The sequence below is a fragment of the Onychostruthus taczanowskii genome, unplaced genomic scaffold, assembly GCF_017590055.1.
Source record: "Onychostruthus taczanowskii isolate IOZ18803 unplaced genomic scaffold, ASM1759005v1 scaffold49, whole genome shotgun sequence".
In the NCBI taxonomy this organism is placed as follows: domain Eukaryota; kingdom Metazoa; phylum Chordata; class Aves; order Passeriformes; family Passeridae; genus Onychostruthus; species Onychostruthus taczanowskii.
Genome location: NW_024502458.1, coordinates 5232400 through 5512146, shown reverse-complemented (window position 1 = coordinate 5512146; position 279747 = coordinate 5232400). Strand labels below are relative to the sequence as shown.

The 279747-nt window shown below is 42.8% G+C and overlaps 8 protein-coding genes and 2 non-coding genes across 27 annotated transcripts; 9 read left to right on the top strand and 1 right to left on the bottom strand.

Annotated features, from left to right (window-relative positions):
• Positions 1-5735: 5735 nt before the first annotated feature.
• Positions 5736-9932, top strand: NRIP3 (nuclear receptor interacting protein 3). The gene is made up of 5 exons (XM_041415014.1): positions 5736-5972; positions 6573-6655; positions 9184-9323; positions 9686-9738; positions 9831-9932. Exons 1-5 carry the CDS (start codon positions 5736-5738, stop codon positions 9930-9932), a joined length of 615 nt encoding a protein of 204 aa, XP_041270948.1.
• A 17307-nt stretch (positions 9933-27239) lies between these two features.
• On the top strand, positions 27240-35931 carry TMEM9B (TMEM9 domain family member B). The gene is made up of 5 exons (XM_041415136.1): positions 27240-27424; positions 29123-29214; positions 30925-31033; positions 31900-32034; positions 34764-35931. The coding sequence occupies exons 1-5, from the start codon at positions 27347-27349 to the stop codon at positions 34917-34919; spliced, it is 570 nt and encodes a 189-aa protein (XP_041271070.1). The 5' UTR covers positions 27240-27346; the 3' UTR covers positions 34920-35931.
• A 443-nt stretch (positions 35932-36374) lies between these two features.
• On the top strand, positions 36375-40113 carry ASCL3 (achaete-scute family bHLH transcription factor 3). 2 transcript variants are annotated; one of them, XM_041415080.1, is made up of 3 exons: positions 36375-36818; positions 37018-37088; positions 39236-40113. In XM_041415080.1, exon 3 carries the CDS (start codon positions 39241-39243, stop codon positions 39772-39774), a length of 534 nt encoding a protein of 177 aa, XP_041271014.1. In that variant the 5' UTR covers positions 36375-36818; positions 37018-37088; positions 39236-39240; the 3' UTR covers positions 39775-40113. The 2 variants fall into 2 exon arrangements, with proteins under 2 accessions (XP_041271014.1, XP_041271013.1); XM_041415079.1 differs by having other exon boundaries at positions 36375-37088.
• Positions 40114-42767: 2654 nt separating this feature from the next.
• Positions 42768-53837, top strand: CUNH11orf16 (chromosome unknown C11orf16 homolog). Its single transcript, XM_041415134.1, has 7 exons — positions 42768-42905; positions 43673-43849; positions 44764-44992; positions 45734-46399; positions 46834-47009; positions 48655-48847; positions 52757-53837. The coding sequence occupies exons 2-6, from the start codon at positions 43769-43771 to the stop codon at positions 48790-48792; spliced, it is 1290 nt and encodes a 429-aa protein (XP_041271068.1). The 5' UTR covers positions 42768-42905; positions 43673-43768; the 3' UTR covers positions 48793-48847; positions 52757-53837.
• AKIP1 (A-kinase interacting protein 1) lies at positions 49924-54843 on the bottom strand. The gene is made up of 5 exons (XM_041415135.1): positions 54809-54843; positions 54504-54581; positions 51526-51636; positions 51162-51212; positions 49924-50350 (listed from the first exon to the last, which is right to left on the bottom strand). The coding sequence occupies exons 2-5, from the start codon at positions 54528-54530 to the stop codon at positions 50207-50209; spliced, it is 333 nt and encodes a 110-aa protein (XP_041271069.1). The 5' UTR covers positions 54531-54581; positions 54809-54843; the 3' UTR covers positions 49924-50206.
• Positions 54844-57191: 2348 nt separating this feature from the next.
• DENND2B (DENN domain containing 2B) lies at positions 57192-211462 on the top strand. 17 transcript variants are annotated; one of them, XM_041414976.1, is made up of 23 exons: positions 57203-57792; positions 94317-94404; positions 94974-95047; positions 114968-115064; positions 123914-124018; positions 149965-151179; positions 154912-155048; positions 165216-165364; positions 167930-168145; positions 170409-170505; positions 171432-171476; positions 173703-173887; positions 174512-174621; positions 176177-176246; positions 182205-182282; positions 185038-185178; positions 188091-188239; positions 204927-205104; positions 206149-206190; positions 207193-207304; positions 208304-208543; positions 208769-208855; positions 209279-211462. In XM_041414976.1, exons 5-23 carry the CDS (start codon positions 123939-123941, stop codon positions 209311-209313), a joined length of 3366 nt encoding a protein of 1121 aa, XP_041270910.1. In that variant the 5' UTR covers positions 57203-57792; positions 94317-94404; positions 94974-95047; positions 114968-115064; positions 123914-123938; the 3' UTR covers positions 209314-211462. The 17 variants fall into 17 exon arrangements, 16 of the variants coding, with proteins under 16 accessions (XP_041270921.1, XP_041270910.1, XP_041270917.1 ...); XM_041414983.1 differs by lacking the exon at positions 114968-115064 and adding an exon at positions 81992-82055; XR_005953430.1 differs by lacking the exons at positions 94974-95047; positions 114968-115064 and having other exon boundaries at positions 209279-209723; positions 209859-211462.
• Positions 211463-211765: 303 nt separating this feature from the next.
• RPL27A (ribosomal protein L27a) lies at positions 211766-214544 on the top strand. Its single transcript, XM_041414988.1, has 5 exons — positions 211766-211859; positions 212165-212228; positions 212651-212726; positions 213579-213753; positions 214367-214544. The coding sequence occupies exons 1-5, from the start codon at positions 211857-211859 to the stop codon at positions 214493-214495; spliced, it is 447 nt and encodes a 148-aa protein (XP_041270922.1). The 5' UTR covers positions 211766-211856; the 3' UTR covers positions 214496-214544.
• LOC121341592 lies at positions 213135-213267 on the top strand. The gene has a single exon (XR_005953452.1). It is a non-coding gene; the product is annotated as a small nucleolar RNA SNORA3/SNORA45 family (small nucleolar RNA).
• On the top strand, positions 214053-214184 carry LOC121341593. The gene has a single exon (XR_005953453.1). It is a non-coding gene; the product is annotated as a small nucleolar RNA SNORA3/SNORA45 family (small nucleolar RNA).
• A 3181-nt stretch (positions 214545-217725) lies between the features above and the next one.
• Positions 217726-262286, top strand: TRIM66 (tripartite motif containing 66). The gene is made up of 20 exons (XM_041414970.1): positions 217726-217945; positions 228765-228868; positions 232554-232701; positions 236949-237081; positions 237397-237513; positions 238278-238392; positions 239173-239319; positions 239440-239557; positions 240535-241385; positions 242372-242533; positions 250947-251219; positions 251428-251656; positions 254776-254836; positions 255524-255698; positions 256513-256805; positions 258305-258428; positions 259738-259812; positions 260937-261089; positions 261693-261911; positions 262227-262286. Exons 1-20 carry the CDS (start codon positions 217726-217728, stop codon positions 262284-262286), a joined length of 3777 nt encoding a protein of 1258 aa, XP_041270904.1.
• The last annotated feature ends 17461 nt before the right edge of the window (positions 262287-279747 follow it).

Sequence of the window (279747 nt, the reverse complement as noted above, 5' to 3'; positions counted from 1 at the left end):
GGCATCAAAAATTCTGATATATGGAGTAAAATTTAGAAAACATATCTACCAGGGAAAGCTCCTTTAGCTTTTTTTGCCCAAGTGTTGAAAAAATCTTGCACTTTGTATAACAATATTTGGTTTTTTCTAATGCTTGATATGGGTTTTATTGAAAACCAAAGTAAATCTTTTTATTTTTAGTGTTTTGTTTTGTCAGAGCCTTCCTGCTCAGCTGGGTTAGGCTTGGCTCTGCCTGCCTGAGACAAGTGGAGTGAGTTGGCTCTTCTCTGCAGTGCACATGGAGGTGATTTTTTTTTGATATCCCGAGGGTTTTGCAATTGTAGGAAGTGAAGCTCCTGCGCAGGGAAAGGCTCAGAAGGAGCTTTCCTGGTCACCGCTGAATTGCAGCCCTCCAGCAGGAAGTTGAAGTGCTTTTCAGGGAGGGATGGCTTTATTACTGTTTTCAGCAGAGTCTAAATGACATTTTGTGGCTCTGTGACCCCCAGAGAGCAGGACTGAGTCCCTGACGTGGGTTCTGCTCTGCCCAGACAAGAACCAACAGGTAGCAGGAGCCAGGGGCACTGAGCACTGAACTCCCCTGCCCTGCAGAGCGAGGACCAGGTTTGTACCAGCACCAGGGGCAGAGCATGGGGCTCCTTGACACCCCCTTGGACACAGAAATGTCACTCGAGGTGTCCTCCCTGCTCCTGTGCCGTGGCTGCAGCACCATCCCTGCTGCACCCACAGACCTGCAAGGGGGATCTGCACAGAGGGCTCTCTCCAGGGATGTGCCAAGGCCCTGGGAAGGGCCACAGCTCCCAGTCCCCTCCAAGAACAAAAAAGAAGGTGCAATGTGGCAGAGGTGAGATGCCCATCTGGCTGCTGGAGTGGGGTGAGACCCCAGCTGGGCCACCCCACTGCAAAATGCCCCTTGTCCCCATGCCACAGTGAGGGTGGTGGCACATGTGGCCAGGGCTCCCTTGGCCACAGCCTCCTGCCCCGTGGGATGTGCAGGGAGTCCCCAAAGTGAGAGCACTGGCACTGGACTGTTCCCACAGCTGCAGAGAGGACCCATGAATTTCAGAGACGTGTTGCAGTGAAGTGATGCTGCCACACTCACCCCTCACACAGCCAGGGTGGGAAAGGGCACTGCTGAGAGGATGCACTGTGTGTCCCCACTGGATGTCACACCTGGATGTCACGAGGGCTGTCCCCAGGAGGAGTGGGAGATTGTGCACCTCTGAGACTGGACACCCTCCAGAATATGGGATTTCACTTTGGCGTGGCCCCAAATTGAGAGGCCCAGAGGGACAGAGCTGCGTGACCAGGAGGCCCAGGGCATCAGAGCTCTTGGCCCAAGGTGTTTGCATGGCTTCCTTGAGGATGATTGTGGTGTCCCCCCACAGCAGCAGGTTCCTGTGCCCAGAGCTGTGTGGCAGCCGTGGTGACGTGCGTGGAGGGGTTCCTGGCGTGCCCGGCCCTATTAATGCAGGGTTTCCCCTGGGGGTTTCCAACAGCCTTGGCAGGAGCAGAGACGAGGGAACAGCTCCTCAGAGATGGCGACAGGTGGTGAGAACAGATCCTGTCTGTCACTGTGGCAGCTGGCAGCAAGCACTGCACTTCTGGGGAGAAATCCCCTTCCTTGTGACCTGGTGTGGGGGTACTGAGCACAGCGAAGCTGCAGCAGGTCACCAGGGTGGGTGTGCTGGCATCCCCCATCCGTGTGCCATCACTCAGCTCTCCTGGCGATGCTGTGCACAGGCAGGTTTGAGAAATACTTCTTGTGATCATCCATTCCAATGTGTCATCATTCCCAGTGAATGACTGTGGCTCAGACAGAACTCCAGCTCCTCACTCCCTTTATGTACTCCCTTCTGTCCAGTATGACACCAAGCTATAGCAAAGCATACACTGAATTAGGCAAATGTTATGCTGGATATAGAGAACAGAAATGGCTTTGTTTTGATGCCTCTTCCCTCTATTAGCCTTTTTCCTGAAGCCCAAAAAACTGGCACGAGATGGTGTTTATCTGGGATGGGGGCTCCCTGACAGGATAACCATGGCCCCCTTCCCAGCTGGGACAGGCTGTGCTGGCTCTTGCAGCTCCTCCTGGTGCTCTGACACTTGTCCCTTGCCCCCAGAGCCACCAGCCCAGTTTGGAGCAGCTTTGTCTGGAGCAGTCCCGCATCATTTGACAACCTGGGAAGAAAAGTTCTAAATAGTAGCAAAAGCAGCAACAGCAACAAAAGCATTTCCCATTTCCATCATGCCCTCAGACCTCCCCTGGGCACCCTCAGCCAACCCTGGGTGCCCCATGGCCCCAGCCCCAGCTCCCCATAGCTGGGGCAGCACTGGCTGAGCTGCAGCACGGTCAAGTGTCCCCAGTCCCCTGCTGTGCATGCCCAGTTTGGTGTGTCTTGCCTGGAATGCAAAAAGCTGTGACGCTGTGTGCTCTGCCTTGCCCGGAGAGGGACATGTGTCAGGGACATGTGAGTTTGGGTGAAGGATGGGAAGAAGAGAGAGAAATTGATTATTTCTTGTTGATGCATTAAAACTCTTTTTCCCCTCCCCTTACTGTCTAGGTACAGAAGAAAGGGCAAACCTCCAGAGATGGGTTTGTGGAGGAGGGGAGCCAGTGTCTTCCCTGACTTTCATCTCCACCTCAATGAAATTGTTGAAGGGTCCTGTTATTCCCAGATCTAGAAGCCAAATAGAAAAAAACCTGTCAGAGAAATGAACACTGCAAGCTGCAGCAATGCACTTGCTTACAAATCACAGAGAAACAAAGCTGGGCAGGATTATTTCTGGTTTTGACAGACAGTGGTAAATAAGGTCAGCAATAGAGTGTCTCCACTCACTTTAGGTTTTCACTGTGACATTTTTAGGGGATCATAGCTTTTTGCAAATCTTGGGGTTGGAAATTGACCTATCTTATGAAACAAATTCTGATTTGTATTTACGTATTGCTGAATGATACAAGGAAAACTTATTTTCTTGCTGACACAATGAAATGTAACATTCTATACTTTTATAAAACTTTCAACAGTTTTTTGCAATGCAAAGGAATATTGTACCAGGTGATCTGGGTTTCTTCAAGCACTGCCAGGCCCACACTGGAGGGAGAACACAGCTGCCTTCCCCACTGCTCTAGGGAGGAGGTTTTCCTCCTCTCCCTCCCTCCCAGACACGGTCTGCTTGCAGTTTGCCAGCAAAATGTGCATTTGCAAATGTCCCCTGGCACATTATCCATCTACCAAGTACGTATCCATCACTTGAGTCATCTCCGTGACTAGCATCCCTCACTCTGGTGCACACGAGAATCAAGGGAAATCCAAGTTAAAGCAAACTAATTAATAGCTTGAGACAGGACGGTGCTGCAGGGAACCTTTTCAGCCCCCTCCTGCCAGATTATTGCTGTATTGGAGCACAACATAAGGAATATTTGTCTCCCTAGAGGCAGAATTTGCTGTGGTTTTCAGAAGGGCAAGTGTCAACAAAAGACAATCCCATTTGTGCTGGTAACTTGTGACTGCTGAGTGATGGATTTTTGCCTTTTAGTGATGGGTCCCATGTAAGATTCATAAAAACCAGGACTTGAGAAAACCCATATATGCTACTGATTAATAATCCATAGGAGAACTTGTAGTTAAAAATAAATAGATTGAATTCAATGGTAGGTGACAGTTAAAGCAGCAGTGAGGAGTGTGTTCGAGATTGAGGCCAGGCAGATCAGAAAAGCACCCAGACTGTCCTGGATGATGGCATTCAGGAACTTCTCTTGGTGCTGCCTGAGTGGGGCTGGGCACAAGGAGGTGACCCCTGTGTGACAGGCTGTCTTCTGGCCAGCTGGGTGAACCTCGTCATTTACTGCTACACTCCCCTATCCTTCCTTTTGTTGTTTTAAATGATGTGAAGAATTAGTGTTCCAGCTGTGTTCCTGAGCTGCAGCCAAACCTAAAGGGTGAAAAGAACATCCCATCCACTGTCAGAAAACCCTGGCCTGAATTTTTGCTCTGGTGAGGAGCACTGCAGGTGATCACAGGGCTGGAGGTGATCACAGTGCTCACTGTGCACCTACAGCTTCTGCCTCACACAATGGAGCCCTCCCTTCCAAGCTGATCTGTTTGTCCCTCCACACAGGGCCCAGCACCAGTGCAGCCTGCCTGCCTTTAGTCCAGTTAAGTAATACTGGTTTCTGCAGTTTGGCCTCACTGGGAAGGCAGCACAGAGTCAGATCTGATTCCTCCCCACCAGGAGTTACTGCTTAGAATCAGGACGTGCTCTGTAGCAGGCTGGTCAGACACAGCACCTGCAACCCAAAATGGCCATGGGATTTTATTTCAAGCAGCAGAAACCAGGAGGGTGGAAAGTGCGGATGCAAGGAGCTGGTGTGTCCCGGTGACCGCTGGTGCTGCTGCAGCTGCCCCAGCCCATCAGTCTGGCCCAGCTCTGCTGCCTGCGCTGCCCACAGCGCGGTCTGGAGCACCAGCGTGGCTGCACTTATTTCAGGATGGTGCCAGGCTCCATCAGACTCTTGGAAGTGGGGTTATTTAACATGCTGTGCACAAGGGTGGGCACTGGCCAACTTGGGGAGCCACGTTCTGGGGTTTTCAAAGTTATCCTGGCTCTGATATTCCCTTGGGATAAGAAGCTTTGCTGGTTCAGGTGTCTCTGCAGACACACAGGCAGGTTTAACATAATGCAAAAATTCAGGGATAAGCCAGTAAAAATGTCTCACCATGGAGAAATTAAAATCAGAAGGAATGGCATTAATGGGGAGGGCAGATTAGCCGGGCAGAGAAATGAGCAGATAATCAGGCAGACTCATTTCACCTCCAGCAGAGTGTGTGCATCCATCTGCAATGAACATTAAACATAAAAAGGCTTTTGGGAAAGAGGTTGGAGGAGATCTTGAGAGGCAACATGCTTCTCCCAGAGCAAATGGAAATAACACAGGAAAAGAGAAGTGTTGGGAATTCTGGGAGGATACCTACCTGCCTCAGATGACCTTACCTCTTTCCTTTCTCTCCCTTTCCTCTTGTGGTATGGCACTCAGGATTGGTTCCATTTAGCAGCTAAATAAAAGTAGAGGGGGAAAAAGGCACAGAGGGCAATTGTAGACTTTCTTTGTACTTAGGTGGTGAATATAATTGGAAAGCTGATTTGTTACATCACTACCATCTTGAGAGGCAACATGCTTCTCCCAGAGCAAATGGAAATAACACAGGAAGAGAGAAGTGTTGGGAATTCTGGGAGGATACCTACCACTTAGGTGGTGAATATCACTGGAAAGCTGATTTGTTGCACCACTACCGAATTCCCAATATCAAGAGATGAAGGCAGTTGTGGTTGAAACACCAGCTTGAAAAGGCTGGACTTGTTTGGATTCCTATATGCAATCAAACCTTGAATTTGAGTTTGGTAAAAGAAAGGCATCCCTCCAAGGTCTCAAAGGTGTTGAAACACCAGCTTGAAAAGGATGGACTTGTTTGGATTCCTATATGCAATCAAAGCTTGAATTTTTGGTAAAAGAAAGGCATCCCTCCAAGGTCCCTCCAAGGTCTCAAAGGCTAATAGTTTGAAAGTATTATTCCCTTTGCAAAACAAAGTTCTTTTTAGTCAAAGACAGGCAAGCCAGACGTAGCTAGGAAGAACAGCTGTAGTCTGGGAATTAGGGAGAGCGGGACTTCACAGCCTCCCCCCTGTGAGAGCAGCGCTGGCCCCTGGGCACCACAGGCAGTCTGGTGGCACAGGCCATGGTGTGGCTTTCCTCTGACTTGACCCTGCTCTTCTGTGTGCGTTCTTCCCTAAAGCAACCACACAACATCCTGCAGAAGCGCCTGCTGGAGACAAATTTATCCAAGTTCCGAGGCAGCCGAGGCAGCTGGGCTCCCAAGGGTGATCTCTCATCACAGACCAACAAGCTGAACCAAACCAAACTGGGCAGCTCGGGCAAAACTGAGGATGAAGAGCTCATAGTGGTGAGCTGCCAGGTAATAGTCCCTCCACAGCCTTTTGTGGTTTTTTTTTGCTGCAGATTTTTTTTCCCCACAGTCTCAGGCTGTGCTCTTATTCTCCATGTTTCCCAGTCAGGAAACACGTGCTCCCACGGGACTGTCACAGCTCTGGGGCTGCTGTGGCAGAGATGCCCACCTGGGAATCACAGAGAAAACTGGTGTGATGGGTGTCTTCCCTTACACACCGGGGCAGAGGGGACAGCTAAGCTGGGGCAGCGTGCTGAAATGCTGGGGTATAATCCCATGGCAAATCCCTGTGCTCACAGCCTGCTTGTTTTCCTCAAGTGCCATCCCTATTTTCTTTGCCCAAGGGCAGTTTCACATTTCTATTCCTTAGCCCCATGCTCATTTGTATTTCCCACTCTGCACAGCATTCCCTCCTTCCTGGGCTGCCCCATCTGCTCTCTGCAGGGGCAAAGGAGCCAGGAAGGGCTCAGGACCCCATGTGCATCTGAGCGTGCAGGGGAGCAGGGATGAGCTGGCATGAGGAGAGCTCATGGGCACCAGAGTTCCTGGACACTCTGGTGCTCATCCTGCATCCCACACATCATTTCCCATCTCTTCTTGCTCTTGCAGTGTGCGGGGAAGGAGCTGAAGGCCGTGGTGGACACCGGCTCACAGCACAACCTCATGTCATCGGCCTGCCTGGACAGGCTAGGGTAAATATCCAGCTGGATTTCTGTTCTGCAGGAGCATGGCACCTGGCAGCACAGGCAGTGTCCTGGGGCTGGGGTTCTGCCCATGTCACTGATGGTTGTTCTAGAAGGGCTGGGCAAGCCCCTGACCCTCCTGTTACAACCAAACTGTCCCAGCCTTACATGGCAGGGAGGCGGAATGGAATAGGGTTCACTGATGGTTGTTCTAGAAGGGCTGGGCAAGCCCCTGACAACCAAACTGTCCCAGCCTTAAATGGCAGGGAGGCGGAATAGAATAGGGCGCCACTCTGTTCACCTCTGAGGGAATCCCTTCAGAGGGTTGGATGCATTTGTGTTTTTTCACTGCCTGCTTGTCACTCAGTGCCTCACAAAACAGCTGAACCTTCCCCAGCCTTCTGTGTCCCCAGGGCAGCCCAGCCCAGCTCTGCAGGCTCCCGTGGCAGGGCAGGGACAAGCTGCTGGACATGCCCCCAGCCTGCTGGCCCAGGAATGTATTTACATTTTCCAAAGTAAAGAAGCTGTGTGCATGCATGTTCTCAGAATTGGGTGTCTGATGCTCCTCGCAATTACAAATTTCCCCTGGTTGGAAGAAAAGGAAAGGTATTTAGGGATTATTAGAGGTGACTGATAGCCATTTGCAGCACAACTCTCTGTCATCTCTGAGGAACAGGACCAGGCATCAGCTCACAGGATATCAAGGAGGTTTTGGCACTTTATTCCCATGGAGTCATTGCTTTTTGCAGCTAACTTGCAATAATTATGAAAAAAAGATAAAATTACCCCAGGTCACTGAGCACTACTGCATGGCCCTGACTGAATGGTGCCTGTTCCTGCCCTAACATTAATTACCTCTTTGCACAACAGTGCTTAGTGATGGAAGGTGGCTGTGCTTAACACAACCTTGTCACAACCTGTGGAGCAGCTCAGGCAAGCTCAGGCTGGCCACACGATGGCATTTGGAGGCATTTCATGCTCTGGGACAGTTCCTCTGCTCCCTGTGTTTGTTACATGTGTCCAGTGCAGTCCTTGCAGCGCTGCTCTGCTGCAGCAGCCCTGTCCTTCAAAGAGCACTGAAGAAAGAGGTCAGAGCCTGTTTTTTCTGCTGCCCAGGTCCCAGGGCACCCAATGCCTCAAAGTGGCACTTGTGTCTCTGATGCTCAGGCTCAATTCCTCCTTTCTTTTTCAAATTTTTTTTGTGTCTTGTCATGATGCCAGTGATTCTCTCCCTCTCTCTGAGGAAAGCAGTGGAGTAGGCTCACAGCTTGCCAGCATGAGAAATCCCCTGTGGAGCTGTAGGAGGTGCAGGAGGCGGCCGAGGAACTCACGAACTTCTGATTGATTCAGTGTTCCTGCTGATTTTTAAGGCCAGACTCCAAGAAAGCAGCAGAGGGGATCCAGCTCCTTTTCCCCGCTACCCCTCACTGGTCTTGTGCCTGTGTTAAGTGGTGTGGGCAATGCCCACCTCAGTCCTGGAGCCTTTGAGGGGGCTGGCCCCCAGGACAGATGGACAGACAGACAGACACAAGCACTGCTGCAATGCGGCTCAGCATAAAGCTACCTCAAATAGCTGAAACTTGATCTGGCTTTTATCTGAGAGAGAGATCAGCACCTCAAACGGCCTTTCCATTAGATTCTTGCTCAGTTTAAAAGAGAAACTGAAGCTAAATATTTAATTAGTATTGTCAGACTGCTTCAAAGGGTGTAGATAGAAACTGTACCTGAGGCATCTCTGACGTCCTTTTTTCTTTTCTTTGGGCTGAATGTGATTGATCTGTCCCCATTTCCTCAGAACAAAGGCAGCAGCAGCACCTAACAAACTAAGAAACACGGATTGGGCCACCCTGGACGTGAGCCGTGTTTGGCATGGAGAAAAGGGGACTCAGGGGGTGCCTTATTGCTCTCTACAACTGCCCAAAAGGAGGCTCAAGTGAGGTAATGAGTGACAGGACCAGAGGAAATGGTTTCAGGTTGTGCCACGTGAGGTTTAGTGTGGGTATCAGGAAAAATTTCTTCCCTGCAAGGGTGGTCAGGCCTTGGAACAAGCTGCTTAGTGAAGTGGTGGCACCACCATGCCTGGAAGTGTTCAAAAGATGTGTGGGTGTGGCACCTGGGGACACAGCTGGACTCGATGACCTCAGAGGTCTGTTCCAACTTCAGCATGTCTGTGATGCCATGGGGACACAGTGTCAGCTCCACTCGTGGAAGCTGGAGTGAGCTAACCCTTCCTCACACCCACACTGCATTAGAAGCAATTCTGTATTCCCCGAGTCTCAGGAAAATGTAGGAAAAATATTCCCCTGGTAAAACCCAAAATGCATCACAGAACTGTGCTTGGGCAGCACTGTGGGTCATGCTGTGGTCTGCAGAGCACCCACACAGAACCTGCCATGGAAGCAGCTTTCCAACAGCAGTGTGGCAAATGAGCAAGCCAAGAGCACTTCAGCTGTAAGCACCCTCCAAGCACCATTGCTCCTTGCTGGAACAGCCAAGCCATGGCCATTTGATGTTAGGAGTGTTCTCAATGTCCACAGGTTAAAGGAGCATCTCAAAGCACTCCCTGTGGAAGAGGAGATGGTTTCCTTGCCAAACAAGGTGAAAGCCATTGGGCAGATTGAGTGTCTGTCCCTCACAGTGGGAGCCATCCCTGTGGAGTGTGCTGCCCTCGTCGTGGGTGAGTGCACAACCCTCTGCTCCTCCACCCTGGGCTGGGGTCTGCTTCCTCTCACCCCAGCAGGAAAACAGAGCTTTAGGAAGATGTTAAAATCCAAATAGAGCAAGTTCTTGTTTGTGCCCCAGCGGGAAGGGGGAGGATGTGTTCACAAGCTTGGCTTTGCCATGCTGATGGAGCAACCACTGCAGGCACATCTGCCTGCCCTCCTGCCCTCCTGTGCCCTCTTGTTCTCCTTTGAGTCAGTCCCTTTATAAACAGGGCTTTGTTTAACAGAGCAACCACAAAGGAAGGATGGAGTCACTGACAAAAAGCCCAGGAGGGCATTTTGGATGTATAAATCTGAAATGTCCTGTTTTTTTCAGAAGACAACGACCAACCCTTTTCCTTTGGGCTGCAGACACTGAAGTCTCTGAAGGTAGGAGTTTTCCAGCAGGATGCTGATGGGAGAGCTGGGACCACCCTAACTTGCAGTTTTCCCTCTTACCTAAAGACATTTATTCTCTGCAGTGTGTCATAAACATGGAGAAGCACCACCTGGTTCTGGGGCAGATGGACAGGGAAGAAATCCCGTTTGTGGGCGCTGACAGTGCTGAGGCAGGAGAGCAGTAAGTCTGGGGAGGTGAGCTGCATGTGCATCCCTCAGCCTGCTGGCAGTGCCCCTGGCAGGGCCACACAGAGCTGCCAGACCCTTTGCTGGAGGTGAACGAGAGGTCAATGGCCCCGGCAGAAATTGTTTGCATCAGCTCATCAAATTTTGAAATGGAGTCCCGAGTTTTCGGCAGCCTTTGTCAGCTTTTACTGTTTTTTTTCCTAGTAAGCATTGTGCATCAAAGTGGGTGTCTGACAAGACATGCACAGGGGAATGCCTTAGGAAATGTACTTTTTGGAGGTCACCAGAAAGACTCCTTGAGGCTGCTTTGACAGCATCCACAAACAATTTTTTGTCTGGAAAATATTTATGAAGCAAAGCCAACAAACCCACATAAACGTTTGAGAGAGAGATCCTGCCTGGAGATAATGGTGTTGCCACTTCCTCCCCATTACCCCAGCAGCCCTCCTGCCAGCTCCTCCTGGTGTCCCAGATTTTTCCAGCCTTATCTCACTAAAGAAAGATAAATGTGTGCTGCACCTCTTAAATGTGTGTAGCCGTGGTGGCTGGCTCTGCAGGCAGGGCAAACCCCTCCTCCCAGGCACTGCATGGGGAGCCATGCAGGAACACAGGCTGGGCTCCCTGTCTCCTTTGAAACAGAGATGGACAGGCACAGCGTGCCTCTGTTACCACTGCACTGATAAATTATTTCTTAGAACTGCTTTCAAGGCCAAATTACAAGTTTTTTTTTCTTTTCCACGAAAAGCACCTGTTTTACTAAATGTTTTTTCCTTCCAGTTTCAGCAGCTTGGAGGCATAAAGAGAAATTGAAACATCATCCCCACGCAGGAGCTTGATATCAAAGAAATCCTGTGCAGCTGTTCCAGATGAAACAGCAACGTGCTGCTTTGAAAACATTTACACTAGGCTACAGTTTGAGTAGAGCTAAATGAAATCCTGTTTGTAGCCAGTAATTTAGAGATATTGTCATGTTTATCTATGGGTTTTGAGAAACAAATGTGTGCTTATTTTCTGGACTTTTCTATATTGTGTCCTCTTTATTACAAACAGTTGGGAAAACCTTATGAATTTCTTCTGATGAGAAAAATACTTTTTATAGTGGCCTCATATGAGTAATTGTACTTAGCTGAGATTAGAGGCTATCAGAATGAGATTTTTATTAATGATTTTTCCAGGGGCTAAGCATTTATATTCACTTAATTGATATTGCCACATTCAAATGGCCATTACCAGGAAGTTACTCAGAGTAAAATAACAATGTTAATACCACCTAGGAATTATAGCTCATCCTGTTAGCATAGTATTGTTGTCATGTAATTATGGATGCAACTGCTGGCTTGATGACAAAGAGCAATTGCAGAATTATTAATGGGTTACAGGCTTCTTTGCAGTGGTGTGGCAGAAGCACAGGGACAGGGTCTGGGAGGGCTCCCAGGATGATCTCCCAGCATGGAGTTGGCACCAGTGCGGGGGCTCAAAACCCTCTGAGCAGGGAAACTCTGGGCAAGACTTGGCTGCCTTCCTGTGGGGGTAGTCAAGTGAATCAATCATTATACCGGGTCAAATAGCAACAAACGAGCACAGAAGTGTGCTGTCTGGAAAGCAGGAGATGCAGTGCCCTTGGCTGTCCCTGCCACCAGGAGCTGTGCCTCTCCCTGCCCACCCAGCACCAGCCTGAAGCCCCCGCAGTGCCCGTACTGTATTTGCGGGGTTCCCAGACGAAGTGAGGAATGGTGAATCTGACTCCATGTTCTTAGAAGGCTAATTTATTAGTTTATGATCTATGTTATGTTAAAGAATATTAAGCTAAATTATACTAAAGATTACGGAAAGGATACAGGCAGAAGGCTAAAAGATATTAATGAAACTCGTGACTCTCTCTCCAGAGTCCGACACAGCTTGGTCATCATTGGCCAATAAGTCAAAACAATTCACACTAAACCAATGAAACAATCACCTGTTGGTAAACAACCTCCAAACCACATTCCAAAGGAGCAAAACACAGGAGAAGCAAATGAGATAATATTGTTTTCCTTTTTCTCTGAGGCTTCTCATCTTCCCAGGAGCAAAATCCTGGGAGAAGGGATTTTTCCAGAAAATATGACAGTGACACGCCCGGGCCATGGCCAGTGCAGGTTATTGACTCCAGCTGCACTGCAGTGCTGCTGCCAGAAATGCCATGTTTTTTATACCTGTCTACAAATCGCTTGGGTTCCTAAGTGCAACCCCTGATGACCCTCAGGGGAAGTGGGAGTTTTTGCCAGGAGAAGCACTTCATTTGGTGTCATTGTCTTGGAGCAGCAGGGTTGCTGCTTCCCGTGCCACACAGTATTGCCTGGGGGAGCCTGGCCTCACAAACACAGCTTTTTATGTTTTCAAAACCTGTAGGGAATGAATCACTGTCATCCGCTGGAGAGGCATCTCTAAAATTCAGAATAATCTGCTTGTGATGTTGTGCATCTGCTGATGGCCAGTCCTGCTGGATCCTTAAGGGATGCAGTTGTGCTGCTCTGGCAGCTCTGACTTACCAAAACCGCTTTGGCCCTGGATCAGCCACAAGCATCGCCGGCATTCCCTCTTCGGAATCCTCTTGATGGTTCTGGCTGAGAATCTGAAGGTTTTGTCATCTCATGGCCTTTGGCAGCCAGGCTCCTGCCAGCTGATCCAGTGTGTGCCCACCCTGCCATTCCATGCCTGCCAGAGCATCTCAGCTGGAGCTTTATCTCCTGCAGTGGGTTTGAACCTTTTTTCCATATTGGGTATATCCAGCAAACCTGAACTATCTGTATTTTGAGCTATTTTCTATTTTGGTGATAAGTTTCAGTGCTTTCTCTACATACAGTATTTTATATAATACAGCTATAAATATAAAAATATATATATTTACAGGGTTGGGCTGCCCAGGGTAGTCCCACTGATGTGTTGTAGAAATATTTCACTAAATATGAAATATATTTGATTATTTTATATGCTATGAGTTTGGTATTTTGGTACTTTTTTCTTTCTGTGCATATTACTGTGCTAAATGTCAATTTAAATCTAAATAAAGTTATACCATTATCGCTGTTTATTTGCTTGTGTGCTAGACAGGCTGGTTTTTTTTTTTTTGTTTTCAGTGCATTTCTCTGTTAAGAAAAGGATTTTTTTCATTCTTAGGTTTGTTGGGGCTCTACAGTGCTTTTGGAAATGCTGTTGGGAATTGCCGTGGAACTGAGGGAGAGTGGCATTTGGGATGAATTAACCAGGGCAGGTTAAATGGCACACAGCACTTGGGCTAAAAGGCGAGAGCATGAAACCCCAACCTTCTGTGGCCATGGCTCTTCCTCCCGACGGAGGAATGAGATCTATGAGATCCTGCTGTTTCCAGGTTTACCCTTTAGACAGCTGTTTAGGTGTTTATGCTGTGTTCAGTTAGCTTGATGGATATGAGAGTCCTTTGTGAACTCTGGAAAGCTGGGAAAAGAAAGGGGCCAGAACACGAGAGGTGAGGCATGAGTGCCACAGCCATGTGAGCACAGGCAGAGGTCAGGGTCTTCCCCAAAGCTTTGAGTCTGGATTTAGGGACTCCTGTCTCTGCCTGAATGGGCTTTAGGATGCTTCAGCAATAGTTGAGCTCTGTATTACTGATGAGAAATTGTCCTTTCATCCACTCCAAGTCCCACAGCAACAACCTTTGGTGGAGCAGGAATATTCCACACCCAGTGAAATTGGTTCTCCTCAATGCTGGGCTGGCATTTTCTCAGAGCATGGAAAGAAACCAGGCTCCAGCAATAAGGTGGAGAAAAAAATGAGAAGAATCAATGTACAGGCAAAAATAATGTCTCATGTTTCCTGGAGCTGCTACAGGATTCTAGATTTATTCGTGGTGCTAGAGAACAGAGTCCCAGCACACACAAACAGAAAATATATGGGCAAAATTCCATCCTTTCTGCACAGTGGGGCTAACTCTGGACTGGGGGCCCTTCAGAGGTGGCTCCTGGGAACAGGATAAGACAGGAGAGCTGCCATGGGAGACAGGTATTCACCTCAGTCTAGAGGGATTATAGAATAGGGGAAGTGATACCAGATCTCTGTGTCAAGGACTTACATGGTCACAGGCTAAATGGTACAGCAGCTGAGTGTTGCAGACCAGCTCCACGAGCCCTGGGTGCCTGCTCCTGCTCCTCTCCAGCACAGCTGTGTGCCTGTGCCCCTCTGGCTACCTCTCCCTGGCACAGGTTTGCAGGAAGGCCTTGTAGCCAAGGGACCTTGGCAGGAGGCAGGGGCAGAGAAGAAGGCAATGCCTGCAGCCATGTGGGACGAGGAGGACTCAGGAGATAAAGAAATGAGGACTCAGGAGATAAAGAAACAGCTGTGAGAGGATATTATGAGAAGCCTCTGGGGCAGGAGAGGGTTTTGTTGAACGTTTTACTCAGCTGGTTAATGTCACCATGCTGCACACAAACACCTCACAGGTGAGGCCAAGCACAATCCCCTTCCCAAGCAGCCTCAGGGAAAGTGAGCCAGCTGCTCCTTGGCCAAAGCACTGTTCTTTGTGCTCATGTGGTCAGCAGAATGGGGTGGGACAGAATGCCTCTGCTCCCTCCAAGACCACATCTTGTCTTTGTTTTGGTCATGCTTAAAGCCAAGACAAAGCTCTCAAAGAAGAGGACATTAAACAGAACCCCGGTGAGCCCATTGCAGGCCTTCAAAACCTGGTGGAACATGCAGGATCTTGATGCTTGGGCCCTTGCAATTAAGATGGCCCATGTGGGCAAGGCATCAACACTTCCTGAAAATTGTAGGGACCTGGAGATCTGTTGGAGAGTGTCTGTCAGGCTCCCAACCCATGTCAGTAGGTCACTGCAAGTGATGCAGCTGAGGGCATGTGGGCAGGCAGCAGCAGAGGAGGAGCACCCTGGGGCTGCAGAGAGGGGGTCACCCCACAACCCCACCTCCTTCCACCACATTCGCTACTTAACTCCTTCTGGGCTGGCCACTCTGCCGTGGAAAGTCAGAAGCCATTGGCAGGAGCAGCCCTACAGCCATCACTCACATGCACTTTGGGTCCTGCTGAGATCCACCAACATTTGTTCACCACCAGCAGAGCAGCTGACTAGATGAGAGCTGCTGGGGTGTCTCTTCACAGTTATATCCAGGGTAATCTGTTATCTAATAGCTCTCCAGGGAGGTCGTTTTTACAGGCATTTCTATTACTGATGATGAAGTGATGCTCAACATGTTGTGAAAACAAATCTAATTCTTATGTCTCAGAAGCAAATAACTTGATGACTTATTTCTATATAAACATGTGTCTTGGGGCTGTATATTGCTGGGTTTATTTTATGGGACAAACATCAGCTGAGGCCTGTATTGCTTTTTCAGCTGCTGCTTAATAGATGGAGGTGAAGTATCAGGTTTCCATTAACTGAAAGTCTGCTGCTTTTCCTAAGCTGAGATTCCTCTTGTTTCTCTTTTCCATGGGCCCTGCACTGCCGGCAGTAGCTCAGCCATGTGCTGGTCTCCTCCTCCTCCTCCTCCTCCTCTGTTAACAACCACACAGCTGAGGAGAGGCTGCAGGCTCTGGAGATGACACTGCAGGTATCAGTGACATTTCACCAGAGATGCTTTGCTGCAAAGGCAATCGATTTAATGATTTTGTTACTAGAGCACTGCTGCAACCACTTCCCCAGGATGAGATCTCATCACTCCCAAAGTGGGTGAGAAGCCAGTCGACAGCCTAAAAATATCAGGAGTTTAGGAATAACAGGAAGCCACGGCAGCAGGAGAACTAGCTGGGGAGAAAGCTGCAGGGACTTTCTCTCCTCTTTTTGGCTGCGGTGGGATCGATGGATGCCCGGGGCTCGTGGCTGCCCCCGCAGGGAGACACGGTTGGATTCTCCAGAAAGATGCCTCGGCTCACTCAAGGAGAGGTGGTGTAAAGTTATGTGCTCTTTAAACCTAAACCTGCCCAGAACCCAGACACAGGCGGGGGATCTGCAGAAGGTGGGGAGCTCTTAATGCTGTTTCAGCCTGTGGTGTTCACATGCCCTCTGAACAGAGAGAGATGTAGCTCTCTCAGATTTCTCCTGAGAGAAGCTATGAGAGAAGCAGAGAAAAGAATGATCAAAACAATTCTTATCTCATTTGCTGCTCCTGTGCTCATGCCCATGTGGAATGCGTTCTGGAGATTGTTTACCCGAGGTGATTGCTTGATTGGATTCTGGTGATGGTGTTTTAGATTCATTGACCAATTGGATCCGTGTGTGTGTGTGTGTGTGTCGGGACTCTTGGGCAGAGAGTCACAGGTTTTCTAGTTAGTGATAGTTCTTGTTAGTGTAATATAGTGTAATATAGTTATAGTATAATATAGTATAACAAAGTAATTAACTAGCCTTCTGCTATCACGGAGTTCTGCACATCATTCTTCCTGCCTATCGGGCATCATAACACTGATATCAGCCCCTTGTGCCTCCACCTGTTCCCCTGGACAGGCCAGGGCCAGCACTGATTTACTGCTCACCACCTCTCACCCCTCTCTCTGGCAGACCAGGAGAAGCAACCTCCTCTCTCCAGTGGAGCTGCTGCAGGTGAGGAAACCACTGCCCAACAGCTCGAGGTGCCTCTGGGGTTTCACTGCCTGTGGGGCTGGCACTGCCCCTGTGCTGTGGAACCCAGCAGAGCACGGGGACCATGCTGGGGGCCATGGGCTCTGCTGTCCCCATGCTCTGGCTGGCAGCAGCCCCACGGGTGGCACGGGGGCTGCAGAGAGCCAGTGCCCTGCCTGGGTGCCAGATGCTCCTACCAAGGGATGAAGCACTAAGACAGGACTGACAGGAAGACTGGGGAAGGAGACCAGGAGCCAGCCACCTAAAAACTCTCTCTGCTGTAAGGAGAAGGTAGGAGGGTCAAGTACCTCTGTACCTGCAACCCAGTGAGGCACAGCTGGCCATGGAATTTTCCAGGTGTTGCCAGCTGGGAAGCATCTCAATGGCAATGCTGGCAAAGGCAGCATTGAAAAATACTGTGTAAGGGAAGGAACAATACTGAGATCTCAGTGAGAAAAACCAATATATTTTAAAGTGTTGCTATAAATCTCAGTCCTCTGTTTCTCCACAAACAAAATCACATGGAGAGATCAGGAGAGGGATCAGGCACTTGACAGATTCAAAACATACTGAGTCATGGAGAACAGGGGCAAAGAGAAACTGTGCAACACCAGACGGCACTGGCTATTAATTTGAAAATAAAAACGTAATTGGGAGTTAATCATTGGTCTTTCCTAGATCACAAATCAAAAACCATTTCAAAATCCCTGGGTGGAAGACAAAGCCCATGATGAATGAGTTGCAGCCCAGTGACCTGGTTTTATCCAGGCCAGTACTGATCAGGACAGACGAAAATGCTCAGGATTTTGCCACTAGCCTTTTTGACTGCTGGTGTGGAGTAGAAAACCCAAAACTGGGCAAAATGTGGCTTGGAGCTGGAGTAACAAAGAAACAGGGCCTCAACAGTGCAGTCATATGAGAACCCAGGGAAATGGGTCTGCTGTGAGAGGTGCCCTGGGAAGGTTGTTCAGCCTTCTGGTTTGGCAGGCTTAGAGAGGAAATCTGTGGATTTTAAGCTCCTACTCACAGAGACCTTCTCTGCTGAGAGCATCGTGATGTTTCTTGGTTTAGACTTCAATGGCATTTTTCAGATTGACTTTTCAGCCTAACAGAAGGGGAAATGGGCTCTTGTTCCTTCAGGAGATGACAGTGTATTTTTAAAAACAATTTATGCATGAGGACTAATTAACTTGGCATTTACAGCTTAGCATTCTCTTGGTTAAATCTGCTCCAACTGAGACCACGTTTTGTTGCAAGAAAACTTCTGCTTGGCATTTCCTTCCTTCCTTCCTCCTGCTGCTTCATATGCTGTGACATTAAGGTCATGAGCCACCTTCCAATGTCCTGTTCAGTGACTTCCAATGAAGGAGTGAGTAGAGTGAAGATTTCAGGTTTAGCTGAGCCATGTCTCAGTGGGGACATCTCCCTCATGGTCCTGGTCAATGTTTTAACAGCAAGAAAGTTCCTACTGGGTTCACCTGTACCTATCCAGAGAGCATCTGGGCACAGTGGCAGCAGCAGAAAAGCGACCTGGAGAAAGCTCCAGCACAATGAATCCCTGCAGTTTGTACAAAGGGAGTTAATAGGATGCTCTCATTCACAAATTGTATTAGAAGACACTGATGACAAGGAGCCCGCATCAGCTGCTCATGCTGCACTTCCACTCTCTGCCATCCCAAATCAAGTTAAGGTGATCTAGGTGTACCTCTTATTGCTTCAGGAGAAAAATGTGTCGTGTTTGCTCCTGGGGGTCACAGGTAACCAGAGCAGCAGAGGCCAGGCACAGCAAAGGCACAGCCCCTTCCCTGGCACTGTGAACTGCCATGCTGGCAGGGAGGTCAGTGGGTCAATCCCAAGGGCCAATCCCCAGGGCCCAGCTTCAGGAGAGAAGCTCTCAGGGCTCTGCAGGACGGGATGAAGGGATAACATGCACTAGTCTCAAGACTGGTTTGTGGGAGAGCTGCAGGTCTACATCACGATATGGTCATGTGAAAACACAAACCTTGAATTTCTCTCACTCTTTTAGATTCTTTTCTCTTGATTTTTAAGCCTGAACTGACAAATCTTTGCCCAGCAAGGTCAGTTATTCATCTTCCCTATAATTCCCACAATATGAAACTATAAACATAAGTGGTGGTGGTGGGTAAACAACCAGATCCAAAGGACACAAACACAAGTCCCAAACAAAACCCTCAGTTGTTGTAAAGCTCAGAAGCTCTAACCAGGGGTCCAGTGTGTTAAACATAATACAAATGGAAGGGACTCAGTGTCCAGATTTTGAGACTGATGAGTTAAAATTAGGGCAACTTGGAGGATGAAAAGGAGAGGCAGGATGGCAAAAGGAAGGACACGATGTTTTGGCAAAATTAACTGTGTGCTAAAGTAATCCTTAGGAGACTGGTACTAGTAACCAACTCTCCTGACAGCTCCTTTGCATGCAATATGCTGCTCACCCATCACAGCTGCATTTAGGTGTAGAAGCAGCCTCCTAGGGAGCACTGCTCAGAATGGAGGTAAGTCTCCAGGTAAGTTCAACTCTGTGGGAGGAAAAGCAAGGCTGTGTATTTAGTAGAATCACCTCCATGCACTTATTGACCTCCCCAGAGATCCTGGCTGCTCGCCAGCACTAAGCCACAGGTTGGTCCGAACGGCTTGCAAAGAAAGCCACCCAACTCTCTCTGAATAAGCCCCAAATTTTAATCTTTTAATTGTTGCAGCAAATCTCTTTTCTGCCCTTGAGCTGAGAGAAGTGGGTGCTCTTGTCAGGCAGAGAACAACCAGAAGCACATCTCAGAAGCACACGATGTACTGAACTCTCTGGAGACTGCTAATGATGTTTGATTAATTTTCATTATCAGTGTGAGCAAGCTTTGAGCTCTCTCTGCATCTGTCTTATTTAAAGTTGTCTTTTCTTTCTTAGTTAAATAGCAGCTTCTACAGACAGTGATCTAATTGTTCCTCAGCACCTGCTTGAAGCCATCCAAGTTAAGGATGGACATTGTGTAATTTGCAGTACACGTGATTTGGTCTTTAAGTCTCAGATCAAATAAAATGGAATAGCAAATGAGGCAGTAACTGAGTTAGGTGGAAGGTACTGTGCAGGCTGATGCTGAGGTCACAGAAATGCTTGGGCTGGACAACAATGACAATGGAACAAATCAAAATACGTGTGTTGTGGCCACCCAGCAGCAGGATGAACAGCCTTCCAGTGGATATCCTGAACTCAATAACCCACAGAATGCTTTCTGTCTACCAGGGCAACTGGCTTTTGCAGGGGATTTTATTCTGAGTCTTTGCTGTGTTGCAAAACTCTTCAGCCAGGGGTTGGTGAGTTCAGGTGCGGCTGTTAAGTGCCCAGGATGAGCTGTGTGCTGTCACCTCTGCGCCTGTTACCACCCTCAGGCGCAGTGCAGGGAGCCCCTGTCACTCACACCTCCCAAAACTTGTCCTGGGTATGGCCATGGCCATGCCAGGACAGGGAATTTAACAGTCACAGAGCTGTTCATGTGGCAGGAAGGGGATAGATAACCCTATCAGCACTCAGCTGCAAGCTCCTCTCAGTTGGGCAGTCCTGGAGGAGTCTTTTTGTGGGTCCTTTGGTGAGCCCTAGTAAGGATCTCAGCTGTTTTTTGGTTATCAAGCCTAATTTTGATTCCCACCTAGCCAGATAACCACATGAACTGTTGAGGCAAATACAGAGCAACTGGGAGTGGTACAGCCAAAGCCACAGACTGAGCTCTCAGTCTACATATGAAAAGCTTAGGATCTGTACAGGAAAAAAGTTAAAAAAAAAAAAATCATCCTCTACCTCACTATAGCATTACACTGAACTGGAAGGCAGGAAAATTTATCCTACTTTCCTCCATCCAGCTTCAACGCCCTGAACTCATCTCTATGCTCCCTATTTTTTATCTGCTCCTGCTCATTTGCCTGAAGAACTGCTGGCTTGATCAGTCTCAAGGCTTTGCTCATGGAATGCCAGGAGGCACCCAGCTTTTGGAGGACTGGCAGGACAAGGCTCACCCCCAAGAAAAGCAGATTGTTTTGTCCAGGACATTAGTCCAAGCAACTATTTGCCATCTACTACATGAAATCAGGAGTTACTTGAAGTGCTATTAGATATTAATTCACTTCAGCACGCAAGGAGAAGCAGCACTAATGAAGAAAAGAATATAGTCCTGGAGCCAAGCCACAAGTCATTCCTGATTACATTCCCGAGGAGCAGCGTGCAGCAGGAATGGCAAACCAAACTCAGCCTTTCTCCCTGTGTCTGGGTGCTGGGGAGCTTAATACCTCTGCTCTGACGATCAAAACACCATTTGCTATTTCAAACAGATCTTTCCTCCTTGGAAAAAGCTTTTGGCAATTAAAGAGGAGGCGTTGTCTGGGTTGAAAGCCGGAGCCTGGGCACGCTGTCGGGCGCGATGAGGCAGTCGGGGGGAAGCTGGCAGGAGCTGCTTTGCAGGGTGTTGTCATGGGAACAGAGCAAGTAGGGCAGGAGCTGCTCCGCATCCTCCTCCCAGGCGCGGTGGCACAAAATCGATGCTGTTTGCAGAGCCAGCTCTCCGGCTGTCTCCAGCAGAGATTGAACCTGAATGAAATCTCTGGCCAAGGGCAGAATCTCCCTTTGTGAGAAAGCGGTGTCACTCCTGATTTGAGTGGAAGACTTTGGTGCACATTTTAGCTGCCTGTGAATCTGGCAGCCATAATGGTCAGCGGGAGCAGACAAAGGGTTGATCTTGGTCAGCGAGTGCATCACCGTGGTGGGCAAGCTCAGAATATAAAATATTGCCACAATGTCAATGTTTGTGGTCATCTGAAGTACCAGACTCACCTTGCACAATGCTGTCTTTGAATGCAGCTTTTTTCCTCTGTGCAAGTCTGTGTATGAGGAATTGTTGAAATTTTCTTTATGAGAAATACTTTGCGTGGTACTGTGGTTGCTAGGGACAAACAATGGTAGTGAATGGTTTCCTGGATAAAGAAGAATGCAGAGATTCCTGCTCTTTCAATTATTAGGAATATGTAACTAAAAGGAAAAGAATGTTAATGTGGCACCACAGAGACCAGTGGAAGCAGAATTAAATGCAATAGACAAGAAAAGATCTGACAAAGGATGAAAATGCTAACAGAAAAAAGAGCAAAATGCAATTCATTGCCTCCAAGATTTCATTTTGCCCAGGTCTGCTGGCAAAGAAAAGCTCTCCTAATTAAAGCAGGCATCTGCAGAGTAACTGCATTGCTGCCACTGACCCAGGCCAGCAAGGTGCTGAGTGAACACTCCTCATTTCCTATCCACAGCAAAGTGTGAATGAGGGGCCCGCAGCCATCCAGGGCTTGCTTGATACATGCTTTGGAAAAATGACCAAAATAGCAGGCAAGGGAAGAAAATGGAGCCAATGCATGGAGGGCTTCCCAGTTTGTTTGTTGAGGTCATTGAAAGCCCGCTCTGCTTAGTAACAAGTCTGAGGCAAGTAATGATAAACTTAGCCACAAAAACGCTTGGAGTTGTGTCATAAACAACCTTACCTTGCCTTTAATCTCCCTCTCCCTGGCTCTGGTGTTTCCATGCAGGCTGCAGCCAAGGCTGGAATGAAATGGCTGGCACTGGGCAGAGCACATTCTGGATTCATAGTGACTTTATTCTAGTGCTGATCCCTTTGAACATAAAACAGGAAGCATGAATGTATTAGAGCAAGCCTTGTGGATTACTCTGTATGAGGAAGAAACTGTGGTTCCTTTTTGGGCATGTTTGCCTCTGTGCCTCTAGCAAAAGCTCTCTGGGTTGGAACAAGGAGCAGCAAAGTGTGTGGAGCAGCACTGACCTTGTCTCCCCCAGGAGCAGTACATGCAGGGCATCTGAGGTCTTGCTGGATCAGGGCTGGCAGAGGCTATTTATAAGTTTTGGATTAAACAAACAAATGCAGAAGCTGTTCTTTGTGCTGCAAGGGATGAAGCCAGAGTTGTGGACTTAGAGATCGTGGTTAAAGAGCTGAAGCCCCTGTCTCAGCCACAAGCTGATGTTCCTTGTATTTGCAGCATTGTCCTTTGCTGAAGGGAGGGGCATGCAGCAGGAATTGCACTGATAAGGGCATGACATATGTCACAAATTGAAGCCATACACAGAACAGGGCATTCTCCCCATGTATGTGATGTGGGGACTCAGCTGCTGCAGTGTGTGAGAGCCCTGACTGACCTTGCATTAGCAGAGAGGGACCTTGAACTCTTACAGCCTGCAGAAAAGTCAGGAGTGGATTCACTGAGACAGAAAGGTAAAATAAATGCATGTCTCTTTCAGCACTTCCCTCCATTTGCTCCATATCATAAATATCAATACAAATATAGAAATACAGAGGTAAACAGTTTGCCCAGCCTGCCCTTTCCATATGCATGCATTTCTGCTGTGAAAAGCTTTATGTAACTCCTGACAGCAGATTGCAAAATAATGCCTCAGTTATGGAAGGAAGCCACAAGCCATTACATTGCATTACTCTAATGTAATGGGTCCCTGAGATGAACCAGATTTGGAGAGCTTGCTTTTATTGTAAACCTTGTGCCCCATCCAGCCCACGGGCATTGATTTCTCTTTGTTTTCTCCAGAGATCAAAGACCACGAGGCCAGAATAGCAGCTAGACCGGAACTGAGCCGCTGGGGTTTTGGCCCCAAACAGAAACTCATGAGACAAAACTGTGCTGTTTATTTGAAGGGATGCAATACCAGTGACAGAACTTCTTCAGGTGGATGCTGATGACCAATCTGCTGAAAGGTGAATTTCTCATTAGCCTAGAAAACTGACACTGTAATAATTAACCTCTTCCTATGTTTTTTTGCTAAGTAAAGGCTGCTGTGACAAGTGCTGCCATCATTTTAATTTTTTAACTGAACGTAGGGAAAAGACAAAAAAAGAATCTGTATTTACTTTGTTTTTCTCCTGTGCAAATGTCACACCACTTTCATGTTGGCAGTAAGTGCAGAAGTGCTGATTCAATCACTTATTTGCATAATCCCTTCAGATTTTTCTTTTATATCATTGTTGATAATGAAAAGATTTTCTCAGATGGGAAAACAAAGGGAAGCAGGCAAGTTCTGAATGTGAATAGGCTGACGTGACATAAAAAGATGGTAATTTGCATTAGTAAGAATGATCAGAATGTGGATGATTGAAATGATGGTAAATAGCATCTATCCCTACCTGCCCTGAGGAACATCCACCCCGTGGCAGTTCACCTGCAGCATGTGGAGCAGCCCTACACCCATTGTTTGACACGGCACAGCAGAGTCCAGTGTAATTAGCACAGAGCATGAAGGAACTTTGCAGAGAACACTTTTAAAATACCCACATTCACACGTGAATCAGTGCAGCACAGCCAGTGTAATTAGCACAGAGCATGAAGGAACTTTGCAGAGAACACTTAAAATACCCACATTCACATGTGAATCAGTGCAGCACAGTAAGGAGGAGCAGAGGCACAGCTCAGGGCACTGCTGGCTACAGAGCCATGTGGCTTTGGGAAGGCTCCTGCAACAGGGAAGGAAATGCAGGAGTTCGCTCTGCACATAGTCCTGGAAATATAGAGCTCTTGATAAGCTACTTCTGTGAGATGACTGAGCAGGAAAGATGTGGCCCTGGAGCAGCTGCCCTGCCTAGAGATGCACAGTCTGTGCTGTGTCTTCGTTGCACAGCCTCAGTTCTTATTCCCAGAAGCCCGGCTCAGGCTGTGCCCAGCAGCTCAGGGGGATGCACTTCCATGGCTGGGGGAACCAGGGCTGCCTCCTCCCCAGAGCCTCAGAGGCAGAATGACCAAAGACACCTCCAGCAGCTCTTGGGGGCACTTGGTGTGTGAGGATTGCTAATGGAGACAAACACGAGAGCAAGTACCAAAGTGTCAAACCCGACACAGCACGCTGACAGCAAAGTGCAAGGTTTAGCTTAGAGAGGCCAGCGTAGAGCTGCAACCCTCAAACAAATCTTTTTATTAAAGCAGGGTGTGTGTTATTTTTAAAAAGCAAACTGGATGAGAGAGCTCAGCTCCATTATCTTGAAGAGGATTGGTCCGGTAAGGAGAGAGTTAGCAGTGCAGGGAGCAGCCTGCTGCCACTGCAGCTCAGACTCTGATAATCCAGTGAGAGCTCTCTTGAAGATGAAACACATCTTCAGCCCTTCTGGAAGATTAGCAAGCTGAAAAGCAATTATAGTCACCACAGTGATTTAATAATTTCCTTAAAATCAAATTAGTATACATTTTTTAGCTGTCTCTTCCCTTTTTTAAAACTAATTTAACAGTATTGCTTCTGATACTGGTGTGCTGACAAATGCATATATACATTTTTTAGCTGTCTCTTCCCTTTTTTAAAACTGTAATTTAACAGTATTGCTTATGATACTGGTGTGCTGACAAATGCATTAGAAAAATTAATTGAAACAAAACTGAAAAAAATCTAAATGTTAGTACAGAAACTCCCAGTGTTCTTTTCTTAATAATTCTTTCAGGAGCTTTGCTTACCTAATTACTTATGATTGTTTTCTAGGGGCAGAATGGACTCATCTTCTGGAAGAAGTAACATTTATCTCCTGCAGCACCAAGAACCTGTGGCTCACAAGATCCTGTTTATTTTTTTTTTTTTTTGTGTTCCTGGCTTTGAGGAAGCTCCAAGACTGGGCTTGAAGGTCCCAAAGGCTGTTCCAGCCACCTAAATAAAAGCACATTTATTACTTGTGCATCAGAACTCTCTGAATGGGCAACAAAAAGTTAAGTTTATCAGGCTCTCTTTTCCTACACTAAACTCTTCCAAAGGCAGTGATGCCTCTGAAACTGCATATTGTTTACTTCAGCTCAAAATGTGATCTGTGTTTTTCTAAAGATTCAGCATGTTTTTCAACTCAACAGTCAATCTGCCCATTGTAGACTATGGCTGTGGGGGGTGGGGAAGACACAGAGCCACCTTCACACTTCAAAACACTTCCATTGCAGACCCAGCCATTAAACAGACAAATTGTTTGGCTCAGGCTGAAACCTGATGTACTCTCATTAAAGTCTGCTGGCAATTTTCCCTGAATTTTAAAGAAAGGTGTTTTGTGTTTCCATAGTAACTCCAAGTCCTTTCCTGAGCTGTCTGATGCACTGCTGGTATTACACAACCTATTGTACGAGGAGGGAGTGAAGAGCAGTGTTGAAAAGTCTACTGAATTTAAGGATTATGAAATTATAGCCACTGAGTGGGGGCTGGGGAGGGAGAGGGCAAACAGAGCAGCTTTTGGCCATGTTTTGCCAAAACATGGAGTTTAGACAGAGAACCATGGAATTGTAGAATGGTTTTGGTTGGAAGGGCCCTTAAAGATCCTCCTAGTTCCAATTCCCCTGCCATGGGAAGGGACAATTTCCATCAGAGCAGGCTGCTCGGAGCCCCATCCAACCTGGCCTTGAACACTGCCAGGGATGAGGCATCCACAGCTTCTCTGAACAACCTGTGCCAGCCTCTCAACACCTTCACAGTAAAGAATTCCTTTCTAATATCTCATCTAAACCTACTCTTAGCCTGAAGCCATTCCCCTTGTCCTGTCACTGCTCCTGTAAAGAGTTCCTCTCTGTTGTGTAGGCTCCCTTCTGCTACAGAAATGGCTGCAAGAAAGACAGAAGGAATGGAAAGGAGGAGAAGGAATAAGCAGGCTGAGTCACAGTGCCTGCTGCTCCTCTGTGGAGCTCTCAGAGGAGCTGAGATGAGCCGAGCTGTTTCCCAGGCTGGGCCCAAACCCTTGTTCAGCAGCACCAGGGACAGGCTGGGTCCAGCCCTGGCAGGGCCAGGTGGGTTTGGGGTCCCTTCCCAAGGAGGGAGACTCGTAGATGGCTTCATCTGCCATCCTGGGGAGCACAGCTGGGAACGCTGCTTCTCGCCAAGGCTGGCCGCCCTCTGCAAGAGGCTGATCACAGCTCCTGGGTGGAGAATCAATCACCTGACGAACGAGGAACATTGCTGGATTTTAGTGATGTCTTCTCAGAGAAACAGCTGTCTGTAAAATGCATGAAGATCCATATAACTGTGCGTCCAGATGTGTAAAAACTGGATTTTGTGCTGTTTACACACCTAATAATCACTTCTTGGATTAAACCCATTCCAGGAGGGACAAGATCAGGGAACTATGGGCCAGTCAGCCCTACCTCTCTTTAAAAAAAGACATGTTGATACAAAGTGTGTCCAAGAAGGGTAGCAAGGCTCCTGAAAGGAAACAAGGCTTCGAGGGTGTGTTTTATGAGGAGCGGCTGAGGGAGCTGGCTTTGTCCAGCCTGGAGAAGAGGAGGCTCAGGGGAGAGCTCATCGCTCCCTACACCTGCCTGAAAGGAGGCCGCAGGGAGGCGGGGGCTGGTCTCTCCTGCAGTGAGGACTCTCAGAAATGGCCTTAATCTGAGAGGGGATATTCAGATTACACACTAGAACAAGTTCTTTCACTGCCAGCATGGCCCGGCACTGGAATAGGTTGCCCAGGGAGGCGGTGGAGTCACCATCCCTGGAGATGTTCAAGGGGTTTCTGGATCTGGCTCTGTGTGACACGGTTCAGTGGTTACAGGGCTGGATCGGTGGTTGGACTGGATGATCTCGGAAGTCCCTTCCATCCCTGACGATCCCACGATTCCAGGAATATTTCCGTGCCGGCCGGCCCGCGCCCGGAACCATCGCGCGGCGCCGCCGTTCCCGCGGGGACGCCGCCAGGAACGGACGGCGCCGCACGTGAGGGCGGCGGCAGGCGGAAGTGATGGCGGCGGGGGCCCGGCGGCGGCGCGGCGGCGGCAAGCGGCGGTAAAGCGGCCACAGAGCGGCGGGGCCCGACATGGCGGCCCGCGGGGCGCGCCTCTGCTCGCTGCTGCTGCTGCTGGCCGCACTGGCAGGCCTGGGCGCCGAGGCCAAGGTGAGCGGGGCGGGGGGGACGGGTCACGGTGGTGCTCCCGGTACCGGGCCCTCCCTCGGCCCGCCGCCCCCGCCGGGCGCTGGGTTCCCGCGGGTGGTTCCGCCTTCCCGGCCCCACTGCTGCCCCGGGAGGCTGTAGGGGAAGGCCGGAGCCGGTGGTTTCGTGCGGGCGCTGCCCTGCCCTGCCCGGCGGAGGAGCAGGGCCCGGCGGCGCGGCCTCGGCGCCGGCCCCGCTTCCTGCGCTCCCCGCCAGCTCGCAGCCGTAGGTGTCGCTTTGCCGTGGTGCCCGGGGACACCGTCACGCAAAGCTACGAGTGGAGCTGCGGCTGGCGGGGCTGAGCTCCGCTCGCTGCCCGGCCTGAGCCGCGCTGAGTGCGAGCGCTCCGCTGCCGGCCCTGCTGCTGCGGCCGTGGCCGGGACTCACCGCGCTGCTCGGGGCCGGGAGCAGCGCCGCTTCTGCAGCACCCGCCTTGGGCTTTCCCCCAAACACTTGTGGATTTTCTCCTTTTTAATGGTAATCAGCGGCTTGACTCCTCCGCGGGGAGAGCAGAAGCGGTTTGGTGTGGCGTGTGGTATCCCGTGTGGGGTGGATTTACACTGCTCTCCTGAGATCCCCCCCTGCACTGCTGCACCCTGCTCTGGCTCCCCCCAGCACAGCAAGGACGTGGAGCTGCTGGAGCCAGTCCAGAGGAGGCCATGGAAGGGATCCCAAGGCTGGAGCACCTCTCCTGTGGGGAAAGGCTGAGGGAATTGGGATTGTTTAGTCTGGAGACAAGGTGACCTAATGCAGTACCTGAAATCCTCCCAGTACCTGAAACCTGTAAGAGAGATGGAGAAGGGCTGATTACAGGGGCAGGTGGTGTCAGGACAGTTTTACACTGTAAGGGTAGGGTTAGGTTGGACATCAGGAAGAAAGTCTTCTCTGTGGTGAGGCACTGGCACAGGCTGTGCCACCAGAGAAGCTGTGGGTGCCCTGACCCTGGCAGTGTTCCAGGCCAGCTTGGACAGGGCTTTGAGCAGTCTGGGATAGTGGAAGCTGTCCCTGCCTGTGGCAGGGGAGTTGGAATTGGATGATCCCTTCCAACCCAAAGCTTTCTGTGATTCTGTGCAGTGCAGTCAGGGTTTTCCAACTGACCTATGCTCAGTGTTACTCTGACTTGGCTGCTCAGTGTAGGAGTTCTTTACCAATACTTGTTCACACATTCTTTTGTAATGCCACTAGAAATTGCCTTGAACTTTAGATAAGCCACATTTATCCTTTGTCTCTTATTATTTGCTAAAATAAGCTTAGCATTCCTTCATTCCTTTTAAGCTCATCACTTTGTCCGACAAGCAGCTGTCCTTGTAAGCTGAGTAGTTGAGTAATCAACATCAGCAATTTCTAGGTGTGTGGTTTTTCTTGGAAAGAGGAATGAGCTTAAACTCCGTTTTTCCCCCTCAGGAATGTGTTTCTATCTCAAATAGTAATGTTACTTGACAAATTGCTCTGCTCGCTTAGTAATTCTGAAGGGTTGTTCTTAAACTTGCAGGAAGTCCTGAGTAAGACTGTTCAGAGGTACTTGCAAGTTATTTGTGTTAAATATTTCAAGTAATATGTAAAGATAATATAAATTATATAGTATAATAATATAAATGTAATATAATATAAATGAAATAATAAGATCATTTGTTCTAAGCTTGTTGTTTGCTTCACTTCTAGAACTCTGAGGATGTCCGGTGTAAATGCATCTGCCCTCCTTACAAGGACCACTCAGGCCATATTTACAACAAAAATGTTTCACAGAAAGACTGGTGAGTGTGTGTGGCACATAGAAAATGATAATAAATAAATAATCTTACTGGTTAAAGCCTTGTTCTGTAGAGATTACATATGAATCTCCTGTGGTGGTGCCAGGACAAAGCAAAGCATTTCCATAACTTACTGGAGCTTTTTTTTCAGAAGTACTCCAGAATTCAGCTCTAGCAAGGGACAAGGCTTAACCCCTGTAGTTTTTATCCTGTCTTCTGTTTTGGTTTGCTTGCTTGCATGTTTAATTGTTTATTTAGACTTGGGAGGGGTAGAAGGGAAGAAAGTGATGTGCTTTGAATCCAGTGACTTGGAATGGTGTAAAGGCAAGGCAGCACAAACCTGGAACTGGGGCTCAGGAGTATTGTGTTTGCTTGCTCTACTCTTGAAAACCATCCCATCATTTGGGAACTGTTGTTTCTGTAATTTTGTGAGGTTCCAGTAGATTTTGCCTTTTCTAGCAACTTGGAGAAGAAAAAAAATGCTGATATTAATACTTCTTATATTCTCAGTAAGAGACTTAGTAGTGTACTTAACCAACATACAAGATTTCTGCAGTACTTGGGCAGTGTATTGATGCAAGCTTTCAGTCACAGGAACAGCAATTGCACAGATGTGCCTGGCATGTAGTTTTGATTTTTGTATCTTGAATGCTGCCTTCTTCCACAGAGAAAAATGTAGCTCTGCTTTCATATAAATGAGACAAATGAACCCTCCACTCCCCTCCAGAGACTGGGAGGTGGCACTCAGCAGCTGCAGCTATGAAGAAGAAGTACAGAGAAGACAGAAGAGATGAGCTGGTGCCTGGCTGAGTGTTTGCAGCACTGTAATTTAGCCCAGTAAGGTGTTGGGTCCCAGGCTGCTGCTGTCACTTCAGGCCTTGTGTTTCACTACCTGCTGCTGCCTGTGCCAGCACTGAGGTACCAGGGGAAAGGTGAATCAGGATTCTGGTTCTGTCAGTGCTCTGCATGAACCCCAGGGGTCTGAACTCTGAACTCTGAATAAGAACCTGACTCAGCAGGAAGACCAGCATTATGTAAGTGGTTGATGGAAGCACTTGTCTCATGGCAGCTGGGTTTTAATGCTGTGCTATAGAGAGCCCATAATATTGTCAACCACACTTTTCCACAGGGGACTGACTTATATTTGGTAATCTTTTAAGTCAAATGCTTTTGCTGAAAGCTGAATGCTCTTTATTCACCGTCTTGCTGCTTAGAGAAACAACCCATCTGACTTCCTTTTTTTCCACCCAATGTCTCCACCTTGTGATGACAAGAAAAAAGAAATTCAGTTCATGAATGTTGAAGAGAAGCTAATCTCCCTTCAGACAGTAAAAGGATGGAATAAGGCTCTTCTGAGTATGGTGAAGAAAGGAGGGGAATTAGTAGCTGAAATTTACTTTTATCCATAATGTTAGTGTCAAGTGATGCATTGTGTTGGATTCATATCCTTGGACTTGTTCTGCTAACAGCTTTAATACCTTCTCTGAAAAATGAAGACATTGTATTGAGTTAGAACTTAAAACTTGTTTAGCAGCTTGTCAGTAGCTGAATTTCTCGTTTAAGTGACATAACTGTGGTGTAATGATTTATTTGTACCTGCAGTTTAGAACAACTGAACTTAAGCAAGCTGAGCTTCTCAGCTCCTGCAGCAGAGTGGAACAGCTCAGCTAAAGCCAGCTCAAAACTGACTGGGCAGTTTCTGTGTTTCCTCAGTGATTGTCTCCATGTGGTGGAGCCTATGCCTGTCCCTGGACCTGATGTAGAAGCTTATTGTTTACGTTGTGAGTGCAAATATGAGGAGAGAAGCTCAGTCACAATTAAGGTAAGAAGTGTAATTCTGTTGGCATATATTAAAGATTTCAACTGTTTAGTAAATATGTCTATTGTCTTTTAGAGAAATGGTATTTTTAAAGGGAAAACTGTTCTAAAGCAGTCTAAAATGTAACTTTTTTTGTAGTAGTTGTTCACAATCTTGAGCAGTAACGATAGCATCAACCTTTAGCTGAAGAAGAGACCCTTTATTGAAGATCTCCACTTCTGAGATCAGACTTTACACCTTGCTAAAATTCTGAGTGTTCTAAGACATTTTATCAAGCTTTGGGCTCTGTTTTCCTTATTTCAGGGGGCCTCTCACTGCACAGCTGCCTTATTTCTTACTGTAAATTTTCTTTATCTGTGTTTGTACTAACAGATGTTTTCTGTGCTCTTCACATTCTTGTCCTCTTGGAGGCCTGGACTGCTGTGGATAGACTGCAGAATGTCTTTTGGTTTTTGATAACACAGACTACTTTATTTTGGGATTTTAGAAGTTTGGTGTTTTGTTTTGCTTGGCGACTGAATTCGGGTCTGTGCTAGGCAATGGGAGATCAGTGGGGGATGCCCCAGATTTGTCACCTGTTTAATAGCAGGTTGGACAGTTGTCTCGGTGGAAGTGAGAGTTAAAACACTGAATTGTTTAAAGAGGCATAGCTTAAGATTCTTTGCAAGGTCTTAGTGTTTCAAGCTGCCCTAAACCCTTTTAATACCATGTTTGTACTTAGTTTTCCTGTCTTTCTGGGTTTTAAATCATCTGGTGACACTACCAAAGATCAAACTTTGATCAAACTCATCTTTTGGTCTTGGCTTCCTGTTGTGAGACGTGGGGGGAAATGTCACAATCTTGGCATAAACTGTGCTTGCATTATGTAGGTGACAATCATCATATACCTGTCCATTTTGGGCCTGCTTCTTCTCTACATGGTGTACCTTACCCTGGTGGAACCCATCCTGAAGAGGCGCCTCCTTGGACATTCACAGCTCATACAAAGTGATGAAGACATTGGGGTGAGTTCACCAGAGTCTTTGTGCACTTGGTTAGCATGAAAATTGGGATGGTTTGTTGAGAATTAATTATTTGGGGTGAGCAGCTTTTTTTGCCAGGCAGTGTAAATGCTTTTCCTGCTGGGAGAGGAAAAGAAAGGTGTGTGATGACACTCATTTTTCACTGGGCTGGAGAAAGCAGTGAGAACTGCTTCAGTTATGCCAGCTCTAGGCACAGAAAAGAAGCAGTGTAGGAGTGGAGGTAAGAATTATTTTGTAATAACTGCTGGGAGAGGAAAAGAAAGGTGTGTGATGACACTCTCATTTTTCACTAGGCTGGAAAGCAGTGAGAACTGCTTCAGTTATGCCAGCTCTAGGCACAGAAAAGAAGCAGTGTAGGAGTGGAGGTAAGAATATACAGGAGTACAGGTTTTTTGGAGTTAATGATCCAGTCTTGCCAGGCATCATTTTTATGGGAAGTGTTTACTGCTTAGATTACCCTCTACAAAAAGAAAGTATGGAGATTGCATCTTCTGTTGTTCCAACTGGAGTTTCTTGATGCTAAAACTTCAAGAAGAAATTGCTATAATGAAGCAGAATAGTAATGGATGATGACATAATTTCTTAGTAGTACAGCCAAAAATTGAAATGTGACAGTGTATTCCAACAGGTCAGAAGAGCTTTTTGTGGGAGAAGAAGGGTAGCAGTCCATAGTGACAGGATTTTCTGTCGTTACTGGCCTTTGCAGTCTCTAGCACTGGGTAACAATCCCATATTTTTGTTATGAGATCGGGGTTCATAAAGATAGCTGATAAAAACAATTATCTAAGAAAATGCTGATTTTGAATACTTAATTATCCCCTTAGCAAACAGAAACACCTTTTTAAGTGAAGATTGTCCCACTGTTTCTGAACTTCCCTGTGTATCACATGTAGACATGTTTCAACTGTCTTTGTATTGACAAAGCAAGATTTTCCCAGTCACCTCCAGGAGGTTTTTGGTTTGGGTTTTTTTTTTAAAGGAAGTATTTGAATGACTCTTCCTCTGTGTGCATTCTTATAGCAAATTGGGCAGCTCCAGCTTGAATTGAGTGAGCTTGTGCTGTATGCTATATCTCAAACAAATGTGTAGCTTAGATAAATTATCTTAGTGACTCCAAATGTGATTTAGTCTTTTGATTGTAGGTGGAAGAAGTGAAATAAATCCCATGGCAGAGTTCAGGTTAACTGCAGAAGGAATTTACCTCAAAGTCTGGGTCCATCTTAACCAATGTTATGTTTTGCTGTAGCTTTTCTGTGAACATAACATAATTTGAGGTCCCTTATGAATTATCCGCATTCTTGCCTTCCCTCTTGCAAGTTCTTGAGATATTCTTGTCAAGCTTCAAAACTACCATGTCCATGGATTTTGTGGCTGAATTTCAAGGCAGTATGTTCACTCTTTTTAGTTGCCCATTGGTGACAGTGGCAACTGATGAATGTAAGCCACTTCCTTGGTCCTCTTTCCTCTTAAATTCTTTTTTCCTCTTAGTGTCTACATAGAAATTGACAGTATCTAGCCTTGGAGCTGAGAATCTTATTTGTCAGGAAGGCCAGTATGATCTAGACTGTCCTGTGCTCACCCATGTGCTTTACAGTAGCAAACCATGTGTTGCTATTATGATTTTTTTCCCCTGTGAATGAAGTGACCTGTCTCCTGTTAAATGCCCATTATAGATATATCCAATTGTATTTTTTTTTTGATGAGATGATAGCTCTTTTAATCAGGGACTGTTCTGTTGTTCTCTATGGGAAATTTCTTTAATGGTCATTGTGGCTTTGGGACTCAGAGCAGTCATTTCAATAGATATCATTAATGATAATCTATGTACAGGTGAGAGTTGTCATTGAGCTGCTCTGCACAGTCATATCACAAATAAAGTATCATTGATATAAATGTCTTCAAAAATGTTCTGGAAAAAAAACCAGAATGTGAAATGTAGGGATACAAAAAGACAGTTATTTAATATAGGAAATAACTATGTTATTTTTCATTATGCATATGATGCTTTCTGATCTAGCTTTAGCAGCATGACTTTGTACAGACAGTTTAATAGCCAAATGAGAAGTTCAGTGCCAACTCTTACTGTTTATAACTTGGCTATATTTGCTAGCAGAAAATAAAGCCTTGCAGGTACTGTTAGAAAACAGAGAGAGTAAACGTTAAACAAGTACTGGACCCTTGTTGAGCTCTGTCACTCAAACAGCTGTATTGACACTGTGCTTTCAGACAGCTCAGCACAATAGGCTTAGTTTGGTAAACACCAGAGTGTGTTGGTTTGATATAGAAGCTGTGTGTGAACAACCTGAACTGCCTGGCAGAAATGGCCAGGAGCTGGCAGGGAACCGACCCCAATTCAGTTCAGAAGTGCATTCACCACAGTCATGGGGGTGCTTCAGTCTGCTCTGGGCTGCAAATGGATGCAGGACTGCTGTGATCCTGCAGCTTACCTGGGCAGCAGGTGATTGACAGTACAATGAAGTGTGGTCTATTTGGGAAATCTGCTGAAGGTCCTGTCAGTGAGAAATCGAAGTACAGTTCCAACAATTCAAAAACCTGCTTGGTCATTGTTACTGGCCATCTTGTTGGGACGTCTCGTTTACCTTAAAGACAGACAAAACCAAACCAGCCCCCACGTGGCGTGGAATGTAAGGACCCTAGCAGACTCGGGGCTGGAACTTGTGAGCAGTGACGGTGGCTTTTTGCCCTTGCAGGACCACCAGCCCTTCGCCAACGCCCACGACGTGCTGGCGCGCTCGCGCAGCCGCGCCAACGTGCTCAACAAGGTGGAGTACGCGCAGCAGCGCTGGAAGCTCCAGGTGCAGGAGCAGCGCAAGTCTGTCTTCGACCGGCACGTCGTGCTCAGCTAAGCGGGGCTCAGGGAAGGAGCCCCAGGGATGTGCTCTGCTGCAAAGAGCTGACAGAAGTCTTCCTGATCCTGCCAATTCAGAAGAGTTTTCTTGAATGATTTGTTTTTGATTAAAAAAAAAAAAACAACAAATTAAAGAAGTGTTTGAACTTTGAAGGGATGTACTGGAGTGGAAGGAGTTTAAACACATTATTTAACCAAAAGCTTAAATCTTTATGTTTTCAAATGGCTTTTGCTAACAAAACTGGAAAGAAAACAAACCCTAAGATTCCTTGGGTTGCCACTGTGGTACATTATTTACAGTTGTGACTTTATGGTGGTTTTTAACTATATATTTCTCTCTACTATTTATGTGGTTAAAAAGTACCTGGGAACACAGTAATAACTTGCAACTCACTAATCACTTTATGTAAAAACCTTTTGTAAATATACTTGGATTTTCTGCTGATTGATGCTAGGTACTGGAAATCAAAATCTTGCAGTGTAGTTTTTGGTCTCGGAGAATGAAACCCTGCTGGCTGTGTTCATTTGGTTTCTTGCACTCGTACTTTCAAGATGCTTGTATGGCAAGTGATGTCTGCAGACTTGAGGCAAAACACAAGTAGACACTGACTCCTGGAGCTGCATATTTCAAGTACTGTGATGTAGATAAATTCAAATGCAGTGCACATTCAAGACAGTGTTGACATTTTGTTCTATTTTGCTTTAACAGCTTAATATATTGTAGGTGTATGATAGCTCTTATAAAATCTTTCCCTTTCTTTTCATGGGTAAAGTCTCAGGAGTTAGTATAAGATGAAATATTTATTATAAGAACCTTCCTGCATTTGTTTGGATTGATGGTGTAAGGCACATACTTTCTCTAGCACCTGTCATCTTGGGAGTTAGGTGTATTTTTTTATCTGTGACTCTGTACTCATCTCTCTTCAGAGGTTATACAGTTGCTGGATGACTAACTTTCATATATCCCCTTTGGAATGTAACAATTAAAGATAAAAGTGATTTTTGAAAAATAGTTCTGCATTATCAGTTTGTCATCATTTTTCTCCCTCGTTATGCTGCATGTAAATTCCATCTGTAAAAGTGCTCTAGACACATTTCAGAGAAGAATTGTGCACTTGTTCAGTGATTAGGTAAAGAAAGGCTCATCAGATTGTTAATTGAAAGAAGTTTTTAATCCCTGACTCAGGTGTAGCTGTGCATATATAGTTGCATTATTGTGGGACAGTTTTCAGTTCAGTGTGGAAGGAGGTGGTCCATGGATGAATACTCTGTTTCTGGGGGCAGTTTTGGCTTGCTTAGTCTGTGCCTGGGGGACAGCCAGGTACAGGGCTTTGTTTTCATGTCTGTCCTGTAGACTTCCAAACCTGACTTAACCTGGAGTGATTTAAAGCAGGTGGTGAATTGGTGGATTCACAGGATTCTTGCTTTAAATTTAAAAAAAAAAATGCACAAGGATTGTCAGGTCAAGAAAAATAAATTCAGGCTTTTTCTGTGTTTAAAGTGAAGCTATGGAAATCAGTTTGCTTATGCCTTGGCAGTGAATATTTACCTAAATTCTAGCCAATTTTTCTATTTAGATATTAGAGTACAAAATGCCAATAAATGAAAATACTGCTTTGTATTTTCATTACTATACTGTAGTAGTCTGCAACAGAAGGCAAACAGGAAGTGAACAAACCACATTCCTGATTACTTTTTCAGGTACTCTGGATGTGTTCAATAGCAGTTTCAAAATTTCTAGCCCTTAATGCCAAGTTTTGTTGCCATCATAGCTGTGGTGTGGGTGGAAAAGCCCAACCAGAAATGAGCAGATCTAACTGTAAGCTACTTTGCATGTTGTCAATTGACTATAAATTGCAGCAGTCATTCACTCAGTGGAACAAGCTACATAATTCAGGTAAGAGACTTGCACATTGCTGTATCTAGCCACAGATCTTCACTGAAGATCAATGTTCTTGTAAATCACTTCTACCAGCTGTTTACTAACAGTGTTCTCATAGCTTTTTAATGAATCCTGTTTAATGTGATCTCTTATTTAATAAGGTATAAGAAAAAATGTAACGTTAACATCTTTTTTTTTTTTTAATATCATTCAGATATTTTCAGGTACATCACTGTTTAAACAACACATCTTGTTTCCCTGGATTTTACTTCCATCTGAGGATTGGTGAGTCTCTAGTCTAACAGGAAAATGTTCCTAACACTTTGTGCAGGTGTTGAGGCAGCAGGTTTTATGTAACCTTGTTACACAGCAGAAGTGTTGGTACTAAGTAACAAACACTGCAATTATCTCTTCTTAAGGGGTTCTGTTGGTTGTGGTTTCTTCTCTAGAGTGATGTAGAGTGATAATTTTTTTTTTTTTTTTTGCTATGTGGCAGACTTTTCTTTCTCAGTGTTTTTAAGTTGTTTGCAGCAGAAAGGTTTTTTTGGCAATAAGCCAACCTGTATAAGTAGAAAAGGGAAAGTTGACTGTCTACTGTTTTCATTTTATGAGGAGTGTATATTCACATATATAAAAATAGGTGAGTTTTTTTGCATGTGTATTAATGTGAAATGCCACATTCAATATATGATCTTAACAGAATGGAAAACCTGTGCAGAGAATGGATTTCAATCTTCATTCCACATCTGTCAGGTATTACATCCACTCATACAAAGATTTACAAGAAGTTTAGAGACGAGAGAATTTCCATGTGTGCTCATGCTTTTAGCCTACCTACAGAAGTACCTTTTAAGATGCATGGGACTCCCACTCATGCCTAACAGCTATAAATTAATTCTTCACTTACAGGATTTCTGTTTTGAAATCTGTGTGCATTAGAAAAAGAGACAACTCTGCATACAGAGGCATTTTGATACAATATGTTGTGAGAATAGGTCCATACCAATAAATATTCTCTGTGTAAATGTGGCAGGTATGAAGTCATTAGAAAACTTTACATTATCCCCATATCCTTGTGAAGGATTTATGTTATGGAACTGTCATTGGAACATCTGAAGCTTTGCCAGATTTCTGTGAGTATGGAATCCAGCAGTGTCTGGTAATCTAGTTTAATGTTCAGGTGTGGATTCCATTTTAGAGGATGCAATAGACTCTTAAGTGCTTTGGACAACAGTGTATGGATGTACAAGTGGATGGTGAGTAAGAGCATTTTTGGATCTATTCTATGTAGGCAAGTATTGGTTGTAACCTGTGAGGGTGGCTCACAGTGGTTCTTTAAAAATTAGCTGGTTATTTAAAATGTAGTTACAGAAGCTATTAGGTAACAGTCATTGCATTCTCAGCAGTTAGGCTGATGTTTAGCTGTTTGAATAATCATATTGGGAAGGCACCATAATGCAGCTTCTTATAAACCACTGCAAGAGTATCTTTGTGATAAATATGACAGGGAGATTTGAGTAGTTAGACCTGCTTAATGCTGCTCTGAAGAGAGGGTGTGAGGGTAGGCCAGTCAGAGGTTTCCAGCAGGGCCCCCAACAGCTGTGTGCCATCCCTTCTTTGTGTTACTAGGACATGCATTTTTCCTTTAATGAAGTGTCCATTTCATAAATATGAAATATTTAATATCTAGCAGGAGAATTGTTTTTAGTATTTCATGTCTCTGTTTCATCTGCAGGTAGGTGGAGAAGGAATGTGAGGACCCAAGGAGGTGTTAGATTTAGTGGAAATTCTCTTGCCTCTCTAAACTTCTTGTAAATCTTTGTGTGAGTGGATGTAATACCTGACAGACATGGAATTAAGATTGAAATCCATTCTCTGCACAGGTTTTCCATTTTGTTAGGATGATATATTGAAGTGAATCAAGTGAATAGAGAGAAAAATAGTTTGTCTTTGAAGGCTCTTTGGTATGAACAGGGAGTCTTTTACTGGAATTGTAGATGTAGTTTTTTTCAGGGATGGGAAGGAAGTGAGGAGAATGCCTCAGGTGTTGGCCTGCTTTATTTGTTTGTAAGTTTTGGTGAGTTTGGAGCAAGCTAGACCTATGTGGAATGCATGTAGGTAGAGTCTCTTAATTTCTAAAGCTAAGGTGAAAGGAGACTGCTTTCTCTTGCCTTCAGGAAACTTTAGTGGCTTTATATTAATATCTGTTGTGTATTAATTTAATCAGTGTGACCGACTTGCACTTTCTTGTACTTTTCAAATGGCATGTCTTGTTCTACCTGATCTTCTGACATCATTCTGAAATGTCACAAATACATTAAAAAAATCTCTTCTGGAAAATGTCAGCAAGGCGTGGAGTTGGTAAGTCCAGGTGAGTTTTTTATGCTGTTAGTGTGAGTTGGTTTAAGTATTCTGTAATTATGTGTTCCCAGGCTAAATGCAGAACCTGATGGATGGCAAAAGCTACTGTAACCTCATCTGTGCTGAGGCTCAGCACATCCAGCTGGCAAGGCCTTTCTGTGCAGACCCGCTGGTCACGTTTCACGTGTACCCAGAAACACCAAACCAGGTCCCTTTGGCCGAAGATTTGGCATTCCTTCCTTTCATGTCGGAGCATCTCATCACGGAGACCTTCTACAGCGAGCCCTGCCCCTTTCCCTACCAAATGCCCCATTCCAGTCTCCACAAAAGTGAGTATGGGTCAGCTTTCATCAGGAAGAGGAATGAGAGGGAACGGCAGCGTGTTAAGTGTGTCAACGAAGGCTATGCCAAGCTGAGGCACCACCTGCCCAAGGAGTACTTGGAGAAAAGGCTCAGCAAAGTGGAGACCCTCCGTGCTGCTATAAAATACATCAGGTACCTGCAGTCTGTGCTGTGCACTGACTCTGTGGTGGCAGGAAAAGGTGTCACGGAGCCAAACCAAGCGCCTAAAGCCACTAACAAACCAACCCAGTTTTTGAATTCCATCTGAAGTGTTCCAAGCCAGCCAAAGGCATCCTGTCTGGGGATGTAGTAGCCACTGTGTCAGTGACGTGTGTGTTCCTGGCACTTCTTGGGAGCAGATCGTGGCACACGTCAGTATCAGCCCACACAAGAGCTTTAACGTTGCTGGTAGTTACTACACTTAGATATCAGAGGGACAACTGGGAAAATCTCAGCTGAATGACTTAAGTTAATTCATGAAAATCAGAACGACTTTCTAAATTTGTCAGCAAGCTAAAAATGTGATACCTGTATGTGTGAAGTAACTGTATGTGTCATCACAACCTGCATGCTTTAAAATAAAATCTCTCTGCTTATGGGACTGAGATTCTTCTCATTTTCTGTCATGTTATTGGTTTACTCTCACATGCACTTTCTTAAAATATTCACTCTAATTGCCAGTGTTTCTTTTAAAATGCCTTTTTAAAGGTTCTAAGGAGGGTTGTTAGATGCCAGAAGAAAGGATAATTTAGTTTAAAAGCGAGAAAATAGAGTAGGGTAGGAGCTCTTTCTGAACATAGGAAGAGCATAAAGTTTTGTGAGTGCTGTTCCATCATTTTCTTATTAGTGAACATTTTAATCACATTGAAAACTTTTTGACATTAAGTAATTTCTATTGAAAATTGGATTGTTGTACAGATGCCAGTGCCCTTAAAAATTACTAGGACTGCTTACAAAATACTATAAAGAGGACTGGCAAGCTTTTAGTCATCATCATAAAAATAACCTGCAATATAAATTTTTTTTGACTTTAATAATGGTTGAGGTCTGGAGTGGTCTTCCCCAACCTCCCAGTCTGTTCCTCTGTACTGCTGATGGTTTTAGTTAAGTGTTATGAAATAGAACTGTGTGAAGATGATGAAGAGAGATTAGCACATAACCAGTAAAATGTCTTAACCTTTACTCTGTGTAAGGGAATCATTGATACTAAATAATTCTGCTGACAGCATGAGAATTTTTAAGCTGTCAGTGCAGCTGAATGTACAAAAAAATGGTTACAGACTTCCCAGGTGATGTATCCTTCTCCCTAACTGCAGTTACATTGTTTTTGTAGCAGTGAATTGAAACATGCCTAAAAAAAGACAAGTATTCCAAGCACCTCCTCTCCCCACAAAACCACAAACAAAACCAACCAAACAAAAAAATCAACAAATATCAACTCTTTGTCTTTCTTTTACGGAGGATGTGAAAATTAGGGATCTTGCAGAGATTAACAGGTAGGTTTCTGCATTATAATATGACATATTTTTGATAGGCACTTTGTAAGAGAGGGGTAGAATTCATTAATCCTTCCCCCTTATTGTGAGAGGAGAAAGTTTTAAAGTGATTTGACCTTGGTTTGTCTCAGCTTCAACCTTTCTGTGCACATTTCAAACATGTTTATTTGTCACACCCTGTGTGGTGGTAAGCTTTTTTTAAGATTTTCCTTAACCTGAACTGTAACTTTGATGCTGGTTTTTGCCTTGCAGTCACATAGGCAGAAGCCTAGAGGACACTGAGCTCTCTTAAAATTCTTTCCCTGTGGTGCAGGAGATCCATGTGGGGTTGAAAATTGAGCGAATGTGTGGCAGTCAAATGCTCCTCTCTGAAATCACATTCTGCTGGGCTTTAACCAGTCAGGTCAGGATGTCCAGCCCTGGGAGTAACAGCTGTGGCAACCTCCCTAGCAACTGGGAAACACTGGCAGCAAAAGGCCCCCTGTGTCCAACAGGCAAAAGGGTGACATTTCTGCATCCAGACTAAATCCAGGTGGTGTATTGTTAGCAATAGCTGGTAAGTGTAAAATACTGCTGTGCCAAAGTACTTGGAGTTATCCAGAAAAAGCAGCATAATTGCCTTTGTCAGTGCACTGCTTTAGAAACAGGGGTGTTAAAATGTGCTTTAATGTAAAGCAATAGTTGCCTTTCTTTGCAAAGTATTACTGACTCCATCTTGTTTTGGTTTATAACAGCAATTTGTGCAGTTATGAAATAAATTGGTATATTGTGCTAATTTTCTGACTTAAATATGAATTTTTCAGCAGTTAATGCACTCTTCTTGCTGGATTTGCTGTGCTAGTTTTCTGAGATTATGTATCTATCTGGGAGTCTCCATAAAAAAGTCTTCCAGATCATATTTCTTAGATAAGAGACAAAATGTCATCTGAACATGAGTGCTTAAACTGCATTTTGTAAAATAAATTAAGCACTTAAATTTTATAGGTTGTTGAATTTCCATGCAAGTGTTGTCATAAGTGTTTCTAAGCAATATTTAAAAAGAAAAAAAATAATGGAAGCTTGTCTACTACATCTTTTGAAATTACCAGAGATAGAATCACATCATTGATCTTACAGTGACAGCCTCTGAATAGTTATCACTTGTCACATCTGAGCATCTCATTCTTTCTTGTTGCAAGCCATAATCCTACTGTTAATAAAGCATGACAGGACAGCTGAAAGATCAAAATATTTCCTCTTAATACATCATTATAAATAAATAACAGGGAAATGTAATCTAACATCAAATTCAAAACCTGTCACGTTTACTCAGCTTGTCAACTTCAGCTGTAATTTGTGTCTCAGCTTCTAAAACAGGGAAGGTTTGGCTGGGTCTGTACAAGAAAGCTTTAAAGGAAGAATGTATGTATAAGAAAAGAGAGCTGGAAACAAAGAAGGACAAAAATGTTGGAGGGAGGTGAAAGTTATTTTCCTGGGGATTTTCACAGCATTTATAGTTTCCTTGAGTGTTTTTTTCCAGGTTAGGGTTTGGGTATGTGAAGATCACTGAAGTCAGTCATGTGGGCTCATCTGGCCAAATGCCAGTCTGAATATTTTGAATTCAGTGTTTTTAAACAAAAATAAACATTTAATCAAAATTACTGGGTTCTTGAGGTACACTGGCCAGCACTTGCTTGTTGTCTTGTTTTTTTCCAACAGGTCACAGCCGAGTCCTGCAGGAAACAGCTTTTCCAAGTATGGCTCGTTTGGAAGGGTCCCTTCCCAGGGGTCACAGGTATTGCAGTGTGAGGCCAGTTTTGGACAAGTTTTCATGTTCCACTGTCATATCCACAATTAATCCCTGCTGCAGGAGCTCTTTTGTTATGTATCCTGCCTGGATTGCTGAGCACCTTGACCCCAAAAGGTAAAATAAAGTTCCTGCTTAAGTCTGTGATTTGCTTTTTGTTTATCTAAAGGGATAAACCAGGCTGGTGTATCAGATTAATAAATTAGCAGCTTGAACATCATTTGAGCTTTCCCACCCCTGCACTGGCACTTTTTTAAATGTATTAACTCAAGTTATTTGCTACCTTGGAGATTATGAAGAGCAAAACCTGAGTAAGCCTCCTGTCAAAGAAACATTCCTTTAATATTATTGGGATAAATAAAAGCATCTTGCCTTAGCAGTCATCTTCCACGAAATGTTGCTAATGCTTTGTGACAGGGGATTATTTTCCCAGTTTTGAACTAGAAGCTGTCATCAACTAGCAGCTTTATTGTTTATGTCTCTGCTTTGCTGTTCCCTGAATGCTGCAGTGTAAACCACCAGCTCCAGCACTCTGGAGTGCACCTATGCTGTGCTCTGTGCTGCAGATGGATCTTTTCCCCTCATCTGAAAGGTTGCATTGTCTTGCCAGGTAAACAGCAAAGGGGCTGGTGCAAGTAATGCTGGCCCAGGGTTCCAGCATGCTCCTGGCTCACTTCCTGTAAACCCCAAAGCAAAGAAATCAGTAAAATTGGGCACTGATGTGTTTTTCCCAGGATCAAGGAATTATCCCAGCACAAGCAAGTTTTCTATTTCTTCCCACACTGTTTGGCCTGTGGGAGTGCTACAAAATGAGGTGGAGTGTTCCAATTCTTAAACCTTACAAGATGACTTTTTTCATGACCTGCAGAATCTATTTCTTTCAGGGCTGACCCATTTTCTTTTATTCGAGGTGCCAATGCATCAGCCACTGCCTCCCCTCCCCTGGCCCAGCATGGAAGAGCCTGGGGGAATCAGGGGGCATGGACAGCAACGTGCCTGTGCTGGCTAGAGGGGAACAAGATGGATTTTATTACCCTGGTACAGTAAAAGAGGAGATACAGGTGAGTGATGGTTGCTCTGTGGTAGCTGGGGGCATGTGTAACAGGGAGCAGCCTTCACACACCACCTGAGTTCAGTGTAGCAGTTTTTGGTTCTTCAGTGTAGCAGGTTTTGGTTCAGTTTTTGATGAGATTAGAGTACAGCTCACCAGGGCAGCAGCCTTATGCTGGTGCTGATCACTGAGCCAGGCTGAGTCAGCCCCAGTTCTGCTGCCAGCAGTGTAGAGGCTACTGTTGTGTGTAGACAGAGAAGCAAACAGTACAGGCAAAGGGTTTGTGTTTTATGTACATATGTCCAGGTTGAGTCAGCCACAGACCAGGCTCAGGGTCTTTCCAGAAAGGGTAGTGAAAGCTTTAATTCATTGGTTTGTTAGCACTTCAAACTTAAACACAGAAAGGAGCCTGTTCTTTCTCAAGAACAGGGAAGTACATCATCTCATTGTTGATGGAAAGCCTCTTGACAAGCCTTAATAGAAAATAAAAAAATAAAAAAATAGAAAAGCAGAAAACAGAAAATAAAAATTCCCCAAGAAGCAGAGCTAGTGTTGTATGTAATGAGGAAGGACTTGGGCATGAGTGATGAACAGGTCTGAGTGGCTTTAGTGTCCCCTGTTCCTTGGCACATACAGCATGGTTTGTGAAATACACTTGTCTATAGCTTTTTCTCTTGGGAAAGAAAATACAGATCCTAGTGGCAGTGAATCTGAACACATGGCTTCAGTCATCTTGCTTTCAGGTGAGCCTCACAGAGGTTTTTTTTGGCTGTCTCAATGCTGAACATCACACACCCTAGCTGCTGTTCAGGCTTGTTTTGCCCTAGTCATATAGGCCCAGGATGGTCTCCCAGCAAAAGTTGCATTACCTGGCACATTATGGAGTGTTTTTCAGTGGAATTGTTATTTTGTTCCTGGTAACAGAGTGAAAGAGGCACGTTCCTGGTAGAGTTTGCCAAACCACTAGTGTCACGTGGAAGGCATCCAGTGTGTGTGCAAAAAACAGCACAGGATGACATCCTGGAATATGTGAATGGGATGAAGCACTCCTTGCTCCCTGGAGACAGAGTGCTGGCACCCTGGGAGCCAGATAGGGCCAGGTATGGCCCAGGAACTGTCCTCAGAGGCATTGAGACAAGGGATCCCTTACGAGGTAAGAAAAGTGCTGCTCTCTTCCTCCTCTTGTTCCTCTGGAGCACCAGTGAGGATAAACTCCTGTCAGGGTGCTGCTGCCAGAGAAATAACAGAGCACAGACTACAGCTCAGTGTTGCTTCAAGCTTGCAGGGGCTGATGGATATCTGTGTGTAAGCACACCAGTGTGACCCTAAGGAGGTTGTGACCCATAAAAATGTCATCATCTTTGTCCATGGGTGTAGCTGGGACAAGGCTGTGGCTGCCATGTTCAGGACTGTGGCCTTTTCATGACAGACACAAGTGAGACAACTTCCAGGAAGCATTCATCTGAGCTTAAATGCTCACATTTGTACCAAATGGTACATCTGGGGGTGATTTTATCACCCAGACGTAGGAGATTTCAGCAGCTCATTCATTTTCCCTGTGTCTGACAGTCAAGCTCCACTGACTTACCAAAATACTATTCTCAGAGCAGTACTGCTAAATTTGGCAGCAACAACAAAAATTACTGTCACAGTTTTCTTGTTCCTCTGATGACAGATTGGGAGGAAAGATGCTGCCAGGCCTGTTGTTTTAGCCATGGTGTCCAGGCTGCCCACTCACCTCTGTGACACTGTGGTGAGGTGTTAGAGAAGGGCAAGAGTTGATCCTGCCTCTTGACAGGAGCAGAAAGTGCATAAAGCTGCAAAGCCTGATCTGTCTGTGTGCACTGCCCAGGCAGGCCAGCTGCTTAAGGCTGCTTGGTTTTTCTCTTAACAGCCTCAGAAGATGAAGAAATTACAGTCCATTTCTGGAATGACAAGCAAGTGAAACTCCCCCGTGGTGTGGCTCTGTGGATCCCTCCTAGCCTGTGGGAGAGGATTGTGGAGATGATCCACATGCCCTTCACCAGCAGGCTGAAGCCCAGACCAAGCCAGGACTCTAACTCTTGTACTTGTTCCTGCAGTCCTAAGGCAGCCCTGATTCCTCTTTGTGCTCTGTGTAGCCTTGCCAAGCACTGCTTTCTCCGCTCTCCCTGCTGGCCACATTTCCACCACCACTGTGCTGGTGGTGTCTGCTGTTCATCAGCCTGGGGAAGGTGCATCTACTGCTGCCATCCCTGTGCTGGTGCCTGGTGGCCTCTTCCCTCCAGGTCTCTGGTCTTTCAGGACAAAGCTGAAGAGGCAGAGTCCAGCAGTGAGCTCTCTCCAGGCCTTCTAGAACTGAAAGGCACAAAAGAAAGAGAAGCTGCAGCTGTGGCAACATCTTCTCCCTCTTCTGATTCAGAGAGGGACCTGAAGCCATCCCCCACTAAGAGTACTCTGGGGGACAGTGCTGTTAACTCAGGCTCCGGCTGTCTTGAAAAGCCCAGGCTAAGGAATTCTGCAAGACCTGAGGGGGAATACTGGAAAAGAAGCTACCACAAGTCCCATTCCAGTAATTCAGGTACCTTCAAACAATCCCACAAGGAAGCAGATGTGGAGAGAACAAAACCAAAAGGCTTCTGGGCAGGGCAATCACTTTGCAGGTTATTTGTATTAATACTGTAAATTTGCACATCAGACTCTGATAAAATTCTTTGCCCTCCCCAGTGTTTCTGCTGCCTCATCTGGCTCTTCTTTTGGCCACTCATCCCACGGAAAACTACCAGAACAATGAATTACATTTGGAAGCATAGATATTCCTCTCTGTTTCTTGTAATTTTTCTATGCCTTTTATGATGCTAACATCTTCATTGACCTGCATAGCTCACCCATTCAGAATAACCAGAAAAAATTCCTTTCAGGTTTAAAGTGCATTTTTCTCTCTTCTGAAATGCATGTTTCTCCATTTCAGTTCTGGTTTCACTCTTTCTTAGATACAATTTTACTCCTTCTCAGGACCTGGAAGTTGTACAAAGGACCATCTGGAATCCAAAGTCATCTCCAGTGGGGACATGTCCAGTGTGGCCCCAGCTCAGCAGAATGCAATGTTTGAAACCACTGAGCAGACTCCCAGAGGGCAACTTACACTGAAAAAAATCCTAAGAAACCAAGATTTCAAGCCATCATTGAGGGTAAGATAATCTGTATTAATTCTGTAGTTATGTAAGCAGGAGGTTTGTTTGGATGGAAAAAATCTTCTTGTAAATGGTTTGGAACTTGGCAAGAAAAAGACATTGTTTGTAACTGCTTCCTGAGGCCATCCACCAGTTTTGTGATGGGTAGGAAAGTTCTCCACTAATGAAACCCCAACAAAAATCCCCAAGCCTTAAGGAAGTGCTGAAGCTACTTGGTAAAATGAAAACAAATGTCAGCAGCCATGTGAGCATTCAATAATACAGATTTCAATTCAGAAACCTGCCAACTGCCCATTGACATCTACCCAAAGTAGTCCTATGATAAATCCATGGAAAATTGCTGAGCTCTGCCTATCAAATTGTGATAGTCACAATTTCTGTCTCTGAGAGATAGAAGCAGATTCTTTGGTAAATAGTCTTTGCTGAGTTTCTTCTCTTCCTCATTAGAGACAAGCAGTTTAAACAGTAGATTCCTGCTGTGAAGCTGGGGGTACAGAGTAAGAAAACTGTGTCACAGCTAGGAACAGCACCACTACCCTGGTTTTTAGGCTGGTTTCCCTCATGCTTTAGAAAAACTTGAAAAAAAATCATAACATGAATGCTAAAAAAAGCAAACACAGAAATGAAGAAAAAACTTACAAGAAGAAGGGGAAGATGAAAGAGAATGTCAGGATGAACAGAAACAGTGCTCTGCACAACAGCATCAGGGTAGAATTAATAAATTGTATTCATGAAATCAAATATTAGCTTCTCTGTACCTTCATGCTGTTGGCACTGTGAGCTGACTGCAAAGTAAAACTTGAAATGTGCTAAATAAGCATGTTTAGAGATGAATCCATTAATAACATGTCTTGGTGAACAGAGAATATACAGGAATACATCCTGTATTCTCACAGTTGCATTCATTCATTTTAAGCAGATGCCAACTTATCAGCTGTGTGGTTCCTACTTTCTATTCTACGTTATTGGTTAGATAATCATAGTTACATAACCACACACCTTTGTGATTGATTTCCTAGGAATTTTTAGGCCAGTATGGAGCTCCAGGCAGGCATGCTCTATGTAAGCAGTGGCAGAGCTGTGCACTGAATGACATGAATTGCCTTTTGGTAAAACTAATAAGAAAGCAGAATTGTTTCATTCCAGCCCCAAAGCAGCAGCATGAATCACAGTAGTGGATGCAACATGGCAATACAGGGTATAATGACAGAATTTTATTCCTGTAAAATAGCCCCTTGGTGATTTTAAACCCAGAAGATCCATTGCTACTCTGAGATAGCTGAAGCAGTTTTATCACATGCTGCAGGCTGCATCAGAAATGGCTTGCAGCAAACAGGTGGAGTGAGAGGACAGGCTTCCCAGAGGTACTCTCTGGGGGGCTGATGTCCCCCCACTGCAGTCAACAAAATCCTCCTGACTTCTGAAGTAGAAAAGTTTTTAATCAAAGCCTAGCAGCTTCTGAAAATCCTTTGGTCTTGCTGTCCAATTGTGTGTTTCAGCAGTAAAGTTTGTGCCAGCCCAGAAAATAGACCAGTATTAAAGCTATGTAAGGCAGAGGTACAGCCAGCAAAGCAGCAGTTAACAAAGACACTGATGCTTTTTTAAGACCAGACTTCTGAGGGATTTGTTTTCTGTCCTCCAGGAAGGCTTTGCAGCATCAGAAGAACAAAGATACAAAGCAGCATCAGATGATAAATGTGAAGTGACTTGTGCTGGAGCTGACAAACCTGATGTTACAGACTGTCAGAGCTCACTTGCAGCAAAGCAGAGAGAGACATGATCAACCAGAATTCAGTACATGTACAACTGATCAAGTTCAGGGGCTGAAATTTCAGGTAAACTGCTTCTACTCTATCAGTGTTATATTTTTTAAACAAATCAAGTTCTGCTTCAGGTACTGTCTCAGCAGAATATCTTTATGGATGACTATATAATTTTAATAAGTGAGAAACTCTGCTTTCACCCACATTAAACTTGAGCATCCTCATTCTTTATTCCAAAGTGCTACAATAAATTCCTAACTATTTGGACTTGACTTTACAATTCTGGAGAGTTCAGATGAGCTAGCAGGAGCACTAAAAGCCTGAACAGATGCACAGCTAGAGTCCAATAAACCTCACATTTGTCTGCAGTTCTCTGGAGTGAGCCACAGAAATTCATCAAAGCAGTTTCTGTTTGTAGAAAGCCAGGAGGAATGGAGAAACAATACAAGCTGACAGCTGAAAGATTTTTTTTGGGAATAAAGCACAAGCAAAAGTAGCCAGAGGCTAAAGGACCTGCTACTGTAGATACAAACAACAAAATGATTAGCATTCAAGCCACTGATTTTTATATTATGATGAAAATGAATGGAAACCTTAATACTATCAGCTACAAAAAGATGACAGATCACATCACTAGTTCTAAACATGGAATCTGGTCCTTTGGCAAAGTTAAGCATCCAGGGAGTTTTGTTGGTGGGATTGCTCATGTTTAAAGCATATGAACTTGGCCATAAGCTGCAGTGTGCAGTTGCTTAGCAGTAAATTGGAGAATTTAGGGTACCCCACATCCCTCAGAAAAGGGGTTTAGCATGGTCTGCAAAGAGACAGAACCTGAATCAATAGCTCATGTGCCTAGACTGAACACCTGACACATCTTTCAGCACATTTCTGAGTTGGGGCTCTAGGTAGTGAATTTCATGAAATTTCATGTTTTTACCAAACTAGCAAAAGTACAGATAGGAGAGTGGCTTGTGAGCCAGCTGCTCTAAAATCAGTGCCAGCCTACAGAAGCTAATGTGCACCCATATTCATACCACATGGATCATGCTCTCTCTGGTCAACACTGTGACACTGAGAACATTGGGGTTCTCTCTGAGGATAATACAAAAGACGCTGTCATCACAAAGGCTTGATCATATATTTTATTTCACTGATTGTATCTTAATTGTTTAGAGCAGAAGAATCTGAAATTACAGTCACATAATTGGATTTAAAAGGCACACAATGTACAAATATTTATAAAAATCAGTGTACAAAGTGGGCTGCATATAATTGCATTAACTAGAAAACAAATGTACACGCTATAAAAATGGAGTCCCAAAGAGAAAGGTGCTATTAAAGTGCTAACAAGAAAAATATATTTATAGCTCATTACACGCATTAAAAAAAGCCTCATGTTTTATTCCTGCTATTGCCAGGAAACAACAAATATCACAGAACAAAAGTTAAATCAACACTTTGTCCTGCATTGACATCTACTACATGGGTTTGTTCCACCATGTCTTCTGAGATTGCTGTGACAGAATAGATGCCAGGAGAAACTTCAATGTAGAAATCTTTGGAAGGTCTTCTGGGCTTTAAAAAAAAAAAAAAAGGAAAAAAAAAACCTATGTTACTGGTTAGTTATCTTAGATTTCCCAAAAAAGTTGTGTTTGGGTAAAAACTTTACATTTCAGCTGCTATATAAATATATGAAGATTTTTCTAAATATATAGAAGGCAGTGCAAACAAAACTCTAAAATGTTTCTATTAGTACAAAAATTAACAAGTACCATACTCAAACTATTCCAGGAAATATATGAAGATTTTTCTAAATATATAGAAGGCAGTGCAAACTCTAAAATTTTCTATTAGTACAAAAATTAACAAGCACCATACTCAAACTATTCCAGCTAATATTTCAATTGGTGCAAGTAACCACTGTGCTGTAATTTATGTCTTAAAAAACTGAAATTTACCAACCTAGACAGTTCTGAACATAAACCTGGGAATTCCCACTCCCTATTCCAAAGGTGCTCTCACTAATTAATACTGTGGTACAGATTCAGTGTTTCTCATCTTTTGTGGCTTAGAAGTTCCTGAAATTGATTAGCTGAGGTGTTAAGCTTTGAAAGATATAACCAGTTTTCTTCTCCTTGAGGAACAGGAGTCTTCAGAGAGCCTGTGGGAGGGCCAAGTGTGAGAAACTGGTTTCTAACTAATTGTGCAAGTCTCTGTATGGCCATTTGCCTATACATGTATTCTGATTGTGAATGCACCACTGGTTAATCTTCTGTGCCATCAAGGTCTCCAGATCTGTCACAATTTGTAACCAGCTTGATTCAAAATGATAAAAGAAATGCTAGCAAATACCTCCACTTAAAGCTAAAGTATTCTATACACTTACCCTTTGCCGGCAAGTTTGAGCTTGGCTGGGTTCGACAGAACCTTCAGTCCTCTGGAAAAAAAAAGTAAATTATTTTCTAATGATCCAGCACGCAATGCAAATCCAGGCCAAGAGAGGGGAAGCTTTAGGTGCATGAAGTTTTCCCCTCCACAAAAGGATGGATAGGACACTGACTGGTGCCACAAGAAGTGACTCTGCCTTCCCCCAGCCCAACACAGGCTTGGATCAGTGCAGGTGTTTTTATGTCATGAGGTCAATCTACATCCTAGCATGAGTGTGAGTGTCACAGACATCAGGTGGATAACAAATGCCCTATAGCAAGGGAAGGAATAACCTTTCATCAAAACCAGAAGTACTTACTTACCTCTTCTTCTGTGGGATCCATCTTTCTTTCTACTGACTTGCCATGGTATTTGCAGAAGTGTTTGATTTCATTCTCCTTGCACTTGTTGGCTGCCATAGACCCATAGCACTTCTGGACAGAAACAGAAAATATCATGTGAGGGTATTAAACCATACTTGCAGCCACTGCAAATTAACAATTGAAAGCAGGACTACACAAATACTGATGCTGTGTACTAATTGGCTGGTTTGTTCTCTCTGAGGGTGAAAACAATACCTGCACCTCCAAAGGCCACCTGCTTTCTGCTACAGGACTCTCTCAGACCGGCCTGATTTTGATGCCTGTTTCCTAACACAATATGCAGGGCAGGGACTCTGACACCTCAGAACTGAATTAATGAAAATGTCAGAAGGAATACTCTGGAACTGCCTGCCTGATCAGGCTGGTCAAGAAAAGCCCTGGTGGAAGAAGGCATAATTTATGGTTCCTTAAGAGGACATGTGTGCAAGCCAGTTGCTCTGCAACCCAGTCAGTGAAGATGGGTTCTGCAGGGCATGTGCAGCAGCAGTGCTCTAAAAGCAGAATATGTTAATACTGAAAAATGAGTCAGTGAAGAAGCTGAAGTGTCTTCAAGGCTGGTACCATTTTCACAGCAGTTTTGGGAAGTGTGTTTAAGCACACAGCAGCCTTCTTCTGCTTGCACTGCAGATGTACTGGCATCTTCCCCACTGCAAATTAAGCTCTTGAGTACGGTTCTGCTGCCATCTGTTGTCAGCACAGAACTTTTTGATAAGGTAACCAAAAAGATCCAAAATATCTTATTTCACTGGTGTTTTTCTTGTCTCTGTCAAGACTAAATGTGACAAAATTAAGGCAAACAGCAATTCTTATTTCCACATCTACTGCTGTGCTTTATTCCTTGAGCTTACACACAAATCAACAGATCTGGTTGCTTATATTGCAGTTTTTGTGAAGCTACAAAATATATCAAATGCTCTGACCTGGTGCATAATGCTTCACAGAGCATCTCTTTTACCTGATGGCACAGAGCAAAAAAGTGAAATCCAACTTTTGGTGAGAAATGAGTAAATTTTGATCCCTTAGTGAATTTTGATCCCGTAAACTACAAGTTTAATTGTTTGCATTCAAGTGCCTAAATGGTTGTGTTCAGCTGTGGATTTTTATTTGCACTTTGTAAAATTTACCCATGGGTCTGACATTTCCCCCCTTTTATGACTCTTCTTCTCTACAGAAATGACTGAATTAGTACTGTCTTGGCTGATGCATAAATGTGGAAGTCATGCATTGCTTGTTCCAACTTTAATACTCTTTAACAGGACACAAGATAGACCCAAAAAATAATTTAGGTTGGAAGACACCCTTAGGATCATAGAGTCCAACTGTAAACCTAGCACTGCCAAGTCACTGGTAAGGATGAGGCTCACTACACTTTGTTTTGTCTTGTGTAAAACTCTATTCTGCCCCAGTTGTTCTAGGATTAACTGCTTACTGTGTATGTAGTGCTTTGAAATTATAAAGGAGCTGCTTAAGAGCTAATCACTTGGTGTGCTGTGTTTTCTCTAATTTAATTGCAGATTTGGGCTCTGTATTAGCCCTGCAGGCAGTGAGCTCCCTGCTGAGTTAGGATAACAGATCCCTAAGGGCACAAACTGAATGGAATTCCCAGAGTTCAGTGCAGTAGCTGGGCTGCAGGGCTGTGCTCACAGGGATGGGCTGGCAGAGGTTGGCTCCAGTGTGCCCACCCAGCAGAGCACTGGCACCTGCCAGCCAGAGCCAGCACGAGAGCAGTGGAGCTGAGCACCCGCACACCAAACCTCTCAATTCCTGCTCAGCACACACTGAGAGCTGAGCCCACACTCCTTACCCAGCAGCAGCATCCCAAATCCAGTTTGGCCTGGTTTTGTCTGGGATAGAGCAAGTTTTCCTCCTAGTAGCTGGCAGAGTGCTGTGTTTTGGAGTTAGTAGAGTACAGTGTCGATAACAAACTGATGTTTTGGTTATTGTTGAGTAGTGCTCACCCTAAGCCAAGGACTGTTCTCATGCTCTGCCACTGGGGAGCTGCACAAAAAGCTGGGAGGGAGCAGGGCTGTGACAGCTGACCCAAGCTAGCCAAAAGGAAACTCCATACCATGGAATGTCATGTGTATAAACACGCAGAGTTGCCTGGGCACTGGTCAGCGAATGGTGATCAACTGTACTATGAATGACTTGTTCTTTGCGGGTTTTATTTCTCTCTCCCCTTTTCATTACAATTATTATTGTTATTATCATTGATATTATAATATTTTACTTTGTTTCAATTAATAAACTGTTCTTATCTCAACCCACGAGTTTTATTTTCTCCAGATTCTCCTCCCCATCCTGCCAGGGGAGGAGGACAGGGAGGGAGTGAGCTGTATGGCACTTAGTTGCTGGTGGGATTAAATCACAACAGCAACACTAAATTCAAAACAAACACAGGACACAAGGCATCTCTGCACTTGAGATTCAAACTCTCCCTTATTTCCGGCACCCAGAACAGGATATCAGCCAGCAGGAGTGGCTCACGTTCCCCCAATAACAAAAAAGGTTCCTATGTCATAAGGCCATTTCCCAGCAGAGATACTTTGGAGCACTGGAAACATTCCATACCTTGTGACACAATGTATTTTATGATGCCACCTGACACATTTCTGTCTCTCTACTGCGTTTCCACCAAGAAATGGAGAAACCTTCTGCTAAAATCTATACCGGTAGTGTCTATAGAAAATGCAGGTAGTGGAACCAGCTCAGCCGGCCAGGACAGCACCGGTGACATGTACCAGGCCATATGATGCTCAATGCCCCAAATTTCATCCCGGCCGGCTCCGCAGGCTCACTGCCTGAACCCTTGCCATACAAGGAGCACTGAAGCCTCATTTTTGCGGTAAAAGTAGCGAGGCCTCTGGCAGGCACATCATGAGCGTTCCCCTTTGGTCGGGCCCGGGGCGATCCCTCACCTCGCACTCCTTTGAGACTTCTCTCATCAAATTCAAAATCGAAGCGAACGCTGCATTGAGGCGTTCCCGGTCTCGGTCCTGCAACGAGAGACATTCCTGGTCACTCAGCGTGCCGCCCGGCGCTCAGAGCCACGGGCTGGCGGGCACGGAGCCGCAGAGCCCTGGGGGCGGCTAGCTCAGCGCGGCGGCGTGTCCGGGCGGGCCCGCGGCCCGTACGGAGATGCATCTCCGTGTTATCTCCGTGCATCTCCCGGTCTCTGTCCGTATCTGTGCGCGTGTCCCGCGGGTGCGCGCACGGCACTGACCGGGGCCGGGAACGCGCCCGGGGGGCGCCACCGCCCCGGCCCCGCCCTCAGCCCGGCCCGCGGGGCACCGGGGCGGCTCCCGCCGGGATCCAGCCCCGCCGAGGGCTCCGGGGCTTTGTTTGAGCCTTACGCCCGCGCCCTGCCCTGCGGTAACGCAGGAGAGGCGCGTCCGGACAGGCTTTCCCGGAAAGGGTCAGTGAGGTGCCCCCGGATGCTGCTCCCCGCTGAGCGACAACGGGGAAGAGCCCGTGAAAGGCGGAGGTGCGAGCCCCGCCGTGCCCCGTGGGCTCAAGGGGGAGCGGTGCTCCCGCCGCCTTTTGGTTCAAGTTTGGCGGCCGAGCTCACGGTGCCAGGAGGGGGCGATGGGCGGCCGGGTGGCGCGGTGCGGGTCCCGGAGCCAAGGCCGCGGCGGGCAGAGAAGGGCTCGGGCCCCGCGAGCAGCGCTCGCCGAACGAGCCGGTTCTGTCCGCGGGAGCGGGGTCTGCCCCAGCAGGGCAGCGCCAGGCCGCCGTCACCGCTCCGAGTTACCGGAGCGGCTTGGGAAGTGGCGGTGGCTACGAGGGAGCAGAGCCGCTTTGAGCCTTCGCTAACCCCGTGTGCACCGAGGTGAAAGTAGTGAGGAAAAATAAGCATAAAAACTTTCTTTACGTCCCATATGGCCAAGGTTAACATGGAGACCCTGATCCTTCAAGTCCTTCATTCTTGTTGAGAGCTTTGCTAGCTGTAATCTTTTTGACAAGCATGAAAAATAATCCTCTCCGAGTTTACATTTTATATTGTCATCTCTCAGTTGCTTAAGCAGAGCAGCAGCCAGCCCTCGAAATAAACAAGCCCTTCACAGGCTGCTTGTTCATTAAGACATTGAAAGCCCCCATTCAGTGTTCAAATCCAGCTTAACTTTTAAGTTTGGTCTCCTGTCCTCAAAAGAAAATTTAGGCAAGTTGCTGGAGTGCTTGAGGTCTGGGGAACTGAATGCAACATAAAGTGGGGGAGAAAAACAATATTTGATAAAAGCAATGTTAGTGTGTTTGATGTGGTGGAGAAGCAGCCAGAACAGACCGCTTCCTGCTTAATTGGAAGTTGAACATCTTTGCATCGTGCCTTGTTAGCAATGGTCTCCTGCAGAGGTGAGTGGGTTTGCTATGTTGCTGCTCTTGTGAAATAGACTTGGAAAGGCCTTCCTATGTCGTTTTCATAACACAGAGAGAAAACTGCGTTCATTTTTTATTCCTGCCAGGTACTTGTAGCAGTAGCTTGTTGTTCAGGAGGTAAATTACTCCTGTTGTGTTGAAATTTAAACTCCCACCATTTTTTGATGTTTGGTGACACGGTACTCCTTTTGCAGCTGAATAAATACATCTGTCCCAAGAAGGCTGACAGCTGAAATAGCTTTTCCTTTGAAACACACATTCACATCAGAATCCAGATGAGAGTTACCCTTATTTCCTGTACATTCATTCTTTTGAAATATAATGGAGGTTTGTGAAATGCTGGGCATTTCCACCAGATTCTTTGTTGTGTGGGTTGATGGATCAGAATATCTGAAGACAATGTATTTCATTTTGCTGGTGAGGTGGCAAAAGCCAGGAATAGTTTATCCTGAGAACAATGAATTTCATTTTACTGGTGAGGTGGCAAAAGTCAGGAATAGTTTATCCTGACCACTTGCTTCTGGGCTCAGGGAAGTATCCTTGAGTAAGAAAACTCATAAGCATTTACCTGATGCTATTTTCTTCCATTTCAAAGGAAAGAAAGTCAGCAAGTGCTTAAAAGTTCCAAAAACGTGTAGTGCTGGAATTTGTATTTAAAATTGCAGAATACACGCTGCTCTTTATTTTTCTTCTGTATCTAGAATCATTTGGTTAATCTATTGTGAAGTGACTTGTTTTATCAATGCCTACATAACACTTTAGGATCTAGGAGCAATTTTGCAGTCCTCGTGGTCCTGCCAAGAGCTAGCATCCCGCCTCTTCTGTATTATTTTATATCAAACCTTTTGGGTGGGTTTCTCGTCTGCCAAACCATCAGAAGCCGGTGTGCCAGGGAGGTGGCCCGCACAATGCTGTTGGCGGCCGGCGCACACAATGTGCCATGCAGGGGCTTTCCTCCCCCCGGGTACGCGCGATGCCCTGGGGGTCCTGGCTGGGCCATGCCAGCGAGCGGGACACCTCGGGCTGCGCTGCCCGGGGAGCTGGGCATTCCACATTGCTGCCAGGAGCTGCTCCGGGGGGCTGCATCGGGACCGAGGTACCGGCGCGAAGCTGAGAGGCACGCCGCTGCCTCCCTCGGCCTCCGCAGGTGCTGTTAGCGCTCCGAAAGGCGCGGCAGCTCCCCGGTCCGCAGCTCCCTGCTGGGAGCCGTCTGCCCCGCGCCTGGCGCAGGAAGCGCGCCTCCCGCACTCCTCCTTCCTTCCGCTCTGCCCCGCAAGCGGCTCTGCCCCGAGAGGAGCCCAGCGCTCGGAGTGTTTTAAATAAAAACCGAGCGGTATCGCCCCTCCGGGCTAGAGCGAGGAGGAAGGCTGTCACTCAGGGAGCTCGGTCCTCTCCTCCTCCTGTGCCCATCGCATCTCCCCGGCCCTGCCTGGCTGCTCCCTTCCCTCCCGCCTGTCCGGGACCCGGGCTTGGGGCTGGGGGAGGCGGTGCCCACCCCTCCGCGGGGCCGGGGCAGGGGCGAGAGCTGCCGGCGAGAGCGGTGCTCGGCAGCCCGGGGCTGCAGCCCGGGCCGGGCTGCGCGGCGCTGGGGGAGCAGGTTTCTTTGTTGGCTGCCGGGTGACTGGTTCCCATTAATCTCCCGCACTGGTCGTGGCCGTCTCCACTTCCTGCCTTTGCATACTTCTCTCTCCCTCGATCTCAGTCCCTTCCCACCCCCTTCCCTCCCCCCTTTCTTTCCCTCTTCCCAGCTTCTCCAAAAAAGCTACAATCGCCCGGGCTGCGGGACGGGGGCTGCAGGCGGCCGGCGGAGGGAGCGCATCCCTGCGCACCTCGGTAAGGGCCGGGGAGGCGCGCTGCCGGGCGGTGGTCGCCTCCGGGGACCCGGGCAGGGGAGGGCGACTGGGGGGACAAACGATTGCTTGCGCTCCGGGTGGCCGTCCCTGCGCGCCGAGAGCTTCCCGCGAGCGGGGCGGGCCGGGGATGCGCGGCGGCGGCGGGCGGCGGGGGCTCGCCGGGAGCTGCGGCTCCCCGGACCGCGGAGCCCCCGCGGCAGCGGAGCCGCCGGAGGCCGTGCCGGTGCGGGCCGGCCCCGCCATCCTTGCGGGACCCTGCCCTGCCCTGCCCCGGGGGAGCGCAGATGGGCGGGGGTCCTTGCGCACGGGCGGAGCGGGAACACTGGCGCTCCCGCACCGGTGCCACCGCCGTGCCTCGCGGGACGCTGCTTTTTGCGGGGGCGGCGAGGGCAGGGGCACCGCGGAGGGACAGAGCCCGCGGGACCACTTCGGCCGGACGGGGTAACTCCAATCCGGCTGGGGAGCCAGCGCGCCGAGCGTGGGGCTCTGAGCTGGGGGAGACGGGGAGCTGCTGCGCTTCCCTTCCAATGCCCACTCGCATCGTCGGTCCGGCCGGCTGCGGTGTTTGTGTGCGTGCTGAAAAGTGCAGAGGAGCCACCTGGACTCCGGCGGAAGACTTTAGGATCCCAGGACAGATTTGGCTGAAGAGCTAAGGGAGTACTGCCGCAGTTCACTTGGTGGGAAAATCAGATGTCCTGCTCTTGGCTTGGTACCAAACGTTTGCGTTACTAAGGTCACTGCAATCAAAGAGTAGCGGTTACATATTAGAGAGCCTTCTTGTGTTTACTCCAGCTTTATCACTCAAATGTACTTCGAATTTAGTAGTCAGGCTGAATGAAGCCGGGTGCATAGTATTACTGCATGGAGTATGTCAGTAGTAGCGTTTTCTACACCCTGTACTGACTTGGGGAATAGGTTTTCTTTCATTTTTATGCTGGCTAGTTGGATTTAACCTCAGGCATATATTAAATAATCCAATAGAATTGGTGTGATCAAAACCCATGGAAGATGAAGGATGAAACTGTTGTAGTCTGGTTTTTGATGACAGGATGAATTGAAATAAGGTTGATTTGCCTTTAAGTCTTAAGAATGTTTTGTTTATACATGATTAATTTATAGTTGGTGGATTAAAATTTCCATATAGTGGAAGGGTAAGTTAACAGGACAAAGGTAGAAGTATCATGCATTTAAGGTTTGAGGAAATCATTTATGTTTTAGGAGCACCAAAATTTAATTTTCATTGTGGTGATCCGGTTGTGCAGGTGACATAGTGGAAATCTGTTACCAACTTGACATGTAAGAGTAAGATTTATGGGTTTGACTATTCATTTCCCTCTTTCTTTAAGATTAGTTATTTAAAATAAAGCTGTAACACATTTATAGCAATGGTGATGTCTTTATTGAGTTACCCAGGAGTATAGTCAAGCACCTTTTAAAATTAGCTACAGTATGTGCACTGCTAATGGTGACGAGACTGACATAGAACTGATATCTTGTTTCTGGGGTGGAACCAGTTTCCTCAAGAGTATGGAGTGAAGAAAGGGGCTTTTGGGAAAGGTTGACAGGGATGGTGGTGCTGGGTTTCACTGGGGCATGGAAGCTGTCCTGCTCCTAGAAGGATGTAGCATGTGTTCTCCTCTTGTGTGCAGAAATAAGACAGCCCTGCCTGGCCTGGCTTTCTGCTGCACCCTTCAGGGTGCTAAACTCCCCCAGCCAGCTTGTGTGGCAGAGTCACTGCCCTTCCTGGCTCAGGGGGAGAGATGCCTTCTGTCCTGTCCTACCCCTGCAGCATGTTTGTGCTGTGGCTGCCAGCATGTGCTCCAGGAAGCTCGGGATCAAGCATTGCTCTTTCCCTTTAAGCAAGTGCCTTCATGTATGGTGTATCTTTTTAAGGAGTGTGTGACCCCCTTATTATTGGTGACCCTGTAAACCATTGTGTAATCTGTTGACTGTAACATACCATGCCAATTTATTCTTGGTTGGGAAGTCTTGCCAAGGACTTGATGGAATAGCATGATTTTGTCCACTTTATTGTTTTCATTGTGTTTCATAAACATCTAAGACCCTCTGGGAAGAATCACTGGGGCGGCTGGGCCTCCTTTTTTTTAATTGCTGGTTAAATAAATGTTGCCAGTTTAAAAAAAATTAAAGTGGTATGCAGGATCTCAGAATGCCTGGAACTGCTAAACACTCATGTTTAGGAAGCAGGACTATTTTTAGTGTAGGGGCATTTAAAGAAATGATACAAGCCCCTTGTGAAGAGGTCACTGTGAAGTACACTGAAGAGCCTGCTTTTAACTGGAAAGTAAACCCAAGTTTCCCACAACTAAGTAAAGCAAAAGAACCAGATTCGTGCTTTTCCTGCTTAAGTGAAGAGGGAAAGGATGGATTTTTTTGTTAGTCTACTGTAGTGGAAGTAAGGATGCCCAAATTCTTATCATACAACAACAACAAAAATGCTGGTCTTAATGACACCCTCACCTCTCTGATTTCCTCCAGTGAGTATCTGCAATGGAGATGTAGGACTGAAAGGCATTTGACACTTTTGAAGAGGGGCTGGGAACTGGCAGCTGAGAATATGGTGTATCCCTTGGGATCTGTGTTTGTAGGAGGTCAAAAGTCCCCTGCATGAATCCATGGTTGCCATTCTTATCTATACCTAAAAGAACAGGGGTAAAACTAGGGAAGAAAAGATCATGTGTGTTGAGAACTCCAGGTGATCTGGGCTCCTAAATCACTTCTGAATATGGGACTGAGGTTGCCAAATACATTACTGTGATTCCAGAGAAGTCTTTGCTCAGTTCATCTGCCTGAGAAATGGAAGTCCTTGCTTTGGATGGCTTAAGAGAATGTGGTTTAGGTCAAAGTTACCACTGTGTGCTGCAAACATCATGTTGTCTATGAGATCTTGAGTAATCTAGCTATGTTTAATGTAACCCAGGCTCCTGCAGGGCAGAGGACCAACATCTGGACTGATCAGACTTTCAAAATGTATGAAATGATAACAGAGTTGATTTTTGGTCCAAACTTCATTGATATCTTGTTTAGAATAAGTTTAGTTTAGATTACAAATTTGGGGTTTTCCTTTTTTTTTTGTTTTCCTGTTGCAGAGTGCCATGTGTGTTAGTTTTGTCTGTGTGCTGTAAAGTGTGTGCAACTGTTGCTTTTCAGATTTTTTGGTCTGCAGTTGGGATTTAGTTGGCAGCGCAGACAGAGACAAGTTTGGGGAACTGAATCCAAATATTTACATTCTCAATTTGGCCTAGTTTTTGTGCTTGTAAACATTCTTAGTCAAATTGAACTTTGGTGAGGTTATAAGTGGCTTTGCCAAGCCTTGGAGAGTCACACCCTACAAGACCTGAAATTCCCAGTTTTGGATGTTTTTTGGGATGTTTTTTGGATGTACATACATCATCTGAGAGTTAGTACTCATCACTTTTATCCCTTATTTGACTGCAAAATCTTTTCCTGTTTGTTGGTGTTTTTTTCATGTAGAAATGCCTCATGCTGGTGAGCTGTGTCAAGTTAAATGTCATGGAGGAGAAGTCCTGCCTACTTATGGGGTCCTGTTCAGATTCCATAAATCCTGGTCTCTTGTGCTGCTCTAGAGCTCCGCCCTGGTAGAGAAGGGCCATGGTGGAGATTCCCCTCTCCCTGTAGCTACCCTTTTCCTGGTCCTTGTTGTTTCATTGTGCAGAAGATTTTAAGACTTATTTGAGCAATGGGGATGCTTGCTTATGGAGTTTCAGATTTAAATCCTATTTTCATTCTTGTAGGCTTTGAGCAGTTGTCAGATTTTGCTAGAAAGTTTTTTTTTTTTGAGGACTGAGCCTAAAAGATGTGTTCTCCATTAGCAGTTGAACTTTCTGAAGTCAGCACTACTGCAAACTGTAGGGATAGGGATCCACTACTACATTAACACTTCATGGCCAAGCCACGCTCTTGTGTGGGGATTGTGTGTTCCTGTTTGGGGCTGTTGCTGATAATCAGAGTTTGCAGCTGGGATAGTTTAGTTGCAGAGAACTGGAGACTGTTCTGGGATAGAGGTGACTGCAGTGAGTTATAGTAAGAGATCTTGCTCATCAGTTGAGGTCTGGAGCTTTGTGTTCTTAGCCAGCCGAATCTGGCCTGCCTTAGCTTAATCCGTGGTGAACATGTTTAGAGTAATGTAACTTAGAGTGTATTCTCAGATAGTTAAAGCTGTTCAGGGAAATGAACAGTCTAATTCCTACCGCCAGTGCTTTTGTTACATTCTGCTGTGAGCTTCTGACCTTGGAGATGTGCTCGGTAGGTTGAGGAACACAGGATAGGAGTTCACTTTTAATGCCTCCTTCAGCTCTTTGAAGATATGTTTGGTGGAGCTGTGTCTGTAGGCTGAAAAGCTGTCAGCTGCTGCAGTGCAGTTGAGAATTCAGTGAACTTGTGCAAGTGGAGAAGTCCTTAAGGACTCAGGGAAAGCACAGTGGGTTTCTGTCGGAAGTGCACCCTGTGTGTGTTCACACACACAGGAACGGGATGTTATTCCAGTGTGAGTGTATCTGTCTCCTAATTGCTCTTTAAAATGAAGATGTAAGAATGCTTAATGTGTTAACATTTAGTGTTAGGACTGGTGCCAGCACAGGAAACCAGGTCTTTGAGTTGAAACTTTTAACATTATTCTCTAACTCCCACATTATTAAAAACAGTCACTGCATAAAGTTTTAAAGCCATAATTCATTTTATCATTTTGATGAGGTTGTCACACTGAATTACTGGTTTGCATTTTTTCCCCTTAGGAAAAAGATTAGTAGTCTTCATGGGACACCCAGTCACAATCACAGGGGACAGATGCTAACTGACTAGCACTGTGCAGAGCACTCTGCTCAGCCTGCTGTTCCAAGTACTAGGGCAGAGACCAAAAATTTTGGGAGGGCTGGCCTGGAAGATCTTGCAACCCTTCTTCAGCGAGGAGCAGATGTTTCAGACACTGACTCTGCTCATTGTTCTGGGAAGTCCTTCAAGTTAGGAGATGAATCTGTCTCTTGACATTTTTCCTTTCAACTTGAGGGAGTACAAATCGTTTTTGTAATATGGAGTGAAATTAATGAGGAGTTCTAATGATTTTGATCCTTTGTCCTGATGAAAACTCCTATCACTCGAAGTCACGGGAAAGGGCCTAAAGTCAGGTTTCTTTCTGTGTGGGCAGAAAGAGAAATGGGACATACTGACTGACACACTGTGTGTGAAAGTACTTCTCATTTAGGCTACAGGATTGTAATGATTGAAGTTTCCAGTTTGCCTCATATCTTAATCCTGGCTCTAGGCTCACAAAATCCTGTTATCCAGGGTTGTTCAAATGGGCTTTATGAGCCAGGAATATTGTTTTGAAGATATGGCAAATGAGTAAAGTGCAAAACCTTATCAAATAATCAGCAAGCTCTGATTATTTCCACTGTGAAGTTGCAAATCAGGCTGCAGTTCCATACCACAGCTTGTGTTTTTACTGCTTGCTGTATTCCTGCTATATTGTCAACTTAATCTTTGAGCAGAACATCACCTGTGCCACTCAAACTGCATAAGAAATGATAGACTTGAAAGAAAGTTGAGGTCAGGATAGGAAAGGAAAAAAAGGAATCATAAGGAAGAGGCATAAAATCCTCTGCATCTCTCTGAAGGTTGTTTGTGGAGATTACTTACCTAACCATCTCCAAAACTGTTAACACAGCATTCAGTTATCATCAATGCAATTCACACAGCTTTAGGTTAGTGTGTGCATTTCTGTTGGTGTTTTATGGACACATCCATCACCATTTCTCCTGTGGAAATGAGTAAATATCTGGAATCATTTAATTGTACCAAAGGGAAAAACAAGGACAAGCACAGGGAGCTCATGCTGTCTCCTTCTTGACATCTGTCTTGTTTGAAAGCCCTTGGGACACTCAGGGGTACTTGGAAGTTTTAATGGCACAATCCTGATTGCCTGGTTTTGTCATTACTCAACCTCAGGGTATCTTGCAAGCTTCCCTCCCTGCTTTCACAGGTGCTCTGTTTTAGCTCTTCCCTTCCCAGTGCTAGGGATTGGTGCAGAGGTGTTTCCTGCTGATTGGCCCAGTGTTTTTTTTTGCCTCTGAAGCAGCACCACTCTTGCTGCTGTAGTTGCAGAGCAGCTGGTAGAGGAGCTGCTCTTTCTCTCTGCAGGTGTCCTCGGGCCTGGGAAGTGAAGGGGGATGCTGCCAGGTGGCAGGGCTACCTTCTCATCTAGTGCCAAGGTGAGCTGGGGATCATCTTTTCTGCCTGCTCTGCTTTTCCTGTGGCTGCATAACTTGGATAACACAGGTAACTCTGTAGAAAAAATAAATTCAGGAGAGGCAAGGGCTCACAGACTCTTGCCATTTTACCTGTAAGGCTTCATTGAAATCCTTGTGCTTTGGAGAAGGTTGTCTGTCAGCTCCCAGGGAAATATTGTTTTTTCTCTTCCTCAGTGTTCTGCTTTTATTCTTTCTCCTTTTAGCTTTAGTTTCCCTCTGAAAGCACTCCAAGCCTGGCAGCTGGGCTGTAATGAACTCTGTGTGTGCCATAATCTCTATTTGTGCTGCTGCTTCCACACTGTCGATGGATGTGAGGCTTACATTTTGTGGACGCCACTTCCACTGTGGCTTGGGATTTGTTAAACCCTAGAAAGGGAATAAATGGTGACAAAGTCTTCATCCATTTGTGAGCATCGAGGCTTCTTGTCTGTCACAGACAATCCATGATAGCAGCTGTTTGAGCTACTGGTGGCATATTCCTTTGTTTGTCTGCTCTGATATTGATTGACATTTGTATTTTGTGGCATGCCAAGGGAGGTATCAGACTGCTTTGCCTTGTTAAAGAGTATCACATAAAATTTAATTGTGATTTCACCTTTAATTCTGGCATTGTTTACTGTTGAGTTGTCTCCATGTGAGGCAGTTATCTGTGAGCTGGAGAAACCCACAGAGAAGTTGGTGGAAGCTCAGCTAAGGCTGTGTCTCTCAAACAAAGCAGTGACAGGCACATGCTCCAGAGAGAATAACAGTGGAAGGTAAAGTTGAGACAAACACACTGTCTGCCTATTCACCTCCAAGAGATTGCCTCTGGAGGGGGGAACACTGTGGGGTATATGGCTGAGGGGATGTGTGTGTCTTATCTTTTCTGTTGTGTAGATCATGGTATATTTGATATTTCTGGCAACTGAAAAATGACAGGGGCTAATACCTAGCTTAAAAGCACAGCCTATGAGAAAGATGGGAGAAGTTCCTTGCTGCTCTGAGTGACGCTATCTTCTCTTTTGAAGGTTAATGGTTCACATTCAATTCATTATCATTATTTTTAGTAGAAAGAATTATTTTCAGAGAGCATGAGATGAATCTGACTGATTTTTGGCATACTAGTGTTGACCCAGAATTACTAGGGGTAGAGGAAAAATCTGGCCTACTCTTAAATGTGGAGAGACAGTAGAATGTCTTGCTCTGTAGAAGTGTAGATGAGCCACTGGGCTTGGAGGTGTGCTCTGGAAGCAAGGTAATTAAAGTAAGTGGCATATTCATGTGATAAATTCAAATATGTAATGCATATTCATGAGCCTATGGATAATGGCTAAAACAGCAGGAATCCAGCCCTGCATAGCCAAGTGCTTTGTCTTGGACCAAAAACTTCCTTTTCCCTTTCCCATGTGCTTTGCAGCAGGACAGGCTGGCAAGCACATCTGCCTGTCCAGCCCAGACAAACATGTAGTGGGAAGGTCAGCTGGGGTGGAGACCACACAGAGCAGCTGCTTTGGGCCACATGAATTATCCCAGCAGTCTCCTCACCTCTTCCTCACCTGGCACTGTAGTTCTGGCTGCAACTTTTCAAATGGTTTCTGAATCTACTTTTTTTTTTTTAAATTAACTTTCGTGTCCTAGTTAGGCAAACAGTAAGGGCAAGTTCATGGTAAATTTTTTTTTTTTTTTGTGGAGACTTAGGATAGCCCTAAGTATTGGATAGCCAGTGGGAGATGTTTTGATTCAGGATTCATTGACATAAATGAGATTTTATATATACATATCTAAGTTTTTGTTTTTAATGCACAGTGAAGACTTACTTCCATAACGTCTACAAACTGAATGGAGTATTCCTATAGTGGGTCTAATGGAAAAAGGTTAATTTGAAGAAAATGGGAACAAATTAATAAAAGACTGCATCTGACTTTGATAGATAGGGGAAACATCAGTGCAGATGAGAAGGACTGGGAAGATAATTCTGGGAATAGATAAACCCTTTTTTTTTTTTATTTTCAGTTTATGTCTTAGGAAAATCAGAAATATATTGTGAGGAAAAACATTTTCTTTTGTATTGAAGTACAAGTACTCGGAGTAATGGTTTTGAGGTGACAATGTTGATGCTGCCCTTCAGTGCTTCGAATGATTTCTACCTGCCCCCACAACATAAAATGTGACTCTAAGTGGAGTTTCTTTTCTTCAAGAGGTGTATGATCAGGTGGTAAGGCTATCAGGAAAATGTCTTCTCTGTGTAATCCCAAATATTTATAATGGACCACATACAGAGATATGATATTAATACTTTTTTTTTTTTTTCTTGAAAAGGGTGTGTTCTTCTTTCTCTACTGATGTCTGATTTTTGAGTCTTAGTCATAACCATTATTTCTGGTTACAAGGAGGCAGTTATTTTGTGTCTACTATCCCCATCCTCTCCCTCATTATAAACCTGTGCCATGAGGCAAAGATACTTTCTGGTACATCAGTGTGCAGCTCAGGTTTACCTCTAATGTAGAGTACATTTATCATGGCTATTAAAAATATATTCATTTACCCATTTCTTTTCACAAATATTTCAAACAGAACTTTCTGTATGTGGACTAAATTAGCCATTTTTAAGAGATGGAAACAGAGATTTGCTTTGACACACAAGTTATCACAGCAGATGTTTCATTTGTTGCTAAACTTCATTTTGACCAGGGAATGGAGGAATAAAGACCCCTTCTACCTCCACAGTTTCTGGTCTTTATTAGTAAGTCCTCAGCTCTCTATAAAGCCTTGACTAGATTAGATTCAAATAGAATAAAAAATGCTCCGGCTTTTTATACAACCCTGCTGAGATTTTCTAAGTCACTTATGATAATTAGAGGCTCATTTTCCATTAAAGTCAGTTTGAACCAAGTACAAAAATCCTCAGTGTGGCTTTGGCCTAATTGTTTAACAATAAAACATCCACATGTTCCTCTTAGAGGGAACTTGGGACTTTCACATTAGGAATGTGCAAGCAAAAGGCAGCAACTTGTTTCAGTGTTTTCCTTGTATTAAAGATACTTCTGTGTGTCTGTATATATCTCTGTTGAAGCAGAAAAATACCTCTTTCTTAAATCAATTTGGCCCAAAATACCTGCTTTTCTTCTGTTCCCACACTTGTTTGCTCTGTAATGTTGGTATTTCTGTATTTTCTCCCTTTGATTTTTAACCACTCTGGGAATAATCACCCATGAGGAAGATCATGTTGATCTTTCTCCAAAAGAGAATAATTTATTTTTCATAACAATTAAGTCCAATGTCTGTGGAAAGAAATAAATCTGGGTAGTAGTTACTACCTAGCAAATCACTTGTCCTGTTGCTGCTTTTTCTTGCTCACTTATTCAGAAGTCCTCTAAGTCATTCCATTACCTGGAACCTCAGTTTCCCTGTGTGTTCAATAGTAAGGCACAGTTTAATAATAATTGATATCTCCCCACATACTCCCGAGATCTGCACATTAGAGAAGCAAAATCAACCAGATGTTTGTATTTAGCTGTTTTTTATGACATGTACCTTTGCAGTTTGCTGCATTTCTTGCGTAACCTGGAAAGGTTGTGATGGGCTGCAATTGCCCTCTGAAGGGTGGTGGCAATTTTCCTGTAGCGTTTCAGTGAGCCTGAGCAGTGCACGTGGCTCGGGGAGCTCTGAACCTGCGAAGGCTGAAACTCGTGTTTGTTCTGCGCCGACACCTCCGGCCGACCACACAAAAGGTGTTGACGTTGGAAGGAGCTGCAGCCCTGCTCCCTTGCCAAGTATGAGGTGAAGCCCTGAAGGAAGGAATAGCAATGATGTGTGACCCAGCAAAGGGTGTTCAAGACCATTCCCTCTGAGTAGCTGGACCCTCTGAGGCATGTGAGGACTCTCCATCTGCCAGCCAGGCACACTTATGAGAGGCTCAAAGCATCCAGGTTTTACAGCGCTGTTAAAGCAGTGCTGTGCAAGACGCTAGTTTTCTCTGATGCAGCAGGATTTCTGACTTTTCTTTTTCTCCTCATATTTCCCATTCTCCAGGAACTGTAGCATCTATCAGGTTACACTTTCATTTAAGCAAAATGCTACCAATATGCTTACAGTTAAACATGCTACATAAATACCTTATTTTACTGCTTTATTAAATGTGTAACAAATCTGTTTGGCAACCACCTAATAGGAAACGGTGTATAGGTCTCTCTTGTACATTTACTGAGCTCTAAAGTTTTCAAGTTCGGGTTAAATTGGGTTTTGGGTATCACTTTCTTTGAAAAAACTTTTCAAATAACCTTATTTCTTACTCAGTGCTTTGGATTCTGTAGGGATTCTGCTAGTTTTTTGTGTGTGCTGCCTATTTGAATTGACTTGAGTCCCCTGAAGCAAAAATTGCTGCAACTTTTTCAAATTTCACTTTTGTGTAATTGCATTTGAGTGAAATATTTTTAGGCTACATACATAAAATACAAAAGGGGTAGAATAAGCAGGTAACAGGAGATTTGTTTGCATCCTTAGCTGTGCTTTGGTTTCGCTGTCTTTTTACAGATGTTTGGTACCACAGCCATAGTTTTTCTCCTGCACCCTCTCTTGAGGAAGCTGGAGAAGTGAACTGCTCTCTTTTCCTGCCCCAGTATTTTTTCTGGTCTTTTTCTACATTCATGTAGACATTTCCAGAGCTTGGATCACAAGCTGGGTTAGCTGATCTTTCATGATAGTGCTTTATTTTATTTACCAAAAGTTTCTTTCAGTGTCATACTAGATTTGTTGCTACTCTGGAAACCCTCCTTTCCTTGTAAACTGATGGTGGGAGATAGTTTCACCAGGAGACCAGGCTGGCAATTTCTGGCTCAGATGGAGGAAGAAGGAACATTAAAGGGACATAAGGTGCTTTCAATTTGTTTGAGACTGAATGGAGGTGATTTAGTATACTGGCTGCTTGTTTTCCTCAGAGCTCTTCTCTGTCCTAAGGGAGTCCCTCCTGCAAAGTCTCCTTGGTTTAGGCAGTTTGTGACCTACCCCTGGCCCCACAGCTGCTCCATCCTCAGGCGGTTTGGGCATGTCTTTGCAGTGGGCCAAATGCCAATTGCATATTTGGGACTGAAACCTCATGTGGGGCTTTTTGATTTTTTTTTTTTTTTTTTTAAAGCCAGAAAAAGGAATAATGAAAATGTCTGTTTTTTGTATTTTGCAAAGGATGTTGTTCACAGTAAGGGCAATGGAAGTCTAAACCTTGAACTGCATTAACACACTTGCATTTTGCTGAGGCAACTCAAGTATTTGAGTGCATGCAAACAGAATGATACTGTGTTTCTTAGAAGAGGATCATGAAATAATCATAAAAACTCCCAATAAGGTGAAAGTGGCCTTAGGTCTTTCCAGTGGTTTTGTTTCCCATTTGGAAACCTGATCCATTGATTGTTTTCTCTACTGTGCTTTGTAGCAACAGTAAATAAATTGAAAAGCAGGGACAAGTATCTGTTTTTCCCTAGCTGATCCTTAACAGGATCAGATTCTATATCCTTCTGTAAGGCTGAGTGATGCCCAGTTTGTGTCACCTGGGAATGTAGTTGTAAGGAAATCAATGCCTTAAATACACTGGATTTTTGCTCCATTTGTTTAGAAAGCTGCTCCTGGGGGCTTGCTGCATGGTGAGGATCGTGCTCCTGGCTGGAATTTGCCATGCCCACCTGCAGTGCCCTTCCTTACTCTGAGACTGATTGTCAGTCTTTTCTGCAATGTTGTTTGAAAGACCAATGAAGGAAAGGAGCCTGTACCCTGCTCCCCTGCTTCTCAGGGTATTTCCTACTCCACTTAAAGTAAAAGGCTGAAAATATCCCAGTATGGCAATGTGTTATCCTTGCTTGGAGAAGCAGGAATGACATTTTCCAGCAGCCTTGGAAGCAGAGTGGAATCTGCCTTTGAATACGACTGTGGCTTTGGCAAAGCAAAGTGTGTGATATGAAACTGGTTTTTTGTCTCTAAAGTCCTCTAAAACATTCTGACTAAACAGTTTCTCCTAGGCTAGACAGACTGGGAAAGGCTCAGTCTGTGGGCAGGAGACCTCCCAAGAGCCTGCTTGGTTCTGTGATTCAATTCATGGCATCCGTCCCCTGACCAGAGAAGATGTGTGCCAGTGGTCCAGCAAGGAGCTGAAGGCACAGTCCTCTTGGACATCATGGTTTTCAAACGAGAACTGGATTGGATGCTGGGCTTCACACTTGTGCCTTTCTGCCTGAGGAGTTATTACATCTCTTGGATCTAAGCAATTGTTCAAGGCGCCCTGAGCTCACCAACATGTAATAATGATTGCCCTGCAACATTAAAGTGTCATCTAAAGATAACCCAAGACCAGCCTACCAACACTGTTAAATAATCACAGACAGAACAGATTAAGTTAGACACCAAATCAAACCAGGAAAACCCTCCCTTCTACCCTTACCAACCCCTACAAAGATTTGTTACTTTTGACTCCTCCTTGGAAGATGACCAAATTTGGAAATGTGAGCTATTTCTGACCAGTTTGGCATCAAGAATAGGGTGCTATTTAAGTACTTTTGTTTTATTTTGCTTTGCTGTACTTCTGCCTCCACAAACTTCCCCTCTTGCTCTAAATGGATACAATAATATTTTGTCCTTTGTGCCCTCTATACTTCTGTGGATTTGCACTGTTAAATGAGTATTATGTTTTGCTCCAGAAACAGCTGTATTCCAGATGAAGCAATTTGTGTGAGTGCCCAATTTTCACTATTTATTTTTCAAAGGTGTTGCAAGGTTACTAATTGTTAAATGACTTGAAATTCTTCCTTGAGGAATAGCCTATGACTTGAAGCAATGTTTAAGTTAGTGAAGGCATAAAGATGTTGCCTATATATATTTTGAAGTCTTTAGCTCATATTTGTGTTGGTAATAACACCTCTGATACAGCCCTTTTCAATGCAATTCTCTAAAGTGCTTTGCAAAGCTGCATGGAGCCATTACTAGAGCTAATTAAAGGTTTTGATTCAATGAAGCATGATTAAAATATGTTGTTTTGCTTGTGCTGAACACTTTCTGGAATTCATTTGATGCTGGGAGAACTTTCTGAGGAGCCAGAGTGGGCTGAAGACCTAACTGAAACAGAAACAGACCCAGCAACTGCTTTCTATGGGAGAATAGACATATCAGCACAACTGGCTGATTGTGCAACATCAAGTTTTTTGGTTTAATTCAAACATGAGATAAAAGCAAGGAATGATACTGTGGATATTGTAATGCCCTTGAATAATTTTAGCCAGTATCTCCATTTTGTAGGTCAAGAAATCAAAGTGCAGGAAAATAAAATTACTTGCATGACTTGAATTGCCCAAGATGCCAAAGATGAAGCTGGGGCTTTGAGTCTTCTGGCCACAAAGCTGCCTCTGATGCTTCACCATAGTTTAACAAGGCACTTGCTTTATCACTTTTGCATAAAACACATTATTTCCAGAAATTAAAATTCCAAGCAAAGTGCAATGTGTAGATAAATAGTAGCAGTGAATTTCTCCTGGTCAAAGAAAAGGGAAGCTAGGTCTACCTTTAGTGTTAAGTGCTGATGCTGCAAATGAGAACAAAGCATTCAGTGTTTCACTGATGATCTATTGCAGTATGCATGGAGCTTCTTGGAGTTTGGGAGCGGAAATGGAACTGGAATTAATTTCCTCAGAATTATAGAAAAATAAAATGAATTCCTGCTGTTTATCAGTGTCTCTAACAACATACCTGTTATGACATCATAGAATAGATGACAAAAGAATAGTGAGATATACCTGTAGCAAAGTGGATTTCAACTAGAAATTTTTGAAGGTAATTGATCCAGACAAGTACTGCTGTGCTGCCCCACTCTTTGTTGAGGTCATCCTGAAGACAACACTTACTCTGCAGTGCTTTGCTGTTGGGAAGTGAAAAGAAGGTACTGCCCTCAGGTCAGAAAAGGCCTTCCTCCAGCAGAAGGCAGAGATTCAATGCCCCATTTATTGTCTTGACATTTTGTTTTATTGTTCCAGTTTGCAGAGCAGTCTCCAGAGGTTTCTAAAGCATGCATGAATAAGAGAGAGAAATGAAGTCTTAGTTTCTTTTGGGAATTTTAGCTTGGAGACAGGCTTGTCTATTTAAACACATCTTTTGCTCCTATTGGCTTTGGGAGGAATCTGGGTGGCACAGTACCCTCCTATTTAATCTTCTATTTTTTTCTCTATACCTACCTTTATTGTTCATGCCATGCTGTTTGTTAACAAGTCTTAGTTCTCTTCCAACTTTTTTTTCATCGACTATCCTTTAATTACCTTTATTCGTATTCCAGTGTAGTCTACAACCACCAGTTGCTGATTGAAGCCAGATTTTTTCAGTCTTTCTACATGCATGAACCATGTCTCTAAGCAGTATCAAAGGTTCCTTTTTGATGTAAAAAAAAGGCAGATATAAGAAGTGGACAGGAAGCAGAGAAATACATGTTAGCTTTGATTCATTTATTGGTAGTATACTAAAAAGAGGTCAAAGATGTCACCCACTAAAAATTCTCAGAGGCTGTAGGGTGACTGGGATATAAGCAGATTTATGCAGCACTGGTCTTGAAAAATTATGTATGGGAATCTTCATCACATATGGGAGAGAAGTTATGTTTATATCCCAGAATATAAATGAGATGCTAACTGGAACAGCTTTGTAGTGTGGAATGCCTCTCTTTCCTTCACAGCTTTACACAGTTCAGTGCTTCCCCTTCTTTGTGTCCTCATGCCTAAGGAATGCAGACAAATAGCTGGAAAAGGTTTGTCTTAGTGCTGTTGGGTCATTAAGGTTCTTGGACAAAATATATCCCTGACCTCCCTGGTCAGAGGAAATTTCATCAATGATGATGGTTTCACTGAGAGTTTAGCCTAGAGTGTCTCAGCTGTTGTGGATGAGGCCTGAGGGTGCTGAAGGGGATAGATCAAAACCTGCCATAACTCTTGGTAAGTGTGTGTCTGGTGAAAACCTTTGTGCCTCATTTCATGCAAGGAGAATGCTTGCAGACGATACAGAGAGGCATTCCTCCTGTGTCCATATTTTTGTAAAACTTCAGGACATTTCTCATCAAAAAATCCCTATAACAGAGGGTCTGTTGGCCTCTCCAGGTGCAGAAATTCAGCTTTTAGAAGGAGCTGGGCATCAATTATGAAGGTGTGTAATTAACACTGAACTGGTTGTATCACAAATTTTGAAGCAAACTGCTTCCAACAAATCTGTGTGTGGACATGAGGCATTTTCATTTTTCCACAGAGGAGCGGTCAGCACAGCTTTCTGCTGCACAGCTCATGCCTCCAGCAAGCTCTCTCTGAACTGTAGCTTCCTGCAGCCTTGCAGCACAAATGGATCTGAGCAGTGTGATCTGAGATAATGTTTATGAAAAACACCGGAAATATTGTCAGGCTGGCATCAGGAGGAATGGTAATACCTGATCAAGGAGAAGCAACAAGAGCCAAATTTTAGGATCTTGAAATCCAGCCAGCAAACTGGAATTCTGTAGGAAGCAATACAAAAATCTTGTGGAATATTCTATATTTTTCTTGCATTAGACAGCTGTTTCTATATGTCTGAATAGACCATAGAATCCTTTAGGTTGGAAAAGGCCTCTAAGAGCAGTGATTCCAACTGTTAACCCAGCACTGCCAAGTCCACCATTAAACCCTAAGTGCCACATCCACATGGCTTTTAAAATACCTCCAGGAATTGTGACTCAAAGTTTTGCTGGCAGCCTGTTCTAGTGCTTCACACCCTCTTGGTGGAGAAGTTTTTCCTTATATCCAAACTTAACCTCCCCTGGTGCTACTTGAGGCTGTTTTCTCTCATCCTGTCCGTTCTTACCTGGGAGATAAAACCCACCCCCACTTTGCTTCAACCTCCTTTCTGGTGACTGTAGAGGAGTGGACATTTACATCTTCATTATGAAAGGTCACATCAAAGCACTTGATCCTGTGCAAAGAGGAATATCCTGACTGTACATAAACTGAGCCCTCAGTAGATATTCCTGTGATGCTGGGAATCCTTTCCCATTGTCCCTCTGAGGAACATGAGTAACTGAAGAACATGTACCTTAAATGCAGATCTATGTGCAAGTCACATCTGTTATTTGACAGTCCAGTGCTTTGCCCTTTCTGATAAAGAACCCATATATGGGGAGTTGACATAATCTTCCTCAAATCATTAGTAACTGATTAGTTTCAGATAAAGTTTATTTTCTTGCCGTTATTGTTGTTCTTAGTCCCAGCCTTTCCTGTTTTGTGACCCTTGTGGGAAGGTTAGGTCTCATGATGGGGCCAGGCTAATTTTGCCACATCCAGAAACCTAATGATTTAAACTTCTGGATTCAGTTCCAAATGACCCATGTTCCCATAAGGCTTGTGCTCATTGCTGAGCATTGCTTCATGTATTTTCTTTATTATATTAAAACTTTATGAATGTGATCACTGTTATGTACAAGTACCTGCAGAACTGAGTGTCTTTTGGGGAAGCTGAATTTTGGTTTTTTGAGCAAGCATGCGGCATTGAAACAGGGCAAAGCAGACAATGTTAGAGCCCTAAAGCTGTCCTTAGGGAGAGAACATACAGGATCTCTCTTCTTCCTCCAGGTTTCCCTCCTGGAAACCTGGACTACCTGTGGGACTCCCAGGACACACATTCCAGCCCACTTTTGCTCTTTATTATCTCATACTGTCCTTGCACATGTTCTCAGAATACAAGTGTGACTTTTGTAAGCATCTGTACCTGCATAACCACCAAAAGCTGAAGGGCAAAGCCCCCTTTTTTACTTCAGGGGAATAAAAACCCAAACACAATCTCTCCCTGCCAAACCCCCAATCCTCCAACCAAAAAAAGATACCCAGAATATATAGGCAGTGATACTGCAAGAGCTTTTTAGTTGGTTATTTAAAGACAACACAGTTTAGGGGTGGAGTGTGGGTGGAATCAAACAATGCAGGTAGATGATTTAGAAAGTAGACAGCTGTATGTAAAATGGTATCTCTCCCAAAACAAAATAATCTGTCCCCAGAAATTCTATCTTGGTTTGCTGGTAGCATATAGCCTAGGGTGTCACCTATGAAGATGCCTATATATTTGTTACTATTTTGAAAAAAACCAGATTTGAAACCTGCCTGTGTAATTTCTCTGTTGATCATATACTCCATTTTTAGCTTGTATTAGTTTTGCACATCACTGTGCCACTTTGCAGACCCTGCAATAACTTCCAAAGTTCATACAGTGCAGCTGGTTCTTGGTGTCTGTTCTTAGTGGAAATCAGCTCTCTTGATTTCTGTCTCTACGTATGAACAGGAAAGAGAGAAGGTTTGTTTATTTGTTTTGTTTGAAAGGATGATATGCAAAGAGGAGGAGTGACTCTCCAAGATCAAAAATAAAACAGCACCAAAAGTGGACTGTGGACTCCAGTTTTCTTCCTCTGCCTCCAGCCTGTGCTCCCAACAGGTAGAGAGTAAGGCAAGGCCAGACTGCTCACAAGCATTGCTGCATATCCTGAGAAAAAGTCTCTGGTGTAGTTCTAGTTTTGCTTTGGGGCTGTAAGGATGCTCCCTGTCATACTGCATTTCGTGCAAATGGCAGAGGCTTTTGAAATTTTGTTTCTGTGGGTATAAAATCTTAAGATTTTCTTTTTACCTCAGGCTAGCTAGGAAAGTCTGGATAGCTGAAAGCCTTGCTAAGTGTGAATAATTGAATTTATCCATCAGCCCTTTTTGTGAGCAGGAAATACTGTGTTCTGTGATGCATTATTTCTGTTTGAAGAGAGATGATTGCTTGCAAAGGTGCCTTTCCTGTTCATGCATCTAATTGTATAAGCAGGGATGTTTTGAACTCTGTCTGAACCTGATCAGTATCTTACCCTGGAATTAATCACCAGGAAAACCAATGACCCAGTTTCCAAAAGCTGCTCTGATACCAGGTTAGCTGCTACTTCAGATTTTCCATGGGTCAAAACCAGGGTGCTGAATCCCTCCAAAAAAGGTGTTCTGTAATTTCTCCTTCCTCCAAAATTCCCCTTTAATGCCAGCCCCTGGCTATCATGTGATGCTTGTCCTTATCATGCTCCAGGGTCTGTCAAGTCAGAGAGGGTGACCAGCAAATGGAAATGGTGTGGAGTGCATGGCACTGTCAGGAAGAAGAGAGCAAAGGCTGAACCATGAGAAAGGATGAGCTAGGAGCTGAGGGTGACCCCAACACAGGAGGACAATGCTCTCACTGACCTCAGCAAAGTCCCATGGTGCCCAATTGGGATCAGCTTGGTGACAGTGACAGAAGTCACTGGTAGCCCAGTGATCACTGTGTAGATGCAGAGGGTAGAGCTGGGACCAAGCTAAATCCACACAGCAAGTCAGGCCCAGCAAGGACAAGGGCTAGGGGTAGTCAGACCTGCAGCATGGCTGAGCCTGAGCTTATCCCAGGCTTCTGGTCCCTTGGGCACTGGCTTTGGGGGTGCAAGTCCCAGGTCTGGATGGACAGGGCATTTAAGGGTTGTTGGTGCACTTGGAGCCCTGACAGCTGCTCTGATGTGGGCCAAGCACTGACATAATTAATGGCACATGTTATTTACTATGTAAGAATTTCTGCTGGGCTCTGTGGGACAGCTCAGTGACTAAAGTGCTACTGAGCATGAGTAAGGATCAGTAGGGCTTCCTTTCTGGAGGCCAAATGGTGAGTTATGAGTGTACCCCAGGGCAAAGCAAGGAAGGGTCTAACATTTCACTTCCTGAGGAGCAGACTGAGAAAGTGGTTGAGTTGTGATGGGCTGGGGTTCCTGCCTGTTGATGTCCCAGGGTAAAGCTGAGGTGGGCAGTTGTGAGCCGAAGAGAGGGACATTTTTGTGCTCCTGAAGAGTTTGGATGAGTGTAAGTTTTCTCCATATTTCTAGCCTAAGACTCTTCATGGCCAGTTTGTGTCTAATTTTTCTCTGTGTCAGTGAGAAGAAAGCAAACACAGTGAGTGCAGTGTATAAGGTCTGCCTTGAGGGCTTGTGGAAAAAGCTGGCTGAGCAGGTCACTCTCCTGGCCTTGCAGCAGTAGGGTGGTGACTCAACACTTGCCTGAAAATACTCAGTGCAGTTCTGATGTCCTTTAAAATGAAGGAATGTGAGTCTGGCCTCAAGCTTGAGAAGCCTGTGGAAAGGCCTGTGTTGACTTCAGTGGTCTTGGGAATGAAGCTGTGCAAGGTTTGCATAGAGCTGGCGCCAGATGCGCCTCCCACCCACAGCTCCAGCAATGAACATGTGTGCACAAGGTCGGAGCAATTATGAGAGAGTTCAAAGGGAACTCTACATCCAAGGAGAAATGTTCACAGGCTGATCTGTGCCTCAACAATGCACTTCCACACAGCAGCCATCCATGGCAAGGGGCCTCTGCACAGAAGGGAGCATCAGACTCACCCCGTCCCCCAGGGCTGAGCTGTATGTGTGTTCTCTGGGAGTTGAAATTACTGCATGTGAGGTTCACAAAATAAACATGCAGAAAAGTCCTGCAGCTTGCTTGCTTGCAGTTGGATCTGTAAGAAAGGTCTGTGGTAGCATGTGTTTTTGCAGTCAACACAGATATTTTTGGGGAGGGAGGCTGAAATGTAGGCAGCATGCAATGATTCATGTGGAAACAGTAATTGCAGGAGTTGCTGTGGAAGGGGTTACAAGAAGAGCTAGTGAATGAGAAGATGATGTTCTTAACTATCATGGCCTCTTGAGATAAGCCTGATGTGCAGATGAATGTGCTGATAATGCACACATGAATATGCTGATATTTGCTCCAGGAAAATACTAGAAAGTTTGATGGTGTGAAACCTCCTACCCTGGGTTGGTGGATCTCATCTAAGTTGTTCTTGTTTTCCACCTCCAGAAGTGCCATTTTTTTGGGTATGAATCCCTCTGGTGGAGCAGGGAAGAGTTGACCTTCATTAGGAAGGATGTGTTTTGTCACCTCCTTGAATCCCTGTAGGGACACTAGAGCTGTGTCAAACATGGTGGCTGCAGCCTGCAAGAAGTAACAGTCAGCTTTCACATAGAGAGACAAAGCTATGATTGAAGCACTGGATGGTTATCAAATATCTCTTGTTTGTGTCATGAGAGGTAGCATTGCTCACATTGGGTCAGGGTGTGCTGATCTGACCCTCCAGCATTCAATTTTCAGACTGGTTTATTTCTCTCCTCTACATCTTTACACATCCTGTAAGGCTGCCATGTTTCAGTCCAGGTGCTGCTGTGTTTTGCTGGCAAGTGAAGCAGATCTTGTTTGCTCTGTATACAATTACAGTGACTAAGGAATTTTAAAGTAAGACTTAGAAGTGTTGTCACAATGTGCTCTTACCCAATGTTATTGTGTGGGAGACAGTGGGTGGTAAATGCAAAAGAAAAAAATCAAAAGCTTTTCTTCCTTAATTTTAATGTAGGATTTTTTTTTTTTCTTTTTGTATTTGCGCTTTTTCCTACCTTCTTTTAAGGCCAGAGTTCCTGGAGCTAAGTGACTATCAAAATCTTTACCCTCTCTGGCTTTTATAGCTACACAGGAAAGCTTTAAAACATGAGTCCCAGAGGCTTGAGATCTGTAAATCTAATAGGAGGAGTGCCACCTTTATTTATTCTGAGATTTGTTTAGGTTATCTCACAGCATCTAAGTGATTTATTTCAAGGCATAAAGTACTTAAACCGAGTAAAATGAATTTTGTTTTATTTTCACTCTCCACTTGTGTGGTGTTGGAGGGAGAGCAGGAGATGGGCTTGTGACTCAGTCCCTCTCCCAGCCAACTGAGGGGTGTGACAGGAGAAAATTGTGTCTACCTGGAGTGGTCAGATTTTGTTCCCTAAAGGGAAAGGAACTGGTCCTTTGCTCAGGGCTGGGGTGAAGAGAGAACTTCCATTATTATCTTTCACACTGCAGAGTATTGGTAAGGGTTGGACAAAACTACACTTTTGTCTTATTATTTATAGCACTGTTACTTCCCTACTGATGTCACTGGAAATATCTTTAACTGCTGTAACCTCCAAGCATGGCCAGAGGTCAATGAGAAGAGAATCTGGTACTCCAGAATTCCAGCTTTGTGTAAATAAACAAATATTTTGGTAAATCCCTGAGAATGGAGGCTGGGAGCCATGACATGACAAGCAAACCCATCAAAAATATGCTTCTTGTTGTTTGTCTTGTATTTGGTTTTATTAGCAGACTGAATTTTCCAAGCAGGAGGATTGCACATACTGTATGCAATTTGTCTGAGAAGTACTTTCTCTAGAAAGCTAGGGGAAAGGGAAGAGGAGGAAAGGAATAACTTTTCAGAAGCATTCTCCTGCTGCTTTTGCCTTTCATTTAAAAAGAGATGCTGGCTCATAAGCTAGAAGCTTTCTCCTGCATCAAGATAGTACAGCCTTACGGCCATGCTCTCTTCTTTGCTCCCATTTCAGAAACTGCACTGAAGGTGAGCAAGGCAGTTCTCAACCCAGGCACTCTTTTCCTGTAATATCTGCATTTCAGAGCAGAGCTTTGAAGGAAATCAGATGTGATTGTTCATTGAGATTTTTATCTTCCTGCCACACAGATGAGGCTAATTTGCTTCCTAAGTTTTTAATTGGGAAGAAAACATTTTGAGGTTTGATTGGTCCTTGGCACCTTTCACTGCCTATCCAGTTCTATTAGGCAAAATACAAACAGGTTGAAAACACTGAACAATTAAAAAAAATAAATTGATCCAATCCTCCACCAAACCCCTGCCTCCAAAACCCTTCCAGGGTTTGAAGTTCCACAGAAATTCACCTGTTGATTCTGACGGCATGGCATGTGGGAGGAAGGTCTCCTTAGCACAGATGATAACCAAATTGAGTGGGGAGCAGCTAGTCACTCTGTTGTATGTTTTTTGGGTGTCCTGTAATTTAACTGCACTGTTGCAGCTTTAAAACTGGGATGATTCCCAAGGTCCTGTGTATATTTAAATAGCTTTATGCTCCTGGCCAGCTTGGGAGCCCAGCGGCTGGTGTGGTGTCTGTGTTTTTGTGGGCACATTAAGGACAGGAACAATCATTCACCTTCAAGTGTCTGTGGACAGAGTTTTGTATCAGTTATTTCAGCTCCTGACAAGCAGGTACTTGTCCATCTAAAACAGTGGCTAAATGAACTGTGCCTTCAAAGCTACATACCCCACTTAATGAAGTATCCTCTGTTGGGTAGATGTTGTGCTTTTGTAGAGGACTAGCCCAATTTACCTTATGCTACCTTAAATTTACAAGCTTAAACCTATACTGCCTAATATGTGTTTGCTTTAAATAGGTTTTACAGAGCATAATTTGTTTCCTTGATGATCTCAGAAGGTAATGGTTGCAGCTTTATAAGGCTGTAAGAGGAGCATTAATCATCTGCAAATGGTAACAATCTGGTTATTCTAAACTGCATCTTTATGATAACCCATGTATTAGGTAAACAAGTGTTATAGCTCTGCACTGAGGCATTGAGATGTTCCTGTGACTTTGGGCAAGTCAGTGGTACCATGTTAAAATGAAACTTAGGATTTGGAAGGTTTTCATCTGTCCATGCTGTCACTGGCTCTGAGCTCACCTCCAGGTGACCTTTCTAACTGAGGATTGCAGAATCTTTTTCTTCTGACGTCTACCAGTTTTTATTTTGAGGAAAAGAGGCAGAAAATCAGGATAGTTAAAAATAAGTTAAATATAGCATTGTCAGGAACCAGAATGACTTTACTTTGCCAGAGGAGAGTCATACTTCACATGTGAATGATCTTCTTTTGACCTAAACTTAAACCATGAGTTCGGGGAACTGCAATTTATAGAACTGGTTAGGTCTGTAATTCACTGTGTGAATAACAGGATGGTCTGAAAGAGAAAACAAAGATCCTTACTTCTCAACAATGAACAGAATAAAGACTATCAAATAGTTTTGGGTTTTCTTGTTGTTACTTGTGTTTTTTTGGTTTGGGTTTTTTTTTTTTCATGGAGAAGAATTGGTGGGGTTTCAGAAGTACACTCGACCAGTGCAAACCATTTCCTATTGTGGCTGGCAGCTGTTCTGTGTTTCAGATGACAGGCACAGCAACACTTCTTAAGAAACAATTGCTTGCAAAGAAGAGATGAGTCTGAGATTATGGTTAAGGGAGAATGCACCCCCATAAATTATTGCATTATTATATATCAATAATATTTTGTAGTCTGTCATTGAAGCAACTGTTGAGTGGGATTCTGCATCCCACACTTGAAAATGGTCCCAGCTCAGCCAAATACTTGAGCATGTGCTTGAAAGCTGAGCATTGACTTCAGCAGCTTGCCTAAGGGCTGACTTGGGTTCTGTGCTGGTCTGGAAGGCTGATGGAATTCTCACAACAGCTCTCATGTGGTGTTTCCTTTGGTGAGAGTTGGACAGGAATATTTGTGTGTTTCCTGTGCTTGTGAAGTACAGTGATCACTCCTCCTTCTTTTGCAAGTCTTCTTACCTGGCTGGATCACTGGGGAGGTGGGTAGGTGGCATCCACTGGGGTGCTGTTGATCTGGGGTGGGATGGGCTGTGAGTTGCTCAAAGCTCACCTGTTGGGAGATACAGAGTTGCGTGACACGGAGCAAAGTTCACATGGAGCAAGCAACTGGTGTTAATTGGTATAGCTACCTCCCATTAAGGAAGAAGAGCCAAATCGAAAGATTTGATTGGTCAGGATTGAAGATGATTGCTCAGGACTGACTAATGCGCTTGGTTTTCCAAGCCACCATCCTGACTTCTGTAGCATGTGGCTGGCAGGGATGATATGCCTTAGTCATGATGTCTCATGCTGAAAAGGATGAGGTGTGGTATTACTGTGCTGGGTATAGATATTCTATAATGCTGTTATTTTTTCCCCTTCATAATATTGTTTTTAATTTCCCTTTTTTTTTTTTTTTTTTTTTTTTTAAGACAGAAAGCACTAATTCAGTCTCAGGATATTGATGATGAATTGACATATCAGAAAGTTACTGTGTCAGGTAAGCAGCTGGTCATGTGCAGTTGTAGAGTAGGAGATGGGCTGTAACCTCTTGAGCGTATCCTGGCTCAGTTTTTGTACAGATTGCTAGGAGATCAAATTCAGCATGCTCGTTTATTCCTTCTTCATTGATTCAGAGTTCTAAAGTGAAGGTAGTTCAATGCAGAGATAATAAAGAGAAAACAAGTCTAACAGACATTTTGTCATTTTTGGCAAAAGTAAATAACGAGTTTGCAGAGCTGTACAGCCCTGCCTTTGTGTTTGGAGAGTGCATATGATTTACTGCAGGAATCAGTTTGGCATAGCATAGCTGTGCCGATTCAGCAGGACCAACCATTATCTTGTCATGTTTTTTAGCAAATTGACTTTTACAAGGCAGCAATTCAAAAACATGAAAGAGAAATGTGCTGAGCAACCCATCCCTTCTTGTCCCCCCCATCCAGTTTGTGCTGGCAAATCTGCCACAGTTGTGCCCACGGGCATGATGATGCTCGGCTCCCTCACTCGCTCGCAGGCTTTGGGTGTTCCGTGTGCGTGAGCTGCTGTGGGTCTTGATTTTATTATTGTGTTCTCAAGCTCCCAAGTTGCTGACTTTTCAGCTAAGTGCAACAGTTCACACATGGCTTTCTGTTGTGCTTTGCTTTTACACTTAATAGGATTTTAGTGGTACAGCAGGAGTAACAAAAGCACCGTTAGCAACGTTTTGTAAATCTCGCTGCTTTTCAGGTCTGTTCACCCACAGCTTGCAGGCTCCCACGGACAGAGAAATTGGCCAGAAAATAGCGAGGTTCCCAGGCTTGTCCTGACTAGCACTGCCTTTCACTGCCTCTTAAGACAGAGTGTTAGTGTTCAGCTAGAGTCACTGCTGGTCTGACCCTGAAGGGCATTTTTGGTGTTTTTAAAGTACATCTCTATTCTAGTCTGAACATTGAAGTAGCTGTAGACACATATTTCTGCATTCTTATACGATTGGCAAACGTGCATTGATTGTGTTTATTTTTAAGGGGTTAATTTAAAATCTGTAACACTTTCCTACTGAGATAAATGGGCAGGAGATCTTTCTCCTTTTTAATGCCTTTATTAAAGAGATTCAGCTCAGGTGGGGAGAAATCGATGGGTTGTGCCCATGCCGCCGCTGTCCCCAAGAGTGGCACGGAGGAGGAGGGTGATGCAGCTCTGTCCGCTGGTCTGCAGGCAGAGCTGGGGACTGTGTCCTCACGGGAGATCCGCAGATTCCTCCTTTTCGGTCCAACGCTTCGGGTCCCCTCCCCAGTGAACATCCTTTCAGGTCAGGGTGAGAAGCAAAAAGGATCCAAGCAGGCACTGGATTTTGCGCCCATCCTTAGACATCACCTAGGTCCCCTAATTCTATATTGGCTCATTGTTTTTAGGGGTTTTCTAGGAAAACGGGAAGATTTGGAGCAATGCAATTCTTATCTGCATACGTGGTCTCAGGTCACTCCTATTTTCCTGATGCTGCCGTGTCCAGGTGTAGCTCCCGGGCAAGCATCAGGAGGGCAATGGCTAAATCACCAACCATTGACGGGCAATTAAAGAAGAACTCTTAACAATGAAGCTAATTTAACAGCAATTGGTCTAACCGGTTTTAGCTCTGTAACCTTAAACAAAAATAGATAACTTTTTATTCATAACATCTACCTTCTCGGAATTTGGGATGTTCAGCTTCATCTCTGCCTCAGCAAATGGCTTCTATTTAATAACATCTTTGTATATTGCCATTGAGAGATGGCTGTCTTGGAGACCTAATCTGTGGATGTGCCCAAGGGTGAAAAAAGAGCAAAAAAGTTAGACTGAGAGGAGGGCAGATGGGAGAAGGAACATTCTTTGTTTGTGCACGTTTTTTGAATGGATAATGTGTGGGATGAAGAGGGGCAGAGATGCTCCAAGAGCACTCTGAGATAACAAAACATCTTGTTTTGCTAACCAGGATGGAAATGACAGCCCTACCCATCCTTCTGTCTTGCTGCCCTGTGAACTAACCCGTGTTCGAGCAGCACTCTTCATGCTTGGGGTAGGACTGTGCACAGCTCCTTTTTCTGTTCCTTTGGGTTTTGAGATGACACTGCAGGGCTAGTGGGGTTTTCCTTCCAGTTCCTGAGCATAGCAGCCAATGACACTGCCAGCTCCTTGTATTTTGACAGGTCCTCTGGCACAAGTGTGTGCCTGTGTGTCACCACACTCCATGAACCTGCTCCACAAACCCTGTCTCAAGCCACAGTGCTCTTTTACTTGAAGGCATGACTATTTCCTCAATAGAACTTTCCTCTGTAGTAAGTACTTGTTTCCTTTCCTTTCCTCTGCAGAAAATATCTATTACTCAAAAGGTCTGTTCTGAGGATTAGCCAGGCACACCAGAGATGCCAGTGAGGGAGACCCATCCTGAAGGAGCAGGTTTTGGATCACGCTGCAGCCCATCACTTGTGTAGGCTTCCCTTACTCTCTCAAGTAAGGTCTTAAAATCTTTTGAATGACTCACTCAATAGGAAAAAACTCTCCTCTGTACTAATGGTTAATGGGTCTTTCTAGCAGATGTAAAATTCAGTGAAACATATACAGTTTCTTTAGTTTTAAGAGGAACAGATGATTTAATAAGCAGCTATAAATCTCTTGGGAATGTACAGACATAGTCCAACAGCAAACTTCTGCCAGATTTTTCACTGACTAGACTTATAGCCTATGAGTCATAGCAGTCTGCTTCACTCTCCACCTCAATTGCCTGTTGTTGTTTTGGCTTTTAGGCGTGCTCTGTGCTGCATATGGATTTTTTATCACCTTCTCCTGTTAATGGGCTTGCTCCTTCATCCAGGAGACAGCCTCCAAGCAGCTGACTCTTATTCTCTGTTTCTGCATGACAGTGCATGATGTTTCTTTTCCATTCCCTAGCTCGCTGTGTGACTTTAAAATTGTATAAGGAAAATGTTTCTGAGAAGTGTATTAATACAGCCTCCTAAATGGGCTTAATAGTGGGAATCCAGTTAAATTAAAAGAGGTGTAACCAGTCTCTTCTTAATATAGTAATGCTTTTCTTCCTGCAGTCAATGGCCATCTTATGGAGTAAACTTAATAATTTTTTAATGATCTTTTTCTGTAAGAGTATTTCCAATAGATTCAGTTATTGTCAGCTCTTTAGAGATAAGAGAACAGGCAGAAAGCAGAAAGTTGTTTCAGTTGCCTGTGTCTCATGCTGAATTGCAGGGGATGGTTATATTTTCTAAAGTATTGAGATGCCATTCCTAAAAGGATGTAAAATGACACAGTGTGTTTTACAAACATCTTCCACATTCTGCTGGTCTGCTGTCTCTCAGTGAGTACCTGAGATATCAGGGAAGGGGGTCTGCAAGCTCTTGTTTTATTTTACAGCTGGTTCACAAGCCCTGTGAATTATACTTGGGAGCCACTCTAGAGGAGGTGAGGAATTAAAATTACTAAGACTTGCTCCAGGTCATGCCCAGGTAAACTAGAGATAAAACTAGCGATAAGACAAGAATTTGTGAGGAATATTTAACCATTGTGGAGGCTTTTACAAGACAGGTGCATTGCAGCTTATTTTGAATGCAGCTGGATGGAGGGGATTTTAAAAATGACCCACAGCAGAGGTATTTTTTTCTTTTAAATCTCACAATGTAAATACAAAAATCTAAGCAAAATTGTGCAAAATTCTCATTTTGTCAGAATAAACACTTGGCAGCAAAAATCAGGTTCTAATTCTTTCAGTTGCTTAGGACAGCATTTGTAGTTGTTGCTCTCTGCGACCATGTAAATGGTGAGGGAAAATTATTTTTTCAAGGGTAAGGATGATGAGGAAACACTGTTCATGTTTGACCTTCTTCAGGCTGGAGTGAGTATCAAAAATGCATAGATGTGAAGCAGGCTAAGAAATTGGAAAGAGCTTAGAGGCTGCTTAATGTACAGGATTGTATAATGTGACCAAAAATAGATATTTTTTGAAGTTCATTGTGGGATTAAAATTTACTGCATTGTTCTAACACCCCCAGGAAGCCAAACATGCCTTGTGTTACTAGGCAAAGAAAGCTATCCAAGGTCATATACCTGCACGGTGTCAAAAGCAAGAACAGCATTTGACTCTTGTGTCTCCTTGTTAGGCCTCTCCACGCAGTGCAGGAGGAAGAGTAGAGGTTTTCAATACCATGCATATGTGCAAAAATAGCCCTTTCAGCTCTTTCTGGCAAACTGAGAGTGTTGCTTTATGCTTTCAGTAAGCACAGAGCTCTCATGTTTACTGATGGGACTTTCACACGTCAGGAAATCAGAAAACTGGAGACGTAATCAGCGTGTCTGTTCTTGAATGAGGAATTTTCCCCAGAGCAAGTTGTGATGTGTGCTCTTAATGATTTGCATCTTTGGGTTCAGACTTTCCATGAGCTGCTTCCAGCACTCTAGGCACTAACTTGTGTTTGCAGTGCACAAACACACACCCAGCTGCAAGGGTTACAGCCATAGCTTCCATGTTTAGATCTTGACATAACTCTGAGTGGGGATGTCCAGTTCCTTTGGCAGAGGGTTACAGCCATAGCTTCCATGTTTAGATCCTTTCGCAACCTGGCCCAGCTGTGGGGTTTAGGTGGAGATGTCGGTGCAGCATTCAGTGCTACCCCAGGTTAGAGGTCAGCTAACTGAGAGAAAACTCAGAAACTGAGGCTTTTAAGAGAGGTTTTCCTTGCCCTTCTTCACTGGCAGCAAGATCTTTTGCAAACTTTCTGGTGTGTGGTCTGTGCACACTGAATGGCTGACACTGAGCCTGTGATGTGGGGTTTTACCACTTCCACAGTATGAACAGCAAGCAGCAGCAGTTCCGGGGAGGGAGTTTTGTCCATTCCCTTAAAACAATGTACATTGCAATGGGGAACATCATGTGACTGCATGGACCTTATCCAGTGTTTTAAAGGGAAAATATCTCTAACAGTGTCCTGGCCTATGTAAACTGTATAGTTTTCCCAGACTTGGAAGAAAAGCACTGGTACTTTCCCAAGTTCCGCCCTTTTTGGTTTGATGTGTTAAAAAAAAAAAAAAAGGGTTGATTCCTGCTTTCCTTCTGTCTCTAAAATGGGAAGTAGTTTAATGAAAATAAGAAATTATGCTTTTTCATGTCAAGAAGCAAAATCTTATCTCAACCATCTGTTTTGATAAGAATGAAGCAGAATGTGTACTTTTTTTTCTTAAGTAATAACCTATATTCTTAGTGGTGAAGAAAATATATGTAGGTGTGTGATTCTCCAGCAGCCTAAATGTAGATGTTGGGACAGTCCACCCCTGGATATGGGGCTATTTTCAGAGATATCTCCCAGCTTTGTTTGGAAGAATGCACAGAATTGAAGGAGGAAGGATGACCTTGCTTTTAAAGCATTCATCTGGACCTTGGGTGCTGGGAGCTGAATTTCCAGCACTGGGACTTGTTTCCTCTGTTGTCTGCAGTGTATTGCTCTGGGAATATGTGTGCCACACAATGGATGTCAGCACAAAGGGCCCTGGAGCTGACTCCAGGAGGTTTGGACCGCCCTACATTGCAGAGGGGCACTGCGTGGTGCCACGGCCCCCTTCCCAGAAAAGGCAGCTGCACCAGTTCAAGCACTGCTTTGTGCTGTTGGAGCTGTGCTGCTTCCAGTTCTGGCATTAAAGTGGTTGTGGCTCATTTGGGCATCTCTGTACCACACTCCTATTGTAAACCCAGGAAGCACTGAGGTACTGAGAAACACAGAGTTCATAAAATGGTTTTGAACTGTCTGCATGGTCTGGTTTTGGATTTCTTTTGTTTTGCACAAGCTCTTCCTAGTCACTGACTTTCATTCCCTTTGTGGCACTGGAAACCAGCTAGGAAAAAAAGCCGCATTTTGGATGTTTCCCATGCCCAAACTGTTTTCCAGAAAACTCCAATTTTGACAGACCTCAACTGCCTTCCAGGTTCTAACTCTGGCCTCAGGGCAAGAAGCAGAGCCTGGTGTTTAGAACACTGTTGGTCCCACACAGTTTCTAGAGGGCCACTGTGCAGACTTGCACACAAAGCCATTGAACTCGTTTTTCTGAGCAGCCACGCTGGAGCGACATTTATGTGGCTTTACAAAGCACCCTGAGGGCCTTGAATGAAAGGATCTCTGCATATTCAAAGTAATGTTATGTTTATCTGCTCTATCCAAAGTAGAGAAGAAAATGCTTTATTGTTTGTGGCTTGAGATCTGCCTGCTATGATGTTTATGACAGTACAAAAGACAAACTCTTTGTATCCTTGAGAAAACACACTGCCACTGGCTTTGATTTCCATAGGGTGAAGGTGATGGGAGTAGTGCTGAGCCAGTGCTTGCACCATCCATCCTCCCCAGAGATGCGACGTGGGTCTCACAGGCATTCCCCTAGCATGTTAGCAGCAGTTCACAGGGTCTCCAGGCCAGCTTGGAAGTTCAAGTCATGACTAAAATAAAGGAAGCCAACTGTGATAGCACACAGAGAAGTCATTGCCTTTTGTGCAAAGGAACATCAGGCTGACACTTTCTTCTTAGAGTCTCTTGGCTCCTAACATTTGGAAGATAAGATCGGCCCGTCAGAGGGGGCTGTATAAACTTCCTGTGAACTTTCATAGTTGATGATCAAAAGGAATCACAAAACATGTTGTCATTATTTTTCTATTTATTTATCTATTTAGAAGTTCAAAGAGTGTACAGTGATATTGGTTGTGATTTTTTTTTTTTCTCTCATGTAAACAAGGTGATATCATACTGGATGCACAGCCTTAGGCCCACATTTTCCATTTTGAGTTTAACTTAAGAGCTATTTTGCTCTGGAAAGCATCTTTGCAGGGGGAAAAATGTGAAAAATGCAACCACCACCCATATTCTGCTTCAGAAGTCATCTCTGCAATGTTTTCTGTCCTTGTGTCCCTTGCTTTGCTAAAAGATTCTCTTCCCTTTGTTAGCTTCATATAGCCAGTGTAACAATAGAGACAGTTCCCAACAGCATCTTTTTCTTTGTCCCACTACCTGGGACAAAGTACAGTGGGATGCCTTGACAAGAACTTGAAAAGTTCCCCTTCAGCCAGAGACTTGGCTTGTATGACCTGTAATACCATAATTTATGTGCTCTAAGAAGGATTCTGCCCCTCTGTTCCCAATAAGTAAAAGCTTTGCAGCACTTGCTCAGATTCACACAAGATTAGTCCTCCCAAAGTTATATTTTTGTGTGTTCTGCTTCAGTGCAATTCCAGGTGTGAGGGGATCTGTTTTTTGAATTGTCTTCTAGTCCCAGGTGGAGCATCTTGTATCACAGGATGTGTGCTGTGAACAGGGGCAGCAGAAACTTGTCCTTTCCTTTCACTTCTACTTGAGAGAAACAGTAGTGAAATGAGATGAATGGAGATCTTGCCTTCATGTCAGGTCAAATCAGAAATCCTGTGGAGTTTCAAGCAACTCACTGACATCTCTCCTGATATGGCTGGTTCCCAGAGGAAGCCTGCCTGTCTCATTTGCCCTTCTGCTTGGGGCATAAATCCACCCTTGATGGGGATATACAGACAGGACAAACAACCTCTCTTTGTGGGCTTTTCCGCCCCCTCCATGAGTTTTGGACCTGCAGCTTCCTGTCTCTCCCTTTTTGCATGCCTGGGATACAGCAGAGCCATGTAAGGAAGGGTGTTGACTGGAAGGAAGACGGGTTGCAGACAGGGCTGGCTCTGGAGAGTTAAGGAGCAGAAGGACTGATTTACATGAGATTCCCACCTTTTGGTTATCCCTCTGGCTTGGCTTGTGCCTTGGCCAGGTGCCATCTGACACAGTTTGCAGCGCTGGGATGTTGAGGGCTGGCTGAATTGGCTGCCTGGGCTCAGTGCCAGTTTGTATGGCTTGTTTGGCTTTGCACTGCATTTCTAGTGGGGTGAGCTGTAATATGTGTCTCCTGTCATGAATCAGACCATAGGTATGGATAATTCTTAAACCAGGCAGTCCCATGAGTTAATTCCACGCTGTTCATGTTTAAAGTTGTTTTATTAAGGAATTATTCAGCTTATTGCTCAGCAAATTTCCAGCATCATTAGTAGATTTAGAATGAAGGTTGTGTCTCAGTATGACCAAACAGTGTCTTAAAGCTTTAATTGCCAAATAAAAACTCTTTCCACCTCTCTTTTCTAAAATACACGACATTACTAAACCTCCACTTTGGTAAAATATTGTAGCACATATATTTAAGTGTATTTTTAAGTTCTTTTGAAGTCAGTGTTTAAGTGCTTTGCTGAATCAGGGCCTAAAATAATAATAGCCACAAAGTTAAGCCACTTTATTTTTGAATGAGTGTTTGCACAGCAACTGAGTGCTTGTCAGCCTCTTGTCATGGCCCCCAGGTGCAGATCTCTCCTTAGTTTCAGTGAATTAGAAACGTTTTCAAATTGCTGTTTTGCACACAGTTGCAGTGTCAGGGTCAGACCCAAGTATGGTAGGCTCTCATTTGCACAATGAGACCAAACTGAAATGGGATATAGGGCCATAAAGGGATTGGCAGCATCTCAAAGAGAGCACAGCTATGATTAGTCATTTCCTATATACATACTATATAAATACTGGGGATATACACACACACACAAGTTTTTTTTCTTTTCTTGGTTAATGAAACCAGTACTGTGCTGTGCTTCAAACTTGATCCTTGCTAGATCATTGAGGAGGCCATGGAAAATTAATTCTCCTGTCAGAAGAGAGTTGTGCATATACTATAAGAAATGGATCTGAAATGGGGGATGAAAACAAGTCTGTAGCTGACTGATCTTAGCCTTTCACCTCTGCAGCCCCCTTGCAACTGGGGAGCTCCTATGTTGAGTCAACTATTTGCTATTGTTTGCAAGGCTGCAATCTACTTTTGTGCTACTTACTTGGATACCACAATCCTAGCAAAACATGCAATGGGGCAAGAATGAAGTCAACAAGCCACTGAAGGCAGTGGAAGGTTTAATCTCTTTGGTAGAATGATACCTTTGGGGTCAGAGGTGTTATCTTGTGCCACTTGCTTTGTTGTTGTTTCATGTTCAACATGTTCTTACACCATCAGGTTGGAGTGTTACCAAAACGGGCCAGTGCTGTGCACTGTTAATTTACAGAACTCAGTGGTGCTATGGGACTGCTTCAGAGTGTGTGGTGGCTGCTGCCCTGCCTGTCATCACTTTGCCCCACCTGGTAGCCCACAGAATTCCCTATGCAAAAGTATTGAGTGCTGAGTCTCTATAAAAAGAGCAAAGAACACAGTTTTTGTAGTGCATGTGTGCTTCACATTAAGAGTTGGCTCAGGCTTTCCCCCTTATTTCCATACCTCTGCAAGTCACTGCCTGGTGATGAGGAAGTGCTGCTCCCAAGCTCCCTGCCTCTCCCAGTGAGGATAGCAGGAGCTGCAGGCACTTTTAGCAGTATTGGGTTAAAAACATAGTGAGACAGACTAGTTAAGTGTCATTTTTGCTGTTGAGTCTTAAACAAATACATATTTATCGAAGCCACTGGAAAGATGGCCAATAAATATGTGGGGATGACACAAGGAAGAGCAATAAGGTGACCATCTTCAATGGGAAAGGGGCATAAGCCCTTGTGAAGGGCATAAAGTTATTTGAGAAGGAGAAAAATCTTAAGTAACTTTGCAGGAGAGTTTTTATCTAAAAATTGCAAAGGAAAATGTTACTGAAATTGAAGCAGTGATTAATTTGAATTTATACCTACCAGAGATTTGTGCTGCTGTTGTGGCTGGCTTAGTCTGGAGCTCATCACTGATGCTGTGCTTTCACCTACTGAAAGTGATAAAATTTCATGAGGAGAAAGTCTAATTTTTGTTTCCTCTCCTGTTGCTGCTGATGGCTGGTTGGAAAGCATTCAGTGAAGGATCTCAGACTGGGCATCTCACATTTCCCTTTCAGGCAGAGACTCCAGGTGTGGCTGGTGAGGGCTCCTGCTGTGCTCTCACCCTGCTCAGTGCATGTCTGCTCCTGTGCCTCACGTGGCTGCTCCATCCCAGGGCCAGGTGTGTAGGAAGGACTGTGTTCAACCCGTCAGAAAGGGGAAGCGTATCTGAAATAACAAACTAAACATCAGCTGCGTGTGAGCAATGGGCTGTCTGTCCCTGCAGGGAGGTGAGGGTACACACTCTGATGCCTTTTGATGGCAGGGTAGCTGTCATGTTGTAATTAACGCAAAATCAGCTGTTCATCGTGTCCTTTGTTTATGATTTCAGAACTTAAATTGTGTTCTGAGGTATTGATGTGCTCAAATGAAAACTCAGTGAGAAAAAAATTAAGATGTGGGGATGGATCTTCTTTTACTGGGATCAATCTGAGCTACACATCACCTTTTGGCAAGGAACTGATTTGGGGTGTATTCATGCGACTTAGAATAGAAATGTGCTTGTCTGAGGGCTTCTGTGGCAGTCACCTGCCCAAGGCCAAAGCTTGGGTCATAGTTTTACTACTGTGCCTTGTTCCTACGTATTTGCGTATGCATGATATATTTTAACAACTTCACTTGCTTTGCTTGGAATTTTAAACTGGAACAAAGCGTGTATGTAACGCACACAGCATTTTCCATGATTTATGAAGGCCAGCTTGCCTGCTCCCCCAGATCCTTGCCATATATGCAGATGTGGTCACGGAATGAAGTGCCACAGAGCGTTGCCATGAACACTGGAGTGGGATGTGATGCAGATGGTTGGTACATACTCCCATGTTACCAGTAATGGGGGCTACAGAAGGGCTGAGCATGATCAGCCATTTCACTTGTGTTTTGTCACTCATATTTCTAGAGTTTTTTTTATTAGTTCTGTGTCTTTGAACACTCCCTCTGCAGTGATGCAGTCTGAAACCTTACATTCCTGCGAGGAGCTAGCAATTTCCCTCTTTCCCAGTCACGCTGCTGAAATTGTGCCCACTTGATAAATCAGCATGTGATAAATTTACCTTAGTCATATACCAAAGGAACTTTCCAGGACAAAACCGAGTAATAATTCTTTAATATTTGGCTCTCATGGCTCTGGCTGGGCATCACTGGTGCATTCTTAGCGGAATTTAGTGTGAAATTGCAATCTTGGCATATGGTGCTTTCATATCTAGGAACTATTTGATGTGATGTCATTTCAGCATCTTCTGGACCCCTGACAGCTTCAGTAACTGTTTTGTTATGTTTATCTATCTGTGAGTAGTCTGTGTGCAGTTTTTGGTAGCAGTGTAAAATATGTCTCATGCATATGCTTTTGTGTGATGTTCTTGTTAGAGAGAGAGATGGTTTCAGTGTGCATTCTGCTGGGAGTCCTGTCACAAAATTCAGAGTTTTCCAAAGTACAGGCAACAATATGCTCTGGTGTATTTTATATATAAGAATGGCTATATGGAAGCAGGTGTTTCCCTGAAACATCTTGGCTATCCCACACAACCAGAAGAGTAATATATTGGAACTCGTTAATCTCCTCATGTAGAAACCTAGTTTTATTAATTATATCATGTACGTTTTCTTGTGTTCAACTCTGAAAATAACATATCAAGGATTTCATATGCTGGTGTTGACTTTTAGGTGCAGGGGTGGAGCATCATAACAGCACAATGAAGTGGTTAATAGATACAGGAGAAATTGATTTCCTATTTAGCTTGGCATAGGCAGCTTTGCAATTTCTGCCCACTAGAGGGACTGCTGCTTATACTGCTCGTTGCAGAACACAGACTCATGAAATCCTTTCAGTATCTCTTACAAAGTTTTAAAACTTTGAATGACTGACTCTGATTAAATCCTCTCAAGACTGAGTTTCCAAGGTATCTCTCAAAGTGTAAAAACTTTGGGCACAGTACTCTTATTCTGAGTCCAAATATTTTTAAACTGAATTTTGTTAATAAATGTTCTTTCTTTTTTATAAAGTATTTTCTGTTCTCTTGATTTATCAGTCCAGACTTTCCTATATGACGTTGGTGGGGATTAATTTGGATTCTTTTTGTCAAGGAAAAAATGCTGTATGTCTTTATTTATGTTTGGTGTAAGTTTTGTTTTGCAACTATGGTGCCAGTGAATATGGTAAACTAATCAGTTCTTGTATTCGCAAACGTCAGTGAAAAGGGTTTCTCCTTTAACTGGGAGATAGCAAGCTTTGGGTAAGCAGCAATTAAACTTATAGTCAGTATGAGAAAACTTCCAGATTTATCTCTGTGTTCTTGTTCAACTGGGGGATTTTTTTCTGTTTGTTTGTTGGAGCTGCATGTTTTTGACCTGCCCAATTTTCTTCTTAATTACAGAAACATGAAAGAATACAGGAAGTCCTGCATGTCCTTATGAATACCTGTGCTAATTAAGTCACTGGCTTGGTACTGGGAGAACAGCAAGGTAAGCAGTCAGCCCATGCCAGCAGAATTTCTTGTAATCTGCATGATTGTATTTCAACAAAGCTTCAGTGCTTTCACATATCAAATTCATAAGTAGTCAGGCAAAGACAAATAGCCTGCAGGTCTGAATGTGATAGATTTAGTGCAAAGCTTTGGTGAGTAAACATCTCCTTTTTTCCTTCTGGGAAAAAAATTACAAGTTTTATGGTAGTTTTCTCTTTTTTAGAAGGCAATATCTCTAATTTCCACAATCAATTCCTGCCCAAATCTCAGCTTCCTGGGCTGACTCTGGGGAGGGGCTGGAGGAGGGGTGGAGTGTTTCAAAACTTAGCTGATGAAAAGGCATGCTGTTTTGTGGATGCCTCCCAGAATTGTTTAAATCTGTGTGTGTGTGTGCGCGTGCTTATGAAAAGGGGGGGGGAGAGAGATCTCCATGACAACTGGCCTGGCCAGTCTGTGTTCTCTGCAATCATTTTAGCTGGAATCAGTGCTGTGAGAGGTCATATGAAGGAGTTATGGGAAGCACAGCAGGTATTAGACACTAAACGACTGGTTTTCTGATTGCCTCAGATAATAACACAGAGTTTTGTCTGGGAAATACAAATCTGAGAATGGAGTGGAAAGGGAAATGCTCCAAATTTCAGGTAACAAAAACTGCCTTTTTAATGTTATGTCCTCCCATTGTAAATTTTGATGATTTTTAATTTTATTTTTTATTGGTGGTGGTGTTTACTCCCAGCCGAGAGTGCTGGAGTGAGCTTGGATTCCCTGACTCTGGGGAATGATGTCATGCGGCAACAGTTGGATTCTATTAGCCAGGGAAAGAGGAAACATCCTGCGTTTTTTGTTTTTGGGGTGGGAGGGGGGAAGGGAGTTACTTTGGCTCTTTGTTGAATTTTGTGCAAAGGCTACAAGAAGTGTTTTAAAAAGTTTGTGACAAATTAATTCCCAGAAAATACCATTTAGGACCCAGACAGCACCAAAGCTTAAACCCACTGCAATGATTACTCCTATATGCAAGAAAATTATTATGGAAATATTAAAGAAATCAAAGGACTTTTCTTTCATCTTGAAGCTCCTATACTCCTCTTTCATGAGAAAATTAATTAAGCCATAATTAAGCAGAGGATTTGGAGCCTCCCTGCACTTGGGATCCTTTAGTAATTGTTTGGAGAATGCGCTGCTATAGAGTTTCTTCTGGGTTGGGCCCTCTCTCAAGCGGCTGCTCATGAATAGATGATGCTGGCAGCATTGTTCTTAATAAGGTTTTCAGTCTTAGACTGTGTATTTCGTAGCTGTAGACCAGCCTTTTAGGGAGGAGACAGTGGGGAAAGAAAGCAGAAAACTCATAATTTCAGCAATTTGAAAGGGACTTTTCTTTCCAGCTTTCCTTTTGCTAAATGCTGTATTAAACAAAATGCTAGGGCATCATGCATAGCATTTTAAGCAAAAAATACCTAATGGGTGTACAGCTGTTGTATCCTAATGAAAAGACTTAAAAACTTAATATAATCCTACTTTGCCAAACATCACAAAACTACATTGTATCAGCAACCATGATGAATATATTAGGTCACCATTGTGCTGTGTAAATTCCCCTTTGGAGATGCTCATTTCTACTTTTATGCTGCTTTGTTCCCTTCAGTGTGTTTCAGGCATGATCCATAGCTTGCTAGAGTCCATGGGAGTTTTCCCGTCAACTTCAAAGGGCTTGGGATCAGCCTCTGCCTGAGAACTTCCCAGCCTCTGTGTCAGTCTTTTGACTGCAGGACCAGGCCACAGGCTCTGCCTTTTCTTTCTTGAACTTTCCAAACAGAAGGTCTTTTGTGTTTCTCCAAACAATGCCAGACGCTGCTGACTGGCTTCAGCGTGGCTGCTAATAACACATGCTGGAGATGATGGTGATGCTGATCTGCACTTTCTCCTCAAACCTTCCTAGAGGGGAAAGAATGGAAATCGGGTCCTTCTATCCCGCCTCTCTCTCCACAAACGGCTGTTGTTTATGAGTGTGTGTGTGTGCAGATTGTTCCTGGATTATAGGGCTGTGCTTCAGAGGGGAGTTCCAGGAAGACTTAAGGGAAAAAACCGCTGTCGTAGCTGTGACCTACCCCAGAGCACTCATGCAGGAGGAACAGGCTGTGTTGGAGCAGAACTGACAGCTGTCATCTGCAAACTGAGGGCTCATCAGCACTGCCTAGCACTTTGTGTCCACCTCTTGCCTACCAGCTTGATTCCTTAAATAAATACTACTGTTAGCAAATATTGATAGCCTGGTTTGGAAAAAAAATCATCTCTTTGATGGCTGGGACCAGTTCAATATGAAATTCTTGTGCTATTTTTGACTAGAAATTAAATATCTGTGGAGTTGGTGTGCTAATTTGAACCATCTCCCTCCTTAAGAAGGAACACTGTGATTATTTCCCAATTTTAAGGTTCATTTGAGGGGAAAGTGCTATTAGTCCCTGAAATTTCTAAGACAAACCTAATGATTTTCAGTATTAGAACTGCTGCTTTTAAGTGCTTACATTTTACAGATGATCATACTGGGAATCCTGAGAGATCTCGGCAAGGAGTTGCAAACTGGGTATTCCAAAGGCAGCAGTGGGTTTTTGGTGTATATCTGTTTACTGTGATGCAGCAGGAAGCTTGGTGAACTCTCTGCTAGAGTTTCTGGCTGAGTGGCATTTCCCTTAATGGTCTGTGCTGTAGCATTTGCAAGTTACTTTGAAAAGTGATACAAGGCATCATTCCCTTGGACCTTTAAGATAATTTCCATATGTTCTAGCATTCTGAATGGTTTCAAATGAAGTTTTCATATGCTGTGCTATGTATAACTTACAAGTAGGAAATAATAATAAAAATTATAATATATTTGTAACTACAATTGCAACAAGATTGACCCATTGTTTTTTCTTCTATTGAGGGAGTGAGCAATTCAGGAAGGTTGCTGGTATAGCTGGTAAGGCAGGTGGAGTCCTTGCAGGAGTCTGTGCAGGTGTAACAGCTCTGTGTTTAATACAGCACCTCTGGACAAGTCCTTAGCTCAGCATTTACAACTTTCTCTATTGTCACTTTATCAGTGCATTAATTTCTGTATTTCAAAGACAGTTGCTTTGTGTTGTCCTGATACAAATCTCCTCACTGGTCCCAGGTGTCCACCATGTTTCTGCCAGTGGCTGACTGTCCATATTCTGTCTGTGGATAGTCAGTGTCTCTGAGTTTTCCAGAGACAGTGGTGAGGTTCTTTGGTAGGATTAATTGCTTTTTGTCTCACTGTACTTGGAAGGGATGTGAATGGACACAGTAGATTATTTTTTTTCTTCTCTGTTCTTGACTGTCTACAGAGTAATTTTTATATTCTGAGGTGTTTTAATTGCTTGTTTTATCTTGTACAGATCCTATCTTCTGTAACTACTTGTGTACTCTCTATCTATAGGCTGACAGCAGATGTTTGTGTTGTCCATTGAGGTCAATTCCAAGTTAACTGCTACCCTGATGCATTTGTCTTTATTACTTAGAAGTGTACTGCTTTGCAAAAGAGCTGAGGCTTTCTAGAAGCTTAGGACTCACTCTGTGTGTACAACTTAATACTAGTTTCTGCTCTTATTCCTTTCTCTAGATTACTACTAAGTCCTCTCTATTTTTCTTCTTAGGGAAAGTCTGTAAGACTTGGAAAAACCTTGTTTTCTTTGTTTATGCTGTTTCTGTTGAAGGTTGATCTTCAGAGCACCTGGTTGTGGACAGATGTACCATTAAATTCTTGAACACAAGATCAGTATTCTACATCTGTAACTTTATGCTCATCATAAGTAGAATTAATTGATTGAAAATGATTCTGCATGTTTGGTAGAGCTGCTCATGGTGATGCTCAAATCTTTCCTGATTTTCTGTAAGTTAATTTCAATTCCATCAATATGAACAATGAGTTCAGTTGTTTCCTCTCATGTTCTGTTTTCTGGTCATGAGTGACTTCCCAAGGTGTAAAATGTGACAAATAAAAGTATCTGTTCTGTGCAGCTCACACTGGCTGCCTTTAATTACAGCAAGAGCCTGGACATGATGGCACTGTCATTGTACTCTGCAGTGCAGGCTCTCATTAGTGCTAATCAGTGATCTCTTTTCTGGCTGTGCATCTTTGACCCAGTTACTCTGCTGAACTTAGCACAGTTGCTAGTGTGACACAAAGCAGACTCTTGGCACAGCCCTGATCACAGAGCAGGGCAAGATCTGGCAACTTTCATACAAATCCATTATAATTAAGGCTTCTGGTCTGGGATTTAAACTGCTTCTTTCTCTTAAAAGCCTGAGAGGGTTTTAAAAGTTTTTTTTCAGGCTGAAAATGGAATCACTGCTGGTAGAAGCAAAGTCTCCAGGTGGCACTAGCTTTAGGCAGACCTGGAAGAAGCAGGTGCTGCTCTTGTTCCTTCATCAGGCTTTGCAAACCTGAATGTTTTTTGAACAGAGCCTCCCAGTTGTTCCTCAGTTTCTTGTGACAACAGAGTCCCCTAAGCAGTTACAGGAGCGTTGCACAGTTGGCTTTCCTCCAGTGCCAGCTCTTATTCTGAGCTGAAGTCTCATGTAACATTAATCTTCTCGGCCCAAACTTGGAGCCAAACTGCTGTAGTCAAGGGGCTCTTCAAAGAAGTCCTGTTTCCCAACACTCTCAGAGGCAGTGCTTCCTCCTGGAACACTTTTTGCCTGTCCTATTGCAGTTTGATGACAAGAAGATGAATTGGAGGCTAAAACTTCTGCCAATGGCAAGAGCATAGTCTGGCATCCCCTGTGCAGATGGCATCCCAAGGATACAAGCCATCAAATGATCTGTGCTCCTGGGCCAGCTGAGCCTGTTGGTTTATAACCAGAACATTCCTCCTGTCTTTAAAGCTTCCTTGAAAGTTAAAAGGCATTGCTAAACATTTGCCACATTTATGGGGCATGCTGAGGACAGTTGGGCAACTTTGACAGTCCAGAACCTGTTCCCTACAATGCTGTTTCATGCCTTCTTGGTAGAGAGCAAAAAGCAATTTGAGCTGCGGCAGTATAGAAACATTTGCAGCTGCACAACTCACATTCCTGTGTTTCAGTCTCTCACAGGCTCATGCAGACCTTCTATTATTAGTTTTAAAAGAATAGCTGACAGCTGATTAATTTGAATGGCGTATTCCAGAGAGAGCTGTTTTATGACTGTCAAGAGTAGCAAGCCAAGAAAATAATGACTGAAGTTAAAAAGAGATTTCTGATGTAGAGAAAAATCTTGTTTATTCAAAAGATTTGTAGGGGACAAAACCATCTTCATACTGCCCTGCTGTCAACATGTTCAAGCCCATGCTGGGGGAGGTGAGAAGCTGAACAGCTCAGCCTGTTTTGCATTCATTCCCTCACAGTTTTCTGGGAGAGTTCCCAGGGGTTTCCTGGCATGTTGTCACAGGGCAAGGGCTGTATTGCAACTGAGCCTTTAAAAACCCACCTAAAAAATAATTTCAAGTGATTCATTCTGGTGTTGGTTTTTGGAGAAGAGTCAAGTTGGTTTCAGAGGGGAAGAGTGAAAATAAAACTACTTTTGGACAATGGATATGTTCTGTGTAATCAGCTGATGCTCTGGATTAGAGCTACTCTCCTGTGCATAAGACTGGGTTTCACTGTTGTACTGACCCTGCTGCACTCAGGCTCAGGGCAGCAGATGGGCTTTTGGAAGGGTATGAAGATGTAAGAGCAGGCATTGGTTTTTCAGTGGTGCCTAATCACCCCTTTCATCTCCTGTGGAAAGCAGGAAATTGCCTGGGGAAAGCAGGAAAATGTACCACTTGTAAGCAAGACATTGCTCACAGCCTGGGCAGCTGGGGCACAGTTACAATACTCTTGCCCTGACCTTAGGCTTCAGTGGAGAAGGAGAGCCAGTCCTGTCCCTGGAAATGATCCATTTAGGCCTTCTGCCTCCTTCAGCATCAAGCCTCTGCTATAATGTTGAAATGTTACTTCCTTTCATGAGCCTGTTCCCCGTGATCTTCCTGTGGGAGACTCTAGTGGCAGGAGTCACAGAAGGTCAGAGTGAAGAGTGGCATGGCACATGAAGGCAAAATCATGCCCCAGTAATGAGATTTGTTTCATGTAAAGGTTGGATGAAGGCAGAGGTTGAACTGACAGCATTTGGAAACACTGACTTTGTGCCCACAGGTTTGGAGCTCATTTCATGGTGAAGGGGGTGCTATCCAAGCTGGTTAAGCAGCGAACCCCATCAGCCAGTTATACCCTTTTCTGCTCAAGTCTCAGTGCACAGTAGCATGTGCAGTCAGATTTTACATGCTCTCCTCTCTACGAACACATTATCCAGGTTTCTGCTGAAAACCTATCATGAACTGAGGTCCCTGCTGTGATGTATTTACTATTGGCTGACGTGTATGGACAGCACAAAACAAATGTAGGCATGGCTCAGTAAATGAATGTCAGCCTGACTTGGTGCTGTGTACTGCAATAGCACACGATGCCTCCTGGGGTCAATAACCGTCTACAAGAACTGGGCATTCAAAAAGCAGCCCGAGGTCATCAGCCTGCAGCACCTTATCAGCAGTTCCCAGTGCAGATCCTGTGCTTGTGACTCTGATAATGGCTGTGCTACCTGTTCTAAATGTGTGAGATCCTCAGGTAGAGGAAGGCAGTGGAGCTATGCTAAAGGTTTTCACAATTTTTCTGTAAAATCTGTGCAGTTCTTTTTCTAGGTTGGGCAGGGTGATTGCAAAGCAACCACCTACCCAGAGATTTCAGGAGTCAGGGAATGGCTGCTCTGGTCAGGCTGTGAGATGTCCTGAAATCCTGAACAAATTCTTCTTTGTCCACCTCAGCATTTCCATGTACAAATGCAGGCTGCATTAGGTGAATTCTCCTGTGCCTCTTGCTGAGCTGTATCAGGTGTATAATGTCATTTTGGCAGCTGCATTTCTGGTGAGATCTTGGTTCCAGCAGCTGTGCCCCTGGGCTGACTTGTCTTCCACAATCTGGCATCATGAGTCTCTCAAGGACACAGTGACAGGACAGACTCCAAAGTGAACTGCCATTGATTCCTCAGAAGGGTGAGTTTTTACTACCTATATTGGTGCCAAATGATATGCTGGCTTCTGGAAGCATTAAAGTGTTTACTATTGAAAAATGATTTGTCATGAGAAAAGGAGAAACCTGTTGCTTGCAGTGAGGGACCAGTCAACTGCTCCTGAGTCTGGGTGAAAAGGGAAATGCTAGGAAATAGCTGAGGAACAGGGCAGGAAAAGAAAAAAAAGCCAGCTGGATATTGTGAAGGAGTTGAGAGAACATTGTTAAAACATAATTTTTCTTCTAGCTTTTCTGTGAGTTGGGCAAAGCCAAAACCCAGGCTTCTGGCTCAGCTTATAATTTCAACACTTATCATTCCAAGATTTGCTTGTGATCTGATTTAAAAGCAAACTGACCCATCATTGTAGACAGGGAATCCTGGAAAAGATTTTTTCACTATCATGGACACATGGTGCTCCCAAAACAAAACAGTCCAGGGACACTTGTGGCAGTGGGGTGATACTGGAATCTGCTGGGCTGTTTCACTGCTGAACAGGAGCAGCAACTCTTGCCCTGGACAGATTGCCCTTGTGACAGTGGCTCATTAAAGATTGTCCCACAAGTTATGTTTCCATGACAGCCTCAGGTCTGACAAATGTGGCAAAGTTGTGTTTTATCAGCAAATCCCCTGTGGGCCCTAGTCAGGAAAGCATATGGATAAGGAGAGAAAGTTATTCTTCCTGCTCTTTGTTACTGACCGACTGCTCTTTGTGTGTGAAGCAGCCAGCCATGACTGGCTACATTTCTCTGTAATTTGCAGTCCCTCCTGTGTGGGACTGAACCAGTGCTGACTCAATACATTTTCCATTTGTTAAGAAGTTTTATTTGTTGTTTTGGGGACCAAGTAAGCTCTAAAGGTCAGATTAAAGTTCTGGAGATCAAAGCACCAGTGGAGGTGCAACAGGGTGGCTTGGACACCCTTGAATCAAACGGGCTTTTTTTGCAGAACAGTTACAGAAATTCAGATAGCTATGTTGGCCAGGGTTGGACCTGTGGGGTGAGCAGTCAGACTTGTTCTCTTGCAGTGACTTTAAAAAAAAAAAGAGCAAGAGCATGTCATTTATATTCAACTAATATCTTCCTTTGAACTTACTCAGAGAACACTACGGGATACAGCAGTCTGCAACCACTTGTTATCTGTAGGTTATCTGTTAATATGTTGTATGCCAAATCACACTCATATCTAAAATATGGAGAAAACAAAAAGATAAAATTATAGACATGGAGAGCTCTCTTTCTATCATGTACCTATCAATCTTGATTCCTAGAAGAGTCTGTAATACCAGTATTTTCCCCTCCTATGCAGGGAAGATAAGGGAAATAATAGTTATACAAATAAGATAATACGACATAACTAATAAAAAGGAGGAAGGGTTTTTGAAGTAGAACATAATTGTAGGCCCACAGTGTGTGGGGATTGGGAGTGGGGCCGAGCCTGATCCCCAGTGGGTGCAGCTGTGCAGAGCAGGTGAGCGGTGTTGAAGGCAGTGAGCCATGGGGTGCTGAGGTGTTACTGACCAACCACCAAAGGGAGCAGAGGGCACACAGGGGCACTGCATGAGCGTGAGGGCTGTGAAAGGCTGGCCTGGAGGACAAGAAGGGCAGAGCTTGCAGCCTTCTGAGGTGAGATGGTGTTGCTCTGTATGGGCAGGCACCTGACGCCTTCTGATGTGGTGTGCTGATACTCTGGGTGGGTTGGAGCTTTCTGAAATTGTCTGGTGATACTCTGTGTATCATGGCCCTCTCAACTGTGACCTATGCTGTGGGGTGTGCTGTGACACATAATTGTCCTTTTCTTAATAGAATCACATCTGCTTAGAAGAATTCAGTCCATCTCTGAGGGGAATAGCAGACAGGATGCAGCTTTGCTAATATTGGCATGTATTGGAGCTTTTTTTAAACTGAAGTGGTAGACCCTAGGTCTCTCCATCAGAAGGTCACGAGTTGAATCCTGGCGCTACAGTCAGGATGCCAAAGAAAAAGGACTCGGGATGTCTCTCTGACAAAATTTTGTCATGTGCAAATAGCAAATTCTAGTTTCAGAGAGACAGTGGGGAAACACTGGAGCAGGTTGCCCAGAGAAGGTGTGGATGCCCCAACTCTGGAAGTGTTCCAGGCCAGGTTGGATGGAACTTTGAGGAATGAGGGATAGTGGAAGCTATCCATATCCATGGCAGGGGTGTTAGAACTAAATGATTTTAAAGGTCCCTTCTAATCCATACCATTTAATAATTATATAAACTTTGTGACACACCAAGCACAGTCAGTGGGAAGATGAAAGACAAGGGATGCAAATGGATTTGTTCTCAAAGGATGCGATGCACCTCAGCATAGCTGGGTATTTGGTGAGGGAATACCTTTGTTTTGTTTTTTTAACAAATTCAAATCTCTATTTTGAGAAAGAGGAAAAAGACTTCTTAAGGACAAGGTGTTGCTTAATGAATTAAGTACTTCTATGCAAGATTGAAATTCTTTTTTTTTTGGCATTGAAAGTAGAAAAGGAAACATTTGAGGACAGTCAATCAAAAGGAGCTGGCAATCATTTTATAAGGCGTGACGTCTGTATGTAGGCTCTGCTCGCAGCAGTGGTGTGCAGCACTACCAATCATATTGTATATTCTTTTGCAAAACTACAGCAAAATGAAGCATTAGGTGGCTCATGAAGTTTACTGCAAAGTATTCTTTGTCTCCTGGTAACAGCCAGTCCCAGCAATGTACTTCTTCCATTGCACCTTTGCAGGGATGGTGTAAGAAACTGTGTGGGTGACATCACAGCAAGCTCCAATTGTCACAGTGTTTGAAGAGAAACTACTCAAGTGAGACCAGCATTGTGAGTTTTGTTTGTATAGTGTTCACTATGCTAAGCCTTACTGTGTTTCTGAGGTAGTGGGTGTAATAATAACTGGATTAGTAAAGTTCAGGCCTGATAATCACCACTGTTAAACTGGGTACACTATTGCCTTTTTCTAGCTGTAGCACTTCTGGAGATACACACATTTTGATTCTCAAGAGCCATTAGCAATCTTTTGGTTAAAAGGAAAGGTGAATGAGTCAATGCATATCAATTTGCTCACCACTTTCTCCCATTCCTGTCACAAATCTGTGGCTAAAAATGCAGTATTCACAAAACCTCTCCATCCTGTATCTCAGTGGGAAGTTTGCATTTCTGTTGTTTTTCTACAACCAGCACATTCCTGTTGGGAGTTCAGGTGGGGAAGTGGAAAACCAGAATTGTGAAAAAGTGCTTTGTTTCTCAGCTGGCTGAATCCTAGCTTGCAGTTTTCATTCTACCTTGAAAATCTTCTCCCAGAAAAATGAGTTTGAACCCTAGACAGTATTTCTGTAAAAACAACTGAGTCATTGCAACTGTCTTAGTGACTGAGATGAACAGATAGATTTACAGCAAATTCCTAGCTATGTTACACCATTCGTTATTGTTTCTTTTGTGTGTAGTTATACGGGGAGAAAACAGACAACATTGCTCTGAAACAGGCTTTTTTTTTTTTTTGTATTAATGGAGTGGCAGGCAAAACAAAAAATAGTGTGACTCATAAGGAATAAGGTGGAGAATTAAGATATTTTTCTCTCTTTTTTCCTCTTTCCTCATCATCAAAACCTTCCAACCAATACACTTTTTGAAGCAGTTCATGTTTTACAGCTGAGTGTTACATTTCCCCCACTTACTTTAGCTATGTGGATTATATATTTGCAGTTTCATAGTTGAGACTTTATTAATAATCTTATGTATTCAGGTGAATAAACATGACAAATATCTTTGTGAAGGAGTTAACTTGCAATAAATCTGTGGTGTATGCACAGCAGCAGATCAGGTCTCAGCAAAGTGTGTCTGTGAGTAGGTGATTATACAGATTTTTATTCTTCCTCTCACCCTGGATAAAAAGGACTATATCCAAAGGGGATGTGCAGGACACTCTATTTGGTTCTCTTCTTAGTCTGAAAGCTGTTACGGGTGGGAAAGAAATTGCCTGCATTCCCAGTTGTGGGAAAGGCATGTGGACAAATGCCCTGAAGGGCAAGAGGTGTATAAGGCTGTCAAGAAACAAGGAAAAGAAAGGCATTAAAGCTAATTGAATAATTAGATCTCATTCAAGCAGTGATTCATAGAACTTGGTTTTGGCTGTCTTTGGACAGAAACTTTGGAAGAAGCAGTAGCCAAGAGATGATTGAAAATGCACCACAGCTCTCTTGGCATATTGCCTTCCAAAATAGATGGTGAAGCATCTCATTGGAGCCATTAGCTACTGTGTTAAAAATGTTTCTTAGTCACAGAGCTACCCAGAGATGAGTTTTAAAAAGATATTCTACAGCAGCTCTAGTCAAAGCAGGGTTCCTTTTCAATTGTCATCCATGATGTGAAATGACTGCTCAGTGTCAGTCAGAGAGAGGTGGAAAGTTTGAAGGGATCTAGACTGTTTTATTAGATGACCAGGTAGATAAAAATATGTGAATGCAATGCAAAGGAGATGTGGTAATGGCTTTGACTTATCAAATGGAAAGCTTTTTACTGCCATGTAAAAGTTTGGTTAATAGTTAACAGATTAATAAATTTTATTGTGTAAGAATTCTGTACCTGATGGCTGTCATAATTTTCTTTGTCTTCATTTAAAGGTTTATGTTAACTGAAGTCCAGTTTCTACTCCTCCATGTACTGTGGAAATCTGATTTGTGGTGTGGTATGAGTATATAATGATCAACCCAGAGACTTCTGGTGCAATAAGATCTGAGAAAAACTAGTATTTAAAAATGACAGGTTAAATCACAGATTGAATTGCTGGATCAAATCCTTGGGTGAAGAACCATGTCACCAACTTCCCTTTTCCCAGAAGAGGAAATTATTCTAGCCCAGAAATTGATGGGATGTTTTTTTGTAGTTATTTAAATTGCTTTTACCTTATTGTATACTGGCAGCAGATGCTTCTTTCATCTTGTTGTGTGTGGAGAAGTGTCAATGAAAATGTTTTCAGCTCTGCTGAAATTGAAATTCCAAAAATTTCAATTTTTGGAATGATCTTTTTGCCAGATAAATATTTTAAGACACTGAAAAACTATAGACAACTGCTGCAAAAAGCAGTGACCCCATAGAATGGAATTGGTCATACCAGTGTTGCTGAGTCCTGAATTCCTTTTAATTTGAATGTCAGGGAGTAATGATTACCTAGAGAACCCTAATGAGGCTCCTGAAACAGCTCAGAGTTTAACTGATATAAATAAGCCTGTACCTTTGTGGCACATCTTAGCTGCAGAATATGCAATGACTGGGAAACACTGGTTATTTTTTGGGGGGTTTGAAGTTGTCAGAGAGCATTACTGTGATTTTACACAGGAGTAATAGAGCTGGGCTGCTGCACAGACAGTTTAGTGGTAACTTAAAGACAGAGCCAAAGTCTGAGACCCCACTTATGCTGTTACTGAGCTAAAAATTTGAGATCCCACTTATGCTGTTACTAAGGAAAGGGCCTTTCTGATGCCTTTCCAGCTCAGACTGTTGAGGCTGTGTGTGCACAGTAGGTTTTCTTTTCTTTTAGCTGTGTGGTACATAACTGGACTTGCTTTTTCATGTCTCTGGGCAGTTGGATTCTGCTGTATTTTCTCTTTATGGATGATCCTGGTTGAAAAGTCTGCTAATCTCCATTGGACTTGACAGAAAAAAATGTTAGGGATATGATTTTGAAACTGAAAAGTGCAGCACTGTAATAAATTGTGGCTCTCTGGTTGAACATGAGGATAAAATTCATTCCAGATCCTGTGTTCAAATGGAACAGTTTATGAATGGAAGCCCAGCCCCTGGATTGTATTTCAGCATTAGTCTCTGGTTTGGAATTGTGCTGTTTCCAACACAGACAAGGATATATATTTTCTAAGCTTTCATTCTTCCACTCTTCAGATTGTTCGAGGACAAAATCTCTTGTTCTGGAGTTGGTGGTGGATTATTTGCCATAGGGAAAATATTTTAGTTTTTTGAAAATAGCTTTGTATTTGGCTGAAGGAGAACTAGCTAATACTTAAGAGATATCATATTTGTATTTCTTCTGCTTTACCTTAATTTCTTACTAGCCATGTCTTGTTTTCATGGTCATCTGTCCCTGCTCTGATGCCTGTCAGATGGGGACAACTCTGTCAAGCGGCATCACAGCTGTGTGTGCTGTCATTTGAACAAATGGTGTTCAATGAAGGGTACCAGCTGCAGTAAGTGTCAGTTAGTATTTGTCGTATTCAGATGGGCAAGATGAAATACAAGAATGGCATAGTTATTAAGGAAACAACCAAATCAGGAAAAACCATGCTTAAGCAGCACCTATTAGGAAACTAGGAGTCTTGGACTGAAGTCTGTGAAAGTTCCAGCCCCTGCTGCAGAGAAACAGCAGCTGAGTAATAGATGCTTAAAGATGAAGACCAGGCCAAAACCTCCTGTCAGTTAACATACTGTGGTTTCACCCACTGCTTAGAACTGTTTAGTTTTAAACCTCTCAGATGGTTTATGTTACAATGTTGACAGAAACAAAAATGAGATGCAAAAAGAAAAGCTTAGGGAAAAAAGCTGGAGGTGTGATTTTATGTATATTAACTGGAAACTTAATTTTTTCAGAAACAAAAATGAGATGCAAAAAGAAAAGCTTAGGGAAAAAAAGCTGGAGGTGTGATTTTACATATGTTAACTGGAAACTTAATTTTTAAAAAATGTGTTCTTTCTCACTGGGATATTTAAAGATGCTGAGCTCCTATATCTTTGGCTAAGACATGTTTATTGATGTCTAGCAATTTCTTCATCTCAACTGACAAGACTGAGTGTCTTGGTTTTACTGATTAATAAGGAGGTGAAAGACCTTTGTTCATATTGAATGTTTATTCAGTCTATCAAAACATCAGTTACTCTTTTTTGTTTTAATAATTGGAAAGAATTAAAAGGGGGACTATAACAAGGCTTCTTATTTCAAGTAGAAAAATGTGATAAAGCTACAGCAGTTAGTTTGTAACATCAGATGGACGGAATTGTTCAGGTACCCAAATATGAAGGACACATGAAAACAACTGTTCCAGCAAAAAAAAAAACTCTGGAAATATTCAAACCCCACCCTGGATGAGATCCTGTGGAACCTGCTCTAGGTGAACCTGCAGCAGGGGTTTTGGACTGGATGGTTTTCAGGGGTCCTTTCCAACTCCAGTTATTCTGTGATTCTGTGACGCTCCTAGCATGCTTGGAAATGGCAAGTATAGTATGTTTTCCAGAAGATGAAAATTCAGGTCAATGATTCTGATCATGATAAACCAACTCAGAGGGAAAGGACACGTGGAGCCTTGGAGTTTAAAAGTGAAAGGTAGATTGTGCTGAGCAGTCTGATAACTCTGATTGCTCTATTGCAGACTCAGAAGTGGCATGCTTGCTCTTTTTGGACTTTTGCTCAGTAGCAGAGCCACAGAGAGAAATTTAGAATCAGTAGTGCAACTGGAAAGTGAATTGATAAGGGTGTTAAGGTAAGACTACCGTTGAGAGAACAATATCCTGTCGTACAGAGCTTATTAAGGAGCTACTACATAAGTGTCATGAGACTACTTTCATCCACTGTCTCCATAAAAGTATTCATTAAAAGGAATATGCAGTTAGATTTGCTCCCTCTACACAGCTGAGTTGGTGATTTTTACACTGAGATAAGGGAAATGGCATGACAATGTCATCACCTGGAGATGAAGTTGGGCCCAGTTGGGCCAAAGGCAAGCAAACAAAAATTTTAACTGGAACCATCTTGTCACAAGAACTAGGGCCTATAGGAAGTGGAGAGCAAGCCAAGATAGGGGCTATAGCGGCAGATCCTTCAGGTTGTCTTATTTAGTATGTAGAAGAAACACCCTTCCCTTCAACTGCTGATTATGATTTAAAATTTTTGTTGTTTTCAGTTTTAGTTCAGCTTTTTAATAATAGCCCTTACTGGTAAGAGTATGTGTAGACAACAAAGTGGGAACGGATGTTGCAAGTCTTTTACTGACTCTTTGAAAGCTGTAACACAATTGAGATAAATTAGTAGTACCAGCAGCCTGTGAACTCTTCTCAAGAATGTTCTCTTAAAACAGAGGGTAGTAATCTGGGTCAAATCCATCTGTTAAGTGACATACTAAATTTTTTTGTTGTTGTTGCCAAAGCATTAGTTTGAATAGTTATTTGTCTGCATGTTTCTATTCTTTGTTTCTTAGTGGAAGCATTAATGTGTATTTTTAAAATGCTTTTCTGTCCATAAACCTTAACTTGAATATTTTCCAAAAGAATTTTTAATAATAGTTTCTGCTAAAACTAGTTCATGTGCTGTTTGATAGAGGAAGTGTGGGTTTTCTTTATTGTTTATAGTGCCCAAAGAGAACTTTAGTTTTCATTCCCACAACACCCTCTAACAAACCCTGAAAAGCCATGTTTTGCCCAGGCTCTCAGTGAGACTCAAATTGCTTAGCTAATCTGAACAGGGCTGTTGGACCCCTTCAATCAAAGACAACACTTCTTTTCCCCTTCCCAGTTCCTTACAGAGAAGAGTATTTCCAATTTAGTCTTTGTTTCTCCTTAGATGGTTGAGTTTCCAGGTGACTGGGTAAGTCAGGCAATAGTAATAATAGAGGTTTTGCACTATGTAGTGCTAGATAAAATAACAACCAAAGGAAGATAAACTTTATATGAAACAAGTAAAACACTTGACTAAATTAGAACTGAGTAAACACTTTTTACCTTGATTTACCTTGACCTTATCCCTGAATTTTTCAGACAGCTTGCTGTCTTAAATCTTCTGTATGATCTGTGGACATCAAAGCAATCTTGTCTAACAGCACAATGATTAATGGGGCTTGGCTGAAGGAGGGTAACTTTGAAGGAAAATATTTAGCTAGCAAGTAGCTTTTACTTCTTCCAATAGAAAAAGAAAAGTATTTCTTAAAATGTATTTGCTTCTCCTTAACATGGGTAAAGTACCTTGTTGACAGTGTTTTGAAAGACTTCTGTAATACTTTTAAGGAGATTGTTATAGTGTTTCCTCATGTAGAATTTTGGCTTTGTTTTTTTGTCTATTTTCATTGAGCATTCACTTGTGGAATTACTCTGAAAACGTGCTGTATTGAATGACATACACTGAAAGTCTCCCTCTTTTCTTGTGAGAAACAAGATTCCTTTTGCAACCTGAAAGCCTCTTTGTGTGTGGAAGGAGTTGAAATACCTTTTGAGAAATATGAAGCTCAGCAGATGCTCTCTTGAAGGTGCCTGTGCAGCCATCCCCTGGACTGACTGCTGAGCTTATTACTTTTGTCTTGTATGAATTGTCTGCTTAAAGCAGCACTGAAAATTAATGCTCATTCTAGCCCTTGTACAGCACTGTGAAATACACAAGATACAAAAGAAACTACTCTTCCTTCCCCACAAATTATATGTAGAGAAATAAAATACTGGGTGCATCACTGTGCATTGACTCACCTTTAGTTTTAGGTTTAAATGTTGTGCTGTCATGTAAGAGTGTAGCCATAGTGGGCATCTGAAAGGACTCACTGTCAGCAGCCTGTTGGGTTTCAACTATGCTATTCATATGATTCTTTCCTCCCTCCAGCTGTTTCCACAAATTGGAAAGGCTTTATTTCAGTTCATAAATGCCATTTCTCCATTGTTCATGCCCACAGATATTTTCCATGCCCAAATATCCATCCTTCCAAGAAAAGAAATCCTGACCCTATAAAAGAAGGTATGTGGAAGGATCCTTTGAGGAGAAAGTCCAAAATGGCACAATATTGGATTTACCATCTGCAAAGTTTCAACAGCTGGTATTCCTCTGTTGTGTATCTGTGGGTGGGGACATGGGGCACAGAGCAGAATATGAGTGGGGTGTGGTTGCATTTCCAAAGAGCTCTCATTTTTTGTGTTGTGGCTCCAGCTTTCCCATTAAAACTGGAAAGGCCAAAACTCCCTTCTGTGAGAATTAACTGGAGGAGTTGCTTGATGTTTTGCTACAGCATGAGGTGAATTTATCACACACAGAGAGACTCCAACTTCGTTGGCTTTTTGATGAAAAGACTGGTCAAAAAGTTGAGAAAAAGCAGTTGTCTGAAAGAGCAGAGATAATACCTTGAAACTGCCATAAAATTAAATTGCACTTTGAAAAAAAGCCCTCAAACTTCAAACCATTTTCTCACATACATTTTCTTTAGAGCCTCACCTAGAACACAGCTACTGTGAAGAATCAGCCAACATGCATTTCATGTTTTTCACACCTCTAGATTTCCTAGGATCAGAAAAAAAGCTTCTTAACATGACTTTTGCATCTAAAACATAGGATGAAGAAACCTGTTGCACGTGGATGTCCCACCATGCATTCTTATTTAGGTTAAATGGGAGAATATTTGTTTGGGAAAAATGAGGTAGGAGTTCAGATATTAAGTAATAGGCACACACTAGAAGAAAGGCAGTTTTTCCATCAGGAAGCTTCAGGAATTCATGCTCTGTAGGAACCTGTGAATCCTGGTGCCTTTATAACACCTACAAATTTCAACAGAAATTATCAGTTAGAACATCTCATTCCTAAATCATCAGATGAGTAGCTAGTCACAAAAAGTATTTGAACTGGATTAATAATCTTATAAATCTTTACCTTTTGCAGTTGCAAAAGGCATTTTTTTTTTTTTTTGTTGTAGTAGGGCAGAATTTGCTGGCAGTCAGGTTTTGTGCACTGGGCACAGGTACAATTTTACCTGCCTCTATAACACAAATCTCCTTCCTGGCACCACAAAAATGTTCACAGATATTTATCTACCTTTTGGAGCACTAGGACTGAGTTTTGAATGAATTGTGGCCAAGATCATGGTACCAACTGGAAACCACACGGAATCTGGCAATGCAGATTTCATGCCAGACAAAACTGTTTAGTATCTGTCTTGAATGTTTTGATTTGTTCATTAATCAAACACAAGTGAAAATACATTCACAGGAAGCTGATACTGAAGAGTATCTGTGTAATAGATTTTTTTTTACCTTAAAAGACCTATTTATTTTGTGATGGTGGAATTTTTAGTAGGAAAGTGTTGTTTATATACTCTGTGTGTATACTTTATTCTGCTCAATTTACTTACTGGAGAAGAAGTTTTATTTGTGAAGTTTATTATCAGATTGTGTGTGCAGTACCTCTATCTGTAGCAATTTGTCTATTCCTAGATGCACATTTTTAAATTCCCTGTTACCTGCTATTAGGAAGATGAGTGTGTGTGCACCTGAACTGAAGGAGGAACAGTGAAAGGAGTAGGAAACACAAGAGAAGTCGGAGCTGTAATTTCCTTTCTGATATCACCTTCTATGAACAGTAGCAAAGGAGTGTCTGGAACAAGAGTTAAGATGAGAACTGCATAAGCATCAACTCTATGAAAGCAGAATAGAATTGCAGTTTTCCCTTTCACTAAATGACCTGTATGTTATCAGAGAATAAGCTGAGGTGGAAGGGACTCATGAGGAACATCGAGCCCAACTCCTGGCCCTGCACAGGACACCACAAAAGTCACACCATGTGCTTGAGGGCATTGCCCAAACGCTTCTTGAGCTCTGTCAGGCTTGGTGCTGTGACCACTGCCCTGAGGAGCTGTTCTAGCGCCCAAAAAGTGAAGTGAAGAACCATTTCCTAATATCAAGCCTAAATTTCCCCTGACACAACTTCAGGCTGTTCCATAGTTGATCAGAGCAAAATCTGCTTTGACATTTTTGTTGTGTGCAGACAGGTCCAATTCTGAAGGTCTGGTTGATGCAGAGTTATTGTCTACAGTAACCACACTTCAAAAGGAACAATAAAAATATTTTTGTATAGGGAGCAGATCCAAATTGGACTTCTGCTGCATTCAGCTTAACACCATAGGAAAGAAGAAAAGAAAAATGAATTCCAGCTTTAGTGCCAGTGCCATTCTAAAGCTTGCTCAAATATGGACTCCCATGACATGGGGAAGGTTTGAGTCAAGCACTGCTGTAGGTTCACTTATGTTCGAAGCAAGAGAGCATGTGTGTTCAGATAATAGAATTTATACCCTGGCCTTGTTGTGAAGAAGGTATTTCCATATGGGTGCTATACTAAATTTACCCTACTGTGTGTGGAATGCTTTCTGCTTGTCAAGAGGCCAAAATGTTCCCTGCAAGGGAAATTTTATCTGATCAGAGTGTTAATCTGTGTCCCTTAGGCTTATCTTGTGGCTGTTTCTGTGTTGTGAGGGCAATGCTGCATATGCCTTTTCAATGAGATCATTGCAAAAATCAAATTGCTATTAAATTATATTTTACTCACAGTTTTGAACTGAGCTAAAGTAGGAGTACCAGTGCTAAAACTTTGAGTAGAAATGCTGGTACTGGAGCAACATTCCAAATGCTGTCTGGATAAAATTAATGATTTTGCACAAATATTTCAAGTTAAGTTCACATGTTTCAATATTGTTAAATATAAGTGGTAGCACATTATGGCACTGTAGCCAACCTGGAAACAAGAAATGGGGACTCTATTCCTGCACACACTGGTTACTTGTTATTCCTGGACACATCCAGCTGACTGTAAGGGCATGGGATCACATTTTCTACCTGACACGTTTCTGAGGCCGTGCTCTCCCGTGCCCTCTCTGGCATTACAGATGTTCAGACTTGGATTGCAAGCAGAGAAGTGGGATTTGGGAAACCTGGGAGCATTCTTCACAGGCCTGTGTGATGGGGGCAGTGCTTGTCTGACAGCCCCTGTGAGTGAGTCTCTCCCCAGTCTGAGAACAAACCAGTTCAGGCTGTAATGCTCCTCTGTGTCAGGTTTACTCCTGCTCTGTGGGCTGTGAAGAGAGATTGTTCCCTCAGCAGAACTCTCCAGCACAGTGAGTCTATTCAAGCCTGCATCTGGGAAGATAGTTAGTGCCTTCATTTATGAAATTCCTATCATAGAAGTGTGAGTTCTTTGCAACAGCGGCTGGTCTCTTGAGAAGTTTCCAACATGTCATGTACACAGCTGCATGTAAATCATTTTCATAAAAGGAAAGAAGAGAAGCTCTTTCCAATCATCAAATACCATCTCCCAGCATGTGAAGGTTTAAAAGATATGTGATACCATTCACAGTTTGTTTGTGGATTTGTTTCTGTTTGTCTCCTTCTAAACCCCTGTGGTTCCCTCCTGCCACTCTGGATGCAGCATGCATGGGAACAGAGCTAGAGTTTCTGTGGCTGCTGCTTGGTTTTCTATCTCTGCTGGGAAAGGCTGCTGCTGCAGAAATCCTCAACAAACTCCGCTGGCAGGAGCCACTGTCCAGAGTGGTTTGGTGGCTGCAATCAGCTCCAGTGGGTGGATGGGGATGTGTTTCCCTGCCTCCTCCTACAAGGAATGTTAAAACAGGTTTAAGTGTTTCCAGTTGTTTCTCTGGCTAGTGGTTGGAGGCTTGATGAAAGGTGATTTATAACACTTTTGCTTGTGGTAGTTTGTTGAAACTTTCCTTTCATGCAGATGGCAAAGGTCAGTGCTGTGGGAGCTGAACCCTTTCCTTGGGAAAGCGCCTCTGCTGATGGCTGTGGATACCTTTGACTGAGCCATAGGTGAGAAGGTACTGTCTTCAACTCACAATCAGCTTGTGCTAGTAAGGGAATAAAGCTCATTTACATGGCTGTTATAAAGCCAGGGGATATCACTGAGGACCATAACATAATTTAGTTTTCAATACATTGAGTTTTTTACCATTTTATCTTATAAAAATATCCTTTCTAGGAAGAAACAGCTCCTTCTCTGTTGGATCTTACTGGCATTTTTTACATTTGTGAAGGGCAACTCTTGAAATTCCTTATGTTCTTCTGCTGGTTTTTCAGTGTAGATTCACACTTTCCTTTTTTTTCTTTTTGGTTTTAGTGTGGAAGAGTGAAATTCCAGCAAGGCTGACTTAGTGAAAACTGAATTAGTGTTGATGGCTGGAGAGAAATGTAACTTGATCTTCTGTCTCTAGTGCTTGAATCAGGAACTGAAATAATTGTTCTAAGACTCTGGTCAAGTTGCCAGAAAATGGAGCGGTGCTTCTGCCAGATGGTCACCGCAGAAGTGCCAGACATTCCTCCCCTCTTTAAGCTTGCAAGTGTGTGTGTTTGAGAAGGAAAATACAGGCAGTGGGGAACTGAAATGCTTTTCTCCCTGAGATGATTGCTGAGTGTGCAGGGCCGTGCTGTGGGCAGCGCCCATAGGGATATCAGTGTGTGATGGCAGGCAAAGGGATGCAGGCACAAAGGCTTGAGCACAGCAGATGTCTCTGTTGAGCAGTGACATTAGTCACTCTGTCACAGGGCTTGACAGAAAATAGGAGGTAAGTCCTCCAGAAATGGGGCTGCAGGGCCCATCATACAGCAAGAGAAGCTAGCTCAGTGCCTGAAGGAATTGTGGCTCACTGGAAGAGATGATGTTGCCTGTCAACTGCTGAGCCCAGCTGTACTGGTTAATGATCGGTGCCTTTAATTGAAACCATTGTGCACTACTACAGCCCTGTCTTGTAGGAGCTGCTGGTGCCATAAATCTTGGTTTTTTCCATGTTAGAAAGCTGTGTTCTTTGGGGATATTGAAGTGTCTCAGACTTTTTTCCTCCCTGCCACATTTTTGTTACTATAGCTACTATAATTTTCATTAACAAAGGGAATAAGAAGTAGTTTGCTGTTCTTAGTTTGTTATTGTTATTTTGCTATATTGTCATTCTGGCAATATTCTCTTAGTCATTTCTCTTCTTCTCTTTTTGCTACAATCTCCCTTAGAATCAATTCTGTAAAGAAACTGCAGGAATCTAGGAACTGCAAGTCTCCTGCAATCACTGCAGAGCTGTGTGTGTGGGGGAATGAGGTTACTACCCATGAATCAGGAACTCAAAAACTTGAATTTAGATTTGAGTTTGTGTATTGAATCACCAGCTATGCAGACCCTGAGCACTTCTCACTGATGGACTTGAACTTGCTTTGCAGGACTGTAGCAATTTCTTTCTCTTTTGGTGAAGTCTCATGTCAGTATTGCAGATCCATTTTTCTTGAAGCATCTTAGGAAAAAAAATCTAAGCTTATTCAATGAGGAAGATTTTAGCCATGGAAAGAAAACATCCTGGAGCATGAGGAAAGGTGGGCTGCTTTCTCTGGGGGACACAGAGTGTGTTCCCAATGTGGAGGGGAAGCAGGGGGCTGTATTTCTCTTCCTACCTGGGGTTTCTTATTATCCTTTCATCTTTCTAAAAAAATCTCTTCACTTTGTTGTTTCCCATTTGTGTATTTTTTCATAGTATGTTAGCTATCCTTCACCTCATCTTTGCTCTACTGGTCTTGAACTCTTCTGATGTTTGTCTGGACCTCATCCCTCCTCTCTGCTTCTTGTTTTGCATACATCCTCTGTTTCACACACCCTCAGCATCTAGGAGGGAGGTTGGGATTCACTCATTTTTCTGGCTCCATGCTTCTCACTGATAATTCTTTATTTAGTTGTCTGAGATGGGAACTTAGGGCATGGACAGCACGTTTGAGTCAGGCTGCTCACACCTCATTGCAGTTTATCATCCTGGGAGCACAGGGGATTTGGGTTTGTTTCTTTTGCCTTGGGACATGTAGACTTTGAAGGAGAGGGAGGTGGTGGCCAAGGTGTTCATAGACATGAAGGGAATCTGAATCAGGAAGCCACTGTGCATGGGAGAGCTGCTAATTGCCTCAAATCAGGCCAGTTTTAAGCCTCTCTCTCTGGCACAGCAGGGATATTTGGAAATTTGGATAGATTCCTGAGGTAGTATGAAAAATAGGAGCACCTTTGAGAAAATGGGCCATTCAGCCAGATGCCAGAATGTGGGTGGTGGGCTTTAATCTCTGGCACTGAATTTGCAGATCTTACCTCTAACCTGTGGCTGAAATCCATGTCAGAGCTCCAGCACAGCTCACAGCTTCTGCATCCTGCAGATGTTTCTTTAAGTGCAAGAATGTAATTTCTAAATGTAAACAGATACCTTCCTGAAAGGTTCCTGCACAAATCCCTAATACAAACAATGGATTTAGTTGCCATCCCATTTGTTGCTGCTTATGTCTGTGTCCAGGTTCGCTTCTGGATGTACTTTGGATACAGGGGAATTAAGATCTTCTCTAGGGGAATTAAAATATTTTGTGTGCCTTTCTACAGATTCCCTGGGTAACTGCCAAGAGCTGAAGAGACAGACCCAATGTTGTTCTCATAGCTTTGGACAAGCCAAGACAACTTTGGCCAGTGTTTCTACTTACATCCATGAGGTCTCCAGCCCATACCTCATCCTCCCAGGGTGATTTTGTATCATCATATTGAGACAGTCCATGCAAATGAATAGTTTCTTCACTGGAAGCATTAGCACTTCCAGTTTGGGTATCAGGACAGGACCTGCTTCTGGGAGATACTGGCTCAGAACAATCACTAAGAGTGATCTAAGCAGAAGGAGATTCATGGTATCACCACAGGTCAGCTCTTGACCTTACTGAGGTATCCAAAGATGATTGCCCTTCCTCCTATCATGTATCATACAATACTTTGCAAGGCCTATAACTGCTAATAATTTTACAATTCTTACTCTAGTGGGGCTCTGAGTGGGAGCCACGTGTGTCTGACAGGAAGGGAGGTGTGCTGACAGCTCTGGGCACAGCAGCTTGCTCTGTAGGATGGCTGTGACCTGTGTTTTTCCTCAGATGATGCTCTAACAAATCCTACAAAACCTACAGCAATTGCAAAGCCAGGGTGCTTCTCAGCTGTCTGGCAGACTTTGCCAGTCAGCCTTGGTGAGAGGAGGGTTCAGTCATGGGTGTCAGCTCAACTGGGAAGTTCCTTCTAAGACTTACTAAGACTTTTGTCTTTGTTTGTTCACTCTATGGTATTGGGATGTTTTTAGGGACTGGTCACACCCTGTGGGAAATACCAAAGGACATTTTCTCATCTCTATTTTCACATTTATTGTATCCTTTGTGACACAAGGGATATTAATGAAAAAGAATCTTTGTTCCTCAAAGCTTTATTCCTTAGCAAATTTATAATTTGGTTTTTGTGTCACAAGAAGCAATTTATTATTGCGCAGATGGTGTTGATGTCGCTATTAGAGGATTATGACTTCACTGAGGAGTAAGCAACAGGTGAGCTCCTGAGACTTAAATGGTTGTTTTTATGCAAAATCCTGAGGATGAAGGAAAAGAACAAAGGAAGAATGATATCAAAGCATTCTGTCTATGTTGGGCATAGTTTCTAAGTAGACCCTCTCTATCCTGGTGTCTCAAATCAAGACATTTAAGCTTGAAATAGTCAACATATTTTTTAAAACCCAAATATTTTCTTTAGCCTACACAGGGAAAGACTAATTTCTGATTCAATAACAGACACACTTTCTGTTCATGCCTCCTTCTCTAAATGTCTTCTTCCTTGATTTTCATGTTGTTTTCCTTTCATTTGGAAGCAGTGATTGCCTAGGATTGCTCAAGGTAATAGAGGAGTTTAGCCCTAAGTTCTTGCCTAGTTCAGGCATTAGGTGTGGACTGCAGTGTATTTCAAGTGAGGTCTGTTCTCTCCACCAGGTATTTCCCATTTTCAGTTAAGGGGGTGGGGGAAGAATAGCTTGAGAGAAGACAAATGAAGTAATAAGATAAAGTAGGGTGAGGAAGATAGAATAAAGGCACAAAATAGGAAAGAACAAGAACATCAGAAAGGGAAAACCATTTTACGTGGCAGAAAAACATGAAAGGAGGGTGAAAAGTGTGTGGAGAGCTGTCTTTGCATTAGGCAGAGTGCCTGGGGCAGGAAACTTCTTTACCTTCCAGTAAGTGCTTCAGCATCAGTTTTGCAGTAGTACCAGTTCAGTTCAGTGGGGGCTGAAGTGCTGAGAGGGAGGTTTGGGCATTGCAAGGGTTAATGGCAACCAAGTTCACCACTCCTGCTGGTTACAGTAGGAAGTTTGTGCTAGAATGAAAGTTGCCACCTAGCTGCAAAAGCTTAGCAGAGAGACTGGTCACTGACTTTGTTGAAAATAGGCTGTGGTTTATAGGGGGGAAATTTTGGATGAGCCTGTGGAGTTAATCCCAGTCCAGAGAACAGGTATTCCCAATGGAGTCTGGTAGCAATGTTCTCGGGAGTCTCTGCAGGCGCCCTCTCAAGGCAGGAATCTTTAAACATTTTATTGGGCTTCCCAGTTCATCAGAACTGATGTGATTCTGGAAGGACATTATCTGTTTTACTGGAAGGGAGTAGGCAAATTGCCACAAAGCAGGCTGCAACTCCTAAACAAAAGTTCAGCTGCACTACACCTCTTGACATGTGGGCAAGCTCCCTTAAAGCACTCAGAAAAGCAAATTAATGTGTTAAGCTAACTTCTTAATGGCTAAAGCCATTCTGTTGCAGCTACTGTTAAGGAAAAAATAAGTAGATACATAAATTATTATAAATGTATCTATGAAAGTTTGCATTTATTGCAATTTTTAAAAAACATGAGTTTGTTTTAGCAGTCTGTAGTTCTTCCCTGTCATGACTTCCTGTTATGTCTCGAGGTCTCTGCTGTGTGGGACAGACCAAAAGAGTAATATTCCATATTTTCCAGATCCCAGATCAGTGGAATTTCAAGGGGAAGGTAATCTGCATGAAAAACTTAATCACAACTCAAGATCTCAAGTAGGTTTCAAGGCATGTTAATGATAATGCCAGGAGAGGGTATGGGAACCTACATTTAGAGGCTCCCTTCTCAAGTCATCAGACACCACATGTAGATTGTTCTTCTGGGTTCAATAATACTCACCTTCCACAGAAAGAGAGGAAGGAATCAGTTCTTGGAATGTGCTGTGTATTAGAAAGCAGGAGTCTTTCTTGAAGCTATGAAACAATTAAAATGTTGTGTTGCCTTGACTTTTCAGGGGCTCACTCCAAGCCTCACTCCTCAACCCACTCCCATTTACAGCTTTTAGTGGAAAAGAAAACTTCCACTTTTTCAATAGTGCCACCAAGAGTGGGTGCTTCCAAAGTGTTGGGATACTTCAGGAAACTGAGGATAATTTTAAACTGCAGAGGGGAGGAGCAGAAATTTTCCCTCCCCTGCTAACACCTGTTAATGGAATTAGACATTTGGTGGTGCTGTACTGTTCGTTAGCCCAAAGTGTGATGGCTTTCAGTGCCCCATTAAAATCTCCAAGCTACAGTTTAATTTAAAAAGTGTAAGTATACCATTAACGGGGGGGAAGATGGTCCTTAAGGAACATTCTGTCATTGGAGCTTGTTGCAATGATAAAGATCTCTTAGGAAACATCCACTTTGTAGCAGCCCTTTTTAGTCAAGATGCTGAACCTTGCCTGGCACGAGCAGCAGATCCCATGTTGCCATCACCTAATTTCTCATATTTTCCTGTCATCTTTAGTTTTTGATCCTGATAAATGGTTTGTGGAGGTTTCAGGCAAAATTGATACAATGATTCTACCATTTGGGCTCATTAAATTGCCAGTTTGAGAGCTATCCTAGTAAAATCAGTGAAACCATGTCTGGAGCAAAGGACAAATTATGGCTAAGTAAGGGTTTCAGAGGAATCCTTTACATTTACAAATAAAACAGAATTCTGCATTTTTAGACCAGGTTTGTCAGATGGTTTATGAGACAATGCAGAATCTGTGTGACATGATTATTTTTGGATTTGTTTTTAACAATATGTCACAATACTTGAGAGATTTTGTGAAGAATAATTTGCAAACAGTGTAATGTAGAATGCTCTCATCCAAGCCCGAGGGATGTGCTTCTAACCCTATAAAGATTCAATAAACTTGCAGGCTGTCAGACTCATTTGAAGGCTATAAAATAACTTTCTACATAACCATAACTTTCTTTCCTTGTTTCTTTGTATGTTTTCTTTTTCTCCCTTTATTTTTGGGATTATGTGGATTGGTGGATGGGTGGGTGAGTTTTTTGGGGTGATAGAAGTCTTTCCTTACAGGCACCTCTATAAATGGCTGAATACTTTTCTGCCATGTTCAAGCTGTTTGCATTTTTTCTGCATATGCTGGGATGATATCAGCATCATCTGCATTAAAATATTAATCCAAAATAAGCATTAAAGGAAAATTGAATAGAAAAGTCAGTTGATATCACCATATATGTCATAGTCCCAACTGCATGGGAAGGAACACACTTATATCAGTAAATTTGACATGTCTTGAGAAATTGTATTTAAGAACTCAATTTATCTTTACTTGAAAACAAACCACTTTGTTTTACTTGACATTTAAGGAGGCTTTGAAATGTGACATTTAAATAATCACTCCTTTTAAATGTTGATGATGATGATTTCTATCAAACTTGACCTACTTTTCTTCCCTCCTCTCCCATCAGATTTTGGCTATGGAAAAGTGGACTCTCAAAACCAGCAGCACAGAAGCACACTATATATCTCCCATCTTTTTGAGGATCTGTTCAGCTTATTTTTGTCTTGAACAAAAAAGGAAGTCTTGGAAAATTCATGTTACACGTGCATGCGAAGAGCTACTGTCCTCCTTATGCCGTGTTTATCTCTTATTTTTCTCACATTAAGTGCTAATAAATGATTTAGATTTAACACAGTAAAAGTATTGAACTGGTGTGTGGAAAACATTAAAAAAACTGCTTACTCTCTGTGGAATGTACAGTCCTAGAAAGCTTGGCCAGCATTAGCAGGCTGCCTTTTTTGTCCCAAGCAATCCCTTTTCCAGTCGGAACAGGCAGTTCTGTAACAGTCCTGTAATCTTGATAATGTAACGCTAACAATAACAATGAGACACTGGAGGAATTTAGGGAGCTTCAGTGTAGAAAAAATGTTACCAACCAGGGGGAAAAAAAATATCTCTGCTTAATCTGGGAAAATTGATACAGGGCAGCAGAGAAGGACAAGTAGACCTGGAGTCTGTGGTCAGCATGATTGACTCTGCCTCTGGAGCTGCAGTCTGCAGATTTTCTGACCGTGTTTGTGGCAGAACTGCTTGGAATAAAGTGGTTTAGAGCATGTCCTTTGACTGTGATGGTTCTGTTAGAACAGGGATTTTTGTGTGTTGTCAGCCCCCAGCTTGTTTTGCAGCATCACATTACAGTGGCTTCTCAAACAGTCTGGACTTCCTGTGGGTTTGAGTAAACAAGAAGTTTCGTAACACTCCTTATTTTTGCATTAGCTGTGCTGTTAATGGTCATAAAAATTGGTAGTTCTGGTCAGACCCTGGGTGGCAGTGCTGTAAACCATGGTAGATATTTTAGTTTATAAACCAAGCAGCATCTTAGAAACCACCCAGACTGGTGCCAGCAAAGCCATGGAATCCTTCATAAATGACTCCTGTAGCACCAGGTGGGGTAAATACTGTTCCTTCTCTTTCTCAAAGGATTCTGCTGGCATTTTAGGAATCTTATCATGACATGAAAATACATTCCTCCCTTATTTTGCAAAATATTTCTCAAGGGATTACAATTACAGAAGAAATGGCGACTAAGAGCTGTGCTTTACACTGGAGAAACATGGGATATAGTCAATGGAGGGGCTAATGACATCCTAATTATATTAGGGATTCCTGCTTTTTCATCCCTTGGATGACATTCTGGTCTTATCCATATCATCATGTTCTCCCTTCAACCACAGCATGACATTGCTGTTAAGAGAGCAGAATGAAGGCAAAATAAATCATGGTACTGGGTTGTTTCTTTGCCAGTGTGCAGCAATGTCACAGAAGTGAAACCCATCTTTTGGGCACACAACTTTATATACACAGCTGAAATTAAGTTCACTGCTTTTGGGATTACCAAATAGTTAAAAAACCAGCTAGGAATTGATAAAGATTCTTTATATTATCTGAGGTTTTAAAAGTGTCCTAAGACAGCTTTACTTAAAGAATCCTGAGGCCAATAGAGAAAATCGCTTGTGATATTTTCATATCATAAACAGATATGAAAATTATATTAAAAATGCATCATTGAATAAATTTCACTATTAGAATACGTTTCCATAACAGAGCTATACTTTAAAGGTGTAAAAGCTTTTTTTTATTCCTTGGGATAGCTGTGTGGGGTCAAACTTCCAGTCACAGCTATGGTGTTTGCGAGTATCACACAGTGCTGTTGCTGGGATCTCTACATACCCCGGTGGATGGAAGAACCACACCAAACCTGTGATCTTTTGTCAAGTTGGTATCAAGCTCTGTTCATCAGACAGGCCAGCACCTGAAGCACACACCTACTTCTCATAAGTTATTTCCATTTATAGCACTGGGCTGTGATAAACTTGGCTGTGGATGTGCAACAGCAGCAGTAGAGGGTTTCGTTTTTCAGGATCATCACTACACTGATTGCATTTCATAGAATGAAAAGCAACCTGGACTTCTGCCTTTACACAGAATAGTAGTTCAAGGAGTTAATTGTCATTTGGGCTTGTTGAAGCTTAATTCACTTTTCTTCCCACAGATATCCACATTTCTAGAAAGCAGAAATGACCATGACTGCCAACAAGAACAGCAGTGTCAACAGCAGAGCTGGAGGGAGTAAAGTGCCCCAGGACACTCTTGATAGGTAAGTAGAGACCTGCAGGATTTGTAGATTTTGAGTAAAGTCTGTCTGTGTTTGGAACAAGATGTCTGTTCAAGGGTGAACAACCTCTATTCTGCCAGAAAGAGAGCTTTGCTGGGCTGAGGGAATTTTTTTGTAGGGAGTGGAGGAGACAAGGTGTGGAGAAAAGTTTCTTATTGAACAATTGCTGCTCACAGGCTGGTTGTGATGGGAGTGATTGCAAGGAAGGACCTGTGTGGAAGGTGCTGTATAGATCTCAGAAATTTTGGGCTGAATTCCTCAGCCATGTGATTGCATGCCAGCTTTCCTGCCCTTCCAATCGCCAGCTGAAGTTTTGTGGTGGTTTGTGTCCCATTTCCTCTGCTGCCTTCACAGACCATGGTCAGACCGTCTGCTGTTGTGGGTCAGGCAGTGGGTGGGAAAGGGCTGAATGTAAAGTACATGGCTCATCTCTGCTGCTTTGCTTATTTGTCCTTTCTGTACCATTAAAATAATTTGCAAAGTAGATTACCTTTGTAATTCAAAGCTAGAGGAAAAACTATACTTTTTAAAATGTGCAGTCAAAGAAAGATGCAGACAACCAGCATCCATTCTGTTTTTTTTATTAGGTGTATTATGCTGTGGTAGAGCTTAGCAGAGGTGGGCTCCATATCCTTGTACACTTGCCAGTTTGTGTGTTTGCCATCTCCTAGTACAAAATAGTAAAAACATAAAATAGTGAGGGCCAGGGTTGCTTAAGGAATTTCTGGAGCGATATTAATATACAGATATTAAAAACAGTTCCTTAATGATCTCTGGAGTTCTCAAGTTGTTTATTGTCCTTCCACCAGTGCAGACAGATTGGTGCTGGGAACTTGGGTCTAGACTTTGGCAAACTTTGGACAAGTCTTTTGTTTCGAAATCGTTTCCATTCTGAATAGCTTAGAAAGTACTGTGGGATACTAAGTTATTGGATAGTAACTGTCAAATAAACTGTCTTTCCTTATCATCATCATCTGTTTTGATTACAATTTGTCAGGAAGAAATTTTCTAAGTACAAGTAAGAGCCTGAAGCTACAGTCAATCTTTAAGGTGCATTTGCACAAGGGACGAGATGAATAGGTGGTCATGCACCACTTCTCCATCCATTATTTTGCCTTATGTAATCCTCACCTGTCTCTGAGAAATGCTGCAAGAGGATGTCATTTGAGTCAACCATGAGCATTCTTCCTTTGAGTCAGACTGTAAATCAGTATTGTAAGTGCTGGCATTGTAAAAGTTTAAAGCTTGCAAAATTTATTGTAAACATGTTCAAAGATTCACTTAAACTGAGCAGTCACTGTCTCTGTTTAGTGTGGGATTGGAATGGGCATTTGGAGACCTGCAAATGTACTTTAAAATGTGTGGTAGCAGAGTTTCAGTTAGTGCTGATACTGGCATAACACAGGTGCAGCAGTCTCCTGGTTGCTAAGATATATCTTTAAGAGCTATTTTCTTTTCAGTCTTAGTTTTGGTGGGGTTTATTGTTTCAAGATTGTTCAGTTGATGGTCTTAAGGGTATTTTCCAACCTTAATGATTCTGTGATGCTAAGATGCAAGGTGTGATTCAGGGATGTGGTGACATCAGCTTGTTCAACATTTTATGATTCCTTATAGGTCAGAAGCAAAGGTCAGTAAAGTCTCCAGAAGACTTTGTAGTTACTTTGGCTGTGATTCAGATCCCTTTAGATCATGCATTTAAATTTTAATAATAAAAATCCTCAGTGGAAAGAAGGTGCCTCCATGTAAACATCCATAGAGCTGCATGCTTTGCAAGCATTCAGATTCTTGCAGTAACTAAAATTCCCTTGGTCCTCACCAGAGTGGGAATTAATTGTCATGAATCACCAGAGCCATTTTTCCACCTGAGTTATTTGAATGGCACTTCAGGAAATGAAGAAAAGACAGAGAACAGAGCAAGGACATCATCTGGGTGGATAACTGTGAGTTTCACCTGAGAATCTGGTTGTGGGATTCATGGGTTTCTGCTGTGAGCATAGGAGGGGGAAAAGAATCTTGGATCTGCAGAAACGGAAGTGTTTTAAACAAAACCACTCTAATGCATTTCTTTTTGAAATTACCTGAAGTTTGTTCACCACTTGTTAAAAACTGAGATTTTTTTGTGTGTTAGGAGAGAAAACTTGACCGTACTCTGAATGGGAAAATTTTAGAATGATGACAAGGGTGGTTGAAGGTAGGAAACATTTTGACTACAAGACAAGAGACCAGATTTATTGTGACCCTTCATCCTAGAAGGGAAATGATTGAAGGGGAAGAGGAGTATCTGGAGGAAATGATATATAGAACAGAGATGATAAATAGGGAAAAAATACTTTTTCCATTTAAGAAGTAATACAAAGCCAATGAAACCAGAAGACAACAGGTCAAGAATCAGTTGAAAAGACGGCACTTGTCAGCAGCATGTTTTTAAACCATTAAACTTACTGTTATGTGTTGCTGCAATCAGATAAATCCATGGAAGAAAAATCTTCCAAAGCCTTTTAGTCACAGAAATAAAATCTCTGAGTCAACAGACTTAAGCTGGTTAAGTTGTGCTGCACGTTCTTATTCTCTTCTCCAGGCACCTGCTAACTCTCATGGTCAGTGACTGAATCTTGGACCAGGAATGCTATTTTGGTCCAAGCCAGAGGGAACATTCTGATGTTGTTTGGAACAGGAGTCAGTTACAGGAAGCAAATTGGAGAAATTGCAGAAGGATTGTTATGCTTACATAAAGGAGACTCTGGCTTTCAGTGAACTTCCAGGGTACAGCTTTAATCCTTCCTTGTGAGTCACTGAGGTGAATGCCAAGGAATGGAAGGATAGGAAAGCACCTTGTGTGTAGTTGGAAGTGACTTCTTAGCAATTCTAGCAGGAAGCAGCTCTGTGAAATCTTCTTAATCCTTTAGCAGGGGACAAAGGAGCCCATAGCATGATTGCAGCTAGTGCACAATCATGACCCTGTTGCATCAAATGAGTTTGATTGCACCATAGTTATGAGGATCAGGGTAACTCTGAGGAAACCTTAGGAGAACAGAAGTCACAGAAAGGCACAGTGGTGTTTGTAGCTCTCTCTCCTTACAATGTGGCTTGCTTTCCCTCAAAAAATGATTTAATATTTATCTGGAGTATTTGTTTTTTATCAGAAACTCTATTTGTTATTAGGTGTTTGTCTAAAACTTGTGTTTTCTCCAGTGTAAGCAAAGGTAAATGTAGAAATGGCACTACTGTCTTTGACTTAAAAATCACCTCTACACTGCACTGTATTAAAACAGGCCAATAGTTATGTCTATGAAGTCATGCTTTAGTTAGCAAAACACAGCTTTCAAACTTGTAGTATAACAGATACAAGGAGTAAAAAAAATCCTAAACAAAATATTTATATATTAATATATCATTATATCTTAAAATTGCAGCTCAGTGCGAGATGCAACAAGGACCGATCCAGAGGTGAAAAATATTTCGAGCTGTGTGGCTACATAACGTCTGTAAATAATTCTGAATGTCTGCCTCTGGCTAACATGCCATCTCTTAACTCTGCAACTCAAGGCATTTTATACACTTGAGCCTTCTCAAATGCTGCTGTAACTGAAGTACAGGAAGGGTTTGTTTTTCAAGGACCCCAATGATTTAGTTTTGTATCTGAGTTTGTCTGAGGCATAAATAACATCAGATACTGGAGATACATACTTCTTTCAGTGTATTTGTAAGTGGCAGAATTTTTCTTTGCCTGTAAAATTTTCTGTGGTGCAAGGTGTGCCTTATATATGGGTCCCAACTTGGAGAAGAGAAGAGGGCTTTGGAAAGCTCAAAAACAATTACAGTGAACAAAAATTATGTTTGCAGCAGGTAAATGTTTTACTAGCTTGATGACTTTGGTAGAATATATAGAGGGACTGCCATGATGAGCTAGAATAAACATCTTTCAAATTTAGTGTCTCTGAGTTTGATTTGGGAAGATAGACAAGGCAGAAACCAAGCCTGGTTCCCATTGTGGAAAAGGACTGTGTCTTAGGAAAATTGTTTTCAGAGGCTATGTGTCCAAAGAAAGCTGTGCCACTGGGATCACAGGTGTTTTGTCACAGTCTGGATTTTGTGATGTGGATTGTTGTCTTTCCACCCAATCTCCACAGGAAAGGTGCTGTCCTCACCAGAGGATGTTGATGGAGGATGTTCTCCAGCTGAGCAATCATGATTTATTGGCACAATAAACTGGGGGTGCTGGTGTCAGGGGGTGCTATAGCAAGACACCAGAGATTTGTGCAAAAAAAGGATTACATCTGCAATTTGCCAAGTTACAAGATGTCTATTCAAATAAGGCTCAAAAAACGTCCTTCTAAATACTTTTAGTGGAATCTTTGAACCAAATACTCTTAGTTAAAATTGAAATCTTATATCATGAGTTGGATCTTTTTTCTTGCTTGGGAAGAACTGAGCTGAGTACCCACAAACCTCTAAATATAGGCTTTGGTTTTTATCTCCCAGCAGCATGTGAGGACATTTCTGCTGTCACTGACAGTTTGTCACCCCCATTAGCCTAATCTGCTGAGATATGTTTGCACTGGCCTTGTGGCTCAGAACTTTTTATTTCTCCAGAATTCAAGTTAATAGGACAGAAATTTAATTGGTGCAACCACCTTACCTCCAGTGAAGGCAATAGAGAAGCACCACAGAGTCTGGACTAATATAACTAGAGACACCCCAGGAATGTTTCAGGTGGATTGCTTATAATTCTGTAAGTATCAAATAAAAGAATGACTCACATTTCTTGACAAAGAAACCAAGGTTACTTTGCTAGGTTAATTTATAGGTTACTAGAAATATTGTTTTGGGTTGGTTTCCTGTCTTCATCATGTTCACAGGTCCACGCTTGGCTGTTTCACGTGCACTGCAAGGTCCTGTGTCTTATTACTGCATTTCTCTCAAGGCAGAAACCATCTTAGAATAGTCTTAGAAACTCAGAAGACTTCTGGAAAAATCTTAGTTGAAGGAAGACTTTGTGCCTGTGCTTCAACCCTGAAAACCTGAGATGTATGATCACTTCCAAAATCAGTCATGCTCAAGCCAAGCTCATTCAGTTTTATATCAAATGTATTTATTTATTTTGAAGTGAAATTAATTCTTGGTCCACATTATGAAATCCAACTAAAATACTTTGTTTCCCTTGAAAGGATTATGTGGTTATGGGCTGGGCAGAAGTCTAGAAATATTTTGCCTTAGGAATTGACACCTCCAGAATTCTTAAATAAAAGAATGTGTAGATACATCCAGTGATGGAGTTGAGTAGTGCTCTGCTGTCAGTGCCAGAGTAGGGCTGGCAGTTTTTTTTGCTCTACTCGTCCTTAGAGTGCTTTATTCTGTTCCCTTTCTACAGTAATTTTTTCATTTCTAAGATAATCTCATGTCTTGAGGAAAACTCATCTGTTTAGGGAGAGGAGTCCTCTTCAGAGAGGTGGTGTCTGTGCAGGACTTGTCTCATTTACAGACATCCCTTCATGGATGCAAATGTAGGGCCTTTTGTTTGTGTTATCAGGTGAGTAACAATATGCCTTTAATTCTTATTCATTCAATCCTTCTGCTTCTCCTAATATAATAAAGCAAATTAACCAGTGCTCCTCAGCTCTGTGTTGAACTGTAGGCACTGCCCAGATTTGTCAGGTCATTCATGCAGACATGATCCACTCTGCCTGCACTGACAATGAATTATCCTGTGACTAATGCAGAAGAGCTCTGTTCACGTCCAGGGTGGATGACTCCAGGGGCAGAAAGGGGAAGACAACACTGAACAACTCCCTCACCATTAGTTACAGAGCCTTTGCAGGGAGATAGCTCTGCATCCACCACAGTGGAGCCCTGGTCCTACTGTAAAAAAAAAAAAAATCAGTAAGATAAACAAAATTTAATTAATTGCATTCAGGCATTTCACATGAATATAAATTTAAAGATTAATCTCGTATGCCGTCTTCTGAAAAAAAAAAAAAAAAAAACAGTAAGATAAACAAAATTTAATTGCATTCAGGCATTTCACGTGAATATAAATTTAAAGATTATGAGGTTTTTTTTTTTTTTTTTTAACATATCCTGAGTTTTCTGATTGGAGAGCATTGTGAAGAATGCAATAACTTGCTAATCAACAGATGCATCTTCAGCTCTCTGTGTTGCTCTAAAGCAATGAAGTTTTCATCTTCTTTGAAATTCTAGTGCATGCGATTTTTCCACTAATTTTTGTGTGATTTGCCATTGTCTTAGCACATTTATGATAAAGTATTTTCTCATCTCTTACTCCTTCCTTGCTTAGGATGTAGAAGCATTGCTGTGAGTGATAGAAAAGCTGCTTGTTTCCCTTGTGGATGGCTGTATTTCAATTACAGGTGAAAGGCTGCATTTTAATTAAAGGTGAAACGTGTTCTCTGCCTGGGCTTACACTTAGTACACAGGAACAGGGAAGCAGCAGGTCTTGAAGTGGTTGCTGGCTGTTTACAACTTTTGACATTTCTGCATGGTTTGGAAGGTTAGTGGATACTGTTTTGTGCATATTTGGGCATGCAAGTTTTATTTGAGGGCTCTGAGGAGGAAGGAGTGAGAGCAGCTTGAAAAGGAGAGTCACTTATGTATGCCTAAAGCAGGAAGCCAAGGTTTTTTTTAATTTTTATTTTAAAATAAAACATTCTGTTGCCCCATTAGTTGTGGGGTGGCCTGGGCTAAAACATCTCCCAGTTTTTCCAGCCAGAGCAGCCTTCAGGGGCTTTGTTAGAGCAAGAGGCCAGTGGTGTGAGTTAAGCTCACATGGTTTCAGCATGTCCCAGCCTCTCTCTACTGCCTGGACTGGGACCTCTCCCTCTGCTGTGGGAGATCTCCTGGCAGCTGAGCAGGGCTCAAGGCAATGAGGACTCCACACTGAACTGCTGAGATGGATTTTCCTGCCAAAAGTATTTGCCTACTGCTCAGAAGTACTAGTGAGAACACTTATGAGCTCTTTATGAACTTGTGAGAAAGAAAAACAACAAATCCCCTGTAGAAAATGTTTGTTACTTCAGAAGAGAACCAAGTTTTAATATTTTGACAGTGAGCTCAAGAACAGGAAGAATAGTGATTTAATAAAATTCTAAGACTAAGCAATATGCTCAGTTATTGGAGCTGTCATGAAACGCAGCTTTTTAAATTTTGTTTAAACCACTGAGATTTAGAAAACCATACCGATAAACTTCAGACACAAAATGAAGAACTGATATGAAATCTATTAGTAAATATTGTACCCTTTCCTTTCCAAGCAGAAATAGACTGAACCATACAGCCGACAAATTTTCAGCAGCTCAGTTCCCAGCAGCGCAGAGTTTCCTTTGGTTCAGAAGGGAATAAGAGCTGTTCTTCACCCTGTAAGACTGGAGGTGCATTTGGGACATGAAGCTCTGGCAGCTCAGCCCTGAATTGGGCCATGAGAGGTGGGAGGGCACCTTCTGCCATCAGGAACAGAAACATTTGCAGTGGGAAGGAGTCACAGTGCTGGTTCAGATGACCCTGAAGCTGGGAAGGGTTTGAACACAGGCTCTGAGTGTCCTGCTGCCGTTATCTGTGCGAGCGGCCGCTGTGCCATGCTGATTTCCCATGGTCCGGGCCGCGATGTTCCTCTCCCTCACCCTGATGGGCACTGACCCCGGCCTGGCAGGGCTGAGCCATGCTGAAACCTGTGCCAGGCACCTCAGCAGGGCTGCAGAAACACTGCAATGAGCACAGTGCTCTACAGACACGAGAGGAGTGTTTGTGAGATGAGGTGACAGCTGCTAGTTAGATCAAGAGATAGAATTGGAGAAGTGGACCCACTTCTGGATGCATCCTTTGGGCTTCCTCAAACAGTTGATGGTGGGGAATTTTACTATTCCATTTCTATTGCTGACTGGCTTGTTTCACTTTAATTTTAAAAGTCCATTCAGGAAGAATGCACTTGTCAGTCAAACAAATCACTTTTTCTTAGCTGGAAATTTTATCAATATCTCCCTCCCATTTGCAAAGGGTTCCTAAGAAAACACCCCAATCAACCCTAAAATTTTGATTGGATTTTGCTACATAAAGCTTCAGATCAAGTTGACTTTATTATTACTTAGAGGCTACAGGAATGTAGTGAATTCCTTCCCATTGTAATTTAATTCTCATGATGCTTGGAATGCTTTGTTTTTATATGAAGAAAATCATACCTTATCATTAAAATTACCTTTTCTATTGAGGTTTATATTTGCCAAAACTACTGGAAAGTAAAAAATTAGAAAGAGAAACAAACAAGTCTTTAAAAAACAGAGTTCTAGATGAGAGGTTACACTAAAGAGACCTTTTTAATGCAACTGTTGCAGTATGAAGATTACTTAGACTAACACTGCAATCCTTATTTGTCTAATCACTATATTTACAATAAAGTACTCAGGGGTACTAAGATCTGAAATAAACTTAGATATTTTTACGGGAAATTATTACAAGAGTTTGATTTTGGAAATGTTTCTGATAACTTTCTAGTGCTTTTACTGCACTGAACTGTAGTGAATAGAAGCAATGAGGAAGACGCATGTTAAAACAGCCACAGGAGTCCCCACCTGTGCAGAGAATCAGAGCAAGTTTTATGTCAATTTGTTTTTTGGGTGGTGATAAGAAGTGAGACTTAAGTCCCCAGGGAGTAGGGCATAGTAGTCATGTGCATAACATTTTTACATCATAATGCCAATATTTCAGTTTTTCTGGAATGAAACTCTGTTGCTTTCTGGACCAGGGAGATGCTGACAATCTCACTGAAAAGACCATCAAAGATGCAAGTGATGAGCATTGCGAATGATTTTTCATGTTCTGTGAATATCTGCCCATTTAGGAGATGTCTAAGACACTCATCTCTTGACACTTGAGCTCTTGAAAAGCCACCAATGTGGGAGAACAATTTCTGTTCTATACCCTAATCAGTCTGGATTCAAATCAGTGGCTTAGAAATGAAAAGGTCTGTGTTGTCTTATCAGTTTCCTGCACTGTTTGGTTATCCTAAAAAGATATTTTCCACTTGTGCAGAACACAACATTAAAAGAAGACATAGCAGAATTTTTGGAGATGGAATTTGAAAGGAAGATCTGAATGTAATAAGACAGATAAAATATGTTTTTCCCCTGACTGGAAAAAAAACCCCAACCCATTTGCCTGGGAAAACAAAGCGAGAAGTACACAGACACAGCACCCTCACAGGCTTCATCCTCTAAATAACATAGTCACTATTCACCAGGCAGTATTGTGTGATGAAACTGGGAATTAGTGCTTGAGTCAGTCTCCATACCGAGAATCACCTTCAGTCTTCACACTTGAGGAATGAACATTGACAGCAAATGGTCTTCAAAAGCAAATAAACTCTAAGCATATTTTTTTTCATGCAGGAAAACAGGCTAAAAGCAAAATAAACTATAAGCATTTTTCTTCAAGCAGGAAAACAGGGGCTAATGGAAATACACAGGAGCATCCATATTATTAAAATACATATCTGCAAAAATGCCCATAGCTCCTGGGAGACTTTTTTGAATTGTGACTTTTGTGACAATTCCCATCATGCACTCTGAAGTTACTTCCATTCTGGCCAGGTCCTGTGTATAGAACTGGCAGTGTGTCACAAGGGAATGTGTCACGTTCCTGTGGCATCAGAGAACCCTGGAGCTGTTGAGCAGCAGGCATCTGGAAGGATGGGTTTCAGTGCTGAAAGCATGACTAAATACAACCATTGTAACATGTATGATGTTCCTAATGACTAAACAACACCTAAAAAATTGATTTATTAAGCCAATCCATCAATTTCTATTGTAGTCAACGGGAGTGTTAGTTCCTGTAAGAGCCTGCCTGCTTTTTTTTAGAGCTTAAATATCCAGTTTGTTATTAACCAGATATGGACGCTCTGTACAAAATTTTCATATGTTGCTCCTGAAGCTCTTTGTTAAGACACTATTTTTATAAAGGAAATACTTTATGATTATCATAATAATGATGAGCTTTATTGCCAATATGTGTTAGTATTTTATTGTGGGGGAGCTGTGGGAAATTGCTGAAGTAAATGAGAAGTATTAATTTGTTTTCCTCTCTCCTTAGTTATAGAAAGTGTTGGGTCTTTAAAACGGGGTCACTTCAACATAGGTGATCCACAATACTGTGGCTGTAGAGCAAGTATGTTTTTGACAAACTATTAACAGCAGCTAATAGATGGCAATGGTATTTTTCATTTTGAATTCCTAGGATAAGCCCATCATGCATCACATTTTCTTAAAAGCAAGCTTTTTCCAGGTAACAACATAACTATTTAGCTATAAAAGCAGAATTCATTGCAGTGGCAGTAGCACAGAAAAGCTTTGTGGTTTGAATTCTGCTAGTTAGAAGCTCAGAAGGTCCTTTTAACAGCTAATGCTGGCAGGCAGGTGGGCTGCTGGTACAGGGGACTTCAGTGCTGGGATGGGCAGTGATGGTGACACTCAGGTGTGGGCAGTGTTGGTTAATCCTCCTGTTGCCACAGCGTGGATGTCTCCAGCTGACTCACCTGTTTTATTCTGCAGTGGGACACTCACCCTGACTCACCCTGGCAGCTGGGGCCAGAAGAGGAGCTGTCAGCCCAGATAACCTAACAAATACCCAGTGATGAGACTGCTCCCACACCAGACTGCTGCCCCCTCCATTTGTGCGGGGGTGGGAAGTCACTTTATGTCAACACAGGCAGAGGGGAGATGGCAGAGAGCCTGTGGCCATTTGTTGGCAAGGACCTGAAAGTGTTTGAATGTGGATTTTTAACCTCTCCCTTTCCTGTCAAACAGTAGTGTCACCCATGTGGGCTTCAAGATAGGGGCTGAGCCTGGCAGGCTTGCTGTGTCTGTGTGTGGTTTGGTCCCTGACACTGCTTTTTCTTTAGCATCAGGAAGCTGGATTGCCTCACTTTAGAGCTTCAGGAATGAATTGCAAACTGTTGCTTCCTGTAACTTTAAAATAAAAACTCAATTTTTGTGGGCTACCAAGAGCAAACTTCTGGCTTGCCAGATTTCCCACACACCGGTGCCTTCAAAGCCAACACGTGAGACTGCAGAGAGAGGCTTTGCTCCTGTTTTGTTAAACATTAACAGCAGTTTCCTCCCCTTAAGCACACAAAGGGACAGAGGTTTGACAAACCCTCTCAGTGTGTCATTTGCTGCTTGACAAGTGAAGCAGGCAGCATTCAGAGGCTATGGCAAAGCATGGACTGAGAATTCCCGCATCTCCATTCTGCATCTTTCCAGGAGGGAAGAGCTTCTGAGTAAGTCTGGGTGAAGTGATGGCAGTGGCGGGCAGCTGTGTGCTTGCCAGAGGCACGAGATGGGGAAACAACACAGCAGAAGGGAAGAGCATGAAGTGCCACAGCACTGAATCCCTTAGTGGCCTTTCCCACAACCAGTTTTGCAGGAGGTGAACTGTGTGAACAGGCAGGAACTCAACACCAACCTTCTCCTTGCTGGAAGTAGCTATAGCAGTAGCTTTAATCTCCAGAGTTTGCAGTTCTGGTGTAGAAGCGACTGTGGGACTAAAACTTATTTTTAGAGCCCTTCTCTTCCCTTCGTCCCTCTACCTCTCTTGTTCTCCGGCAGAACCTCATCTCTCTAAGGCTAAATGACTGTTTGTCTATTTGATGAGATTCCTTTTTATCCCCTTTAATTCTTAAAGGTGGTTTATAAGTTATGCAGTGGTGTACATACCCATGCTAAGCTGAACTTGTTTTTATTGTATAGAAAGATTTTTATTGTATTAGAGAGAGACCTAGTTATTTATATTTAGGCTGAATATGCCTTACACTGACTGTACTTTTCTAAATGCTGAGGTAAAGCATTAAATGAGGTACTGCTGGCACATTTTGTGTGTTGTGTTGGTTTTGATGCCTGGTTTCAGGTTTTGGGCTTTTGTGGCATCTTTTTTTTTTTTTTTTTTTAGTATATTTTCTGTGAAATGTGCTTTCTTGGCTATGAGACAACTTGCTTTTTTTTGCCATTAAATAAAGAGCATAAATCACAGGCTTGTGCTTTTCAGGAGAAAAAAAAAAAAAATCAGTATTGAGAGTCCAACTCTGTGAGGTTCTGAGGAATGCAATTTAGGGTCAGAATCTGGATTTGAATTTGCTGCTTCAAATATTCATTATCTGAGACCCCATGGGTTACTGGAATGAGTTTGTTGTTTCTGTTGTAGCCTGTAGGGAGCAAATACTTTCAGAGCTGATGAGCTTATAGATGTTGCCTGTTGATTTTTCTTGCTGCTTTATACACAGATGTTTGTATTGCCTCAGTTGCACCACAGCATTTTTATTTTCTGGTTGCTTAGCCTGGTGCCACCTATGTGGCTTCCTGTAGGGACAAGAAACTTAGTTTAGTCCTGGAAGGAAAGGATGTGTGACAGGAGAAATGTCTTCTTGCTTTTAGTTGCTCTAACTTAAGGTTTAGTTGCCCTAAACTGAGCAAAACTTTCAGTTTACAGGGCAGCATTTCTGTTGCAGGGCAGTGGCCACAAAATATTTTCATCATTAGGGTTATACTGCATCATAAGAAGTAAAAAGTGAAGTGAAATGTTAATACATATTGGCCAGCTCCCTAGAGAGCCTAGTGTAAAACTAAATCCACAGTTTTATAAGAAGCCAAGGTCTTGTGAGAATCAACAGCTTATAAAGGTTATACAAATCCCCCAACTATTACTCTGATTCCAAATTTAGGCTTCAGATCCCACAGCTCTTGTAGGTGTGGTGCTGAAATCTGGTCTGGGAGGCTCATTTCAGCTGAATGAGTAATGGACACGTTTAAGTTACCCTTGATCACAGTGAACAAAGTCGTGGGGAGTGTCTTTCCTGGCCTAACTCTGCTCCTGTTGACAGTTATGGGCAGCAAAAGGCAGAGAGAAGCCAATGTCTGAATCTTTTGGAAAGTTTCCTTTAGATCATGTTTCTGAATGTTGGTGTGCACAGTGCTCCAGCACTGGCTGATTGTTCATTTGTTAATATGCAGTGAAATGGAATTAGGGCCAGATGTAGCCCTCAGTCCAGTTAAATTTGACCTTGTCTGGACTCTTAGGTAAATAAGTATGATAGCAACAAGTATGGAAAAATCACAGTTTCGCTTTTTTCTTTTGCCTTTTTTCCCCTTTTTTTCTTATTTTCTTTTTTCTTTTTTTTTTTAAGTTTATGTGTATATGCCAACAGATTGGAGAATAAATAGATCAAAGAGTTCTTCAAAGCTCTGTTCAACTAAGGAAAACCCCCAACAACTTTTGGCTGGCCAATTTTTTCATATGATGCTCAGTTGTGGGTATGCCCAACACATTTCCTCATTTTCCTGGCTTCTTTAGCTAAAAGTAGAGTGAAGCACACTGCAACAGTCAGATGTAGTAACCTAATTTAATTTTCAGTGCAAATGTTATTTAGACATTTAAACATATTTCAACTGAAACTTTGTTTTTCACAAGTGTGCATTTGCACCAGATCAATGCCTTAAATCTTCGTGCACTAACTTTTGCATCAGTTTGGATCTGTAGCAACTTCCCCTTAGCAACACTTGATTTGTGCTAACGTGAGCCAGAAGAAAATCAAACCCTGGTTAATAGATTTTTAAAGGAAGTGAATGAAAAGAAATTCCCTCATAAATTCAAGTCAAGTATATAACTTCTTAATCTGTACAAAGCCATTGTACTGGCCAAGGCCGAGCCCATCAGCGACGATGGCAGCGCCTCCAGGATGACGTATTTAAGAAGTGAAAAAAGTTACTGTGCAGGAGCTATTGCAGCCAAAGAGGAGAGGAGTGAGAGTATGTGAAAGGAACAGCCCTGCATGCACCAAGGTCAGTGCAGAAGGAGGGGGAGGAGGTGTTCCAGGCACTGGAGCTGAGATTCCCCTGCAGCCCATGGTGAGGCAGCTGTGCTCCTGCAGCCCATGGAAGACCACGGGGATGCAGAGATCCACCTGCAGCCAGTGGAGGAGCCCATGCCAGAGCAGGTGGATGCCTGAAGGAGGCTGTGACCCCATGGGAAGCCTGTGCTGGAGCAGGTTCCTGGCAGGACCTGTGGACCCGTGGAAAGAGGAACCCACTCTGGAGAAGGATTGCTGGCAGGACCTGTGATCTTGGGGTGGAACACACTGGATCAGCCTCTTGCTGAAGGACTGCACCCTGTGGAAGGGACTCACCCAGAGCAGTTAATGAAGAGCTACAGCCATGGCAAGGACCCACCCTGGAGAAGTTTCTGGAGATCTGTCTCCCGTGGGAGACACCACATGCCGGAGAGAAGGAAGACTGTAACTGTCTCCCATGGGAGAGACCCCACGCCAGAGCAGGGGAGAAGTGTGACTGTCTCCGTTGGGAGCAACCCTATTCCAGAACAGGGGAAAAATGTTCCTGTCTCCAGTGGGAGAAATCCCATTCCAGAGCAGGGGAAAAATGTTCCTGTCTCCAGTGGGAGCAATCCCATTCTGCAGCAGGGGAAAAATGCTCCTGTCTGCATTAGGAGCAACCCCATTCCAGAGCAGGGGAAACATGTGCCTCTCTCCTGTGGGAGAAACCCTATTCCAGAGCAAGGGAAAAATGTTCCTGTCTTCATTGGGAGCTACCCCATTCCAGAGCAAGGGAAAAATGCTCCTGTCTCCAGTGGGAGCAACCCTATTCTGCAGCAGGGAAAAAATGTGCCTGTCTCCAGTGGGAGAAATGCCATTCCAGAGCAAGGGAAGAGTGTAACTCTCTCCATTGGGGGCGACCCCATGTCAGAACAAGGGAAGATTATAACTGTCTCCAGTGGGAGTGACCTCAGTCCGGAGCAAGGGAAGAGTGCAGTAAGTGTCTCCAGTGAGAGTGATCCCATTCTGGAGCAGGGGAAAGGTGTGACTATCTCCAGTGGGATTGACCCCATTCTGGTGCAGGGAGAGAGTGTGAATGTGTCCAGTGGGAGAGACCCCATGGCTGAACACGGGAAGAATGTAATAACTGTCTCCAGTGGAAGTGATCCCATTCCAGAACAGGGCAAGAGTGTGACTGACTCCAGTGGGATCGACCCCATTCCAGAGCAAGGGAAGAGTGTAACAACTGTCTCCAGTGAGAGTGACCCCACTCCAGAGCAGGGGAAGAGTGTGAAGAGTCCTCTCCACAAGGAAGAAGGAGCAGCACAAATGCCGTGTGAGGAGCCCACCACAGCTCCCGTTCCCCGTGGCGCTGAGCTGCTGCGGGAAAAGAGGTAGAGAAAATCAGGAGTAAAGTTGAGCTCAGGAAGAAAAGAGAGGGGTGGGAGAAAGGTGTTTTAAAGATTTGGGTGTATTTCTCATGATGATACTCAGATTTGATTGATAATTGATAATTTTTCCCCAAATGGTGTGATGGTAATTGGTAAGGAATATCTTCCTGTCCTTATCTCAACCCATGAGCTTTTTGTTATATTTTCTGTCCTCTGTCCAGCTCAGGAGAGGGAGTGACAGAGCAGCTTTGGTGGGCACCTGGCACCCAGCCACATTTATGCACACTGGCATGTGTACCAAGGGTCATGTTTGTCATAATAGCTGGAATGTATTTTGCATTCCATAAGGTCAGAGCGACTGAAGAAAATTATGATAAGAGAGGCCAGGGGTATAAACTTTGAAATCTTTCCTCCTTCAGATACAGGATGCAACCTTTGCAGATGAGACACGTTGTATACTCAATTAATAGGTTTCCGTTTCTTCCTTGCTTTGGCATCTCTATGAGTCATCCTTTATTTATCAACTACTCCCTGGCCTTTCTGCTGCTCCAGGTGCCAAAAAAAAAAAAAATATAAAAATACTGCATCTGATTTATTTCTTTCAGTTGTTTATATAAAAGAGAAATATTGTGTATGTGTGAGAGATATTACTATGCTCCTGTCCAGAGTCTGTTATGAATGTTGGGCTACTTAGAAAATAAAAAAATGTAACTTTTCGTAGGAAAACTGTTTTGCCTATCCTCAAAGGTTGCAATGTGTATGTGTGAGTGACAGACGAGTTTAGAGGTGCAATTGTATAACTCAGTGACTGGAAAGTTCACAGAGGATGGTAATAGCATTTATTATGTTGGAAAAATAGTTCAAGTCTGAGGCACAGAGATCTTTGGTGATTGAAGCAGATGGAAATCCACTCTTCTAAGGGACAAAAGAGAGAAGGCAAAACTTATAAGATGAAGTTAAAGATGAAGAACAAGGGCACATTTCTCAGTTGTGTAATTCTTTGTACAAAAAATGTCCTTCAGGGAACAGATAAGATTTCCTGCCATGCAGTGTGCTGGTTTTATGCCAATGCTTCAGCTTTTTGCTTACAGAGGAAAGTTGCAGCAAGTTGAACTGAGTTGTTAGAGTTGTCTTGCCAACAGGATGGCACCCAGCTGCTGGTCAGACATGAGTCAGCCCCTCAGAGGCCTGAGCACTCTTTAGGCAGAGTTTGAGATAATCAGAATTAGTTCTTCTTTTCCCCTGCCTCATATGACTTGTGACCTCCCTGCCCAGTGCATGAGCTCCAGGTGCCCAGCAGTGAGGCAGGCTGGGGCTGATAGGCTGTGTTTAGACAGGGTGATGTTGAGGCTGTTCTGCATTCACAGAGATAGTGCAGGAGATTATGTTCTGCTGGTATTTTAAATTTTATTTTATTTTGTTTTGCTTTGCTTTTTATTTTTTCTGCAGTTCAGTAACTCCAGAAGCAACACAGATATTCTCAGACCTTTTAAAGCCTTTTAGTATTATCCTATGTGACATATTGTATTTTCTCCAGGTATTTTGGGTTTCAGACTTGATGGACTGTAATATTGGTAGTTGAAATGATGACAGAAATTAAGAATGCCTGTTTCATAGCAGACAGATGGACAACGGCTTTTGGTTTTATAACCTGCTCTTCTGGGATGCCTTCTCACTGTGTTAAATAATCTAATTTGCAAAAGTGGACAAAGGAAAGTTCTACACTGGCAGTACAGTGGGGACCACAACTAAGCTGGTGGAACTGGAAGGAAAATGTGGATACTGGTAGGAAAGGCAAATAAAATATTTTATATTTATTCTGAAACAGACTCCTCTGAGTAGATGACATTAAGAAAGTTTGTAGAAGAGGGGAGTTCTGAATTCTTATTTTTCTGTCCCTGTTGGACAGTTATACTTGAGTCTATTTGAGGTTTTTCATGACCTAGCAGCTGATTTATATGTGAAGCAGGGAAAGCAGATTTGTCTCTATTCTGGATTAGTGAGCAGCCAGAATTTAAGACTTTTTGACTTCCTGTTCAGATCTTTTCTCTGTGGATATAGAGTATTTCAGTAAAGTATAGAGTGACCTTGTGAGGTTTTCTGACTTGTCAGGGCAGAAAAGGGATGAGCCTATTTCCCAACAACTTTCCAAACCCAAAATTCAGATTTGGAGGTTGCCAAATAGAGAATGCCCTCAGATATCTTGAAAACTGAGCGTCACAATTTACAAAAATAATTTTTAATTCTTCCCAAATTGCATTTGTGTGAGCACAGAAAACTTGGAAAGCTTTGTCAGAATTAGTTCCACAGAGTTTGTTGCTTTGATATTGCAGGACAAATGAGCAAGCCTGTTGAAAAAAATCACCTGTGCTTTGAAAAAGCAAAGTTGAGAGCCTCTGTGTGCACTGGGCTTTTTAACAGTCAGCATGTTCAGACATGCTGGTAAAGAACAAGTTTCAAGGGAAGGCAGTTCTTAAATAGACAAATGAAGGTTTGTGCTTTCTGCCTGGTTTAAGAAAAAAATGTCATCACTTGCTGCATTGCCACTCCCTCTCCTGCAAAACTCCCAAGATCTTAAGATATCAGGTAAGACTAAATCATACTGAGCCAATTGCAGAACAATAACTATAGTGGAGCTGTAACAATGGAAATATCTCTTGCATAAATTATTATTCAGAACATGTTATGGGAAAAGACTAACTCAAAGGAAGGCTTCCCTTTTTCAACTTTGAATCATATTTTTTGAGGAGAAAGTGAGAGATGGTCCCATGAAACCAGTGCAGTGTACTTGGGTGGAAAAGAGAGAATGGCTTACTCTGATACTTCTGTTCTTGCATTTTTATTTTACCACAGTCAGCTACTGATGCCTGTGATTGAAAGTACAGGCTTGTTGATATACTTTGCCTTGGATAATTATTTGTGTCTGAACAGAGGAGGTGAAAAAGGCTTAAAGGGGGAATTGTTTGAAGACCATCCTGCCATTGCCTTGTAACAGCACAGAAGACAGCCATAAATCTGGAGTGGCAGGGAATCTAACCTTCTGAGTCTAGATAATTTCACAATTTCCTGTTATCTTCTTCCCCCTCACTTGGCAAAGACACCTAGTGCATGCTGACTGATGGCATTTTATTTTACAGTCATTCCTCATGGTCAGATTAGTCTTGCTGTCTTGGCTTTATGGATCCAGGCTAATTCAAGTATTTAGGATCTGACTCATCAACTTTGATTTCTTTGCCCTTGTTTTGTACAGTGGTAGAGCATAGTTGCCACTTCATGTAATTTACTTTGGCAGAATGACTCCTGCATTTCCCTGATGCAAATCAGATCTTTTTGCTTCTGAGCCATAAAAACACAGTTGAGCTGCAGTCAGCTGTGATTGTGTGTACTTCTCTTCATGAACCAACTGCAAAGACCCAGAGCTCTGAGGGGGTTGGGGGGATGTTAAACACAGGAGTTCACCACAGCACCCCTGCAAATCCACCCCACAATTGGTATTATTGACTCAGTACTTCTTGGGAGCACGGGCACTGCGGCTTTTAAAACCACACACAGAGCTTGATCTTTTTTTTTTTTTTTTTTTTTTTTTTTGTCTGTTTCACAGTCCTATCAATCTATAGCTCATTCTGATACGGTTTCAGTTTTTATTTAAATGGAAAGTATCAAAACTCCTTGTGGAAAAAAATTCAGAAGTACAACCACCAAAATAATTGGTGTTTCTATTTTTGTTTTTAAACATTTTGTGATTTGTCTTCTACTTTGATTTTACTGCTCATTCTCTCCAAATGCTTGGACTTTTCCAACCCAGCACAAGTTCATGAGAGTGAGCCTATTTCAAACAATCTTATAATGCACACTCACTTCTCAGTTTAGAAAGTACAGCTTTTTGTCTTGTTTTTGTCACAATCCCAAAGTCAACAATAACAGGGGGATGTTATCTGGAATGCAGATTTTTGGGGATTTTTAGCCAGACTCGTGGTGAGAACTCAAAGATTAGAAAGAGTCTAGTGCAAGAGACTTTGTTCTGCTACTACGTACCTCACTTTCTTTTCCAAGAGAGAGGCAAGATATGACAAGTTGCACCACTTGTTCCAGCACCAAGCTGAATCAGCTCAAAAATCACCTTACTGCTGTGTGCCCAGCACTTGAGTGTGAAAAGTTCACCTCCTTTATTCACCATAAACTCTAATTTAGATTTAAGATAATTAAATACAATCTGTAATTATCTACTAGAGTTATGTAGAAAATTAAAATGTTGTGTGCTGTGAGAGTGCAGAATATATTATAATAGAAGGGTTTACTGCCAAATGAGAGCGGATTTAAATTCAGTAGTGCAGGAGGTCCCTTTGGTCTTAATGTTCCCATAATCCCTAGTTACAAGAAACAACAATAATGTAGGTTTTGAAGTCCTTTTCTGCTCCTGGAACAATTAATACACTGAAAGACTCGATTTATATTCTTTGATAGAGTATACAAGGCAGCTGTCCAAGCCTTGATGACTGCTTGTATTTGAAAAGAAAAAGTCAGAACTCAAAGGTTCATCAATACAGAGGATCCTCATGGGCCACCTCAACTAAGTAGCAAAGGTTAGATTCTTAGATTTCAGATCATCTGTTCTGGTGATGGTTGTACATTTTACCCTCAGGCTAATCCAGTTAGACCAGCCTGGCTCCCTGGATTTGTCCCCTGCTTATCCCAGCCATGCCTGGCTGAGTGTTTACAGCAGTCACTATCACTGCCTCTCTGTCCCCTCTGGTGAGGATGTAGCTAGGGGTGAGGAAAGGAAATGGCAAATTCTCACAAGAAAATAATGCTGAATCCATGCTGCTCTGTGAAATGACTCGTTCTGTAACTCATCTCAAACTGCAGCCACACCACTGACTGCTGCTGTTTGACAGCTAAAAGTGAACTTCTCACAGTCCTTTGGAGGAAAGCATAGAGGAAATTTATTACTAATTCTTGTATAGAAAGAGGGAATTTTAGGAGAAGTGTCCCTCATCATTACTTCTATCAAAGTCCTTATGGTTTTTGGTCTCCTCAAATTACTCTGCCTTTTTACACCTGAAGAGGCCTGGGAGATTGCTGTACTGCAGTGGTGTGTTCGGTTTCTTTTTGTCCAAAAGTATGGATTCTTACTGGGAGCTTTCCCAAGAATGTCTGACAGAGGCAGAAGAGTTTTTGTTCTGTTTGCTCTGTGATTTTCTGTCAGCACTGCCCTTGGTGTAGTGTGAAACTGTACTAGTTTCAAGGAGCTGTGGTTACTGAACCTCTGCAAAAGCACTTGTTCTGTCCAGGTCACAGAACGAGTGGGACATAAACACCAGGTCTAATTTGAACTTCTGTTGGTTGGAGGGAAAACATGTAGAGACATGTTTTCCCTCCTCTGCCTGTTTTGTCAAATCAAGTGGAAGTTTGATATAAATGAATATCATAGTGAGCCATTACATCTGCTCTCAGCAGCAGTACATCAAAATGTACATGGTACAGTGAATGGTTCCAACTAGCAGGTGAGCAGGGTGTGCTTCCCTCTCACTTTGCCTGGCTCTGGGAAGGATGGATTCCAGGATCTGCACTCAGAGTGGCTGGCAGTTGGTAGCTGAGCATTCCTTAGCATTCTCTTACAAATTTCCAGAGAATTTCAAAGTTACATCCTCATTTACCTATCAGGGCAGCTTTAGTGTATGTATTAAACATGACTTTAGCAGCCTTGCAAAGAGAAATTTCTGTTGCTTTTGTTTCAGATCTCCTTAAATATTGGCTAGAGCAACAAGAAGTCTCTAGAGCTGGCCAAATCTACTCATTCCCAAACTCACAATCCTATGGTCACAGCTGATGCTGATGTTACTGCTACCCTCAAACAGGTTAGGTTGTCCTGATGAAATGGCACAATGCCCTGAGAAGAACCAGGAATGACAAAAAAGCCCCTAAATAAAATACCTAGAAAGCATATTTTTTCTAACAAAAGTGGGGAGAAAGTCCTGAGGAGTAAAGCCAGTGCTGGGATTCTTTGCAGCCAACATCAGTGTCACTGGGAAATGATGGGAGCTCATCAACAGGAGCCTGGAAAACCCAGTACCTCTTTGTCATCATGTTCCTTGTTCTTTTTTCAGTAAATAGGTTCCCATGCATGAGCATGTTGAAGTGGGAAATTCCCTGGATCAGAGAGACAAAATTTCTCCTACTATTCTGTGTGTGTCAGTTTAAGAAGAGCAGATGGGATTTGCAAAACTGAAAATTGCTGAGTGGCTTCTTCCAGCTTGCCTTTCCTCAGGACAGGATGATCTGTGGGGTCACTACTGACACTTCAGGAAATCTAAAACAGCGCTCCAGAGTCTGAGCTGCTTAGCTCAGAGGTCAGAACAGGGCAGTGAGAGTTGGGAGTCCTGTAACTCTTTCAAGGCAAGTCTCTTAAGCACCCTCCAGTCACTGTTAAAGCCTGAAATGCAACCTAAGATTTTTCTTAGTATATATAAAGTGTATACTGGATCTTGGATGCAAATACCTCAATAAATGCACACTCTGATTATCCACCCATACTCTGATTTCCAAGACACAAACCCAGCTCTAGAGCTGCCCTTCTGGCTACCTCCCGATGTTAAAAGTTACTCATGAAGTTGTGGGAATTTTCTGCACCCACTGCTCCTCTTTTCTGGAGTTGATGTTTGGCATTGGAAGCAGGAAGGAGCTGTGCTTCTGCTCAACTGGATCAAAAGGCCAAGCCCCCTAGTTTTAAATACTAATTTTGTATTGCTCACTTTCACAGTGGTTTCTAGGAATTAAATTTGTCCTTTTCTACAAACAGACAAATGTTAGCACCCACATTTTGCATGAAAAAGATTGGTGTCTTGTCCAAAATGGAAGACTTTTTGACTTTTGGGTCAGTTAGAGGGTGAGAACTCAGGCACTTTTGGCACCAAGAATGAGCCCCTCTCCATCCCCATAGATTTCAGTACAAGTCAGCCTTGCTAAAAGGCAGGAAGTCAGTTTTTTCATATTTTGCCTTGTGATGAGTAGGTTGCAAATTATCTTAAAGGAAGTGTGTCTATTCCCTTCTTGGTACAGCTGAGCTGCAGCTCCACTGCTATCCACATGTGTTCACTGGACCTGGTGAAAGGAGATGCCTTTACTAGAGAAAACAATAGAATATATGAATATTTGAGAGCAGCCCTCAAGAATGACAGTTTTTGTAAATTAGAAGTTTTTTTTCTACGTTTGGGTGAGAAAAAGAGAAACTGAAGTGACTGAATCAGAATGTGAAGATCAGTTGTATCTACAGTTCACAATCCTACAGAGCATGACTGATATTATCAGTTTCACCCTACTGTGGGCAACTGCTGATTTCTCAAGGAACAAATCACAACGGCAAAGCTGAGCGCCTGGAAAGCACCTCTTGGATTCTGTCTGCTCTCCTTGGTGAGCAGCAATGAATCCCAGCAGAAAGGTGCTTCCAGGATGTGTCACCTGTTTAGAGGACATTGTGGGCTGCTTGGCAGCCTTTGAGGGTGCAGTGCACACCTGACTTGCCAGGGGTTTGGGCACTGCACACCTAGGGCTGTGTGTTGGAGGAATGCCCTTAGGGAATCAGAGCAACTTATAATGGTGTCTTTTGTGAAATGCTGATATCCTCAAAGAAATAACCCTTGCCCAGAACTAAGGTGTTAGTCAAGGGAAGTTGTTAAGAGAGCTAAACTTGATTCCATAATCTCTACTTAGGCTGTTTATAGATGATATTTGGAGAGTTTATGTAATGATATGCATTGTAAGGTGCTGCACCATATCATTCTGTGTGTAGAAAACTTCAATTAAAAGCATTTTGCTCCACAATCTTTTTGTGGAAGGTTGCAAGTTTCCTAATTATTCATCTCTGTCCAGACTGGTTTTAAAGTCTGTGGAGCTATTGTGCCTTCAAGAGAACATTCTTCCAGTGGAAGTAAGTTTCTTGGGCAAGAACCATTTTATTATCTACTGATCAGCTTTTGGATTTGTTTTTGTTTGTTTTTTTTTTTTTTTTTTTTCCATTCTGTTACTTGCCAGCATCCTTTAGAGAATGCATGCTGAAACCTCTGGACCAAAGCTCTGTTCCTCTTTGTTGTTGAATAAGTCCTATAGATTCTCTCTGAATTACCCAAATTTAGAGTGTAATGCAGTGTAAAACAGAATCTATTTCTTAACTGAGGTAATCCAAGTCTTTGAGGGCAAACTCCTGCAGAAGGCCTGTGGCTCTGCAGCCCCAGTCTAGCACAGTGGAAGTGACTGGGAGTTTTGTAACTGAATTTGGGGGTTTCAAGATGAAGCCTTAATTGCAGTTACCTTACTGGGAACCTGGGGTTTAAAATAATGGCTCATAGCTCTTACAAAGAAATGTTTTGCAACTTCTTCAGGTTATACAAACCATAATTTTCCCCTTTTATTCTTTCCCTGATGAATCACCAAACCTTTCCCTGACAGTGGAAATAGCTGAAAAGATATTTCTTAGATGGTAAGGAGATGAAGGTCTATGCCTACAGTATTTTCTGTGCAGTGTGTCAAAGGCAGAGAGAGGTGTCTGATTATCTGACTGTTGGCACACTCTTCACCTCTGCTGTGCCATTTTACTGACCTTACCCCTGTCATTTTAAATTTTATTCCTGCTATTGCCAGTACAGATCAGAGTCTAATAAGCAAGTTGTAACCTGCTAAACCATTCACAGGGCCTCTTCTGTCCCTATCCTGTAGCTGAATCCTGACAGTGGATTTAGCCAACATGCAGCTTCTGAGGCTGCAGTGGAGGCTGTATTCTTTTTGACATGAAATACACTTCCACTGGGTAATGCCTGTTTCCTTGAGAGAAATGTCAGTGTAGCTCTGGGATGGGTCTGCACGACATGAAAGAATTAGGAGAGCATGATCTCAAATCTAAGATAAGGCAGTGTTACAAATAATAAAAAAATTTGGCTTTGTGGTATCAACCTGAGAAACTGAGATGAGACAGGCTGAAATAATGAAGGATCAGGGTGCCCCACTAAGACTGAAGAGGCTGATTTAGCTTTCATCTTCAGGCACTATAAGAGTATGTTGGCCAAGGTAATTCCAGGTAATCCACTACAAACTGAGCAGCAACAGCCAGACAAAACCACCCATCATCTGTCACCTGCTTTTGATCTTCTCAGATCTCTTAAGACACCTTCTGCAGCTGTATAGAATGGCAGGAAATTCAACTTCTAGGATGCAAAGAGCATTTTCTGGCAAGCATCCTTTCTTGTCCTGCTTTAGGCAGTTGTTGTGGGAGTGTTTGCCATCATCTTTGACATGAGATCTCTTTTCCTACAGGCATGTTTATCTTTCAAAACAGTAAAGAAATAAAAGTCACCAAGCAGTGTAATTTCTGTGACAAATAGACTTGCTTGTTCTCAGGCCTCTGAAAAAAAGAGATCAGTTCCCTTTTGTGATAATTTGATTATTGTATTTTTCTGACTTTTTTTTTTGTAATTTGGTTTTTTTTTTTTTTTTGGTTTTTTTTTTTTTTTTTTTTTTTTTTTTTGGTGATATTTTTGAGCTTTGTGCGCATCTGCTGTAGGAAAGTGGGATGAAATCTGATAATATGGTTTGGGGCTGCATTTGAAGGAAAAGAAAATATTTCCTGTGTCAAAGTAAATTTTTCAGAAACCACCCCAGTGCTCTGGATTTTTTTTTGATTAATGCACAGAAATTGGCACTCCTGCTGTAGGTATTGGCTGGCTGTTGGGAAAAAAACAATATAGCATCAGAAATCTTCTGAATCTCTACTCCCTTTGCTGTAGTGCAGACATTTGCTCCCCTGATTTCTTTTGGGCAAGCAGTTCTTTCATTTGGATATTGCCTGTGTACAGAACAGTTGATAAAAACCAGCTTGTTGTCCACAGTCTTCACACAGCATAAACTTAATAGTGTATTCAAGGCATTACTTATGGGTCTTTCCTCTTTTTCCTGAACTGTTTGGAACAGAAAGCAGTTAATGTTAAAAAAGAGTTGTGATTATTTCTGCTATGATTTTTAAGTATGGATTTTGGCGTGGCAAACCCTCTTTTTTGACACAATTTTGGCTTAATTTCCTTACTGCTGGCTCATCATAATGAGCCGAATGATTAATGTGTTAATTTTCTTGTGTCTTTTTGTTCTTAAAAGTCCTTGCATCAATGTACAAAACCCCTGTAACAATAGCTGATTTTGCAAACCATGGCTAGAATTTGTTCCAAGGGTTTTTTCCAGGGTAACACTTGAGATCTTTCTATGTTGTTTATATTCTTCAACACACAGTGTGAGCTGATCAATGTGTTTTCTCAGTGTGTAATATTCTTTTGATAAGAAATTACTTCTATTTGATAAGGGGAATTTAATCTATTGGCAAGAGCACCAGATCAACGACGAACCAGGTCTACTCATCTGCAGGGCGTAGATGCTTTCAAGGCAGAGGTTTGCTATGAGAATCTCAGCTGGCTTCAAGTTCAGGAAACTTGGAAAAGCAGGGGGTAAAAGAGAGGTGAGAAAACTTGTTTTGGGTGTGCCAAGTGTCCTGCTCATGGCCCATTGCCAGTTAAAGGCTGCCACCTCCCACCCCACCTCTGTGGCTGAGTGGTCACTGGTGTCTCAGTGATGCTTTGGGGGGGATCTTGCAGTGTGGAGACCTGCAGCCACAAGAAAGTTGGCAAATAACTCCAGTTTCCCCAAGGCCTTGATTTTTCCTTTCTTTCTGTTTCCAGGTGCCAGTCAGCCACTCCGCCGCCCCTGCTGTCCCCTCAAAGAAGCCCTGCCTACCCCCTCAGCGACAGCGAGGACTCCTCCCGCTCCACTGGGCTCTCCAGAGTCTCCAGCTCCAGGCTGTGCCTCAAGGAGTGGAACAGCCGCACGTCTACGCTGCGCAGCACCTCCACGAGCCCATCGGACACCGAGTCGCTGAGCCGCCCCCTCAAAGCCATCAGCGTGGGCGCTCTGGATAAAAGGCTCTCCGTGTTCAAGGCTGACCAAAAGGAGAGTCCAAATGAGGCTCAAGATGGGGAAGCTGTAGGGAGCCATCCACTCACCCGGAGCACTCTGTCCTTGGGCACTGCCACCAAATTGAGGACCCTCTCCACCAGCAGGGTGAGCGTGCGCTCGCAGGCGCTGGACATCAGGCAGAAGATCACAGAATGGGAGTGCCGCCGGGAGCTGTCCCCCAGGGCCAGCGTGTGCATGGACAAGAGGGATGCTGGGGAGAGGTCGGGCAGTGAGAGCTGCCCCAGTGTGCTGACCTCTCCCTGCAGTGACAAGACATTTGATTTCAAAGGGCTCAGAAGAATGAGCCGAACATTTTCCGAGTGCTCTTACCCAGAAACAGAGGAGGAGGAACTGCTGGACAGGGATTCCTGCCATCGGTTTGAAAAGAGACCAGGCAGGAGCGAACCTCCTTCTGCCACTTTCCTTAAGAGCCATGTGAGGAAAGAGTCCTCTGCTGTGCTCAACAGAATCCAGAAGATCGAGCAGGCACTGAAGGAGCAGTCGGGCAGAGGCCTCCCCCAGTTACCAAGTAGCTGCTACAGTGTTGACAAAGGGAGGAAAAAGTCTGGGACTCCGACTACTGTGGAGGGACTGAGCGAAACCCTGAGCGAGAGCAAAGGCGGGGGTGTTATTTTGGGGAGCGAACCAGAAACACTTCCTGAGGCTGAGAAAGGCAGTAAAATAAAACAGGGCGTCACTGTGAACTCAGCGGGCCCCAGAGCGCTCCTGGAAAGCGCGCCTAACAGCGCCGTGAACCCCGTCCCCAAGCCCAAACGCACCTTTGAGTACGAGGCAGACAAGTCCCACAAGAGCAAACCAAGCAATGGCCTACCTCTATCTCCCACCCCTGCCGCTCCTCCTCCCCTGCCCTCCACTCCCGCGCCCCCCGTCACCAGAAGGCAGAAGAAGGAGTCGCGCTTTCACCGAAAATCCCAGAACAGGTAAAAGCCGAGGAAACGCACTCGGTTCTCCAAATCAATAAATAAGTGGACTATATTTTTGCAGTAGCAGTATTTTAAATTCTCCCTCTAATGCAGTGCTTTTGATGTAAGAAAATCTAAGAATTGCATGCAAGACGTGTTTTTTTTTCTGCTGGTCTGCGCTGATGGAATGCACTGGTACAATACCTTTGAATGCCTTCAGTTTTGGAGTTCTAGAATCTGCATCTCTTGATCCCCCAAAAAAGCTCTAGGTTAGGTGTGCTAAAGGTTATCTAATTCATTCTGGCACAAATGCCCTTATTTGTGATTTTTAATGGACCATAATTTCATTTTTGTCTGTATGGACCATAGCTGATCCCTCACATTCTTTTCTTCCTGTAAAATGTACCTGTAGAGGTTTTCTTTTTCCACAGGTCATTACTATAGCAGTTTGTCAGTTTTATGCAATATTTCATTCAGTTATTGAATTCAAGTAATAATTTTATTCAAATAATTATCAGCAGCTGTAGAGGATTAATGCTGAGAGAAGTGTTTTATCACAGAAAGTTCTCTATGTCTTCCTGAGTTAATGATGGGAGAGTGTACGGCTACATTTCCCCAGCAATTTGTGGAGCTTGGCTTGTTTTAATCATGTGATTCCTCTTGAGTTTTAGACATGGTAAAACTCATTCTGCTCATTGCTTGGAGAATTGTAGGCACAGTTGCTGCTAAGCATTCTAATTGCAGCATTTTTAACGAGTTCAACTATCTGTGCATGTGTATGATGCACACCCTCCCTTGATACTTAGTGATGAGATTTGCAAGGAACTGCTAAACAGCATCTCAGATGCACACTATCCCTTCAGATTCTGCTGCTTCATGTTGGCTCAGTTATTAAACGTTTTTTAGCACAACCTCACCTGAATTATACTGGGACAAGAAGAGAAGAGGAGCCTTCAGGTTCTGTCCTTTTCTCTCAGGAGACACCTGCTTCTGAAAGATCAAACAGCTCTGCTGAGGCAGGTTGTTTCTTTCAGAAAGGTGTGGGGGGATGTGGAAAATGAAGCTCTGATCAGCAGTGCTAATCTTTTAGTCGTGGCAATAATCTCAAAGGAAGTAAATCCAGTTTTAAAGGAAAATTTGTGAAATAAAGCTGCCCTCAGTTTCTTCAGCATAGCATTTGCAACGTGCAGAAGACAATTTTTAAATGTTCTGGTGTAAATGATAGACTTTATTATCAGAAAATGGGCAAGTCATCTAAGAACCACAGTATATTATTGCTGTGAGTTTTTGAGATGAAGTTTTGAAGCTCCTTTACAGAAGAGGTATAATTCTGCTTGCACCTCCTTTTCTGCAGATTCAATCTCTTGTCAGGGCAGAGTTAGACAACAGCACAGTTCAGCCAAGGAGCTTCAGGCCTGGGTTAGGGCTAGGGGAAACAAGCCTTCTAAAAAGCATTATTTATCAATTTAAGTTGTAGAATATAAATTGTAGGATTAACAGGGTTGTCATGTGTATCTGATAATTTCTGCAAATCAGTCTGACATTTTACTGACATTTATAAAAGCTTTACCCACTGTACTTTAATGATTTCTCTGGACACATCTCTTCTTAATCATGATCAAATAAGATCAAATCAACCTCCCAAAAAATCTCAGTTTTGCTGGCTGACTTCAATGCTGAGTGTAAATCCTTTATAAAAAATCTTAATTTTATTGTCTTTGCTACTGTTCTTCCTTCAGTTAAAGAAAGGATTGACAAGATTTACGAAGCACTAAAGACCATACAAGCAATTTAAGAATGACAGTATTTGGTTGATAGTAATTACTGAAATCTCAGCACCTAAGCTGTTCTTATTTTGAGAACAGACATAACTCATTGTGCCTGCTGCTTGTAGCTGTGTGTTTCAGACTTAATATACACGTGGTTTGCACTCACTGCAATGTCATGAAAATGGACTGAGGGTATTTATTTTCCCAATACTTTGGTTGAAAGCACTGCTTTGATTTTTGGTGGCTAATTCAACGCTCTGATAACAGGGAGGAAGTCTCTCATGTTTGCCTGCTAGCAGAAAGCCAGGATGGATCTGGAGAACCTGGTGCCAAGAGTAGCTTTAACATTTCAGAGTGGTGTGAGCTGGGTGTTCCCCCACAGCTGGAAATCCTCTGGCACACACACAGTGCAGCAGAGGAGTGCCACAGGATAGACTTGGGACACATGGACCACAGCTGAGTGTTGGTCCACAAAGCCATTCCTGTCATCCTACACAGTGTCACCACATCACAGGGCTGAAATCTTTGGGAGCTGGGTATTTAACTACTTTAGAAAGTCTCATTTCATACACAGCTGTGCCTTCAGTGTGTCAGCATCCTTTGTACTGTGAGTAGCTGTGGAGGAGCAGGTGTCTGGATCTGACATGCACAGATTGTTTCTGCCACAATCCTGATGTGAATAACTTGGATCTGGATATTCTGAAGATTAGGGAAAGGAGAGAGAGGAGGCTCTTAAGCCTGATTCCAGCTGTAAGCCTCATCCAGCAGACAAACAGAAAATGTTCTTCTCAAATGCAGCGTTCTGTGCCACAGTCACTGTGTTACCTGTAGGGATGCTCAAGCCAGTTCACAGGCCAAAGTGTCTCAAGAGGCTCTGTCACTGCCACATGGACATGCTGTAACATATGCTACACTCCAAAAAAAAGGGGGTTGATAGCAAGATGATTTATTGTTAATCTAGGTTGGGGCTCACCAGCATAGTGCACACAAGCCTTGCAGCACCATGGGATTATTTATGCTCTGACCTGAGCCTTTTCTGAGGCTCTGACCTGAGTTTTTCTCACTGCTTCATCCTCAAGCAGTAAATCAATCCTATGAATGCCAGCCCCTGTGCTGCTGCCACTGCAATCATGGGCCTCCCACCTTGAGGGTAGTTACTGCCCCAGAGAAGAAGGCCTGGGTGAGCTGGAGAGTGGGAAGACCTTGGGAGAAAACCCCAAGAACTCTCTGGAACTGCTCAGCAGCCCTGGGGCAGGTGTAAGTGGGAGGAGGTGAATCACCCTGGGTGGGAGACAAATGGTTCATCTGACCCAGCTGGTCCTCACCCTCCTGCCAGAAAGGCCAAACCTTCAGCCCCTGAGCATCAGCCCAAGCTGCTCACACACCTCAGAGAGAACCAATTTCCTCAGTGCTTTCTCCTTTGCTGCCAGTGCTTGGCATGGGGCGTGCGAGGGATGTGGATGACTGCACTTGGGTCTCCCTTTGGCATTTGTGCACTGAGCTCTGCACAGGAACATATCCAAAGGTTCAAGACATGTGAGTGGTGTCAGACTAAGGGCTTCATCTCCCAGAGCAACCAGTGCAGGAATGCTTTTCAGAGACTGTCTTTATTTAGGACAGAGGGCCACGTGTTTCTGGGGCCTCTGGAAAGAGCAAAGTAATTTCTAATCTGAGGACTGTGCTGCTAACTTATTCTGTAAACATGGAAAACCAGAATGTATTTTCTTGGTATTTTCTTCCTATCTGCATAATGGGCATAACAATACTTCCAACTTAATAAAATTGTCATAGATGGCTCTACTAGAGACTGCTGTGAGCACAGGACTTAGCGTTCACTAAAAGCTAGCCCTTAAAGCATGATGTGAGATTTTAAAAAAAATTATAGTTAATTTTATTTATATTTCTTAACATGCAAATAATCATCTAAATGTTTGAATGAATTTGCATTCTTGTTACTAATTATTATTGTTGTAAACTTTAGAAAATCCTTTGAGTTTGAGGATGCCTCAAGCCTGCAATCCCTGTACCCTCCCTCCCCGACTGAAAATGGAACCGAGAGCCAGCATAAATTTGGATCCAAGAGCACTTTAGAAGAAAATGCCTACGAAGACATTGTAGGTAAGAAGCTGCTGCAGAACATGGGCTCACAGCAGGATGTTGAGTGGCTGTGGGCAGGCCACAGGATTGCTGAACACATGCCCCGTGCAGGAACGTTCAGTGCTGTCAGTAGAGAGAGATTAAGTGGAGGCTAAATGGGTTTGATCCCTCAGTGCAAATGTAGCTCTCAGGCTGCATGCAGGAAGTCTTGATTCTTTCAGACTTCACTGGGTAGTATTGGAAACAGACTGTTTCGTCAGCTTTTTGCCAATGCTTTTCAAGAACCAAATCGTTCTTTTTATCGAGGCCTTGGCTTGAAGCCTTGAGTGGTGTAAAAATGTAAAGAACAGGACTCAAGACAGTGTTTACAGAACTATCCAATAGCAAGATTAACCTCAGAGGCCTTGTGTGGTCAGCTGAGCTTTCCAGGACTCCGGTGTGGACTGCCCCAAAGCAGTTTGTTTGTAGCACTGTTCCTGGTCTCCTCCAAGTCCCAGTTCCTGGTTAAAGAGGAATTAATTTCCTTTAGCTATACACCATCGGGAATGCACAACAAAAAACACTGTTTTCATTAAGCTTCATAAGAAAAACATGTTTCTTTTGGTCTTAGAAGGAAATGTATGGCTTATGCATACATTCTTTTAACATCTAAAAAAAGTTGTTATAATTACTGAAAATTGGGCAGCCCTTCAGAGCACAGATTTTCCACACAAGTGATGAATATCTGCATTGTTTTTAACTCCTTCAGTGTTATATTATTACAACAGATACAAAGGGGGACTTCATTTTACTTTGGACAATGAATCTTTATATAATGAAAGCTGGAGGGCTACCAAGACAGTCTGGGACCCTAGAGCACACATCCTCTGAAGTGACACTGACAAGCTGGGCCTGTGTAGTCTGGTAAAAGGCACACTCTAATGGTGCTTACAAATGTTTGAGAGGCAAACAAAGACAATAGAAAAAAACTATTCTTGGTCATATCAGTTGATATAGCAAAGAACAATGGCCACAAATTGGAGCCTGGGACTTTTTGTCAGACCCAAATTCTGTCTCTGGCATGTCAGCCTCAGTAAAAACAGGAATTTACTCTTTCCATTTACTTCCCCTATGCTATTTAAAAAAGTGCTTTCAGAACTGAAGCTTTCAGCTCCTGCTCGCTGTCTGTTAGTTAAAATGAAAACTCTGTAGATACTGAAAAGTCTTTTTCTGTGTAGAGTGCCCTTACATGATCATCATCCCTTTCTGCGACAGACTACCATGCTATTCACACTTGAAAATGTATTGTGTGTTACTTACAGTGCTCATCTTTGCTCAGGACTTGTCAATGTGGCACCAGATTTTAGGTGGTAATGATTCTTTTCCTTGTCTGGTTTGTTAAATATCAAAATAAAATGTGCAGGACTAGCAAGAAGCTTCAAATGAGAAGGAATCTCATTCTTCAAATGAGAAGGAATCTTGGGTTCAGTAAAACAAAATCATAATGGGCTTTTCAGACTCATGGGTACTACAAACCAGCTCCTTCAAGACTATAATTTGGGCTTTTTGGCAGGGTAGTGGGAAGAGAATGCAAAATTTCAGATCTGTGGACAAACACAGAACTTCATTGTTTTGTACTGCTTTTTAACAACCTCTTTCCAAGTACTTCATTCAATACGGCAGTGCGGGGGGAATACCAAATCAGTGTAATTCTTATAAACTGTCAGGCATGATTAAAGACAAGCCAAAGTGGTTTGATCTCCAGCTTTAAAGAAACTATCGTAGCTTTGTGTATCACATCTGCATAATTTATACCAGTGGTGCTAGACCCCAGTCTCCAAGTAGCACTTTTGTGCTCATGCAAACCAGGTGTCTGCAAGAGCGAGTTTATTTTATAGATCTACATCTGCTCCAAAGCTATAAAGGGCTCTGTCACTGTGCTTTGAGTTTTCTTTGCAAACAGTTCCCCTAGAGGTGCTGGTGGGTCTTTTTTTCCTGTACCTTGTTGAATCTCCTTGCCTCCCTAAAACCTGTAGGCAGTTAAACATTGTTGCTGTAGTAATAAACTTAATTGTGTCCTGTCCCCCCAAGCCTTAGAATTAATATTTGTAAAGTAATGAAGTGTTAAAATACAAGAAAAGAAAGCTGTGAATCTTGAGCAACGCTCTAAGCAGCCTAGTATGAGACAGAAGCATTAAAAATTGGGTTGGAAGGGACTGTGGAGTCAGCTGGTTCTGCTCAAAGCAGGGTTAATTTCAACTTGAGATGAGGTTGCTTAGGGATTCATCTGGTTGAGTTTTCTAAATACCATGAAAAAAATACCAGGATGGCTTCACTACCTCCCTGTGCAGCCTTCTTCACTGCTTAGCCTCCATTGTGAAGAATGTTTTCTTGATGGCACAGTGAACAGATTTTTCTTTCCATCCAGTGTGAATTCTCCTTGTTGCTATTTGTGACTGTTGTCCTTCATCCTTTCACCTCCAGGAAGTGTCTGGTGCTGCCTTTCCCATTTGCCTTTCTGGGCAGTGGCAGGCAGCAGCTTCTAGGCATGCAAGTGCTAGGTCTGGAGTATTTGTTTTTTTGGTTTTTTTCATTGAGTCATGCCCCATGCAGCCTCTTCTTGTGGGGCATATGCACACTAAAGCTTTGTCTTCCTCCTGGTGCTTTTGCACTGCTTCATCTTTAATGAGCAGGGCAGCAATGAACTGCTGTGTGTAGTTTATCTTATTTTGAAAGACGGCTTTAAAAAAATACTAAGCTTTAGTTATATTGAAATTGAAAAGGATTGTGCTTTGAAAGCCAGTGGCATAATAAACCAGACACTTTATTCAATTTTGTAACATTTCTGTAGACTTTAACAGATGAAATACCTGCATGGTAAGTTCAGGATGGGTATTGGATTGGAACATAATGATCCATTCTGCATCAATCAAGCAGCCATTGTATAGAGGGGTGCACATTCCTAATATAAATCAGAGCTGTATTCCATGTGCAGGGAACCATGTGGACTTCATTCATCTTCTGTACTAGCACTCCCAGAAATGTGGCAGTCATAGTAAACTTAACATTGTTTTGCTTCTTGTGGTTTTGAATGAGCCTTTAATCAGACCAAAATTGATGTGGCTTTCTGAATCCGGTTGGGGAAACCACGCTTGGCTTTGTGTGAATTCAAGAAACTATCATAGTATTAAGAGATGGCTGAGATTGTTGCTTCTGCTGTGTTTGTGCACAACAGTATTTCCTGTCATATGGACCATACGGTTCCAGTTTTCCAGTCTGCTCCCCTAAGTGCAGCTGAGATGTTGGAATATTGTTATTTAAGGTCCTGTGTCTCTGAAATATTGCTGACCTGACATCTAGGACAAAGCACTTGTTATCATCATCAAAAAAGCTGAATAAATAAAATGAAGGTCAAGGGCATAGTATTAAGTTTGAATTGAGAAAATCTAGTAAAACTAGGTGAAAGATATAGCACTGCATTTAGAAATTAAATTTCTTTGAGAAAGAAATTTCTTTGACAAGACAAGGCTTCTCACCCCCTAACTCCCCGGAGTGCTGTACGCAGCAGAACAGGTGGAGATTTCCTCTGAGAGGACATTGCAGATGTGCAGGAAACCCATTGCCCAACTGGGCTCTGTGTGTTGCCTCTTAGACTGAGAATGTTTAACAGAACATTGCATGACTCCATGTCTGCTTTGGCAGCTGGAGCTGAAGCAGTCTAGACAGAAAGGCAATGCCTCAAAACATTGCAGTGGAATCTCTAAATCCAGGATGAATTTCTAAATGGGATCTTCCTGGTGGGTTCCCATTGGGGTGTCCTGCAATTCACTGTCTTGGGGGCAGCTGGCCCTCTTGGGGAGGGTTTCTTATGCACCCTTCTGCTCTCTGGACCTCTTCAGTGTCATGTTTAGAAGATTTTGAGCCCTTTCAGTAGCTGGACACTTCTATTGACAGATATTTTTTGCACCTTAAGAGGACAACTTAATTGCTGCTTCCTATAGGAGCGTATAATATAATTGAACCTTGTTACAGCTAACACCAAAGGTGACTGACAAGTGAAACAGTGGAGTCATACACAATTGCTTGGCTTTTTTTTCTCTGTCAGTTTGAGACAATATTGCTTCAGTTTGGGATAATCAGCTTCTTATTTACCTCTGCATTTAAAACAGGACAAGTCACTCCCTTTACCCCTGCTGGTAAGGCAACTCATCTTTCCTAAATCAATGAGTTGGTTTGATTTCTTTTTTAAATTTGACAGAGTGCATGTCATGTAACAAAATGGGATGATTTAGCTGCTCTACTGAACCATTCACTGCGTGTGATCAGAGCTGCAGCAATGATGACTGAGATCAAGCTGGAAAATGTTCCAGCTTGACATTGCTTTCCAGTTAGAACATTTGCAAAGTTCTTCCAGTAAATGTGGGAAAAGGTTAGAAAGAGAACAAGCTGATCTTTCGAGTAAAATCCCATCCTCACACGCCACATTATTTCTTGTCATGCTTTTGTAGTGCGTTTTAGTCTATCATATTATCATCCTGTGACAAATCAGGGAAAAACTGGAATTGCTGGGCTGCTGTAAAGCTGGAGCAAACTTGGAGAGATTGCAATTCTGCCAGCAGTGCTGTGCTAGCTGCTTCTCTGAAGACATTTTGGGTTTTCAGTCAGACACCAGCAGGTCTCTGGAGCTAGAATTGAGGCAAAATGATGCTATAGGCAGCGATCACAGAATAATATATTCCTGTCTTATTCTGCACCCACAGTCTGCCTGTGACAGCCTAAATAAAATGTGAGATTTTGGAAAATGTATAGTGTCAAGTTTAATAATAGACACTGTAGGGTAATGGCAGCCAGAGCACATTAAATCAAACAGTGTTCATATGGGCCTGTCAAAGAAAGGCCAAATACTTCAGCTGATCCTGTTGACAGTCAGCCTGCTGCATTGTTGTTACATGGATTTCAGTTATTTTTAATAATCATCTCGTGCCCTATTTAGATCTCAGTTTTTCTCTGTGGAGTCTATCTCATCACTGTACCATCCACTGCAGCTTCTTGTGACAGTCTCTGTCAGCTTTACTGCCTGGCTTTCTAGTCAATGCTGCAGGTTAGTAAAACAGAATAAAAGACCATGAGACTGCCCTCCCAAATCCTCTCTCAAATTCAGAGACTGTGTTGAAGGCAGCAGGGTGACACCCCTGAAGCGCAGGCAGTTCAGGCAAGCTGCTGCTGTACTGTGCTAACAGTTGCTTATCAGACATTTTCATGCACATGATTTTGGACTGAGTGGTAAACAGGCGATTTCTGGGGGTGAAATTTCTTGTTTATTTATCAGCCATGTTAATTCTCTTCCCTTGTGCTTCATGATGATTGTACTCTCAGCAGTCCCTGCAGAGATAGCAGGGAGCTGGAAGCATCTGTAGTGTTTCTTTTGTTGGTTGCAATGGCTGGAGGAGTTCAGAAAGCAAAGGTTGTTGCCTACAAACTCCATGGAGCAGGGCCCAAAAGGCTGATTGCATTTTAGACTCTCCACTCTGCTTTTTGTAGATACTGTACTGCTTTTCTGAGCTCATGGTACTGAGTGGACACACTGGGTGACAGCACTGTAAGCAAGTAATGGTCTGTAACTTAGTGCTGTCGGCAACAGCTTTTCAAAGCAGCTGTAAATGTGTGTTAGTTGTAATTTGGGACTGAAATAGTTCCTCTTTTTTGCAGATCCTGGGGTAAATTCCCCCGCTGAGATGCACAGTTACAGCATTTCTGACATTGAAAAAACTCATCTATGTACCAAAGAGCTAAGTTTGGATACTTTATGAGACTGTGGAGATTTACTGATTTTCATCCATTTGATCTGAACGTGCTCATAACCATCCCAATGGCCCAGTTTTCCTCCGGCACTGGTGGTGTGGCTCTGTGCTGGTGTAATTTTATGACTGAAATGAATGAGCAGTGCACGTGCACCTCATTTGGGAGGTGATAACTGTCCTGGCCATGCAACTCAGGCCCCTGGGCTTTCAGAGCAGCCAGCAGGAAAGGCAGCAGGCTCTTAGCTTGGCCATCACCCTGTGGATTCAGCATCTCCTCTGTGAGTGTTGGTTCTCAATTTAGGCACCCAGCTTCACACAAGTTTAGGAGCCCTTTCCTTTACTCTATACCTGCTGTTCCATTCTTCTCTCTTCCTGGCAGTGCAAAAGGCTGGAGTTATAACCAGCACTCTGTGAATCACTTAATTCCTCTGATAATAGCTTCTGCCATCTAGAAAGAAATGATGCATTTCCCTGCTTTCTGCCATTTATAGAGAAGCGTCTGCCTGCTTTGTTTTTTTTTTTTTTCCTCTCAGCCTTACTTTTCACTCCTTTCTTAGCATGATTCAGGCTTGCTGAGTCTGCCTCTGCTTCCCACTTGCCACGTGTGAGAGGCTGAGCAGAGGAACACTGTGAGCTGCCTCAGGACTCAGTGGGGCTGACTTGCAGCGCATCACGGCATGAGGAACTGCAGCCCCTGGAGGAAACTCCTCGATGCTTAAGCTTAAGGCCCTGCATTCCTCAGGACTTTTCTAAATATCCGTGGTTATTCTTTTTGCTGTTGTTGTTTTTCTTTTCCTTCCCTGATGGACCATTCATTACATTGTCTGTGAGGACTTCTGAAGAAAAATGTCGTGTAGATAAATGCCCTGTGTTAACTCAGCACTTTGGTACGTAGAATTTGAGAAAATTTGGAACCTGGAAAAAATGCTTATAGAGGGAACTGATTTGGGAGTAGGGATGGTGATTAGAGACAGTATTTGCCAAAGACTTACTGTTTGTGATCATATGCATTCTGGGGGTATGATTCAGCTTCCTTTGAAGTCAGTGATAATCTGCTGTTGTCTTGTGTGGTTGTTGCATCAGCCTCATTAAGACAAGCCTGGCCTCTATACTGTAATGTTTCTCCTTTTGGCTTCCAATAGAGACATCCATATGGCAGGAACAAGGATGTTTCCTTGCTCTTTCATTGTCAATATGTTTCCCTTCTGCAGCAAATCCAAGCACTGCAGCTTGCAAACATTGCTTGCCTGAGGCTTGGGACTGGAGAAAGCCATAAACCTCTGAGCCAGCCAGTTATAAGGAAACTTTTCTCCCTTTCGTGCTGCAGCACAGCAGTAGCAGCCACCACCACATGTGTCCCCAAGACCTCACTCCCGCGTGGGATGTGCACCTGCTGGTGACCACCGCTTCCCAGATGTTTCTCCCATGGAAGGGAGTCACTGTGCAGTCAGATGCAGTTAAATGCTGCTTTAAGGCAGTTCAGGGCATTTTCCAGCATTTTTGGTTTACTTGACACCTTTGATTCCTTGTCACTTGTACAGAAACCAGTCTGGCCTGCCTCTTTTTTGCATATCTGGTCTTTTGTGTGTCTTCTAGGGACAGCAGATACTAAGAAATGGTGGTTGGAAGTTGCTGAGGAGAGAGTTTGTCTGTCTCTTCTAGTTCACAGCTTGAACCAAATACTTAATTCAAAACTCATGTCAGCAAAACCAGGTGGTTTCTGATGGATCAGACTATTTCATTATCAGAGATTTGGTGTAGAGGGAGGTTGTTAATAAAAAAGTGGTGAGGTGTAATTGAAATAATGAAATACTTTGGTTTCTTTTAAGCAAATGAGAGAAAGAACAGGCACAAGAATTCTTGAATAACAAACCAGTCATCTGCAGAAGCTCTCACAGCTCTAGGGGAAAGGGTTAAAATCCCTGTGGTGTCTCCTCTGACCTTCACATTACACTGAAGAGGAATTTGGCCCAAGCTCTCTTTTGGTAGAGACTCTGACTCGGAAAAAAAAAAAGCCTCTGCTCATGGTTCCTTGCTCCTCCCTCTTCTCTCATCCAAGACTTCTCTGGGCCCGTTTCTATACTTAATAAGTCAGGTCAACATTATTTATGTTGAGTTTAACTGGGTTCAAGCAGTTCTGTTTTGCATTCTGTTTTGGAAATCGAGTCCCCCTAATCGAGTCCCCCTAACATTTATAAATGCTTTACGTTGTAAAAAGGGTTTTTTCACTGACGGGCTTGTTTCTTCCTGGGAGTATGGATACTCTGTAGACTAATTCAGTAATATTTGTTTTCACAAGGAAGCGCATGTTTGAGCCATGTCTCATGTAGCCGGGTATTTTGAAATCTATTAATCCATTCCAAAATGCTTGCTTGACCTATACTTGACTTGGGCTTACAAGAATTTTTATGGCACTACTAGAGCCCAATCAGCTGTAAGTAACAGCATTTTGCAAATTTTACTCTTTATCATTGCTATGATTATCATTTCTGGAGCTGTAGAGCCCACAAGTAACAGAATCAGGGTGTGATATCTATTTTTTCTTCCCACAAGAAAAATCAACCACTTCTGAAGTCCTCTGTAGCATCACATTTCTTTAGGAATATACATTGCTTAAGACTGATCCTGTTCATTGCATTAATCAAAAGGGCTTCTTTCATGTACCCCACACACCTGAGGGTGTTCTTTATGTGGCATGAGCGTTGGCCACAACGACAGTGCAGCCTCTAGAATCAGATTCCCTCTGGATGAAATAACAAGCTGTGATTGCCAAGTCAAACATTCTTCAAGAGCAGCAGTGATTCAGGGCTCTAATTAGAACAAAGCTAAAACATTCACTCTTGGGCTTATGTTTGACTAGAAATCTTACTATGATGCACTACTGAAGCAAAACTTTTTATTTGTATTGTGAATATGTGAACTTGCTCAGCAAAAGTTCTTGTGGCTGTAATTAAGGAACCAAGCAGTCTCATGCTTCCAGGCTCAACAATCAAGCAGAAAGCACAAACTGCTTTTGTTTTCTTTTGTACAATATGGAAATTTAGTCTGCCTAGAACAACATAGCTGGTAGTCACATAGACTGTGTTAACCCTAGTTAATAGTGAAAACACCTATGCCCCAGCTGTCATCTCCTTCACACAGTGAATATTCACACTGTGAATATTTTCTGTAACAGTACGAATACTGAACCATACTGCAGCTTTCTGTCCTCAGCTCTCAATTGAATTTCTTATATTAGATAGCTTGTATTGCAACACATATATTGTACTAAACCCATGGATTTTCAAGTCATCTTTAGATAAAACCAAAAGCAAGGTGCTTTAAAAGCTTTTAACTTCCTGCTTGTTTCTGTAAATTCAAGCCTTGAATTTGAGTAGATCAATATTTTTTTGAGATGATTTTCTGTTCAAGGTGGTTGGAAAACTGGAATGACTGTGTTTGAAAAACCTGGAGTTCTAAATCAGTTGCCGGTTATCAGTTGTCTGAAAAAATGCATACAAAATGTTAATTTTATTGATGGCACTCATTCATCTTCATACTGCTTTGTTCAGTGAGAGGTCTGCTAAATTCATGAGTTTTGAGAAGATGGTGGGTAGTGGATCTCAGTTAAATATGGACTATAAATTTTGGTTCTGGTTTTCAAATGGTAAAAATTCATGCGGTCTTCTTTTTAATTTTTCATTTAAATAATATTTAGTGATTAATTGGTTAAACATCCATATATTATTAGCAGGATGAGTTTCCTTCTGGGAGACAGGAATTTCACATAATTTGAGATGAATAGCTGCCTAATTTAAAGACAGAACATATTTTAAAGAATGCTTTGAGGATGCAGGATAGTTAGGACAGAAATTCTCCTTTTGCCTTTGCAATTTTGTCTCTTAGCACTGCTGAGCTGGAGCGTTTATTCTTTCTTTGCCATCTCTCAGGAGAAGAGAAAAATGAAGGTTGCATCAAATAAGAATTGTCTTACTGTGTGTAAGGGTGGTGTGTTGAGCACAGTTATTTATTGGTCTTCATTTCACCCCCCCGAGTGGCTGTTATGGATTTATAAAATCTACTGATACACTTTCAAGAAGTTAAGTGCCTTAGCTTTTATATATCAATAAATTTTCCACAGCTGTGGATGCTCAGAAGCACGTCTTGTGAAATCTTCACATTTTAGTTAAAAAAAAAAAAAGGGGGACAGTAAAAAAATCCAAAGAAACTTGTCGAGCTCATAGCCAAGTTCTTCTCCAAATACTTCCAGCTGCAGCTAGAGGGATGAGTCATGCTGAAAGCTGAGGAGCTTTTCTAAAAGCCTTGGTTCACATGATTTTTATTTTTTTTTTCTAATTTTACATTCCTGTCTGTTTTTCTTTCCTTAAAAAAAAAAAAAAAAAAATCCCAAAAAAACCCAAACGTGCAGGCGAGTCACCCAAGGAAAACCCGTACGAGGATGTGGAGCTGAAAGGCCGTCACGGGGGGCGAAAATCCCATCAGCTGTCGGAGAACTCTCTGGACTCCCTGCCCAGGATGTGGACGCCGCAGAACAGGAAATACCCGGCCGCTGCGCAGGTAAAGGCGGCGCGCCGCGGGCGGGCTGGAGCCGGGCGGGAGCGCAGCGCTCCGGGCTGCCCCGGCCTCGCAGTGCCCCAGAATCCCTCCTCTGCTCCTTTGGGAATTAACTCCTGGGCGGCTGCACCCCTTAGGGAACTGCCTGTGCTGCCGGGCAGGGACAGGAGCGGAGAGAGAAGTCGGCTGCTGGTTTTGTCCGTGTGGTGTTGTTGCACGAGGGCCTGGTGCGGCGCTGCTCGTGGGGAGTTGGTGCTGTGGCAGGTTTATTGTAAGAATGCCAGGTAAAAGCCCTGACTAAATACATGAATAATAAAATAGTCAGAAAAACCTGAGTGTCTGCAAATAACAAGTTTGTATACATCGTGTTTATAGCATTAACATGAGGAACTCAGCACACTTTATGAATTTTCCAAAGTAAGCCTGTCTGCAATTAACAAGTTTGTATAAATCGTGTTTATAGCATTAACATGAGGAACTCAGCACACTTTCTCTTTATGAATTTTCCAAAGTAAGCCTGGTTTTTTGTGAACACCATGAAATACCTGGTTGCTTTGTTGTTTATGGGATCACTATGTTCATAAGGAAGAATATAAATTTCAACACATACTTAGTTTTGAGATACAAATTACTCTTTAAAGGAACTTTACTCTGCACTGAATTAACAGAAAATTCGCAGTTGAACAAACTGCGAGCATCATGCAAGCATCACAATACAAAAGAAGCATCACCAGGATTCTTAGTGTGCTCCTAGCAAATCCCTTCTAAACCAGGGGTGACTTCAGTAAAGCTGCTGGAAAAGGAACAAGTGGAGAGTAGTAATCAGGCAGAGAAAGGAGAAACAGGCACTGCATTCATGAGGATGATACGGAAATGTCCCTCATAGTGGGACATGGTGCATAACAATTATTTCAGGCTCTGTGTGTGTTAACAGGAGTTGTGTAGCATCCAGAGGATCCCTCAGGGTGTGTCATTAGGCTGGGAACCATACAGATCCATAGGAAGATACTGGCCAGTGTTCTCTTTAACAGAGGGTTACCAAAGAATTTACAGATTTAAGTGCTTTCTGTAAAGTTTTTCAGTAAATAAGAACTCTCTGGTACCCTTTGCAGCAGGTCTGGCTTTGTTCTGGGAGCTTCTCTTTGAAATGCTGCTGGGAGTGCCCTGACAGGAGTCAGTCCTGCCACAATTGCACTGTCATTGTGCTGATATTTAAAATGAAGAGACACTAGGAGCAGGTCAGATTTGGGCCTGGGTAATTCGCCAATGACCAGAAATAGAAAAGTCTGAATTTCCTCAAGAATGGTAGTTTTGGCAGTGGTTTATCACCCAGTTTTTCCATCATAGCAACAAAGCTGGGTTAGCAACATGACATTTCAGACATGGATGATGATAAACAAGATGGAAGAGATCAGAAGGTCAGCAAGCTTCCAACAATCATCTCCAAAAAGAATTCCAATTTCAGTAAAGGAGAGGCTGCCACCAGTTTTCCTGGTGTGCTGACCTGTGGTGTGCAGAGATCTCAGAAACACTGGTGGTATTGTCATTTTGAATACCCATGTCTTTTCTTTTCCCACTGATTCTTTTCAGAATTTCAAATTTGAGTTTCTGAAGTCATCAGGTATGAAAGGAATGTTTGATGATGACATTGTATTTGTGATGCAACCCCTCTCCACAGAAACACCTGTGCTTAATCCCAGGTGGGATGGCACTGCTATCTGTCAGCCAATAAATGGGACATTTATTGCTGCAGGTTTATAGCTTGTTACAGAGCTGATAGAATGTTAATAAATGCCAAATGACAGATGCTTGACCCAATAATACTTTTTCTTGGATGTGCTTGGGAACCTTCTTTACAGTGTTTGTGTTTGGGAGGAGAAGGCAGGGACCTGGAGCTGGGCAGAGCTGCTCCTAGGACTGCTCCAAAAGACCTCCAGTTTTTTAAAGACAGATGTTACCTGGTGCTTAATCCTTGAGTGAGATTTTTCCCTTTGCCCTGTAGTGATAACAGTTTTGTGTTTTAAAGGCAATTTTTTTGGAGTGTTGGGAGAGTTGTAACTGCATCTCTGCTCGTTGTCAGGTCTTAAAACTTCTTAATATCATGAAAATAGAGCAAGCTTGATTTTTCTACTTTATTTTTATTGAATGAAATAGCATCAATTTGCTATTTTAGTTATTACTTTTGCACTGAATTAACATTACAATGAACTGTGGGGTTACTCATTATTTTCACTGCTGCAAGTCAGAGGAATGGACCAGGCCTGTTGGGTCAGTGCTCTGCTGTTAGCCAAGCCTTCAAGTTAGATTTTAGGGCTCACAGAACTGATGGGATGTGGGTGCACGGAAATGTAGCAGGTCACAAACGGTGTTGTTTCCTTTGAACTTTAAAGTCTCGGAGGTTGACCCCTTCCCTTCACTGTGACCTTGGCACACATCCTGCGGAGTGGTGGCTCCCGTGGCACAGTGTCCCTGTGCAGCCACCACTCTGTCACAGGTGGCAGAGTGTGCCACCAGGTGCCCCAGGCGTTGCCCAGAGGGGAAGAGCTCAAGCTGTCCTTGTCCCTGCAGCTGCCCTCGAAGGCCAGCAGCCACTCCCTGCGCGTGGGGAACTGGTCCGAGAGGAAGAGCCACCGCCTGCCGCGGCTGCCCAAGCGGCACAGCCACGATGACATGCTGCTGCTGGCCCAGCTGGGCATCCCCTCGTCCCCCTCCAGCCTCACCGAGGACAGCCTGAGCACCGCCAGCGAGCTGCTGTCCACGCGGCGCGCCAGGAGGATCCCAAAGGTACCGGGGCGTGGTCAGCCCTGTCCTGAGGAGAGGTCACCTGGCTGCGAGAGCTGGGGGATTTCTGGGCACCTGCTGAGTCTTATCTTCTCTGTGCCAGGGTGGGGATTAAATGCACAAGGTGGTATTTCTTGTTGGGACTCAAGATGTTTGTTAGTTCTTATCTATAGCACAGTCTCACAGAGCGTGAGTTCTACAGCACTTCACTCTAACAAACTAAAAATGGAGCCCCATCTCTCTGTCTACAAGGCTTTTTAAAAATAAACTATCCTTATCCAAGGATAAACTAACATTTTAAGGATATACTATAAACTTTCCTATTATTTTTACTTTTAACACAATAACCAACCACCCATGGCCCGCCATGAGGACTTTTTTATCCAATTACACAAAACCACCCAAACCCATGAGGAGGAAGGTGAAGAAGAAGGACCGGGCACTGCCCTAAAACCTCCATTTTGCTTTATATATATTACTATCTTCTAAAACCTTAAACTCTACGCTTTCCACGTTTTCCAAATGTGATATTACACATTTCTATTCAAACTACACACCCATAATCCCAGTTCTGTCATTCAATTTTGGAAGCCTTCTCCATGACCTGAGGTCAAATGCAGTGTTCTCTTGGGGGGTCACTGCCTGTCAGCACAGAAATTCTAAAATTCTCAGTAAACAGGGTTCCAACAGCCAGCCTTTAGCCGTTGCTGAAAGCTCTTTTTGTACCCTAAAGGAACATTTAGATCAAAATCCCTTCCCTAGAAGTGATAACTTCCAAATTCTCCAAGAGGAGCAAACATCTGATGGCCATCTTCACACAGAATTGATTTTAAGGCAGTTCTGCTTTCCACCCTCTTCTTGAAGCTCTGTGGACCAGAGCATTGCTGTATATATAACTTTAAGATTTTGAATGGGTGATGGCCTAGCAATTATTATTTATAATGTGCAGCATCATCTGAAGTGGTTTATTTCCCCATCGTTTGTTTCCAGGAAAATAACTAATTGGCCTAATAGGTTTCCCTTCATTTACTCACAACTTGATAACCATCCTATCAAGTTGTGAGTAAATGAAGAATAACTAATTGGCCTAATAGGTTTCCCTTCATTTACTCACAACTGACCCTATCCTGATAACCATGCTATCTTGATGGATTTGACGTAACACTTAATTTTTCATTTTTCAAGGAGTTTTTTGATTCAAAATGGAATGTGAAAAAAAACCCCAGCCACAAGACAACAACCAGAAAACCAACAATACAATAGCAACAGAGAGGGGGAGAACTGCCAGTGTGCTTCATTTTGGCTTGTGAACAAAGTTGATTTTTACTGTGTATTCAACTCTTTCCTGTTCTTATTAAAGAGCATATTTTAAAGTACATGGCTATAAATACTGTGACTAGAGGGAGATTTTTATGTTTCTATGAATTTGTTGGAAATTCTTTTTAAGGAGGAAATTAATCCTACATCCTTAATATTTACTGTATTTTTACTTTCTTGGAATATATTGTTATACTTCACCAGTGGGCACACATCTCTGGAGGAAATCATAGGGTTACTTACAGAGTAACTTACTACCTGATTTTGAATAAAACTTGGAAAATTTGGCTGTTAATTTTGTACTTTTTTTTTTTTTAATTGAAGGGACAGATATTTTCCTTAATTGAAATTCTGATTTCAGCATAGGAATGTTCACAATTTTATTGCAAATCTTGTGATAATTTCTGTTTTCTTACTATTTTACCTTTCAAGATCATGTATTCCTGGAGAATATAATTTTTTAAATTAAGATAGTTATTGGAGGGAAAACCTAAAAAAGGTTTTGTTTCAATCTGTGCTCTGTTACTGCCCTTCTGCTGTGTCTATAGCAAATTGCATCCTTTCTCTCAGTTTATTTCTCTCTGGAAGCTGAGGTGAAACAGCTTTTGCAAACTGTATTATAGTTCTATGAAGAAATCTGCTGTGGAATTAAATACACTATTCCTGACTTATAAAACATCATGAAGATTAATTGCTACATATTTGTGACTCTCCCAAAGTTATAATATTCTGTTTAATGTTGAATTCGTAGTAATCCCAGCCTCTTGCTGAAGACAATAAACACAAGTCATCTCAGTAATATTTCCCATCATCTCAGATATTTTTGGGGCAGACAATTACTATCTGCATTAGCTGATCTAGCATCCATGTTTTGTTTGAATACATTGATAAAAGTCTCCTGGCAGAAAAATGTTTGGTCTTACTGATTCCTCATTTTCTTATTTTGCAGCTTGTCCAAAGAATCAATTCCATCTACAGTGCAAAAAGAGGGAAAAAACGACTGAAGAAACTTTCTATGTCCAATATTGAGACAGCGTCCCTACGAGGTATGGTGAAAGTGTCAGGGTTCAGTGAATCCATTTGGATCCTACAGGATTAATCAATTTCCTTCTTTCCTCCACATCTATCCTGGACTCTACTTAGTTTAGAACCTTTTTCTGTGAACAATGATAATTTTCTCTCTGCAAGAGGAGAAAATGGGGATGAGCTAAAAAGAAATGAGATTCTCAGTATTGTGTATCTTGTTAATCCCATGGTCAACTCGACTTACCCACCTTCTACAGTCCATATTTACTGTAAGTTTTGACCAAAATTCACAGTTTTGACCCTGGAGTTCTTGCATGCTTTTTCCTGGCACTCAGTGTGTAACTCACCCTGTGCTTCAGACTGCTTCTGGAAAAACAGGGGCCAAAAAGGAAATTCAGGCTCTGTTTGTATTAAGAGTACAACAGGGTTTTCATCAAGAACCCCTCAGTAACACATCTTGCCATAAGGTTACTTTTGCCTGTTGACTCTAACTCAGTTTGGTGAGTTCTGGTGATTGGGAATGTTGTCCAGGCAGACAAAGCTCATAAAGCTTACTTTGACTTAAGTGCTGAATAACTTTTATTAAAAAAAAAAAAATTGAAACCTGAAAACAAGAAGGGAAAGGGTTAAGACCTATTTTCCAAATGTCACTTTTGCAGCTCAGCATAGATGGGGATTCAGTGCAAACAGTTGCTGTAATGGAGAATGAATTTTGCCCTTTCATCAAAATGAAGTTCTTACTCTCAAGCAATATTGAAACTGAATCCAAGGAAAACACAATCCAAGGAGTCATTCAAACTGTTTATTTCAAGGTATTTTAAGACTGAGGAGAAGTGCATGTGTGGATCACAAGGCTCAGAGATAGGATTCTTCCCAGTTGCAGCACAGCGAACTGAGTTTGTTTGCTCTGGTTTTGCATTAACTGATGCCTCTGTATCCTCTGCAGATGAGAACAGCGAGAGTGAGAGTGACTCAGATGACAGGTTTAAAGGTAAGGGATCAGCCTTCAGTGACTTCTCATTAGACCCTGTCCCAGACCCTGTCAGTGTATGTTCTCCTGCTGCTGCACATTGTTCCTGTCCATGGCCTATATTCTCTACAGTTTCCTAACTCCATTACTGCAAAACTCTCAAAGTTCCAACACAGGAGCATGAATGTGGAAAGGAAGGACAAAATGGGCTGTGAAGATCTAACAAGGATTTGGCAACTGTATCATTTAATGAACAGGACCTTTGATAGATGGGCTTTGTCAGCCACTTCAGGGTTGCTGATCTATTCCAGACTGACTACTGGGTGCAGGCTTAGAGGGATGGGATTGGATAAAGATGCTCCTTTCTTACTCATATGCTGCTTTCAGTGTTTACTGCTTGCTCCTGTTGGAGTCAAGGATCTGGGTCTGATCCAGCATTGTGGTTCTTACACTCTTTTGTAAGTCTGCAGTCTCCAAATTGTAGAAATTCCTTTATCAGCACCTGCACAAACTCTGCCTGAGCCAGGCCACTAAATTAGTCTCTCCTTTTCTTAAGTCCTGGTACAAAAAGAGTCCTATAAAAAAGTTGAAGACAGCAGCAACAGATTTCATTACTAAAAACCCATCATGTTATTAGTAGGTGAGGGGTAAAAAAGACAAGTGTTTGGAGCTATTACAAAATATGGGGCAATCATCCATGTCTACCTACTGCAGATGATGCCTGCTTGCTGAACATGCAACAAAACTTTCTGGAAAACATTGTCTTAGGGAAACAGATTTGTGCCAGATAGCTGGTGGTAAGACCATCCAAAACAGGCTGTATGCAACATTGTACAGTGATGTGGGGAAAATGACTCCTTGCTCCTATGTCTGCCTGTACCAACCCAAAAGCACTTGCAGTTCTGTTTCTCTTTGTGTCAGAAAACAGAAGGGTTGCTTGTTCTCGCAGGCCATGAAAGAAGATAGACAGGGCCTGGCCCCGTCTTGTTACTGGGGGGATATTCTGATCTCCCTGGAACCTGGGAGGCTTTTCCCCCATTGCTGTGGAACACAGGATCTTCATTCTGATGTCTCTCTAGCCAACTGTTCCTGAGTGACTTTGTGTTTACATTGATGCTCTCAGGGCACGCTGAGCTGAAGACCCCCTGCCATGTGTAGCATGACAGGACTCACTGGGTGCCCGTCTGCTGGGGTCCCTCTTTGGTTTCCCCCCAGAAAACGTGGAGCAGTGGCCTGCAGTGTGGGGCTGCCTCTAGGCAGGAGCAGGCAGGTTGTTCTGGGGATTAACTTCCCCAGTTGTGCAGTCACATCGAGACCCAAGTGCTTTATCAAAATAATTGTTATTTTTTCTGTTGAACCAGATGTATGAGGGCTGGTCATCAAGGGCTTTCCTTAAGTGCTTATGACACCTAATTTCCCTGTCACAAGAGCCAGTCAGCCTTTGGAAGCTGTGGGCAGTGGCAGTGAGTAGAGCCTGAACGGTTTGAAGTGTGCTGCTAACAGTTCCTTTGCCATTGCCCAGAGATCCTTGTGTGAAGAGCTGGGGAAGAGCATGCAGGGAACTGCTTTTGCTGAGCTGATTTTGGTTTTTTTTGGTGTAACAGAACTGGTAGTGATGTTAATGACCAGTCCTCCATAGATGTCAAGCAGCAAGTCACTGGATCAAGGCACTTCTTTGCCTTCATGAATGACCATGAATCTAAGATGATCCCTGAACTGAATTAGCACTAACAAAGCAACCCACAGCAAGGCAATTGGCATATCTTTCCTTTCCTCCCTGTCCCTCTTCCCTGAAGTTTATTCCATGGCTTGCCTTATGTGGTTTGTAGCAAAAAGCTGTGCTGTGTAGGGGCAGGGCACAGAACTTTGTCACTAGGGTGAGCCAGGCCTCAGATGTGTCACCCTGGAGGCCCCAGTGCATTTGCACAACCACATAAGGGTTTTTAATCCAGTCTTATGTGTGAAGAAAAGCCAGACCTTTGCCATAGTAGCAGTTATGAACTGCAAATCATTTCAGACTGAGTGTTGCATAACTTCAGTACTTGGAGAGAGTTTTGATTTATGGGTGCAATTAGTGAGGGAGACTACAGGTTTGCTAACTAGAAGGTTTGATTTTGAGAGTATGCTTGGAATAATACTCTGGCAAATTGAAAGTGCTTTGTGAATGGCTGTGGCTTACACAAACACATTACAGTCTCAGGTAATGATCTGTCTCTTTTTTTATTCCCTTGTCTTTGTAAATGCCAGCTCACACCCAGCGCCTGATGCACATCCAGTCAATGCTGAAGAGGGCTCCAAGCTATCGAACCCTGGAACTGGAGCTGATTGAGTGGCAGGAGCGGGAGTTATTTGAGTATTTTGTGGTAGTGTCCCTGAAAAAGAAGCCCTCTAAAAACACTTACCTCCCAGAAGTGACATACCAGTTTCCCAAGGTAAAAGAAGAATTCCTATTTACAGCTCATTCTAAGATCAGTAAGGTGAATAAATGGAAAAATGAATAGAAATCCAGTTCTTAAATGGAGCTTTCAGAATTGTTCCAAAGCAATCTGTTACAAAGCAAAGGGCATAGAAAAGGTAACTGAAAGCTTTCCTTGTTTTCAAATTTATCTTTTCCAGAGCTGGAGAATTTGGCCTGATGGTGGATGCTTTAACACTGTTTAAATTCAGTTTCTAAATATTTCACTTTTAACTCATTTTGGCTATTATTAGGATTTGTTCCAAAACTCACTGAAGTCAATGGAAAGACTTTTGCTGATCTCTGGCATTTCTCTTGTGCTCTTGTAGCAGAAAGGTATTTGAGTTAGGGCTGTGTTTTAAGTGGCTATCATACAACAAAGGAGTTTCAGACAGTTGAAAAAGTGTAAAACCCCAGCAGTGATTATGTCTTTTGTACAAGCACCTATAAGCCTGTCCTGGAGTCGTGTCTCTCTCTGCCAAGCACAACTACAGGACAATCAGATGTGCCCTGGCTCTCCGAGCTGCTCAGTGACCCTGCCCCTGAGCAGGGCTGGGAAGGGACACCAGGGGCTGACTGAGCCTCTCTGTTCTCCCGGCAGCTGGAGAGACCAACCAAGCAGATGCGGGAAGCGGAGGAGCGCCTCAAGGCTATCCCGCAGTTCTGCTTCCCTGACGCCAAGGACTGGCTCCCTGTCTCTGAGTACAACAGGTGAGTGCTCCAGAGCTGCTCTGCACGATGGAGTGGTGCTGGAATGGTGCTGGAGTGCACTGCAACAGCCTCAGCCTCGTCAATGCCCAATTAAGGAAGCAGCAGTTTGACTCTTGGCCACTTTGTGATCAAGCAGCTGTATTTCATTTTTTTTTTCTTTTGAAGTTGCGTGTTCTTTTTCTTTGCTATTCTGCCTGCCTCACAGGCCTGTGTGGCTGAGGGGAAGAGGCTTGAAGGTTCCTCTGAGTGCTAAACTCAAAAGAATAAATGGAAGTACTTAAAATAAATCTTAAAAAGGACAGGGCCCTGCCCACCCCCTGCCCTAGTCATTTACTTCAGAGTGCTTATCTAACATTGCAGGTTATCCCTTCATTTGGCTCAAAACATTGCTGCCTGAGAACTGTCTTGGAGCTGTGCTCTGTCCTCTCTTCCTTCCATTGGAGATGAATGACTGCAGGAGAAGGGCAAGGAAAAGGGGAGCCAGGCTTGCGTTTTCTTTTTCCTTCAAAGTGACCTCAAAAAAATGTATAATTTTTTTCCTCTGCATTGATACATGAGAGCTGGTCGATCCAAAGGTGTAGAGTAACAGGATAGGCAGAAGGGATGGAATTCTGGAATGAATTGTGTTGGAAGGGACCTTTAAAGGTCATCCAGTCCAACCTTTTCTGCCACGAGCAGGGACACCTTCATCTTGATCAGAGCCCTGTTGAACTTGACCTTGAATGCTTCCAGGGACAGGGCATTCACCACTTCTCTGGACAACCTGTCCCAGTGTTTTACCACCCTCACTGTAAAGCATTTCTTCCTTTTATCTAGTTGGAATCTACCCAGTTTTAGTTTAAAACCATTACCCCATGTCCTATTGCTACAGACTCTATTGAAAAGTCTATTCCCATCTTTCTTAGAAACCCCTTTTATGTATTGAAAGGCCACAATAAAGTCTCCCCAGAGATATCTGTAACTATACAAACCCTGGCATTTCAGCACCAGGAAGTGTTTTATATAACACCATTTAAAACTTGCAAAGCAGTCAGGAATGTTTCACAGCCCATGCACAAATCCACAGACCCATCCCTTTACCTGTACTGTTGTTTTACTGTAAAACTGTTGTTTTGCTGCTCTGTCACAAATGGTATTTATCCTAGACAGAGACATAGAATGAGTTGGATTTTGGAAACCTGTGTTGTTTCTGGATTAGAAAATGATTTCTCTACTCTCAGAGCATATTGAAGGTTCTCCCTTTAAGAACAAAGCTCAGTCCAAAGACAGAATTGAACTAAAGGTAAAGGAGCATTGGAATACTGCCCTCAAAATCTGATTCTCATATTTCTTCTGCAGTCACTGACACTCAGCAGCCATCTCTTCTGATGAGACAGCTGGGTTGTCCCTGACTGTACTGCTGCCAGAATTGTTCCACAGAGTGTGTCCTAATGATGAAGACCTTCCAGTGGGTAGCATCTCTCACTTGATGAGTGTCCCTTGCTAAGTGATCTACCTTGTAGCCATGCAGTAGTACTGCTATAATCTCTACAATGGGCAATTCACTTTCTCCTAGTGAGACCTTCTCTTTCATGCTGACTGGGGAGGATGGGAGCCGGCGCTTCGGGTACTGCAGGAGGCTCTTGGTGAGTACATCACCCTCACTTCAAAGGGCAGAATTCTCTTGAAAAGGATCTCAAAACTACAGTCTGAACTGAAGGTGTCTCTCATGGTTTTGAAAGGAAGCAGAGTTTTCTCACTCTGAAATCTGGAGATGTAAGGGGATCAAGTTGGAATAAGAATTTTAATCAGATAGCTCCCAAGGTTTGTAGCAAATTCCTGAGAATGTGGAAAGTTTCTTGTGTGAGCACTTAATAAATTCTTTATGTTACATACTTTCAAGCACAATCAGAAATACTACTACACTGGAAACAAAGGCAAAGCTAGTATTTCTAAATATTTGTGAGTAGTGTTTATCTCTTAGGCAGCTGCTTACATCTCAAGTGACTCTGCCAGCACCGTGTCATCAGTCTGCAGCTCAGAGCCACGCAACAGGCTGGTGCCAGCAGTGTGGGAAGTCTGGTTTTTCACACAATTTTCAGTCTCCATGACCGGGGGTGGTCAATAGGTGAGGTGGGGAGTCTACAAACAGTGTTGTCTCATCACCTGGAAAATCCCTGGACACTTGATAAACTGAGAGCACAGCAGTGTGTGTATTGAGGGGGAGGAGTCTGCTCAGAGGCTTGCAGAGTGTGTTAAGGGAAGTGGAGCACAATGCAAAGAGGGATTCTGGTGTCCATCCTGCACACCTGATGGGATGGCAGCAGAGCAGAAAGCACTTGGTTGTCCCTGCACTGGCCTTGCACCTCTTGGATAGGTTTGGAGCTGTTTGTGAGTGGCTGGGTGGGGAGCCATGGCTCCTCTATGTTCCATGGCTGTTGCCCACACTGGGCTGGGGAGCTTATATGGATATTGGATGCTGCGGGAGTCTTTGGCTGACTGTGTGCCAAATGACTGTCCACAGCAGTTTGTAAATAGGTCCCCCCTCTCTAAGAGTAAGTCACACTGGCACTTTCCCCTCCCTTCCCTTTCTGGCATGATTTCCCACCTTTTCAGGCAGGGAACACCTGCCTTCAGCAGCTTCCAGCAGAGCAGCTCCCTCTCACTGGCACAGCTCCCTCTGTCCTGCACTGCTGGTTCTGCCTGACCCTGCTCTTCCCCTGCTCTGTGTCCATGGCAGAGCCCTTGGCGTGCAGACTGCAGATGCTCTCTCTGGGAGGTTTTGCTGTGTGTGGTTCCTCTATTTCTGAGAAGTTTCATTAAGCTAACATAACAGAAAGCTTGTTTATCAGTTCTGAGGGTGGTGTTTGCCATAGGTAGCATCACAGGGACTCTGCATAAAACAGTGTGTCGCAGTGGACCACAACAAGGCTGATGTGTGGGCAGGAAATGTCACTGAAGGCTTGTGCTGCAGTAAATCTAGGGCTGGTCAGGGGGTAACTCAGGGATGAGCAAGGAAAGCACCTAGAATTCATCCTTGCTGCTGTAAATAAGCATAACAAGATGTAGGGCAGCAGTACAAATCAATTTTTTTTAATGAGTTGTCATTCAAAAGGATAATAAAGTCTTATTTGGGAAAAAAAAAAAACAAAACTTCAGAAAATGTTGGTTAGAATAAAATTATGGATTGTTTTCACTCTACCAGGTAAAGGTGGTTTGAGACTTTTATCTTTCTGAGAATGTCAGTACATTTGTAATCATGCACAGACTGTGATGATGTGAAATGCAGAATGGTTGATCCTGGACCATGTTGAGACTGAAATAACCAGTGACAATAAAAGAGATTTATACACAGGAATGTTGAATCAGTTTTTCAATGAAACAGACTTTTTTTACTCATTTATAGCTCAGTGAAATTCACCCTACATTAAGGACAACATAAAAATAGAACACTGACTTTCAGCTGGTGCAAAAGATGGCTGAGTATATTAGGAAATACCAGGAACAGAATTAAATCAATAGTGCATGTTTTTATATAATGGTGTTTTGAGACAGCATTGGAGATTTTTATCCTCCACTGGATAAGGCAAAACTCAATCAAATAGCAAAAAGAAAAAGGGAAAATAAGTTTGCTAAATCTATCTAATAATTATAAAGCCTGTTATAAAGCAGATCTGCTGCTGCCACCTTGGGTGATCACTTAATTCAGGTTAATCTGGATTCCAAACCCTGGCACAGAGAAGCTGACACGTCCCATCCTACTGGTCCAGCCTCCTCAGCCAAGGAAAGGAAGGAGTGATGCCAGTGCACTTCACCAGCTGTGCCCTTTGTGGGGCAAATCCAGCCATGCCCTTCTGAGAGCCATACTGGGTTTCAGAAAGAGAGGGGATTTTGGAAACTGCAGAGAAACAGCTCAGCATTTCCTCTGCCTGTGGAAAAGGCAAAAGTGGCAGAGATCATATTTTTTTGGGTGCTGCAGCCTCCTCCTGTCCTGCTAGGAGCAATGTGGAATCCGGGTATTTACCTGAAATGCCTTTTCCATAGGATTTGGAAGTGTAACAATTTCATGTCTTCTGCAAAGGTTGGTGCATGGTGGGACAGCCTCACTGGGGTCATGAAACCCCCCTAAAATTCTTATAAACTGCTCCACTTTAAGCCAAGCCAACTGCTGTGAGGCTAATTCCTTAGAAAATGTTCCTCAGCTGTCCTGGTGGGGGATGTTCTTGTAATACCCAGCAAGAGGTGTCTCACACCTTCTGGTGCATTTGGCAGCCTCGCTGGCAAAAGCTCTGTGGCTGGCTGATCCTGTGAGGGTAGCTGGCTGCTCTTCTGCAGGGTCTGCTGTGCAGATTCCTGCATTTAGGAAACAATTATGTTTTGTCAGCCTTCCTCTCCTTTGGCATGTTGTGATATGAACAAACTGTTCCACTTTTTTTCTTTCAGATCTCAGATTCTTCCAGACCTTTTCTGGGGTCTGTGTGCCAAAACTACCTCAAGGGATACAGTGACAATTATGTTTTGTTTGTTCTACAAATCCTGTACAGTATCCCCTTTAAACGTATTTATATTGTTTTGTTTCATTTTGGAACAGGATTAGAATGGAATGTAACCTATTGTCCCACAGCAGACAATCTGCATTTCCATAGATAGCATGACATTTTCCAGTTACATCTTGATACCTCCAAGGCAATTCTGCAACAGCTTTTCTAGTGAGTGCACATGTCAGCAGCAGAGATGATTTGGGCACCCTTGCAGGGGCTGTTTCATCCTACACCTCCCCTCCCTCTCACATAAAATTTGATCCCCCACCACTTTTCTAGGCTAAGACAAGCCAGCCCCAGGAGTCCGTGGAGGAGCAGATGACTGAAATGTGAAGTGTGTACCTGAAAACACAGAAAGCACTTGCTAGGTGGGACTAACCTGACATCCTGCATTTGCTGGGGGCAGGAGAAGGGCATTCATTACAGTGTGAAAACAACTTTTGTGGGATGCAGACTGTTTATGGAGCTGCAAAAAGCTCATTGGAAAACCCTTTTTCTTCTTGCTCCCTTCCATCGTACCGTTGCCAAAGCAGTTTGACAGCCCTGCATACATGGAGTGCTCTGCCACCCAAAGTCCATATTTTACAGAACAAGAAGTCTTTAAGAAGTGCTTGTTGATTTACAACACCCACAGTTTTCTCATGGTCAGAATTTGGATTAGCCCTAACAAGGAATCAAGAGCCTCCATAGAAACTGATTTTAGCCTCCCAGTGTTGGAGTTGTTCTGATTCCTGGCACCACTAAGGAATATCTCTGTTTCTGGATATACTGGCTAGTGCATGTGCTTTGCAAAGGCCACTTTCCTCACACAGCTCAGTGCTATGACAGAGAGGAGATCTTTGAAGGCTCCGTGGAATCCAAGCACATGGACAGGGAGGTGAGATTTGAAAGAGAAAAATGGCAGGCTTAGTTTTTGGAGCAAAAGCCTCTTGTTTTTCCTGCCAAAGATTTTGGAGTGGGCTTTAGTCAGTAATATTCAGATTAAACTCACTATGAAAAAGATTGCCCTGAGCCACGTGTGGACCAGCCCAGATGCACAGCTTGGCTTCTCCACCTCAGCCAAGTTCTTGTCAGTTTATGTTCATAATTTTAGACAACTGTCCTGTTATCATCAAAAGTCATTAGCATTTTCATTTTGTGATACTGGACTAAGGCTGAAAATATCCTGGGCTCCACAAAAACAAATTGAAAGCAATCAAGCCCAAAACATCATCCCCTCCATCTCTCTTCTTTCAGGAGCAGTGCAGTGCACAAAGGCAGAGCCACTCGGGTGCCTCCCAGCTGGGCTACTTCAGCATTTTGCTGTCCTGATCTGGACCTACTCTTTGTGTGCAGGAGTGAGTCTTGGATGGACAAAATTACTCCAAGACTGTGCAACCACCTTGTAGAGCACAGCTTGCAATGTGGGAGAGCTTCCTTTTGGGAAGAGAGGAAGTTACACTGGTCCTGATGGGCAGACCCCAGTGTCCCCTAGTGACCAGGGAGGAGTCCAGACAGGAGTGTCATGTCCCATAGGATGGTTTGCCTGGGAAAGAAGCAAACTAAAGCACAGTGGGTGTTTCAGATCAGTCTAAAGTGAGATGTAAACTGATGGCTGAGAGGGGAGGTTATGTGAAGGGTTGCCAGTGCTGTAAATTTGAGAAGTTCTGCCCCTCAGAATGGCTCTGCTCAAGGCTTTTGCTTGCTGCTCTTACAGCTGATGTGCATCTGTGAGGCTGTGCTGTTTGCAGGAAAAGGTCTCTGAAATAACAAAAAAGGATGTCCTACACAGTGAGAGCAGGAAGGGAAGAATCACAGCTCCCACAGATATGTAGCCTTTAAGACATTTGAAAGCAATGATATTTCATAAAGGAGAAACTTGGAGTAAGTGCTAAGCAGTTATTGTTTCTGGTCTTATAGATGACCCAGGAATGTGATGTTTTTACTGGCACTCAGTGAGACAGCTCTTGGTTGGGAGCTGTCCAAGGCTCCTGGCATGGCTTCGGCATTCCTGCAGATTTGACACAATGATTTTAACCAAAATCCCACATGCTTGATATAATCACTCAGTGCCTTTAGGAAGGATTTTATACCTAATATGGACAAAAAAGGGCTCTGCTTTTTCAGAGATGTGACGTGTAGTGAGCAGGTTTGGATCCAGAAATAGACTCATCTGTATTCACTTAGCTTTGGTATTTTTTTTGTGGTCTTTATTATAACAGGCAGGCACCTGCTGACTGTCCAAGTCTACAGCGCAATATTCAGGTTTAAAGAGCACAGCTAGCCCTCAGTTTCTCTTGATTGTCATTGCTGTGGCATGTGAATTTCAAACACTCCATGGGGAAGTTGAGTACCAGTACAGCCCAACAAGAGACAAAGTGGAATAGGCAGGGTAGCAGAGTCCAGTATGCTGAGGAAGTACCATTTACTTCTCCAGGATAAATCTTATATAGAATGGTTTTAGAGGATGGTCGTCACAGTTTCTCTTGGGGAGGGGGTAAGAGGGATGTGTATTATTGATTCACGCTTGCCACAGTTTAAATTACATGAATTTCAAGTTTATCAAACAGTTGGTCTGAGGAAGTTCATGGTTTACTCATGCAGCCTGCCTTTGTTTAGGTTGTGAGCTCCCTTTCTGTAGGTTGAGCTCTCTTTGAGCACCATGGAGCGAGGGAATGGGGACCTAAAGCCATCGTGGCCTCCCTTGGTGTTGCAGTTCTCCTCCTGCAGCACACAGCCCCAGGGTGGCCCCACTCCTTGTGCTGCAGCAGGGGCAGGACACAGAGATAGCAGAGGCATGAGTTACAGCCCTGGTTCCATGTGCTTTTATGGCTGCAAGCTGGAGCCAGGCTGGGATGCAGCTCCAACAGGCTGTGATTTCCAAATAGGAGAAGCTCTATCTGCGCCGTTCGGTTTCCTGCCTTATGGAAGAAATATGATGCTTTTCCAAGAGCAGCTATTTGTTGGAGAAGCAAATAGTGAGAGATGTCACATGATGGCCAACTGTGTGGTCAGGGAGAGAAGTGTATTTCCTCATGGCTCCATATGGATGTGTAATTCCCATCTCCTCTTTGCTGTTATCAGCCCAATGGAAAAGGCCCACGCCTACCTGAAGTTTACTGCGTCATCAGCCGCCTGGGGTGCTTTGACTTATTTTCTAAGGTAAGGAGATATTTTTTAATATTGCTTTGTAATTTGATTGTTTACTGACACACATCTGCAGTGATGAACCAGGCTGGAAGAATTCCTTCCTTTGATGGGAGATAACTATTTTACAGTTGCTGTTTTGGATATTCCATCCCTATTATTTGGTTCATCAAAGAATGTCTTATTACTTCTGTGACTGAGGCAGAAATTGATTCAGAAAACATCTGGGTGTCTGTATGATCTGGCTGACCGAAATTTTTTCCATTGTTTTCTACAGCCGTTCTGTGCTGAGCTGTAATTCTTGGCATCCATAGTTTGGATGATGGGCCAGTACCACTTTTGCTCCAACACCCTGTGGAATGATGAGGTTGAGAAAAAAGATTATTTGATATGTGAATTCTATACACTTAAAACTAGGGAAATTTTTTTTTTTCACCCTAGAGTCTAGGATAAAGCACAGATGATCTTTTGATTGGCCCAGTTTTAATTAATTGTGTTTTAATTTGCCAGAGATTTTCACTTCAGGTATGGCAAATCTCTCAAAACTTTCACAGATTTTACCTGCTAATTTTCATAGGAATAAAGTAGAAAAGAGCATGTAAATCATTGATGTTAAATAAAATCATAGCATTTCTATTGTTCATATGATCTAATATTCATACAGAATATTATCTTTAAAGTAGGTTTCAAGTTTTTCTAGATAAAACTTTAACACAAGCCTTGTGTGAAGAACAACAATTGGGCTGCAAATAGTTAATTGCAGTTTTGCTTCTGATGTCTTTCATAAAGCTCTGAAATCAAGGGTTTATAACAGTGTCTCTTAGATGTAAGATGTATCTAAACACAGATATCTGGGAGTGAAATGGAATGCATTGTTCTGGGAGGATCACCCAGCTCACCACACTCGTGGTGTGGACAGAACTCATGAGGCTCTTTGTTTGCTAATATGTTTTTATCTAATTTTGATAGTGCTCTATTTTACAAAGGAAGATTTGGGAGAAGGAAAAGTAAAATAAGTATCTTCCTTACAACCAAGTATCACTGCAGCTGAGGTATAAGGTCAGACAACTGGCCCTCAATAGAATGAATAGCTGGCTCTGCCTTACACTGAGAATGATGAAAGACCGTGGGATATTAAATCTTGGATATTATTTATCACAAAAGCAAAAAGATTCCTCTGTTTCTGTTTAAAATGTTTCTCTTCCTATTTCTGATAACTTTCATTAACTTTGTCTTCCACAAAGCCTTTCCTGCTCACTCAGTGTTGTAATACCTATTGCTGAGACAGACTTGAGAACCACAGATATTTTCACTTCCAGCCAGTTCATTTGGTCATGGTTTCAACAGATGTTTCTGACCATTTTATCTCTTGGGATCTCTGTTCAACTTTTATTTGGTTTAAACGCTCCTTTTATTTGCGTTGTGAAGGTCTTTGGAGCCAGGCATATGACACACACATGACCCCAAGTCCAGCAACAAAATCATCAAACGGCCAATCCTGTGGCTGCAGGAGCACAACTGAGTGCTGGCAGTGTGCAGGAGCAGCAAGGGACCTGGGGCACAGCCCTGCTTCACTGCTGCTTCCCACTGGTTTTGTTTGCTGAGGATGGCTGTGCTGCACATTACATCAAGAGTGAAATCCATGGCCTCATTTATGGTTATCTGCCACTTCCAAGGACTGGAATGCAAGTTATGTACACAGGGCCAGCTTTGCTTTCGTTAGGCCTTCATTATGTCACAGGGAGGAAGGGGAAACTATGCACCAGTGAATGCCTCTGCTGGCATTTGGTGTCACCAGCTCTCCTTACAGGTCACCAGCTTGTGCTTAAGTGTCCTTTCATGTTCTGCTTCAGTGAAAATCATTTCCAAGAGAAACAAGAGAAAATGCCTGGCTCAGGCCCACTAATTCTTGTATGGCCTTTTGCTCTGGAGTGGTGGTTAAAGGATCACCATTGCAGGTCAAACCACTAACTGCTTTGAACCTTGCTTTCTGTCTTCTTTAGCTTTATCATCTATATGCTCAGTCTAATGTGGGAAAACTTAGCTGTGATCTAATTTATGTTGCCCCATGTGACCAAAGAGAGAAGAACATAATAGTCTCCTCTATCTTTAAGAAGTTCCATCTGCTTATTTCAAGACTAGATTGCCTGCTGTTTTATCAAGAGAAAATGACCTTAATGCTGGCACCAGTATGAAGAGCTGGGTGTGCTTCAGGGGCAGCTCATGGTCTCCAGCTCAGCACAGACTGATCTGACAGCCACTGCTGGGACCCTTTCAGGGGCTCTGTCCTCCTACCATAGTGGCAGCATTGCTTTCTGACTTTTTCCTGCCCTCTCAGTTGAAATGGAAGAGATGCTCAGTGCAGAAGAAAGTTTTTCCTTGATATAAATTTCAAGATGTACCACTGAGATATGATGTTGACCTGGGCTGTGATCATGGGATTTGTCTTCATCTTTCTCTCCTTCAGCTCACCCTGTTGTTCAGGCATAATCCCAACAATATATACATCCCTTTAGTCATGTTGAGTCTCCTTCCTCTTTTCCAGACTTGTTAATTCTTCCTTGCCTCTGTGTTAAATAACATTCACAAACAGGCTTCATTTTGTAACAAAAAACCCATGGATTGATGGTAATGAAGAAATACATGGCAGAGGGGACATAAATTTAGATCTGTCGTGTATTTCAGCACACGTGGGTCAAAGGATGCTTCAAAATTCTATGTGATGTTGACATGTTCTGTCTCTCTCACATATGTCTTATTAATGGACCAGATCCTGGATGAGGTTGAAAGGAGAAGGGGAATATCTGCTGCCCTGGTTTATCCATTTATGAGAAGTCTGATGGAATCTCCTTTTCCTGCACCTGGAAAGACAATCAAAGTCAAAACCTTCCTGCCTGGAGCTGGAAATGAGGTAAAAACCAACTGCAAACATTAAAAGTCAAAGCCTTACCCTTTACCTCTCCAGTATCAAAACAGCAAAAGAAAAGCAGGAGGAGACGATCTGTGGGGTGGCAAACCCTCAAAATAAGCAGAGCATGAGCTGCACCACTGTGGACATGCTAATGCTAGTTCCCATTGATGATTAAAAGCCAATTTATGGTTATGTACTTATTATTTTATGTTTATGAATAAGTTGTATGTAAGAAAAGCAGCCAACACAAATGTCCAAGTGTGCCTGGCCTAGTGCAGCTCACAGACTGCAGCATTGCTGGCTTTATCACAGTGATAACAGGCAAGTGGGAGCTTCCCATGCTGTCTGTACCTGAGCACTTCAGCAGCTGCTTGTTATTTCAAACCTTGTTACTGCTGGTCCTGGCCGTGGTAGGAGCAGCATTTAAATGGCTCTCTTTGGTAATAAATACCTTTTAACTGGCTCTCAAAGGAAAGTATGTCATGTAAAACTCTTTTATGTTTTATGTGTGTGTGCACACTTATAATAGATACTATTTCTTTTTATTCCTGACTCAAGTAGCTAGAAGCCTAGCATTAGACAACATGTGCCTTATTGGAAAATGGCAGTATTGATTAAAAGGCTTTTTCAACTTGGGGCTGGCCAGCCATTTACTATGTCAAATTCTGTTCTCTGCATGCCCCTACGTAAGAATAGAGTAGCTCCACTCAGATGGTCAAGCATATACAGGGGATTCATTACTGAAGATAGAAATAGAATTTGTCCCAGTTAGTGAAAGTAGAGAGAAAAAACTCCCCTTTAGGGTTATTTCACCTTCCTTAGGGTTTTTTTTTACAGTGCCTTTGTTATTTTTGCATTAAATTGTATTTTCTCTATAAATGTAATGCCACTGACTTCAATGGAGTGGGCCTGTAATGTATGGTATGAAATGTAAAGGGTTCCTTGTATAAATGACTTGCAAGGCATTTTAAAGTCACCTGCGTTTTCTTCTCTGAAGAGAAGAAACCTCTCTGAAGAGAGGCAACATCTGAAAGGGTGATTGGCATAACAGGGAAAAGAGCTGACAATGCTTTTTCTGTGTGAATGTGACTGGGAGCCATGATCTGCAACTTCTCTATCCTCTGCTCAAGCTTCTGAACTCTCCCAGAGAAAAATATTGAGATAATTCCAACAAACAAACAACTCTCTTCTGGCTGAGCTTTGCTCTCTGTTGTGCTAGTACAAACTCGTTATTTAAATGGAATGCACTGGCTTAATTAGGAACAGAATCTTATCCCTCCATTGTGGCTCCTCTTGCCTAAACAAAGATGGTGATTAATTGGGAAGCAGACAGTGTATTTCTTTGTGATGAGCAGACTGAGGCAGCAGGCTTTGCCAGGCAGCAGAAAACATCCCTGGTATTTGTTGAAGCTGCCATAACTTGCATTGCATCCTACCCTGCAGCAAGATTTTCGTGTTGGCAGGTTTGCAGTAGAATCAGCCCCTCCTGCTTTGGCACATACACTTGATTTGAGCTTGCAGTCTCAGTGCTAAGGAATGGAAGTGGGCACCTCTGCTGATTGTGAGGAGGAGTTAGCCAGCATTTCCAAGGAGCCATTCCTGGTACAGTCACTCCACAGTTTGTTTCTTACTGCTGTTTGGGGCAGCAGCTGAATGATGGGTGTCTATACATCATACTGTTCCTGTATTTCAAAATCAAATCTATTTGATTTATTTGATATCTATTTTTGATACATACTGTTCTAAGAGTGGTTTTCTTTTTACAGTTGTGTGTTACTGATCACAAACAATATCACAACTAAACTGATAAGAACTTATTTTGTTTACAGTATCCTGTGATCTTGAGCATATCCTTAAAACAGTGTTTGTGAGGAATTCTGTAAGGGCTACTCCAGTTAAAACCTGATCCAATCTGCTTGTGGAATGTGGTGTCACGTGCAGGAAAACATAAAACTAGTCTAAAGCAATAAAGTGATGGTGATTTTTGGACATATGGAAAGAAGGTGCATGCATGTTCCTGTTAATATATATTCAGAGATTTCAACATGGCTTCAAGTTGGCCAACTTCTTCCCTTTCCCTTCTGTTTCCTCAAATTCCTCAATAGTCCATCATTTGCTGTCTTGTGCTTCATATTTTTCTCCTTCTGTTACTCTCTTCTTCACGTTATTTTTCCCTCTTCTTTTTTCTGTCCTCTGCCTTCAAGTTCCACACCTGAACATGTCAATTGCAGAGTAAAAGGAAGATATAATAAAGGAATCAAGGAAAAGGCATTTGAGAAAAGGAAGGAGAGGGCCAGAGGTCATGGATGAAGTATGAAAATTAGACTGTAAAGGGATGTCACAACTCACCATCTAAGACCTTGTCCTGACTCCCCAGTTAAGTATATATATATGTACATATCTTTATATGAAAAGAGAATGGTTTTAAACATTCTCTAGTGAATGACACATTACAGGAGAGTGGAAATGAAGTAAATTGGGTTCATTGTCTTCCGGGCCTTTTAGTTGAGTCCCAGGCTCCTATCTAGATGTTAATGTGAATTGTTAGTCAAGCTTAGAACCCAATTTACCTTGACTTTATGTCTGTTTCAACCCTGTAAGCTTCCATCTCCAGCGTTTGATTGTTACTTGCTTCATACTCTCGACTCAGCCAAGCTTTACATCTCTTACAGAATGTTTGGAAGGGGGAATTTTGCTTCCCTTGGAGATGACAGCAGACAGTCATCGTACACAGCTGTATTCTGGGAAGAATGGCCTGACAGGCGTTGTGCAATACACCGTTGTTTTTGCGTGCCTGCACGCGAGGGGCTGGGTCGCCGCGCGTCCCCTCGGGCGGCAGGCGCAGCGCTGCGGGGCCGGGCTGGCTCCGGGCCCCCGGCGCTGCTGACCCCGCTGCTGTGGGCTCTGTGCAGGTCATCGAGCTGCGGCGGCCCATGGACTCCCGCCTGGAGCACGTGGACTTCGAGTGCCTCTTCCGGTGCCTGAGCGTGCGGCAGATCATCCGCATCTTCGCCTCCCTCCTGCTCGAGCGCCGCGTCATCTTCGTGGCGGACAAGCTCAGGTGAGTGGTGCCGGCACCTGAAGCACACGGGCAGGATGGCGCTGTCTCTGGGTGGAAAAGGCTTTAGGAAATGTACTGAATGGTTTTCAGATGTCAGGATCCTCTCACTGGAGGATTTAAATGTCTTTTTACATCCATGGATGGTCTGTCTTTCCCACCTGTAAAATGGCAATACAACTTCTCACCTTCTTCACAGTCAGCAAATGTTTGCGCAGCATTTTGACACAGTGTAGTGCCAGCAATGTTTCTGTCAGGTTTTGGACACAGATACTCATAAAGAGTGGCAGAGGTTGTCGCTGAGGTGCTTCACCTTCTGCTCATGCGGTGCAGGCAGGCAAGGAAGTGGGGTGCTGAGGGCTCCCCTGATTTGCTCTGTGCAATACTGAGACTTCATGTTGGGGCTGTTTCAATTCCTGCCCTACCAAACCCATCCAGTGTGAGTGTTAAATTGCTATCACAGTACTTCCCAGCTATTTAGGATATTTTTCCTGGTGCTCATGTGACCTGAAAGCATTTCCTTTTGGAAGCGCCATCTCGGATTCCTTGCTAGAACCTCTGAACACACCTTTTGCTTCCCTGCCCTTTGATTGCAATCTCCCCTCCTTTGTTCCTCTTGAACTCAGCCCAAGGTGTAAGGAGTGAAATCAACAGGCCACATCTCCCCATGGCCTTTCCCAAGGAAATGAGAGCTCTGTGTAAGCTGCACCCCTGCCCCACAGCAAAAAAAATCCTATTTTTTAGATGCTTCTGTAATCCATGCAGAAAAGTGTGGGTAATGTAAAGAAGACATTCTTTTCTGTGGCGTGATACATAATAAAAAATGGCAAATAAAAGTAAAGCCTGCCATTTATTAGACTCAGGAACATCCAGCATCTTTTAAAAGGACACCAGAGGCTGTATGGGAGGTTAAAAACACAGATGGATCTACCCAAACAAACTCTGCTAAACATTTTATCAGTCCCGACCTCCTCTGAATGACCGCCAGAAACAATAGCTGCACTTAGTGGCCGCCAGTGTATATAATAGCAAAAATACTTTGCATAGTAAAAGCTTTACAACCTTTAGGGGAGAATTTCTTAAAGCTGCAGACCCTTCTCAGGTTATAAAGTTACTTCCTTAGCAGTCTTTTGTGTGTCTAGAACAACAGGAACATTTTATTTCGTCCCTTCACTTGTCAGTAACCCTTAGTTTGAATGACCATTTGGGATGACTTAATTTCACATAAACCTGTGATGAGAATTGTGTAACTAGTACCCTGTAGTACTTTAGTAGATATATGAATCACACCATGAATATTGGAGCAGGTAGCTCAAGAAATAATGTTGGTGTATCCTTCTGACTTTTCCTACAGCATGTTTACTCACCTCGTTCTGTCTCTGTTTTGCCATTCTTTCAGCACCCACAAGTCAGACTGTAATTCAGATTGACACAGATCTGCCTTCCTTCCAATGGCACAGTGATCTGAGTGGAAACTCACAAACGTGGTACAGCAAAAGTGAGGGCTCTGCTGTGCAGCTGCCAACTACTGCTCTGCTCTGGAGCTCCCAGTTGCTCCTCTGTAGTGTTTTGTGGACCACAGGCACAGCCCTGCATGCTGTGCAGCTGCCAACTACTGTTCTCAGCCATGAGGGATGAGACAGACAGCAGTCATTCCCTGGAACATTTCCCTGGGACAGCTGACCTAGCCAATGTCATATAGAGCCCTGGGCATTGTGCAGAAAATGAACAATGAAACCTACTTTGACAGGCTCAAGGCAGCTTGGCATGGAAAGCAGTTGTGTTGCTGATACTGAGGGCTTGTGGTAACCCAGGACTTTATCAGGCAGCCAGGGTTTTATACACTTCGCAGCCCTGGCTGGGAGTTCAGGCTTGCCTGTGCAATTCCTTTCTCTTGGTAGCTGCCTAGTCCCACAGGCCTTGGAGCATGGACTAAGTGTTCTTACAGGCAGTGTGCTGCTCACCCTTTTGGCACACAGAAATAGGGTACCAGGACCAACAGGAACCAGAAATTATAAAGATCCCTTTTGGTAAACGTATATTCCTACACGACCACAGGCACAGCCCTGCAGGGATGCCTTGCTGTGGGAAAGATTCTCAGCCATGAGGGATGAGACAGACAGCAGTCATTCCCTGGAACATTTCCCTGGGACAGCTGACCTAGCCAATGTCATATAAAGATCCCTTTTGGTAAACGCATATTCCTACATTGTGCTCTCCTGCAGAAGCTGTTCTCCAGTGAGCTGTTGTTTCTGTGTGAGAGGGCCATGGGATAAGGGCCATAACACAGGAGAAAAGGGAGGATTCAGATGGATCTGAGAGGCTTGGGAGGTTTTGTGCTTGCTCCTGTAAGAAGGGACAGAACCTTTCTTACAAAAAGGGCTTATATTCATATGCTTTACTATATCCATATGTACCCTTTATTGTACATGTATACTCGGTTTCACTTGGTAAGAGGATGACAAAATCTGATGTGGTAGATAAGGTTCTGCATGCAGACTTGTGAATCCTGAGCTATCCTTCTGAGCCCTCTGACCTGCTGAGTGTCACAGGCTGGAAACATAGCACCTCTTTCTTATCTTTTGTCTGCTCTGTCTGGGATCCCAGACACTCTGGGATGGAGACCTCTTCCTGCTCTGTGTGTGCAGCAGCTCTGCTTCATGCAGTGTGGTCCCTGTCAGCACGGGGATCTAGGAGATACTGTAAACCAAAAACTAATAATGAGTCCTTTGACAAGAGCCTGGAGAAAGTGACAGTGGATTTAAATTCAAAACTTACTGAGATTTTCATGGTTTAAATAGGGATGAAGTCTAAAATGAAACACTCTGGCTTTGAGCTAGTAACTGTCTTCTTGGAACCTTTGCCTTGTCTGACATGAGTTTTCTTTATGAGCATCCTGGCTGAAACTGGAGTTTACCAGTAATGTGGGGAAAAAAGAGAAGCTAAATATCTCACAAGTCCACTCTGTGCCCAAAGAATGAAAGCAGGAAATTAAAATGATTTTACAAGGGTTTGATTTCTGTATGCACCCAAAAACTAGCTTAGAAATAAATGATGTTGGGGTTTAGGCTTCAAACAATAAGATGCAATGGGCTTTTGTCTGTTTCATGGGTCTTCCAGCAGTAAATGATTTCACAATTATACAAGTCTGGGAAAATCATGCCTAGTGAAGTGAGATTCATTCAGTAAGTTGTTATTTATAGTTCTTATAGTGCCCAGAATTTGCCAAAATTTAAAATCCTTGATCTTTTCAGGAAGAGATTGTTTGTTAACACAGAGAGTGATGCTCCCAAGTAGTGAGGAAAGCAAACAACAGCGAAGTTCTGAATGACAGCACTGTGAGGTTGCCCTGGTTAGATATGTGCAGTTAGGTTTGGGTATTTTTTCCCTTAAAATTTGATTATGTGTTTTTTCTGCTTGAAATTGGCTGAATAAATCCCTGCAGCTGTTTGCTCACCTTCAAAAATGAATGTGAATCTGCCAGCGACCTTTCAGAATTTTTCTTTCTGTGAACAGTGGAGAAGACAACAGGGAAACAAAAATAATGATAAAGAAACTTGGAATAATAGTAGTAGTAGTAATAATAATAATGATAATAATATCACAGCTCTTAAAAAGGAAACTTAAGGCTCGAATTAAGGCTCCAATTCCTTAAAAATCTGCTGAAAGCAGAGCTGATGTGATATGCCTCATCCCAGCTCTAATCCCTGTCCCACTGGGAACCCCTGTTTATGTTCCCAACATTCTGCCTGCTCACCCCAGCTCTGGAATAGTCCTGTGCCTGCCAGCTGCAAAGAGGGGCTGCTCTAGTGCCATCCTCGGTGGTTTGAGAGGCAGCAGATGCACAGCCAGTGGGGCCTGGGGCTCAGGAACACTGACCTTGCTGCAGGCACAAAGGTAGCAACAGAAAACAAATAGAAAGCAAACAATGGAAGAAAAACATTTCTCTGCTTGTTTTAGTTTTATGCTAGGGAAACAAATTTGTGGATGTGTTTGCTGAGGAAGTGATGTATCCATGTGTGTGAGAACAGTGTCTTTGCCTTTTCCCCTGAATGTTTGGACAGGGGAAAGGAAGACCCTGGACATAGCAATGCCCTGTGGTTATAACCCCATTTTTTTATATACAAAAACCACTCTTTCTGTAATCTGCTATACTGGGAAGAACTCTGAGGATATTTTGCTTAAATTTCATATATGGGTCCTGTCCAATGCCAGCCACAGTCAGTGGGAGTGTTTGGATGGAGGCTTGTTTTTTGCTATGGATCCAAATCCTCCAATATTCTTCTTTTGAAAACTTTTGGGGCTGTGAAATTCTTCTACAGAGCCCCTGCTCTTGTAAAGGACAAAACAACTTTTCATTGTTGTGGATTTTGGTTTTATATGAGATACTTCAGCTACTTCTCAGTGAAGCAGGATCATGGGCCTCAGGGAGAAAACCCTATCCCTGCTCCTCCCCATGGTATTTTGAACTGCAGGAGGAATCTCTCTTCCAGCACAACTGCAGAAAGTCCAGGCAGATCCCAGACCTGACCAAAGGTTACAGGCTGGAGACAGAAACACTGACTAATACAGGACAGAGCAGAAATATGTAAATAGTGGGGAAGCCATCCCACAGGCACGTCTCTGTTAGCTCTGGAGCAAAGGAGGAGCAGAGTGTTCTTGTGTTCAAGGGCAAAGGCTTTCAGAAGACAGCAGTGTTCCCCTATTCTCACGCACAGACACAGCTCAGGGCTGGCTCACTGTGCCCAGGATGTTCAGGGAGTGGTGATGCCTCTCCTCATGTTTGGATCTGTTGTTTTGGGGCCAGGCTGGCAGAAACTGGCAGTAAGAGCTGAGCAGTAGCTTGGTCCCCATTTCTTGGTGACTACCTAAAAAAGATCCTTTAACCTAGCAGCCAAAATCATAGCATGATCTTGTAGATCAAGTTAAAGTATGCAAATTTAAATAAGAGATAAGTGGCAATGTTTTAGTAGTAAATCATTGCTCCTCAGTCAGTAGCAAGGTCAAGTGGAAAAGCAAGAATAGCTAATTTCTGGGGCAGATTACTAAAGTGCAAACTCATTCTCTATTTCCTTATTGTTTTCATGAACAAAAGTAGGATTTAATTCTTACAAACGAATCATGGCCATGACAGGTCTGAACAGCTTCACCAACTGCTTGGGAAAGCTCCTTTCCAGTAGCTGTCACCTTGTAACACTTGTAAAGTCTGCCAACCTGCAGCTTAAAAGGTAAACCCGCATGTATTAGCACAGAGAGAAATGTGCTTGGTAAACAGACATGAGCTTTGGCCAGCAATAAAGACTTCCTTTACTTTCCCCGTCACAAAAACCTCCAGAAAAAGAAAGGTGAGAGAAATTTGACAACAAATACATGCCAGAAACCAGCTTGTGAGGGAGAATTTACTGCTCTCAGTCTCTGACTGGTCTGTACCATTTCTGAGCACAGGCTACAGAGTCTTGGTAGTCTTTTAATTATCAACTGTGCATTAAAGATGTTTGGAGATGAGACTACTGCACCTGTGGAATGTGTAATAACTCACAGATCTTCTCTCTAAACCCAGGAGAAGTATGGATAGCTGACATTTCTTCTGGTGTATTTTTATCCAAAGAACTTGAAGTGCTATCTTAATACTGTCAGGATTATTGTGATTGTCCGGTCAGAATGCTGAAGATAAGCTAGAGAATTTCTTTCACTAATTTCTGCAGTGGAAGGAATGAGCCCTTGTATAATTATCCACTGTAGACAGAATTTATTCTACAGCAAAAACATCCATTTCTCACATACATAACCAGAGAGTTTCTGTTTCCTCCAATAAGAGCCAGACCAGCCCCTCTCCAGGGGGCTAGAAGAGCAGTCTCCCAAAATTCTTGGGAGAAATTTTGCACTTTATTCCCTTTTCTTAAGAGGAATTACATTTTGTACCACTTGGATTACTTTCTCTAGCGCTTAGATTGTATGATGGCTGATGCCAACAAAGCAGCTGTACAAGGATAGTAGGAAAATGTGTGTCAGGCAAAAGGGACAGACCAAGAAACAAAATGAACATTCAAAGTCTCTGGCTTATTTAATATTCCACAATCCCAGAGAAAACAACCTAATACTGACATTTTTAATGTGCAATAAACTCCAATGGCATTTTTAATATTCCATGTCCCAAGAATGGTAGAGCTTGTATAATTTTCCTTTTCTTCTTTCCCTCCTCCCCTGCTTTCCAGCGGTATTTATTTATGTTACTCCAGGCTTTGGACAATGCTCTACAGTGGGAAAACATAATTTTTCCACTTTCAATCTGTGCAAAAAAATTCTCTCTCCCTTCCCTGTGAAATGAAACGGGATGCAAAGACAACCATGCTGTTTGGTAATTCCCTTATGGATTGCTTATTGGCACAATATGGCAGTAAATTGCAACATCTTCCCAACTTGACTTTTTGCTCCTTGCAAGAGGATTTAGATTCCCTCTTTTCAGCTTTTAAATGCGATGGATTAGGGGGAGGTTACTAATTGGTTACTACCTAGAAAAATACTCCATCCTGTTTTACAGCTGTCCTGCTGTTAACAGTGGAGCGATGGCCTGGGAATCTGAAACCCCCAGTGTGAGCAAGGACTGGTGGGAGCAAATGTCCCAGTGTGGAAAGAAAAAGGAGTTAACTCTCCTCTGGAGCACCTGCTCACACACCACTTTTGCTCTGGATTCATGCTAACAAATTGTCCTGCAGGAAAGGGACTGGATAACTCTGTGGATACAAAGGATAACTTCACACTTGGAAATGTTTGGTTTGTTTTTCCTTGCAACCACCTGAAAAAGCTTGAGCAGGTAGCTGATGTGTCAAAGCAATGACTTTTTTACCAAATCCCGTTTTCTTGAAAAGGCAAGTCCTCATTCTGGAGGGCACTTTGCATGTCTCTTTCTTCAGAGGCTTTAATGTGCCTCACTTACACACAAGTATTACAAAAGCAAAAAATAAGGGCTTTGTTAATACCACATTCCTCTTTAATCAAGTGTTCTCTGCTTTCTTTTAAATTAAGTACTTCAAAGCCACTCTCTGAGAGAGGGAGAGCTCTCCTAACAGTGTTCTCTGCTCTGCAGCTCTCAGCTCCATGGGATGCAGCCTTGATCTTTGCATGAGCCAGGGCTGTGCTCTGCAGGTTATCTGTGGGACCCCACACTGTCACTCAGGTGTTCCCAAAAGGGGGGGACTGCTTCTGAAAATGCAGCTCTTACTGAACTAAAATCTGGCAAATTATGTAATTTTTGGAGATTTTTGCAAAATTTGGATGAAAACCAAAAAGAAAGCCTCCTGTATAGTCAGAAGGAACCTGCACTTACTTCTTTGATATGTCCTAATGAGTTGTTTAATTATCAGACATTGAAAATCTGAATTAATTTATGTGACTGAAAAATCCACTGGCTTTAAGAAAAGAGCCTCTGAGGGCACATCATCTTTCATGGTGTCCATCTCTGTGAAGCTGTGGGAACACGTTCAGTGTCAGTGATGGATCCATGCTGGGAGGGTAAAACAGCCCAAATCAGGAGAGGATGTTGCACACTGAAGCTGAAGGGGATGTGGCCAGGCAAGAGTTTAGTAATGAAGATGTTGCCCACTCAGTTTTCTGTCAAATACAAGAAGGAGAGACCAGAAAAGGAACACAGATGATGACACAAAATGTTGGGCAAATCTGCTCCATGAACCGTACTCATTGACATTGCAGTGAGGCAAACCATGGCTCCATGAATCAAAGTCAGGGAAAACAATTCCAGAAACAGGGTTGTAACCTTTAGTTCATCATAAAAAAATCTCCTCCTAGGAATCATCAATAGCACAAAGGCATTGCTGCCTGTGCTCTCCATAACTCACCCTCAGTAGTCACTGGACCTGTCCCAAAATTAAGTGCGTCACTGGTGCCCCACTGATAAGGAACTGCAGTACTGCTTTTGCCAGACAGGTGAGGACATACTGGTATTCCTTTCTGAGAGTTTTACAAGCTTGGCTGCTCTCCTGCTGCCCCGTAGAAAGAACCACAAAAAACCTGAAGTGTGAATTGTTACTTGTAAAAGAAGTCTTGGGTTTGGGTTTAGCTCATTTGCATGGGCCAAAACTGCCACTTGAGTGGTGTGAAGGTTAAACAGCTTCACTCTTGGAGCTGTAAGCATAGTTGCAAGATTTTAGAAAGGACAATAACTGATAATTGGCCTGATGTGATGTGGAAAATATGCATTTCCTCCTCAGTCTCAGCACCCCCCTCTCCCTGCCAGTGTTATCACTTGTTTGCATTCCATGAGATATCGCAAAGGTCACTTGCAGCAAATATGTCAGTATTCAAATTAGGGAAGCCACTGTGGTTGGACTCTGCCCTTCACCCCTGGCACAAGCAAAGTTTGGTTCTCACTTCTGCATCAGGCTGCTGCTTGCCAGGTGGGGGGAGTGTGGCTGGACCTGGAGGCTGAGGGCACAGGGTGCCAGGGCAGCGCTGCTGGCTTGGCAAAGCAATCGCTCACCCTGGGAAGCGTTCACTTGTTGAGCAAGCTTCTGCTTTGTCCAGCTCCTGTGCAGATGAGGGATTTTCACCTGCTTCTGGACTGAGCTGTTACCTCACTGCTGGTAATGCATGTGAATATTTGTTAAGTCTGGGTGAGAGATGTTCCAGCCCATAACAGACAGGGGAGATCTGCTGTTTGTGCTTTGGGGAGCTCCTTACCCTGTGCCAGAGGCTGACTGCAGCAATAATGCTTGCAGTGTGTATGATGGTTGAGTTGTGAAATGTTCAGAACTGGCTGCTGAATTTGAGATGGGCCAAATGGACCTGCCTCACCATGATCCCCACATGAATTGTACGTGTTCCCAACCATCATCACATTTACACTGGAGAATTCCTAATTTTATTCAAACACTAGGAGCAGAGCCTCCCATTGGCAGGTCTCCTGTGCCACCAAGAGAAAAAGCAATTTGAAATATGCACAGATTTGTCTGTGTTTCCTGAAAAGAGGGATACTGGGTACTGATCAGAGATACAACATTAGCTGCATACGTTAGGCCAACTACTAAAGACCTCAGGTGATGACTCTTAGTTCACCTCTTATTAAATATTTGCTGTATAAAATAAATCACAATGCAAAATATTCCTCTGGCTTTTACAGCCCAAACTCTCGCAATTTTTCATGTAATATGAACCCATTATTTTGATTTTAAACATCTTATTGATTAGTGTAGCGAAATCAGATTTATTAACAGGAGATTCAGCAACTTCAGAACTCTCTTTTAGGTCACACATGCAACCTTCCTGCAGACACCCAGATTTCTACAGATTCACTTGAAGGTCAGGTGAGGAGAAGTGCTTGGCAGCAGCAGGGGAGTCCTCCTCCCTGTGTACCCCTACACAGAGTTGGACCCTTTACAGAAGGATTCTGCCACAGGGAATTCTCAACCCAGGACGTTAAAATCTAATTATTTGACTTTAAAAATAAATTATATTCTTAAAATTAAAAAATGTATTAATAATACATTAACATGAAACTACAATATTTATTAGCTTCAAAAATTACAGTCTCTAGTTCCAAACCACCTTAGAAAGGCTTGAAGGAGCCTCTGTAGTTTGCCCAGCCCCTGAAGGGCTTCTAGAAAAGTAAAAAATTATTCAAATTTTCAAAGCTTCAACATGCCTTGCTGATGAGAGGCTGCCTTTGCAGCAGCCTCTCCCACAGCAGTGAGGGAACTTGTGGCTCAGAAGGTGTTATCATGTCTTGAGGGCTGGTCTGATTAAAACAGAAGTGGGAAAATAAAGGTCTTTGAGGTTTCATTTTAGCAAAGTATTTCAGCACAGTGAAAGTAAATTAAAGCTGAAGCTTCTGCTGAAATAATGTGTTGAATCAAAGCCTAAAACAGTAATTTGCCTGTCCCCTCATGCTTTAATTGGTGAGGTGAGGCATGACCTGATTGTAACTCCTGCTGCTCTGTAATCAGTGGAAATAATTATTTTATTAGTGCCCAGATGATATACTGGATTAGAATTAATTTGAGTCAAACAAAAATACGTTAAGGCCAAATTCTGGTGTTTGTATTGGCTTGTATAATCTTTTTCCTCTCAGGGACAGGTAAATGTATCTGTTGTGGAAGAAATTTTCAGTCTGAGAATTTTTCCTGATAAAACTGTGGGTTTGTGTCTGTCTGCTTAGCAGCACTGGTTGTATTTGATTTCCATCTGTGCCACCAGTGAGCTTTGAGCTTCTGCCACCTTCAGGTGTCCTGGTGTGTGACCTTCCCTCAGCATCTCTGGTACTGACAGGGGAGGGGCAATTGGCATCAGACAGCCTCACCTCCTTCCCTCTGCCTGTAGCAACAGAGAGGACAAGTTTCACCTTGGGGCCTCGTGATTTGGTTGCATGTGTGTGACAGCTTTAGTCATGTTCATATTAAATAGCTTTCCCATTGTTCAGTCCAGCCAGTCACTGTCTTGTCCCTTAATTTTACATCCTGACCCCTCTGCCCTCAGTTTCCTTTTCACCTGCTCATCAGGCTCGTTTTGTCTCCCTCCCCACCCACTTCTACCTCCCAGATCTTAATTTTACCTCTCTGCATTTTGTTCAGCCTCTTCCCTGCCTTCCTTTCCTTTTCTGCTCTTCCCTCCCCTCAGGTTCCCTGCAGGAAGAAGATGATCCTTTTCTCCCAGAGGAGCCTTCATTTCTCAGTGTAGCCCAAGGCTACAGAAGGAGGTCTTGCTTAGTGCTAACAATTTATTCTGAAGAAATTAGCAGCTAAATAAGGGTCTTTTTAGTGCACAAAAATATTTATTTTAATAAATAAAATATTAAAATATTTATTTTAAAAGAAATAAAATATTTATTTTAAATAAACAAATGCACAAAAGATACTATTTTAAGATGGCTTCTAACATAGCCAAATCAGAGTGAATTTAGACATCACTAGGCAGGAGCCCTTGGCACACAGGGCACTATCTCCTTCACAAAAAAGTGCAGCAAAGATGTTTAACATGTTTATATTAATATAATTTCATATGTTAATATTTTCTCAAAATAATGTATAATTTCTTTTGGTTTTGGAAACAAACTGATCTGATGTCAAGCAAGGAGGAATTGGATCAGTTGATCTCCTGAGGTTTCTTCCTACCTGAATTATTTTGATTCTATATATCTTTGCTTTAAATTGGAAACCAAAATGGTTATCCAGAGGCAGACACAAAAGCTCAAAAATATTACTGAAAACAAGTCAAATTTTGAATCCATGTCATGTGAAAATAATGCCTTACAAATGCAAGCAATCCTACAAATAGGGAGGTATCCCACAGCCACCAGGAATTGCAGGCCTTAAGGGTTAGTTCTTGTTAAAAAAGCTGGAAAAACATGCATTTTTTTTTATTTGAGTCCAAAGACAGGAATTGAAGATTTTTTTTCCCTATTAAACATCCTAGCAGTGGTAACAGAGAAACAGCAATGATTTTGTATAGGAAGAATTTGTATTTGTCATGTCTGATAGTTTTGTACTGGCTGGAAAACTGGAGATGTCCTGCACCATTACAGCAGATGAACTCTTGGATTCTTATTTTATTCCTCTCTGCCCTTTTTGGTGAGTAGCTGGTGGTATGTGGGTTAACAAAAAATGTATCCTTGCAGCACAGATCCCGGAATGAAGGACAAACCATTGATGTGGGGGCTCAGGGGCCTCAGGAGCAGAGCACCTGGGGAACAGGGGGAGTCCTGGAGCTGAGTACCCACACTGTGGAGCAGGCACAAATCAGTAATGCAGTAACATGTCCCCTTGTCAGGCAGCTTTTCCAGGGCCAGGGATCCTCAAGGGCTCGCTCCAAAAGCTGACCTGCAGGAATGCTGCAGGAGCTCACTGAGACAGCTGGAGTTTGGAGACTGTCACTGCTGACACTTCGAAGTTTTCATTTATGTCTTATCCCTGATGCTATTACTTATTCTTATCAACCTGATTAATAATGCTGCTCTTATTTATTCTTATGCACCCAGAGAAACCTTTATTTTGTCAGAGCCTTAGAGTGCACTGTATCAGGCACAGCACAGTACTGCTCTGAATTACTGCCAGCACAGCAACAGCAGTGCTGCCTGCACCCCATCTGCACCCAAAGTGTATCAGGCTGCCTCGGTTTTTACTTCCACTTGCCCTTTACTTGATGTTTTTCAAGTTTTCTGTGTTGTCCTTTCCACCTCTGCAGCCTGTGTGTGCTGGAGGGGAGATGGGCTGAGCCCTTGGCCTGTAGCCTCTCCCCAGAGTCCTTTACAGTCCTCTGCAAACCTCTCAGACTATTTTATCTTGCAGAGATGTCACACACCTCTGTCTCTGTCACAGGCTGGACAGAGTTAATCCAGGATCAGGAGAGGCATAGTCCTCTGCAAACCTCTCAGACTATTTTATCTTGCAGAGATGTCACACACCTCTGTCTCTGTCAGAGGCTGGAGTTAATCCAGGATCAGGGGAGGCATGGAAGTGTCTAGGAGGGAAGTGTCAGGGATCTGTTTTTGCTGCACAATTCATTGGTGACCCAAGGGTAGGAGCTGTCCCAGAAAAGCAGGGCCATGGCCTGTGATGAGGAGACACCTGGGTGTGTAATACCCATGTGAGTCAAGGGGTTACACCTGGGAAGGACAGAGCCTCCAGACTCCAGCCTCAAGTGGGAGGAAGCTCTCATGAGCAGACAAGGGATGTGTGTCAGGGAGGTAACTCAGTCTCAAAGTGCTTATGGGCTGGAGCATGGATGTGTCAAAAGGGCAGATGAAAGACTTCAGCAAATGTGGACAGAGCAACATCATTTAATCAGCAGGGAGAAATGAGGAACATAAAAAGGTTGTGGAAAATTAAACAGTGGAAACACTTTTTTGTGAATTTACATTTTTGGCTGCGTTTCTCAACGTGAGGAAGCAGGGAGCCAGATTCGGTGAGCTGGTCCCAGTCCAGGGCATGGTCCAGAGCACTGGCACAGCACAGAGCTGGCACCAGCCTCGGTGACAGAGCTGCTGGGTGGCCTGGCCCTGCATGTAAGGATTGCCTCTCTCCTCTCCTGGCTGAGGAAGCTTGTCTGTCCCTCAGGGGAAGTATAGGAAGGCAAGGGATATTCTCACCTTCTCCTTCAATGCAAATGCCAACTGACTGTGGAGGTGCATGTCAATAGCGAGGTGGGATCAGGGAGCCAAATCATCAAGTGGTTGTCTGTGCTAGAGGCTTAATCCTGGATTTGGGAGATGCTCAGTGTGAGAAGCTCCCTTGGGCCTGTGAGAAGTTCTAGGTGTGGAGGGAGAAGCAGGAAGGAATATGACTGTTGGCTATTGTTAGAAAGAAAAGAGACTTATCAAGGAATTCCTTATCAAGGAATGGAAATATTTGTGGAATATTTCCATTGTGAGTAGAAGGTGTAACTGAGTATGACTTAAACAGTTTGAGAGAGTTGGTGACTTGCAGGGTACAACAAGCCACAGTCCTTGAAACAAGCACAGCCAGCACCGACATCCCAGCCAGGGCAGTGTCCATCCCCTGCCCAACAGCTTGTCCTTCTCAGAGTGTGCTAATTGTGCTGTGATAAGATATGGATATAGCCTAAGCCTGGGGCTGTTCATTAGCCAACCCAGAAATTGCTACCAGACATTCTCCCTATCTAAAGGACAGAAAAGGTTCTTGTTTAGTCACAGTGATTTGCTTTTTCATGTAGACTTAAACTATGTTCATAAGCAGTCTCCAAAATTCAGCTGAGCCGCAGTTGTGTCTGAAATTCTGGTGCCTCAGCTCTTAGTCTGAGCTTGCATCTCCCCAGCCAACAACACAACAAGGAAAAGGTTCTGTGTGCTATCATGAGAAAATGATTTGGGAAACAAAATAGCCCAGAGTAACATAAATCAACTTTTGAGTGGGAAAGAAGCAATGTCATATTTTGCCTGTAACATGATAAAGAATCTCTTCAATAGAAATTTGTCATAAAGAATGTCTCAATATACTTGTATAATCTTGTATTACTACCTTCACGGGGAAAAGATCAAACACTGAAGGTTTTTTTAATCTAGTGAATAAAATGGCATAGAGAGGACCAAAATGTTGGCAAATTCCAAATAATTCTTTTACAAGATGACAACCATGGAAATAAAGAAGTGTTTTCCAGTACAACAACAGCTAGAACATTATGCAGCATTCCTGTAAAACTGCACAGACCAAATGGAAAAGCCCATTCTCCAAACCAGCTCTCTGGAACTGCCCTAGAGTATTAACAGTAAAAATATTTTGAAAATCTAACTTAGACTATTCTGTTGCTTTACTTTGTGTGCTTCACACACCTTAAAGAAAATAAACCATCTGACCTTACTGCTTAATTCTCATAAACAAGAACAGTTGGATAATGTGTGGGTTGCACATTTTGAAAGGAAAAACTGGAGCACACTTGGTTTCCCAGGGTAGGCCTTTCTTTTTTTTACTTTAGTAAGCATTCTTCTCAGCGATAATATCTCTTTAAAAGGTTCTGAACTGTATTTTGGAGATTTAGGCTGGGGGGTTCCTTTACACCTACCATCTCTGAATTTTACCTTACAAACCATGAAATTTCACTGAAGTGAAAGGTGTCCATTCTAAATACGAATCTTTCCAGCTAGGGCAGAGACACAGGCATTTTGTACAAGCGGGAGTTTGGTGACAGCTGTAGGAGTCCTGCAGAGGGGTGTCCAGGAGGGATGGCAACAGGAGGTTCTGGGGGGCTGGAAGCTTGGAGGGGATGTTGATAGGGATGAGATGTTCCACAAGGAATGTTTTTTGGAGGCTGAATTTGAAGAGCTGTGTGCAGAATACTGAAGTGCAGAGGCCGAGGTGCTGGCAGGGCCGAGCTGGGTGCTGCCACAGGACACCCCCAGCACTGCTGCTCCCTGGGCTCTGCCCTGCCCCAGCTGGCTCCCAGGAAAGCTCAGGAAGAGATTGCAGTGTCCTAGGCTGGAGGCTGAGCCTCCCCAGCGTGGGAACAGCACGCACAAGAGGCTGCAGGGGCTGATTTACGTCACAGCACTGCGTGTAACACAACATGTTACAAAAGGGCATTTTACAGAAAGGAAACAAATACTCACTGAAGAGCAGAAGAATGTTTGTCTAACTGCTTTTAGCTTAACATGGCTCTTTTTTTAGTTGCTCAGCTAAGATGACTGAATTTGTAGTAGGTGAAAATGCCAGGGAGTCATTGAAGAGATCTTGAGGAAGTGCTGGGAGTCTGTACCCTGTTCCACAGCTCTTCCGAAACACACCAGCGTGCTGGTTGTGGTAGATGCTTGAGACGAAAACACGAAGCAATGGCAGCACCATTGCTTGTTATATATAAAAATATAAATTAGAGAAATGCATAATTTTACAAGAACCTTGGGTCAGGCAACATTTGTTATAAAACCATGCTGGGATTGTCAGATCTTAAAGGAAGTGTCAATTAAGACCAAGCCAGCAGACTATTTGCAGTAAAACATAAGGATTTGCTCTTCCCCAACTTTTTCTCTCTTTGTCCCCTAATTCTCATTTTTCTCATGCAGCAAACTTGGAAGGTAAATCACTGACGGGGAACGAACAGGTGAAACCTTTCCTCTGGCCTTGGAACAATTCACAACTGAAGTAAAAGTGCTCAGGAAGGTTATTCTGGTGGAGGTCTGATGCCACCTAAAGTCTCCACCAAGTCTTGCAGTAGAAGAAATGAGCATCTCTCCCCAGCACTTTAAAGCAGTAACAGCTCTGCAGTTATTATTTATAGTTCTTTGTGGCTACATTAAGCACAGCAGAAGTTTGCAATGTGAGAAAATTAGTTCAGTCACGTTGGAGCCAAATTTCTGTCATCTCAGTCTGCAAGAGGCAGACGTTGTAGCTGTGATATGGAGAGCTAGTATTTATTCCCCTGATGTAAAAACTCACTTGGTAATGATGTTCCTCAATTTTTAACATTTGGAAACCATGTGACTGCAAAAGGGAATTGGATTCAGTAGATGGAAGAACAACATATGCATGACATTTTCCATGATAATATCAAGCCTTAAAGTTTAGGAGCTACCAACCTGTATTTTAGAGTACTCTGCTGAGCAGGATCAATACATTTATCACTGAAGTTGGTTAATAAGTCCTTTAAAATGTATTATAATAAAAATATGCTATTGTCAAAAAATATGCAATCTTTGAAAAATGTGTTGCTTTTACCAGCTTTCCTTTGGAAGAGGTATTGATTGTTGAGGGCTTTTTATATCTGATTTGGTAGAGTTTTTCTTAAGGATTTTTCCCGATTTTATTTTACTATTCATTTTCCTTTGTTCCTGTAGTTAAGAACATTACTATTATGATTTTTTACTACTGATATGATCGTAACAGCCAAGATCTGAAGCTGCTTTTGGGTTTTAAGCATTGTTCAAAGTGGCTGCTTTTGAGTGCTTTTGGAAACACTGAATCTTGACTTCTAGATCAAACCATCTGCTATGAAACAAATGGATTCTAGTTTGAAACAGACAGGTTCTAGTTTTGTACCTTTGGTCAGGGTCTCCTGTGACCTGCCACACTGCACAGCACAGAGAGGGCAGGGACTGAAAGGGGACCGAGGCCTGACTGAAGACACAAGTGCCACCTTGGGCACTTGTATTTCAACAGGCTGAGTTTCTCAGCAGGTGGAAGGTGTTGTGAACCAAGAAAAGCCTTTGCTAACCTGGCTGTTCCTCTCTCCCCAGCACCCTGTCAAGCTGCTCCCATGCTGTAGTGGCCCTGCTGTACCCCTTCTCCTGGCAGCACACCTTCATTCCTGTCCTGCCCTCGTCCATGATCGACATCGTGTGCTGCCCTACCCCCTTCCTGGTGGGACTGCTCTCCAGTTCTCTGCCCAAACTCAAGGACCTGCCTGTAGAGGAGGTAGGAGCTGGCACCACAATTTGTTTGCCTGGAGTAAAGCTGGCCTCTCCTAGGAGCAGGCTGCCACTGGGACATAAATCCTCACGTTTAAGTTTTAATCTGCCTCTTTGTTTCTTCTCTGCCTGGTTCTCATTGGCAACTGCCTCTTGGCAAAGCTGCAGCAGTAGGGTTATTTTTCTCGTTCATTCTGCCGCTCTCCCATACCTAGCACCTTGTCAGAGACCCATGAATGTTACCTGGTCACCAGTAAGGAGGGTGTAAATATGCTGATTTGTTCTGGAACAAGAGGAAGCCATCTGCTATGACATCTCTTAATCCTTATGGAAGTGGTGCATGAAGCCGTAGCCCACACAGGATCAAAACCTTTAAGAATTTTAACTTCTAAGACTTTGTTGATACTATATTGGAAATCAAATGGGAGTTGCACTTCATCAGCTCTTCCAGTAAAAAACCACAAAAATACTCAAGGACACACTCTTTTCTCTCTTGCTCCTGTCAGTCTCCTGTCATTTTTCTAAGGAATTTTCTTGTGCTGGCTTCCAAGGCCCTGTGTGCCTCTGGCCCATGTCAATCTCTGCTTCGTTTTCCTTCTGCTTTCCTAACACTGATGTTCCACATCTTCTCAGCTCCATCTCTTAGCTTTGCTGCTTTTTTATCATGAATATTTCCCACCCTGCCCTTTGGAATCCCCGCTGCCTCCACATTGTTTTCTTTAAACCCCTTGAAACACTTTTCAACTGCATGTTAACAAAAATTATTAGTTATAACTTGCATAGATTTAAGGAAAAAAAAAAACCCTTTTAGCTTTTTTAAATATATTAATCTAGAATGAGATCTGTTGTATCTATGTTAAATTAGACTTGTAGCTCTAAAGAAAACCTTAATGTTGTTTCATAAAGCACACAACCTCTTGTTTCACAGGAGGAATTTGATTCATGTTGAGGCTTGTTCAGCAGATGATCTTTTGCTATTAAAAAGCAATGAACAAATGAATGTTTTCTGTGTCTTCAGATACATTTCACTGCAGTGTTTTCTTTTCTGTAGGCTTTGATGGTTAACCTGGGATCTGATCGATTCATCAGACAGGTAAAGTACAGCTCAGAATGCTGCCATGCAGTCTAGTGAGCTGTTTACTCCTGTGGTATGATTGGGTTTCTTTGATCAGAGGGATTTGGCAGGAATTGTGTGTGCAAAGGGAAAACGATGAGGGGAAGAAAAAGTTCTCATTTTCTGTTCCACCTGCAAATAAGAACTTCTCAGGTGTGCAGAAGGGATTGAGGCTCTGACTGTCAGAAGGAATCAAGAACTGTATTCACAGTGGAAAGAAAGCATCCAATGATAACAACACCACCTTAGCAAGAAAACTCACACTGTTGGAGGTGAAAAGGACAAAAATATCAAAGAAAATTCCCGAGTGAGAGCACAAAGGTGGAGAATAGTTTAATGTGACAGGAAAAGCAGAAACCTTGTAAACAAGGAGATGAGTGCCAAGGAGATGACTCCTGACAGTCATGTGGCACTAAATAATTTCAAGCCAACAGTCTGCAGGTAGCATGGGGAAACTTTGTTTGATTCCCTGGCTGGTGAACAGTGGCTGCAGAGCTAAGGCTCCTATGCTCACCTGGCTTCTGCTAAGCAAGCATAAAATGAAATGAAGAGAGCAACAGGGGCAAGACCCAGAAAACAAGACAGACTAGAAAACAGTAAAGCAACTGTCAAGAACCATAGGAGCTGCCTACAACCAACTACACCAGCTCTGTGTACGCCTAGGAAGGCTTCACATGATGTGTATTTAGTTAAACACAGCTATTTGGACTCTTTGTCATGCGAAGAGCTGATTGCACATTTCTGTGTTTACCTGCTCTTTGGATTATCATTCCTGACTTTAATCTTATTAAGAGTGACAAGAAATTTTTAAAAGTATTTGTAAGTTGCACATAGATCCTCATTATTTACATATTTATTATGTAGCCATGACAGTAGCAGATGCAAATATTTTTCATCTGAATTCTAAACCTTCTAAAAGTATTTGCTGTAGTTCCTAAATAGATTATTGTGGCTTAAAGATTTTTTTTTCCCCTCTATCAGATGGATGATGAAGACACACTATTGCCTAGAAAATTGCAAGCTGCTCTGGAGCAGGCTCTAGAGAGAAAGAATGAACTGATAAATCAGGATTCAGATAGTGATTCAGATGATGGTAAGTTCCTTTGGAAACAGGGACTTGTGTAATGAACAAAGGGAGGTGGAATTGTGACTTTCCATGCAGGAGAAACAAAGATGGGACTTGAGGTGTCAAGTGCCTTTGGTGACATCAAAGGTTGTCTCTGAGCACACAGGGAGAATGAGACTGACGGCATCGACCCACAGTGATGCCTCACCTGTGATTTGTTTTAATTTCTTTGTAAATGACAAGGACTCCCGTGGGTCCCTCTGAACCTTTGCTCAGACAGAGGTTTGCAGTTAACTTGGCCCTAACTCAATCCAGATAATTCTCCAGGTTTAGGGGTGTGTCTGAGTTTGGAGTTGCTCTTGGCACTCGCTATTTTCAGGGGAGAGAAGCAGGTACCATGAGAAAAGAATTTTAGTCCAAGATGGGTTGGGTTGTCTCTGAAGGTTCATATTTCTCTTCAGCAGTGATAAAAACAGCCCAGGGTGAATTGAGATGCCTGTGGTTAAAAGGTATGAAACAGGCCCCTATTCAGTTTTTGAAATTCATTTCTAGTCATATGTATTACATATATAAGACTATTTAAACATCTCAGAAATGATGAAAACTCAAATTCTACAACAGACCCTTTTTGATCAGTTTTTGGTACAGACTTATTCTCAAGGAGAAATATTTGAATGCTGAGTCATTCAGAAGTTTCTGAAGAAAGCTTGCTCAAGAGTGAAAACAGGAGGTTTGATTTTGATGAAACACCCATCAGATGTTTAATTTGCTGAGCTGTTTGCTGAGGATTTGTAATTCTCGCTGACTCTTGGTCACGGAACACCAATTCTGCAGGCTGGCACCCGTGGTTATGGCGCTGTCACCCTCTCCACGTGCATCCAGGTGTGCAGGGAGCCGCTGCCACTCCTGCCAGTTGTTAGCGCGGCATCAGGGAAGCGGGAGATGCACAGCCTGGCCCTGCGGGGATAATGCTGACAGCTCTGGTAGCAGCTGATTTTGGTGTCTTATTGCTGCCTTATTTTGCAGAATGTAACACCCTGAATGGATTAGTGTCTGAGGTTTTTATCCGATTCTTTGTGGAGACAGTTGGCCATTATTCCCTGTTCCTAACCCAGAATGAAAAAGGAGAGCGTGCCTTCCAAAGGGAGGCTTTCCGTAAATCGGTGGCCTCCAAGAGTATCCGCCGCTTCTTGGAAGTTTTCATGGAATCCCAAATGTTCGCTGGCTTCATCCAGGACAGAGAGCTGAGGAAATGCAGGGCTAAAGGTACGGCTGGGTGTCTCCCCTGCGGCGCAGGTTTCGCTGTTCCGCCCGGGTCCCGCGGATTGCGGCAGCGTCCCTGCATCCCCCGGCGCTCCCCGGGAAAGCGGAAACGCGTCCCTGCAATGCTGCCCGGTGTACCGGAAGGTCGCTGTGAGCGGAGGCTGCCGGGCGGGGGCCGCGGGAGCAGCCGGGCACGGCTCACCCCATCCCCGTCTCCGTCTGCCGCAGGGCTCTTCGAGCAGAGGGTGGAACAGTATTTGGAAGAGCTCCCGGACACGGAACAAAGCGGAGTAAACAAGTTCCTGCGAGGCCTCGGTGAGGAAAACCTTTAGAAGTATTTCTGAAATGAATTTTCATTCAGGTGATGGTGGGTTTTGGTTGTGGTGTTTTTCGGGTTTTTTTTTTTTTTGTTTGTTTTTTCGTTTGAAAAAGCCGTACCCGAGGTGAAATGAGGTAGTGCAGCGGTTTCAGCGTGATAGGAATTAAAAAAAGAAAACAATGAAATTATAGTTGGAGGTGATAAAACCAGATTTAATGACGGTCCTTGTTAACACTTTCATTTTGACTCGGGGATGGGGGAACCAAAGCGTAATCAGAGTGGAACAGGAAGGGGTTGGAGCAGTCGGTGTTCTGTAACTCAGCTCTCCCTGCTGGTGCTGGTTACAAGTTAGACCCATTTGCTGTCAATTTGGGTTGACTTCTGCTGTCTGCTGGAGACTGACTGTGTGCTTCCTTTAGGTAACAAAATGAAGTTCCTTCACAAGAAGAACTAGCTCCTTCCTGCTGAAACACCAACCCAAAACCTGTTTATGGCACTGCGCGAGACACCTGCGGCGCTGGAGTGTGGAGCGGGAGGAGAGCGGAGCGAGCTGGGGCAGCTCCAGGCGATGATCCGTGGATGCTGTGTCAGTGTGCCACGTGATGGCTCCTCCGTGTTTTTGGGCAGAGTTTGTACATAATGTGCTGTAAGCTTTTGTAACTGATTTTGTAATGAGCGAGAAAACTGTGGTAAATATTTGTATATTCCTGAGAATACCAGGTGCTTGTTTTTTTTCTTTAGTATGAGTTGAGTTATGCTTGGTGCAAAAACGAGTAGCTGATTTTGTGCAGCTGACTGTCTCAGCAGAACCACTGACTTCCAGGGATGTTTGATGCCTGAACGCTGCGGGGTGAATGAGCTCGGGTACGTGGGAGATCTTGTACGCACGGGGCGTGCGGCACAGGCGCTTGTCTGTCTGTCTGTCTGTTTCCTTCGAACTGATTTTCAAAGAGAAATAACAAAGTAACTTGATAATGAGGTACTTGGTTCACATTACAGAACCTCCACTTGGTTGGAGCTCTGGTCACTAAACTCCCTGTAACCCACTGTGCACTAGGATGCTAAGCCTGGGGAGGCCGCAGCTCTCTGCCGTGCAAGCTGCAGCGAGTAGGTACAGTACAGCCTTTCCTAATGTATGGATGGATGGATCCTAATAAACTCTGTAAATAGAGCTGTTTGTTCATATTCATTGCAAACCTCTGCACTTCCTCATGTGGAGCAGGTACAAACGCAGCAACTCACCTGTGATTTTTAAATGAATTTGTAATTAAAATGTAAAGTGGTTATTACGAACCTGTCTTTTGGTAGGTTTGCTATTTCACATCATGTATTTTGGGGATTCTTCAGTGTCACCAGGGCTAAGACAAGGCATTTTATACCCCTTTTTAAAAGTTTTATCCCAACAGAAGCATGTGTTAAAACATTTTTATTTTTTTCAGGGGTTAGCAGCAAATGATTTTATCGTTGTGTCACAGATACTGCTCTTGACCTAGGGTATTTTCAGTTGGCTTTGTGCTGTGTGTGGTGCTCAAGTCACATTCTTCTTTGATCTGGAAATAGAACTCCTGTTGAGGTTCTGTAAGTTTTCCCATAGTCTGAAGAAGAAAATACTAAAAAAAAATATAAAATGCTTCAATATGTTGCAAGTCTGACAGACAATGAAAATTAGCTGAAGCCTGTTACCTTTAAAGGAAACCCACCATGCTCTGGTTTTCGTCATTCTCAGCGTGAGTGCCGTAGTTAGACGGGCTTTGAGGCTTGCGCAGTTCCTAACCTGACAGTGGTTCTGGTTTGCTATCAGCCTCATAGAGCAAATTCCAGGGGCTGTTCACTGAAAAGGTGAAGTCGTTTCCTTCTTCAGTTACCTGCCTCACACTCCAAAATACACAAAAGCTTCTGAAGTGTAGGCGAAATGTCTGTAAAATACCAGGTGCTTTTGCTGCAGAGGAAATGTCACCACAACTGGTAACTTCCATTAGTTTTGCTCTGCTCCAAGCTGCAGAATGATTGCTAGATGTAATTCTTGAGAGTGGAAGGAGTAACGTCACTTGTACAGGTGGCTTCTGGCCTTTTTATAAACAGCAGCTGCTAGTGAATGTAGGGGGAAATACGTAATTCCTCTTCAGAAAACGATGGATCAAACGGTATCAGGACATGCTGTGAGTTACTGCAAAGGCAAGACAAAGCCACGGAATGCCAATGTACAAGAATGTTGTGCTGTAAAACCCATCTCCTGTGCCAAAGCTGTTTTGCTCCATTTGCACTTTAAAAATTAAAGGAGAAAGCTTTTAAACATTGTGTTATCTGTCAGCGTGTTCCCATTTTTGTAATGTGAATCAGAGGGTACCACTGGACAAGGCGAGATCATGGCCCAAAAAATCTGTGGGTGCCTTTTTGATCCTCAGGCTACAGCTGTGTGAAACAACCCTCGTGTTGCCTGGAGGTCTGTGCTTGAAGGGATCAGATGAACAAAAACTAAGAAATGCGTTATTTTCCCTACTAAATTAGTTAAAACTAATGGTGTTCCCGAGCATGGAACGTTGTAAGTGCGTCATGAAAATTCTAAAGAAAAATAAATCCAGTGCTGAGGCCTGTGTTTAAAATTGGTAAAGTTTTGTTTAAAATCTTAACAGTATAAAATCCATTAAAAAAACCCAAAACCTAGAAGCCAAGCTTAAGAAACAGTAACACTCCAGGAATTCACACTCCAGTGTGAAGTAATCGTGCTTAAGGACGTAGTGTTCATTTCCCCACTGTATGGATGTTTAATAAAGTGACCAAACTTGCAAATATTCCTAAATTCTGTTCAAAACGCCGCTTTTGCGCTCTTTGAGCGGACAGGGAGAGGCACTGGGCTGCGGGCGGGGCGCGGCCCCTCAGAGCTCCGCCCGCCGCTCCCGCCTCAGCGAAGCCTCGCGAGATCTCGGCCCCGCCCCGCGCGCCTTTGCCCGCTCTCGCGAGAGCCGCGCCCTTTCTCTCCTCGCGCACGCCGGCAAGATGGTGGGAGCTGCGGCCGTCAGTTGGCTTTGTGCATGGGATGGGGTGGGATGGGACCGGGACCGGGACCGGGACCGGGATCGGGATCGGGATCGGGATCCCGACCCCGCGCCCGCTGCCCCTCGCTCCCGCGGCGGGACGGGACTGCGGAGTAGCCGAGGGTGGTGGGGAGGCGCGGCTCCGAGCGCGCGGCGGGCGGCAGCGGTGCGGGGAGGCCGGTCCGCCATGGCGCCCAGCAGCGCGGGCCCCGGGGCGGGCGCGGGGCTCTCGTGGCGCTCGCTGACGGCCGCTGTCCCCCTTCCCCGCAGCCTTCCAGGCTAAGGAAGACCCGGAAGCTGAGAGGACACGTCAGCCACGGCCACGGCCGCGTGGGTGAGTGGGGAGGCGGGCGCGGGTGCGCTGGGCTGCGGCGGCGCGGCCCCGGCGCTGGGGGAATGCTGCTGCTCTTCCCGGATCCATGAAAATGGGGCTGTGGGTGCGGGGCCCCGCCGGCACCGTGCGGATGTGGAGCAGCGCTGAAGGCCGCAGCGTGCGGGGGCAGCTGCCGCGGTGATGGCTGATCGTGCCCTGCACGTTTCAGAGTCCCTGGGTTTGTAAATTGAGCGCTGCTCAGCCCGTCGGTACGGGGTGTGCGACATCTTCAACTAACAGGGCAGTGCAGTCTCCCTTCCGACTCTGTCCATTCCAAGCGTGGCACACCACAACATAAAACAATTAGTTTAAGTTGATATTGAAGGTATCTCTAACTGCTGTGTGCAATCTTAATGTAACAAGCTTAAAATTTTTCTTCTCAGGCAAACACAGGAAGCATCCTGGAGGACGTGGTAATGCTGGTGGTTTGCACCATCACAGGATTAACTTTGATAAATAGTAAGCTAAAGTTTTAAATATTTACTAGCAACATGCATGTTCCTGAAGTAGACGCAACTGACTTTTATATGTGAATAAGGAAAATTTTCTGCAATTCTGTGTGTTTTTTCTTTTAATGGAAGCATGGCATTACAGCTGCTCGTGTCCCCACTTACCCTAAAATCAAAAACCTTTTCCCTTGGGATTTTGGAGAGCTCAGTGTAGCTCGTGTCCCCACTTAACCCTAAAATCGAAAACCTTTTCCCTTGGTATTTTGGAGAGCTCAGTGTAGTGTTAGGTAAAGCTGGCCACATTTGCCTGTTAGAGTGTGGTCCCTGCCTAGCAGTGCACACAGAGCAGATTCAGAATGGGATGTTAAATCCTGTTGGCTGCCTCGGGTACAGGGGAGGGACATTCTGATTCCCAATTCCCGAGACTATAGAGTCACATCTGGGCCCTGCCTGTGGTCCTGGTGTGCTGGAGTCCTCGGACAGGAACCACTGATCTCTATTCACTGGCTGTGCCCTGCCTGGCTCAGTCAGTCACCGGGTCAGTGACAGCACTGCCAGAACATTCCAGGCAGGACAGCCCTCCCTGCAGGTGGGGTTTCCCTGGAAATACAGCCTCAGCAGGGAGCGGGATAGAGGTGTGAGTTCAAGGGAGAAGGAGCACTTAGAGAGAGCATAATTGTTCCTTGGTTTGGATACTAATCAGTATTGCACCTAAATTCTACACATGTTTGTATGAAAAAGGTGCAGTGTGACATTCTGGTACCCTGATTTTGTAAGCTGCTCGTTTCAGTGTTAGTTTAGAGTTCTGCTTGTTCGGGTGAGTTAAAAGTGGGATCTGATGAGGAATGTGCTTCTCCCACAGCCACCCTGGTTACTTCGGGAAAGTGGGCATGAGGCACTACCACTTGAAGAGAAACCAGAAGTTCTGTCCCACTGTCAACCTGGACAAGCTGTGGACGCTGGTCAGCGAGCAGACCCGGCTCAACTACGCCAAGAACGAGGCCGGCCTGGCCCCGGTCATCGACGTGGTGCGCTCGGTGAGTCCTGCTGGGGCTGAGCCTGCAGTGCTGCCCTCTGCGAGAGCCGGGCTCTGCCGGTGCTGCTGGGCAAGTGCTGAGCTGCGCCTGAGCTCCAGCGCTTCGCAGCCAGATCCTGGGCTGTGAGTAGTTACATAAACGCTTGGAGTGTTACATTTTTCCCTGTAAGAGCTTTTTGTCCTGCTGGTGTGTGTTTGTGGACAGGCACTGCCCTCCTTCGGGTAGGTGGTGGAGGATGGCTGGTTTGAAATGTTCCTGAGGGAACAAAACCGTGGTAGACTATCTCACACCATGTCACCCTCGAGACTAGAGTCACATCTCCACATGTTTGGTTGTCTTGGTGTGCTATAGTTCTCGGACAGAAACAGCTGATCCATATTCACTGGCTCTGATGTCCCGTGTCTCAGCCAGCCACCGAATCAGGGACACTGCTCTGCCTCTGTTGGCCACTTAGGGCCCACTTCTCACCTCATGTCACGTTAATGTAATGAATTAACTGGATAATGTCATGGTGATCATAGTTCTGTTTTTAACCGGTGTGTGTTAACAGGACTGAATGTAGGGGCCTGCCCGCTGATTACTAACACTGAGCTTCTTTTTTAAATCTTCCCAGGGCTACTACAAAGTGCTGGGCAAGGGGAAGCTGCCCAAGCAGCCTGTCATTGTGAAAGCCAAGTTCTTCAGTAGAAGAGCAGAGGAGAAGATCAAAGAAGTTGGTGGTGCCTGTGTGCTTGTGGCATAAAAGTTTTTGTTTTATTCAAATTTTTTGAATAAACAATGCATAAAATGAACTGGTTTACAGAAGTTGCGTTGTTCTGTTTTTTCTTTCCTGATTTCTCCAGACACAGTTCACACTTAATCTTACCTGCATAATATTTGATCAGTGGTTTGACTGCTCACTTTATTTTGAAATTACCTGACTGCAATGTTCAGTGCCTGCCACGTGCCTCATCAGTGTGAGGTACTGCCATGTACCTCACTGTTTTGTCTTTGTAGGGTGGCAAAATTAAGTTCTGTATTTGTGCTGCTCTTTTGTTAGTGATCCTTTCTACAGCTGTCTGAAAAGAGGACTTGGTGTGATTTTGATGAGGATTCTTGAACACTGAAATGACATCCAGGGGAAATTTCTGGGGATGGTGCCCTGGCCTGTGGGAATGGAACAGCAGGAGTGTGGACAAAGAAACGCAAAGTGACAGCAGTGCACCAGTAACTGTAAACTGACTTTTGCAATCTCTGCCCTCCCCAGGCTGGGTGTGCAATTCCTGCTGCTCCCACCTGTGGGACAGAGTTGGTGCCAGCTATTCCCAGCCTTCCTTACAGCTGGCAAAGCAATGGCGCAGCTCTGGAGCTGCTCTGTGTGCAGTGCTGATGCACTGGGTTTAAATGACAACCTGAAATACTCCGTGCTTGGTTGTAACATCAAAGTAGGACTTCTGCTGTCCGCAAGGCTTGGCCCTGTGTGCCAAAGCAGGATCTGATGGAAAAAGTAACAACAAATAACTAAAGCCAGTGAGCAGGTTCTCAAGTGTCAGCCCAGGGGCCTATAAACACTGTCACTGGTTTCATGCTTGCTGCTGAAGTTGGTGCACATGACCCTCTAGTATGTGTGTGATGGAGTCCTAGTTAATCAGCTTCTAACCTAGAGTTTGGCAGCAATTAAATTTAAAGGGCTTTTAGGGTGAGGTTGATGTGCATTCCATTTATAAAACAGTTCATCTTAGCCAGTGGTCCTGCTGCTTGTGACATAAATGGGCAGTTTGTTCCAAAATCCAGAAGAGTTTGGGAACTGTCTCGCTGGCTGCTGGGACTGCTGTTTCCTCATTTGTGATGCTGGCTGTAGCTCCATCCCCCACTCTCTGGCCCCAGCCATCCAGCCAGTTCTTTCTCCAGTGACCAGTGCACCCTCCAGGCCATGGGCAGCCAGTTTCACCAGGAGAAGGTGTGGGAAGTGGTGTCTATGGCATTCCTGTGGTCCAGGCAGACAGACTGCTCCAGCCTTTCTCTCATCCCCCAATTGGGTCACCTTGTTGGAGCAGGAGGTGGGGTTGGTTAGGCAGGACCTGCCTTCCATGAGCCACACTGACTGGGTCTGATGCCCTGGCTATTGCACAAGTGTCAGTCCATGGTGCTTGACATGATCTGTGCCATGACCTTCCCCAGCACCAGTGTCGGGCCTGTCATTCCCTGGGTTCTCTTTCTGGGCCAGAATTCTTATAGCTCATTTTATTCACCCGCCTTCTCCTCCTCCAGCTGCTTGACTACTACTGTGCCTACCTGCCTCAGAACTAAATTTTAAACACTTTTTTTCCCCTCTTCCCCTTCCTACCGAAAAACTTCTACTCAGTTTTGCTTGTTGTTCAAAAGGCATAAATTGAAATTTGCAGTAACCTGCTTCTGCTCACCCAGCCCCAGATTTGGCTTGTAAGGTGACAGAGCATTTCCCAGTATGGGGCTTTGTTTGCACTGGTTCCCTGTGCATGGATGCTTTGGGCTGTGGTTTCTCTGTGTCAACATTGTGGTAGTTTCAGACCTCAACTTCCTACTGCAGACATTACTTGTTTTTGTAGGTGCAACTTTGTCTTAGCAACAGGAGCTGCCAGAAGTGACAGAGATGAAGTGAGCTGAGAGGCTGTGCTGCTTCAGTGACATTTGCCCCTGAGAGATGGTTGATGAAGATGCACTGTAAAAAGTGAGCTCGTGTAAGAGGCACTGATAAAATGTTAATTAAACCACAGGCACATCTCATCTCCAAAGGGCACTCTGGTTTTGGAATTGGAATCTGGAGTTTTAGTGGTAGGTTTGAATTTATCTAAGTAATTTGTCAGTCAAGTTGGTGGGTATCTACCTAGTTGAGTGGGTCTTGGGTATGAAATAGGATGCAGACTTAACATAGGGTCCATTTTTCTTCTAAAATATATTAAATACTGAAGACTTCAGGATACAATGCTTTAAAAAAAACTGGTTGTTAATTTCTGAGACACTCATAATTTTTTGCATTGCAGAATAAAAACCCAAACCCAGATCTGCTGGTAGATTTCCACTGGAATCTACAAGAAGACAGAATCCCTCAGGAGAAGAGGTAGCCCTAGGATTAGAGCTGCTGCTCTTCTGTGCTGCGTAAATCTGGAGATTGAAGCTAATTCCTGTAGCTTCAATTCCATCCTGCTGGTAGCCAGGGCCATCAGCAGCTCCATGGGACTCTGGTCCCAGCAGGCTGGATCACCTGGAAGGGTGGCTCCAGAGGAAATGAGGATTTATCTGCTTTTTCTCCTCTGATACATCTTGCAGGAGCTGCCCTTTGCAGTCTGTATCTGATCCACATCTCTGACAATCTCAGAGCTGAGGGTGAAACATGAACTGCAAAACTCTCAGTTGACCTTGGGGAGCTTGGGCTGGTGGGAGGAACACTGGGAAGCTCAGGTTTGGTCTATAATCTGATCTGTGGTCGTCTTGGTAGCTAAAATTTGATCACTGCAAAGTGCTTTTTCTATAAAGAAGATTGTCAGAAGAAGCTGTACATTTTTCAAAGCAGCTTTCTTACATGCATTGCTGAAATGATGGACTTATGGGTATTATCTTTACCTGAAAACTGTAAAATATTTGAGTGTAATTGTAAAAGCAGCCAGAGAATATCATCATTTTAATTGCACAGTTTCAGTGCTTCTAGCAGGAAGTGTACAGCGTGTGACAATTCAGCTTTGTAAGCAGATCGATAAGGCAGATTAGTTCAGCTTTTACAGAAGTTGCAAATACTAGAGATAGTGGGATCATGGTTTGTAAACCTTAAACCACGCTTTCCTGCACAACAATCTGCAAAGATATTCTCCTCTGTAAAGCAGGTATGTGATCTTCAGCTGCAAGGAACTATTTTTCCCACAGGGGCTGCATGGATGTTTATTTGATCGTGCATCCCGGGTTGCCCTCTGGTTTGCACTTGAGAGATCGAGTGTTTTGTGAAGTGCAGGGCTGGCCATGAGCCATTTTGTGACTCTCCATGTTTTCAGGGCCGGACCTCAGCCAGCAGGAATGGATTCCCTGGATCTGTTGTGGAATTGTTTGGTGTGCAAATGGGAGCTGCGGAGGAGGGAGCCCAGAATGCTCCCCTGCCTCCACTCCTTCTGTAAGGAATGCCTTCCAGGCTTGATCCAAGGATACAGCTGTGTTCCCACTGAGTATGAAGTTCTCTATGAAGGTAATATTTAAAAACCTTTGGCTTGTGCTCTTTGCAATGCAGTATTATAAAAAGAGATGCTCTGAGAAGCACTTTTTGAAGCCTATTCTTCTACAGCAATACTTTAAATTGATAAAGTAGGAGAGTAAATATTTGTGTGAGCACAGAGTGAATTGGGAACAAGCCACCTTTGTTATATTTTTCATCCCACATCAGTGTTTTGAAGAGAAATGACATAGTCAGGCAGCATTTTAACATTTTTTCAGAATGGGCTGAATGTTTCACTTACCAAGTTGACATTATGAATATTTGATTTTCTTAGCTTAATAAATGAATAAATGCTACAAGATAGCTTCTAGAGCAAATTTTTTTGCAATCTTTTTGACATGCTGGACCTTTCCGTGGTACTGGTTGTGGTGATAGTTTTGTCCTTCCTTCGCCACCTCCTTCAGCACCTCCCCACCAACAACACAAAAACACCCAGGTCTTTTGTTTCTAACAGAGGTAATAACAATTGTTATTACATATGTGTATTCTGGTGCACTGAAACTCTTATCTCGTTGTGAGTGGTGTTTCTCTCTACCTTAACCCTTGTGCCTGTAACTCACCCTAACAAGCTGAGTAAACTAGTGAGGACAAGAAGCATTTTGTGGCTGTGCCTTTTGCAGTCTTGGAGTTATTTGTACAGTTCTCAGTCATGATGTTAGTAGAAGATGTGTGACTTTTTTTTTTTTTTTTTCGGAATAAAACCTCGATGGCAGAATATAGTAAGATGTTAATAGATGTGTGACTTTTTTTTTTTTTTTTTTTTGGAATAAAACCTCGATGGTAGAATATAGTAATTTGAACTGAAAGTGTCTTAATTGCTGTGGGGAAGCATTCCAGACTCATTACTAATGTATAAGACGAGCAAAGGCATGTAGATAACTTGTATTTTCACAGGCTTTGGACTTTAGTTGAGTAGGAGGCATCATTTATTGTCTCTTCTGTAGCAGATTTTAGAAACAGGTGGGAAGAGAAGACACTTTCCCTGAGGTGAGGTGATCAGAACTGATGAGGTGACATAAACCAGACTAGTTCAGGTTTGAGAACAAATGGAATCAGTGCTCAGGGGTCGCTGTTGGAAGGCTGGCAAAACACAAAGCTAAAGGAAAAGGCAGAGGAAAAAGGCTGTTCACGTGTAGGGTACAGACAGAAAAATATGTGAAGGTAGGAGAAGGAGAAAAAGAGAACAAGGCAGTCGTTGCAAGTAATGTCTCTTTAAAAATTTTAATACTTGGTCATAGTGGGCCTAAAGTCTGAGGGGCCTCTCTGTAATAAAATACTGTTGAAAAAAGCACTCCATTAATTTTTCTGTATCCTCATTTGATATCTCAGCCATTTCTCTCCTCCTTCTTTCTGTTCACCAAGTGGAAAAGTGAAATTCTAGCACTTGCTGATCTTGGATGATGTGCAGTTACAGGTTCTAAGGAGTTGTTAAAATATTGGATATTTCTTTAAGGTGGATCAGGAATTGTTTGTCAATAGCAAAATGGAATAAATACTAGTTTATTTCTGTATTCCTGAAGTTTCTCTGTTTACTTCCTTCATTTTTGGGTAGATAGGGAACTTCTCTGGGAAAGAGCAAGACTGGAGACAAGAAATAATGAACAGTGATGACCCAGTAAATGAAATGAGACACCAGGTGCAGGGACTCAGTTAATCTATGAGCAAGGAAAGCAGCAAAACCAAAACACCTGTGTCTCTTAATTAAGCCAATGACTGAAACTGCAGCTACCACAGGTCAGGCAGGATAAATTAGTGAACTCTTCTGATGGCATGATGTTAGATGTTGCTTATATGCCCTGATTGCTGACTTATGGGCAGCATAATTCCAGTTTTCAGAGTCATCTTTAAGTTTGATCATATGCAGGTGCCAGTGGAGAAGGGTAAGTGCAAGTGCTAAACCATTGTAGCTGAGCAAATGTAAAATATTACCTGTAAGGAAAACGTGTTCCTTACTCACTATGAATTCCTCAAGCAAGATGTAAGGGTGGAAAAAATGAATGTATTTGTGAGTGAGGTTATTCTGGCATTTGTCACAAAAAGAATATTTGAATGTGCAGGTTTCTGTATGCTTTACTACAAGTAGGGCTCTGCTAACATAAAACTCTTTTCTAGTTTGTTGTTTTGAAGTTGCTGAGAAGCTGGGAGTAAGTGCTCCTGGCATTTGATGGGGATTGGTGTTGGAACTTTTATTCCTGTGTGTGTTTGAGGTGACTCCTGAATAAAAGCTCTGAGGTAGCTCCTATGGAAAAGCTGCACAGCCACCAGAATTTATCCAAACAGTGAGAACTGAGAGTTTGGGGGTAATTTGAGTGGAAAAAGGAAGTTATCTTTGTGAGCTTGGCTCCTACATATGCTTTGTCTATCAAGGGAACTTTAAGCTTCTCAGTCCTTCTTTTCCATTTCTTTATCTTGTTTGTTTGGATTTTTTTTTTTTTGGTGTGTGTGTCCTTTTTTTTTTTTTTTTTTTTTTTTTTTGTTTTGTTTTGTTTTGTTTTTTTGGCCAGTGTTGCTTTCCTGTTTATATTCCTTGTCTTCCTGCTACACATCTTCCTCCTTTGCAGATCTGCATGTTATGTGTTTCCAGTCTGTTTACTACATGGGAAAGAATAATTTTCAAGTAAGGACTTAAGTAAGGAAATGAGAATGTTCTCACATCTCCTGAGTGGGAAATGTCTTGGATGAGGACTTTCCCAGGCTCCTACCTGTGTGTGGCATAATGTTGTTTCTTGCGTCCTTGGGTCTACCTCTTTCTCATGAAGTTCTAAATACATTCAAATCCAGACTCATCCAGGTTCCTCTGTTCATCCCTCCTCCCTGAACTGGCGGTAGATGCCAAAATAAATTACCCCACACCTGCAAATCTTCCTCTCTGTAAGATGTTCAGTGTTATAAGTTGATTTAATGCTTTAAATATCACCAACATGTTAATTCCAGAAGGAGTGGACCAGTGGAGGTGCATTGTTGGGAGAAGTTCATGTTTTTGCAAGACTGTCTCAGCTAAATGATTTGTTGGTTTTTTCTTTTCTTAAAGAGAAGAAAAATCACAGGTAATTGCTGCTCAGTCACAGTTAGGACCCCTGAGAACAAGGCAGATCAGAAAAGATGTACTGAAACACCTCATGGAATTCTGCTAACTGATGTAAGCCCTGGAATTCTTAACACTTTGTGACTAAATTGTGTAATTAGCCTAGCCTGGAAATCAAAATGTTCTTAGTAATTTTTCATCTTTGTAAATTGCTTTGTGTAGTGGTGGATTTAATTGTGTGATGTTTTTGTTCTGAGCTATTACTTTCTGCAATTTAATTTTAAAAATGTTCTTTGCCCTTTTGTAGTTCGTGAAGTTGGATGACAAAAATCCTGGAAAATGGCTGCATGATTTCTGCCCATATTCTCTGCATAACTCCAAAACTGTCCATGTTTGTGTTGTGTTCACTTAATGCCAGGAAATGTGATAGAGTCGTGCATTAGAGAAATGCAAACAGATTGGGGAAAACCTAGAGGAACCCAAACTTTTAAAAAGAGCAAGTGTGGCTTCAACTATTGACAGATGTCCACTTGCTGCATGTTATCATTTCCTGCTGGAAATAAACAGTTTTCTGCAGCTTGTATGATAGGATATATATATATATATATATATATATATAAAACTGTGGGTCCTTAGTTGTGAACATTTGTTAGTGAGGCACATTCCAAAGTCAGCAAGGTGCTGGTCAGAGTGATCTTCAGGGGGTTTATTTCAGGAAAAGGATTGATCTCTAGACTGCTTTGGCTCTGGGCTCGTTTTCAGTGTGCAGTTTTGGCACAGCAAGTGTGGAGCACTGGCTCCGGGAGACTCCAGGTGTCGACACACAGTGCCTTAGCTTGTGTTCAGCCTGTATTTAAATAATAAAAAATCAACAGACAAACAAAAAAACATCTGCAGAGTTCTGCAAACCACAATTTAGTGCACAGTGAGGCATTTTAGCTGCCTTGGTAGAGCTGTGGCATCTCCAGGACACCCAATAACCTTGTTTTGATGCATTCATTTAAGGCAAGTGATGCAATGCAGTGATCTATTCATTCTGAAGGAGAACACCCTTTTGCTTTAATTAGAGCCACTTAGAACCAAGTGCATGTTTTGCCTCTAAAAAGGGAAGTAGAAAGATTATTCTGAAGAGAGAAACTGCTCATAATGTATATATTTATTCAATTTTAAGTGGGTTTAAAGTTAGTCAGCCCTTTTCACTGTGCTTTTTGGCTGCCAGACCCAAAAGGCAAGTGAAACAATGAAGGGATTTAGTTATATAAATATGAAACTGTGGAGTGGGAGGTTGTCTTCAGAGTTGTTTCCTATAACCTCTAATTGAGTCTCTAGGGAAATGTAAATTATGCCTGCAGCTTGAGCTGTAGTTAATGCTCTCTGAGAATAATTATTCTGATGGTTGTTGGAGGAAAAAGAGCAGAGGAATAGGTGCAACATGTGGACAGCAAGTACAAATGTGGTGTGTGTAGTAACTCCACTGTTTGTTCCTTTATGCTGATCGATTCTCATGGTAATAATAAGTAAATTATCTGCACTGATTTATTTCTGAGGCAATCAGCTTGAGGGTGCTTTCTATTTAACCCTGAGCAGACTGGAAGACCGTGAAACAAAACTGAGCTGTGGCTTTTCATGTACTTGGTGTCCATAGGTGGTGGAGATGTTTCAGCTGGCACTTCAGAGATGATTTCTGTAAGTGATCCACAGCTCTGTCACTTAGAAATGAGATTGCTGCAGTATAGGTGGAATAAAAACCTTGAAACCACTCAGAAATTCTAGTTCTTTCTTTATGTGTACTTTTACAAAGGGACACTCTGTTTAACTGTTATTATTGCTGGGTCCAATGCATTGTGGCAGCTTCCATTAACAAAGCACTGTGGGATGAGAGAGATCTGAGCTGGGTGTGAGCAGGATGAGGCAGAACCTTCTTGTTTTCCTGAAAGCTGATTTTGGATATCCCAGGTGTGGAGTTGGAGTGTCCAGACTGGGCATCTGTGTCTGACTAATGGATCCACTGCCTCTGAAATTCCGTTTTTTCCCAACCATCTGTCGAGTTACTCTGGCTGAAAGGAGTGTGAGAGTGGAAATAAAGGTGGTGGCTGCTGAAAAAGGGCTGCAAACTAATTCAGCCAGGTAAACATCTGCTGCTTTAGCTTTCCCGGGCTCAGAGGTGCCTGCACACGAGCACAGCCAGAGTTACACATCTCTTTCTGCTGCTGGTGCCTCTTGTGGTGATGTTGAGATGGATGGGGCTGAAAGGAGCAGTGTGGCCCTGGAAGGATTCAGATTTAGGGCTGTTCCTCCACATCCCTCGTGTGCTGACACTTTGAAGGAGTCTCTTCAGTACAGTGTGGTCTCAAGAGATTCTTCAGTAGCTGGAACTCACATATGCTGAGAATATCTTATTTGTGGTTTAACCTGCATATAATTCTGAAGTAGGGCTTTATTCTGTGTATCACAATGAAACAGAGCTGAAATCCAGCATTAGGATCCTTGCTAGCCTTTCTAAATTGATGGCCATCTCTTTAGCAGTGAAATGGGATGTCATAAATAACAATTTCAAGTGCTAAACAGCAGGAGGCACTGAACTTCTAAAAGATAATTGATGCAAATGTTCCTACCTCCTTCCTATCAATTTATTTCCATGCAAAAATAGAATGTGTCAACATCTCTGTCAGCTTTTTTGCTACTTCTAGAGGTTTTGATATCAATGCTGGCCTCCCTTTAGGCACAATTGTACCTGATCTCCTAAGCTGTTGTTGGGGTTCTGTAATTCCTTACTGAGTTGCCTTTCAGATGCAGAAATTGCATCATTCTCCCACGTACAAACAGTGAGTCTCCAGGGCTTCTGACTACTCTTGCCTTCACCCACAGTGCTCTAATCATGATATATTTAAATGAGCTGTCTGCAGAGTGCAGGCTCTTAGAACAGATTAGCAGCGTTGTTTGGAGGCAGAGGTAAGGTAGGAAGGCAAGAAAAATATTTGGGTTATGGCCTGCAAAAAGTGCTGTGGGAGTGAATGGCACCGTGAGACCTGCTGCCACCTGGATTGGGAACAGCTCCTCTCTTCCCTTCTGCTCCACTCTGAGGGCTGAGCACAGACCCAGGGAAGTAGGGCACTGCTGTCCATTTGCACAATGGGATTTTTTATTTGGGAAAAATGCAATCAAGCAAGCTTTCAGAGGCCTGAATGAATCCTAGAGGAAAGGGCAAGAGGAGAAAAAACCTCTGCACCCTGTAGTGACTCAGTGCACCTTTCTTCCCTGCTGCTTTGCCAGAATTCCTGGCCAAAGAAGAGGGAGAAGTCCCAGGGCGAGGTGTAGTGACTTCAGTGTGCACCACAGCGCTGCCTGATCCCGGGGAATTCCTGTGTGAGCAGCTCCTGCCACCCACCTGTCCCCAAAAACGGGTGACTCTGTGGGTGGCTCTTTATCCAGAGCACAGGTAAGGGGTTTCCAGGAAAATCTGTGCCTTCCTGGTGGTTTGCACTCTGAGCACGAGCACAGCGTGGTGCTGCTTGTGGCTGTTGGTAAATGTGTATGTAATTACCTGCTTAATTTTAGCTTAATTGCTCCACAGTTCATTTTGTATCGTATTTATTATGCCAAGCTAACTTTTGATTCTTTGGGGAATTCATATTGAAAAAGATGGGGGGTTTCCATAGAGCCCAGTTTTCATTAAGTGGAAAAGGTATCAAATAAACCCAATTAGCTGAATAAGTGTGATCTCCAAAGCCACCATGCTCAGGCAATCCCTCTTCTAGCAAGATGCAAATTTGTCTCCTGTGCTTTTATTAAAGTTTTAGGTCTAGGATTCAGTATTAGGTGGTTTTGATTAGCCCACCTGTGAGTAGGAAATTACTTCCAATACTCTATTGCTGTGGTGTCCCCATTATTTTTCCTTTTAACTACTCTTTTTAAAATTTTTTTTTTTTTAAATTAAGTTGATGGCTCCGCATGCCTTCTGTTCATCTCAAGAGAATTTTAGATTTGAAATCATTATAATTTACAGTTACTTGGATATTTGAGACACACTCTGACATTTACTCAGTGGATGCTGTACTTAGTGGTCTAAAACAAAGCTCTGACCTGTGCAACTTGCTCCATGTGTATCTCTGCAACAACACTGTTTTTAGTAGCACAACTTGGATCTAAAACCCGGGAGAAAATTGTGCTGTGCCATCCAGGGCATCACTTTTAGATGTCCCTTAATATTAATCAGCAGTAATGTCATTTACCTTCAAACTGTTGATGGTGTTTCTCAGCACATACATAAGGGAGGCTTTTGTGCAGAACTGAAATCCATGCATGATTTATGTTTTCTAAGCATGAAAATTATTGAAGTTTTTTTAAGTTTTAAAAACACTACAAAGGTTGTCTTGCTCATTATCAAACTAAATGCATTCTAATAATGCTGTGTTCTATCCTTCACTGGTTTGTAACAAATTAGCAAAATTTAAAGCTCACATGAACGTGCCTGAGGCCATAAGCATTCCATGAAGTATCATTCAATTGGTTTAATTTGATTTAACATTCTGCACTAACAGAATAGTGTTGGAACATAATGAAATAGTTAAGGGAATAAATCACATGGGACTCCATTTTCTTTGTGGTGGAAAAAGGCAATTCTTTATTCACAGAACTCCTTTTTATACAGTGTTACAGAACTCGTGTGTGACTCCAACTGGTTAGCAGTTTTCTTGCCAATGTCTTTATTGGTTAGTAACAAGTTGTTATCCTGTATTTATTGGTCACCCAAACCCCCGGTGTGTATGTGCAGGAAAGGTTGTTTGTGAGAGATAGAAAAAGGAAAACTAACAAAAAATCAGTTTCTGTCTATGTAAAAACAGTTTATACAGGTGCTGGTTGGTGTTTTTTTTGCCCAGGAATAGATTGTTGTGCTAACGAGCTGCTCCCACCAGGATTGCTTTCACATGGGCACTTGCAAAGTGCTAGCTTGACTTAGAAGAAATGACAGATTTTTGAGGCCTTTTTCTTATAATTTTTCCCTTTACTACAACAAATTGTAACTTCAATAGTAACCTTTTCTACCTTGTGTACTGTGTGATAGAAGTTGTCCTTGCTGGGACAAAGCCCCATGCCTTTGCTTCCCAGTCAGCAGCTGCTCCCAGAAATGTTTTGTGGATGCTCACCCATAAATGAGAGAGTGATTTCAGAAATTCACCTGTTGGCTGTTTCCCTCTTGGTCCATTTGCAGGGCGTTCTGTAGCCTCAGCATGGAGGTTTTCTCTCACTGTTGGCCACATCAAGAGCTGGCAATGCTGTCAGGGGAGAAAGAAACTGGTTCCAATCCCCAGTGCTCCAGGTGGCTCTGAAGTCAGGAGCTGGTTTCCGCCGGCTGCACTGAGAATTAGAGCACATCCCGTGAGACTTATTTGAGAGGCTGCTTGCAGAGCAGGTACCTTGCTTCCTAGCTTATCAATCAGAATGTGTCTGTCTTTTTAGTCCTGCTGCTGTTCCAGCTGGGCCACTTCTACAGGGCTGGCAGGGAAGCCTGGGGAGTGTTTCAGCTCCCAGGAATTAGAGCTGCAATTCACCAGTGCTTGTAGTAAGCACCATTTACAAGGAGGAGGAGGTACTCTCAGTGTGACACAGCTTGTCTGGCCTCCTCCTGCTTTTGCATGTCTCCAGAGGGCAGAGCTGCTAGCAGGCACCTAAAAGGCTCCCACTCTGTCATTTGGGAAAGCATGGAGAGGTTTCAGTGTCACCAATATAAGAAAACTGTGTTGTGGTAGGATGTAACATGTGAAAATGTGATTAGCTACAAAAATTGTAGGTAATTCAGATACTGTTTTAGCTTCAGTCCTTATAGGAAGGATGCAAAGTAGAGGAACTGCTAAGACTTCAGCTTTCTGCCATTGTGGACATCTTTATCAGATAATTTTCTAGCACCTTTGTTACTCCTGCCAGCAAACCCCCTTAAAGAAGGCTCGGTTTACATGCCTGATGAGCAGAGCTCTGGGAATTGCTTGTGCTGCCCTTTCCCCTGGGGTGACTTGTGGCTGAGCAGCACAGTCACCTGGGGCACAGCCTGCTCCTTCTCATGTCTGCATGACCTCTCAGGGCTGTGTGAAATGCACAGCAAAATGAATAGTTTGGGTAGATTGTGGTCTGCTGCTTGGGTCCCCAGATCACAGTTCTGTTGTAAATGCAACCTGGGAAATGATGCTTTTCCTTTTATATAAGATTTGGGCTAAAAAAGATCTAAACTGCAGGGGAGTGGTTCTTAGTAAGGAATACTCTTAAAAGGGTGTTCCAGAGATCAGAGTTTCCTCAAAGCATTTGTGAGTGGAAGTGAACGTGTTCAGACATAAACATAGGGATATTTTGGGCTCTGTGTGTCCCTGTCAATGTGGAATGCTGCTGTTAAACTTACAGGAGCCCAGCTCTGAAACTGGGGGCATTCAGAGTTAGCATCCTGCCCCTGGGCAGGGACTGCAGGGGCCATTCCCCAGGGACAGGTAATAGCAAGCACCTGGAAAGCAGGAGAGGCTCTGATAATGGTGTAATGTGAAGAGTAATGGACAATTTAAGGATTAATTAACTTACAGGCCACATTCCATGTGCACAAACAATTTTGAGTTAAGGAAAAAAAGCACATTGAACAGTAGAATGTTGTCATTGATCTTGCTTTAAAACCTTGTTTTAGATTAGTTCAAACCATTTAGTAATTGAAAATACTGTTGTTAGTTATAATAAATAGATACTTGGCAAGGTGAGCATAGCATGGAAAATCTGTATTTAAGAGAATGTAAAAAACTTGGATTAAAATAAAAGATGCACCTTGATAAGGTGAAATGGACTAACACCCCACCACCCTCTCTAAAGGACTGTTTTCACATCTACTGTAGTCTGCAGGAATGTGGCCAGGAAAATGCAGTGTCCTTTTATTAAAAAAAACAAAACAAAACCCACAAAAAAACAAAAACAAAAAAAACAACCAACAAAAACCCCAGACCAACACAGCCGAATACAACAGAGCTCCTAGGCCAAGAAAACAAGGAATGAAATATCAGAGGTGCAAAAATGCAGGTGTACAGTTATGGACACCTGCTTGAACTCTTGGTTCTCAGCCCAGGCAGACACTGAGATTCACCCCAGCTGTGCTCAGTTATTAATGAGGGTGGAGCCAGGTTCTGCTGCTCTCTTTGCTTTGGGGGAGATCATGTTTTGTCATCTCTAGATTTACTATAATAATTTTCCTTATGAAACGTTTTTTTTTTTCTTTGTCTTTTTGCTGACTTGTTGCTTCTGCCAGCAGCACATTATCCCCTGTCACCTCACTTGGATTGCATCCTGCACTGTAAAACTGGTATTAAGGAGTGTATTCTATGCTTGGGTACACCTGTGGTGGGGTCAAGCTGCTCCAGAACCACAGAAAATCTCAGAAAGAACAAGTAAATCTGTAAGAAGGGGATACATTTTCAAGTGCAGCTCATTATTAATCGTCACCAAGTCCTGTGAGGATTTGGACATGCAGATATCATCACTAAACACAGAAATAAGTCAACTGAAATATGATGTTTTTCTAGGAACTTTGTTGCTTTGTTTTTCTTTTCTGTATGTTGAACCAGGTCTAGCCACTTAGGGCTTGAAGGATGCCTTAATTTCCTGGAACTGCCTGTGTGATACAAAAAAGCCACAATACTGAAGTGTGGTGGTTTCTATAATTTCCTGGTTCACATGGCTGGTGTGCATTGCTTTATTTCTGGTGGTTTTCCTTTTATTTATTTAATTTTTTTTTAAATTCAGGTATCCTTTCCTGCCCTGTGTGCAAACAGACCTGCTTTGCAAGGGATGTAGTTGAGAATTTCTTCCTCAAGGACTTTCCAGTTGGTGATTCAGCTATGGCAAAGGTAAGTGAAAGCCACTAAGTTGTGGCTTGTTGAAACACTGCCAGATGAGCACTGAAAACAGAGCAAATCTTGTTTTTGAACAACAAAGATTCTCTGATAGTTTGCTTATGCAGCACTGTAATTACTTCATTTCCAGAGATGGACTCTCTGCCTTCACAGTAATTTTAAAACTCCAGTTGAAGAATGAGTTTTACTGCCTGTATTTTAAATAGTCCATTAAAAGTATTGATACTAATGCATCTGTGATAATCAACAAATTGGGAAGGTATTGGATGTCTTGGATTCCTCATTGTCCTCTTAGATCTCAACTCAAAGTGAACAACTGTGGAATTGTTAGGATTAGAAGGGGTCTTTGGAGTAATCCAGTCCAAGCCCCCTGCCAAGGCAGGGTCGCAGAGCAGTGACACAGGAACACGTTCAGGTGGGATTGAATGTCTCCAGAGAGGGAGACTCTGTGATCCCCCTGGGCAGTGCTCTGTCACCCTCAGGGTAAAAAAGGTGTTCCTCATGTTGAGATGGAACTCCTTTTGTTTCAGTTTATGGCCATTGCTCCTCATCCTGTCACTGGGCACTACTGAAAAGGGCCTGGCACCGTGCTCTTAGCCCACCTTTGAGATATTTATAAACATTAATGAGATCCCTCTCAGCCTTCTCTCAACTAACCAGGCCCAGCTCCTGCAGCCTCTCCTCATTGGAGAGATGCTCCAGACTCCTCATCCCCTTTGTGGCCTCTGCTGGACCTCTCCAGTATCTCCTTGTCTCTCTTGAGTTGTGGAGACCAGAACTGAGGAGAATTCTCTGGATGTGGCCTCTCTGGAGCTGAGTAGAGTGCATGAAGCCCTCCTCTCTACCTGTTAGTCACAGGAGCTGAGTCTTGACTAGATTGTTACACCAACATCACCCATTAGGGCGTGTGAGCAGCTACGATTTTCTGATTGTCTGTTTTAATGATGCAAAAGCCACATCATATTGCAGTTTCCCACTGGGGAATGGATTCCAAGGGAGGTATCGGATTGCTACTTTTGCCTTGAATTGGCACTGTACAAAAGTGGATTTAACTTCTGTTAAGTACCAAGTGAACAGGCAGGGCTATTCTCACAGCTTTGTAGCTGCCACTAGTTTGGGTGGAGAGGAGGAACAGAGAAAGTTGGGTATTGTTAAAGGGTAAAGAATGTGTAACCTAACCCACAGAGTGTTCTCGGGACATAAAAATAATTAAGGCAAGTGACCTGTGTTGACATCTTCAGGTGTACATTGCTTGCAGAGTGCAACCTCAGTTGATCTAAAACAAGAAGGGGTGCATTCACATGCACTCTCCAAAGAGAGGAAGAAAATTCAGAAGATACTGCTGAGTTTTTTAAATGCACTTATTATACTGGGACTTCTTAATTACTGTGACTTGCATCATTTACTTTTCAATGAGAATCTGTGTAAAATCAAATGAGAATATCTAATGTCTTCAAAAACATTAGATTATTTTTTTCAAGCCATCCTTAAAAGAAGGTTTTTCTTCTCTGTAATCCCTCAGGAGTCCTAAGAGCAGTTCAGTAATGCAGATTTCTCGCTGGAGCATAGGAGTACCCCAGAGCTACTTGTGAACCTCCACAGTTTGCAGCTTCCTTTTTATTAAATCAAATCATGTAGCTTTGCTTGCTTTCTATCTTTAACCATGACCACCACACTCCAAATGAAAGCCCCAGTTTCACCACCAGTGACACCAAAAGGAGAAGCACCAGAGCATCCACCTGAGACACATCTGAGCTGCCATCATCCTCTTAATTTTCCTTCTGTGTTCAAGTGGGAGTCTGTCAAGGCTTGTAACAAAGTGTTTGGAAGCAGCAAGGTGTCTCTCAGGCTGTGAGAGAGTGGAGCCTGAATGATGGAACGTGCTACATGCCAGCAGCAGCAGTTTCAGAAATATGCAATTCAGAGTCTCCTGTCCAAAAGCCCATTTCCACGTCATAAATAATGCAGCTCTGGGAACACTCTGCAACTCAAAAGTGATGTTAACACAGCACAGTGTCAACACAAATTCCAGTCAGACTGGCAGCTGAACTGCTGCAGGTAAACCTGTGCTTCAGCAGGTCTGGTTATGGCAGAGAAGGCACAGCATTCCTCAACTTTTTCCTGAACTGGACCTAGGTGGGGACATTTTAGACAAGTCACTTCTTTTCATGTAACAGTCCTTGTTCCCCACATTAAATATTCCTGCCTTTTGGTTTTATGAGTTTTATTAGGCTTTTTGGTTTAAATTATTGTATGTGTGTTTTGAAAAGCATTGCTGATAAACAAATGGCTAAAATAGCATATTGGCTTGCATAAACAATTCCTTCTCTAGACAATTAAATGCATTTAAAACTTTGCTTTGTTGTCTCATTGTCAAGAATTGCCCAATCTGTTTGAGAATGAATATTTAGAAACTCTTGAGTAATGCCTTGATAAGAGACCTGTTGTGAAATGCCAGACCCATGGAAGGAAATGATACATTTTAAGTTAATTTTAGCAAAACAAAAATTCTTCTTCCTGTGCTGAAGTGAGTCAGAGCTTGACTTACTTTTGTCACAGAATTTAGGTGGATATGGATGTTCCACTAAGTGTTAAAGCTGTGATTTAAAACTGAGACAACTTGCTAAGAACTGCAGTAATTCTTCCTTCAGACTTTTTCCTGAGCCAGCATGAAGAGAAGCCCTTCCCTTATACTCACCAGAACGTGGGTTATGAGCTGGGCACAGGCTGCTGTATCCTTCTCTTCACGTTTCCCATCAAATACTTGGGATTTAAACATTTCACCTCACAGCTGAATTGAAGATCAGCTGGTGCCCAGCAGAAAGGACCCCGTAGGAAGTGATTTTGCCATCTTTTCCCTTTTGCTTGAGCAGCCCTGAGTAGAAGCAATATTGAGGAGATTTGTGTGTGTACACAGTTGTAGCAGATATGAAGCAGGGAAATGCTTCAGTTTAATAAAATGGTGGTAAAGCCTTGCTTTTTATGCTTTGCTAATGGTAAATTTACATCACTGAGCTCCCTCTGCCCATGAGTACCTATTTGTGGCTGTGGTTAGCCAAAAACATGAATATTGGAAGTTTTGAAACAAGGTGTTTTATGCCTAAAGGTGTTTTATGCCTAAAGCAAATCCTTTTTATAAGAATTGTCATTGTAGCTGTCTTGAAATTACTCTTGAGTTCGTCCTGGATACCAAATGTTGAATTATCCACTTCATTTCTGTGCTGGTCTGTTCATTTCCCTGCAGTGACATGTCCAGGCAGAATGGCCTGTATAGCAAAGGGCATTCCCTAAATTGTTAAATCAATAGATGGAATACTTAATTAAGGTTTCCAGGTCTTCTTATGTTCCTGTGCCTTGTGTTTCCAGTTCACCATGTGTGAGATATCAAGATATAAACTGAGCTCATTTCTGGTCAACTCTTTAGAGGACAGGAACTAAGTTTTTCATTAACAGTACGTGGGGTATCCCCACATTGTTTTCTAGATTGTCTCACCTTTAGTATGTTTTATGTTTTTTCCTGAATGTTACACAGTTACAACCAGACTCTTAAAATAACTTGAATTGCTTTAGTTTGAGGACAACAAATATCAAGCTCGCCAACCTGAATCATAGTCTGTTAAGGACAGCAGTTTGTACAGCTGATTTGTCACATGTGTGTAATTGCACTTTTTGTTCTTAGAGCTGCTCCACCTGCAAAGAGAAGAGGCCTGCCCACAGTCTCTGCACAAGATGCAATAAGTGGTTGTGCAGCTCATGCACAGAGGAGCACAGACACGGCCAGGAACCTGGAGACCACTTCCTGTCTTTATCCCTGAAAAGCTGCACAGGTACTGGGGGCACACTGGGATTTTCTCTCTCCTCGTGTCAGTTTTTCAGCTGCAAAAGGAGCAGTTGCAGGCTCTGTGTGACTCAGAAGGAGATGTACATGTCAACAAGAGATTAGGTCATCCTTTTCTCCAACTTCAGGTCCATTGCCACAATCAGCATTCCATGGTATTAGGAAAAAGTTAGGATACTTGTGTTTGACGGATAGGCTGTTTTCCACATGCCTTTCCAATCTATGGAGTGATGGGTCAGGAGGGCTGCAACAGCAGCAGGCCTTGCCCTTTCGGTATTTCTGTCCCAATTTGGGGAATTTCATTGAGGAAACCATGACAAAGCAATTCCTGTGCATATGGACAAGGTGTGTGAGAGAGCCACAGGCAGCAGGAGGCTGTGATCACTACAGGATGTTCCTTTCCATTTGTGCTTGAGCAAGCAAAAATTAAGCCCACTGGCAAAAATGTCTCATCCCTATACAATGGTGATCTAGAGAAACTATTACCATCTCCTTTTATTAGTCATTGTTTTCTTTACTGTGTGTCAGAAATCTGCTGCAGAGTCTGCTAACCTAAACTTATACAAGCAATTTTTAACTAAAAATAAGAACTTGGGCTACATGCTTATTCTTCATAAGGAAGATGAAGGACAGAAAAAAAAAATAAAAAAAGTCCACTGATTATTTTTGTTTTCCTTTAGGTTTTTTTTTTCTTTTGTAGGAGACTTGACTTGCTGTAGATGGATTTTTTTGACTGGGTGGTCATATCAAACAGAGTTTGAGTCACTTGAGACAAAATATGCCATTGCCAAATAGAGTGTAAACAAAAGAAGCCCATAATAATGGTAATAATAAAAACTGCAAATTACATTTAAATGGATTTTGGGTCTTTTAATAGAAAGTCCCAAATAATAGAAAGTCCCCCACTTTCCCCTCAACTGTCCTGATTGGATGGACAGTATGTTTTTCTTCTAGAGTTGATAACAAGATAAGGACTGTGGTTTTGAGGCTCCAACTGTTTATAATTTCATGTCACTTTAGCTAAGATTAACAGCTCATATTGTTGACAAATACTGGTAAGAAATTATATGTGTGGCTTAGCTTCGAGTCTGTGTGTGCTATATAAATAAAAAGATGCAGACACATCTTTTTATTTATATAGCACATAAAAACATGAGGAAGAATGTTAGTTTAGTACTAAATTCCCTGTGTTGAACAAAACATGAACAAGGAGCTTGGTGGTTCATCTATAGACCAGTTAATATAGAAGTTATTTGGAATGTGATTTGTGCTTTTGTGTTACTTTTATTATTATTGATGTATGTTTTATCTATTCATGACAGATATGCCTTCAGAACAGTGCAAAGAAAGCAAATATTGGGATATACTAGAACTCAGATTGTTGCTTGTTTTTTTTTTTCCTTCTGGAAACAAACACACAGCATTGTCAGTCAGGAAGGATTTAATGTGTTTGGTGTAGGGTGTTCTGAAAACAACACTTTCTTTGTAAGCTCTTGAAACTATTAAGAGGTCTTGCACTTTTAAACTGTTCTCTCTTTTGCCACTTCCCTTGTAAGGGCCAGACCTTCTTCCGGCAGTGTTAGATTCCTTGGCTCAGAAATGAAGTAAAGTAGCAAAACACCCTCACCACACACATAAAATCCTTCCCATTTCTATTAATTTTAATCAACTAGTTCTTGAGCTTTTCTTGAGAGGAGTCTGAGTCATTGAGAATTATGGAAATGGAGGGAGAACTCTATTAGCTGAGATTGCTTTTCTAAAATTCACATCAACTGATCAGAGGAGCAGGGATTTAAAAATTTCTGTTAGTTATTCAAGAGATCCACCTGAGATAAAGAAAATATAGGCTGTAGAAAATGTTGACTCAAATGATGAACTATCAGAATTTAGGGCAGCTGAGCTTTCTGTGCTCACCAAGGGAGGTTCTTTTTAAGAAGCTAAAATGGGTATTGTGGTTAGATATTTGCTTCTAGAAAAAAACAAGGTTGTGCACTTGTTTAGTACCTGATTTCTAAGTATTAAACTTATTTCAAAACTGAAAAGCGTTGCTCTGAGCTGAGTAAAAAGTAGGTCAAGAATAGCATGGCTCAGTGGCAGTTCTCACTGATGTGTCAATTGATTCAGGGGATTACTGGTGGCAGAGGCTGTAGGTCTGTGTTGCAATTAGATAATACTGATTTTAGTCTTAGTTTGCATTTGAAAGCTGCTTGTCTCTTAAATCTGACATGGTATTAAAACACTCCAATGAATTCTCTGGGATGATTGCAATCACCCAAAGGCTAAAGAACCCTTCAGAGAGAGGAGAAGGGGGAAATCATTATATAGGATTGTAACTTCCTCATGTATCACCCAAAGGCTAAAGAACCCTTCAGAGAGAGGAAAAGGGGGAATCATTATGTAGGATTGTAACTACATGGACCTTAAAGACCACATCTCATTATCAGTTTGAGTTTAATATAGAAAACTTGATCTTGAGTTTACTGAAAAACAGTTTGTATGCTGTGCAGATACTGAACACTTTGAAAGGCTTTTCCAGCCCATAAACCTTCAGAAAGTTATTATGGTCTTTTTTTCCTTTTAGGATGTAAAATCTGATCACATAGGCGATGTTCTTTGACATCCTCCTTGGGTATATACTGGCTGTACAGCCTTGTTATGCGCTTGTCAGCTGCAGATTTTAATAAAAAGTACATATTTGCAATGTAATCAGAAAAAAAATTGCTGTCAAGGTGAATTCATTTTGATCCTTTCTAGTAGAAAATATTGGAGTAGGTTAAAAAAAACCTAATCTAATTTCCTCCTTTATTAATGCTATCTATTAGCATTTGATTCAATAATGGCATAAACCAATAAGCTTGGTTATAATAAAGAATAAAGCAGGGTGCTGCAGTAAATAATTCATAGCAATGTAAGCTATGTAAGCTGTTACATAAAGTCCCTAATCTGTCACAAATTATCTTCTTGCACATTGTTAAGAAGGTGGAACAAAAGTCAATTGAACTGATGGAAATAAATCAAGCTCCTCAGAAATATTTAGAGGAAATAGCAATCTAAAAACTGGGCCATTTGACATGTATATTTTAGAGAATGGCATGGGTTTTCTCCGTATTTGCATTGCCATGGTTAGCCATGAGATTTTCTTAGCCTTTGTACTTCTCTGTTGTGAATTTCACAAATTGAAAATGAAGTGGCTGAGCCAGTATAGCTTGCTGCCCTCTGTGGGTCTGTGTAATTGCAATAGTGATCACTTCTGAATCTCTAAAAAGCTTCATTTTGCTACAGGATGAGAGTGTGGTCTCTGCCCCAGGTTGGTTTTTTTAAAAAATGTATCAGTAAGTAAGAGGTTTGGTGTGGGAAAATGGAAATATTTCTTCTTATCTCATATGAGCAGATAATTATGTATAAATTATTAATGCCTTTATATAATTTACATTTTTCATCAATATGTGTTATCTAAGAATGCTTGCTTTGCTTAATTTCTCACATGTTGGTAAGGAGTAGTGAGACAATGTCTTTGTTGGAGTACTGCCAGGAAGCAATTGAGCCTTTCTTTGGTGGTAGAGGGTTGGCTTTGCCATGGTTTATCTTTGTCTTTTTCTGGCATCTTTTGTTGACAGTGTTCCTTCTTTCTAAAACAATTTTACTATTCAGAAGAAAGTCTGACATGTATATTTTGTGCAGAAATAATGCTTCCACTTTGCATGCTCACTGTCCATTCTTACTCTTTATCACATTACTCTTTAGAAAATCCTTTTAAGAACAGACTTTAGGGCCTAATTTCAGCCCCAGCTGCTGAAGCTTATGAACTGCATTGCAACAAATAGAAATTTGGAAAACAATTGCTCATGTGACTTTTTAAGAGCAAAGGATTTCCTTGCTTCTGCTGTGACTGCAAGTATATTTAATATATTTGCTATTCTACATTTTACAGCAATTTTGTTGAGTGATTTACTAGACCAGGGCTTTTAAAGTTGTGAGGCATGTGCTCCAAATCCTACTTTAAACTCAGGAGAGTTTAGAGGATAGTATGATTTTTTTCCATGGCTTGTTCCTGGAGCACTCGGTTTGTAGGATGTGTAAGGAAGAAATGCAAACAAACCCAGCCTCAGATAATCAGATGGTTCCAGGTTCTCTGCCTTTAAAAAATGTCATTGAGACTTGACATGGAACTGCGAGGTTGGTTCCTCTTTTTCTGAGCTCTCCTTGTGGATGACAGCCTTGCTTTGCATTCCTCAGCAGCAGAAGATGAAGCAAGGGAGTTTTCCTTGTTCTGTCCAGTGCACCCCCAAGAGGCACTGAAGGTGTTTTGTGAGACCTGTGACACCCTCACCTGCTGCAGCTGCCTCCTGTCAGAGCACAAGGAGCACAGGTACCTCACTGCCACTGGGGCTCACCAGCACTCAACACCTTCCGCCTGTGCCCCTTCCTTCTTTCCTGTGTTGTGCCTTCCCTCTTTCCACCTGTACCTCTTCTCTCTTTCCACCTGTGTTGTGCCCCTTCCCTCTTTCCGCCTGTCCTTGCCAGCTGAAGCTGCAGGCTGCTCTGGGTTTAAAAGCCACAGCAAACTCAGCTCAGTTGTCTCACAGGTGCTTTAGCACACACCTCACTGCCCTGGCAGAAACCCTCCCTGCTCTCACCTGTTCCTGTGAAAACCACGGTGTGACAATTTCCCCTTCGTTCGCAGGTTCAGGCATCTTGATGAAGCGCTGCAAAATCAGAGAATTATCCTGGAGAATGTCATAACTAAGGTGGAGGAGAAAAAAAATGGGATTCAGGTTTCAGCTAAACAGATTGAAGACAGGTAATTGCTATGCTTTTTTTTTTTTTCCCATGGAAGTAGGTGATCTGTAAAAATAATATTTTCACTAAATGTAGGTTAACGGAATTAAATGCAGCTTCTATTTTTTTTTTCTTGGAGGGTAGAAAAGAACAGGAAGATTAAAAATATCAAATTTAAGTGGTGCTGACAAGTCATGGCATTATAATATATGATTCCATACTCTTTGTAAGGCACGTGACAGCTGACTTCAGAGTTAAGATTTCTTTGTATAATCTGTTTCTAAGCTATAATTTGACAATACTACAAATAAAGATAACTTTTAAAATACCTTATTTTTTTCAAGAAAGCTCAAAACAAGGTGCAATTTCAGTCAAGATGAATATAAAAATGAAAATATTTAATGATTTGAACTGGATTTCAGCTACTGATTGTGCATTGAGTAGCTGTTGGATCTCTCTTCTGCATTGACAAAACCATTTAAAGAGTACACATCTATTTATACTGTTTATAATCTAGAATAAACTGGAAGTTTAGGATATATTATGTATATATTTGTTGAAAAAGAGCTAAATGCTGTTCTTGGCATGACGTTTGAGAGAATCCATCAGCATTAGCATGTCACATCCAGAGAGGGGTGGTGAGGGTTCAGAGAAGTGGGGGAGAACTGGTGGGAAATGATACAATTTTCACTGCAGTTCTGTCTGTAGCCAGAGCAATTCTTGTAGCAAATAACTGCTGAGCAGTGAATAAATGACACATCAGGGATATGTACCTCTTACCCATAGGTTGCTTGAAGTAAAACATCTGTACAAAAAGGTGGAAAACCAAATAAAAATGGCCAAGATGGTTCTGATGAATGAAATCGATAAACGAACAAATATCCTCCTTGAACAACTGGAAGTAAGTAAGGCTAGTTTCATTTGATACCTTGGGAAATCAAACTAAATTAAATTTAATCCCAGTGCCAGTGGAAAGAATATAGACTGTGGGAGCTATTGTCCCATTCCTTATATTTTCTAATATTTGGGTTTTTTCTGCAGACTTTGATGTGGAATCAATGGATGGCAAATATTCAGGGCCAAGTGGCAAAATGTTTCCTTATCATGAGTTAACCACAGTTTCTAATGCATTTACAGAGAATATGTGTGCACCTTTTGAATACTTAGAAAACAAACCAGCTTCTGATTTTAATGTTTAATTTATAGGTGCCCACTAGCAGCACAATGAATCCCCAGAATTGTTTCAGAAATGATTCTTTAGTCTAATTTCTGTAACAGAACTTTTGAGTTTTGACTCTTCGGTTTTTGGATGTCCAGTTGAAGTATATGAGATTTTATTTTGAAATGTGCTGATGAGAAAAATTTCTGATCAGAATTTCCAGATAAGAAAGTGGCCCAGGTGCCAATTTGATCCAGCTTCTACAGCTTTCCTGGGGGTTGTGTTATTCTGTCAAACCAAGGCCAGAATGATGCAAATTTTTTGCTCCTGGAGAAGTCATTGCTCCTCCTGAATTCAGACTCATCTCCTGAGCTGGGCTCGCTTCCTTTCTGTGATGGGTGGTTTAAAGAGATTGTGAAGAACAGTATTGCTGCAAATATTGCAGTGTAGTGCCAATGATTGCCTCTGTTATGCGTGTCTGAAGAATGACAGCCCTTTTCTACTGATTGATGTCATTAACAGAAAATCACCAGTGAGAGGAAGCAGAGGCTGGAGCAGCAACTGCAAGGAGTTGTGGTTTTGGGCAGGCAGGTAGAGCACGTCCAGAACTTCATCAGCTGGGCTGTGTGTAGTAAAAAAACCATCCCATTTCTCTTCAGTAAGGAACTGGTAAGAGCAATGCTTGTTGTGCAGTAATTGTGGGAACTGTTTTAAGGATTTGATCAAATGAAACATTTGTCACCATCTTAGAACTGTGAATAAAATCATTGTCCTTTAATGTGTCACCAGATTGTGTTTCAGATCCAGCGCTTGCTGGAGACAAACTGTAACACAGACACGGGCCCTCCTCTGAAGATCAGGTTTGCTTGGGATCCCTCCTACTGGACTAAGCAACTCTCCAATTTGGGTAAGAAAATTATAGTAGGCAAATGCCCAAAGCTAGGCTAGACAGATGCAGGCAATACACTGCCTCCCCTAAAGGGCTCTCCTTTTTTGTTTTGACATCCAGTTTTGAAACTCTTGCTATGTTCTGAAGAAAAGTGAGTGTGGCTGAACTTTCCTGTTTTTCTCTCTGTTTATATCCACTCACCAAAAGACCATTGAGATGTCTGGTGCTTTCATTCTCTTAGTGGCCAAATGAGCTGAGCGCTGTTGAGACACTTGCAATTGATAGGCACAAAGATGGCTTTGACACTGTCTGTACAATAATTACAGTGTTACCTATATAGCAGATGTCCATACTGTGATTTTGTTTCCCAGCAGACACAGATTTTCCCATCTGCAATGTGCTTTTACTGTAAATTCAGCTCAGTGGGCTGATCATTGATCTAAGAGACCAGTTCTCTTCCATTTGAAGGTATTAAAACCTAAAAGGGGTGAAACACTATCAAAAGTGTTGCAGGGAGTAATGTATTGGTGAAAAGCATGGACAAGATAATTTCATAAGTCATTTCTATTTCTAGCTTTTATGACTCTCACCTACATAGTATTCATCTCTTGTTTTTGTCACCCCCTGGAAGCTGTCTTTTGTACCTGTGTTTATGGATGAGAAGATAAGATCATACTGCTGTAAAAAATGAAAGTACAAGCCATATCCATCAGTTAAGACAAAACAAGGTCAATGTTTCAAAGTGTTTGCTGGGTAATTTAACTGAGTTCAATTGACATCAGTGGGAGTTTGAATTGAAATAACTAGATAAATATTGCAAAATTTTTCTTGAATGGATGTTGGAAGACTGTTTGGATAGGCTATTTGAATATCTTTTACGTTTGACATATGAATGATGGCCTTTTCCCTGTGTATAATTTTTATTGTATACATTTGTCAAGACTGCAGGAGGGCGGGAATACAAGGTGGGAGTAAATTTGCTGGTTTTTTTCCAGGAGGTTTCACAATGGAAGGTGGACACATATCTCACCCAGATGTGCCACTCTGTGGAAATATTCAAGGGTTACAACCCTCTCTGTACCACGGGCAGCCCTCCCCAGCCTCCCAGCTGGAGAGCAGCCACCCTCGCCCGTTCCCACCTGCGCTCCAGTGCTCTGCACCCGTCTGCTGCTCCCACTGCCTCGGCATTCCTCACCCAAGCAAAGCCCAGCCTTCTTACCAAGACATGAGCCACCACCACAAGAGCTTCCAGCAGCCTCCTGCACTTCATCAGCAGCACTTCCCTCTGCAGTTCAGCCTGCAGGACAGGGAGCCACGGGGTGTCCCCCAGCCCGTGAAGCTCCCGCAGGCTGGGCTGGAGCATCAGCCATGCTCGGAGCTGGAGAACGTGTCCGGGAGGGTGGCAAAGCCCTTCCCACCCCAGCAGCTGCAGCAGGGCTGTGCTGCTGTGTCCCACGAGGTTCAGCAGGCTCCCACGAGCCACCCGCAGGCTTCTCTGCAGACATCAGCCATGGGAGTGCAGCTGGGCCATGTCCAGAAGATGAAATCCAGCCATGTGCTGCAGCCACCCCCGCAGCAGCTGCCACTGGTGTCCCCCCAGCCGGGGCATGACGAGAGCTCCCACAAGCAGGTCATCCAGCAGAGCCTGGACCTCATGCACCACCAGCTGGAGCTGGAGGAGATGAAGAAGGATCTGGAGCTTCTCCTGCAGGCCCAGGGACAGTCCAGCCTGCAGCTGAACCAAGCCAAGCCACCTCAGAATGTTCAGCAGACTATAGTTGGTCAGATCAACTACATAGTGAGGCAGCCAGCCCCAGCGCAGCAACAAGTCCAAGATGAAGCACAAGTATGTTCTCAAAGTAATTTCCTACTGCATTTAGTCAGTGTAAGCTCAGAAATTGGACACACCTTTGAGATTTCATGTGCTTCTCTGAATTTTCTGTTATCTTGTCTATGTATGCAGCAGAGAGGCTTCATGCAGATTGGGCCAAAATTTTATGTAAAGTATTTATTTATTTATTTTCCCAAAATTTTTCTGCATAACCACCCTGGATCCCAAAGACCTGAATCTCTCAATAGACAAGGTGAGCAGCAATATGGGAGAATAAAAGCACTATCACTCCTCCTTTGTAAACAGGGGACTGGAGGATTGCAGTAATTTCACTCTGCATTTCAACTCCCTTTTTTACTGGAAGCATTAAGCCCTGAGTCCTTAAAAAGCATTAGGTTCTGAATTATTATTGAAGAGAGTGAAGACAATTTCTTGGTCTGAGGGTTATTTCCCATTCTCTTGCTGCTGCATCATGTCATTTAAGATTATCATCATTTTCCACACATGCTGTTGTGCTACAGTTTTGCAGGGCCAATCTCTTCCCTTTCCCACCTGTTTTTGGAAAGAGGAGCCTGCTTTTGAAATAGGAACCATCCTTGGTGGTGAGCATCCAAACTGCAAGGCAGATCAGCTGCAGAATAAAGTGGCTTGGAAAGCTATTTAAAATGGTGGAAAGGTGGCTCAGACTTGCCATGTGTAAGTTCTGTGGAGTTGCCACCTTCAACAGTTCTCAAAGTAGATTACCTGCAAGGGCAGGCTGCAGCCTTTTGGTGTAGCTGTCCATTTCTGCAGCTTTGTGTAGTTTTTTTGTTTTTTAAGAATTCATTAATGCTTGAGAGAAAACTTTCTCCATTTATCTCTCTGCTTAAGGTTGCCTTGAACATCTCTGTTTTAGAGGTTTTTGGGCTTTTCATAATGTGTATGCTGTGAGTTGATGCACTTTTGTTACTGTTTTTCTTCCTGAGATGTTGAAAAGACAAATCCTCATTTGTGATTTGTAGGTCTGTGAGAGCTCTACAGAAGCTGATGCCCAGAAGCCTGTTGTTCCTCCTGGCAAAAATGACAGTCCCTCCCTGTCACAATCATTGGAAGAAGAACCCAGTGGCAGGAACCACTCCCCTGAGAGCACACTGCAGCAATCAACTTTCCATCCAGTGAGAAAGGTATAAAGAACTTGTTAAAAAAAAAATTAAAGGGAAAACATGATTTGATATTATTGAATGTGGCATTGGAGTTTGCAACCCGGTGGAAAAAAAATAAAATGCAGTAAAAGTCAGCCAAGTGGCTTGTAAGTTTTGGAAGACATTCACAGCCCTAACCTCATGTGCATCTCCCAGTAAGGTGCCAGGATGAGCAGCTCTTCTAGAGGCTGGTAGTGTTTAGGTCTGGCTGGAATGATTGTTAGACATGGACTGGCAAATAAATAGATGCTCTATTTCTTCACTGCTTTAATTCTGCCTAGCTTCTGTGTCTAGGGATTTAATTACTAGGACTCGCTAACTGCCGTACTAGAAGCAGTTAATTTGAAAAAAAATAAATAAAGCAGGAGTTAGAGGTGCTGATGAAATCAGGCCTGAGAAGCAGTCTTCAAAAGAGTTGCCCCAGAAACAGCACCACTAATTACTGCAGGAGGTGGGTGCCTGAAATTCTGTTATACTTCTCATTGTTCATGTATAAGCAGACAAATCACAATTTCTATATATCTAGAATATTTGAGTACACCATAGAGCCAGGCTTTTGTCTTCCCACCTACTGTGAGGCTCTGAGCATTGAAGAAGTAGCATGAACGCAGCCAGGAAGACCACTGGTTATCAGTAGATCCTTGCTGGCTCTGGATATCACCTGTGCTTTTGAAGCAGAGAATCTGCCTTTTACTTCTCTGTACAGTTTGTTTAGAACACCCCAAGCAACACATCATATTCTGGTTTTTCATATCTGTTTGTTACTTCAGTGCATGACTCATTTTGTATATCATGTAGAAGACTTTCATAGCTTTTTTCCCTTGGAATTTGTCTGTGGAATATTGTGGGACTACTTGTCTTTCATTTCTATCCTCAAAAAGCAAGTTTTTTTTCCTTCTTTTGTATGTAGTTTTGTTGATGCAACATATTTATGATGCAATACCCATCCAGAGAATTGTTGGAGATCCCTTTGGGAGCTGCAGAGATGTGGGCCTGGAAGCAGAGTGCAAATCAGATTTGAAAGCCACAAAGAAATCTGTTTTATGGACCTATAATGGAAGGTTATTCCCAACAGCTTAAGCAAGAAACATCAGAAAGAGGAAAGAAAATGGAAGCAGATGTACAAGAGAGAGAGACTAGTGTAGTCTGATGGGAAAAGCAGGAGTAATAAATGAGAAAAGGCTGATTTGTTGCTGTAGAAGCTGAGAAGGTGGCAAAAGGAGGATACTTCTAGGGAAAACAAAAAAGTATTTTTGTCTAATGGTGCTGAGAAATGATGGTCTTGTGCAGAAAGCACAGGGGTGTCTGGCTTTTTGAGGTGCCTGGTACCTCTTTCAAACAGGGAAAACGTTCAACAGCTACAGAACCCCATCTGTGCTTGTGTTGCTCTCTTGTAATGAGCTGTTTGGGATGAAGACATCTGGGTGGGTGAAGATACTGCCAGCTCTGGAAATGGCAAATTAGAAATGATGAAGGGAAAAAGCACAACAAGTGAACCCTTGAAATATCTTCTTCATGAATGCTCATTAAAGATATCTGAGTGCTTTTGCTTTACAATTGGATTAAATCTGAGTTTAAATGGGAGATTGGTTCCTGTTTAAGAACAGGGGAATGTGTCTGTTCATTCTCATCTGGTTCACCTGATTAAATCTTTTCACACTCATCTCCAGACAAAAATTTCTGCGTAGGTGTTTGTCCATGTGTTCTCACATGGGCTATATTCAGAACATTTCATCTCTCTCAAGATCATCTTGGAAGACATGGAGGAAGTGAATGTGGACAGGTCTGAAATACTTGAAAAGTATGGTGGAGAAAATAGCTAGATAAACCTGCTGCCTGAGGAAGAACTGTTCTGTCTTTTGGAGAAAAATTGCTGTTGGACTTCCTGGCCTTGTGCTGCATGTCTGCTGAACTCTGGCAGCCTTCAGCTAGGCACAGTATTCCTAGTGGAGTACAGAATTCCCTGTCTGCTGAGATTGTTTCATTAAAGAGAAAGCAGTGTGCACCTGAATTAACTGTTTAGTGATTTGGTTGCCAAGATCTGTCCAAAAAGGTCAGAAATAAAAGCTTTCTTTAGCTCAGTGATTTCCTTTATTTTGGAGGGGGGCGAGGCTTGATTGCTCATGTAATTATTAAACCTCTGTGCATTAATTTTGAAATGTGTTTATGGTACGAATTTGATATTATTGACTGATAATATTGACTAGATGAATTGTCTGCATACAGATTTATATTTATTTGTAAAGCAGTACAGAGAAGATGCTCTTAATAGCTCATGATCAAAACAATTTGGGATAGTTTTCATTTGTTTTGCTCATTTTGGAACATTAATGGTGTTATTTTGTCAGTCTTTCTGTCTTCCTGTGTATTCCTCTAACTATTTTTCTGTGAATTAATTTTTTGTGTGGAATAAATGTTTCTATGCTTAACTTACATCAAATAATCTAAGTGCTGCACTTTGCATAATTCTGGGCTTGATTAGCACCTTTTTAAGAATGCCACACCAGGAATGAAAGCTTTCTGTTGATGTGGAAAATGAATATATTGTGTATTCCTCTGTCAGAATACTTCACTCACATAGCCAGGCCCTCTGGTCTGGGTTGTGGAGTTGTTCTGTATCCATGCCTGCCAAATACCCAACGTCTCCAGTAAGAATGCCAGCGAGACAGAGAACAAATTTCTGATTAACTTTTGTGTTACCTGCACTACTTTTCCAAGGAATTGTGCCAAACTCTAGCAAACAGGTTTTACACAAGCTGTGGAATTGATAATTTGCAGTGTGGAGGAATGTGTACTCAATTAGTTTTAACAGTTTTGTGGAAAGGGTTACCAGCCTCCTGCAACAATAAGATTTTGCTGCTTTTATGTAGTATGATATCTAGTTATTAATTGTGCACAGGACTAGAGAGGTCACCTGTTCTGGAATAAAGGTAAGAATAATAAGATCTTTTGGGTCTAATTGTGTTTTCAGGAGTAATAACAGGAATACAGTCTCTTTTGTTAGCATGTACTTAATTGTCATTTCTGGCTGTGACGAGCAAGAGGTCTATAGGCTGCATCTAGCATTTGAAGAAATGTCATGGTTACTGTACATCTAGAGCACAAATTTGTAATTTGAGCCTCAGGCACCACGTAACAGCCATTGGTGTTGATGTAGGGTTGGGCATCTCTCCTCCTCACACTCCATAATGTGCATCCCCTTCTGTACTTTGGAGCAAGACCCTTACCTCTGTTAGTTCATCTTCTGCTTAAAGTGAATCTCTGGATCTGTGCACTGCCTTAGTGAGTTATCACTGAGCAGCTGCACCTGATCCTATATAAATATAGTCAACAGCAGATCCTTGGGGAAGGACATCAGCAACAGACAAATATAAACTGGTGGTCCACTGTCCCAGGTTCTGAAAGCCAGCACTTCAAGGGTTTTCTGACCTGGAGGTTGTACCCAGACAATTGTGGTTTAGAGCTTTTTATAGACCCCTTGCCTGTGAATTTGTCCAATTCACTATTTTGAGTCCATTTTAATACTAGTACAGAATACTTCTCAGCATTCTACTCCAACTGAGTTTTGCATTGCATGGAAAATTCCTCTGTTTGCTTACCTTGAATCTCTTGCCTGATACCTTCTAGATTTTGTGTTACGAAAAACAGTGAATAATCACTCTGTGTTAACCCCATTCATAATATCTGTGTTTTATAGGTATACACTGAATTTTTTCTTGAAAGTTTATTTTTGAAGCTTAAAAGGGACTGCTTGTTTCTCTAGAGTTGGGTGAAGCCATTCTGTACTTTGGTGTGTTTGACCATTTTCCCCATATTTTGTGGTTTCAATAAATAATTTTTGAGGCAGGGTAACCAAGGTTAGTAAAGAAAGTGTAAACATGTGGAAATGGTGTGTAGTACATTAAATTTGTTGTATTCTTTTTGATTCACAACAAGTTCCAGCATCTTAGTTCAAGAGCTCTGTTTGTCTCAAGCACCATAAAGTACCTGAAATGGGGAAATCCTAGGAAGTATTCCATGCTATCCCTGGTGCGCTCTTCAGAGCACTCTGAGAGGCTTCTCTTTTATTCCAAGCATATGCTGTGGTAGCATTTCGTGAAAGAAAAATATGGTGATAGTTCATGGTGGAACTTCTCTTTTTTTCATTAAAAACTCATTAAATTTGTGCAAAGGGGGCTGGAGAACAGAGCACAGATTTTATTTGATGGTTGTATTGCACAGAGCATGTTGTGATTACTTAGTGACTGAAAGTAATAATTAATATCCAACCCTAGAACTTCAAATCTGAGCTTGGAACGAAAATGGATTTCTTGCTGCTATTTCCCCCCCTTAATTACTATTAATTTTAGAGGAATTAGTGATGAAGGCAAAAACAGCCTGGAGTTTGGGGTACTATAAATTTCTCAAGTAACAGAGTGTGTTTTTTACTTTGCAGAATTGAACTGCTCACAGCACAAATGCCTTCATGCTTAATGCAATTAGGTACATTTCCCAGAATGTAAATTTTACAAAACCCTTTTCCTTTGACCTGAAAAAAAAGAAGATAAATAACACATGATGCTGCTTGCTCTGTGCAATCTCTTCCTCCTTCCGCTTTAAGCCCGCTCCTGTTTATTCAGACAAATTGCTAAGGAAGATTTGGATTCTTTATTTCTCGTGAAAGCGGAAAGGAAATCCTTCGGATTCTGTTCTGAAACTGGGAATGGGAAGCATGTGCAGCCCGTGCTGTCAGTGCTGCTGTGTTAAGCAACTGGATTGGAGTAGTACATTTGTTTAACCTTCCAGCATAATGAGCTGCCAGGGGGATTGCTCCACTTAATAGCAGCCGTTCATTACTCTGCATCCATTTGCAGCGTGGTGTTTCTCCCACAGCAAAGAGAATTGGCGGTTCCCAGTTTTAGCTTCCTTTATCAGTGACACTTAATGTCAACAGCCCCGAGGCTTTGCCAAAACAATCCTAACAAATCCTAATCCCACTGTTTCAAGGTAAGTATTTGCTTCTCAGAATTCTTCTGTATTGGTGCTGCATGTTTACACTGGACCTCTTTGGAATGCAACAGTGATCAAAGCAATATTTGAACTGAACCATATGTTTATTTTTTGTTCTCTGCAGGCACTTTGCATGTCCTTTTTTCTTACTTTTCACTACCATAGCTAAGAAAATTGTGATAAGGAGGTGTTTTGGGGTGGTGATGCTGCTGCCATTATATTATAAGGATCATCAGACCAAAATTAATTATGAGACAATGAGAATTCCATTTGTAGTGACACAGATGTTGTTCAGTGTTCCAGACTGTACATTAAAATGTCAAAAAGTTTAAAATTAACCAACAGCTGAAGCCACCCTCTGCCCAAGAGCATAATTAATGCTTGTTGTTGTTCAAATGTTGCAATGTAAAAGCAATAGAGCTTTTATAAAACAGATAAATCCTTTAAAGGCGTCCCATTTGCAAAGTCTAGCTGAACTGTCAAGGGAAAAGAGAAATTTTTGCTAATGGCAAAAGAAATGATTATTTTAGGGAGTGAATTAATAGTCTATTAATGAGCCTTGTTCCCAGTGCATTGTTCACTTCACACTTGACAGCAGCTCTATGGATCAGGACGGAATGTGTCTGTTCTTAACTGTGAGTTTTAATATTTTGCACTGAAAGATCATAATGTTGCTTCATCATTAAAATAACCACAAAATTAACTTTTGCCCCAAGGGAAAGACAGATGGCAGTTTGATGGCCTCATTATTCTTTTTAACAAGAGCAAGGTTTTACATTGGCTTGTATAATCTGAAAAGATCTCTGAAGAAACTGATGCTAGCTAGAAGAGTAAAAAGGACAGCCACACCATGCAACTGAATTTCACCTTTCTGAAAGTCTTATGTGTGTCTCCATATTTTTTTTTTCCTTCAGTAGGAGTCATCCCAGTGACTGCTCCCAGTAAGTAAACTTGTCTCACTGGAGCCAGAAGTAAACCTGAATTTCCTCAGGAGGGGGAACATTTCACCTGAGCTGCACACAGAGGGCCAGGTCTCACTACAGGAGATGGTGGCACGTGCTTGTAAATGAGTCAAGGAAGGTGTGGGTAGTGATTGGAGGAGCTGAATGGCCAGGTCTCCAGTTAATTTGGAGCAAATTTGGGTGGTGTGCCTGCCATGGGTATACCTCAGCATGGCCATCCCCAATGGAATACACCTGTAGGGTATTTCCTATGGACTCCAATTTGTGGATGCTCCATGCTGTGGAGAACCTCACTAAATAAATATTTAGCTACCTCACAGGGGCTTAATTAATGCTCACAGTGGACTTTGAAATAAGGGAAAAGGCAAGGGCTGATTACAGTTCATCTTCAGCTTGAACATGAATTCTGCTTGTTTGTTTTAGTTTTTTGTGAGTGGTATGGGAACAATTCACGTGTTAATTTTGCCATCTTAAAAAGACCTTGTGATAAAGTGAGGGATGGAATGAAGGAAAATCTGTACTTGGTAGGTCCCATTTGGCACTGTAATTGCAGGAACCTGTTTCAAGCAAATTGAGGTGGCAAATAAACATTTTTGATCTTTGTGGACTTTAGGTTGTGTGGCCTTGAAAAGTGGATTCCTTGCTGACCTATGGAGATAACTTTGGTTTGAAACCTCAGCGTTCTTAGGAATGCTCTATCAGAGAGACTATATGGCGAGTTTGGGCCTCCTCTGGTGCATTTCCTTATTGGCTGTGGTCCAGTTTTCTGCTCAAATGTGACGTGGGAAAAATGTGTGTGACTAGTTCCAGCTGCTTCCAAAAAAGCTGTTACAGCTCAAAGAACTTAGATTCAGGGGTGTCCACTGGACTCAAGAGGGGGAGAATGACCAATTCCCTGGCTGCAGGAACCCAGTGTTCCTTGGGGTGCCTTCTGCATGGAGGGACAGTTTAGAGCAGGCTCACTGCAGCTCTTTGTGGCGGAATGGCACAAACCTCCCCTGGCTCTGCACAAGAGCTGGCCTCTTTCTGTCTCAAGTGCAGGTGTATTTTGTCTCATCAGATTAAGTGGTCACTCTTCAGGCAAAGCTCCCGTCATAGCATCTATTGCAAGTTGACAAAGAGGAAATTAAATCGCATCCATTGTTGGGTGGGAATTAGGGTCTGTGGGCAGTGTTGTCTTAGCACAGAGCTGCTGTGCCTTGCAAGCAGAGGAATGCAAGCCTGGCAGGAGGTAGGATTTACACAGACACACCTGACAGCTCAGGCTAGGCTGCAGTCTTTACCACTGTGGGATTAAGATGGACAAAATTATCCAAATCCCAAATGGAGTGTGTGTTGAGAAAAATACTAATTAAATTTAGGAAATGGATCCTATCTCAGATGCACTTCTGAGTCACAGGCCTCTAGTGGAGAAATAAGTACAACCATAAATTTAAACTCTAATTCGGATGCAATGGACATGTCTCTATTGGCTTGATTTATATTAAAATGAGTGCTACCTACTGTATTGCAAATGAAGGATATGAAAAGGATATAGTAGTGTAAAGGGTGAAGCACCAATGAGCTATGATGAAATCAGGGGAAAGTTTTGTATTCAAGTGACACAGATCACTTCATAAAATTGCTTCTGTTTGCTTCACATGGATGCTTGAAAAGTCTTTTTTCCAATGCAGTCCCACATTCCAGGATGTGAGGCAGCTTAAGGAAGTCACTCAGATGAGTGGGGGTGCTTTGGTTTGTGTAACAGTGTCTCTGTGGGTTTGGTAGTGACAAATCATGAGACAGTAAAAATTGCATATTGATGCTTTGGTAGACATTCCCTTTCTTTGGAAACTGGATGTGTTTCCTCATTAGTACCTGTAGGATATTTCTGCATTTAATCTATGTTATTTAAAGGGGAAGTGCTTCAGGTTTTGATGGGGCCGACTCAACTATCATAGAAAGATTTCAGTATCATTAACAGGAAAAATAACTTCATGTACTGAAGTCAGAGTTAAATCTTATTTCTTCTGAATATTCTTTCTGAATGACCTGATGTTCTTTTAATAAAATGACAAAAATTCTGATTTGAATCTTATTTCTTCTGGGAAAATTTTAAGGGAAATGATTGGGTTTATGTCATGGATTAATTTGGTACAGTGTTCTAGGTAGGAGTTAAAAATCAGAATCCCTTGAATTGATCTAAGGAAGACATTTTTTTGTAATCACCAGAAGAGTAACTCGGTTGTCTCCTTTTCCAGTTTTCAGTTTTAATGGTGGAGAATCTAAAGCTTTTGGAAAAAAAGCATAGGATTACAATAGATTCTTACAGCCCTTGTGACACAACTGTTTGATTATGTCAAGCTGAAATTGAGCATCTCATCTATTATAGAAAGAACAGTAGCATTTTGCTGCTGAAGAACTTATTAATATATTGTTTTTTTTCTTCTTTTTGCTTTTCCCAGCATTCAGCATCCCTAAGCTTTGTGGGCTTTCCAAACAGCACAGAAATGGAATTGTCTCCACCGAGATTATCCAGCTCGGCCGACCCAGAGGTGAAAGGTGCAGCTGCTGTGACACTTGGCCTGTCCCCAAATGCTGTCTGTCAGTGTGACACTGCAGCAGAGCCCCTGCCCAGCTACAGCCTGGCTCTGGGTAGGGTTCCCAGTGACCTGAGCCCTGGGGCTCCTGCTGGCCTCACCCCAGGTGATGTACTCCAGGGAAGCACTAAATGCAAGGTAGGGATGGCTCAAACTCCTCTGCTGAGAGGGAATCCACTTCCATTTACAGCACATTATTGTTGGTCAATCACTCAAAATACTGTTTCAATTAGTGAAGTTTTCCTTAGCTGGTGTTTGAAGACTGATTACAAATTATATTCTTAACATGAAAAGAAGGAAAACTCATAATAGAATTCTGCATTTCTTTCTCTCCCACCTCTAACAGCTAGAAAATGAAGACTTCAGTGCTGTGGATTGTCTTCTAGAAAACAGCTTGGCTACTGCTGGGCAAGAGGTAGTTAATGAATTAACTCTTTCTATGCAAAAAGTGATGGAAGAACCTATTAATCTTTCAATCAAAAAGTCTCAGCATTGCACTTCTCCTTCTGAACTGCTCAGCAACACTTCTTTCCTGCCTGTGAATGCCAGAATGAGACAACCTAGAAGCAAAGAAGGTACTAGGCTTTTAATTATTTCCTTTAGGTTTTGGGTTTTTTTTCTTTCTTAGCACTGTGCATTGCAAGCATGGTAAAGCAGTATGCTTATTAATATACTTACATGCAAATGTGCTTTTCCAGCAAGGTTCAAATGTTATCAGAGTACTTAATCCAATGGAAAAGTGTGTTTGATCTCATTTGTGGGGGAAAAACATGGAGATGATACGCTTTGAATTTGTAACATCCCTCATCTGTGAGCCAGAAACGAGTGTGACTGTGTGAAGTACCTGGAGTATTAGTTCTCTTAGAAGCACTCCTGTTAACGAGACCTGCAGTTATGACTATTGAAGAGCTGGTTTGAAGAGTCCAAATTCAATTAAAAAAAACCACATTACTTCCAAAATGTAATGTGGCTTTTGCTAGGTCCTTCACATCAGTAGCATACCAAATTTTTGTTAACACATTGCACAGCATGTGCCTTTGCTTGGCTCTGTCTACTGTGGAACATTCCCTTCAGCCAAGGCCTATTTCTTCAGCCCTAATGGAGAATTAGACTTTACTTAATTCTTTTCATGGGCAAATTGCCAACATAGTTGTGCTACACTCTAAAGCCTCATTCCTGCAAACTCTGAAAGTCAATGGGGCTATTCATGCAAGCAAGGGATTGCAGGATCAAGCTGTTATCCCATGACTTATGCCAATGTTTGGCTGCATTTCTCTATAAAAGATGAATTAATATTTCTCTCTCTCTGCTGTATTTTTATTCAGAGAATTCTAATTAGTACAAAGGAGGCCTAGCCCGGTGAGCCAAGGAAATGTATTTGTCTCTCCTTGATGTCCTATGCCAAACCGTGGCAATTATGCCACAATCATTTGTGTGAGTTGTAAGAATCAGGAGCACCCCTAAAATGCTGTGCCTCAGGCAGGTTGAAGTGTCTTGGGGAGGAGCAGCAATGTGGTATCTGGTGTGGCTTGTGTGACACCCCACACAGAGGCAGACCCAGCCTTCAGAATCTCACGGTCAGTAGTGGATGCTACAGATTTGCTGGGTATAAAATGCAGGCCCTGTTGTGCAAGAGGCTGGAAAACCTTGAGTGTTGAATTCAGTGCTGCTCTCTTTTCACAAGGAAGGACGGGGAGCGAGCAATTCCTGTCCTGTCAGTGTTTAGGGGCATGCAGTGAGGGGAGGCCTGAGGAGATGCAGTCACCAGTGCACCATAAACACGAATTCTGCTGCAAGGCAATGTTAACTCTGCTGGTGGCTCTGGGTAGGACTTGCTGGCTTCAGCATTGCTGTGCTGCCAAGCCTCGTTCCTTCTGGTGTATGTCTCCAGTGACTCATCCTTTTCAAATAGCGAACCTAAACATTTCAGCCTAATTTAAAACAAAATAATTCTTATCCTAGGCATACAGGATGTGGTAAAAATTGTACAGAGTTGTGACCATTTTCCCTCTTACAACCACTTTTCGTTCTTATGACTTGCATAAACACCCTTCCTTCCTCTTCTCTTTCCTAGACTAAACAAATCTGATGGTTTCAGCCTCTCCTCATGGGTCAGGGGTTTGATTTTTTCAAAACCACCTCATTCCTCTGTGCTATTTTGGGTTCTGTGCAATTAAGGAGTGCTGCCCACAGCCAAATGCAGTGCTCAGCTGAGGCCTCTGGGATGCCATGCAGAATCAGAGCATCAGCTCCTTGTGTTTTACATTCCTTGCTGCTGGTGATACCCTGCAGGATGGCATTCCTCCCTTCTGCAGCAGCAGCATTAGGTTGACTGTGTAGAGTGCAGCTCACTTTAACCCTTAATTCCTTCCAAGAACATTTTCCTAGCCAGTTGTTTTCCTTTGGGATGACATTCATCTGACCCTTCATGAGCACAGTTACCTCAATTCAGTCCTACTGATTTTTGAGATTTTTTCCTCTGATGCACTACGGTCTATTTTTAACTGAAAACATTCTCCATGGTGCAACCCCCTCAAAATTCCCATGAATTTTACGTGCACTGTTGTTTGATGGGCCCAGTTGCTGATGGAAATGTTGGTTAATGTAGGAAGCCAGCACCACTGGGACCTCCTCTGCTTTGACAGTGTGCAGTGAGAGCTGCTCCTTCAGCTCGGTGTGCAGTTTTCCTTTAGTAATTCTGTCCATGACAGGGCTACCCACCTTTCACCTGAGCAGCAATCACAAGTGAATAATGCCTTAGGTGGGATGTGAAATGCACCTTTCCTTGTTAGTCTTCATTTTATTCTTCCTTGTGGCAGGTACTGTTGACCTGAGCTAGATTTTCTTTTAAAAATCATCTTTTCCTGGCCCTCTCTTATCTTGAGATAACCACAATATTCTTGGTTGTATTGGCTGTGTCACACTAATTCCTAACAAAAGGTGCAATTATGAAATTTTTCAGTGGACTTGTATTTCTGAGGGCATCCACGGAGACACTTGTCTCTATCCTATCCCATCTCCCCAGAAGTGTGCTATGACTTATGTTTAATGTAGTCAAAACTGCAGCCATATGCTGATGCAGCTACATAGAGCTACAGCTAAATAAATAGCAGATAGTTTTGAGTTCATGTGTTTATATGTTTCAGACACTGGAGGAAAGAAAGGAATTATAGTGTAACTTTTGTCCTGTGGTGACAGGAGGGTGGGAGGCACAATTTATTTCCTGTTTTCAAGTAACTGGAATTATCCAGAAGCTGCTTAGCATGGAGCTGGAGATCACAAAGATTTCCTGAGCCCCGGGGGTTCAGACCTCGTTGGGTCTGTTATTCTCAAGTGAAGGCTGTATGGCAAAGCGGATTACTTGTGTTGTTCCATGTATATGAATGTGTGTGATATGGCTGTGTACATATATAATTCCCTGGGAAAGAAACCATTTTCACAAAATATTTAATATATGCTCCTTCTATTTAGAACAGAAGCTGTGGTTAAAAGTAAAAAAGAAAGACAAAGGCTCTCCACCAGAAGAGAAAATAGCATGCACATTTTCTATACATATAGATGAAATTATTCCATATTTCACTTATGATATCATATTAAACACCAGTCAGAAGTACATGAATATTGAAGTACTTTCTACCCTAATCTGCCTGTGATATTATAAATATTTTATTCATTTTCTTATCTTCTGTTCCAGATTCCAATAACTGTGAAAAGGAACATTTTGAAATGGATATGAAAAGCAATCAGAATGTCAGGTAGCAGAGTCTTTTTTTATACAAAAGCACTGGCTGTGAAATTTTATGCATGTATTTAGAAAATTTGTCATACTTAATGATGATGGAGAACTTAAAAAGAGTTCTAGATTCCTTATAGGTATTAGTTCTGAAAGTTGTGAAGTGCTCTCCAACTTGAAAACAGCAATGGAAACGAAGTGGTGAATTCATGTATTTTTGTGTAATTTTCCAGAATGAATAAACGCTTGCAAACTTATCTCACTTGAACAATTAGAAAGTGTTAAGACCCAATGAAAGCTGAAAGATATAATGGGAACAGGATTAACATTACCTGAACAGTTTTATAAAATTTGATTTTCAGCCATTGCTGTGATAATATGGTAAAGCTGATGATGTGCTGTGTTCCTGTTGAAACCAGCCACACTGAAAAGTAGAAAATATTACTTTAATTGTGGTAATTAAGAATACAGAGAGCGGGGCAAAGCTTTAGCACAGGAGTTAGTAATGTATTTACACATATGATTAATTTAAAGTGACTGCATTCACATTTCTTAAGGAATTGGTTTGTGAAAAAATATCAAGATTTTCAGCATTTGGCCACCAGCGTCACAGAGTAAAAAGAGTGCAAACAATGGTGCATGAAACAGGGTAGGGAGGGAAATTCTGTGGGATGTGGATGAATTTAATCATGCGTCCTTTTGACTCCAGAGCTGCCCCAAAGGAGCAGAGGGTGCCCTACGTGCGACTGGAACGTCTGAAGATATCCGCCTCGGAAGTGGGGCAGCTGCCGGTGTTCAAGCTCCAGCCACAGGACAACGAGCAGGAGGGCAACTTCCTGCTGGTCATTGAGTGTGGCACACGCTCCTCAAGCATGTCCATAAAGGTGAGTGGGGTTTCCTTGAGGATTTACCTGCCTCCTCCCCTTTATCCCCTGGTTTGTAGGCACAGTTTCTGGAATATTGTATGGTAAAAAAACTTTTGTGGTGGGTTGTGGTAAAGACATTACAGCTTTGAGCTTGCTGTGGAGCTCCCTGCATCTTCCATTCCTGAAAGTTTGTAGTGTTTTCATATACTAAGGAGCAACTTGGCTCACCTGTCTGGTTACAAATTGAGGATAAATAGCTCAAAACTGGCTTGAATATGCATTTGAGTGGTAGGAACCGATCCCAGAAATCACAGGGTAATAGATTTTTAAAAGCTTTGTATTCTATTGCTTCAGTGGAGTCTTGGGTGTGAACTCCTTTCCACAGTAGGCATCAGCAATTTTTGGTGGGAAAAAGACCTATACTTTTTTATACTTTTGGGTTTTTTTGGGGGGCAGGGATAGTGGGGGGCTTGAGCTGTTTACCATAAAATTTGCACGTGAGATTGTAGAATATCCTATTCCTATCACCTGTGGTGTAGAATCTGCACAGCTCTCTCACGGTGCTACTACACTCTGCTATGTGGAGGAAATGACATGACCAAGGTGACCTGGCCAGCCAGTGGCAAATGCCAAGAGTCTGGACCTCCCGAACCCCAGGAGAGTTCACTGCAGAGGAGTACTTGGAAGCACTTGTTGGAAAATTGTTGGTAGTTGTGTCTTCCAAGTACAAGAAGTACTTGGCTATCTGCAGATGACCAGTGATGCATAGTGATGCTTTATGCTGATGTGTGAAAATGATGATTGTGTGATCCCAGATTTTTCTTCCTTCAAGATAAATAAAGACAGTCCAGCTGAAGGACAGAAATCCAAAGAGGAGAACTCAGAGGATGGGAGATTTCTCATCTCCCAGGCTGCAGGACAGACACAATCTCCATCTGTTGATCAGAAGCTCAGCAATGGCATCTCCAGTGTGAAAAAATCCCCAGTTACTCAGGAAGTCAGTCCAATTGAAAATGAGGATTTCTGTGCTGTGTGTCTTAATGGAGGAGAACTGTTGTGCTGTGATCACTGCCCCAAGGTCTTCCACCTCTCCTGCCATGTTCCAGCCCTGCTCAGCTTTCCAGTGTGAGTATGGATGACATTTCACTACTGTGCTGTTCCTGCTCACTGCCTGCGGGCAGAAGATATCCTCAGGGATTGATGTTTCAGGCTTATGCAAGGGCTGCATCTCTTGCTTTCCTTTTTTGATACTTTTTCTGTCTTACATGTGAGGAACTAGATGAATTATGAAAAAGAACTGTTTCCTGTCACTGTGCCCTTTCTGCAGTTAACTGGCCAGTACAGCAAGGGAGGTGGCACACCTGAACTTAAAAAACTTTCACGTGACTCACTGGACAAAAATAAAAACCTAACTCTCATGTAACATCTGGAGTGTAGACATCAGCTCTTCTAAGCAGAACAGAGACTAGCACAAGGGAAGGGCAATCATTGAGTTTTTATTCAGTTTGTTAGCAAATTTTATGGGAAATGTAGGATTATCAGGGCTTTTGTGGAAAGGTTTCAGTCATTACTTTCCCTAAGATAGGTTCTCTTGCAACTTGTCTCAGATGGATTGTATGCAATGAACCAGAAATAGACACATGTCCATGTACCAAACTTAATAGTGAGACTGAATAATGTGCATTACTGTGAGAAGCAATTCTAATTTTGATATAATTCATTACTAAATGAACCAAAGTCTACTTCATTTGAGTCAAGCTCAAATCATTGTCTCAGCTGAGAAAAACATGTTGTAAGGTATTAATTTGGAGTTTCTGGTTTCTCCTTTCTGTTCAAAAGTCAGGACTTTTCAACTCTTGGCTTTTCATTCTTTTCCCTAGTAGTGGAGTTATTATTACCTTCTAGTTTCAAAACAGTGTGAAAACCAAGTTTTCCTGTTAGAATAGACTTTATAGGCAAAGTTAAACTCTAATGAAGTAAATTAATTCCCTTAACTAAAGTTTTGTGTTCATAATTCTTGACTATATCTTCATCTGTAGCTATTCAGACCCAGATGTTGTAGAAGTTGCATCACTGCCTTCACAAAATTCTTCAAGAGGTTTCTGAAAATGCATCTGCTAGCATGGGCACACATGCCCTTGCAGGACTATATCTGGTTTGGGGACCTGTGTTATTATCACACCTTTTATGATAATGTTTATTTCTTAAATAAATATGTCAATTATTGTATCAATTGATAATAACTATCTCAGTTATCAAAGGGGTCTGGGTTTGTCTTATGAACCAGTTTTTCCTGAGCCTGTTTTTCCTTAGGGCTTTTTTTTTCAAGGCAGAACTTGAATGAGTGCAGATGCATACACTGCTGGTAGATTATTCCAAACACAGTTTTATACTTTTCCTTTGTAACAGGAAAAGAACACAAGAGAACCTGAAATGATTATACTTCTAAGTGGATTCAAATCCAGTGAAGAATATCTAGTACAATGGGCTTCAGATTGCTTGCTATAATGATTCTAGTTAATGATGAGGCTTTCCAAATAGTGATTTCTGGGATTTGCTGTTTGACGAGGGTGTGGAAAAAAATTCCCCATGAGTTTTTTGGTTTCTTTCTTTTCTTTTTGCAGGGGAGAATGGGTGTGCTCGCTTTGCCGTAACCCAGTGAAGCCAGAGGTGGAGTATGACTGTGAGAACACACGCTACAGCCACAGCTACAATGCCCAATATGGCCTTGGTGACTGTGACCAGAAGGTGGGAATTATATACTTTATAAAATATATTGCACTATTTAGAACAGGCCATATGATCTCAGCATGAGGCTTTGCTTTTTCGTGAGACAGATTATGGTTTTCACCTGGCTGCTACTCAAATGTTGCACACAGTAGTGAATACAACAAAAACATTGCTATCTTTTGGTTATGTATTATTTTGTATATTATGTGGTCTTCTTTCTAGACTTTGCTCTTCATTTTAAAAATGTTACAGAAAGATGAAGCAGGCAGATGTGGAAATTCTTTTTTATTTTGAACAGGGAAGTTACACTCAAGAACAGAGCTTCCACGAGTCAGTGTTGCCTGGTTTGTGACGCTGACTCTTTTTCCTTTAAAACTTGACACCTTCACAGACACCTTCTTGGGTTAGTGCAATGACATTTTGGTGATGAAGACACTTTCTGACTTTCAGTTGGACTGAAATCATTATTCAGTCTTCTTCATATGTCCCATTAGTTCCCTTGAAGATATTTAGGCTGTTAACTCAGCCTAGAGGAAAGCTTATCAATTTACATATCTATTACTAGTTTTCTCTACCAAATCTTCCATTAAATGAGCACCTTTTATTAAAGTCCATAGTATTTGGAAGGCACAAATTTAAAATAGATGTTGTGTGTATATTGGTGTTAACTGTATAGAGAGGAGGAGTCAACACAATTGAATGCAGGAGATAAGCTGGTCCTATTTCTACTGAATTTGATACAACTGGGCAAAAATTATTGGGATTTTAGGTCCTGAATAGTGAAGTCCTATTTAGAAAATTGACTTGATTAAAAATTCCATTGTTTTTGAGAAAATATGGCTTATAAAGTTTATGGTAGTACATTTTTTTTTCACTAATAAATGAGCCAAACACTAGTATAAGTGTTTTTCAAGTTAATGATGATTAAAGGGAATAGTTTTCATACAGTGCTACCAACTTAGATCCGTTTGCATGAATGGATATGGGAAACATTGCACATTTAACTCTTTCCACATTGTTGCTGCTATTCTCTCAGTTGAGAGCCAAGGAATAGATCTGGAGCACACAAAATAAATAATGATACTGATTAATTCCCAAGAATTTCCAGGAAAGTATTTAATTTCTTGCATTTCTTGACTATCCTTATTTTCCAAGGTATAACAATGCTATGAGGAAAAACGTCCCCCTGACTAGAGTTAAGTGTGCCAACTTGCATCACAAATTAATCTGAGAATTCTCTTTTTTTTTAGTATGATTGATTAACTAAGGGCAAGAATGAAACACCCTTGTTTTGAATTAAAATTTATTACAATTTTGGCTTCCACAGAAGTGTGAAAAGCTGGTGCTCTCCCTGTTCTGCAGCAGTATGAGCCTCCCATTCCATGAACCTGTCAGTCCCCTGGTAAGTACTGCATGGACAGGGATCTGAGAGAATCCAGAGAACATCACAAGCTTCTTCTTTGTCTTCTTGAAAGGTATTCAAGAGGGGTTTTTTCTAATCAGTGCTGCTTCTTAGGGAATGGTGGGTGTTTGCCTCTTCCAAGTGCCTTGAAGGTGTCAAGCCAGAGGCAGGGAAATGTTTGGCCAGTGCTCAGGCCATGTCTGAGTGCCAATTTAAGAAGCTGGTAGAATGGCAAAGGTGTATGAGGGGTTCCAGGGTTGGCTTGCCATGTACATGGAGAATCTTGTGCTGTCATAAGAGATGTCTGCTCCAGAAGCAACCCTGATCTCCCTCTTTTCTTGTTCTGGGCGCAGAGGGTAAATGTGACTGTGTGCAGGGGAAGATGTAGAGATATATCCTTCATCCATCCACTCCACAATTAATTAAGTTAATTTGCAATATTAATGGCCTGCTTTAAGGAAGGTGGAGACTCACATTATTGTAACAGTGGAGCACCATGTGCTGAAAGTTGAAGAGGAGGAAAATAGAGGTTTTATGTGAAGGAGTAGTTCAGATAATGATACAAGCCCATTCCACCTAATAAAGCTTGTAATGAACTTATGGAACAAATTACCTAACAAGTAGGTTTAGACCCTGAAAGCTTTAAGAAGTGGGATATCCTGGTAGCTGATGCCCACTGAAAAAAGCTTTTGTTGAATTTTTAAAAGAGTGCACAGTATCCTATATTGAGTCACTCTTGACAGACTGCTTCCCATATTACCAGCTGAAAGTATCACAGCACATTCTTTTTTAATTCTTGGGGAACATGACAGCTAGTTATCAATGTTACATATCTTATTGATCATGGTTAAATTTGGGTTATGGTTATTTGGGGATAAACTTTACAAAGTGCAAGCAGCAGAGTAGTCACTGAAGTGTGCTATTTTTAGGACCAATCATGAAAACAAATATGTTTTAATCAAATCAAAAAGCACCAGGCAAGTGTAGGTACTAAAAGATTAGAGCTCTCTACCTCGTGCAAGGACTCCTCTGCAATGACTTCCATCCAAAATGGCAAAGAAGTCACTGGAGAGGAAATGTTTTAATTAAAAATGTCTCATACCTGCCTTTTATTCTTATTGCAGGCTCGGCATTATTATCAGATCATCAAAAGGCCAATGGATTTGTCCACCATACGAAGGAAGCTGCAAAAAAAGGACAAGTCCCACTACTCTGCACCTGAGGAACTTGTGACTGACGTGCGTCTCATGTTTTGGAACTGTGCAAAGTTCAATTATGTATGTTTCTAAAATGCATGGGACGGGGGAGACAAAGCAGGGGCAGGCTCTTGCAGTGGCTGTCACACTGGTGCAACTGCTGATTCCATGGAAGTCAGATGTAGGATTGGGATAAACAGAAGTATTAATCAGTTTTATTCTTTGGAAGTTCTGTCAGGGTTTTTTTTTAATGACAGGAATGAAGTTTGTATGATATAGGTGTCTGAGAACTTGAGATTAATATGGATCTAAAATTAAAGAGGGGCATCCTCACAGACAGCTCTATGGAATGTTGCTATGTTTGCTGTGAGAAGCCAGTCACAGCCAGCAAAATACCTAGGGAAAATAAACTGCACAGAAATTCCTAAGCAGTGATGACTGCTGGTCTTTCTAGTTCTCTGCACGTCTCTAGTTCTTAGAGGTGCACAAACGTGTTTGTTAACAGCAGCATCTGGTTTTTACTTACACTGGAAATGCAGAGGGACTAATGGGCTGCAGAAAGTGTGCAGAGGCTAATGGAGATGTAGCAGACAGAGCCATGGAGAGATGCTGGGGTGGGGTGGTTATGTGGGTTTGATCCTAAATGTGTGTGGTAACACTGAACACTTATTCATTCCCTCACAGCCAGATTCCGAGGTGGCTGAGGCTGGACGATGCCTGGATGAGTTCTTTGAGGACAAACTGAGAGAGGTCTATCCAGACAGGCATTTCCCTTCAATGCAGCAGGATGACTCAGATTCTGAAGATGTGGAGAGCCAGAACAGCCCAGTGCCATCCCAGGATTTCCAGTGGCCATCGTATGGGCAGGAGTGTGTGCAGCCCAAAAGGAAACGGCGTCACGCTGTAAGATTGCAAAAGCAAAAGCTCTTGGTTGCTAAGTGGCCTCCCTGCTAACTCTGTTTACAGCCACTGATGGGAATTTTTATCAGGGCTGTCTGGGAGAGCTGTCAAGCTTCTATCACGAATATATGATCAGTTTTACTATGTTATGTCACCGTCCCTTGAGTGGAATAAAGTGTCAGATGTGTATAAACGTGCGAGCAGGAGCAAATGAAGCCTCTCCGGCTGCGCAGTTATCTTCCTAGCAGAGAGCTCTGTCGAGGTTTGTAAAAAGATTAAGCCCTTTAGCTATTCATTGTTTTTTTCCTTTGTACACAGGAAAGTGAAAAAACTAAAAGAATGATGTTTCAGCCAGCTAACGGCCATCCTCAGGTATGACCTCCTCAAGATATGGGATTTGAGGGATCCAGCAGCATGACTGGCAGAGTTAAGGTGTGTGGGAGGAAAGCAAAACGCTTGGGCTGTTTATTGAAACTCTCCTATTCTGCTGACCATATGCCTTATTTCTAGATCTTTTGGCTAGACAACAGATCCAAAATGTTTAAATCTGTCAATATCTCATCTGTTCGATCACGTATAGGTTTTGCAGTGTTTACAACGAAGTACTAATGTCTTGGTCATAGGTAATGATAAATAATAATAAAAATGACATCCTAATAATACCTCATATTGCAGTACCGTGTCAAAATCTGTTAAGAGTGACATCTCTATTTTATAGAGCACAGGTAACCATGTAATAATCTTGCAGCCTCAGTGTGATTGTTGTCCATGCTTTGTGACAAATACAACGTAGCCATTAAAGCTGTAATCCTGTTGTCTTATTCAATGATTTTTTCTGAGAGCTTGGCTGCTCCAAAATCTGTGTGATAATGTGATTATCTGATTAGCTGTTTCTTTTGAAGCACAATGTTTTCATTAAACCCGGGAAGAACAAGTGCTGGTGGTGCTGATACAAGGGCTCTGTGAGGGCTGGTTCTCAGTGCATACTGGGTGCTCTGTTTGCAAGGCATCATTCTTCTGGCATCTAATTCATGCTTGGTAAAGCAGAGTGGAATTTCATAGCTCTCAAAGGCAGCATTTTTTTACAACCCAAGGCAGTTGTTTTATTTTCTATAAAGTAGATATTGGAATTGAGCAAATTAACTACAGAGTGAATTACATGGTTCTAGAAGTGTCTATAAAATAATGCCATTTATTTCTGTTTTTCTTTTTGCTTATTACCTGTAGCTGTGGTTACCAGCAGTACTAGAAGATGATGATAATGCTATATATGTAGAAGGTCAAACAGAAAGGCTAAGATTTCTTTTTTTTTTTTTTTTTTTTTTTTTTTTTTTTAAAATTGTTGGGAAAAAACCAAAAAATGATAATGTGATTATCTGATTAGCTGTTTCTTTTGAAGCACAATGTTTTCATTAAACCCGGGAAGAACAAGTGCTGGTGGTGCTGGTACAAGGGCTCTGTGAGGGCTGGTTCTCAGTGCATACTGGGTGCTCTGTTTGCAAGGCATCATTCTTCTGGCATCTAATTCATGCTTGGTAAAGCAGAGTGGAATTTCATAGCTCTCAAAGGCAGCATTTTTTTACAACCCAAGGCAGTTGTTTTATTTTCTATAAAGTAGATATTGGAATTGAGCAAATTAACTACAGAGTGAATTACATGGTTCTAGAAGTGTCTATAAAATAATGCCATTTATTTCTGTTTTTCTTTTTGCTTATTACCTGTAGCTGTGGTTACCAGCAGTACTAGGAGATGATAATGCTATATATGCAGAAGCTCAAACAGAAAGGCTAAGATTTCTTTCCTTTTTTTTTTTTTCATAATGTGTAGGCAGAACACAACCAAGAGCAGACTTAGAGTTCACTTGAACCAAGGTTGCATGTCACTTTAAAGTCTGAAGGATGGGGTGGGTAATAGGACATCACACCTGAGCAAGGAGTGAAAGTTTGCAAGCTGCTTCCCAACCCTTCTAGCAGCAGGTGAGCCACATCCCTTCAAGACCAGGGGCATCTTCCTCCTTAGAGCTCTGCCTAGCAGAATAATCCAGGCTGGGGCCTAACTCTGACACAGGAGGTTGTTGCAGACCTCAAACACAATTAAAGTTCTTTTTCATTATGTTCCTGTAAATAAAGATGATATTTTCAGCATAGTTTATATGGGCTATTTTGTCTGGTAACCATGTGTGTTATTTTAGATAACACTTTAAAGGTTTATATATGAAATAATAATAAGACATGAATGTTATATTCTACTATGTGTGACTTAGTGTTTGCCCTTAACTTGGTAGTGTGCTAATCTTTCTTTTTCTTTGGAGAAATGAAAATCTGGGTGTTAGAAACCGACTGGCAAGCTGTGAGATGAAGGGACAGAATGCATATATGTTTGCTTTCTGTCAAATTCTTCAAAACAGTGAGAGTCTTGGCACAGGACAATGAGTGCAGGTTTGTCACTGAATTAATCACCCTTACCTGTGCTACAGGTATCACTTTTTCTCAGTTCCTTCACCAAAGAACTGCCTCTTTTACCCTTAATATTACAAAAATGTTATGCTTTTTTAGACTTCATCTAGGGGCAATGGTAGAAATGTGAGAGATTAGTGATGGCTTCCTCTTTTCCTGGAAGAGCAGAGTCAACAAGGGACTGCTTCTGTTTCTTAAAGGCTGTAGGGTTATTAACTGTAGCCTTGGTTTTGGAGAACACCTGTTTAAATAAAATTTATCTGGGTTGTATTATGCTTTTATTAAAAATAGGAAATTTCCAGTTTGTCATTGTTAATAAAACCTTTCTGTGACTGTTTTGCAGGACTGAATGACCTGAGCACTCTTAAGGCTAACTTAGATTCTAATTAATACTTTAAGAGTAGTAAATATTGGAAAAAACCCCTCATAAACCTCATGTCATGTTGGTATGCATAACAAAAACTGAAATCCTACATATGACTTCATATATTTTCAAACATGAATCCGTGGGTCAGCAAATTCAGAATACAGTGCTGGTTATAAGAACAATATATTTTTCCTACATGTAATTGGTTACATGTATAAAGGGAAAATCCTTTCTGTGTTTAAACAGTAGGAAAAGAAATTAATTGCAGCTTCGTGATAGGCCTGTCAAAGAAGAAATGACAGCTACAGATTTGGCTTTCACTATCCCCCAGACAATTTCTAAGACCTGCTTGTTCCAGTATGGTGACAGGAGAATGGCATCACAGCTAATACAAACAGGTGTTTAACCATACACATTAACAATGACTGCATGTTTATGTGTGTAATGTGCATTGCTGAACAATAAAACATGTGAAATTTTTTTTGCACATCAATCTGAAATTTTTGCTCTCAGTATATCTGCTTTCAATTAATGTATGGATCGCATAATATAATTTAACCATCATCAGCTAAGTTTTTCATAACTTCTGATAGCAAGTTATGAAAGCAGCTATGCTAACACAGCTTGCTGTTTGTGCTAATATTTTTAATAGCAAGTAGATATTTTGCCTTTTTGCTTTTCAGTTGCTCTAAGTTTATTGAGAAACAAACATGACAAGAACAAGTAGCAAAAAATGTTTTTTGCTTAAATGTCTGTACACATAAAGTGCCAAGAAACATACTACTTATTAGTGAGAGGAAAAACATATTGTAATGTATTAATCTGGGAGAATCAGAAGAGATATTATAAAACTGCCAAAAGTTGGAATAATTTACCAAAAAAAAACAAAAACAAAAACAAAAAACTAAAAATCCTCTATTAGCAAGAAGTCAAGCAGACACTGCAAATGTTTTTATATTATTATTGGTTCCTCCCTCTTTGGTATTTGGGAAAATAAAACTATTATTTGGGAAAATAAAACTTTTTGATCTGGGGACCTATTGGCTTCAGGGGTAAGGACTCCTCCTCTCAGGGTTACAGCTGTGCTGATCTTCAGACATGATTAGGAGATAATTTATAGAGGTAACTTTTTTATTCTATAAATAGGAAAATGTAGAAAATCTTCTGGGCATGCAATTCCTTCAAATGTTAAACACAGGCAATATACTCTTATAGACAAAAAAAAGCTAAATATCAGCTGAGTTTCTCTGATTTTATTTAGCTATCAAATGAGATAATCCAGGAGAAATGAAGATAGGCAGTAGTCATAGGCTGAGGAGGAGTTGTTTGTAGACCAGGACCAAGAAGAAAGAAGTGTTTTTTGTTTTTTTTTTTTCTTTTGTTTTGTTTTTTGACAAATGCTACCCCACTGTCTGTTCCTGTCTGTTAGTAAATGTTTGTGCAACTACTGTGTAGTTATGTGTGCTCTCATGAGAGAATTTAGTAAACTGGTAGCATTTAGATTAAGGGGGCTTTTGTAGAAGCTTCTATTAGCATATGCAAAAGTAGGAAGACAGTATTCGGATGGGTTTTTTTGGGAAAAGTGTTTGCTATGGTGGGAATATTACTGTGGAGATGAAAAATTGCAATGTTCAAATTTGTTGTCACATATCCAGGTCCAGTTGCTCCCTTTTCATTCCAAGTGTTTTAAAAGAGGTTCTTGAAAGATGATTTTAAGATGACTTTTTCCTGTTTAGGGTGGAATTTGTAACAGACTCCCTGTAAATTTTCAAATCAGAGCTAATGTTTGGATTGTACCTTTAAAATGGTGAGATTTGCACATTGCAGAATTAGTTCATTGCTAAGTCTTGTGCTGACTGCCTGCACCAGGATGAGCATTTCTCCTGGCTGAATGAACAAACTCAGCGCCCTGACAGGGCTTCAGATGTTGAACTCTGCTTGCAGAAACTCACAGAACTTAATCTGGTTTTATACTGGGCCTAGTAAATGCCAGTGTAGATCATTAGAGATCATTAAAAAGCATCAGAATTGTGATCTCTTCAGATGACTACAGTAAAACAGACTGTTGTGCCTGGCTATTTTATGCAGTTATTCCTGGGTTGTATGGTAATTTATAAGTTAGTGTTCATTCTGTAAATAATCACATTTTTGTTATTTACTACACTTTTAATGTTTCGTGCAACAGCATTAAAATAGGCTTAGATTTAAATCAAGGAAATAGTTTATGCACATGTCTATACCACACTGCATAGCCTGTGGTGCAGTGCAACACTTCTGAATTTACAGTCCTCTGGGCCAAGCTAAGCAGTCCTTTCCTGTGACAGAACAGCAAATGGAAAACGCCCTTAATTTCTAATACTAGGATGATCTCTATAGAACAAGCGGACTGTGCAAGTGTTCTGTATATCACAGAAATTAACCCAAAACTTTCTAGGATATTTTATTCCATGGTATAAATTAAGGGGCAATATAGAGCATAGATAAAGTGAAAATAAATTCAAAATTAATCTTTAAATCCTACCCAAACTCCATCCTACATCTTACACATAATCTTGAATACCTCAGGCATCTGCAGTGCAGTCTATTATTAACATATACAGGTGCTCTTTGGCTTATGAAAAATAACATTAAAGAATTCAGTGCTTTAAGCAAACACTGGACACCCCTCTGTTGCTTTTCCCCTGTGGCCTCTGAGGGCTTTAGAAATGTTGGTTGACTGGCTTTCATCCATGTTGGTGAGGTACTTGTAGCTTTTCCTAGCCCTATAGGGTTAGGGTTAGGGTTTTGAAAACCACAAAGGCCATAACTTATGAGATTTGCAGAGATGTAGGGTTCCACTTCACAGACAGTACTTTGAAACGTGATTTGGGGTTGATTCAGGACAAAAATCCAAGCTGTTTTAATTCTCTGGTAAATGCGCTAGAGATCTGACCCCCATGGTTTTCACAGCACAGATTCCCCGGGATGTGCAACATATGGAAGTGCCCTGTGGGTTTGGCTGTTCCAGAAGTTGGGAGCCCAGACTGCCAAGCAGCTGAGGGTTGGATGCCAGGTTGTTTGTACTCAACTCTGATCAGCCCAGCAGATGGGATGCTGAGGTGTTCAGATCCCAAGGCACCAGACTGAAGGTCTGGCAGTAGCCTGGTCACATCACAACTCTGTAAAAACCAAATCACTTCTTTTGAATGTTTTAATTTCAGAAAACTGCTATATTTTTACAGTTGCATCAAGTTTCTGTGGATGTAGTATGTATCAGGTTTCATTCCTGATTAATTTTGGAAATAATAGGAGCATTTCACTAAGGTTAAATGAGTGCTAGAGGGATATTTCTTACTGTGTCCAGACATTTTTTTACTAAACATACAGATAGGCTTACTGAATCAAAGTCTGTGTCAAGGTGGAGAGATTACCTTGACTACCAGTGTGGGGAGATAACCATCGCCAGGGTGGCAGAAGCAAAGAGAGGGACAGAGCAACTGCAGGGACAATAAGCTATGTGCATGTAGAGAAATTTCATCTTTCTATGCAAAGGAAATGGGTTTGCTCTTTATCTCTCTGTGCACTTCTCGCTCTCATCCAGAGGAACAACCCTGCATTCCCAGGTGCCTGCAGCATGTCTTACAGAAAGTGTTATGATATCAAAATATGGGAACAGCCCAGGGCATGGAAAGAGTCTCAGAGGCACACAGACATCAGGCCCCTCTGAATGCTCACTGTACAGCAAATCTCCCCAGCTTCTCACAATTACCCTTGGGAGCAGTAGGTCTGCAAAGATCACTATAATTTTCTGTTCTCTTCCAGGAGACTGATAGTTTCCGATTGTTCTCTATTGCATATTTTTATGGCAGAAATTTAATGTCAATTACAGATTTTTAAAATTAATTTGTGTGGTAGATAAATGAGAGAGAATGAGACAGAAGGGGAAATCAACACGGAAAACAGTGGACAGCAGCAGCCTATTATCTGGGTAGAGCCAGGAGTACTGCTTCAATCTACACAGCTTTCCCCTATAAGCTTTCCCACCAGGACAGCTAGTCCTTGGCAATGGCTGATGGAAAGCTAGACAGAATGTACCTCCCAGGATTTTCTCAGCAGGTCTTAGAACTAGGTCTTCAGAACACCACCCCCTGGTCTATGTTTACAGGACTTGCCACCTGGCACTAAAGCAGAATTTTACAATAGGAATTTTAAACTAAAACCAAAGTGTTAAAATAGGACATCTAAGAGCATCAGACCAATCTGGCCTGCTCTTTGGTAGCAAAATTCCTATTGAAAACTGATAATTTCACCTAGGTAAAGGTCATATAGGTCAGAGAAGAGAAAAATAAAGATGCATAGACATACTGATGTGGACATATAGGTGAAAAGCTAGTAAGCACATCTATTTTTCCAAGAGGAATGATAGGTTGTACAGGGGATCAATACCCATGGGTCTGCAGCTCAGAAACTCTCTGAATAGGGGTGGTTTCTTTTTTTTTAATGGTCTTTGATGGATTTTTCTTCTATGAGTTTATTCCATTGCTTCCTAAATCTATTTAATTTTCTTCACCAGCTGTTTCTATTTGTACCACATCCCTTCACTTCAGGAATCATTACCAATATATACATATCAGGAAAGAGACAGGTAAATCAAAACTCAAGTCTGTTCCAGGACTTCTAGGACCACACTTAGCATTTGCTTTCAGTTAAAACCTGAGAAAGTGAACTTGCCAGAAATTAATCTCTCAGGTTATTAATTAAACTATGATCAATCAGACCTAAACTAGAGCAGACCAAATAGTCCCTGAAAACTAAGCTAACTCACAGGAATATTCCATATTTGGATTATTTCCAGCAGCTCTAAGCCCCTTGAGGAGAAACAAATAAATTTTCATGTTAAGATGAACACTGACAATGAACAGAACTTCCACCTTGCCCATATCTATCTGATCTTAACAGGGCATTTACACCTTCTCTGCTTCATTCATACCCTTTACACTGAACCAGTTTGAAAGAAGGTTATAGAAGAGAATTTGGCCTCTGGACCTAATTCAATGTTTGCTTTCTGTCACTTACTAGACATGTTCAATTAAGACCCCACAATTGTTCCTGCCTATTTAGAGAAAAAATTTGTTTTTTTCAGTCACTGCATTTTAACCAGGGGAAGTACTTATGAACCATATGAAGCCTATAAGATGGGATAGAAAGGTCCTAAATTTAAATACCTCATAATATGTTAACCAAGGAAAGGAAAGAAAAGGCGCAGAACCACAAACAAACAAAAAAATAATTTGCTCTTCCTAATGCAAGAAATAGCCCTTTTTAAGGGAAAGTGTCCCAGCAGATTCTGAGCCTGGCCCTGACTCAGCTGAGGTAGACAGCTGAACCTGTGTAGCTTCACTAGATTCTCACTGAAAAACACACTCTAAAGCTGCATCAGGTTTCCCCATGAAATCTGATTTGGGAATATGTTCATAGTGAGTCATTCAGTGTGTTCCTTCGGTGCTTTGTTCATGTTCCTCGCTGTTAATGGTGATCATTCAGCAGAGGGCCCACAAATCAAACTGCTATGTCCTGCAAGGATTCACTGCCCAGTGTTTGCAGTGGGTTTTATAATCTAAGTTACCTGGAATGTTACCTGTTTCTGAGTGAGTGGCTGCATAGTCTTTAATGAGTGAATGAATAATAAATAACTAAGTTATGAAAACACATCAGGTATTCTTATTTCCTTGCACTCATCCTCTCTTATCTGCCAGTTTGGTCTGCATACAAGGAAGCTTATCCTAAAATACACCTGCAAACAGTCCTGTGATGATGCATAATATATGAAGATTTCAGTCTCAGAGAACATTTCAGTAAAATATTTTTACAACTGAAGTATGTTAAACCCTCAGCTATTTTACTACTCCAGTAGTTTGATTTGAGAGGAGATCATAGGAATAGATGGCTGGATAGAACATTTGGAGCATCTGGACTGCTGATGTTAGGAAGCAAGCTCACATAGTTTTGCTCAATTTTCATCCTTTGTTTCAGTTAACTAAATATTTCCCACTTATAAGTGTGGAAAACAGCATGACAAGCTAATGGAATGAGCGAGCAGCAGAGATGGAAATGGAATACAGCCCTCAGACCCGGCTGCAGGATTATCATGGAGCAGTGCTAAATGAAAGCATTATGAGACATCTCAGGTTTGGGATACTAAAACCTTTCATTATGGAGAAGGGGATTTGGCTCCAGTCCTGGAGCAGTGCCAGGAGTCACACAGAGCTTGTTTTACCTGCAGGGCAGTTCTGTTCAGTGAGGGGCAATGGGGCAATGCTCACTCCACTGCTGCAGACTCACCAGTGCCTCACAGCTCCAGAGCAGCTGCAGTGGCCTGGACAATGCAGATATTGCAGCCGTGACCTCTGGCGAGCCAGGTTATCTCAGGCGTGAGACAAACAGCATGGATTTTCTCCAGAGAGTAAACCACATAAAGGCTCCCCAGAAGTAACATCCCGAACCATTCAAGAAAGCAGAAAGTCTTAATCTTTATTTTTTGTCTTTTAAATACTACAAAAATCTCTTAATTGGAGTGAGCCTGCTGGACAAGGAGGTCACAACAAAGACCTTTTGAGGTGACAGTCTCACTTCCTAGCTTTTGCATCGTGTTCAGAGCTCTTCCCAGTGTGCTGTGTTGCATCATGCCAGCCCAAGCCCGGTGCCATGGGGCCGGGAATCCCTGGGGGCAGGGAGAGACAGCCTGCTCTGGACACGTGCTGGAGAGGTGGGAACTTTTTAGCCCCTCAGCTGGTAAAAGTGTTACTGCAGCACACCCTTCATCTGCTATCTAGATGGCTCATGTAGTGAAAGAATATTAAATGGAATAGGAATATGCAATTTCTTCCTTTCACTGGTCCTAATTAGGGCATACTGTAAGTATATGAGTATATTTATAGCAACAGAACTCAACATTTACTCTGTTTGTGAGAAACCTGCAGAATTAGCATGATTCTGTGGTTTTTTTGCTTTTACTTCTTCCAAATAATGCACAATTTACAGATAAATTTACATTGGTTGTCTCACCTCCTCCCAGATGTCAGTGCTATAATGTCCTTCTCATTTTGAGCCAAGTTCTCCATTATTAATTCAGCAGTTTGTAATTAAATGATTAACTAATCAAATTTTTTCCTCCTGAGTACCTGTGCAAATGCATTGAAGTCTGATTGATTTAACTGGGGTCACTCAGAGATAAATTGAGCCTTAACATTATGAAGTGTGAGAAATAAAGAGGAAGAGGCTCTCTGAGAAGGGAATAGGAGGACTTGACTTTCAGCCTTGTTGATTTTTTTTATAGTTGTAGTGGGGAGAAAAAAAATTGGTTCTGGAGCTAAAGATCAAAAAATTACATGGAAATTTGTGTTACTTCACCTGCCAAAGCTGAGATTTAGATTTTAAAATGTGTGTGATGACATTAGTTGGTTTCCCCCCTTTTTAACACTGTCTCATCATATGGGAAGAAAATGAGAATTCTTTAAATGGAAGGTGAGTAAACACCAACGGTGATGTTGGGATGGTGGGGAGTGAGGAGTGGCACTGGAGTCTTTTTGCTGGTTTTGTCAGAGAAGTCAAGTTCTGTGTATAACTTTCCTTACTGATTTGAGCAAAGGTGTTTCTGCAGCTCTTATGAAAAGATGAAATTCTCACGCAGATGTAAAGGGGTGAGAGGTGGAGATGTTTTTTATTTCTCTCTCACTTATATTTTGCAATTGAATGGGTATTTTCTCAGGTTCCTGGGAAGGATTTAGGTGTTGCTCACTGCCAGAGGTGGTGGTACAGACTGAATGAGTCATTAAACTTTAATGATGCAGCAAAGCTCAGCTTTTCCTAATATTTCCTATATTTCTGGGAACAGGAGAGTCACTGCCAGGGGTGAAGCAGGTGGAGGTTCGGTGCTGGGCTGGCTGCAGGGCATCAGCAGTGCTGGTAGCTCCAAAGCAAGGCAGCTGGCTCCCTCTGCTGCTTTCAGCACGCTCTGAGTCGTTTCAAGCAAGGAGAATTTGCCTCCTCCAAGTCCTGCAGGTTCCAGTATCATTGCACCTTCTGGTTTTAATATGGTCTCCTTCCACGGGAGATAGCTACGGGGCTGCGTGCTCCCCCTTAGCTTAAAATCTGTGCAGACCTTTACAAAGATTAATATATGTATTTATAAGCGAGAATCAAGCTGTAATGTGGCAGCTGAGTGTAAGCATTTTAGGTAAGACCTCCATAAAACCATAATTACACCCATCTGTTTCCCTTAAGTACCCGGTAGAAAACAGTTAGCGTTTATATATCTCTTGATAGCTCTCTCTCAATCTGGTGTTATGGGGAAAGAGGGAAGTTAATTTCCCCCTTTATTTTCTTTCTAGAAAAAGGTAGTGTTTAAATTCAAATTTGTGGGGAAAGCAAGCTGAAAGTGTTTATCAGAGGAGGCTGATTTGTAGATGGAGAGTGTCAAAACAACAGTTTTTCTCAAGTCTCTCTAACCCTTATGCACCAATTATGGAAACGACAGAACAGGCATGTTTCTAATAAAGTTGTGGCCATATAAATAGATAGTAACAATAAAAATTCCCTCATAGTATTTCTTAAAAATATGAGGGGTTTCATCAAAACTTTTGGATATGAAAAGTGCTGGGCAAATAGCTGTAAACTGAATTCTCATTGAGAAGATGTACAAATGAGCCTTGTCCTTGTGGCCTGGCCGATCTGTGATTATTTGACCAGATTATCTTCACCTGAGGCAAATTAGTGAACACCTCAGTGGAAGAGGGGTGTGAGAGGCCAATTTCCACTGTGTCAGGGCTTATAAACTGACTCTGAAACTGATACATTTTATATAGCAAAAAAAGAGAAAATTATTTGAGACATTATTGGGAAGTAAAAAAAAAAAACAAACAACCCAGACTATGAGAAACTGTCTGCTTGTGGGGTTTTACCACTTATTGATAACCATTTCAGGGACATTGTAGTTAGGATATTTGATACGGCACACTTAAATATGGTCACTCACAAAGATTTGCCAACCTGGCTACAACCATCTTCCCTAAAGGTAAGCTCCTCGTTCCTTTTGAAGTGTCCCCGTGTACCATAGCCCTTGGAAGTCGCTGAGCACCCTCAATGACTTCTGAGCTCATTTGAAGGAACTCGAGACCTTCCACAGCCAAACCATCCTGGGACACTCCAGCTGGAGCGGGATGAGCGGGGGACCGGGCGGTGCTGTGGCTCGGCAGGGGATGGTGTGACCCTGCAGCAGCAGCTCCTCAGGGAGCTACCGCCAACCTGGCAATGCCCGGCCGGGCTCCCCTCATCCCGAGCGCGTCCCGGGCCGGGCTCCCCTCATCCCGAGCGTGTCCCCTCATGCCGCTGCCCCTCCTCCCCTCCAGGCCGGTCTCGCTGCTCCAGTAGATGGAGCTCCAGGATGCCGATTGCTGAAGGGATGACCGTGAAATCGGTGTGGAAGGGGCAGGCGACACCTCGGTTCTTTCCTGTGGTGAGCCGATGAACTTGCACTGAGAAATGAGTACCAGTACCAGCGCTTCTCAGGATCTGAGAAGTCAGGTTGGCAGAAAAAAAACCCAAAACAAACAAAAAAAACCCCCACAACCTCCCCCCACCCAAAAAAAAAAAAAAAAAAAAAAAAAACAAAAACCAAAAAAATACCCAACAAAACAAAAAACCAAAAAACAAAAAAACCCACTCCAGCTGTAGGGACACTTTCCACCAGACCAGGCTGCTCAGGGCCCATCCAACCTGGCCTTGAACACAAAAGGACGGGGCAACCACAGCTTCTCAGGCAACCTGTGCCAGGGCATCACCACCCTCAGAGGTAAGAATTTCTTCCTGATATCCCATCTAAACCTACTCTCAGTTTAAAATCATTCTCCCTTCTCCTGCCACTACAAGCTCATGTAATCAGTTCTTCTCCACCTCTCTTGTAGCTCCCTTCAGGTATGAGTAGGCTGCAGTTAGAGCAACCCTGGAGCTTCCTCTTCTCCAGCTGAACAATCCCAGCTCTCTCAGCCTTTCCACACAGGAGAGGATCTCCATCCCTCAGATAAACTTGGTGGCCTCCTCTGGACTGGCTCCAACAGCTCCATGTCCTTGCTGTGCTAGGGACTCCAGAGCCGGGTGCAGCACTGCAGGGGGGTCTCACCAGAGCAGAGGGGCAGATCCCCCTCCTTCACCTGCTGCCCACAGTGCTCTGGATGCTGCCCAGAATAGGGCTGGGTTTCTAAGCTGAGAGCTCACTCTGCTGGGTCCTGTCTGGTCTTTCATCCACTGGCTGTCTCTGGTCAAACCACGCTTCCCAATTTCACCTGCTGCCAGTGACACTGCAACTCTTAACACCAAATTATCACTGTCAGGGCTATTAAAGATACTGGCACTTATTAAGCCTATTCTGCATATTGTGTCTATAGAAGTAAAAGCTTCTGTGCATCCATATTTAGGCTCTTACTAGAATCAAAATACTGTATGATAAAAGACATAATTTTCCATCTCAGGGAACCTGTTTCCTCAGGTGTTGCTGGGGCAGGGTGGCTTGTGGCACTTTATCTTTTGTGTGTTTCATGCCAGACCTATCCAAAACACTCTCTAAAAAGAGAAATAACTCTTTTTAGGCCCAAAGGAGAGAAGCAGGTGTACTCACACATCACAGGATAAATATTTAGATAAATATCAAGGATATCTAAAGCCCTATCTAAATCTTTCCCACGGACTTTATGTTAGTACACACTTATGCTGGATTCTGTTCAAAGCACAGCTAAGTAGCACAGAGCAGCCAGAGCTTTCTAAATTTCCCTTTCAGATAAAGAAGTTAGATGTCGCATGTCAAACATAATCTGACCTTAGGGGCTTCAGCCTAGTCTTTAACAGGCATTTCTCACCCTTGAGAAAATGCCTGGCTTTTGAAACAATGCCTCCTTTCAAGAACTTTGGCTTAATATTGTGGCATGAAGGTCAAGATTGTCTTGTACTGACTGACAGAAGCACAGCAGCTTTCACAGTGGTTCCTTTCTTCATATGTGGCTTTTACTTGTGCTTAACATTTGGAGCTAGAAAATGAAGAGAATAAGAAAGTATCATTTTCTGTGTGAGGTTTTGATGTGTTTTGTCTTTTAGCCTCACTATTGTTGTTGTATTGTCGTAATACTGAATTCTTATTCTCCTAACTGGTGCCCTTTATTTGGTAGGACTGTTTACTTTTGTTGGTCTTAAGTTTCTGGCAAGGTACACAGACAATTTCGACTTGAACCTTTCAGTGGAAGGACACAGACACAATGCAGTGTGTCTCCTCTGTGCAGGCTACCAATGGAACAAACAAAGAACGGACCTGTACAAGCCAGGTCAGCTAAACCCAGATGAAATCAAGGTGAATTACAGCACAGGCAGGCTGGGAGCAGCCACCAGAAGGGCTGGAAAAGCTGGTATCAGAATGGTTATTTTCTCAGATCTGAATAGAGCTTGTAAAAGGAGCCTGAAGATTGTACATGAGCAATTGATCCCCAGAGGCAGTTAGTCAGCAGACAGCTGGCTGGGCACAGTGGGGCAAATTCCCCTGGGAACAGAGTCCTGCTTGGGTGAGATTCCAGTCCTTTTCATCACCCACCCTACATGAAGTCCTTCCACTCCTGCCCCGGGTGGATGTCAGGTGGCTGTGGTTGCTGGCTCTTGGCTTGCTTTCCTGGGGTGGGACAATAATGCACTTGTTTGATAGCTGTGGATTGGAACATGAATCTGCAGTGTGGGGGTCTTCAAGGGGCTCGTGTTGCTCTTGATTCACAAGCCACAGTGGTCAAACAAGCAATTTTTTTTTATGTAGCTGGCATGTTATGTGTGACCTCTTCTACTGGAAGTGGCCTTTTCTCAGAGGTACCTGAGTCACTCATTGTCACCTCAGGCTGCACTTGCTGTGATGTATTTTTTTCCTCAGACTGAAACTGAAGTAATTTAGAAAGGATGCCTGGAAGGACAAAAGAGAGATGGCTTAAGTAGTAGGGCTCTCCCCAAACTCTCAGGGATAGGAAACACTGAGGAATGGCAGTATACTTATAACATTCCTTTTTTCTTTTTTTTCCCTAAGTTGTGTTTTTGCCTGAAAGGCACTGCTTTTTATTAAATAAGCCCTTGCAAAAGCTCTCTCAGCATTGGTACTTGTGGTCACAAGTCAGGAACAGAATTGGAGGTGCTGTGCCCGAACCACTGTAGAATTATAAATGGGGATTCCTCCCTGAAGATCATTCCATGCAAGGAACAAGTCAATATCCCTAAAGAAACAAGAGCAGAAGTGGTCTTGCAATTTTAGTGGGAATGTCATGAAATAGTGTGCAAAACAGGGAAAACCCCATTTTCTCCCTAAATCACCACAGGAGCCATTTCCACCTGATTTCATGTTATTCCAAGGCTAACAAATACATCCCCATGTCTTTATGTCTAGGAATTTCATGATCTTTCTTCAGGAAAAAAAGTAGTGCCAACTATGCTGGCATACAAGGAATGCACAATGACCTATCTGGAGAAATGGATACATCTGTTGCCTGAGTCCCAAAAGCTCAGATCCTAAATGGGTGAATACCTCAGATCCTAAATGGGTGAATACCTGAAATTTTGGCAAGGTGGACTATCTGTTTGAACTATAGTGGTTTCAAAGTCCTGTGTAATATGGTGATATCAAGAGTTTGGGAGAATGTCTTTAAGCCTGTTTTTTTAAGATTCCCTTCTTTAGGACTAATTCTTTCTGAAGCAAACCTGTGGAGTCAGTAGTGGTTTTGGTAGAAGAAGCCAAGCTCTTAAAAACACAGTGGGAGAGGCCACTGGGGTGAGCCAATTCCAGTCAGCATGAGCTGGAACTGAGTGCCCTGAGGTAACTGGGGGATATTGCAGCACCTTCAGATTCCTATTTTATCATGTATAATGAGCAGAAAAAAAAGCACTTTTTAAAAATAGAACCTTTAATTTTTTTCTTGTTGTCTGGTCAATTTTCTGGTTGTCTTTTTTTTTTTTTTTTTTTTTTAACTGGAAAATCAAATCTATTTCAATCAGGTACTTCAGGCATTGGCACCTATGAAAGAAAAAAATGACGTTATTTTTGGCATGGAAAGAATATTGGAAGATTTAGAAGAGCAAATGGATAGCTACTCCATGAAGGTAGCTTCTTATGTGCTGATCCCCAGAGGTGCTGCCCCTTGGGCTGGGAGCTGACTGCAGGCACCAACACTGATGTAATGTTTGCTGCCTCTCCAGTGGTGATTAACTTGGGGGTAATAAATGCAATTAGCTGAAGTACCTTATATGTCATCTTCCTAATGAATGTTATAATTTAAGAATAGTACTTAAATTTATTAGAAGCACCTCTTTAAAAGTATTGTTTTGTTAGGTTCTTTCCTAAAACAAATTTATCTGGGTCTTAATAATTCCAATGCCAAGGATTAAGGTCTCTGTTGCAGGCAGCCCATGCAGTATCTCTTACTGCTCCACTTCTCCTGCAGAATTTTGTGAATAAACAAGACAAACAAATAGATAGCACCAGGCATGGATTCATCTGCAGGATGTGTCCTGTGTGCAGGGACAGCCTTGTGTCTCCAGTCCTTGTGAACCATGGGTGGGTTTTCTGGATGGTTCTGAGTTTATTCACCTGTCAAATGTGATTTTTTGGGTAATGGTGTTTGTTTTAAATGAGATAAAAAGTAGAGAGTTAATTTATCTTACAATTAATAAATTGTAAGTATCTAGATTTTTCTGGTTTACCAGCTGAAGATTTTGGTATTCTCTCATATTTAACAGTCTGTCTTTTTTCATTATGAATTGAATTTGCAATAAAGTATAGGGTTTAATTTTGATAAAATTATTATTGGATAATGTGCATTGCTAACTTTCTCTGTTTGCCCATAATAATCCACTTTATCCAGATATTGCAGAAGAGGTCATCTAAGAGTTACTTGACTGAAGTACAGCGTGTTGGCAATATGAAATGACACTTTCTTAAATCAAGACATAAATAAGTCCTTTGACTTTACTGCTACTTTTCCCCCTCTTTCCCAATAATGTTGCTATGTCCTGATTATATGGCAGTACAAACATTCAGATTCCTTAATCAAATCTTCTCCATAGTTGTGCAGACCTTGATCCTATAAGTCCCTTGCATTTTTCACATAGAAGCTTTGGTTTTTTTTGTATTATTCATTTAAAGATGGTTTGCAGTCAGTTTATTTTGATATTCTGAAACCAGTAAACAGTGTCCGTGTCAGGGCTAAGGCACAAAGGTTAGCTGCTGAGTCTGGCTCTCTTGCATAGCTGTTCTGGGATTAAGATATATGCTTAGTGCTCCAGATCTCTGATTTTATACATAATTCTTGAGAAAAAATAGTCAGTTAATGAAAAGTAAAAATTTTTGAATTATGTACCATTATGCCATGCAAAAGACATGCAGTGAGAAGGTAGGATTGCATCTGAGTGTTTTCCAGCATTGAAAATGTGGCAGATGCATTGTTCCTCAAAAGTAATATGCTCTTCCTAAAATGCATTATTTACCAGAAACATGGGAGTTTGGGGATTTGGGTTGGTGTGGTGGTGATTTTAATTCACCATCTGCCTCCCTAGACCCTAATAGCCTTTCATTTATTTCATATTCACTAGGGCGTAGAAAATGCTCAGGGTGTTTAAAATATTATGTGGTTTAAAAAGAACTAGATAAAAGAAATTATAACTATTAACTGTAGGGGGAAATACAGTGGAAAGTTTTCGAGTGCTTTCCAGGAGGATGCACAAGCTCAGACTTGCCTGATTTATTTCCACCTATATCCTTTCACAGTCTCTTTTTCCGAGCCGTTTGGGAAGCTTCCTTATCTGCACGTTGCTCTGTAAGGGGTAGGTGTGCCATCTGCATATTATTGTAAATTAGAGGATCCATCCATCTACTCTCTTAGATGAGTATGGCTTTCCTGCAGGACTTTGTTAAATTGCGTAAATTTAATTTTCATATCCCTTCTGGAATATTGAACAAAACTAATTTTAT

Coding starts and splice junctions, on each gene's coding strand:
- NRIP3 (XM_041415014.1), top strand. CDS start 5,736: ATGGTGTGGCTTTCCTCTGACTTGACCCTGCTCTTCTGTGTGCGTTCT. Junction 6,656..9,183: donor GCCTGCCTGGACAGGCTAGG/GTAAATATCCAG, acceptor CAATGTCCACAG/GTTAAAGGAGCATCTCAAAG. Junction 9,739..9,830: donor AGACACTGAAGTCTCTGAAG/GTAGGAGTTTTC, acceptor TATTCTCTGCAG/TGTGTCATAAACATGGAGAA.
- ASCL3 (XM_041415080.1), top strand. CDS start 39,241: ATGCAGAACCTGATGGATGGCAAAAGCTACTGTAACCTCATCTGTGCT.
- TMEM9B (XM_041415136.1), top strand. CDS start 27,347: ATGGCGGCCCGCGGGGCGCGCCTCTGCTCGCTGCTGCTGCTGCTGGCC. Junction 27,425..29,122: donor GCCTGGGCGCCGAGGCCAAG/GTGAGCGGGGCG, acceptor CTTCACTTCTAG/AACTCTGAGGATGTCCGGTG. Junction 31,034..31,899: donor GAAGCTCAGTCACAATTAAG/GTAAGAAGTGTA, acceptor TGCATTATGTAG/GTGACAATCATCATATACCT.
- DENND2B (XM_041414971.1), top strand. CDS start 123,939: ATGACCATGACTGCCAACAAGAACAGCAGTGTCAACAGCAGAGCTGGA. Junction 165,365..167,929: donor AATACCCGGCCGCTGCGCAG/GTAAAGGCGGCG, acceptor TTGTCCCTGCAG/CTGCCCTCGAAGGCCAGCAG. Junction 182,283..185,037: donor GCTTTGACTTATTTTCTAAG/GTAAGGAGATAT, acceptor TTAATGGACCAG/ATCCTGGATGAGGTTGAAAG.
- RPL27A (XM_041414988.1), top strand. Junction 212,727..213,578: donor AGGATTAACTTTGATAAATA/GTAAGCTAAAGT, acceptor CTTCTCCCACAG/CCACCCTGGTTACTTCGGGA. Junction 213,754..214,366: donor TCATCGACGTGGTGCGCTCG/GTGAGTCCTGCT, acceptor AAATCTTCCCAG/GGCTACTACAAAGTGCTGGG.
- CUNH11orf16 (XM_041415134.1), top strand. CDS start 43,769: ATGGACAGCAACGTGCCTGTGCTGGCTAGAGGGGAACAAGATGGATTT. Junction 44,993..45,733: donor GACAAGGGATCCCTTACGAG/GTAAGAAAAGTG, acceptor TTCTCTTAACAG/CCTCAGAAGATGAAGAAATT. Junction 46,400..46,833: donor GTCCCATTCCAGTAATTCAG/GTACCTTCAAAC, acceptor ACTCCTTCTCAG/GACCTGGAAGTTGTACAAAG.
- AKIP1 (XM_041415135.1), bottom strand. CDS start 54,530: ATGAGAGAAGTCTCAAAGGAGTGCGAG. Junction 51,213..51,525: donor TGGATCCCACAGAAGAAGAG/GTAAGTAAGTAC, acceptor TTTTTTTTCCAG/AGGACTGAAGGTTCTGTCGA. Junction 50,351..51,161: donor CTCAAACTTGCCGGCAAAGG/GTAAGTGTATAG, acceptor TTTTTTTTAAAG/CCCAGAAGACCTTCCAAAGA.
- TRIM66 (XM_041414970.1), top strand. CDS start 217,726: ATGAGCCATTTTGTGACTCTCCATGTTTTCAGGGCCGGACCTCAGCCA. Junction 255,699..256,512: donor CCTCAAGCATGTCCATAAAG/GTGAGTGGGGTT, acceptor TCTTCCTTCAAG/ATAAATAAAGACAGTCCAGC. Junction 256,806..258,304: donor GCCCTGCTCAGCTTTCCAGT/GTGAGTATGGAT, acceptor TTCTTTTTGCAG/GGGAGAATGGGTGTGCTCGC.